At 56.2% G+C, this 285,488-nt stretch overlaps 1 protein-coding gene and 1 non-coding gene across 12 annotated transcripts; both read right to left on the minus strand.

Moving 5' to 3' along the window:
• Nucleotides 1–10,279: 10,279 nt before the first annotated feature.
• TNS3 (tensin 3) lies at nucleotides 10,280–227,587 on the minus strand. Of its 11 annotated transcripts, XM_078442616.2 has the most exons (30): nucleotides 189,895–190,212; nucleotides 180,063–180,171; nucleotides 173,376–173,413; nucleotides 132,575–132,627; nucleotides 130,393–130,564; nucleotides 128,554–128,604; nucleotides 126,592–126,714; nucleotides 123,188–123,252; nucleotides 120,641–120,724; nucleotides 112,720–112,832; nucleotides 112,372–112,432; nucleotides 111,220–111,295; nucleotides 99,244–99,373; nucleotides 98,897–98,962; nucleotides 97,409–97,513; nucleotides 78,816–80,054; nucleotides 69,824–69,996; nucleotides 68,882–69,008; nucleotides 68,711–68,794; nucleotides 36,740–36,911; nucleotides 34,695–35,320; nucleotides 33,879–33,965; nucleotides 30,310–30,441; nucleotides 26,170–26,265; nucleotides 25,210–25,287; nucleotides 24,302–24,379; nucleotides 15,957–16,125; nucleotides 14,386–14,454; nucleotides 14,257–14,283; nucleotides 10,280–12,806 (listed from the first exon to the last, which is right to left on the minus strand). In XM_078442616.2, the coding sequence occupies exons 1-30, from the start codon at nucleotides 189,970–189,972 to the stop codon at nucleotides 12,662–12,664; spliced, it is 4,626 nt and encodes a 1,541-aa protein (XP_078298742.1). In that variant the 5' UTR covers nucleotides 189,973–190,212; the 3' UTR covers nucleotides 10,280–12,661. The 11 variants fall into 11 exon arrangements, with proteins under 11 accessions (XP_078298742.1, XP_078298743.1, XP_078298746.1 ...); XM_078442617.2 differs by lacking the exons at nucleotides 180,063–180,171; nucleotides 189,895–190,212 and adding an exon at nucleotides 227,560–227,587; XM_078442620.2 differs by lacking the exons at nucleotides 180,063–180,171; nucleotides 189,895–190,212 and adding an exon at nucleotides 173,787–173,806.
• LOC145715321 (U6atac minor spliceosomal RNA) lies at nucleotides 184,808–184,933 on the minus strand. The gene has a single exon (XR_014137358.1). It is a non-coding gene; the product is annotated as a U6atac minor spliceosomal RNA (small nuclear RNA).
• Nucleotides 227,588–285,488: the final 57,901 nt, after the last annotated feature.

Here is a 285,488-nt window from a genome sequence, read left to right on the forward strand (position 1 = left end):
CCCCTGGCAGCCACTGATCTGCCCTGACTCTAAATTTGCCTATTCTACACACTTAAAATATAAACAGAATCCCATATGTGATCCTTTGTGTCTGACTTCTTCTACTAACATAATTTTGAAGCTCACCCACACTGTAGTATGAATTAGTGCTCATTCCTTCCTGGGGCAAAATAAAGCCCACTGCACCAACAGATGTCTTATCTACACATCAGTTGATGGACACCAGAGTAGTTTCTACCTTTTGGATATTATGAGTGTTTCTGCAATGAACATCCATGCACACATTTTTGTTTAGATACCTGTTTACAATTTCTCACGGTATATACCCCAAAGGGGGGCACTTCTGGGTCACAAGGAAGTCTGGAATTGTAATGGCCATTCTGGGGAAACTCTGATTTAGATAAATCCATCTTAAGAGGCACCCTTAAAAGAGAGGACCCCAAACCTTTCAGAGACAATGGAATGCATTCTTCGGTAGGTTCGCAGAAGCTTCTAAAAGGACATCAAAACATGCTCAGAAGGGATCCTTACAGCATAAATAAGTCTTTAGCTAAAAAAAAAAAAAAAATTGGCCACCTGGGGTCACAGGCCTGTGTGTCCACCAGCGTTTTAAGGCTCCCCTCTGTCCCCCAACACAGGGTCCCTGCAGGAGCCCCCACCCCACTGGAGCAGGCTCTGAGCAAGGAGACTTTCTGTACACTCCCCCCAGCCAGCACCCTGGCCAGCAGAGCCCAGGAAGCACCTGAGCCCGCGACCCCGCTAGGTCCTCTTCCCCGGGCCCCGCCCCCTCTCCTTCCCCGCTCTCCGTCCTCCGTGTGGACCCAGGCCTTCTCTTCAGGGCTTCCCAAAACCCCAAACCCCCAACCTCCGTCCTCCCGGAGGAACCCCGACCCCGACCCCTCCTCCCCGCAGACTCCGCCCCCTCTCCTTCCTCCACGCTGACCTCCGCCCTCTCCTCAGTCTGCGCCGGGGACCCCCGATCCCGGCCCCCCGCTCCTCCCCGGTCCTCCACGCGCACCCCCGCCCCATCCCCGTCCTCGGAACAGACCCCCCCACACCCGCTCCCACCTCCATCCTCCGCGCGGACTCCAACTCCCAACTTCCGCCCGCCCCACGACCCCGGCCCCAGAGCGGAACCCCTACCCCCATCCTTCTCCCATCCTTCTCCCATCCTGCTCCGGGACTCCACCCTTCCAACCTCCACTCTCCTCCAGGACCCCCGCCCCCACCTGCCTGCAGACTCCGCCCCCTCTCCTTCCTGCGCGTGGACCTCCCCCCCTTCCCTCGTCCCGACTTCTGACCTCCCTGCGGAACCCCCCTAACCCCCTTCCGCGTCCACTCCATTCCCCCAACCTCCATTCTCCTCGAGGACTCCCGACCGCTCGCCTTCCTCTGCTTGGACCCCCGCCCCCTCCCCAGTCCTCCCGGGGGACCGCGCCCCCGGCCTCCTCCCCTCCCGCCTCTCGCGTGTCCGGGAAGGCGCGCGCGCGCCGCCTGCCGGCCGCGCCGGCACCCTGCGCTCCCCGCGCATCAAGGGGCTTATTTACAGTTTTCCTTAAGGTAAAGGATTCTAACAGCGTTATGGCCATTTCTGAAAATCCAAAATAATTAAAAACGAAAGGAAAACTCTGACCGCTGTGGCATAACTACAGGTAGCCATCGTGTATTTTCCTCCAAGTTCTCCTGCACCGCACATGTGGTCCCAGGGGAGGACTGGCCGGCCTGGGAGGGCAGCCCAGAGCCCAGGACAGGAGCCAGGTGCAGCCACGGGGTCCTCCCGCCAACCCGGGAGCCGGGGGCAGTTTGCACCCACCCACCCAGGTCCACAAAGGCCGTGCCCACTGCATTTTCTCTAAGTCGAGGTTGAAGTGCCCTGGTCGTCGTAAGATACAGGCTCTGTGAGGCACTCATATCACGCCTGCCCACGGGAAGGTCCTGGGGTCACAGGTGTCCCTCTCAGCGGGGTCCCTGACGGCCACCGAGGAGCAGGGAGGCCCCTGAAGCTCCGTGCTCTGCCGCTCCTGGCCTACCACTGTCACTAACCTGCCGGGGCTCGAGGGTGATTTAGAAAGACCCGACACACATGCACACGCAAGCATGCACACACCTGTACACACATGCACACGCATGTGCTCACGTGCACAAAACAAGCACATATATACATGCACGTGCACACAGTAACACTCATGCACACACACTTGCACGCAAACACGTACACTCTATAAAGCAGACCCACCAATCCAGAATCCCTGGCGCGCAAGGGAGCTGGGGGCAAGAAACATGGGCAGGGGGTGTGGCCCTCTGTGTGCAGGTGCACAATCCCTTCCATGAGCAGAGCCTCCCAAAGAGCCAAGAAGAGGTCTCCTGGCTGTGGGCAGTGGTGCTTTCAGCCCCACACACCCCCTGATGGAGCACAGGGGACTTCTTCAAGGAAAACAGAGCAAAAGATCAGCAGTCCTCCAAAGTCCCTTCCATGCCCCCAGCCTAGCAAATGTTTGCGCCCATACAGAGAATATGCATACCTTGTCTAGTATCTAGGCCTGGGGGTGTACGTGTGCCTCAGTCCAGTCCTGGGGAAAGGGAGAGGAAGGAAAGGGGGAGGGGTGCGGGGGCAGTCCTGGGAGCAGTTCTCATGCTCAGTGCTCATCGTCTGGGGTGATCTGGGCTGTCTGGCAGTCAGAATGGGATTTCTCAGCTCTTCAGTGGGGTCTAGCTCTTACTATCCACTGCCCACCCCCCCCCCCCGGGTTGTTTGGAGGGTTGTATGAGATGATGCCCAGCACAGAGTAAATGCCTAGTCAAGTTTAAACTTTAATATTGCTCAGATAACTCCCACTCAGAACCTTCCCCTTACTTTATGTTTATTTTAAAATTTACATTCTTTGTTACCCACCGCCTAGTGGAAGGACACCGGTCGTTGCCCATTTTGGGCAGTTCTGAAAAGCTGCTATAGACCTCCCTGTATGAGTCTTTGTTGAAGACATGTTTCTTTCCCACTGGGTAAAAACTTTAGCACAAGTTTGCTGGGTTATATGGTATACGTATATGAGAAGTTTTCTATGAAATAAGAAAAGCGTATCCGAAAGTAGAAGAAAATGACAAACCGTTCCAGAAGAGACCGCACAGCATTTGCGTTCTGCCAGCAGCATGAAGACGTTCAGTAACCCCATGCCCTTCTCGGGGTCCTCGGTTGTGGTTTTCACCACGCCGGGAGAGACGGGGTGATGGCTCACAGTGGTTTTAATGTGCATGTCCCCGACGCCTAACGATGCTGGGGTCATTTTCATGTGCCGATCTGCTGGTTGCATATCTTCTTTGTAAAGTTCCTGTTGAAATCACTTCCCCATTTTCCCTAACGTCCGCTTTTAAATGTAACTGTGTCCATTTTCCGCAGATCTTCTCCTGCTTTCCTCTGGACAACCGGGAGATGAGAGGCCCGCTTAAGAGCCTAAACCGCTCAGATACACACACCTGCTCATGGCCGCCCACAGGCTGGGAGAGCTAGTAATTCTGCACCGTGGTGATGACGATGATGGTGGTGACAGCGGTGATGAGGACACAGCACCGCCCACGGAGAGTTCACTGTGTCCTGGGCTTCACATCGGCTCTTTACGCCTCACCTCAGCTTATCTCCGTTGCAACCCTGTAGAGAAATGGTGTCTGCGGCCCCTCATCACACAGCGGAGCCTGAGCAGGCTGCCCCCCTCCCCCGCATGCTGAGCACACGCCTGTCCACACTGCTGCGCGGCACCAACCAGAGCCACCAACCTCTTTAAGCCGCCATGGAAGCACCTTCCCCGTGTCTCATTCATCCACTGTCTCTGCGCTCCCAGCTGCAGCGGGAACAGCTCCCGTGCCCTCACGGTTGCGATTTGGTGGATGGACCCCTCTCCACACCCGGAGAGGTGATTCTCTGGGCAGGGCCGGCTTCTTCAGGAGGACAGTCCTCCCCGCCACCCGTGCCCTCCTGGATGGAGGGCCTCCAGGAATGCCAGGCCCCGGGCCCCCCTGCTGGACGCGACAGCTTTTCTGGCCACGGCCAAGTAGGCTCGTGGGGCCACTGCAGAGCGGCCTGGCTCCCTCGGCCTTCTCCCTCACACCTGCTCCGGGGGGAGCACAGGCTGGCTGAGAGGTCAGGCCGGCCCCGCCACGTCTCTGGCCATTTTTACACGGTGAGATGCCCCCACAGATGTGGCCCTGGAAAACAATCCGGTTTGGACAAGCAGGTCCTAGAGTTCCAGTTCTCCTTCCCCGAGGATTTGCTGCTGAGCCCTCTGGAAGGGGCCGGGGAGGAAGCGGGACGGGAGGAAAAAGGTGCCCCACCTGGGCTCTGACCCTCCTGGCCCCTAGCGAAGGCTGACGTCTTCTGGGGGCTTCTGAGGGTCTTCAGAGCCTGTGCCCCATTGCCCCGCACCTCCCTGGACCTGGGCAATCGCTGCCTCTCTCTCTTCTGCGTGCTCTGACCTGTTTACCCTGCCGGGTGGCGGTGGGGACAAATGCACAATGGAAGACCCCACCCACCTGGCTGTCTCCCGGGGTCTACCACCCCCCACCGCCTCCCGCATCAGGGGCCGCAGCCCAGGCCCGAGCCCCACCCGGCCACGTGGTCCAGCCCGTGTCTCTGCCAAATTCTCACCAGCCTGCCCTGCAATGTGGTCAAGAGCCCGCCCCCAGATTCCCAGTGACTGACGGAGGCTGAGGACAGACGGGCTCTTCCGTGCCCGCCTGTGCACCCCTGGGAAATCCGACCTGCCGAGTCGGATTTCTTCATCCGAGGTGATGTTGGAAAGCTCAACCCAGGTCTTTGGGAGAGCTGGCCGCCCCATTTAGAGCCCCCATTATGTCTGGGGAACTGCCTGTCCCCACGTCTCCCGCAGTCTCTCGGCTCTGCCGGGCCTCAGAGCAGGGCCTCTGGGCACAGCAGAGAAGCCTGGCACCAGCCTACAGCCTCATCCTCAGCAGACACATCTCATCTCTTAAAATCAACACCAGGCAGAAGACTGACAGAGAAAGGCTTTTTTTTTTTTTTAACGTTTATTTATTTTTGAGACAGAGAGAGACACAGCATGAACAGGGAAGGGGCAGAGAGAGAGGGAGACACAGAATGTGAAGCAGCCTCCAGGCTCTGAGCTGTCAGCACAGAGCCCGATGCAGGGCTCGAACTCACGAACTGTGAGATCGTGACCTGAGCCGAAGTCGGATGCTTAACCGACTGAGCCACCCAGGTGCCCCCAGAGAAAGGCTTTTTGTCCAGGCTCCCCAGTCTCGCCTCCCAGACAGCTGCCTGGGGTGACAGGCAGGGCCTCAGCCCGTCCAGTGCTGGGTGCTGCAGGCCAAGTCCCGGCTCCCTCCTCACCGGGATGCCTGGATCCCAGCTTGGATCTCTGAGGATGCTCAAGTCTGTCTTTACTCTCCTCCTGGATTCTCTTCTGGTTTTACTTTTACAACTGTGTTCTTGAGATACAACGCACAGCATGTCACGTCACCCACTGAAGATGTAAGACTGGGTGGTTCTCAGTAGCTTCCGTGCCATCCACCAACACCACAGTCAGTTAGGGGGCATTTCCATCCCCTGGGGAGGAAGCGTGTTCTGGTTTTCTCCTGGGATTCCTCTGTGCCTCTCACCTGAGCACGAGGATGGCTTGTGTGGAGGGAAGAGAGGACGGTGCTCCGTCCTCCCCTCGGAGCTCATCCGCCCCCGCTCCTGGTAAGACGGAGACGCCCAGGCCACACCAGCGCGCTCGCCTGGGAGGGGAAGCTTCTGGAACCAGCTGCTGGGGGTCTACCCCAGCTTCTCCTGTGCAAGCCAGCACACCAGCCCCCCACCTGAACTCGGAAAGGCTTGCCCGCCCCTGTCCTGTGTGTGTGTGTGTGGGGGGGGGGGTGGTCACCGCGTTCGTCACTTTTCACGGGGCTCAGCTTTTCAGGGTTGGAAATGCTGATGGTCCACAAAGCCTGTGGATTCACCTAACGGGGGTGACAGACCATCGACGATTTGCAAGCACAACTGTGGCTGGAAATGACGCGCACGGGCTGTGCTAGCCCATCCGCGTGTGTTCGCGGAGTTCATTCTCAGGACGACCTTGCAGGGAAGCACTACAACCGTTCTCCTCGGACAAAGGAGCCGGCTCAGGTGGCCGGTCACAGCCGCAGAGGGAATGCGCGTCCGTTTCCGGCGCCACCTGCAGGCCCGCGGCTGACAGCGCAGCGCGGTTGGGCGGTCCCGCCCTGCTGCAGTAAGCCGCGCTGGCCACCAGGGGGCAATGCCGCCCGCCATGCGCTCAGCAGCACCGCCCCCCCCCCCCCCCCCCCCCCCCCCCCGGGGCTTGAGCGCAAATCCCGAGCATCTTCCGGTCCAAATGCAGGGCAAAGCGCAGCAGGAAGAGCCAGTTCACGGGAATCGCTCACTCGGGGAGAGGGCGCAGGGACGGACGGGCCTCTCAGGAAGGACACAGGCTCTGGCCCCCCAGCTGGGGCACCGAGAGAAAGACACTAAACCAAACAAAAGGGCGACCACAAACTGCCGATTCTTTTTTTTTCCAGGCCTGTGTCCCGATCAAACTACTGACCCTTTCTGCCGCCGACCGTCATTGTCTGTAAATGGGCGAGGGCCACCTGCAGCTGTGTGTGTCCAAGCAGGAGGGTCACCTCCCTCGTCCCCACGCTACCACGGGAACGACAGGGGCAAGGGGACAGCTCCCGGGGCCGCCCACTGGGGCTGTCTGCAGGCAGTGCGACAGATGGTCACCTGGGCCATCTGTGTGGGGCCCTGTCCCCCCACTACAGCGTGCCTCAAGTGGGGACTGCCTGGACTCTGCAGCCCAGGAAGGGCGGACCCATAAACCAGCAGGTGCTGGCACTGTGCTTGGTAAACAGTAGGCACTCAACCAATGTCTGCTTTCTTGTCCCAATTACACCTGCTGTCCCGCCAGAATCCGGGTGACCGTACACGGTCTGCGGAACCATGAGCTCTCCCCGACAGGATGCATGCCCTTCCCTGGATCCACCCTCCGCTTGTGGGTCAGATTACGGGATGTCTTGGCCAACATCGGCAGTTGCTTCAAAACGTGTCTTTTGTTGCTGGTGTTGGGCCCACGTTTGTCCATTCGATCCTGTTGGCTGCTCGTGTTGCCTGGGGTCCTGCGTCCTTTGCGGAGCTCCCCCCTTTGCCGAGAAGGGGGCGTTGAGCCCCCAGCCACAAGTGTGGGTTTGCCTCTCCTTCTGGCTCCACCAGCCTTGGCTTCCGTCGCCGAGGCTCTGTCTGGTGGGTGGGCGTCGAGGGTCGTCGTGTCTTCCCCGGGGACTGAGCCTCCACGGCTGTATGACGGGCCTCCTTGCGCCTTGCTGTGTCCTGTGCCCTGAAGTACGTGTCGTCAGACACTGGTATAGGGCCTTGGCGTTTTAAAATTAACGTTGGCAAGATAGATAGTCTCAAATCCTAATTTCAACCCGCTGTCACTGAATCCGAAGCGTAAACAGTGTGCAGTTGGGTCGTGTTTCGGTTCTCCTGTGCCAAGCTCTGTCCCTTGGTCGGTGTGCTTAGTTCAAGCGTTTTTATTTATTTATTTATGTACATTTATTTATTTTTGAGAGACAGAGGGAGAGCACGAGTGGGGGAGGGGCAGAGAGAGAGAGAGAGAGAGAGGGATTAAAGCCCAAGCAGGCTCCGTGCTGTCAGTGTAGAGCCCAACATGGGACTCGATCCCACGAACCATGACATCATGACCAGTTCAGGGACTGTAGAATTCATAGCAGACAGTTGCACGGATTTTTTTTGCTGTTGTTTGTCTAGTTTGGGGCTCACTCAGCTTCTTGAATTTACAGGCCGGGTCTTTGTGGATTTGGGGTCTTTGGTGGCTGCCTCAACTATTCCGTAGCCCCTCCTCTCCTCTCCCCTCCTGGGACTCAAGGACACCGCGGTTGTGTTTTGCGTGACTGTCCCCGTCAGGTCCTGGAGGTGGCCCACTTCTTGTGGCAGGCTCTCTCGCTCGGTCCCGGAAGGCAGGGCCCCTCTCCTGTCCACTCCCTCCATGACCCCGTTCCAGCGAGTTTTGTACCTTTCCGTTCTGTAAGGAAACTTCCGTCTGCTTCGTTTCCATTGCCTGTTTCTTTGCTGTGCTTTTCTGTCTTTTCGCTTGCGTGAGGACAGCTTGCATGTGCCAGCTGAAGCCTCGTCAGCTGCTTTGTCCTCAGCCGGGAATTCTGACCTCGGATTCATCCGGATGTTGGGGGCAGAGGACTGTCTTTTCTCCTGTCATGAGTTTCCTGGTTCCCGGTACACGGGTCATTTTGGGGTGGTTTTCTACCATCGCCAGGATGCTTGGGCTCTTACGTTAGGAGACTCTGGCTCCTACTAACCTCTGATCGGTCAGCAGGCAGTGGCCCGGTGTACGTGTGGCCCCAGGTCCTGGCCCGCGGCAGGCTGTGCCCACACGAATGGCTAGATCATCACTGTGTTGCCGCAGCATTTTGGTCTGTGTGGTTTCCCTGGTGCCGAAGCTCCCATGGTCCCTGCGGCTGCTGCTGGCGGCACAGGTGTCTCAGTGGTAGAGACAGTGGAGCCATGGCTCAGGGAGACTTCCATGGCTGAGCCTTTCTGTGGACCCCATGACAGCGGGAGACAGTGTGTTCCCCGGGAGGGGCACAGCCTCCTCCTGGTGGCCCCACCACCACCCTGATGTCTCAGATCCATGGGGACAGAGAGGCCTCAGGCCAGGTCACCTGTCGTGGCATCGGGCACCCTCCCACAGGCAAAGGGCTTTGGGGTCCGATACCCCCCACTGCTGTCCTGGCCCAGGCACTGCAGACCGTGATTCCTCAGGGACACTAAGGCCATTTCTTCTTGGATCCTTTTCATGTTACCAGCCCAACAGCCTTGCACCCAAACGTGTCTGGATACAGCCAGTCCCGCGTCATGCAATGTCCCTCCCCAGCATGTGCCCACGGCCCCAAGTCCGCCTGGAAACTCCAACTTTGCGTCTGCTGTGTGAAATGTGACCTCTGAGGCCCTGAGGAAGCTCATCTCACGCTCTTGGTGACCACACATACCTCTATCAGAAACAAGAACCATGAGGGAGGATGGGACAGGAAGTCCCCCATGGGCAGGACAAGGGGCCATCTCCCAGAGATCCAGGGGTCTCCCAGTGGGCAGGACCTGGGCGCCCATCTTCAAGAGATCCAGGTTTCTGAGGGGGCAGGACCCCGATGCCCCCATCTTCAATAGACCCAGGGTCCCCCATGGGCGGGACCCAGACGCCCATCTCCAACAGATCCAGGGCCCTGTGGGGGTGGGACCCAGACGCCCATCACAGTACCTCCATCAGCAGTAGCCCCTGGGTGACGAACACAGAGTTAATCTGCACGGCAGACTCCAGGCCGGGCAGTGCCTGGTGGTGGCTGGTCTCTGGAATCCTCTGGCAGACTCCAGGCCACCGTGACAAACCCAAACTGTCTTCCCGGAAACCCACCCTGCTGGGCCCTGCCCACTTGACTCCTTGCTGTAACACTCGTGGTCAAGGGTCCAGCCCCTGACCCCCAAACCTCTTGTTGGACATGACTCTCCCTTACGCTCCTGGCTGGGACTGAGCAGTTGTGTTTACGTGAATGGTCGCAGCCCTTGGCTTTATGATGAGTGACCTCATCTGTGCCCGAGGCCTGCAGTGGGAAAGGCGGGCAGTGTGTGGTGCGGCCCAGTGACCATCCCCCTACCAGGGCCTGGGCGACAGTTCTGGGATTTAGGGACGCAGAGAGTGAGGGGGCACGGGTCCTGTGTCCCCATCAGTTACATGGGGAGGGACGTCAACCAGGGAAGGCGGCCCAGACCCAAGACGGCAAAAAGCTAGCATAATGGGCCCCCACCTGGCGGTGGGGGGAGACCGAGGAGGGTGGTTCCGGGCACGACCAGCATCTGTTATTGAAGCAACAGGTGAACCCACCAGACTTCAGGTTCAGGCCTCAACTCTGTAGATGCGGGAAGAGTCCCCTCGGGGGCTGAACATCAAAACGGATCAGTATCTATGAGCAGCACCACACGTTATGATTCGGTTCTTAGTATCTTCGAATGTAGGTTTTCGAAGGTCTCTGGGCAGAAATCTTGAAATGCATTCCTAAAGGCAAAACATGTTAATTTATCATGGAATCCAAGGACCCACAAAAAAGTCAGCTTCAAACTCCCGACTCAACACATGCAGACACACACGTGCACACGCCCACGCACACACAGACGGACGCGCACACGCACACTTTCATCCACTGCAAGAAATGCCTGCCTCCCCGAGGCTTTGCCACGTTTATAATTTTATTATACTCTGAATAGAGATGATATTTGAGAAGCAGAGAAAATGACTATACAAAGGTTTATAGAACATTCATTTACATACTGGATATATTCTTTACAATGTAAGAAAAGTAAAAATACCCACTAATAAGTAAGGCAGATAAGGAGACGTGAGGTCTAGGACGCCAGGGATACACGTGGAGACCCTTAAATTCGGTTTGACTTAATGTGGTTATAGGTTAGCACTGGAGGAATACAGCATACGGTTAACAAGCAGGTTAATAGGACCCTGGCTATGACACTGTGGGGGGCAGGCCTCGTGACCTCCCCAGGACAGGACCCCTGTGCCTGCTGGCGCCCGGAGGCCAGGTGTCAGGGACAGTGTCTTCCGCGGAGTGACCCCTGGCCTGCGTGGGGGGGCGGGACAGGGCTCCCCGCGGTCTGAGCCCCCAGTCTGTGGATTCGTCTTGTTCTGTGAAACGGGTGTGTAACAGGGAGAAATCTGTCATACCAGCTCGCCAGAACCCGCGGAACTGGCTTCCCTTGGCTCTGGAGAGGGAGCGAACTTCCTGACGCCCTGACCCCTGCGAGAAGCCGCAGCTGGCCAGTCAGTTCAAAAAGCAAGCGGGTGTGGCTTCTGGAATGCTCCGGACAGGGACTGCACAGGAGGCCCCGATGCCTCGGTCATCCGACGGCCTGTGCTCCCGAATCCCATACCCACCCCTGCTCGGATTTCTAAACGAGCCCTCTCTTCCTTCATCGGAAGGACCTGGGACCCAGGCTGCCGTCTCTGGGTCAAACTGGGTAGAAGCCATCTCAGGCTCAGGTCCCTTTGGCCGAATTTCTGCCACGAAGGGAAAGCTGCGATGCCAGTGGCTTCTGCCGAGGACCGGGCCACCAACGCTTCCGGGAGACACCCACAGAGTCTCTAATGGCCACCCCTACACCTGTCGGCGGAGAAGGTCTGCGAAGACCAAGGCAAACATTTGGCACAGAAATGAGGCACTTGTGATCGGTGCAGCTACTGGACCAGCTGGGGACCGTGTCCGCCTTCTTAGCGCCCACAGGGACTCGCACACTCGGGATGTGTGTGGCCCCACGTCGGTCTCTGACCCGCTTAAAGCAGAGACCTCACGAGACACACTCCCACCCCCTCCTGTGTGGCTGTCGGCGACTCTGGGAGGCCCGAGAGCTGGTCTGGACTTTGCAGAGCCGGGCAGGGCGGGCAGTTCCCGGGGCTGAGAGGCGCCTTACACTGAAGACCAGGCCTTCCTTCCAGCTCCCGCTCCGGGGGACGCGCAGGGCCCTCGGCACGAACGGCACAGCTGGCTTGGTCTCCAAGGTGGTGCAGAGCAACGGCCCTCAGCTCAAGAACAGCCTGGAAGGTCTGAGCCTCGTGCTGTTCCTCCAGTCTCTCCGCTCAGGACGCTAGAAACACAGGATCCCACGGGGGCCGCAGAGGCGGGACGAGTGGCCGGCAGCTCACAGAGGGGCAAGTCTAAACCCAAATGTGACCCACCCTCCGGAACCTTCCTCCCCAGAAGGGACGTCACCCGCAGCCCGGAAATGCAACGTCGACCATCAGGCTGCAGGTGGTCGAGGCTGTCGGGGCTGCGGCCCCCGATCACCTGTGCACCCACACGGGCTCGGCCCCGCGGCCCGCAGCGATGGGACCCGTCCCGTCCAGCAACAGGAAAGTGTCATCATAAATAATTTGGCATAAGCAGAATATAAATTACATGAAATGGCATTTCACGTCCCTCTTCTTTCTCCTCTCACGGTCAGTGTGCCGCTCAGACTCGGCATGTGAGCAGGAGGCTGGGGCCACCACCGCCCGCCAGGCCGAGGCTCTCTGACGTCATCGGGTGACCTCCCCGTCCTCACAGCCATCGCACTGTCCCCTCCCCAGAGTTCCGGAAGGGCCTGACCTGCACGAGCCTTCGTCAGACGTGCAAACCCTTCTCGGTTAGCCAGCGTCTCTGTCGTGGAGGAGAGAGGTCTCCTCCCGGGGGCACGGGACGGACCGGGGCCCTCCGCACCGGCGATGGCCCCGCTGCTCTCGCAGGGCCACTACCAAAGGGCCGGGCGCCCTCCTTCCCACAGACGCCGGCGTGCAAGGAACACGTTTCCTTACACGGCCCCTTCCAACGTGGTGGAGCCCAGGTGGGCGTTGCAGGTGCCCAGCTGCCTCCACCCGGGAAGCACCTGGCAGCAGGAATGTGTGGGAAGCAGTCTTCCAGGGGAGGCAGGAGAGGGCGGGCTGTGTCCTCAGATCTATAAAGCCGGAGAGGGATCCCCTTCCCCTCCTGGGGCTGCAGCGTCAGGCTCACCGGCCGCTACCCGGCAGACGCCCCGGCCCCCCTCCTGTCTCTGGCGGGAAGGGGCTCAGATCTTCTTAGGGGAGCCGATCATGACCTTTGACACAAAGTTGACGATGGCGCTGGCGGGCTGCTCCGGGTCATGCTCCGCAAATAAGTGGCACACGTTGTCTGTGGCGCTGCCCTGCTTCCGGGCCACAAAACCGAAAACTCTGCAAAAGGAAAGCCGAAGTCAGACTGCCAGCGTCCGTCTGCTTCCTCCCACACTGCAGCCACCGCAACCCGCCACTCATGCTGCCCCCTAGCCTGACACCTGCCCACACCTGCCCGACTACCTGTCCGTACCTGACACCTGTCCACACCTGCCCGACAACCTGTCCACACCTGCCCAAGAACCTGTCCATACCTGCCTGACACCTGCCCACACCTACCCGACTACCTGCCCACACCTGCCTGACACCTGTCCACACCTGCCCGACAACCTGCCCACACCTGTCTGATATCTGTCTATACCTGTCCAACACCCATCCACACCTGCCCACCTCGCAGGTCAAGCAGGTGTGTGGCTGGCCACTGCCCTGGTCCTGCAGACTCTGGACAGGATGGGCTCCTGGGCCCCCGCCCAGCGTGTGGACTGGGGTGTGTCCCAAGGGGGGGCTGGGGTCCTCGGGTACGGGGGCAAGCGGCTTGCTCTCTCCTCGATCAGGTTACGTGGGGGCACAGACCTCATGGGGCACCGGGGCGGTGAGGGGAGCGCTCACACCTCCAGGGGTCAGAGCTCCCCTCTCCAGCCCCCTACACCCCAGTCAAGACAACACGCTACCAAGGAGACTTCTTAGAAGCACAGCACATCTAATTATTTTTCTTAGAAGAATGGAACTGTTGTTCTCTGGACAGGCTTCCGTGAGCCCTCGGCTTCCCATAGTGACTTCCATTGTCTGGTTCCCTGGCAAAGCCCCTTCTCCATCTTCGAAAAATGAAGGATTTTTCTGTTCCTGTTTAGCGGTTTCCAAGCGGGCTCGGCTCAAGTAACCCTGATGGCGTCGCACATTCCACACAGGCACGAGTGCCGTCAGCCCCACGTGCCAGAGCGGGGCAGCCCAGGCCCCACCTGGGGTCTCCGTGCGCTTTATCAGACCCCGAGACAAACATCACTGCGAGATGGGGACGCCAGAGCCAGACCCCTGTGATGTGACATTCCAGGCAATCAAATTTAGGTTACATCAAGGAAGCTGGCCTGGAGAGTGCACACAGCTCCGGAAAGTTCTGGGAGCGCCGTGCGGTTTCAGCCCACCATCTGCGTCTGGGAAACACTGACCACCGTGTGGTTCATGCTCACACACGGGCAGTCCTTCCTTCCACCCTGACCTTGATGTGCCCACCGCGCACACCACTCTGAGCAGCCAAAAAGCCATGCAATCTGGTCCTCGCTACCTGACCACACGTACAGGTCGAATGGAAGTGCTGTGCCTGCAGAGAAGAGCCCGCAGAAACGCAGACCCTGGGCAGGCCCTTCCCACGGAAAGGGATACTTTCAGTTTTGTTTACGGCACAACCCAAACCCGCTGGCGAGATTTAGTCATTTCCTGACGGAAACCCCATTTGCAAACCTGTAAGAGAATGTACTTTGGAGAAAGAAGGTGCGGCATCCCAGGACCTTACCTCGAGCAGGGGCCGTCTGTGATCCACCTTGCAGATTAAAAGAGGAGGAAGAGTTACGTTAGTCTTTTTATTAACTTAACGGGCAAAGGATGCTTAACGCATCACTTCATACACACAGGGATTTCTTACTTCCTGTCCTGTGGATCCAGCGCGCAGAAAATCACACTGCTCACGGGGTAGTGCCTCCGGAAGAAGAGCCTGTGGGGACAGGGCGGAGGGGGACAGGGTCCCACCACCGGGTATCAGGGCAACGGTGATGCGTGGGGCAGCCCCCCACCCCAAAGGCGGTTTTATTACTGGTCAAAGAGCCCTGTGTACCACCATCAGGGGTGGACAGAGCGGGTGTGGGGGGAGCTGGTGCTCGGCAAGAGGGAAGCTCTCAGCAGGGCAACCCTGTGCAAGTGCCAGCCGCGTGGAGGTCTGGACCGAGCCCGGGAGCGGGAGCCCTGGCACCCCGAGAGAGGGGCCAGTGAGCCTGGCCTTCCTGTTCTCAGCCCGCGAACCACCCACCATCGCCAGCCGTATTTCCTCGCTGGGGACAGGGCGTCGTCAAGGACGGGAGCCCAACTCAGCTATGAGGATGCACCTGATGGCGCCAGGGGGAACTGTCACACTGGCTGCAGGGCGGGTGCCGAGGACGGGTCGGGCTGCACCGGGGAGGGTGGGTGCCAGGGGACCCATCCTGTGCCCCGTGAAGCTCCTGCCGTTCTTCTGCTCTTACTGTTGAGGACCCGGCTCTCTTGCTAACCACACCAGTCTGTTTCCGTAACAGGTAAATGGGAAGTGCATCTGAAATGCCTTCGATCCTGAGGTCAAAGGCTCCGCGGGGGCGGGGGAGGACCAGGCACTGTCTGTGCACCTGACTCCTCCGGCTGGGCTCTACACTGTTCCCGCCGGAACTCCTACTGCGTAGAAACCACTTGGTGACAGCTCTGATGAAGGCCACCGAGATACTGTCTATCACCCAGATAATCAGACACCGTCTAGACACGTTAAGGTCATCACCTGTTATATAACGTCTGGATTATGATGAACGATTATTACTAGCACGTGTTACTCTTACCCGGAACTAATCATTATTAGGTTACAATCATCTGGATGCTGAAATAGTATCTAGCAAGGTCACCTGAGCTCCGTGTCACCTGAGACGGGACGACCACCCATCACATGTACAGACACTGAGCAGACCGGGGGGCTCTACCATGGTCCCCGGGTGTTTTTACAGAATCAACTTAGAAGATTTTTGTGTTTAAACATTACACAGGCAGGGCGCCTGGGTGGCTCAGTTGGTTAAGCATCTGACTCTTGATTTCAGCTCAGGTCATGATCTCACGGTTCGTGGGTTCAAACCCCACATCCAGCTCTGTGCTGACAGTGTGGAGCCCGCTTGGGATTCTCTCTCTCTCTGTCTGCCCCTCCCCTACTCGCTTGCGCGGTCTCCCTCTCAAATAAACTTAAAAAAATTTTTTTTTAACTAAATAAAAATTATACACACGTGTGTATACTCAAAGGTCCAAATCTCTCTCTCTTCTGACAATTTTACCACATCCTAAGAAGAAAACCTTTGGGCTGAATATCAGGGGGTTGCGCATGGCTCCTGGGAGGTGCGAAAGGACAGGGGAGTGCGGGTGATGGACGTGTCCCCAGGGGCCGCGCAGGCTGGTGGGGGGTCTGGCCCCGGGGGTGCCCCGGGGACTTACTTCCTCTGGTTGTCAGTCAGGGTGATGCCCTGGGCGGACACCTTGAAGTGCACGACGGTGCACAAGGGAGGCGGCTCCTGGACCAGCGTGAGGCTCAGGGCCTTCTGGACGGCCTGGTGGCCGGTGAGGGACTCCGTCTCCACCGAGTTCAGGTACCAGACGTTGCAGGCTGCGAGACGCAACGGGGAGACGCTGTGTTAGTGTGACCCCTGCCAGGTGCCCCGGCACAGAGCCCTTGGCCCCCGATCCCGAAGGCGTGGGGAGCGAGGGACCGGGGACACACCTGTCCTGAGGCCCCAACCCGGGAATCTCCTGGCGTCCCTGGTGGGGCTGGGGCCCCCTCCCCAGCCTTAGTGTGGGCGTGAGTCCACAGATAAGCAAATGTGCCAGAGGGAGGCATTTGTGTGATCCGCGTGGGCCAGGCCGGTCAGCCTGTCCTGCCCGTGCCATGTGCTGCCACGGGCCGGGGGCTTCTCTGCAGCAGCTTCTCTCAGGGGAAGCAAACTGCTGAGTGCAAGTGGGGCTTAGTAAACAGCCTGATGGCGCTGAGCCCGGATCCCTGCAGCTCATGCAGAAGCGGACGTCGGGCTTTGGGGGTGCGTGGGAGGTCTGCGTCACTCTGCCTGCCACCTGCTCCCTGCAGGAGCCACGGCCTTGCCTGGCCGACCACCACCACCGTGTCCCCCGGAGCACAGCTGCCCACGCCCCCGCCGGCCGGACGCCAGGGTCCGTGTGAGTGCCCACAGCCGGCGAGCTGCTAGCCATCCGCTGCTTCCAGGCAAATGCTGCGAGCCACAGCTAATTCACAGCTAACTTTTAAAGTTTGGGAAGCTCTGGGCCTCGAAGCCTCAGTGCCTCGGTGAGACCTGGGTTTGTGCCAACAAGTTCACGTGCCCTCGATCCTGGGGTGCCAGGCGCTACAAGCCTGCTGGCCAGGCTCTTTACCGACGTAGCAGGGAAAAGCCACCCGAATCCAATTGTCGGAGTCTCTGGAACAGGCCCAACTGGAAAGGCCAAGAATGAAGGAAGCAGGTTCCAGAAAACCTCCCAGGCGGCGTCTTCTGCCGGAGCGTCCCCCACAAGGAGCCTCCGACAGGCTCAGCGGGGAGTTTCCCCCGAGACACTAACTTTTCTCTGCAAAGTTCCCCGAAGCATCCGCTCACTCCCGCCCTCGCCAAGGGGAGCTGGAGACTTCACCCCTGTCGTGGCCAGATGCGCCCTGTGCCATCAGCATCGTTCAGAGAGAAGTTTCCACCCGGAACACCAGTGTTTCCGTTTCCCTGAGCTCCGCTGATGTTGCTCAGTCCTGAGGACACTCAGTGCGTGTCTAGTCGCGACAGACGCTTCACAGACACCATCTCACCCAGTCTGCACCCTGTCCCGGGTGGAGGGGCGTATGAGTGAGGACACTGTGGCCTGGAGGTGCCGGGAAGGTTCCAGAAACCTCAAAGCCCCTGGGTGTCCAAGCCCCCGTGCCACCCAAGCTGCATGCTGGCCGCTGCAGCGCCTACCGAGAACCTACTGGGTACCAGGCAGGTTCCCTGAGAAATGTCGGCCAACATTCTGGAGGGTGAGCTGTGGACTTTACCGTGTGCAACTGTCCCCGGCCACAGATATGCCTGCAGACGACGCCCCGTGCTCGTCCCGACCACAGACGCCTCTTTAGACGCCCGCACCTGCACCTGCACGTTCCCACCAGGAGGGGGTGATCAGGGGCAGGCGGAAACGGTAGATGCACCTCGTTGCTCCCTGCTGGCGGCCACCGTCTCCACCATGCCCAGGGGACCTGCAGCTGCCATCTGACCTTGAGAGCTTTACAGGTGCCATCTTGGGGCAGAGTGTGGGTCAACACAAAGTCCTCACAACTGCAGCCGCCCAGCGCTCGGCCCCTGCCACGCTCTGACCAGATGGACTTTTACGAAACGCGGGCGTGAACCAGGACTGAGCTGGCGGACGATAACCGGGCAGCATTTATCAGGAGGCTCGGAGAACAGGGCTGCACTCGCTGACCCAGAGGTCCCGCCTCTGAGAAGGCTTAGAAAGGAGGGCGACCAACCCGACCTTCTCACAACCAATGTGACAGGGGAGCGTGGGGGCCGCGGCTGAGGCTGCGCTGTGGTTCGCAGGGAAGCCAGAAAGGGAGGAATTCTCGGCACAAGGAGAAGACGTTTTTTTTTCCTCCTTGTGTTGTATCGAGACGAGAAGACGGATGCGAGCAGAGCCCTGGCGCGTAGCCACCTCCTGAGTTAGGTGCTCGAACCCTCGTGCCTCACGCCCTCGGCTCGCGCAGTGATAGTACACCAGCTCTTTCTGGAAGCCGCACACACGGTAGAGGTTAATGGGGAAAGCGGACTAGAAACCACATCCGTGCTATGGTCAGGCGTATAAAATAACACGCATGAGTGTGAGAGCGGGAGCTGGATGGGTGCCTGGAAAATTTACCATACTGTGACTTTCGGGGGGTGGACATTCTGCCTTTGATTTCATTCCTGTCACTGTGATGCGGTTCCAAAAAAAAAGAAAAAAAATTCTGATCTAACTACAGTGAAATCCCACACAGCTGGCATGGCCTGGCTCTGAGCCACAACAGGCTGCCACCAATCTCACCCCCGCTCCCTTTCGGCACCACAAATGGCCTTTTGATGAGTAGTCGGGGTTTGGGGAATCTGAGTCCCGAGGGCAGAGCCACGTGGTCCTTCCTCAAAGCAGAAAAGGGAGGCTGCCCCTCCCGGGGACTGCTCTGCTGAGCCCGAGGGTCCCGGAGCCCCTGCCTTCCAGGAGACCAGGGGGTTTGTCCTGGGGGGACCCTGTCCCCGACCAGTGCTCCAAGTGGGGGCGACCACATGCAGTGGGACCACACCCATCAGACCCCTAGGGATCAAAGCCTCAGGGACACACGGGTTCACCCAGCCCGTTTCTGGGAATGTGGGTCCTAAGACAGCGATGCAAGATTCAGAAAAACAGACGTGATGCAGACAGCACTGCCTGTGCTGAGCAGCCAGAGAGAAGTCAAGCAAAGAAACAGCCAGACGAGCGACCGTGAGGAGCCGAACCACGAGATGGACCATTTCGCAGCCACTAAAAACGAGACCCACATCGTGTGCAAAAAACGGCGACCTTCTTACGTGACGTGAAGAAAGGAAAAACATCCAGGGCATGTAGGAAACTCACTTCCTCTCTCTCCAGTGTCTTCCCTTCCTTTAACTTACAGATCAGACTTCTTTTACAAAGAAAAGAAATGTCGTGACATGGCTAGTTTAAGAACACAACCTGACGTTTCTGGGAAACGTGCCAAAGGCCTGGTAACGCCTTCTCTGGATGGAACACGCAGCCGCTGCTTTCCCAGCACCAGGGAAGAGTGAGGCCCAAACCCCAACAGTCACCGAGGCCAGAACAACCCACAGGGCCTGGGCCCAAAGGAGGAGAAGACGTGTGCGTCCTTGCTGGAGCCGCCCACTCCTGCTAACACTCCCTAGTGTGGCTTCCTCAGCTTGACGGGGAGGAGACTCGGAAAATTCGGGGAATTCGAGAACCGCTGCCAGTTCTGAAGGTGGATTAGGACACATGCAAAATTTAAGAAAAATCAGGGGCGCCCGGGGGGTCAGTCAATTAAGAGTCCGACTTGGGCTCAGGTCATGATCTCACGATTCGTGAGTTTGAGCCCTGCCTCAGGCTCTGTGCCGACAGCTTGGAGCCTGGGGCCTGTTTCAGATTCTGTGTCTCCCTCTCTCTCTGCCCCTACCCTACTTGCTCTCCTTACTCTCAAAAATAAAATAAACATTTAAAAAACAAAATTTAAGAAAAAACACTAAATCCATTTCCTTGAAGTGATCGCCAGTGGGACAGTCTGACCACCTTCTGGCCATGGTCGTCCCACACTGTGGGGCCTTGGGGAGCTCCTTGCTGGCTCTGTCCTCGCTCCGGCCACGGATCTGTGTCCTGATGCCACTCCCAGCCTTGTCGCCCAGGAAGTGAGCTCAGTGGAAATTTAACTGCCTCCATGTGTCTTAGAAACGTGAGATTTTAAAAGGACATTGTGTAAACGCTCAGCTCAGATGCTCACAGAAGACTCCAGGGTCCTGCCTCAAGTCCTGGGAACTGCCACCCTTCACAAAGGCAAACCAATGATAACTGCCACATGTTACTGAACGAGATTATAAAGTGAACCTAAAAATGATACCCTGCAATAGAAGAAAAGGCTTTTGTTTTCTAAATATACATACATATATATATATGTATATATATATATATATATATATATATATATATATACACACACACACACACATATATGTATATATATACACATATGTGTATGTGTGTATATATATGTGTGTATGTATATATATATATACATACACACATATATATATATTTATTTTGAGAGAGAAAGACAGTGCGAGGGAGATGGGCAGAGAGAGAAGGAGAGAAGAGAATCCCGAGCAGGGCTCAAACTCGTGAAGTGGTGAGATCGTGACCTGAGCCCAAACCAAGAGTCAAGAGGCTCAACCGACAGAGCCACGCAGGTGTCCCGAACAAAAAGCTTTAACATCTAAAAATAAGGGCGATTATGGTTCCCAATTACGAGTAACTAATTCATTGATCCATTTATTAATTGCACATTTGTTGTGAAAATGTTTGATAACCATGATGCTTAAGGAGAAACTTGCCAGGCAGCTTGCCGGGAGATGATATTTTAAAGCCAAGTGCACAGTCCAGAGGCGTGCGGGCTGGGGTGTAAACCTGAGCTGAGCACAAGTGGAGATATCACAGCAGGGGAGAAAGGCCATTTCTCCCAGGCCAGGAAGAGCATTTTTCCGTGAAAGCACAGTGGCAGGCAAACAACAACCTTGTGGGTGACCACATTATAGTTCCCAAGGCAGTTTTCAATGTCAGATTCACTTGGTCTCTGCAGCCATGCTGTGGCAAGAGATCATTATCATTATACTAAGATCTGTGTGGCTGAGTGCATCGCCGGAGGTCAAAACCCTGAGTGGCAGAGCCTGGACTTGAACCCAGGACTCACACAGCCACATTCCACATTTTTGGGGTTTCATGTTCTAACGTACTCGCTGTTTGGGGCAAACTCTGTCACCTTTGTTCTGGCCACACAAAACTTACCCCTCAAGGATAAGTCTGAAAAGAGTTCAACACAAAATCATTTGTTGTGAAACCAGAGAGAAGAACTTTAGCTGAGCAAGAGGCAGAGAGACAGGGAGTTATCGCACAGAAGAACAATGCACGTTGTACAGAGGAAGAAAATAGCTGTATGTTTCACTGGCCTCCATCACAGAGCCACAGTTGTAAGCTATTCTACAGATAAGAGGTGCAGAAAGGAGGTATTTCAAGCCCAGGCCTCCACCAGACTCCGAAATTCCCTCCCCAACATTTCTGAAAGCAAACACCTACCATGTATGAAAGGCCTCCTGTGGGGAACTGGGTTCCCTCACAGCTGCAGACCTGCAGGAGTCCTGTGGCCTCAGCCTTGTCCACACTGGGGCCACTAGGGCTGCATGTAATGCTGCAACAGTGACCAGGGCGACAGAGCGTGGCAGGAAACAAGATTACTATACAAGTCAATCCCTTACCATCCACCAGCAGAGGACAATCACAATTTGGAACTAAAAGAACAAAACAATTTAGGTTAGCAGCTCCAAAAGCAGAATACCTAGGTATAAATCCAATAAAATTATATACAAGATCTATTTACGAGAAAAACTACAAAACTTTGAAAAAATAAACAATAACTGAATAAATGGAGAGATTCCACTTTATAAATAGGAGGGCTCAATTTTGTCAAGATGTCAGTTCTTCCTAACTTGATCTCTAGATTCAATACAATTCCAATAAAGATCCCAGCAAGTTATTTTGTGGATATTGACAAACCAGTTCTGGAGTTTCTATGGAAGCAAAACACCAAGAAGAGCCAAAATAAGATCAAAGGAGAAGCACCGAGTTGGAAGACTGACAGTACCTGACTTCAAGATCTGTTAGAAAGCTGGAAGTCAAGGCTGTATCACTGGTAAAAGAACAGACAGAGAGATCAATGGAACACAACAGACAGCAGAGAAATAGACCCCCAACAATACAGTCAACTGATCTTTGACAAAAGAGCAAAGACAACGCCATGGAGCAAAGATGGTCTCTTCAACAGACAGTGCGGGAAGGACGTCCACGTGCAAAACAGGGACTCTAGACAGAGACACCGCCCCCCAACACTCAGAGTGGACCACAGACCCAAATGTAACATGTAAAACTAGAACTCTTCTGGAAGATCCCACAGTAGAAAATCAGGATCATCTTGGGTTTGGTGATAATTTTTTTAGATACAGCACAAAAGGCACAACCCACGAAATAAAGAAATGGTGAACTGGATTTCGTTAAAATTAAAAACTTCTGCTCTGCAAGAGACAGCATCAAGAGCATGAGAAGGTGAGCCACAGATGGGAGAAAATATTTGCAAAAGACATGTCCGATAAAGGACTGATCTCCAAAATATACAAAGAACTCTTACCGGTCAACAATAAGAAAACAACCAACCCAGGGTGCCTGGGTGGCTCAGTCGGTTAAGCATATGACTTCGACTCAGGTCATGGATCTCCTGGTACGTGGGTTTGAGCCCCACGTTGGGCTCTGTACTGACGGTTCAGAGCCTGGAGCTGCTTCGGATTCTGTATCTCCCTCTCTCTCTCTGTCTCTCCCCCGATCGTGCTCTGTATTCTCTCTCTCTCTCAAAAATAAAAATAAACATTAAAAACAAACAACCAACCCAACTAAAAAATGGACGAAACACCTTAACAGATCTCTCACCCAAGAAAGTATACAGATAGCAAAGATGAAGAGATGACCTTCGTCATGGGCCATCAGGGAAATGCAGGTGAAAACATGGCACCCCACTACACACCTATTAGAACGGCCAAACTCCAGAACCCTGATGACACCCAGCGCTGGCGAGGATGCTGAGCGGCGGGAACGCTCACTCGTGGCTGGCGGGAACGCAAAATGGCGCGGCCGCTCTGCAAGACGCTGCTGGAAACATGCTCCCACCACCCGATCCAGCAGCCGTGCTCCTTGGCATTTACCCAGAGGAGGGGACATCAGAAACCTGCACACGATGTTTACGGCAGCTTTACTCAGTTGCCGAAAGCTGGAAGCAACCGGGATGTCCCTCAGCAGGTGAACGGATACATAAGCTGCGGTCCATCCAGATGATGGAGTATTACTTGGCACCAGAAAAAAAACAAAAATGAGCCACCGAGCCATGAAAAGACACGAAGGAGACTTACACCACATCACTAAGTGACAAAAGCCAATGTGAGAAGGCCACCAACCGTACGATCCAGCTATGAGACGTTCTAGAAAAGGCACAACTTCAGAGACAGTAAAAGGACCAGTGTTACCAGGGTTTGGAGGGCAGGGATGAAGACGGAGCACGGAGGAGTTTAAGGACAACAAGGCTACCTTGGGTGACCCTCTAATGGTGGATACGCATCATTGTAACATTTGTGCAAACCCACCGAGTGACCACCACCAAGAGTGAGCCCCAGTGTAGACTGCGGACTCTGGGTGATAATGATGTGTAAACACTGTAATGGGGGGCGCCGTGCATGCAGGGGCAGGGGGGTGCGTGGGGAATCTCTGCACCTTCAATTTTGACGTGAACCTTAAAGCGCTCTAAGGAATAGTCTATTAATTAAAAAAAAAAAGTGTAGGGGCGCCTGGGTGGCTCAGTCGGTTAAGCCTCCGACTTCAGCTCAGGTCACGATCTCCCGGTCCATGAGTTCGAGCCCCGCGTCGGGCTCTGGGCTGATGGCTCGGAGCCTGGAGCCTGCTTCGGATTCTGTGTCTCCCTCTCTCTCTGCCCCTCCCCCGTTCATGCTCTGTCTGTCTCAAAAATAAATAAACGTTAAAAAAAAAAATTTAAAAAAAAGTGCCCAGGTGAGCCCCGTGGGGGGGGGGGGGGGGGGGGGACTGTGCCCCCTGGGCTCGGGGCAGCGCGGGGGAAACAGTCAGCCTGTTTAGTGAAGCCCTCTGAACGCTCTTATATTTACAGCTGGAGGTGCGGCCCCCGCATCCCATCTTCCCAGATGAAACGCAGCTCTGGACTTTCTCCCACTGTCTGGTCTTGTTTGTGGTGAGGTATCTGTAGCCTGGGGAGTCCTGGTTCTGTCCCCCCACACTCGGTGCCCACCCTGTCCTGGGGTGGCTTCCAGAAAAGGAAGCTCCTTCCGGCACACAGCTGGGAAAGGAAACCCGCAGACCCGAGGTGACAAAGGAGGCCGTGTCACTGAGCCCCCTTCTGCCCCCAGGAACCAGGACGCGGGAGCGTGAAGCCAGCTACTGACCTGCCCCTTGCTTGAGGAGCTCGGCGGCTGAGTTGGCCGCCGTCTGGGGAGAACTATCGGCTATTTCCTCCAGCGGATCTGCGAGAAGGAACAAGAAAGAAAACGCAGAAATGAGTCCGGCTCATCGGAAAACAATCTTCACGACACCATTACACTCGTGACCGGGTTCCCAGGCGGTGACCAGTGCCGGTCTGCGGAGCTGAGATGGTCTCCTGGGGACCACGGCCCCACCCGCAGAAACCAGCACCAGGTTCTGGGAAGGGGGTGCGGCGACATGTGCCGGCAAGACGTCTTCCTCACCTCTGCATCGCTGTGTACCAACAGTTTCAAAAGGTACATCGCACTCACCTGTATTTTAAAGTCACCACTATGGGATACAGTAATGTTCTGTGAAATTAATACTGCCTACCGAGGGAGCTGGGAAATATGGCCAATCCCACCGTTATGAGGCAAGGGCTTTAGTTCCCTAACTACAGAGACGGTCAGACCGTCACAAAGGTGAAGAGAATACTTTGTCACCTAAGCTCAAAAATACCAACGCCCTGCTGAACTCATAGAATCGCAAAAATAAGCACGAACGGCCTTGAAGGTCTCTCGCTGCGGGCATTTTCTATCCAGGGGAACGGTTCACAAAGCGCGTCAGGTGACGGTGTTGCTGAGGGTGGCCTCGGGTCTGCAGGCTGGGGTGCATCACCGGATGCTCAGCCTTTGGGGTTTACCCACAGAGCAACACTCTGGTCTGGTTTCCCTCAACGGATCGTCATGGACCCGGCAGTGCTGTGCCCGACAGGTACACACCCACACACCTGCGCGCGCGCACACACACACGCAAGCACGTGCACACACATACGTGGGCACACACGCGTGCGCGCACACGCCAGGCCAGCACCGGGGACCCGCGGGCGTACCTCTGTCTGGAATGAGCAGCTTGCAGGGCAAAGCCAAGGGTGTGATGGAATGCTGACACACCAAAGCCGTCAGGCTCCCTGCAAACAGACGAGCAGACAAGAGTTAATACGGCCCTAAATACCGCATCGCTCGGCCGATTTACCCGCAGGAAGGAGGCCGCTGCCGAGGGTGAGCCTTTATATTTTTAGCAACTAACACGTCCCATGAATGTGGGACTTTGCACAGAACTTCAATAAAGTGACAAGTGCAGGTGAACAGCTAAGAAGTGGGGGTGCCTGGGGGCTCAGGCAGGTAACCGTCCGACTTCGGCTCAGGTCATGATCTGGAGGTCTGTGAGTTCGAGACCCTCATCAGGCTCTGTGCTGACAGCTCAGAGCCTGGAGCCCGTTTCGATTCTGTGTCTCCCTCTCTCTTTGCCCCTCCCCCATTCGTGTTCTGTCTCTCTCTCTCTCTCAAAAATAAAATTAAAACATTAAAAAAAAAAAAGCTAAGAGGTAAAGAAACCACAAGTGACTCTCAGCCCAGACACACAGTCACCAATTTATAAAGAGTAAGTCGGCCGTCTGCTGAGCCTGAGGCTACCTCCGTGGACCCCACAAGGTGCTTCTGAAGGTTAAGACAATGCCGTGCTTAAGTCTGCACGTGAGTCTGGGCGTCTTCCCAGCAAGCCTGTGACGTCGGGGAGTTCTGGTCTTGCAGGGCCGCACTCCGGCTCTGACCCGGTCCACACTCATAGCCCTGCGTGCCCACCAGAGCGTGGACATCTGTATTTCAGTCTTGAACCTGCTTCCCATCCGTTTGGTTTCGAGAAAGCTTTCAGAGCATTTCCATACCCAGTTTATTCCAGAGACGCTAAGGGAGCGAGTCACCCTCGGCATGATAGCCCTGCCTCTCAGGGGCGGCAGGGGGATGCACACTGCGTGGGCCAGAACGGGGACTGTGCCCCCTCGGCCACTTACCGAAATAGGGCTCGTTGGGGCAGCCTTTCAACCGCACTCCCTTCGGGGTACACTCGATCAGAAAGTGCCGCACAAGCTCGTTGGCCAGATCTCCCGCTGTGGGAAGAGATTTAAAAGGAAAAAGAGAGAATTTAAAAACGGGAGCCTGGGACGATGGGAGAGGGGGACAGAACACGGGCTAAAGGGAGGGGCCGTGGGTGGGGCTGTCCTGGGAAGGAGCGCGGAGCCCCCACAGGGACATGCCTGGAGGTGCAGGGGTCCTGGGGACAGACCCGCAGACGCTGTGCAAGAACCCCCAGTGTGGGGAACGAGTCAGCAGCTGCAAGCAGGAACACGGGCGTCTGGCACCTTCCCGTGTTACGTACGCGGGGGTATCAGAGGGCTCGGGACACAAGGGGGATACTCAGGAGTGAGCCACTGAGAAGAGTTGGAGGAGCCAGTCTCGGTGCGACTGACCCAGGAGCCGCGTAACAGGCCCCCAGGAAGGAAGCCTCCCCCCCCCACCCCCCCTCGTCACTGTGACTGCACAGAACACCGGTGTCCCCGCTGGTCACGCATCCTACGAGGAGGCGCCTGGCGAAAACGCAGCCAAGGGCACACCGTCTGAGGGCAGAATACGAATAACACAGTAAACACAGGGAAAGAGGCGACAGTTCTGTGCCCCCCGTGCCCGCCATGGACCACGTCTGCGGTCACTTCTGTTTCTGAGCAGGAGGCAGCCGGACAGCAGGACCCGCTGCTGGGGGGTCTGGTCCCTCGCCTTGCCCGTGGGCGGCTCGCACCCGTGGTCCACAGACAACAGCGGTGACACAGGGACAGTGGGGCTGGCAGGAAGGGAAAGGGCCAGACTCCTCAAAAGGCAGCATGGCGCCTCATCTCTGAGGAAACTGATCCGCATCTTCAGCACTGAAGGGGACACACGGCCCTGGTGACGAGTGCCTCGGAGGGACAGCCGGCTGCCCAGAGAACAGATCTGTCCTCAGGATGACTGTCTCTGCGTGGTCTCCGGGTACCACGGGCGGGATGCTGGCATGCTGAGCTCTCTCCTCCCAAACTTATCTGTGGACTAGGGCTAGGCGAGGACAGGCAGCCTGCGGGTGCCGGTGACATTGTGCTTCATGCACCTGCTGTTCTGTGTCCTGTTTCGTCACCTTCACCTCAGGGCTGAGTCAAAGTCGGCCTGCGTGGTGGACGCACACCTGGAGGCGAGAACGCACTCACGGCATCCTGTGTGCTTTCAAAGTGACAGTGTGACACTACATGCAGGAAAGATGTTGGCTGGAAGTTTCCATGGAGACCGTCTCGGCTCTCCACCGGGACCCCATCTCCGCAGACACAAGATGCTCCGGTCCCCAGACTCTTGTCTGCTATGATCCTCACCCAGGACTGGTGGGGACACACGGGGCTTCTGGAGCTGCTCTCAAGGCTGAGCTCTTCCTTTTTTTTGTTTTCAAATTTTTTTTTTCTTTTTGAGAAAGAGACACAGAGTGTGAGCAGGGGAGGGGCAGAGAGAGACAGGGAGAGGGAGACACAGAATCCAAAGCAGGCTCCAGGCTCTGAGCTGTCAGCACAGAGCCCAATGTGGGGCTCGAACCCAGGAACCGTGAGATCATGACCTGAGCCAAAGTTGGATGCTTAACCGACAGCCCCCCAGGTGCCCCTCAAGGCTGAGCTATTATACTTGATCTGCACGAAGCCTCCTCCCCCCTTGCTTCCAGATGCCACTATCCAGACTTGGGGTCTGTGCTGAGTCATGTGCACCCCCACCCACAGCCACCTGTGCCCAAAGGGACACCTGGGTTTCCCTCAAGCCCCTCGGTCGCGCCTGAGGCTGGACGCCTTGACTGCCAAACCTCACGTCCCTCCAGGCGCAGCCCTGAGGCCGTTTCTCCTGGAAGCCGTGGGCACAGCCTCCGCCCTGGATTTCTACACACCCTCTTCCGTCCTGGGTGCGGAATGTGGGTGAACCATGAGCTCTTCCTGCTCCCAGTGAGGCCAGTGCAGGGGGAGCTGCCTCGGTTTACTGCCTCTCGCCTCACTGCGCTTCCCAGATGTTGCGCTGTTACAACCCGACGGTTTGTGGCGATCCTGAGTCAAGCCAGTCCATCAGCGCTATTTACTCGCTTCGCGTCTCTGTGCCACAGCTTTGGTGTTGCAGTATTTCAAACTTTCTCATTATTATTACGTTCGTTACAGTGATCTGTGGTCAGTGATAGGCAGTTAGCTTTTTTTAATCAATGAAGTATTTTTTCATTAAGGTGCACACGTTGACTTTTTAGACTTAAGGCTATTGCACACAGAGTAGCCCACAGTACAGAGTAAACGTAACTTCTACATGCACCAAAAAAGCTTCTTGGATGCGCATTATTGCAATATGGGCTTTATCGACCTGTCTGGAGACGTGCTCACAAGGTCTCCGAGGTGGGCCTGTGTTCATGCCCTGGAAAGCTGTCAGTGAGCAAAGACAGCAACAGATAGGAGCAGTCTCACAAGTAGAAAACAACGAATCTTAGGGGCGCCTGGGTGGCTCAGTCGGTTAAGCCTCCGACTTCAGCTCAGGTCACGATCTCACGGTCCGTGAGTTCGAGCCCCGTGTCGGGCTCTGGGCTGATGGCTCAGAGCCTGGAGCCTGCTTCTGATTCTGTGTCTCCCTCTCTCTCTGTCCCTCCCCCGTTCATGCTCTGTCTCTCTCTGTCTCAAAAAACAAATAAACGTTAAAAAAAAAATTTTTTTTTAAAGAAAACAACGAATCTTGGGGTGCCTGGGGGTGGGGGGCTCAGTCGGTTGAGGGTCTGACTTGATCTCAGCTCAGGTCATGATCTCACGGTTCGAGACATGGGGCTCCAAGTCAGGCTCAGCACTGAGCACGGGGCCTGCTTGGGACTCTGTCTCTCTCTGCCCCTCTCCCCTGCTTGCTCTCTCTCTCACTCTCTAAAATAAAACATCATATAAAATAAAGTAAAATAAAACAATGAATCTCATAATATGAGCAAAAGCAGGTCACAAAATACACGTTAGTTTCCTTTCTATAAAGTTGAGAGCAGGCACAACTATGGATTCCTATTTTGGTGGTTAATATAATTTAGGTGGTTAATAATTTAACCTCCTACTTACGAGGCTTCCCTGGGTAATCTGAACCGTGTGTGTGTCAGGAACGGAGGAAGGGACAGGCGGAAACTGGAAGGGACACGCGTTGTCACTGGGGAGGGCCCGAAAGGGCACGTGACTCCCTACTGGAACTGTATCAGCGTGAACTCACCAACTTTTTAAAGTGATACAGTCCCTCCTCTGGTCACTAGCCAGAAGCAGGGACACTGTGACACCAAGAAGCCCACCCAGCACTGACACATTCTGGTTTCCAGGCTCTGTCCCCCAGCACACAGACGCAGGGACTTTTGGAGAAACGGCGGGGCAGGGAAAACTGGAGGTGCTCAAGGGCCGACGGCATGATGTCAGGACATGGGGCCAGTGCCAAGGGCCTCACGGAGCCCACTCTGGGGTGGCTGGAAGGTCCCACAACGATGGATTATGACGCATGGGAGGGGCATGCAGGGGCTTGCCCCCAAGGTTGTCTCCTGGGCCGTGGGAATGTGTATGTTTGCTTCATGATAACGTGTGCCCTGCACCAAGGCATCGCAAGCTTCTCTGCACCGTAAGCAGATTAGAACACGGCCGTACATGGTTCATCAGGCCAAAGAAAGGTCATGTTATGACTCCAGGCTGACACCAGCATCACTTTTAACCCACCAAAATGCTCCGCCAAGAGTAGGCACAAGAATCGTGTAGGCGGGACACTGCCTTTTACGTGGGAAAGAAGGAAAAGTGCGTGTTTCCACGCACTGGACAGACGGTCGGGAAGGACACACAGGAATGTATCAAGGTTCCCGGCGCAGAACAGGGCCCAGGGGCTGTTCGCTCTGGCAGCTGGACAATGGAATGCATCACCTACTCGAAGCAATAAAGAAATAGAATTCGCAAATAATTGTCGTCCTTGCCTGAACAAGGACGGCACTTAGTGGGCCACAATAGAAACAGAAGGAAACCTGAGCGCAGCTGTAAGAGTCGTCTCACTGGTGGAAACGTGAGCCACACACACTCCACGTGGGTTACTTCACCCGACGGGCCCCCCGGGGTCCCTACCTTTCTTGTTCAGCTGCAGGACGGAGGGCGGGGGAGTGGCCACCTTCATGGCCAGGCCGTAGGCTCCTCGGAAGGAGTGGCTGTCCCTGACGATGAACGACCCAGGCTCCTTGTCCTTCAGCATGGCGATGGCTGGGGAGGGAAGCAGAGAAACACACACATCTGCCGGGGTCCCCCACGGCCCAGCAAGCCACCTCCGTTCATGGCCTTTGCAAACTGGGTCAGGGGGAGCAGGCCCGTGTCCCTCGGGGGGGGGGGGTGCGGGGCTCTGTAATGACGCACAGTTTTCAAGGAGGGCCTAACTGCCAAGGATGCAGACCACCCCGCCAAATGTTGGCTCACGAAGGTACCAGTCATGGTCCCCGAGCTCTCCTGGCACACAGCATGGCTGTCACCCCACGGCACCTGTGAGCTATGAGGACCCCAGCTGACCGTCCAGGACACCGGCCCCCAGCCGAGGTGCCCGGCCCGGGTCTCCATACACACAACGTGGCGGGCAGGAAGGAGGCACAAGGTGGTCTCCCATCCCCGCCGGGGCCCCGTCCAGCACCCTCTCCCTGTGGGGAGTTTTTCTCAGAGACTTTAGAGTGTGTACTTCCCATGTAGCAGAAGGAAAGAAGCCTCTGTTACATTTTCCAAACACAAAAGGATGGGCTCCAAAAGTTACTGAACATTTAACGCAAATCCCAACACTCGCCTCAGGGGATGGCAAAAATGTGGCCGCACATGGCCCTCCATCCCCTGGGTCCATGGCAGCCTGGATGGGGCTGGGAGCCCCCTACCCACGTGGCTGTCATCGGCCAGGGCTGACAGCTGGGCCTGGCACAGCCATCCTCCCAACTTCCCGCCTGAGGCTGGGGGCTCGCAGCAAATATGCGGCTTCGAAATCACACCCCTCCCTCCACGTTCAAAACCTGGGCCCCGGGGCCTAGGCTCGGGGTCCTGGAAGATGGTAGCTTGGGGCAGACGACAACCTGTTGCCCAGACACCGGCCAGAATGTCCGCTCGTAACCGGACCACATCTTACAACTTAGCTTATCGACTTGAAGAAAGAAAGGGATTTCAAAGTGACCCAAAATGACAGCCACGGAACTGCCGTGTCTGAAATGGAGCAGGACGTCCACGGGTGACGTCTCAGCAAACAGCGCCGTGGGGCCCACTGTCCGAGGCCCAGCTCCCAGTGAAATGACCAGGTTCCCCTTCTCTCACGTGGGACCGTGCCCTCCCCCGCGTCCAGGCCGAGGCCCCCCGCGCAGGAGCGGGCAAACTGCACGCAGGTGGCGGGGAGGGCTCGGCTCTCCGGAAGGGGGCAGGTTTGGGGTGGCCCTGGGAGGTGCCTTCGCCCCTGCTGCCCAACCGTCTACACGGGCTCAGGGGTACAGGGCAGGTAGGCGCACTGGGGCACCAGGACCCGGCCACCGACACCAGCAGGCTTCTGCTCCTGGAGTGTTTCTACATCTGGGGGCTGACCGTGGAAGTGGGAGGAAACGATCCTTAGAGAATGACCTATTTTCAACTGTGATCTACCTCACAGAGCTTTTTCTTTCCCTTTTAACACCGCGATCTTCCCTGGCTGTGCAGACAGAGGCGCCCCAGCCTCAAGGGCACAGGGGAGGCTGGGTCTGCTCTGCGGAGGAGGGGGGGGGCGGGGCACGAGGACAAGGTCAGACCCTGTTCTGAAACAGAATGAGCCAGGACACATCCTGGACGCGGCACAAGGCCCTGCCCAGAGCGGGCCTCACGCTCCCCTCGGAAGTCGGTGGCGGGCAGTGGCCGTGTCCTCACTGTCTCGCGAAACCGGTGCTTTCAAAGCCAGAGCACGGGGGCCCAGTGCATCCTGCCGGAACAGCTGTATCTCGTATCTACCTCACCTGGAGGCCCCGTTTCCCCTGCGTAACTTCTACGTGCAGGTTAAAAAACTCCCGAGGCACCGACCTGGACACGGGAATTATGTGACCAGTCTTGTCCCCAAAGAGGCACATCCCCACAGTTAAAACACAAAGCAAACCAGACCAAACCAAACCCACAGGCAGCTTTCTGCCATCTGCAGAAGGTGGGCGCTCAGGGAACGTTAGTCGGGGGTTGGGGGGGGTGACTTCTACACAAAACACGGAGAACACGGAGAAGTTGTGCTCTGTGTGGCTCAACTGGGAAACTCCACACCCAGCGCACATGTGAACTATTTCAACATGAGGTCCCAGCAGAGAAACACTTGTACACATGTGGCACAGAGGACCACCCCTGCATGCCTACCAGGCAACCCCCATGCCTAACCTCTCCAGAACCTTCCAAGGCAGGGCCCTGCCACGTATGTCCTATGGGACCACCTGCCTCTAGGGGGAGCCCCGGCTCCTCAGAAAGCCCACCCACCCACCATCCCAGGCTGGAGGCTGCACCAGCGGAAAAGGAACTCCACACAGAATCTTCTAGAACACAGTGCGTGACAGGCCCTTTTCAGACCGTCCCACTGGACCAGGCACTTAGCACTGGGGTTCATGGCCTCAGTCATGGGGGTTCTTGCGCCACAAGCAGGGAGGGGACAAGAATGCGGCGCTTAGCCACGCAGCACGGCCACAAAGGCCAATTCAGGAACTCGGAGGTCCCCCCCAGGCCGCAGGCTCCCCTCATGCAACGTGACAATAGGTTCGTTGAGCTCGTGGGAAGAAAGGCACATTCTTACCGTGTTTATGATCCACTTAACTGAATACAAGAATTCCAACAAGAAAGTTGAACAGTGCCGTTTTCCAGCCACTTAACTGTTTCTCTCCAGGCAGTTGTGAGAACTAATCTTCAGGACGAGGCCTGAGGACTTTGTGCAGAAACTGTCCCCCATGTGGGCTGCGTGAGGACCTGCCCTTCATCCCTCCTCCCTGCTCTGAGGCACGCTGTCCCGGCTCGGCCCCCGGGATTCGGCTCACACAGTGCACGTGCAGCCACATCCCTGCCTCCAGCGACCCCACTGAGCCTGCGTCAGGATGACAGCTGCTCACCCCAGGGGCCGTCCCCACCTCTTCCCCAGCTGGCCGACCCCCTCCCGGACACCACTCCTGGGAAACTTCCGGGAAGAAGTGATACGTGACTTAGCTGCTCAAAAACACCAACGACTTGGAATTTTCCCAGCTGCCGCGGGGCAGGACCACAGGCACATACCGTGTGGCATGTGTGTGAGGCAGGTGGGGACGCCCACCACGGGCCCCCTGATTGAGTGCCTATCTTTCCACTGTGGACAAATGCACGTGCACAGAGGCCAGGGTGTTGGGGAGACTTCCGGCCTTCCTCCTTCCCCCGAGGCTCAGGGCCTGGATGGGGACACCGGGAACATCTCTGCCTGTGACCATCCGCAGTCATCGCCGCCAATGGCAGCTGGCAGAGCCACCAGAAAGCACACGGGCATGCCGCCATGCTCATGGGCAGCACTCACGTCTGCCCAGCTCCCTCATTAGGACCAAGCCTCTGCTGTAAAAACCTAAAGGTGAATTTTCTGCAGAGGTAGGTGATAAAGGGCAGGCCTTGCTCAAGGCCACGAGCCCTGGACGTTCCCACCCCGGGGTCCTGTCCTGCCCACGCACCTTGCTCTCGGGAGATATCCGCCTTGTACCAGAATTTGGATGTGTCTTGGACAAAGTTCACGGACACATGTTTATCACCCGCATTATCTGCAAAACAGAATGTAAAACCGGTCACTGCGGAGGGTTTATGGCAACCGCTCACGTCTCAAAGAACCAAACATTCAAAGTCCAACGCGGGGCAAGGATGGGGTGTCCCGGGAAAGAGCGCCGTATTTAACTACGCGGGAGCCAGCTGGTGTGCGTCAGGGAGCAGGGCTTCCTGACCAGCGCAGACTTGGGGTGACACGGCAGCCGGCCCCGGGGAGCAGGACAGACAGGCAGATGGAGTGGCTGGGTGCTGCTTAATCGTGTCAGTATCTTATTCTTACACATTTGAAACATTTCATAGTTAAATTTTGAATGAGTTCACTGAATTCAAAAAAGAAAGGGGTGGGGGGCTCAGTCGGTTAAATGTCCACCTCTTGGTTTCAGCTCAGGTCATGATCTCATGGTTCGTGGGTTCGAGCCCGGCATCGGGCTCTGTGCTGGCAGCTCGGAGCCTGCTTCGGATTCTCTCTCTCCCTCTCTCTCTCTGCCCCTCCCCTGCTCTCTCTCTCTCAAAATAGAAACAACAACAAAAAGAAAAATTTTTGAAGAACAAGGATTCCCAGTGGCAGGAGAAACAGAACCCACCGTGGGTCAGCGCAGAAGCAGAGGGAACAGAGACCCCGCTGGACGGCTCTGGGCTCCACTCTTAAGGCGCCGCCCGGACATCCCAGGGCCCCCTCCTCGCTGAGCGAGCGCACACGGGGCTCCCACCGGCGGAGACGTGCCTACCTGGGCTGGGTGCCACTGGCTCCAACGCCTTGGGGAAATCCGGGAGGACGTTGGGGAACGGGATGCTCATGGAACTCCCACTGTGGGGGCTGGAGAAGCCGCTGGACGAAGGGGAGGCTGAGCCCAAAGACCGGTCCCCCTCCGAGGCTCGCTTCTTCTCGGGTAGGGGCGGCTGCCCGGGCAGGGTCAGCGGACTGTGGTGGCCGCTGTGGCCCGGCGTCACCGTGAGAAAACTGGAGGACAGGAAGCCGCTGTCACCAGCTGCTGCTGCTGTCCGCGGGGTGCTGGGGGCCTGGGGTGCACCGTGGGAATGGACCAGCAAGGCCCCAGGGTCGTCCCCAGGGGCAAGGCAGCTCCCCACGGGGGCAGTGCCGAAGCCCAGAAAGGCCTGGCCACTCGGGGGGCCCAGAGCTTCAGGTGGCTCCGTCAGGGACAGCTGGTGGTTGTGGAAAGGGGCCTGGAGCTCGGCGGGTGGGAGGTGGGGCCGCCCGGGGCTGTCAGGGCCGAGGCTGGAGCCGGGGAACTCGCCGGAGCCCAGGACGTTTCCTGCTGGCCGGCCGCTCCCCAACAGGGCCAGCGAGGCTTTGGGGCTGCTCTCCACCCACGGGAGCTCGGCGGATGGAGGGCTGTTGGAAAGACAGAGCAATCAGAACACTCTAGGAGGTGCCCGGAGATCAGCAGGGGTCCCCCAGGCGGCGAAGACAGACGGGAAACCAGTGCTGAGGCTCCCCCAAAATGTCAGCAGTCAGACCCGCCCTTCCCTCTTCGCTGCTCACCCCAAGATGCTCAGCCCCTCGCACCTGATCACACCTTCCCTGCCTCCTCCGTCCTCACCCGGACAAGGCCTTTCTGCTCAAGACAAAACCCGGGTCCCCAGCTCTGAAGCCTCCCAGCCCCGTGTCCAGCTGGCAGTCTGTGCCCCTGCATGCACGTCGGCCACGCAGTTCACTGTGTGCGGCTTCTGGCAGAATGGCTTCCCCGGGCACAAACCACGCTCCCCATTTTCTTCTTCCCCCTCCCCTGATAGCTAGCCAGGGCACCTGACTCAGTTTCCCCTAACCAGCTGATTAAAGGAGCCCAGTAGTAATATGAGAAGTTACCCTACCCGAAGCCAGAAATTCCAGGATGGAGGGAATCAGAAATTACCCTCCAGTCGGAACTCCAGAAAAAGTCAGCTCCCAGCCAGCAAATCACACACACTCCCTAGCAAACACTTACTGCCCCAGGCGTCACACCAAGTCCTCAGATGAGACCCTGACCCTGGTTTGAAGAAGAAGAACGGGGCGCCTGGGTGACTCAGTCAGTTAAACGTCTGACTCTTGATTCGGCTCAGGTCATGATCTCACAGTTTGTGAGTTCGAGCTCCACATCGGGCTCTGCACTGATGCTTGGGATTCTCTCTCTCTCTGCCCCTCCCCTGTTCTCTCTCTCTCAAAATAAATAAGTAAACTTAAAAAAAAAAAAAAAAAAAAAAAAAAAAAAGAGGAAGGAGGCAGAATCAAGAGTGAGCCGGGGCGTGATATGTCCTAGGGAAACACCAAGAAACCGTTCCTGGTCAGGGCACGTGCAGTGGCTCAAGGGCCGCCCCCCACAAAGCACCGACATGACCTCTCTCCCTCTGTGTGCCCCTCCTGCTCTCGCAATCCACCAAGGGGGTGTCGCTGGGCTTTCCCGAACACCGGGACAAACTCCATGTCCCTAAGAGCACTGCCATCCTGGCCGCTGAGGGAGACCAAGCCCGAGCACCCCTGCTCCAGCCTTGGCTCAGAGCACGCTGTCACAGGTGCCGGTCCTGAACTGGCCACTGTCCCCAGAGTCCACCTACCGATGGGTTCCCTGAGCACGTGGCCCGTCAACAGTGGGGGGACGCTCTCACGAGTGTCCATCTGTGATTACACTTCTGAAGAGCGACGGTTCTCAGCGCACAGAGCAGCCGCGTGCTGCAGAGCAGCCGTGGGCTGCAGGCCGGGCCCTCCGCCCTCCCCTCCGTGGCCTGTTCCATCTGCAAGGGCAGCTCCGCTAAGCGCAAGGGCCTGTTTCCCTACCTCTCGCGCCGCTGGCTGGGGCTGCTGCTGGAGGTGGTGCTGGACGTGAACGCCCGCTGGAAGGAGGAGGGCGCGGCCGGCATGTCAGCCCGGAGCGTCACGGCTTTGGGCCCGACGGGGCTCTCGGACATCCCCACAGCGCGATGCGGGATCTCAGGGCAGCCTCGAGGTTCTGCAGCGAGAAAACCAGAGTGGAGATGTGCTTACGGGCCTGGTCACTATTCTTCCAGAAGGGGTGGCATGGCTTCTGAAAATCTGTGCTGCAGGGGAGAGGCCCAAAGCCACTAAGCAGGGGTCACTCTGGTCTGGTGCATTCCCCAAATGCAAGACACGGACGGAACATGCACCCAACTTCCCCACGCTACGGTGAGCTGATGGGCTTCGTGCAAAGCTTTGTTCTTCTGCCTTGCACACGTCATCGACATCCTACAGGCAAGTTTACACAGACAGACCAACCGTGATGATGAAGCCGACTGGCTGTCACTTTAGAAAGGGGCTTCAGAGGGCACCTGGGGGGCCCAGTCAGTTGAACATCCAACTTCGGCTCAGGTCATGATCTCATAGTTCGTCGGTTTGAGCCCCGCCGTCGGGCTCTGTGCTGACAGCTCGGAGCCTGGAGCCTGCTTGGGATTCTGTGTCTCCCTCTCTCTCTGCCCCTTCCCCACTCATGCTGTCTCTCTCTCTCAAAAATTAATAAACATTGAAATAAAAGTCAGAGGTGCCTGGGTGGCTCAGTCAGTTAAGCATCCGACTTCGGTTCAGGTCATGATCTTACAGTTCATGAGATCAAGCCAGGCTCTGCGCTGACAGCTCAGAGCCTGGAGCCTGCTTCCAATTCTGTGTATCCCTCTCTCTCTGCCCCTCTCCTGCTCACACTCTTGTCTCTTTCCCTCTCTCAACAATAAACATGGAAGGAAGGAAGGAAGGAAGGAAGGAAGGAAGGAAGGAAGGGCAAGGCCTTCTCTCTGCGAAACAGCAGAAGAGACTCCACAGAAGAGACACTTTCCACAAAGTGCAGGCCCTGTGGCTGTGGCTCAGTGGGCACTTCACCTCCATGTGTCCCGAGTTGGTATCTCAGCCCACACCCTGGGCTTCGAGCTTCCTGGCACACGTCCCACCTCCAGCACAGCCCTGATGGCTGGTGTCTCCACCCCAGCAAGGTGCAGAGACCCCGGCCCAGACCCTGTCACTCAGGGAGTGAGAATGGAAACCTGCTGTTTAACACCAAGCCAACACCTCCCTGGAATTTCATACATTTTCACGGACAAAATGCCCATCTGGTTATGGCCTGGCATCTCCATTATTTCTGGATATTTGTACAATCTTGCCTTTTTCGATATTTATTTTTGAGAAAGAGTGAGCAGGGTAGAGGCAGAAAGAGAGAGAGGGAGAGACAATCCCAAGCAGGTTCCACACTGTCAGCACAGAGCCTGATGCAGAGCTTGAACCCACCAGCTGGGAGATCATGACCTAAGCTGAAGCTGGACGTTCAACCGACTGAGCCACCCAGATGCCCCACTTCCCTTTTTTGTAAACTCAGCTTCTTAAAAAATCGACCATGGTCAATAAAATAACATTGTAAGAAATACAGGTTATTTTGCTTTCTGCTTTAGAACAAGGGAGACTTGGGGCACCCGGGGGGCTCGGTTGGTTAGGAGTCCGAATCTGGATCACAGTTGTAGGACTGAGACTCCCATCGGGCTCTGCACTGAGCATGGAGCCTAAGATTCTCTCACTCTCCCTCTGCTCCCACCCCTGCTTGTGTGCACTCCCAGTCTCTCTCTCTCTCCCTCTCTCTCTCTCTTAAAACATATAAGTTAAAAAAAAATAACGAGAGTTGATAAAAGCATAGTAAAGGCTTTAAAAATTCCAGATCACTCCTATGACTCATTTCCGGGAAGGGGATGGCATTAGGGCGGGTAATGCATCCTGGCCACAGACCCCTTTGAAGCACGTGGAATATAGGCTGGACCCAAGTCTGTGGTCAGGGCTGTGGAAGTCCCACTGATCTAGAGAGAGAAAAAGTGAGGTTCTGAGCCACTTGGGCAGCTGGGACTTGAAGTGAGCCCGATGCCTGGTTACCAAGGCTGAGGTAGCAGCTGGGAAGCCACAAAACAAGCAGGGGTTTGGGCAGTTTCACGGTGGGGCTCTAGGCACTTATCCAGGAAGAGAGGCCCTTGCCAACAGGGATTCCAGGTGAGGCCCCAGAGGGCCACGTCGTGGGAACACCAGCACCAGAAACAGATCAGGCCCACCTGGACCTAAATGTCTGCCTGGAGAAAATCTCCCTCTCTGGAGATACACCACCCTCCACAGCCTGCCTGTTTATTCATCGACTGATTGATCCATCCATCTTTCCATCTATCTACCCACCCACCTGTCTAACCACGTATCATCCATCCACCCCATCATGCATCTGTCCATTCATCATCCATTCATCCACCTGTCCATCAATCCATCCATCCATCTGCCTATCCAACCATCCATCCATCCATCCATCCATCCATCCATCCATCCATCCACCTATCTAACCTAACCATCCAGCCAGTCGGCCAGTCGTCTACCTACCTATCCAACCATCATCTATCCATCTACCTATCTAACCATCCATCATCTATCCATCCATCCAGCTACCTAACCTTCCATCCATCCTTCCATCCAGCTACCTAACCATCCATCCATCCAGCCAGCCAGCCAGCTACCTAACCATCTATCCATCCACCCTCTATCTATCTATCTATCTACCTATCTATCTATCTATCTATCTATCATCGAGCTATAATTTCTGGACACAATTCAAATATTTAATTTAAAAAACCGATCAGGGAGCACCTGGGTGGCTCAGTCGGTTAAACATCCAACTTCAACTCAGGTCATGACCTCGCAGTTCGTGAGTTGAAGCCCCGCGTCGGGCTCTGTGCTGACAGCTCAGAGCCTGGAGCCTACTTCAAATTCTGTGTCTCCCCCGCTCTCTACCACTCCCCCACTTGCATTGTCTGTCTCTCTCTCTCAAAAATAAACATCAAAAAAAAAATTAAAAAAATAAAAAAACCAATCAGGAGAGCCAGGTAACAGACAAAGAAATTTAAAACAAAGACAAAAAAAGAGAAAGAGAGAACACTCATAGCTATACATATGTCGGAGTGAAAAGGCATACACGCTTTAATTAAATGGAAATTGTTTCAGAAAATGTATGAGAATTTCACAAAAAACATGGAGTGCATTAAGAATAATCCAGTGTCGGGGCACCTGAGTGGCTCAGTCAGTTTAAGCGTCCGACTTTGGTTCAGGTCACAAACTCCTGCAGTTTGTGAGTTCGAGCCCCACATCGGGCTCTGTGCTGACAGCTCGGAGACTGGAGCCTGTTTCGGATTCTGTGTCTCCCTCTCTCTCTGCCCCTCCCCCGCTTGTGCTCGCTCATGCACGCGCTCTCTCTCAAAATTAAATAAACATTAAAAAAAATTCAGAAAGCAATCCATGGAATCTAACCAAGATAAGTAAAAACAAAACTACACATTTTCACTTAATAGTCAAACTTATGAAAATCAGTGCCAAACGTCGAAACATAGCACCTTGTGCAATCCTGGGAAGGGGGAAACGGAGGAACCGATTTCAGTGGTTTTTACGCACTCAGTACACTTTTCTTTACAGAGAAGCCCAGCGCTAATGTATTTTTTTTTTAAGTTCATTTATTTATTTGTGAGAGAGACAAAGAGAGCACAAGCAGGGGAGGGGTAGAGAGAGAGGGAGAGAGGATCCCAAGCAGGCTCCCCACTGCCAGCACAGAGCCTGACATGGGGCTTGAATGCACCAACTGTGAGGTCGTGACCTGAGCCAAAACCAAGAGTCAGACACTTACCAACAGAGTCCCCCAGGCTCCCCATTAACGCTGTACTTGTACAAACCACACTGTAAGTCCCTGAGGACTGGCACTCCTGCATCCACAGAGGCACTTGTGGGAGGGACTGCTTCTGTCTGTGGGAGTTGGAGGGCTTCCTGGAGGAAGCATGTTTGATGGGAGCCGGGAAGGATGCGGGATTCTGGTAAAATGGACACTATGGGAGTGCTGTGCACCTTCTGCGGGCTTTGTGTGCACAGGGCGGGGGCAACCCCACTGCCCCCTGCCGGGCCCCCACGCCTGCGCCGACGTGAGTGTCTCACACCTGCTATGAAGTAATGAACGAGGTAGGGGTGGCTCAGAGTTAAAGGAAAAAGTCCAGGGCAGGATGTGGAAACAGCCCCGGGGGCTGGCCTGAGGACTCAGGGTGGTGGTCCTGATCACCCCAGGCCCGGCCAAGGAGCAAGCACCCAACTCTGGAGTCAGAAGACCTGCTTATCAGTAAAGGCCAACATGCCCGCGTGAGGGTGGCTGGAGCCTGGCGGGTCACGCAAGAGCGTGCACAGCACCTCCCCCCCCCGCAGGTGACTCCGTCACCAACGGTACTCTCGGTGGTCCTGCTGCAGCCACAGGGGCACACGCTCTAGTGTTGCCGTGCCACAGCAGCCTCAGGAATCCCACGCCACAGCCGCGTGGCGCCTGAGATCGCCACTCCCGGGACCGAGGCAGGAGGGAGATGAGATCCCGCTTTGTTCCTGTCACCCCGTCCCGGTTCCGGAAAACAGCAAGCTCAGCAGTCCCCATGAAAGTGGCTTTGTTCACAACTCAGCACCAACTCTGGGCAGTGGCTGGGTTTTGTTCCCTGCCCCGGGCCACAGAGCTTAATTAACCCTCAATCTGGAGAAGGGACAGCCAAGGACCTCAGCGTGGGGACACTGGCTTCCCGGCCACATTTGCCACAGAGCCGGGCCCTCCTGTGTGCTCAGAGATGCACGCACGCAGCTGAAGGTGGCCCCATGGGGCTGCAGGGCCCCCCACCCACCCAGCGGGAGTGGGGCCTCGAGGAGAAAGGGCATGACCTCCATCCTCAGAGGCGCGGGGCGCAGGCCTGTCCCTGTGGGACATCCAGAGAGTGTGACACAGGAACCCCACGGGGCTGGAGAAGACATTGGAAACCTGAACCAAAAACAAGCACACCAGGTCTGGGAGTTAGCCCGCAGATGCAAACCCGCCTCGTGGACCCACCACCTTCCAGGAAGCGCACGCGGGGAGGGCAGGTGGAACACGTGTGGCTGACAATGTTCACCTTGAACCTCTGCTGTTAGCAGTTACAGTGACGTTTTGAAAGGACTGTCCCTGGGCCCGGCCGCCTATTCCAGGCCGTTGGCTTCTGCATTCTCAGTCTGGGTCCGGATGGAGGCCCAGGGGTGCTGTGAGGACGGTCGGGAGCTGGCGAGGCGTCCCGCCCGCGAGGGAGCTGCCTGGCCGGTGACATGTGAGGGCCCCGGAGGCCCCGACACGTGCTTCTTTCACATCCCCAGCATCCTCCAGGCAAAGCCACATTTGTGTTTCTCCTGACATATTCTCACATTTCCCCTTTCCTGCTGACACCCCAGGAGGAGGCACAATTCCATCAGTGTTTGGAAACCAGGCCCCTGGTTTCCTGGTTCCCTGGGCCAGCTGCTGTCCTGGTGCCCCTCCCTCCGGGGCTCCCAGACCTTCCAGGACCTTCCGGGCCCAGGCTCCCCTCAGCTTCCCCTTCCTGCACTTCCTTTACCCAGAACAGGGGTGACAGAGGGTCGTGGGCTTTTTTCCAAAAGGTCTATTTTTAGGCCCCGCTGGGGCCGCTGCAGGAGGTTCCGTGGGAAGCTGGATAACATCTGCTCCCCGCTGGCCGCGATTCTCAGCACAGGAAAAGTTTCCAGGAAGAAGGGGGCCCCGCATGCTCACTGCCGGCCCAGCCAGAGCCGGCCAGACCCTGAGGTCTACGCGTGCTGGGACGTGGCCCCCACCTTAGGCGCAGGGACCACAACGTGCTGCACAAGTTGGGGTGCAGGACATCAACACAAAGTCACGCCTCCCTGCCTTCCTGTGCGTGAAGAATCTTACAAAGCACAACAACGATTGACTCGTGCGTCAGTGACTGTTAATTACAAACTGCGCTACACTTCCACATGGCCTTTAAGGAAACGTGAAATAAATTTAGCAAGGGGGATGTCAAGAGGATACTCACCTATCCCGGGGAAGAAAGAGGAGTTTTGCTATTTGACCACCTGACTGAGCCTCAGGCCGTGAGAAACAGGCATATTCTCGGTCACCCCTCTGGAAGCGAGTGTGAGGCTGTACATACGTATGGTCGATCCATCATCGATCGATCCAGCCTCCACCATCATCCATCTGTCACCACGTCCCCCCAACACCCTGCCCTCCTGCTCACACCCGGGGACTACAGAGTTAACTGTGGACCATCAGAGAGATTTCTGCATGAGTAGTATGAACACATTTTTCGTCTCCATCCCTGTATCTCCAGGTGTGAAGGTTGGGGCTGCCGGGAAGGTTGGGGTTGCCCACACCCCCTGAGGTTCTGGACCTGGGCTCTTGGCCACAAGTCACGGGCCACTGGCTGCACTCCCAGCCTCTGGCACTCCATCTGCAGAATCCCACCCGTGAACAGCAGCTCAGATGTCTTCTCGGGTCTGTTCAGCTCTAAATTTAAAGTGTTATTTTTAAAAAGCATGACTTTGCGTGGGAAGCTGGGTAGAAGTGATTTTTTTTTTAAAAGGAAGTCCTTATCTTAGCACGCTTCTGTTATTTGTCTACGAACAGCAGGCCATTAAGCCGAGCTTCTGGAAAGCAAAGGAAGGACAGCCAGGCAACCAGATAGAAGGAGAATTAAGTAGGGAAAACCCCTGAAAGGCTGGAACAGCCAAGGCCTCCGTGTGTGTTTCTGGATGAAAATCAAAGCCGCGTACCCGCAGCCCCACAGAAGGAAATGGCGGATGACCTCCGCGTGGACGGACACGTACTTTCTCAGTCCTGAGCTTTTCCCTTCGTGCATCTTCGGGTCAAAATCTCTGACCATGAATGTGTTCTATGGCTAAGGTCAGCATTTTCCGTGCGTAGCCAGAATGCTCCCCCGGGGGTGAACTGGTTTCCTCTTCTAGAAGGACCGACGTTCTCGTTCCCCCGACAGACTTAGAAGTGCCCGGCCGACGCCGGGGTCAGGGCTCCTGTCTGGGTGCAGAGGGCTGACCCCGCCATGACGCCCTCCTCCAAGCGGGAGGTACCCCCTCCAGAAACGTCTTCAGGCCTCCCCCAACCGGTAGAACTGAGAACCTGCGCACACAGCTCAAACAGCCCATTGCAGTCGGGACCCTGTGTTTTCCAGCCTCTTTGAGGATGTCCCTTTTTCATTCAGAGGTTCTGATTCAAACACGCTGGCAGGAAAACACACTTCCCCCTAGTTAGCTGGGGTGGTGCCGGGAATTCTAATGTGGAAACGGGGAGAGTTTCCAAAGCATTTGCTACCCGTGCGATGCACCACGCGAGGCCAGTCTCTCAGGCACTCACAGGGCCCCGTGGCAACCCACAAAATTCGGCTTTGGTGTGTGCTCCCAGGACAAACTGCTTCCGTCTGCAGGGCTCGACAAAGAACGGCGTCGGGGCCGGGGGTCCTGGGGATACCAGACCACCCGGAGCCTGGACGTGGGAAGCTGCACACAGAGCGGAGAAGCAGGCGGGAGTGAGGCGTCGTGACCAAAACCCCAAGGCCAGAACCTTCCTCTGCGGCTCACTGACATCTCCCTTTCCAAGAAAGAACGTGGTAAAGGACACACAAACTTCACGATCTTAACCACCTGTGGTGTGCAGTTCAGCAGCACCCAGGATGCCCACGCCGTGCGCCTCAGCACTGCCATCCTCCCAAACCAAAGCTCTGTCCCTATTAGACACCCCCCCTCCCCCAGCCCCGCACCCACCTTCCTCCTCCCCGGTTGGGACCCCTTGCAGGACCTTGCCCACGTGGAATCATCCAGTATGCGTGCTTCTGTGTCTGGCTTCTGTCCTCAAGGGTCATCCGTGTGGCAGCATGTACAAAAATGTCCTTCCTTTTTAGGGCTGATGATATTCCACTGCTGGATGGGCCATGTTTTGTTTATCCTTCATCCAAGGGTGGGTACGTGTGTGCTCAGCCCTCTGGCTCCTGTCAGTAGCCCCATGTCTTTCTCCCGTGTTCTGTCAGCCAGTTACGTGGTGGGGACCGGTCACTTGCAGCGGCCCCAGTGATAGGAGATCTTGAAGCTGCTGTCCACTGGGTAGGAATCAAGGCAGACTGGAATGCATATGGCAGATGGCATCGGGCTACCCGGGGGACAGGGCGCCAGGGAGAAGGAGGCACTGGACCTCCCTCAGGGAAGCCTTCGTTGTGCGGAGGCCAGAGCCCAGAGAAAGTGCTTTCCAAGCAGAGGGGAGCCTATGCACCTGCTGGCGGGTCAGCTAAGGAGAGACAGGGAGTGTGGTCACCACAGCCTGCGTCCCGGGATTTACACACAGATGGAGGCCAGCAGCAGACACGGACCCCACAGACGACGCCCAGGCCTGTCGGTGAAGATGTCGTGACCCCCGTTTGGTTACAAGTCCCAAGTTCCCAGAACAATTCCAGCCCCACAACGGGGCCAGGCCACAGGACAAAAATTCTTGATGTTTTCTTCCTTTGGGCACAATTCCAGCAATCGGCTTTCCACTAGAAATGCACATGGGTTTCATGTGAAACGCTGCCATGGGACGTCTAAGGAAAGGTCACTTCAGCCCGGCAAAGACTGCTGACATATGGACGCTGAAGAGCCTTCAACCAGTATGTGGGTGGGAGCCTTCTTCCCACCATGACTGTACTGCAGAACTTCACAGTCACGTTCAAAGGGCCTGTGGCACAAGCCTGCCTCTTGCCATGACTGGAAGACCCCATTTCCCACGGAAAATCTGATGGACATACATCCAAGGCATCCTTATGGGATGCTTACGCCCCAGAACCCCTGGGCATTTGGGGACCTGCCTCTGGGACCCCAGCAGGCTAACGGGAGGTTTCTGTCCTTATTTCAGAAACCGGAAGTCTGCCATTTTCAGGAGATTATCACCGCTCAGATCCTAAAACCAGGTCCCTAGCCAGGCAGCAGTGAGTATGCAAAACCTGTAAATCACCCTGAGATCATGGGATCGCAAGACCACAAACCCTGTTAGGCCAGTGCTGGAAATCTCAGCCTCAGTTAACACTGCGTGGCTTCCTGGGTTCCCGCTATCACTGAGTGTGTGAAGCTGATACGTCTTCACAATGTGTGCCAAGACGCAGAAGATATTTTTGTTAGAAAAAGCAAGTTTTCATAGAGTGTCAGCACATTACCAATAATCCCTACGTGCGGGGCCCTTTGCAGGCTTACTTGGTCCTCAAAACAACCGGTCAGGGTCTGCATTGTCACCAGCTGACCTGACGGGAAGCCACATCTTCCAGAAACTCCTGTGCCTCGTTGGCTGGAGGGGATTCCAGAACCTTCTCCTGAATTCCCATCGTCATGCTCCTCTTCCTTCTAGACCCGGACTCCCTGGGTCAGAGTCCTGGTGTCACACATGTACCCGCGATCTATTCCTCACACAATGCGATTTATTCCTCAGGTCCTGGAAGCTAAAGTTGGAGATCCAGGCGTGGCCGGGCTGGTGCCTCCCCAGGCCTCTCCTGGATGTAGGGACGGCCGTCTCCTCCCCGTGTCCTCACGTGGTCGTCCCTCTGCATGTCTGTGTCCTGATGTCCTCTGCTTACAAAGATGCCATCACACTGGACCAGGGCCGCCCTAATCATCTCCTTTCACCATAGTCACGTCTGCAAATCCCTGCCCCTGAATCCAGCTGCATTCTGACGTCAACATGTGAACTTCCGGGGAGGACACGCCCACAGCACTAGGCGCACGTTTTGGGGCGACGTAGCCTCTTTGGAAATGGCAGGATAAGAATGGGGGCGTGTGCTTCAGGGCCATGGGGAGGACTCCCTCGGGAGGACACGAAGGGTGCTCACTACAACGGGCAATGAGGAACGAGAGATGGGAGGAGGAGACCACCTGTCATCTCCCCTCGTCCTCGGGGCCCTGGATGGTAGCCCTGACAAGGCTGAGGCAGACGTCCAGAGGCACAAGCAACCTCAGACTCCGGGAGCCCTCGCCAGACGGTACAGTGTCCACTGCACCCGCCATCCCTACCTGCGGCCTGGTGGGCGATCAGGAGGCTCCGAGGGGACGACACTGTGGCTCCCTGGACCCTAATGTCTTCACTCTCGCTATTTTCCACTCGGGTTCCCACCTGACACCATTTCCAACAAGCAGGCTGGTCACGCCGATGCGCAAAAGGTCTTTGCTAACACAATCCTGGTGGTCAAGGTGTGGGGGAGGCTGTGCACGCACGTGAGAGCTTCAGGCCTGCGTTAGGCTCTGTGCTGACAGTGGGGAGCCTGCTTGGGATCCTCTCTCCCTCTCTCTCTGCCCCTCCCTCCCCTGCTCTCTCTCTCAAAAAAACTTGGAAAAAAAACTTGCTCCAAACATCTCACTGTAACTTCCAGCACCCAGTCACCACAACAGACGCTCCCTCCACAAGAGGCCAGGCCGGACGGCAGGTGGCCGTCCCCGCAGAGCCACATCCTGGGACCCTCTCCCCAGAATGACCCCTCCCCCAGGACAGGATGCAGGAAATCGCTCCACTTTGGGAGGAAGGAGGAAACAGACCCAAGGGACCTGATCCTAAGACACATTTCCTTCTCTCCAAAGCGAAGGGCAAACCGAAATCCGCAGCAGATACGGGAGCGCCGTTCCTGGTCTCAGACGCCCCAGCCGCCCCCCACATGAGTGGTCTGTCCTGTCTTCACAGTCCCTTAAACAGAACCACGAGAACTGACAGGGACCGAGCGTTCTCTGACCTTCTCGGCCCTCCTGGAGGAAGGGGGATTCTCTGCGTCCAAAGCATGAGCCGTTCCCTGAGCCGTGAGAGAGGGTCAGCCTGGCCCCAGAGACCCGTACGGGGACCCAGATGGGGACCCACACTCGCCATAGCGGGGGAGACAGGGGGGGGTGAGATCAGAACAAGCGAGGATAAACAGGAAGGGCGAATTTCATGATTAAGGGAAGAGGAAGGCAGAAAGAAGCTGGTGGAGAAGTCTGGACAGGGCCCAAGTGCATGTGCACGGAGGCCTGGACGCCCCAGACAAGTCCGGGGAGCGCTGCACCACGGTGGAAGCTTCCTGTCCTCCAGAGGGGTCCCTCGTGGTGACAAGCCCCTCCCGGGTGGCGGCACCCTTGGCCACCCACGGCCAGAACCCCCTGCAGATCCTCCAGGGGCCCCGAGAGGGAGCCGAGGCTGCTCCAGTCCTTGGGGCACCCCCGGACTCGGCAGGGGCTGTGGGTGGGGACGCAGCTCCCTGCCTGACCCTGTCCTCACAGAAACCTGAACTCTGCGTGCCCATCTTTTACTACACAGGAGCCACGGTTTACTGACACCCCAGGTGCCTGGGTCCACAGGGTGCCTCCCTGCGAGGATGCGGCTCTCCGGAGCAGGAAGCCGCGGAAGAGGAGGCAGAGCTGAGACGCGGACGCGGGAGTAGGGTCTCCGTGGCGCGGTCGCAGCTCCAGCACCACGGCCCCTGGCCTGGCGACAAGAGTGCCGACGCATTCCCTCTTCCCACAAGTCTGCCCAAGGTGCGCGTTCAGGGCAGCCTGTCATCAAGGGGTCCCCACCCTGTGGCCACGTCCCCAGAGGGCCATCAGGCACCACACCAACCCCTGCCCATGGGGCAAAAGATAAGGCTCTGGGCCCTCCGGAAACATCCACCTTCCTTCAGGGCAACGGCCGGGGGCGTGCCTCTCCCCTCCCTCCCTACCTCCCTCCCAGCAGATCCCTCAGCCACAAAGACAACACACAGTCTTGCTTCTAGCCTCTTCATGATAAACTGTCCCCACGTTCTACTGCAACCCTGCCCACTCCGGGGAACAGGACAGCATCCCGAGCTCAAGGCTTCACACCCCACACGGGATCCGCTAATGGAGTCCCCATCAAGTGCCCCTTGCGGCTAAGGCTGGGATTTACCTCCTTGGCTCCCGCGGGCCGCTCCAGGTGCCCGTGGACCATGCCTCCGCCCCGAGAGTCACGTCCCTACTTCACCTCGGTGTCCCATGTCTCAGCACCGAGGACGTGTTTGTACAGCAAATGTTTACCGAATTAGCAAAGCTAAAAACAGTCTGGTTGGGAACTTGTGGTTCCGGCCAGGAGGGAGCAGCCTCACCATGAAACTACACCCTGGATGTCACCGGGCCGCGGCACAGGAGACCCGGACAGGTGCACAGGCAGCGGCTGCCCAGGGCCCTGGGACCTGTGGGGGTGAGCCACCTGCTGGCCTTACTGCCTCCCACAGGTCCCGGGACTACCGACCAGCACGGACAAATCAGCTCCAGGAAAAGTCTGCTCGCCTCTCCAAAAGGCCAAACCAACCAAACAAAAGAAAGTGGCCACACAGCCACAGAAAACCATTCTGGCAATACCTGCCCCAGGCCAACTCAACACCCACAGAAACCCGCAATGTGGGTTCAGGACAGCCAGGCAGAAAGCTCATCTTTCCCAACACCCCCGCTTCCCGGAGGAAGGGGGCCCTCAGGATGTGCCCCCAGCCCTGGGAGACATCGACATGGCGCAGGGCCCTCTGCCTCCAGCCAGAGGCGGAACAGCAGGGCCGGCGGGAAGGTGAATCTCACCACCACATGGTCCATGCTGCAGAAAGGAGACCAGACAAAATAAATCCAGAGCCTCCCCACATGGCATCAGGAAGGCCCCCTCGTCACACTAGGGACCAGGAAAGTCACTTGGATGAGCGCAGACTGTGAACGATGACGGCGTCAGCATGAATCAGGTGCTGGGATTACCTGGCAAGGATTTTACAGCAGCCTCAGAATCCTGCTTCTGGAAACATTTGCGTACTCTCTTCAAACAAATGGGGGGGAGGGGAACAACAACAAACCCAAAATCTCAGTAAGGAAGTAAAAGTTACCAAAAAATGGTAGAAATGAAACATGCAGTAAGAGAAGTGTGAACAGCAATGTGGGGGGAACAGGGAGGGGATCCTGGCCACAAGGTCCAGCAGGAGCATTTATCCCATGTGAACAGCACAGCAAAACAGGCCCAGGGGAGGGACCTGAGCGCCAGCAATAGAAGATCCGATGGCTGTGCCCTGGGGGACCCAGAACAGGGAGAACCCGGCTGGAGGTCCTGAGAAGAAACGATACCTGAAAACCCCCCAGATGTGGCCAAGCAGCTGACTGATCCCCAAACAGGATAAACAAGAAACACCCCACCCATCATGAGGAAGCTTCTGGATGCCAGAGACAAGGAGCCCATCCTACACACAGATGGAACCCAGAGAGGAACACCTATGGGCAACTTCAGTTCAAACATGGGTAACTAATTCATCTGAAACCAAGAGGCCAAAACGAACTGGCCCCCATGTCGCAATGACCCAAGGAAAAGGACTGCCAACTGGGAGTTCTACCAGGCGGCCAAAATATCCGTCCGCCACTGGGGAAAATAAGACATTCGCAGATGACGGAGAACGAACAGAATTTGTTGTTCACAAACCTACTCTTAACGAATGGCCAAAGGACATTGTCCAGAAAGAATGACAATCACGAGGCTTGGAACGTCCAAGATAAAGGAGACATCAGAATGGGTGAAAAGTACCTAAGACAGGCAAGAAAACAGAAGCCGAGGGGCGAGATCCAGGGCAGCAAACAGAGGAATGCTCCGCCCCTACTGCTCCCAAGAACTGTGCCTGATGTTTAAGCCCCTGCCCCACCTGCACGTAACGCACACACGCGGCAGAGAGGGGTCCACGTTGCCCTTGTCCGCGTGGCAAACCGTTCTGGGATTCTCTGCAGAGCAGCCCCTTTCCCGTGGACAGCACCCCCTTTTCTCGAACCAGACTTCTAGTCGCTGTGAGTCTGGTCTCACCTTCACCTCCCAGGTGATGGACAGGCCCTTTGCACGCTCAATTCTCCGGCTCACTGGCAAGTCCTCGCGTCCCGTGGCGGGACCCTAGCTAAGATCCTTTACTCCGTGACTTCTAAAAGCACTTCATCAAGTCCCATTGCAAGAAACCCATCGGTGTTCTGATTGGAACTACATTAAATGCACACACGAGGTTGGTAAGATGTGACACCTTCACGACGTTATCTTCCTACCCAGGAACACGGTCTTTCTCCTCCTTTATTTGTATCTTTTTAAACATCTCCTTACTAAACTTGTAAACGTTCCCCTATTAACAAAAGAAGTGTCACTTCAGACAGCGTGCAATCGGCTTTATTACCCCAGTTTTCCTTCAGCTGCCTCCATGTCATTCCTGGCTTGCCTTCACCCAGCCCAAAGGCCAAGACCCTGCTGAAGACGGAAAGTCTACAGACAGCAGAAGGGACAAGACAGCTGGAAAACGGCATCCTTCTCAAAGATTCTGCCCTGGACAGACTGTGTCACATCTGCCCCTGTAACAGCCACAAGGAGGGGCCCCAACACCCACATCTTCTAGGACCAAATCTCATCTTCGGGGACCCTTCTTCTTACCCTCTCAAGCACTGTCAAAGAGCTCCATAACATTCTAGAAGCTTCTCTCTCTGCACTCAATCACCTGGGAAAGCTGGCTCATCCTTGGGTCCTCCAACCCCATTCTCTCCCACTGAGTTTGTAAAAGTCTGTGTCACTTTCCTTGACCTGGTTTACCTGGCACCCACCTGATCTCCCTGAGGCTAATCACCTGTCAAGTATCAGACAGAGAACATGGCTCGAGGCCGACACTAGTTAGTGGCAGAAAGGGAAGCTGAGCTGGTTCCCCGATTCCTCAGTCCAGTGCTCCTCAACTTACATCCTGTCAGGATGGAGTGGACAGTGGGCGTGGTCTGGACCCCAGCTCTCACTGTTCCTGTGACCCAGTTCCCTCCATGTCACAGAGGAATGCCAGCATGGACGACTGGTCTCAGGTGGCCTTAGGTAAAGTGAATGGGGAGGAATTCGCCACAGACCCAACTCGGCACCAAGGCCAGCGGGCCACTGATGCCTGCAGAGCCACCAGCCTCCACGGGTCACTTAACGTCCTTCAGCCACACAACCTCACGGCCACCGTCTTGACTCCAACTCAGCTCAGGAGCCTAATGCTTTCGGACGGCACTTTGCTGCTTTCTTCAAATACAGGGAGAAGACATGGAAGGACAGGACACACAAAAGTCAGACAGGTAGCAGTTGGGGACATCTTTCCACAAGCGGTCCTGAACGCATAATCTGTGTGCCTCCAACTGACAGAGGGACCCTCCAACCCAGACCTTCATCCCGCCCTCAGACCAATGCTGTGTGAGCAGCTCTGGATGCCCATGGCTTTCACATCAGATTTCTCCAAAAGGTTTTAAAATCCCGGTTACGTCACACATATCAACTTTCTTTAATCCTCATGAAAACGTTCCCGTGTGCAAACCATTAGCCTTGCATTGTGGACAAGCTTCTGAACAGCGAGGTTTAATTAACAAACTTGGGGGGCGCCTGGTGGCTCAGTTGGTTGAGTGTCTGACTCTTGATTTCAGCTCAGGTCACCATTTCACGGTTCATGGGTTCAAGCCCCGTGTCAGGCTCTGTGCCGACAGCTCAGAGCCTGCCTGGGATTCTCTCTCTTTCTCTCTGCCCCTCCCCTGCTCATGTTCTCTCTCCCCGAAAATAAGTAAAAATAAACTTAAAAAAATACACTTAATTAACAACAAAAAAAAGACCCTTGGTCAAAGGAGACCAGCTCATCTCTGTGACTCGGAAACCTATGTTCTTGCCCCGAGACGACTTCTCCCCTCACTGGGGAGACGTCCAAGTCAAAACCCAGCCCTAAGGTACTGACTCTTCCCCCCCAAATACAACAGATGCCACCGTGGGCAGGGAGTCCCCTGCATGTTGAGAAGGCACAGGCGGGTAAGGCATCTCCGGCCACTGACACTGATGGAAGGACAGAACGACCTCTCTTCTCCTGCAATCAACGGACCAAAACTCTCAAATCTCACACCTCAGGAGTCAGAAAAACACTCCCATGCTACCCAATTTCTAGTATCTTGATGTGTGCAAGAAATTTACAGGAAATTACTCCCATGTATGAACTGTGTACATTTTAACGCATTAAACCGGGGGTAACACTGGAACAGACACTACCTTCTGGGCAGGAGCGGAGGAATCTCCCAATTCTGGAAGGGAGCACACACAAGACCCTCCGGGGAAAGAACCAGAAGGCGACGACTGACCGGTTTGGGCTTCTCTTTCTTCAAGAGGCTGAATACCTTTGAACCCTATGAAGCATCTGGGGTTTTCCCGTCTCTCCCTCTTACCCGTCCCCATACTTCCAGCTACAGCACCGGCATGGTGTGGCACCAGCCCAGGGGTCAGCAGATGTGGAGGCCAGCACTACCCTTGGGCACGGGTGCCGGGTGGCCCCTCAGACCCAGGCACCTGCCCTGTCCACGTCCTGTAGGCTCTCATGGGTGCAGTCGGAGGACAGATGCAGGGAGGGACCCCATCCCCCACCCCCACCCCCACCCCCGCCAGGTTCTGGCTGCAGGGAGGGACTCCCACCCCCACCCCCCCAGGTTCTGGCTGCAGAGAGGGTCCCACACCCCCCTCCCCCAGGCTCTGGCTGCAGGGAGAGACCCCCACCCCCACTCCCCAGGTTCTGGCTGCAGGGAAGGACCCCCCACCCCCACCCCAGACTGCTCCCAGTGCCTCCTCCCACACTTGCTGACAGTCTACAGCTCCCAGGAAGCTGAGTACAGCACCTAGGTGCAGCCCGGGCCTCCACCACGGGGAAAGCTGACGTCCCCCAGGGCCTGGGGCAGACGGGACAGCCCTGGAACAGGGCAGGCAGGCTTGCTCGGTCTCAGCAAAAGAATGTGCTGTGCTGGGAAGCAGCCGGGCTCCCAAAGCCGCACATCTGTGAACCAGGCTTTCGGCAAGACAAAGCGTGGCTTTCTTCTGGCAGGAGGGGCCCCCTGGGCTCTGGGGCTGGGGTGTCTATTGCAGAGTCTTAGGGCCCGAGGGCTGTCACCAAGTGACAGGGGACACGGGGAGGGGAGAGTTACCCTCCTCCCAAGTCTAGCTCCCCAGCTCCCAGGTCCTGGGACTCTGCACCCCTGTCCCCTCCCCCCGCCCCTCCCCCAACTCCAGGGAGCTCAGGTTTCAGCCTGCCCCCCCCCCCCCCCACAATGCCAGCAGGCTTCGGGTGGACCAGAGAGGCCGCTTACCTGGGCAGCTCGGGGCGCCACTCAATCCACGGAAGGGCCCGGGAAGTCGTGGGCCAGGCGGAAGGCGCTCCCTCCGCGGGCTGTCCCTAGCGGCCCAGTGTGTGAGCAGCGTCCCCCACCCCTGGGGCAGGGCGACTCTGGGTTCCGGTGTCCCGGGGGGGGGGGGGGGGGGTCGGGGCGGGACAGGGGCGGCCACCTCCGTGGAGGCCCATTCAGAGGGCGGCAGGGGAGAGCCCGTCCGCAGAAAGAATCCGGGACTGCTGTGCGGGCCGCCTGCCCAGTCGCTGCCTCCAGACACGGCCCCGCCTGCTGGCCGCGCGGTTCGCTTCCTCTCAGTCTCCCTTCTCCCTGCTTTAACCTCTTACAAACCCCCCAGCTGAAGCCGTCCCCAGCTCTGGTTCAGCCCCTCGGCCGGTGTCACCCAAGGGATGAACAGCGAGTCCAGGGGGCCCTGCAAGCCCCCCTTCTTGAGAAGGACCCCCAACCAGCACCCCAGGACATGCTCTTCCAGCCCCACCTCCCCCAAAGTGGACCAGATCCTCTGGGATACCCGCTCACAATGGAGAAGCTCCAGCAGCCACCGGAGTCCTTGGTCAGCCCTGCCCTGCCTACCAGGGTCCCCCCGATGGGGGCACACCACTCACCGGGGCTGCCCCCACCAGCCCGGGGCAGCCAGGGACCTGCCTCCTGCTCAAACCCTAGAGGTTTCCTTCCTGACCACGGTGGACTCCAACACCCGCCACCCGCCACCTTACCATGTCTTTCCAGCTCTTAGCTGGGTCCCCTGGCTGCCAGCCTATTCCCCCAGCAGGCTGCTGGTGGGCCTGAACATTAGGTCCCTCTCCTCCCTCTTCTCTGCTCCTGTCCTTCCCTCTATCTGAAGAGCCACACTGCCGCCCCCACAAACAAACTGGTGAAGAACTCTTATACACTCTTCAAAGCCCATTTCGAATGACCCTGCATTTTTACATGACTTGGAACACCATCGCACTCAGTCACACGGAGGTATGTGCTCCATCCCCCTGCGGCCTGGCTTCCCCCAAGGCCGCAAGGCCCCCTCAGAGCACGAGGTCCCTCCCGGGACACCCGTTTCTTGCTCTGTCCCAGCGGGGCCTCCGGAGCACTGCACTGGCCCCGGGCGCACACACACAGGGGAGCTTCCAGCCACTGCCTGCCTGGCCCTCAGACGCACTCATCACCCCGGTGAAAGCCTGAAAGCCGGCAGGCCCGCGCCCCTCACTAGGACCCCCGGGGCCACCTCTCTGTTACTGGCCAGGAAGATCCCTGGATCGCTGTCCTCGAGGTCCAGGCAGGGCACTTCCTGTGGATTGTTTATGTGCCTGAGGGAGAGCAAAGGATATGTCGGAAATGCCTGACCATGGCGCAGGGCAGCCTCGGCCGGCGGATGGACGGGCCCTTCCCGTGGTCAACTCTGCCTGAACAGAAAGGAAGGATCACGTCGTGCGGCTGGGCCCAGGAAGGCACTCCTCAGGGTGGGTCCTTCCCGTGGTGCCCGGCAGACGCCACCGCAGGCCTGAAGAGTATGGGGCAGCCGTCGGGGCGGTGGCGGGGGGGGGGGGGGGGGGGGGGGGTGGGGCAGAGGGGAAGCAGCACAAGCTTTCTGCAAATGCCACTACCGTGCGGCTTTGGTGCAACTCTTCCCTGACCTGGGCTCTCGGCGTGGGCGGGAGTCTACAGACATTTTAGAACCTTCTGGAGATGTGTCTGTCCTGCCTCCTTCTCCTCTTTGCTTGGGGGTCCCAACAGGGATGAAGCTGGTCTCATGGCTGTGCTGTGAGTAGCAGCAAGTCAACTGATGAAAAGTCAGGAGACTGTCCCCTGAAACTGCTGACCCCCACCTTGCAAGCCCAACCTGGGTCAGCGGGAGGACACTCCCGAGCTCACCCTCACCTCGCTGGGCCCCGGCAGGCTCACCCCCAGGTCGGTGGGGTCACAGATCAAATGCAGATACAGCCCGTCTACTATGCTGCCCCACACGCACGGCCCGGCTGCCCTCCCTCCAAGCACTCGGCTCAGACGGCACCCACTGGCCCATCACGTCCTCACCAGGCCCGGATGAGCACCCCGCCCGCCTGGGGTTCACCCAATGAAGCTGAGCCCGACACCCAACAACTGGGGTATCAGCAGGATACGTCTTAGGCCTAAAAGCTCCTCCTGTGTGCACAGGAGGGGGTCCCGGGACCCCAGAGAGGAGGCATCGGAGACCCGCACGCAGGACTTCAGCAAGGGCTCTGCCCTAGAAACACAGAAGTGAGGGATCTCCGGAAGGTCCTGAACGACACACATCAGACAGGGGTCCTCAGGGTGGTTCTGACACGCTCCCCCTGCTTTCCCGGGGGTCCACTACCCCCACCCCCAGCATCTGGGGAGGCGCTGCTCTGGGCTGCTTATGATCCAGTCCACTGATGGGCTTTTTCAGAGAAGGGATGAAAAGCAAACACTAAAAGCAACCGCACAAGCTCAGTGATACTCTGACTACACGGTCACCCAATGTCAAGGTCCTCCAATGCCTGGTCAGACCGCCCATCTGCCTAGTATGAGACCACCTGCACCCGTGGGCACACAGAACTCACCCACAAACCCACTGGAGCGCACACTGGGCCCGGGAGCATCTGAAAGGAAACTCTCCCTTTTCTCCCCACTATTGAATTCTTACTTCCCTGGCTTCTGGGTTTTCTATACAGTCGCTCCCTTACAGAAGCACACACGAAGGCATGGCACGTAATAAACGCTGAAAAAGCGACGAATCCCTCAACGTAGGCCTACCTAGGCATATGTGCAGGCGCTAGCCATCTGAGGCTCTAGTCCACGCCACACGTGTGCGGTCACGCACTGACACGTGATGGCATTTAAACCAAAGACTGTGTTTCTTTGCCTAAACGGTGGTTTGGTCAGGGCCTCTGTCCCTCGGGGACACACCCTAACCTGGGGGCTCGGGTGGCAGCCAGGAACGGGGCGGGGGGGGGGGGGGGGGGCGTGAGAGACGTCTGGCCCTCCTCAGGCCTCGTAACCCACGACCTCCCTGAGTGTACCCAGCAGCACGTGGTGTTTACCCAGTGCTCCGTGGCGCTCACCTCTGGGTGCGCGGTGCGTGAGGGGCGGGAACGGGGCCTCTGTCAGAGAAATGGCACCTGTGCCCGCGTTTCCTTTGGGTCCCTCCCCCCCATTCCGAGAGGTGTCCGACTGGCCGCGGGGACTCCCCACCGCACACATGGCAGGGGCTGCTGCGGGGCAGACAGGAGGCCGAACCACCGGTCCAGTCCCAGGACCGAACCCAGTGTTTCAATGTTGATAACCGACGGGGCTTTGGAAGTGCATTCAGAATTAAAACAAACAAACAAAAAACTTACGGGAAGGCAAGTTTTTGGCAGGTGATCCTCTCCACAGGCTGGAATCCACCTTCCTTTCTCAGAGACCTCCCCCCATGCCACCCACGACACAGCTCCTTAAACTGTTGTTTAAGTTTCAAAGATGCCAGAGGTCCCACAACTTGTGTAAGACCAGAGAGCAGGGCCCCCGGAAGCTGTCACCAAGGCCTGGGGCTGCAGGGCTCAGGATCAAGGGGACAGCAACCTCTATACACACACACACACACACACACACACACACCCTCCCTTCTCCCCCCCACCTCCAGCCCCCACTGGGGAAACGCAGAAGTTCAGCGCTCTGAGATTCAAGAACAGTCCAGCAGAGGGGGAAGCAATGAGCTGAGTCCACTAAATTGGGAAACACAAAGACCCCTCTAAGCCAAAGGAAAGCACACAAAAGACTGCATTCATCGCAGTCGGATACAGTCGGGATACAGTCGGTTCATGCGGGCACTTGCAAGCTGGCCGGCTCAGCAGACGAGGTGCTTGCACAGAAGGCCAACGTGCGTATTTTCAGGGCTCCATTCACTCAAGTGAATGAACGCTCTCATTCCCAAGCCTGGCCGAACACGGACTCCACCAGCCCACCAGGATGTTTACTTAAAAAGAAAAAACTTTTTAATGTTTATTTGTTTTTGTGAGAGAGAGAGAGACAGACAGACAGAACACAAGCAGGGGAGGAGGAGAGAGAGAGGGAAACACAGAATCCAAAGCAGGCTCCGGGCTCCAAGCTGTCAGCACAGAGCCCGACGCGGGGCTCAAACCCATGAACTGTGAGATCATGACCTGAGCCGAAGTCGGACGCTTAACCAACTAAGCCAACCAGGCATCCCAGGATGTTTATTTTTAAATAGATTTTGAAACACTCAATTTTTCTCTCTTTACTTTCTTAATCTGGGGCCTCGGGGGTCAGGGATCTGGGCAACAGTTGTTCATCCATAGCCATTTTGTGGGGTCAGGGGGCCCTGTTGTGCACGGGTCAGTGTGCAAGGGCATCACACGTGTGCAGAGACATGGATACGCCCTTTCCGTTCACACACAGGCACCTAAACACGGACACAGGATCAGTATATAATGTATACAAATGTGCTTGTTTTCAGGATCTGCAAGATTCAAAGCAATCAGGGCCATCTGTAAACGTCACACACGTTCATGTTCAGCACATGCCTTCACTCCTATTGTAAACACTCTCATCGCAAGTTCATCGCATTTCAAAAAAAAAGCCAACTCGGGTACAGGAAGGAAAGGGGATGCTTGGTGGAAGCATTCTGCAATTTGTCAAGCTTTGAAGAATGACACCTTTTTTTTTTTATTTAAACAAAAAGAAAGCATTGCCTCCAAGTACTCTCTCTCAATGAGACATTCCAGGCTGCTCCCTCTGGCAAACGTCCCCTGTCTTGGCCCTTTGAATACAACTCCAAGGGGTCCCAGCAGCACTACCCCAAGACCAGGGGTGAAGCCCTATATACTCTGTCCTGCCGGGGGATCAGAATTCCTCCTGGTCTCAGGGCACCCGGGTGGTGCAGTCGGTCAAGCATCCGACTCTTGATCTCAGCTCAGGTCATGATCTTACAGTTCGTGAGTTCAAGCCCCAAGTCAGGCTCTGCACCAACAGCACAGAGCCTGTTTGGGATTCATTCTCTCTCTCTCTCTCTCTCTCTCTCCCTCTCTCTCTCTCTCTCTCCCTCTCCCCCACTCACACACTCTGTCTCAAAATAAATAAATAAACTTGAAAAACAAAACAGCTAGTTTTATGTTCCATTTTACTCTAGTTAAAAAAAAAATCTATCATGGATTAAATTTGAAGCTGCTATCACATCAGAGGCAAATTTTATAATGAAACATTCTCTCATTTTTTCCCCACTTTGCAAACAAATATCAAGACTAAGTATTGGATCAGAAATGACAGAACAGCTCACATCCTGAACTCCATCATTCTGTCTCTTTTTCTTGTATGAGGCTTGAGAGCAAATCACCCCTTCACGCAAGGTCTTCAAACTTTGTTTTCAAGAAGCACATTTCCTCCTGAGGCTTTAAAAGCTTCACACCCAATTCCAAAGTGTGTAGGGGGTCCCCACCCCAACAAGAAAGTCTCCGACACGACACAGCTGGGGCTCCTACAATTCGCCTTGACTGACACCATCTACCCGGTGAGACAGCGTTAGACCCCCCAAGCTGAGGGCTCATCCTCCAGCACGGCCCCTCCGCCCTCCAGACACCAGTCCACGTGTCACCTGGGTTCTGACCCACCAGCTACAAACTAGAGGCTCCCACGACCCCTCCCAGGGTTTGGTGAACTGGCCGGAGCCGCTCACAGGACTCGGGGGACAGATCGCTCACTAGATCGTTGATCTGTTGTAAAAGGATTAAGTCAGGAACAGAGGGAAGGGAGAGCTGCCCAGGGCGCGGATGGGGAGGGGGCGCCGAACTCCCTGCCGCCCCGGGGCCCACTGTCCTCCCGTCTCCACGTGCTCACCAACCCAGAAGCTCTCGGGACCCGTCTGTTGGGTTTTATGGGGGTGTCATTACAGGAGCCTGATTGATGAAATATCGGCCATTGGTGATGGATCCAATCTGCAGCCCCTCCTCCCGAGGCCAGGGGGTAGGGCCGACAGCTCCCCCAGTAACCACGTGGGCGGTCCCGCTGTAGCCCCTCCTCCCGAGGTCAGAGGGTGGGGCCAATAGCCACGCTCCTGTGACCACGTGGGCGGTCTCCCTGCAGCCCCTCCTCCCGAGGTCAGGGGGTGGGGCTGACAGCCCCGCCCCTGTGACCACGTGGGCGGTCTCCGTGGCAACCAGCCCCCACCCCCAGGTGCTTTTCCAAACTCCTGTTAGCACTAGAGACACCTTTCTGCTCCTCCACTTAGGAAACCCCGAGGGTTTGGGAGCTGTGCCGGAAGCGCGCCTGGAGACCAGATCTGTCTTACTATAAACCAGAGTCCCAGGGTCCATTATGGAATCGCTGAGAAGTCTAAGGATGGCGTCCCCGCGTGCACGTGTTTCCCGGGCGTAACCAGGCAGGTCAGAGGGGCATTTCACACACACACACCATCAACCGTCCGGGGCTGCCACTGCAGGCTGGCGCTGGAGGGTCCTGGGTGGGTCAGACCTGCCCGTCTCCGTCTTCACGGGGCTCCCTGCGTCAAATGTGAAACCTCAAAACCTCACAGGACGCCACCCTGTGTCCCCTCCTGTCCCCAATCCTTCCAGTTAACCAGCACCCCTGGTGGTTACAACCCGCCTCCTGGAGAATTAAATAGTATCTGATCTGAATTCAGATTGAAGTGCTGATTATTTGGGACAAGTGTTTAAATGTCCCTCGGTCCCTGAGCAGGCGCCGTGAGAGCAGCTTACTGAGGCCCCCCAACAGCAGGGAGGGGCTGTCTGGGCTCTGACTCTCCCCCCACCCCCACCCCGGCTTCTCATTCCTGAATCTCCCAGTACTCCTGGCGCACATGCTGACACACTTTCTGTTTATCTGGCTTGTTCACTGCGGAGGGGCTGGTGTCTGGTGAGGGGTGAATGAATGGCAGGAGGCTCCGCCAGGCAGGCCGCCACTGAAACCAGGTGGCCAGAGGGAGACCAGAGCACAGGACCTGTGGCCCAGGGAGCACGCGCTGCACCCGACGCCAAGCTGCAGGATGGGCCTGACCTGCGACAGAGTGCCTCTGTGACCAAACAGGACTCAGGACCTGGGAGCCCCTTCTCCAGAGGCCCCTTGGCCAGCCGGCCTCAGAGCGCCCTGATGTGGCCAGGATTCTGCAAAGTCATCCCCACCCTGTGTCCAAGCCTCTGCCCTCCAGCAGCAAGAATCCTGCTGGGCCAGTTTTGCAAAACACCCCCTTCCCTTGCCCTGCCTCTCAGTAACTTTCCACCCACTGACCTGTCCCTGTGCTGAAGTGTAGCCCAGATCTCCCCTGCAGGCTGTCTTTCCCACCTGCACCGGTGCCTATCACCCTCTCTGACACCTGTCTGGTGGGTCTGGGTTTCTGCAGACTCAGAGGGACACAGAGAGGGTTTCTGCAAAGTAGAGTTCTGCTAACTGTGTGCTGAAACCAAGCCAGAACGTCCCTGAGACTGTAATGGTCACAGCAACAAAATGAGAAACCCACTATTTCTCCCTTAGCCTAGTTAGCGCTTAGCCCTGCTCCCGCTTCAAACTCGCAGACCTCCTCAACAGGCAACAACCGGTGTGAACTGGCCGAACACACTGGGTCCTCTCCTGGGGTCCTCGCCACCCCGGGATCACTGATCCTCCCGGATCACGCCCTGCACTTCCAGGAGAGTGGGGCTGGTTGACCACAAGTGCCCAGGGCACGCGTGAGGACCGCACCCACCACCAAGGACTCTCTTACCTATACTTTAACTTCTCATCATGCAGAATCCCAAACACATACAGAAGGAGGCAGAACCATAGGATAGAAACCACCCCCCCACCCCCAGCTGGTCAACTGGCAGCCAATACTCTCTCTTCAACCACACCTGAACCGTCTCCCCCAGTGGGATTTACACCGAACTTAAGAGTTTGAGCCCCTTGTAAATTCACACACAGCTATCAAGCGTTACACAAGGATGCCCCATACCCCCCCTTTTTTTTGCAATAAAAAATTATATTAGTCTAGAAGTTCTTAAATTTAAATTCAAGTTAACATAGAGTGTAGTATTGGTTTCAGGAGAACCCAGTGGTCGTCTTGTATGTAACAGCCGGTGCTCATTGCAACAGGTGCCCTCCTTAATGCCCATCCCCCAGCCAGCCCATCCCACCAACCACCTACCCTCCATCAACCCTCACTTTGCTCTCTGTATTTAATAGTGTCTTATGGTTTGCCTTCCTCTGTTTTCATCTTAGTTTTCCTGCCCTTCCCCTACTACTGTGTTCATCTGGTTGTGTTTCTTAAATTCCACGAGTGAAATCATACGATATCTTTGTCTTGACCTCTTTCACTCAGCATAATACCCTCCAGTTCCATCCACGCTGTTGCAAATGGCAAGATGTCATTTTTTCATCGCTGAGTACTATTCCGTTCCATCGTACATCACATCTTCTTTATCCATTCATCCTACCCTACAACCCAGCGATTGCACTACTTTGGAATTTATCCAAAGGATACAAAAATGCTGATTCAAGGGGTCCCTGGGTGGCTCAGTCAGTTAAGCATCTGACTTCAGCTCAGGTTATGATCTCACGGTTGGCAAGCTGGGGCCCTGTGTGGGGCTCTGTGCTGACAGCTCAGAGTCTGGAGCCTGCTTCGGATTCTCCCTCTCTCTCTTACCCCTCCCTTACGTGTGCTTTCTCTCTCTGTCTCTCTCAAAAATAAACTTAAATACATAACTAAGCAAATAACTAAAAGGAAAGACTGAATTTTTAAAAATGCTGATTCAAAGGGGGGCACATGCACCCCAATGTTTATAGCAGCACTATTGACAATAGTCCTATCCTCCTTATCCTTTGCCCCAAAGGCAGAATCTTACAGGACACCAGGACCTTGACGTTGATACAGCCAACACAGGCAACATCCTCACCCACAAGGGCCCCTCTAAAACCACACCTTCCCCCACATCCTTCCCCCCTCTGTCCTTCCTATAAACCCCTAGAAAACTCTATAATTCTTTCTACAATTCTGCCATGGCAAGGGCGTTACAGACATGGAACCATACAGTATGTCAACTTTAAGGAATGACTTTGCTCTGGAAACTCATCCAGGTTATTCCATGTTGTCAGGAGTTGGCTGGGTTTCACCGTGTGGATGGAGCTCGGACCGTGTGACCATTCACCTGCTAAAGGACATCTAGGCTGTCTCCAGCTGTGGGCTACTAAAAACAGAGCCACTACAAATCCCTGCGGAGGGGTTTTTGTGTGACTGGAAGTCTATTTCTTCAGGATAAAAACTCAGGGGTCCACTGCATAGTTTTTTTTGTTTTTTGTTTTGTTTTGTTTTGTTTTTTTTAGAAAGTGCCAGACCATTTCCCACAGAGAGGCAGCACCATTTTACACCCCCACCAGCAGTAAATGAGACTTCCCATTTCTCCACATCCTCACCAGCATTTGGTGCTGACGCTATTTTTTATTTTTCCCATTCTGCTAGGTCCGTAGTGATCCCGAGGTCTACACTAGCATCTCGCTGGTGGCTCATGGCGCTGGACGTCCTTCACATGCTTAACTGCTGTCTGTCCATCCTCCTCAGTGAGGGGTCTCTGGGCTTATACCCGCGTTCTGATCACGTTGTTTCTCAGTATGTAGAGGGCAAAGACTTTCTCTCAGTCTGATGTTTCCCTTTCAACCTCTTAGCAGTCTCTTCCTGAAGCAAACTCTTTCAATTTTGATGGTGTCTAACTTTATCAATCTTTCCTTTTGTGCTCTGAATGCTAACTCTCGCTTAGCCTGGGATCCCGAAGATTTTCTATTTGTTTTTCCTAAAAATTTTATAGTTTTATATTTTAGTTTGTGATCCATTTAAGGTTAATTTTTGTATAAGATACAAGACTTTGGTTGATGTTCTTTTTGGGGTTTTTTTGTTTGTTTGTTTTACTTATTTTTGAGAGAGAGAGAGCGAGCGAGCACAGAGGAGGACCACAGAGAGAGAGGGAGACACAGAATCCGAAGCCTTCTTCAGGCTCTGACCTGTCAGCACAGAGCCAGATGCAGGGCTCAAACCCACCAACTGTGAGATCATGACCTGAGCTGAAGTCGGAGGCTTAACTGACTGAGCCACCCAGGCGTGCCCCCCCCCTTTTTTTTGACTGTGGGTCCCCAGTGGCTACAGATTTGTGAAAAGGACAGTTTTTCTTTCATTGAACTTGCTTTTGCACCTTTTCCAAAAGAAATCAGTTGGGCATATTTGTGGGGGTGTATTTTGGGGTTTTTTATTCCATCCCACTGGTTTTGTGTCTGTACCACGCCCCACCCCACACCACACAGTCCTGATTTCTGGTGACCCAGAAAGTCTAGAACTTAGTTATTAGCCCATGCCTCCTACTTTATTCTTTTTCAAAATTATTTTAGCTATCCTGGGGCGCCTGGGAGGCTCCGTCGGTTAAGCGTCCAACTTTGGCTCAGGTCATGGTCTCTTAGTTCATGACTTCGAGCCTGGAGCCTGCTTCAGATTCTGTGTCTCCCTCTCTCTCTGACCCTCCCGCACTCACGCTCTGTCTCTCTTTCTCTCTCTCTTAAAAATAAATAAACATCAAAATTATTTTAGCTATCCTAGTTCCCCTGCATTTCCATATAAGCTTTAGAATTGTCTTGCCTAGATCTACAAAAAAAACCTTGTTTGGATTTTATAGGAATTGTGTTAAAACTGTACATAAGTTTGAGAAGAACCAACATGTTCACCAGGGTGAGTGTTCCAACTCACGAACACGGTATTTCTCTCCACTTATGTATATCTTCTTTGATTATTCTTCACCGACACCATGGAGTTTTCGACATATGAGACTTGCATGTTTTCTTTGGCTTACGCTTTAGTATTCACTTTTTCGACCTATTATAAATAGCACTGTATATTTAACTGAGGTCTATACGCGTTCACTGCTGGTATATAGAAATATAATTGATTTTTGTGTGTTTCTCTGGTGCCCTGCAACCAGCTGACTTAATTGTTCTGGGAGATTTTTTTATAGATTCCTGGGAATTTTCCACAGAGATAAATCGTGAATCTGCAAGAAGGGGCAGCTTTATTTCCTCCCTTCCACTCTCGTCTTGTATTTCCTTTTCTTGCACAATGCCCCCTGTAGAATTTCTAGCATTATGTGCAAGCTGCAGGGTTTTTAAGATTCTTTTTTTGAGGCTGAGGAAGCTCCCCTCTGAGCTATTCTACCGGGAATTTACAGTCATGAACAGATGTGGATTTTGTCCAAAAAATTTCCTTCGCATCTACGAATATAACATCATGTGATTTTTCCTCTTTATCCATTAAGTATGATGGATTACACTGATGGATATTGAAGGAGCTTTGCATTCTTAGAATAAATCCCATTTGGTCAAGGTGTGTAATTTTTTATATATACTATGGTTCTATTTACTCATGTTTGGTTAAGGGATTTTGAGTCTGTTCATAAGGGATATCGGTCTATCTTTTCCTTTTTGTTGTCTGTGTCTGGGTTTGGTACTAGGGTAACTCTGTCTTCATAGAACGAATTCTATGTTTCTAGAAGGGGTTGTGTAAAATTAGTGTTAATTGTTCTTTAAATATTTGGTACAATTCTCCAGTAAAACCATCAGGGCCGGGAGATTTCTTCCGGGGGAAAATGTGTAAATTACAAATTCAATTTCCTTGATAGTTACACAGCATCACACTGTCTGTTTCACGTTGGGCGAGTGGTCACCACACGTGCTCACCACTAACCCCTGGGTATGGAGCCACTGTCCCGATCCTGTCCACAGGGTCTGCAGTAACAGGCCCCCCCCTTCACTGCTGACATTACTAATCTGTGCTTCCCCCTTTTTTGTCTGTCTTTAGAGAGATCTGTCAACTTTCCTGATCTCCTCAAAGAAGCCGCTTTTTTTTCATTTACTTTTTCTCATTTCCTTGTTCATAACTTCATTGATCTTATATTATATATTGTCTATTATATTATTGTAATTTCATTGGTTCTGCTTATATGTATTATTTTCTCCCCTCTGGCCATCTTGGGGTCCTGGAGGCAGGAGTTCAAAGATACCCATTCCAGATAACGGGTATGTTTATGGCCGTGAACTTTCCCATCAGCACTGTGTTTGAGGTCTCTCCCACCAATTTTGAAATGTTTTACTTTTGCTGTATTCAGGTCAAGATGCTTTCGGATTTCCCTTGAGAGTTCCTCTTGGACCCACGAATTATGGGCTGCTTCATTTCCAGGCGTTTGGGAATTCGCCCGTTACCAGGAAGAAGCATGGCACGCTTTCTTCTGGCTCTGTGATTTCACATCCCAGGATGTGGTCCCCTCGGGTTCCGTGGTCCCAGTACCCATGGTCAGTCTGCTTTTTTCCCCCCACCATTCAGCCTCTGGCACCTGTTTCACACAGACCGCCAGGTGTGCAGTCTCACCTTGCGGGAGGAACGGGGAAAACAACATCTAGTCCATGCAAGGATGACAGCACCACCCTCTAGATGCGGATCTAAAGCAAATCCTCTCGTGTGTCCACACAGTGGCATTTGGCTCTAAGTGACACAGAAGCAGGCATTAAGTTGCCTGGCAGATCCCACCCCGACACGGCACACTGGTCCCAAACGGGGCACTGTTGTACCTGCAGATGAGGAAACAGGCTCAGAGGGGTGCTGAGTCGGAGGCATGGTTCTTCCATGATAGGACTCAAATCCCAGCCCCCTGAGACCATCCCTGTGCTTTCCCAGCACTGACACGAAGTCACTCCTGGTCTAGCTGAGGAAAGTGAAAACCGAATCCTGTCTACTCTAACACCCTGGATCAAAAGCCCCCGGCTGGGGAGTGAGGCGGACCTGTGTCTGCTGTGTGGCTCAGGGGGATGTGCTTCACCTCTCTGTGTAGTTTCCTCACCTGTGAGTAGGACGGCCCCGTCACGTGACCACAACGTGAGAGAAATCACACTGGGAAGAACACAGAGCCAACGTGGACTACGCATGAGCTAGTGCAGTCACCACGGAGCCACCCGCGGTCCGGGGAAGTCACCCACCACCCAGGGGAGTCACCTGCCACCCAGAATGAGGGACCAACTGCGTCAGGACGGCCGGACAAAAACCCCAGAAGACTCACGGGTGTTCTTAGGATGAAATACACTCCCTGTAACGCGTTCGCTTCTTGTATCTGAAATCAAAGCCCTACGTCTCCCACGGGGACATTTACACAGGGAAGGAACTAGGACGATGCGCTGGCTATGCTGATGTCGAACGTGTGCTGGCTGCGTGGGGCCGTGGGCCCCACCGGCCCCACCCACACCGTTCCCCTCTCCAGGCCTTTCTCAAGTTCCGGAAGGGTTGATACTCCACACAGGGACCCCAGAGGCCAAGTCAGGGGCTGCTGCTCAACCTGAAGGTTCTTTCCGGCATTTTCTGTCCTCGGGCTGATCATCCACACCCCCGGCCGCCACCAGCACGTCTCCAACAAAGCTGGTCTCGATACACCGACATCAGCCCTCGGTCGTGGTGGGCTGGTGGGGGAGGAGGTGGGAACGAAGTCCCTGTGTTTGCCACCATCTACATCGTCCCAGTACAGAACAGACTTCTCCGCATGACGCTTACGGAACACACACGTGCACCAGCACCACGTACCCTCTCCCTACTCCGCACTTTACTCCCGCCTGCTAGGAAAGGGGGCAGTGTGACCGCTGGGCTCTGCGCGGACAGAGACACAGTATGGTCCTGGAGCCACAGGGGACTTGGGGAGAAGGACAGCCCTTCCTCTAAAGGACGCACAGATCTGGTTTTCTCTAGGAAAGGAAGGACGGGGCACCAGCTGTCGTCACGACAACCACTGCTGGGGAAGGAGGCGGGAGTTACGTGCTCTCCCAAAAACTGTGCGAGACGACCATTCAGGGAGCCTTCTTCCGCAGGAGAAAACCAGCAGAAGGAATCCACACTCACAGAGAAGAAAGATTTTCAAATGCGCCTGGGGGGCTCAATCCATTGAGCGTCTCGTTTCAGCTCAGGTCATGATCTCATTGTTTGTGGGTTCGAGCCCCGCATCGGGCTCTGTGCTGGCTGGCAGCTCAGAGCCTGGAGCCTGCTTCGGATTCTGGGTGTCCCTCTCTCTCTGCCCCTCCCCCGCTCATGCTCTGTCTCTCTCTCAAAAATAAATAAACATTAAAAAAATTTTAAATAATAAAATGAACACACATTTAAAAAATAATACTAAATGGACGTTGGGCTCTAACTATAGCCCCTCTCCATGTGCCTGAGGTCATGCTTGAGGTCAGCCCGTCCTGGACTCTCAAGACAAGTGGTGGGGGGGTGTCCGCAGGAAGGGGTGTAGAGCGGCCCCTTCACTGCTGCTCAGCTACCGTTCCCTCCCGGGGCCCACATGTCGTACTTGAACACCGCGCTGCGTACGGAAAGTGTTTGGGGGCTGCGACAGACCCCTCCCGACAGCCGTCACTCCCCTGGGAAGATCCAGGACAGCGGCTGGGGGTCTCGGGCGGGCAGCCCTGCTGCGGAGCAGGGAGCTCCCCGGCCCTGGGGCCCCAGTTCCTCTGTAAAGGGCAGGCCTTCTTCCAGCTTCTGGGCAGGGAGGAGTGGAGTAGCAGAGACTCTCCGCCCCAGAGCCCACCGCCCCTCCCAGCTTGCTCGAGTGGCAGACCCGGGATGTACCGCAGACGTGCACCCACAGGACACAGGTGGTGGTCAGCCCCCAGCATCTGCACGGCACAGTGACAGCCCTCCTCGCTTTCCAGGCTCTGGAGATTGGACACTCGCGAAAAGGTTTCTGCGTGAGACGCCCGGGCGGGGGGAGGACAGACTCTTACCGTGAGCGCCTCTGTACAGACCGCTGGCGCTGCCCATCTGCGACCCGGGCGGGCTGAACGGCGCATAACGCGGGGGCGTCGTCACTGGAAAAGAAAGCAGAGCGGAGCCCTTGTGGCCGCATCCTCCCTGACGGGGTGCCCTGCCCACCGCGAGCCTGGCTCCGTTCTTACCATACAGTGTTTCCGGAGACACGGGAAACGCGGGCGTGGGAGAGGGTGAGTCACTGCTGCTTTTGGTTGGAGAGAAGTTCCTGCCACTGATCCCATCGGGGTCTGGGGGGTACGCGGCAGCCACCGTCTGGAATTGGCACAGGGAGTCAGGTGAAGGCCACCTCCTGACGGCGGGCCCAGACTGGCCCACCGTGCGGGGACAGGAGGCCGCATCCCCACGCACAGCCCTGCCACTGGCGGCCACGGAAAACTGGGAAGAGCTTCAGTAACACGAAGGAAGAGGGACATCCCTGCGGCCTGTCCACCCCCCGACACACACAGAGACGGCTCAGCTCGGGGACGCGGGCGCTCGGGGGAAAAACAGGATAAAAATCATCGCTACCTGTGGTGTGCCGGTGGGTACGTGAAAGAACACAGACACACCCACGGCACAGAGAACAGTCTGGAAGTATTCATCCCAAACGTCTCTCTTCTGGTCTATTCTGGGCTCCAATCTCCCCCCCCACCAACCCCCGACGAGGAGGAAGACACGGAAGGGGAGGGCTCAGAGTACCGGGTTCCGACCTGTCTACCTGCAATATCTCAGCCGCACCCCCTGGAAGATGCTCCGTGGATCCCACCACGGGGCCCCACACCCACCCCGACCCACTTCCTTCCTGCTTCCCTCCCAGGGAGTCTGTGTGCCCCTGGCCACCGCCGTCCACCTTCAGCCACCTGCCCGCTCCCACCTCACCCCACTGTGCAATCAGGGCACAGAGGCTCAGAGGAGCCTACGGTGGCCACGCCGTGCCCTCTGGGGAGGGCCGTGCACCCGGGCTCTCCCGACCACACCCCCTGCTCTTCCGGGAGGAACCCCATCTGTGAGACAGGAGGGACTCTGGGGTGTCAACAGGACCACGATCGGGAAGTGTGCAGGCCCCGCTGTCAGGTGGCGGTGTGTACCTCCTTGGCGTCCGCTGGAGACAGGAAAGGCGCCAGGCTCACAGCCTGTTCCGCACCCGGGGTCTTTCCCCATCCACACTTGGGGAAGGCCGGCTGCCCCGCACCATCGTTGTCATACTGCCCGAGGCTGAGCTTCCGGAATCTTCCGCCCGGTGGCTCATCCCCTGGGGAGCCTGACAGAGAGACACGTGGGCTGCAGGTGATTTTACTGCAGGGAGCACACAGACCTTAATTAAGACCCGACCACACTTTCTCAAAGGGTGCTTCCTATTTTCTTTCACTTTTTGTTTGTTCTAGTTCCAAAACATTTCATCTCCCAAAAGGAAGCCCCACGCACCCTCCCTCCGCCCCTGGCAGCCTCTGTGGACTGGCCTGTTCCAGACATTTCCTATAAACGGAATCACACACCACGTGTCCTTTGCCGTCTGGCTTCTGTCACCGAGTGTGGTGTCCCAACCTGCCACTGTCTCACCTACCTTTGTTCACTTCCTGTTTCTCCCAGGAGGGATCTTGGTGCACCTGAGGCCAGGACGGAGCCCGCCCTCCCCTCGCCAAGGGCGCACGGAGGATCCTTGGTGGCTAGAACGCGACCCGGCCAGGCCCCCTGATGGCTGCAGGCGCCTGGGGACTTTATGATCTGAGACCCCTCACCCCTTATCAGGCTTCGGGGTCCACTTTGGGGTCAGACTACTTGCATTTTGCTTTAGGACAGCCCAGGACGGAGCAGAGACACAGGATGTTTCCCTGACTCATGAGCATGCCCCCGTACGCACCTGCCTGCACAGACATCTCCCTTCTTCAGATGCTGTCCCGCCTCTTTACCTTGGCACCCTGTCCATCCCCTATTTGCTCAAGCGCACGACCCCAGCACACGTGGATAGTAACGTCACATCTGTTAACTCGTTCACCCTTAATTTCATGCCTGGTCGGTGGTGCTTGCTCAGGGAGACACGGGGGTTGCTGTCGATGGATGTGCGCGCGACAGGGGCATCCTCACCCTTGGGGTGCACGAGGCAGCCCCGTCAGAAACCAGCAGCTCCTGCAACCGAGCCCCCCCACCCCCCCACCCCCCGCTGCTGAGCCGGATTCGGGGCAGGACAGAACCTTAGGACACACCCACCATACCGAGAAAGGACTGGACAGGTGTCCAGTGGCAGGTGAGCACCAGGGACCTGTGGACCCATTGTTTGCATGAATCAATACCTCCTGCTTCTGAGCCTGTAAGAGCATGGTCCAGGCAGCCACTGACGGTCTGCTGCTGGCATGGGGCCCAGGCAGCCACTGAGGGTCTGCCGGAATGGGGTCCAGAGCATGCTCGACAGAAGTGGGGGGCATTTTCAGGCTGTGATCTGCACAGAAGCATCTCATGAAAGTTTCCCTTCCCAAAGGGGCAAAAACACAGGCCACATAGTCAGCAGAGGCCAGGCCTGTCTCGGTGACAGTCCCTGGCCTCCTCTGGGACCGAGAGCCTTCATCCCAGGGCGACACTCCTGGAGAAACGGGGCAGGTGTGAGACGTGGCCACAGCACAAGGACAGGCCAGCAGGAGCGACCCCTGCCAGGTGGGCAGGGCAAGCCGAGTGAACCTGCAGCATGGAAAGTTAGGAGTTCACTTTGAGGATTAAAAAAAATACACCAAAATGTTCATCGACGGCTGTCTCTGGTTGTGGGGTTCCAGGCAGCGTTCATGTTTCTTGTTCGTTTCCACCTTCTCTCAAGTTGTCACTAATGACATGTATTACTTTTTAATATTTGTTTATTTATTTTGAGAGTGCATGAGCACGAGCAGGGTGTGGGCAGAGAGAGAGAGAGAGAGAGAGAGAGAGAGAGAGAGGATCCCAAGCAGGCTCTGCTCTGTCAGCACAGAGCCCAACGTGGGGCTCGAACCCCCCAACCATGAGATCGTGACTTGAGCCAAAACCAAGAGTCATACACTTAACCGACGGAGCTACCCAGGTGCCCCTGATATGTATTACTTTCAAAGCCAGAAAAATAAGACGCAGATGGTCTCCCAGGAGGAAGGTTTCCTTCCGCTTCGCCAGGTCCTGTGTGCCGATTCCCACCCCCCGATGCGTCTCTGTGGCTCTCCCGCTGGCAGAACCGATTCTGTGCCAGGGTGACTGTCTCTCTGCTTAGGGCCAGAGCCCGAGTCTGCGCCACGCCTGGGGGGTGGGACTGGTGGGGGGCACACAGCCCGGCGAGGGCAGGACAGCGTCCCCAGAGGCGGACCCACAGGCGGCCCACCCTTCGGTCGTTGGGCAAACTGGAAGGCAGGCCTGCCCACCTGCCGGGAGAGCCTCCCTTGGACTTGACTTGCATAACAAAATGCTGCACACCTACTCCCGAACTGTATGAAGAACCTGCGCCATCATCCCGGTGGTGTCCACATTTTTCCTTTTCAGTGAAGAAGTCAAATCCAGGGAAAGGAGAAAACAAGAGACTGAATGAAGGCAGGAGAGACTCTCTGAGCTAAAGCTGCATGCCGGGAACACCAGCAGGTGGGCTCAGCCTCCCACGGGGAGGGGTCAGCTCTGAGAAGGCTCCCTCTCTGGGCCCCTGGGCACCTGCTGTTCCCACGCACCCCCTGCCCTGTCCCAGCCCTACATCCCCGTTCAGACCCCCCGCCCCGCCCCCACACTAAGATTCACCTGCTTCCTGCCTCTTCCCAGCCAGTAGCAAAGGCGCCGGGACCTCACCAGCCCTGCAGGGTCACGCAGGATGCTGGAATAGATGCAGAAAACACGGCAGTCCAGGGCCGCGGGGGTCTACGAAAATCCCTGGGACCTGCACATCCGCCCACCAGCCCTGATCACGTTCTCAGTGCAATGTCCACAGAGGGCGGGTCAGAGGGCTCCTCCTTTACCGGCTGCTGTGAGCCTGCCCCACCCGGGGACCTGCTTCTCCTGCCCACATGCAGCATGTGGCCCGCCACGCGATGGTCACACAATTGGATGCCGCCAATCCCTGCGGTCCCCATGCTGGGCATGCACGTGTCTTCAGGCTGGTCTCCTTTCCTCCCGCCACCGGACACTACTTCCCAGGCTTAAAGTGGGGCAGGTGTCCCCGGGAGACCCCCTCCTTGCCATTCCCAAACACCAGTATGTCTCATGTTTGCAATTTGACTTTATTCCCGGGGAGGGGGGAGGTACTAGGGTCACAGCCTGGACTGTTCAGGTGTCACTTGGGCCTCAGCCAGGCTCGAGGAGGCTCAGGCTTACTGAGGGATGCAGGAGCTCGCTAAGCCTGAGACTCAAGCAAGGCTGGGTCCTTCAGGCATTCAGGGGACACGCAATGATGGAGCCCCGCTGGGACTGGGCCATGCACACAGGACGATAGGTGGCCTCAGCCCCCGCACGCCCAGTCACTCAGTCTACGGCGGATGCAACTTACACCACTCACCACCAGAAGGTGGGCAATAACGTCACCCTCGGTAACTCAGAACCCACCTGTACCCTCCCTGCACCACCCCACAGGGGCCATCTGATCGGGTCTACGAAGGACTTGAGATCCTACAGGGTGGGGTCACAGCCCCTCCTCCATCCCACCGAAATAAATACTGTGACAGGAAGGAGGACTCACCACCCTGGTCCCTGGCATGGGACCCCCTCCATCCTCCAAACTCCACAGCAGGGCTGGAGACCTGGGCGGTAGGGGAGTCACCTGCGGGCAGGGCTCTCCCACCTCACCCAGCACTGGGTCAGCCTCCGGGGACTGGGACCCACGCCCAGTTAGAACCACATATCTAAAACAGCCGTTCGCAAACCCGGCTGCATATTAGAATCGCACTAAAATTCCTGGCATACAGACCTCCCCGCCTTTCCCGTGGAGCCTGCGGGGAGGAGGGCCCAGATTAGAACCTCCCGGTGTTACCAACACACAACCAGGCTGAGAACCGAAGCTGGGGTCGGTCGAGCCCGAATTCACACTGGAGTCGTGCAGGTGGGGAGCGCTTAGGATAATTCTGATGCCCCTGTCACAGCCCCGGTCAACTCAACCTGGCCCTCTAGGGGCAGAAAGTGGCCATGCTCCTGCTCTAGAGCAGACAGAAACCCATGACCTTCTAGAACAGCACCTTTATCTCCCATCTGGGCCGGCAGAAGGCGAGGTGCCCTCAAGCTATTTATTTGTCTTTATACAAGAGTGAAGAGAAGCAGAGAAGAGTGAAGCCCTGCGTCACACAGGCCTGCACAGCCGGTTGTGGAAACTCCCGTGCATTCTTAGGAGTGAAAACAAACAAAGTCCAAACACCGCCCCACGGTGTGCTTGTGGCCTCCGCCTCCGGACTTCAGCTCATTCAGCTAAACGCACCCACCTCCTCCAGAGACAGTGGGAGAGGTGAAGGGGCAGCATGACAGTGAAAGGCCCACCCTTCCTAGCTGAAAGTTTCCAGGAGGACACGGCGAGCTTTATTTCTGCCTAAACGGAAACAGGGATCGGCTGGCCAGATCTAAGAGGCATTTGTTAGAAAGGCCTAGTGATGGGGCGCCTGGGGGGCTCGGTCCCATAAGCATGCGACTCAGTTTTGGCTCAGGTCCAGATCTTGTGGTTTGTGAGTTCCAGCCCCGCGCGTCTGGCTCTGTGCTGACAGCATGGAGCCTGCTTGGGATTCTCTTTCTCTCTCTCTGCTCCTCGCCTGCTCCCTCTCTCTGTCTCTCTCTCAGAATAAAACTTAAAACAATTTTTAAATTAAAATTTAAAATTAAAGATTTTTAAATTAAAAGAAAAAAATTCCTAACGCTGACGACCACGCAGGACCACAGCACGAACGGCCTTCAGCAGCACAGACCTCTGCTTCTGGGGCTGTTTCCACCGTCTGTGACCCCAGCCCAGACTCGAGAGAGCCCACGGGAACGGGCCATCACTGGCAGAAGGATGCTAAGAGGCCAAGTGAGGCAAGCCTGTCTCTCTGCATTGCAACACTGAAAGGCCTTTTCACCGGACACACTGAAGCACTCGGTCAGCTAGCTAGCGCTGCTTGCAAAACGGCCTGCTCAAAAGGGAAACGGTATGTCCGAAAAGCTAGGAAGTCTCTCCTTCCAGTATGAGAAACTTGAGCAACACACCTCTCATGTTTCACTCCCCTAAGCTAGGACCTCAAGCACATACGGGGGAAGCCAGAGAGCCGCCAAAAGGTGAGATCGTGCCTTGACTCACACGGGACTTTCAATTTTTTTTCTTAATCTTTGTTTTTGAGAGAGAGGGAGAGAGAGAGAGAGAGCACACGAGCAGGGGAGAAACAGAAAGGGAGGGAGACGCAGAATCCGAAGCAGGCTCCAGGCTCTGAGCTGTCAGCACAGAGCCCGACGCGGGGCTCGAACTCACAAACCACGAGATCATGCCCTGAGCCGAAGTTGGATGCTCAATTGACTGAGCCACCCAGGCGCCCCTGACTTTTATTTTAATGTTTATTTATTTTTGAGAGAGAGAGAGAGAGAGAGAGAGAGAGAGAGAGAGACAGAGCATGAGCAGGGGAGGGGCAGAGAGAGAGGGAGACACAGAGTCGGAAGCAGGTTCCAGGCTCCAAGCTGTCAGCACAGAGCCCGACGCGGGGCTCGAACTCACGGACCATGAGATCATGACCTGAGCCGAAGTCGGACGCTCAACTGACTGAGCCACCCAGGCGCCCCTCACACAGGACTTTTACACTCAAGACACCATCAGCAAAGGCTAGGGCCTGGCTTCGGTTCCCTTTTTTGCTTATTTGAATTTATCTTCCTTTTGAATGATCCTTCCCCTCCCCAAATGGTCTCCTCAGACATGTCATCTCCATTTTTAGAAGCCGTGGCGTTGACGGAGGACGGTTGCCAGAGCTGTCCACCTGCAGGGCCGCCCTCAGTGGACATGCGGGCAGGTGCCGGCTGCTGGGCTGGAAGGAGAAATGACGCACGAGACTTCTGAACAGAAGCAGGAGCTGGGACACTCCCTGGCCCGTCCCTGCTCAGAAGTCACGACCTCCCTACCCCGTGAGAGAGGATCTCACCACCCTCTATCCACGGACTGAAAAATAAACTGGCACCTGTCTGAAAGTGAGGGTGCCTGGGGCCATCACACCTGTACAGACCGGCTGCTTGTACCACACCAGAGCCCAGAGGGTCTCCAAGGCGAACTTTCAAACATCTGAGGGGGTGGTCCCCAAGACATGTTAAACAACAAATTGCCACGTGGCCTGGAGGTTCGACTCAAGAACTGAAAACATCCCGACTAATACCTGTACGTGGTTGTTGCCGGCGGCGCTATTCACGACAGCCCCCCGCGCTCGGATGAGTGGAGACACATGACATGGCCCAACCACACAGGGGAGTACCATTCAGCCCCACGCGGCAACGAAGCTCTAACATATGCCACACCATGGAGGAGCGTGGAAAAGCGGATGCCCGTGAAAGCAATCAGACACGGCAGGCCACACGTTGTATGATTCCACGCACGAAATACCTGGCACAGGCCAACACGTGGAGTCAGAAAACAAGCCAGGGGCTGGGGCCGAGCCTGACTGCTGACGGCAATGAGCTCGGCTGGGATGCGCACTGCGCAAGTTACTAAACTCGGGGCTTTGGAGAGTCGCCACGGACGCAGCGGGTCTCGGGCGCTCCGGGGGCTCCTACGCCAAAATGCCACGGGCTCTTCCATTTCTCCTAATACCCGGTATCAGGGTAGGAGCTGCGGCCACCCCTCCGACATCTCCACAGGCAGGCCTCACTGCCAGGCTCCCACCCAGGGCCCCCCGCCCCGCAGACATGCTCAGAGGCAGCCATCCTGGCGCTGACGTGACCCTGGGCTGTGGCACGTCTGCGGGTCTCTCCCACGGGAAACAAGGTGTGCAGGGCCACGGATTCAAGCTGCTTTCTGAGCGCCAGCAAACCCTCACGATCCCACAGCGGATCCCTTCGCTTTGGGGTTGAACGCATAACTTAAACGGATGGGCCTTCCACAATCGATCGTTGCAAGTGGCTGCTTCTCACTGCTCTGAATTCCCCTCAGTATAAACAGGTCCCCTGACTCGGGAGTATTAGAGAGACAGACGCCCTCATCTGTGGAAGCACATGAAGATGCCGGCAGTGAGTCCCGCCTGCAGGATGGGGGCCTGCCGGGGTCCTGTAATCGTGGGCTGGGGGTGACCTAACAGGAACAAAGTATTCGGCAACACGAAGCAAGGAGCCCTCGAGGTCTGGGAAAAACAGAGCCCACTGTCTGCCGTCGGCAGGACCACAAATTTCACAGACTGAGTCATTTCTTCGGTTATCTGGTGTCATCAGGTGACGTCTCCCCCACTTAATGGATGTGACCCAAGAAACCGCCTAACCGGGCTGCAGGGAGGGGCGCACAGACGTCAGCCACAGCCAGGGAGTCAGACCAGCACGAGGGAGCCACAGAGGTACAGAGGGAGCAAACAGCACAGAACCCAACACCCCCCAACCTCCACCCCGTTTCACCAGGTCAAAGCTTTCGTCAGAAAGCTCTGGATGGGGGCCAGGCTCCCCACACTGTCCTGTGATGAACCTCCTGAAGGGCCCAACTCGGCAGAGCCATCCATTTTTCCGCCAGCACCACACCCCCCCTGCTGACAAACAACACCGTGTGCCAGGACACAAAGGGGTTTCCTGGCTCGTGGTGGGGTCAGGAGTTTAGCGGAAGAAGGGCTCAGCCATGCGATGCAGGGTCAGACAGACAGTAGCTCTGTGCACCTGCCACACGGTAGGTGCCGAGATCACATGTGACGCAGGGAAGCTCAAACATAATGCCTGGAACAGCACGAGCACTCAGAGTGACAGTGCTTACTCTCGCTGTTAACCATCGTCATGAACAACGCCAGTATCACCCTGGTGATCATCAGTCCCACCATCTCCTCCATTACTACCTTCGTCACCATTGTCATCATCTCCATCACCACCATCCTCCTCAGAAGAGGCAGAGCGCCTGGGGGCAGGGACCTATTCCTGCTCTACTGCAGGGGACGCTGGACAGGTCCCTTCATCTCTCGACGCCTCCCAAACCTCAACCATAAGACGGGAATCCATCCCGGCGGCGAAGGGGCCTGAGGGAGAGGAAGGGGGTCCAGAGAGCAACGCCAGAGAGCGGCAAGGTCGCCATCAGTGTGACCGGCTCAGCAGGACAGGTGGCCTTCGGGCCCACACACAGAAGGACGAGGAGGTGAGAGTGTCCCCCGCTTTGTGACTCCCGTCTTCGCTTACAGCAGGGACCCAGGGAGCCTGCTGACATACCAGCGCAGGACGGCCTGGCCTCGCGTGGACACCATGCTCTTGAGGGGGCGCTGGGTCCAGACCCTGCCTGAGCCCGGCCAGGCGTCTTGTCCTCGGCCTCCCCGGACGTTGGTGGCGCGCAGGCTTGGACGCCTGGCCGGACTCCCCGCAGCCTCCACACGCGGCTCCCTGCCCCTCACAGCCTCCATCCGTCCCAGCACCGCTGCCCGCTGGCTGCCCTCCCAGGCTGACCCGCCAGCTTTCCGCGGCCCCCAGCTTTACGCCACCCAGACACGGAGAACAAGTCACAGACCCCGTCCCAACACCTGTCCCTATGTTCACGAAGCCACACACCCCGAGGTCACCGCCTGTCTGCTACAGCCACCCCAGCCTCCCAGGCCCCACAGCGGGACAGCAAGGCCCCGCCCTGGTCCCTGCGCCACATGTCCTGGGGCTCAGGACCCTGCAGCCCTAGCCTCCTGAAGTCAGCGTGGCCCCACAGCAGCAGGGGCACATAGAGACGGTGCCTGGATCCCCTCATCCCCGACTGCCTGGAACCCGCCCCTCCCTTCATCCTTCCCTACGCCCGAGCCCCCCACCCTCTGGGCCTGGCCAGGAGCAGCCCCCTGCTCCCAGCAAAGCCAGCTCAGGACTGTGCACTTGCTGACATGTCCCCACATGGTCGTGCCCAGGGGCCCTCCCTGCGGGCCTCCCCCAGACCCAGAAAAGAGCCCAGCACTCGAGGCTCCATTCTGTAAAGGCACACATGAATGCGGTGTGCAACCGCCTGCTCACCTTGCCGCACCGGGGCCCTGCCGGGGCCCTCTCCCGCGTCCCACAGCCTGCCTCCCAGGCTTTCGGGCGGCATGGGGCCGTTGGCCTGGATGCCCGGCGTGTTCATGTGGGTGGGGACGGGCTCAAAGGTAGGGTCCAGCTCCAAGATGAGCCTGTTGAGCTGCTCGATGGACTGGTCGATGTCCAGGGTGGGCGAGCCCGGGGAGGGGTCCGCACCGGGCTCTGGTCCGGTCCCGTTCAGGACCCTGACGTCTGGAAACCTGGGCTTGAAGGCTTTGCCGGGAGGGGGCCGCTGTGCATCGGGGAGGTGGGGCCCGGGGCCCACGCTCCTCTGCGGGGCCGCTCTGCTGCCGGTCCCCCGGGTGGGGGTGACCGGAACCCGGGGCTGGGCCTGCAGCAGGCCGGACCCGTCCTCCGGGCCGCGGCCGACGAGCCTGGCCTCCCCGTCAGGAGCAAAGCTGTACTGCTGGGCGGCCACAATCTGCTGCTGGCACACCCAGGTATGTGTGGAGTAGCCGCTCTGCCCGTAGGCCTGCGTTTGCGCGGACACGGAGGGCCTCCGCAACGCCGGGGGTGGCTGCTTGGCCTCTCGGATCCCGAAAGCCCGCTCCCGCTCGAAAGGGGCGTCCACGCCGAGGCTCAGGTCGGGGGCAAGGCCGCCGTGGGCATCTTCGCCAGCACTGCTGCCAAAGCCGTCAGACAGGAGGGAGTTCTGGCTGCTCTGGTAGCAGGCGAAGGGGCCCAGGTGGGCCGACTGGTGTCCCTCCGAGGACGACAGGGTCCCGATGCTGTCCACGCTGTGCAGGTCGTGGCCGGGCATGTCGTCGTCCAGGATGTCCGTCTCCCGCTCCTTGAGCGCGGCGTCTCCGTTCACGTGCACCTGAGCCGGCACGACGTGGCGTGTGCCGCTGTGCTTGCTGGGAGCATCGGTCATATCCTTGAGGGGGCTTCCAGAATCTTCCAGGCCAAAGCCGCTAAGCAGCTGGTCCAGCTCGGCCTTCTCCTGGGGACTGAGGCCCCGCCTGGGCCCCGCAGCCAGCCGCTCCTCCGTCCTGTCGGTCCTGACGGAGGCGGTGGAGTGGCCAGAGTCGCTGCTGACGGACAGGGTGTGGTCGCCGTGGTCTGGGCTGGTGGCGGCGGGGACGGCGGGGGCCCCGCCTGGGACGCCGGGATCTGAGGCACTCTTCTTCCTCACCTTGGCATACAGGCTGCCGTCGACCGGGCCCTGCGTGTGCGGCACTGGGGGAGAAAACGGAGACCGGCTGTGAGTCAAGGTTGAAAGCGGCCTTCAGGCTCCCGGGATGCACATGTGCACCTGCCTGAACCAAAAGACAAACCCGTAACAGACAATGCGCTGTAATCGGGGACAAGTACTCCTCCGGGACCCCAAAATTCTGCATTCCCCCCCACACACCGGCAGAGCGAGCACCACCCAAGCAATTCTAGCAGCTTCAGGCTCCAGAACTCTTTCTACCTTTTTATGCAAAGAGCGCCATCACTTAGAGAATTTTCCAGATTCTCCAAGCTTAGCAGTCATCCTGCCTGGAGGACTGGGAGTTAATTTTGTCACGAGCCTGAACGCTGAGCACGGCCGAGCCTGCAAATCATCAGGAGGCGAGAACCCATCGTGCACGGGACACAGGGGCCGGCCAGCCCTCGGTGGGGAGAGACAGGCAGGGGCCTGTCGGGACTGCCCCACAGAGCGGTGTCCTTCCACCGGGAGGGTGAAGCAAATCTTCATGCACTGACCTCCCTCCACCTGGCAGGACAGTTGGGAAACACAAATGAGGCCTCGCATCAGGGCGGGAAGAGCGGACCCCCCGCTACTATTGTTAACTACGGATGGGCACAGAGAGGGGTCCCGGGAGAGCCAGTGTCCACACCCTCTTGCCCCCTGGGACACGGCAAGGACACCAGAGCGAGGCAGCTGCCGAGGGCTGCACCCACGCTCTGGGCACCTGGGAGCCACCACATCCAGGGGTGACTGGGCCTCTGGAGAAACCCGCCCTGAGGTCCGGCTCCGGGCCTGGAGGGCCAGGTGCCCGCGACCATGGAAGTGCAGGCTGGGTGCACATGTGCAGCCCCAGGTCATGCTCCGACATGCGGCTGGACTCCTGCAGGGCCCATGTTCCCATGGCCCATGCTCCCCAGGCTGCAAATGAGGGTGTGTTCTACTTGCAGGCTTGACGTGAGGGTGAGGAGACAGCGCGCGGATGAGGGGCTTCACTGGCCTGAGAAAACACACATTCACTTTGGCTTCCGTGGGAGCCCCTCTGGCGCCGGGAGGCATCAGCCCCTGCGAGACCCACGGAGCATGAGCCTTCCCTCCCCGTGAGGCTGGAGGCAGCTCTGTATGAATCTCCGACCCCGCCGCATCGACGGACAGAGGGGTCCGAGCAGGCCTGGCCGGCGGGTGTCTGGCCAGAGCACAAACCACTGGGCCGCACAGCCGGGCGGCCGTCACGAATTCCAGAAGCGCGTCCCACCTGCCAGAACTGTGCATCCATGACTTCCACATCCTTCTCCCTAAATCTCAAATAAACGCACAGGCGCAATGACTTTTTAAAGGAAGCCAAGAGTGGCGCCTGGGTGGCTCAGTCGGTCAAGCGTCTGACTTCAGCTCAGGTCATGATCTCATGGTTTGATCTCACGGGTTTGAGCCCCGCATCGGCTCGGAGCCTGGAGCCTGCTTCGGATTCCGTGTCTCCCTGTCTCTCTGCCCCTCCCCCACTCATGCTCTGTCTCTGACTCTCTCTCTCTCTCAAAAATGAATAAACGTTAAAAACATTTTTTAATAAATTAAAAAACTAAAAAGTTAAAAAAATTAAAATTAAAAGAGGAAACCAAGAATGAATGGTACAAAATTTCCTCCAGTGATTGTTCTGAGTTAGAACCCCTTGGCCAGCCCCAGGCCAAGAATGGTCCACAAGGAAGGGTCTGTGTGATGGGTACAGGACCCGAAATGCCCTGGGCCGAGGAGTCCCCAGTTACCCTCAGTACCCTCAGCCCTACCCTCAGTAGCCATCTCAAGACAATAGCAAACGCATTATGACCCCACACTGGCTCTGTGTGAGACCCAGCACTTAGGACATTGGATCTGTAGCCCCCAGGGGGCTCAGGGACCTTCCCACCCACAGTGCGGACAGGACGCAGACATATGCCACCACGGGCTTCCGCCTAAACGTCCTACCACACACACAGGTTGCAAGACCCATGTCCCATCTTCAGGAAAGGAACAGGAAGCAGCACAGCCCCAAGACAGACCTGCCCAAACCTGGGGATCCCTCTGTCAGAGCTCGGGTCTTCCCAAAGGCCCAGGAGCTCTGGGGACTGTCCAGATGTGCCCACAGACACACCCACTTGTGATCTGGGAGCGGGGGAGTTGGCTGTGGGGCGAGGAGAAGGGGAGGGGTCTGGGGCCCCCACGCCCCCACCCTGCACTCTGGCCAAGGGCTAGCACTTCTACAAGAAGCATCTGGACTGGTTTTTCACTTGAAGGAACAAGATGTCCCTGTTCCCCTGCAGCCTCGAGATGGGAGTCCCGATCCGCATTTATGCTCCTGCATTCAGCTCACTCTCTGTTCAAGCCCCTGGCTCCTCATTTACGAAATAGACTAATTATCCCCATCTTTTAGGGCGGTTACGGGAGAGAACAACACAGGGTGCCAGTAAGCTATCATCAGCAGGCAGAGAGAGGTCTGTCCCAGGTGGACAGAGCCCAGGAGTCCCTCCCTGCCCCCCGCTGCTCCTAGACCACAGCAGGCACACACCTGCCCCTGCCCCAGGGCCTTTGCTCATGCTGTTCTTTGCCTCCATTGCTCTCCATCCCAGCTCGTTCCCTCCTCTCCTCAGCAGAGCTTCCCTGACCATCCTTTCCCCTGGGGCAGGGGGCTTCCTCTGTTTGTCTGTGGTACAACTACCTGCAAACACACTGTAGGTGTGCACGCATGTTATGTACTGTCTGTGCCCCCCACCACAACACGGGCTCTGGGAGGCCTGGGGGATTTTTGCTCCTGGTGGTATCCACAAAATTAGGGAACAGATCCTGGTACCCAGTGGGCACCAAGTAACCAAGAGACGCAATGCTCTATTATGTTCTCACGCAAGAAAAACTGGGGAGCTATTCTGGAAAGTTCCACCATCTCTGTAGGCAACAGCTGAAAACCACTAACTAGGCCAAGACAAACACACAGCAGCAGGGTGTGAAGGCAGACGTGGCTGCAGCCCGGGTTCCCCACCTCCCAGCAGCGGTGCCCCCCCACACTGGACCACCCCCCACCCCCCCCCCCAACCCCGTGAGCCTGGCCCAGGACGGTAGTCACGCTGCTGGCTGGTCTCCCCACGCTACAGAGCAAAGCTGCAGAAGTACCGGAAGGCACCCAATCCGAGGATCCAAGACATCAAAGAAAACACATTGTGGCCCAGTGTGTCCCTGGGCAGGCAGAGGAGCCAGTCGGGGGCCACAGGACGGGGCGCGACAGTGAGGAGGGCACAGCCCTGGCATACAGTGGGTGCATTAACGATGGCACTGTGTCTCTGCACTTCCCGCCTCCCCCGCTGCCCTGCCTGCAGGCTTCCCCATAAGCCGCGTCTTCCCACAGGTTCACGGCCCACCTCTGGCTTCTGCACCGCACACAGGAAAGCCCCACGTCACCTACACTGGGCTGCTGTCGTGTTTCCAGAGACCCAGCATGAAAACAGCAGGGCATGGGTGGTGAAAAGCCTCCCGGTTGGGAGCCCAACGCCACGGGCTTGCGTGGCCGCCCACCCAGCCCTCCCTCCCCTCCCCAAAACACTAACTCAGGCCCCACCCCCCTGTGCAGAGCCCCCAGAGGCCTCGCGCCACTGTTAAGGATGCCCGTACTTGAGGATGGCATAGGGCCCCTTATGATGCGGCCCAGGTCTGGAAAAGAAAAGTGCAAAGTGTTATCCGGGGCCCAGATGCAGCCCAGACTCCAGCTGTGGTCCCAGGTCCCTCATGTAGGTGTGGCTGGGCCCAGGGTCAAGGAGGACGCGGCCCCTCGAGGGAAGGAGGCGCCAGGCTTCCAAGTTCCGCACCATCTGGGAACTGGACACTAGAAGCGGCCCCTGGGGGTAGGTGTGTGGCTCAGGACTGAGATTCTGGAAGGTGCAGCCAGTGGCTTCTTCTGCCCCCGGGGCATCTTTTTATACAGTTCAACAATTCGTTTTAACTTTGTGTTTCCAGCTCAAAGGGAATCTGACTGATCCTTGTTCCGCCAGGGAAAACCCTGATCCCAGAAGGTAGGGGCCGAGGGGGACGGCACCTGTTCAGTGCCCCTGTGCTCAGAGCTTTGCAGCTGGGCATACAGACTCACTGCCTTCACTGGTCCAGCCCGGGACCAGCCAACTCCCCCCAAGCCATTCCCCCCTCTCCTGTCACCTTTCCCTTCGAGCTGCCCCACCCCTCCAGCCGGAACCCCAGGCTCCTTTCCACAGGAGGCCTGGGAGTTGCCTGGTAATGATTTCCCCGCCCCCAGGGCCTAGTTAAAAATCAAACACACAATAATTCAGCTCTGATTAGGGCTGAATGACACAGCAGGGCGGTTTATCATCTGGAAAAGAACAAGAAGGAAGAAAACACAGAACAGGCTGGGACCCCGCCCCGACCCTGCCCATCCCCACCTGCCCTGGGAAGGGGGCTTTCCTACCAGGAGGGAAAGAGGCACTCAGAAAACATTTCAGAAGTAATGCAAGAACCTGGGTAATACCAAAAACAAACCAAAACAGAGGAGAACGTACCTTCCCATGCTGGCTGAACACACATTAAGCAACACCCACCTGTGCTCACAGGTGTGTTAAAAATCAGCCAAAGGGAACGGCGGAATCTTCTCCCAGACACGGACCACTCAGCCTCCAAAAAGGCACAGAAATGATGGGCAGGATGGGCCACTGTCCCGGGGCCCCTCTTCCAACAAAAGTCCACTCAAAACAAAGAACAAACCCGACGGACTTATATAGCGACCTGGATTCCTTTCTTTTTTCCACATACTGACCCTGAATCTTACGTTCTATTCTTGTGTCAGGTTTGTTCAAGCCCGTTAAGCGTCCGACTCTAGAGTTCGGCTCAGGTCATGACCTCACGGTTCGTGGGATCGAGCCCCGCGTTGGGCTCTGCACGGGCATCGCAGAGCCTGCTTGGGATTCTCTCTCTTTCTCTCTCTGCTCCTCCCCTGCTTTCTCTCAAAATGAACAAATAAACTTTAAAAAAAGAAAGCTCAAGTTTCATTTCAAAAGAGAGAACAGGGTGCTCCCCATGAGTCCTCATTGGAGAAAACGAGAAAGCGCCCCTGGGGAATGTTCACCGGAGGGCCCCACGCACTTCACGGCTGCCGAGGCCAACAGAGAAGGAGGAGGAAGGGTCAAGGGACTCCCTCCTGCGCGCTCAGGCCGGGCTACAGGGGGAGAAGCAGGAGGTGAGAGAGCAGGGGGCACATCTCAGGCATCCGATGGGCCGACAGGGGCAGAAGGGGGGAGCAGGATGCGAGAAGGTGCGTGCCCAGACGGGGCTATGCCTTCAGGGAAACAGAGAGGTGGGGACGCCCTTTCCCGAAATCGCCATGGCATCAGGATGACATTCTGAAGGCAAAGGCTCTTCATGCCTGGGCTCCGTGTCACCCCCAGGATGGGTCTCACTTAATCCCCAGAGCAATGCTGTGAAGCAGGAATTGGAAACCCCATTTTGCAGATGAGAAAACAGAGGCTCGGAGAGGCTGTGCAGATGTTTCAGACAAAAACAGGCCTCCGGAACGGGGGCAGAGCACCTGGGACTCCACCGACCTTGGACCCACCCCAGGTTCCTGCCGCCCGGTCTTTTAAAACACTGAACTTCCAGAGCTGACCAACCGCTTCTGTGGAATTAACAACTTAATTTTGGAGAGGAATTCGCTGAATGTTTTCTCTGCAATTTCCACACACACACCCCACTCCCCTCCTCGGCAACCGCCTGGACAGTGTGCTTTCCTCCCTAACTCCTGACATGCCTCCTGGTGCAGATGGTGTCCCGCGTTCCCAGGCCGCTGGGCTGGGGCCAGGTTCTGTGTCCCTTTCCCAGGCTGCAGGGCGGTGGGCACCCAGGCAGACTGTGTGTCTCTGTGCTCAGAATTGTGACCTGCCCCCTCCCACTGTGCCCACAACCGCTGGGGACAGGACCCCCCAGCCCCGAGAAAGGGAAGTCTGCCTGCCAGGACGCACCTGATTGGCCATTTCTCTGCACTAGGAGGGTCACAGCTGCCTCCGGCGGGACCCAGGGGACGCGTTCCGGTCACCCTCCACGTGACTCGCTCCAGCCACCCAGCCAGACCGACCGCTTCAGCACCATGTCCCCACAGCCCGAGGTTCTGACGGCTTCCCAGCAAGGAAGGAACATCACAACCGTCCCCCCATGGCCTTCTGGGATAAAGGCCCTCAAGGGGAGGCATGGAGGGGCCCCAGGGGTGATCAGTGACACAGAAACGTCCTGTATCTTGGCTGTGGTGGGAGCTTTGTAGAAAGAAAGGCAAACTTGAACAGCACACTAAGCTCAGTACATTTTACCGTACGTAAAGTACCCCGCGATCAAAACCCCCATCGTGCGAAGTCAAGAAGGAAAGGAGACTCAGTGCGCTGCGTCCACCCTGCTGTGGCTCCCTCCCCCTCCTCCCTCTCTTCTAGGCCTTTCCTTCCTGCTCCCAGGCCCCGTCATGTGGCCAGAACTCTCCTCCCCTTGGGGTGGCGGTCCCTGGGGCCCCTCTGTGCCCCCCTTTGTGGCATAGAGTCCGTGTGGACTTTTCCACTGGAGTGGATTATGAGCACACTTTCACTCCCTTCCACAATCCATCTGGGTTCCAATCCTGATTAAAAATCCTGACCGCAGCTGTGTGACCTTGGGTGAGTTACTCAGCCCCTCTGACCTCACTTTCCTTATCTGCGGAAAACTGACCCGGCGAGGGGGAGGGAGAGCGAGGGCGAGCTGGATGAGAGCCGCTCTGGGATCATGGGACTATCAGTGAGACCACCACAGACAGTGTCACACGTCGGCCCAGGGCGAACACTGTCCCCTCCCTGTCCCGGTGACCGATTCCGGGATCCCCTACCACCTGTGTCTGTGTTCTCTGGGCCCAGAGCCTGGGGAGCAGGAGCTAGTCCCATCAATGAGTGCCTGGAATTCAGCTCAACCAACCGTACCCTTTTGGGAACTGAGCTGAAAGACGGATTCTTCACGGAACAGCGAAGAAGATGGTTTTTTAAAATAACATCCCGCAATGCTCCCGAAGTCACGGTCTGACCTGACCCAGACCACCAGGCAGCCTTCAACTGTCCTGCACATCCCACAGCCTGGCCCTGGGACCCAGCCGCCACCCCAAGCTCCTTGGGGTCCTTAATGGTACAGAGGACACAAGTGGCCGCCCTAAGCGGGAGGCGGTTCCCGGGGCCTCTACACCGCCCTGTTAGCTCAGCACGAGCCCTGGAAGGCATAGAACTCGCCGCTGCAGAACCACGATGTCCAAGGGGCTCAGCAGCTGCGTGACAGTCACCCCGGCTCCAGTGGACCTTCCAGCACAACCCTGGAGCCTTCAGTCTGCACCTCCGGACCCCAGCAGGAGTGGGTAGAGACCGTGTCTCCTGCACCTGCTACCTGGGCTCTGGCACACAGATGCAGCAGCAGTGTGGACGGCCCAGCTTGCTATTCTGAGAATGGACCCTGCAGGGACACCGACCTGCATCCAGACCTTTGGCATCGGGCCAGTGTCTCAGTGCCCATTGTGCCATGCAGAGGGTGCACCCAGGTCCCAGCCTCTGAGAGCCAGAGAGCTCTGTCCCCCAGCAAGGAGCCGGAAGGGGGATGGGACCAGACGGGGAGACGCGGGTGTCCCCGGGATGCCTCCTACCCTCAGGGGGCCGTGGGGACTGAGACCTGAGGCCCCACTTTTCACAAGTGCCCGGCAGGAGCCAGTGGGGGGAGGATCCTTCAGGTGGAGGGGCATTATCTCACCAGGTCACTCAGAGATCTCTCTCTCCTCTCGGGCACGTGTAACTGCACCCCTACAAACCGCTCCTGAAACCAGGTTTGCTTTTCTTTTACTCCAACGGGATTCCGCCCCTGTGCTGATTAAAGACTGCCCTGCATTCATATCAAATTATTTCTCCTTCCAGAGTAAATCCGGAGCTACGAGCAGCAACCACGCTTAAGTCTCTGAGAACACAACCTCTCATCCCCAAAGGCAGACACGCAGTGACCATGCAGCGACTCTGACAGATCACAGAGTGACAGGAAAGCCACCCCCTACCCTGTGCCCCGGCTTCTGTTTTACCAAAAGCAGAAGATGCCAAAATTGCACGGCCATGAAAGCAGGGCCTGCCCCCTGGACCAGGATACCCAGCTCCTCCCCTGAGGCCCAGAATTACCTGCCTCCTGGGACGGGGCTCCCCGTGGTGTGCCTTCTTACCTTGACAGTGAGCGCTGCCTGGGGCCCCCAACTCAGAGCCACCACCCCCCCGCCCCCCAAACCACAAGGCAGGAACGCATCTCCTGCCAAGCCGGCATGGAATTCGCTCCCTCCGGAGCCCAGATGAGCTATGGGAGAACGTTCTCTAGAAACAAAGCAGGCTGTAAATTCTTGGAGAAACACGGAGTAGGAGGGGAAAAAAATGCAGGAGTGGAACATTCCAACGGGAAGTCTGCGGGGACCCGCCTCTCCAGGAAGGGAGGCGCCCACCGCGGGGCCCAGCGCCTCAGAGCTGGGACTCCAGGACTCCAGGTGATCCCTCCTGTCCCCGGGCGAGGCGCAGCATGCTGCGACGAAGGGCACTGGGGCACACGGCAGGGCCGTGCCCGGACAGCCCACACAAACACCACGGCACGGCACCTCTCCTAGCTGACGCCCCAGCTCACGCCCGTCCTGTCCAGGGCATTTATCCAGGCAGTGTGTGACCGGCTCCCTTCGCGGCCACTCCTAACTGTGAAAACACATTCCAGACCCAGCCGGCCAGGGGAACGGGCCAGCCCCGTCGCCGAATCAGAGCTCCCCCGGGCCGGCCGGCCACAAACCCCATCCCAAACCACCACTGCCTCTCTAAGAGGAGAGGCACTTACCGGGCCCCTAACCTGCAAACAGTCTTCCCTGGGCCTGCATGGTGCTCCTTCCTGCCAACCTGAAACGGATTCCTTTACATCCCGGGCGTCCTCCCCTTTTCTGGGGAGCACCGTCTCCTGCCTCCCGTGGTTCTGTCTGGTTTGCAACCTCAGAGAAGCGCAGGGCTCTGCTGCAGGTCTGCGAAGCCTCGCAGAAGCCACGCTCGCACATGCTCCCCGCTCACCTTCCTTCCAAACGGCCCAGCAGTGAGCTCAAGCTATGCCCGGGGGACCCGCTTTTCCATGCAGGACGGCAGCATCCCGCTGGGGGGGGGGGGGGTGCAGGTCGGCCTCCCTCTCAGGCCAGGGCAGAAGGTAGAAGGTCTAGGCTAAGAGGGGGACTCGATGGCTCCAAAAAGGGCAGCGCAATGTAAACACGAGGGCGGGGTTTCGCGCAATCAGGTTCAGTGAAATTTGAACCCTGGAGGCTGAGGAGGCGGGGAAAAGTTTCTCCAGAGCCACTCAGCCAGACCTCAGCTTTGACTTCCAAGCCTCCAGCTGACACCAGGAGCCAGCCTGACCTGTGTCCGGTCGCCACAGTGTGAGCATCCGACAGCCGGCCAGAACATCCCGGCCTGGCATCCTTCCTCTCTGGGGCTGTGCCTCCTTCTCCAGCTGGATGGGGCCGAGTCCGTCCTCCGTGCTAATCGCACAGCCTGCACACGCCTCCCCTCCCCGCGTTCCCCCACATTTCAGGCCTCAGTACCTGCTACCCGGGTGGTCTGCGGACCCCAGTTTACCCCTGCCCTGGCTGCATAGCGGTGGGGTACGGTCACACGCCTTTACTCTTTAAACGAACAGAACACGCCTGCACAAACCAGCACAGACCATCCGATGCCTGCACATCCCCACAGCACAACCAGAACCCTTACCGGGGTCACCGCTCCGTCACCGTGAGGTGGGACACAACCAGGCGGTCAGCGCGGGCAGGGCAGCGCCCACCTCCGATAAGCCACCCCCAAGTGGCCACAGAGACAGGAGGCATGGACAGGAGGCCACGACAAAAGTCCACGCTCACCCAGGAAAAAGTATCTCTTCCATTAGGGGCACAATGCACGTTTCTTGCTCAAGAAGGTCTATGCAATCTGGCACCAGCAAGGTCACAGATAATCCACTTGCCATCGAGGGAAGGGACCTCACCATACCTGCTGTGCAATTAACACTGTCACCGTAATCATGGAAGTGACTCACTGAGCACATGGTATTTCCCCTGCGAAGAATTCACAAGGAAAGGAAAGAAATCACAGTTAGAAGTTCTCTGGGGCCTTCCAGGCTTTGCCGGGTTGGAGCCAGCTCTGTGTCTGGGTGTGAGCGGGGGTCCCGGCCTTCTGCTGGACGAGACCCTAGAGATCAGACCCACGTGTCTCAAGCTGCCGCCCGTGCCAGGACTCAGTGGTGAGAAGGAGACACGAGCGTCTATACTCGGATCTGGGTCTCCTCTCTCTGTTTCTAACAGGCTGCAGGTCTCGGCGTCCACGCTGCTGGCCACTGAGCACGTTCAACATGCGGTTACCTCCCAGCAATCCCTGCCAGTGGGTTTGAGTACACAGAGCCCGTTCCGGCCGTTAGCATGAACCTCTCCCGAAACAACGTGGTCTTTGAGGCTTTGCTGATGTTTGCCCGGAAGGGAGCTGTGTGGCTCAGGGTCTGGAAAGGCCTCAAAACTTTTAGCCTTCACAGAGCTATAATTGTGCACACAGGGTGACCCATCTAATGCAGAAAAGACGCGGTGGGTTTCCCGAGTGTCTCTGGAAGCAGTCGGCAGGTGGCACAGGAGGATGTGGCACAGGAGTCCTGCAGGATGCCTGGTGGACCCTCACCTGCAGGGTCCAGGCTGAAAGATCGTTCCCCTCATGCCCTGCTCGTGGGGACCTGCTCCTCGTCCAAAGGCAAAGTATCACTGCTGAAATCTTGCCTGAATTCCTAAGATCAACGCCAGTATATCCGTGGGTGTTTGGTCTAAGGACAGTGAGAACGGATTCCAGGTAACAAATGTGCCACATTCAATATGGATTTAAAAACACAGGGGCGCCCGGGTGGCTCAGTCGGTTTAGCATCCGACTCTTGATCGTGGCTCAGGTCATCGTCTCACGGTTCGTGAATTCGAGCGCTGACAGGACAGAGACTGCTTGGGAATCTCTCTCCCCCTCTCTCTTTGCCCCTCTCTCATTCTCTGTCTCAAAAATAAACTTAAAAAAATTTTTAATTAAAAAACACTGCTGAGCTTTCATAGCAGGACTGTCCTCAGAACGTTTCCACCACCAATCTTGAATTACTTCCATTTCCCGTAGTGACATCCCCAGAGCCAGGACAGCACAGGGTACGGCAGGCTGTGAATAAGCCATTGTTATGTCAGTATAAACCAACAAGGTAAGTCTCTCCATGCCTCTCGGTTTCGGGGAGATAACCTCCTAGGGACAGCTGCGCACCTGTCCAGGGCCCGTTCAGTGAGGGGGTCACTGACTATGCAGGTGACCCCACCTTTAGGACAGCCAGGCCGTGGGCAGGGCAGGCCCAGGGAGCTGTCAAGATGCTTGTCCACTGGGAACCGCTTCCTTGGCTTCTGCACCTGCCCGTCACCGCAGACACCCTCCCTGCCCCCCACCAGCCTGACATCAGCCTCTTCTCTCAACCAGACACACCTGTCACCCAGTCACCTACAGGCCAGGTCCCCACCAAGAAGGACCCTTCTAGGCACGGTGCTGCCCTGTAGCGCTAACTCCCTGGCTTTGCTCCCAGAACATGTGTCCTCCATTCAGGGGACAGGGGCACGGAGGATGCTGCCTTCACTGCCCTCGATGGAAGCCCCCCTACTCACACACACACTGAGCACTTTGAGGGCACTTGACGCTCACACTGCTGACACAGTGTCACATACTGCCACTAAAACGACCCCAATTCCCAAGAAATGGCTGGATACTTTGTGAGCCATATGCTCTGCAATCTGGGCTGGACATGCTAAATATAACTCCAGGACAGACACTCTGTCTCACGCTTGCTCCTCCCACCATCCACCCTGCCTCTGATGACAGCTTCCAGAACAAGAACAATAAAACACAGCCACACCCTCTGTCCTTGGACCTGTAGTGAGAATAAAAACCTAATCGTATGCAATTGTGTGTGTAAAAATCTCGTTTGCTGGAGTTTGAAGGTGATTTCAACTATGTGCTGTCCCAAAACAACCACATGGGCAGTGGCTTCGGACTTCTGGCTTCTGACTTTTAATGGCAGAACCTGGTCTTCAAATAGTACCTTCTACACAATCCCGACAGGGCAGATATAGGAGACCTAAGGAGGGACGATGGGCAGAGAAGGTCCCGGCAGGGGAATGGGTGGGGAGGGGAAAGTCATCTCCTGAGGTGCCTGCTGGAGACCGTAGACTTGCAGGACATGAAGCCTGTGCCCAGAGACACCCTCACTGCCACCTGTTACCTAGCAACTCCTGGGGCCAGAGCCAGAGCAACAAGACTATGTAGGCGCGCTGGGGGCGGGGGCGCGCTGGGGGCGGGGGCGCGCTGGGGGCGGGGGCGCGCTGGGGGCGGGGGCGCGCTGGGGGCGGGGCGCGCTGGGGGCGGGGCGCGCTGGGGGCGGGGCGCGCTGGGGGCGGGGCGCGCTGGGGGCGGGGCGCGCTGGGGGCGGGGCGCGAGAGCGCAGGTGCATCCCAGCCCCCACCCTGCTGAACCTCTTGCTCTGCTGACCAGATAGTGAAAACTCGCATTCCTTCCCACGTGGGTGGCATCAGACACCCAAAGTGTTGCCGGACTTTTCCTGTAGCAAATGTCCTGGCCTTCCTTTGAGAGGTCACTGTCCCTGCCGACTCGACCTCAAACACCTGTTTGCCATGAGCCCACTAGGGATCAGAACTCTTAAGGTGCTGGTCCCCAAGGCAGAGTCCCAAGACTGCACTCCAGGTAAGGATCAGGGACAACCAGGAACTGCCAGGCTGTGTAAGCAGGTGCAGCCATCAAAGGGCAGGCATGACAGCCACCCCTCTCACAAAGGACAGGAGGAGAGTACAAGAGGGTATATGTGCGCTGGCCTGACTCCGAGGCGGTCCAGGAGCTGCCCCTGCCTTTCAGACCCCTGTCTGTGTGCACAGGGGACTGTCCTGAGCGCATGCCCTCACAAGGCTGTGTGCAGTAGAGGCCCATGACCCCAGCCAGACCAAGCGGCCTCTGTGCCTGTGCCCACTGTCTGTCCAGGGCTAATCTGCTCAACCGAGCCTGGCTGTCCCCAGGGGGCTCACATGTGTTAATGAACGCAAACTGGTCCAAAAGTGAATTCTGATGCATGCGCTTTCCCAGATGGCACTTGGGCTAGAAAGGCCATGGTCTCTGAGTGACAAGACAGCTCAGGGCCGGCTATCACTCATTAAACTGCCTCCAGCATCACACGTATTCTTGTCACAGGATCCAATCCGGTTTCAAGTTAACACCCAAAGGATGTTTGCATATGGTTCTTAGCACAGAGGGTGAGACTCTTGTATTTCAGATAAGATGTGCCGTCACCCTCCTTCCCAACTGGTGCCTGCTGTCTGGGCAGATTAACTCTCTGGGTCCTGGGATCACACGTGACGGGGACCTTGGGGGCCAGAGACTGGAGGCTCTAAGTCAGGAGAGTGACGGGTAGGTGCTTTCTGAGGTCTGCACAGAGCAGAGCCAGGCCCACGGTCTCATCTGCCACATTCTGGCGGATCCTCCCTCTGCTAAGCTGTCGAAGCTCCAAAGCTCACTTTGCTTCTCCAAACGTAAAACCTCAGCATGCTCTCTAAGCGGAAAAGCTTTCAGATCCACTTGTGAAATGCCAACACCTGATATTACAAGTGGATCCGGAACGAGCACACCCTGCTCCTGAGCCAGCTCCACACACTCCGCAGCCACACATTTCCTGCCCAGCAGCCACTCCGCCCCTCCCTGGAGTGTGGCGGAGCGTCCTGCACCGAAGGGGAAGAGGACCACACCTCACTGGGAAGGGGCCGAGGAATCCGAACCCCTTCAGCCATCTGCTGCAGCCCTGACAGCTTTCAGGGCACCCCCGTGTCACCCTCCTGGGCCCTCCGGCCAGGTCGTCCTGGACTGTCATCCACCAGAAAGCGGTCTCTGCAGGATAACACTTCCTGTTGGGACAAGCCCCCAGCAGCCACTGCTTCCTCAGGCACACCCCACGCTCCTCCACGAGCCTTCCCGCACGCCCTGCCTGCAAGAGCCCCTCCTCTGTGAGTCTCACCGAGTGACTGGCCAAGTGGTAGCTTCTCTGAGAGTTTCCTAATTCCCAGCACACACTCCAGTTCTGGCACACGGTGCATTCTATGGGGACGGCTGGGGGGTGGGGACAGGTGCATGCACAGATACACACCCACCTTCACCATATACAAATACATGTAGAGTATATCAGCATACATGCACATATCCACACATATACATATGCATACAAACATATATACACACATATCCATGCATATGTAGTATATTCATATACACACATACACAAATATCCATATATAGTAAAGTTGTATACACAAATATATATACACATGTACATAAATATACACATATACACACACGAGTATACACATATACACGCATATAGTGTATTTGTACACACACATATATGTAAGCATATGCATATACAGATGTGTACACACATATATACACACAGGTATATACACATATCACACATATGTACATGTGCACGTGCAGACACACACGCACATATACGTAGACACATGCATATCCGGATACATACACTTCTACAGAAAATACACACACATACCTATGTATACACACATATACACATATGTACACACAAATACATACATACATATGCATATACACTATATTTGTATATACACTCACATAATCATGTACATATGCAGATATATACACACATGGGCATATCTGCATATACACGTACACATATACACACATACGACTACATGTATACACATATACATGTATTCGCACGTATACATATATTTAGATATACAGATATACACAAACACATATGCACACGTGTATATGTGACTATTCAGATACATATACAGAAATACATGCATGTATGTGCACATGCACACACACACATATATACGTACGCATATATACTTCTGTATATACACATATACTCATAATCATGTATACATGCAAATATATACACACATGCAAATATATATGCTTATGCACATGCACACACATATGCACATACGTATACACACACACACACACATACACCGACATATACACACATACATACACTCATGCGCACACACACACACACACACACACACACACACACACACATCTCCCCCATCAGAAGGCCTGCTCGCTTCTCCCTGAGCTCCTCGCATGGCAGAAACCTGGCTGGCACGAAGCGAACGAGAGCTCAGGGCAGGCGAGCCATGTGCACAAGGAGAAAAAAAGACCTTGCAGAGGTGGAGACCTGTGGAATGATCTCCTGAAAACAGGCCATTTTCCAGGTGGGGACACAGAGGTTCAGACGAGAAGGAGGCTCAGGAGTGAGCAGAGACCCTCCCCACAGACAGGGTGCAGGGCTGCAGGTACCCCAGCACCACACAGCAGAGTTGGCAAGGACGGACGGGACCATGACCCGGCACAGCAGCCCTCGGGCAGCAGCACTGAGATCTGCCATCACTGGCCTCTGGGGAGTGACACTCCAGACTCAGGAGGTCCTGCTAGGGCAGTCCCCTCCGTGTGACATTCCGTGATGCTCAGTGACGGTGTAGTCATGTATCTTCGAGCAAAACAGGTAGAAAGGTGACACGGCGGGAACAGAAACATTTTCTATGTGGCACAACAGAGTCACTGGGGTCCCAGCACCACAGCCCCTATCACAGACCCCGGCTCCACTCGGTTCCGCTGTGCCGTGGTGCCATCCACTGGTGCGGGGCAAGACAGGAGACTCCTGCCGTCCCACAGGCGTCTCGGGCTCCCCAGTCTCCACCGACCCCGTGTTAGGGTTCTCATCAAGCCCTGAGCTCCAGGGCAAGTGACGACAGCGTCAGGGGACCCTGTCAGCTGTGGGACGTGCGTGGTGGTCACGGGGACCACGTCCACTCAGCAGCTCTGCCTGTGCGATTACTGCCCGTGGGGAGCAGAAAAGGGCACTGAGAGGTCAAGTGACTTGTTCGAAGTCACACAGCTCCCGTGGAGACGAGGGAGGAACACGTGGGCAGCCAGGGCAGAGCTGCGGCTCCCACTCCCCCCTGGAGGGAGGGACTGTCCCGCAGGACACACGAAAGGCATGGGAAGAACTGCAAAAACCAAGGCCAGCAAGTAGATTCCACCACCATGACCCTGACTCCAGATCTGCAAGTTCACCTACTCACCAAGAATTTTTATTTCTAATCCCCGATCAACACGTGGCATTTTTGTGGCCATCCATGGAGGCGCACAGAGCGGCCACGATTTGCAGTCACCTCATGTGCACGTTCCCAGCTCTCACGCCATCAACATGCACCCTCCAGTCCTGCTTGAGGACACAGTTTTTGTCTGTCTGTGCTCTTTGCTGGTACTTTTGATGTTTATGATGACTCCCCACTGAAGGGCTGCCCAGTGTCCTGAGCGGGAGAAGCTGAGACGTGCCTTCCAGGGAAAACCCGTGTGTTAGAGACACCTTGTTTCTGCGTGGGGGGTTCATTGAATCAACAGCACAGACTAAACAAGGCCTTTACGCAGAACCGCACGTATGATGGAGTAAAGCACTGATGGGCTTAAGAAAACACAGTGACATGAGGCTCGCGAGAACCCGAAACGCCCCTGGGAGCAAAGGCCGGCAATCACTAATTCAGTGTCACGGAGACTTTACGGAGCATGACCCCGAGATGACGGGGTGGCAGTCCTCCAACACGGGCAATGCCCTCCTACCGCTCCCAGGACCAGGCCTTCGAACAGGACGCCCCCCACGGCCTCCCGCCACCGCCCACCCGCTGTGGCAGAGAAGCCTGTCGCCGAGTTCCGGCCACCGCCCGCATGCGTGAGAGCACTGTAGGACAGGCTGGGTCTGCTCCAGGAGCTCGCATGCCCGGCCCAGCAAGAACCTGGTCAAGTAAGAAACCAAACAGACACCAAGGTGGAGAAGCACGACGGGGAGAGGAGGAGACACTGAGCTGGCTATCTGGGCCTCGTTCCTGTCACCTGACACACGGTGGGGGGGAGGGGGGGTTCCCTGCCCATCCCAGGGAGTGCCCCCCCCCACCGGCAACGTCCAAGTCAACCAGCCCAGTGCAGAGACACTGACACCTTCCCAGCAGCTCGCAGCCAGCGCCCCAAGGAAACCTCTCTGCTTCTCACATACTCTCCTGAACTCACAGCCCCGGGGGCTCTGGACCCCAAAAGAGGGCAGGGTTTCTGGCATCCGAGCAGACTGCAAGGACAGTTCTGATCTAACTGCCAGCAGGCTGCCTTCTGCCCCTCCCCTGGGCCCTCACGACGGCTGCTGGACGTACCTTCTCCGCCGGCACTCAGGCTCTCGTACGAGTCCCAGCGGATCAGGGGGTCTGCCGTGTTGAAGTCCACGATCACTCCGTGGTCATTGCACAAGTGTTCACAGCCTGCAGGGGGAGGAAGTGTCAGCCACAGCCCAGGCACACCGCCGTGCGCCAGCCCGGAGGACCAGATGGAGGCGTGCCGGGCCTGAGTGCCCAAAGCCAGCGCCAAGACCCGTGTTCCTGCTCCCAGGAGCCTGGCGCTGACCGCAGCTGGTGTGGACTCTGGCTCTCCATCCGCTGTGCACTCAGTCCACTCTGGGCTCTGAGTACTAACTGTGCATGCCAAGACCACCCAGATCACTTCCCAGACCGGGACGGAGAGGCACCGAGCGGTCAGCCCTGAGGCAGAGGGCGGAGAGGCGCGTTTATGCCCAGGCTCCAGGCTCCCAGACCCCTGCGCCACTCTGCCCACATTCTGGGGAAGCCAAAGGTTGTGACCTCACACACCTCGCACTTAACTAGCAACTGAATTAGGGCACTGACCTCAGAAGGAAGGGGACTATCTTCTCCAGCAATTCAAGCCTGAGTTAAAACGTTCTCGGGGATCCTGGGGGGCTCAGGCAGTTAAGTGTCCAACTTCGGTTCAGGTAACGATCTCACAGTTTGTGGGGTCAAGCCCCACGTCAGGCTCTGTGCTGATAGTGAGGAGCCTGCTTGGGATTCTGTCTCTACCTCTCTCTGCCTCTCCCCACTAGAGCACACACTCTCTCAATGTTAAATAAACATTTTAAATAATAAATCAGTAAAAAATAAATTGTTTTTGAGTATGAATCTCGCTAAAGAAAAGAACCACTCCCCTTGATGATAAAGGGGCAGATTCCTCTATTTTTAGAAAAAAAGGAGAATCTATTTGTTTGCAAATAAATATTTGTACTCAACTGTACTTCTAATCATCTTTAAACACATTCAACTGTTTGTTGGGAGAAAAGTAAACAATCAGCACGATCTCCCAGAAAGAGGGACAAAAAGCTGAGGGACCGAGGGTCCGGGCTCTTCCTCAGGCAAAAGATTCCCCATGTCTGGGGTCTTACTGATCCAACTGGGCCCTGCTATCTGTAAGTCGCCCCACACCACACTGAAAACTATCCTATTATTTGAAACTTGGGGGACACCCGGTGGCTCAGTCGGTTAAGCATCTGACTCTTGATCTCAGCTCAGGTCATGATCTCACAGCTCATGAGATCGAGCCCCGCTTCTGGCTCCACGCTGACAGCATGGAGCCTGCTTGGGATTCTTCTTCCCTCCCCCTCTCTCTCTCTCTCCCTCTCTCTCTCCCCGTCCCTCACTCACGTTCTCTCTCAAAATAAATAAACTTAAAAAAAAATTGTGATGACAATGTCCCAATACGCATAAAGGTGGGAGAGTATGCTGAGACCCCATTGGACCAGACCCTCCACCCAAGCTGGCAAGCACCCTGCCTCCGCGTGCATTCTGCACCCCACCTACCTTGAATCTTCTCGGGAGTGGCAGAGAAAACTAACTCAATCTTGCCGTTATCAGGAAAACGGTCATCTGAAAAACAAATCGTGTTTGGACAAGTTCAGAGATGAAGGGGCAAAAAAGCCCATACAAACTCCAGCCAGGATGGCGCCCACACCCACCAGGGCAGGCCCCATGGCTGAGGAGTTCTTCATGTTTCCAGAACATTCTCTGGACCAGAGCTTGGTCTTCTGTGAGACCAGCAGTTAGTGGCAGGTGGGTTCAGCGCATGGGGCATGGGGAGAACAGGGAGAGGAGCAAACAGAGACCCACTGCCCACTGTGACCTGCGTCCCAGAGGCCCGCGGGCCTCACCTTGGCTGGCGGTGTCCAAATCCTCCTTCCCGAACACCAGCCCGCAGCCCTGGACGGCCCCGGTGTGAAACTGCAGGCGGAAGATGACGTCGCGGGTGGCCGAACGGTACTTCTTGTGGTAGCACTTGATCTGGTGTGAAGAGGGGACACACAGGCCAATTCTTGAGCAGCAGGGGGTCACGGGGTAGGCCTCCCCCCACCAAGCCCTGTGGACCAGCTGCAAATGTCACCACTTCCAAGGGACCTAAGTTCTGACGGCCACAGCCACGGCCCGTGGCCGTCAGGCCAATGCGGATACTCTGGTTGCAGAGGACACGTCAGGATGAACTTCCCCAGGGTCTAGTAACTCCCTGTGGGGAAGACGTTGCTTTCATCCACATTCTCTAGGTGTTACAGGCAGCTGGGCCTCACCATCCACGCTTCATGTGCTAAATGCCTATGTGTGCGCTAGGATTTGGAGAGGAGAGGACAGGAGAGAAAGAGAGAGAAAGGGAGAGGCAGAGGGAGGGGAGGAGGGGAAGGGGTAGATGGGAGAGGGCCTGGCATTTAAATAACCCGAGCAAGGCTGTCCCATATCCTGGACGCTCACTTGAAAGCAGCCTCCAGAATCACCATGGCACTGATGTGAACTCAGGGCTGCGGGTGCCCTGGGTCCCCGGGGCCACCTTTATGTGGAAGCCCCCCCCCCTCCCCGCCCAAGGGAATGAGAGAGCGCCGGGGCCGCGAGGAGGTCTCCCAGGCCACAGCAGGGTGATGTCTGCAGGCGAGGACCCCCCCCCCCGCCCCACAAGCAGGGCAGGGGCTCCTTCCCAGGGTGCTCAGCAGCCCAAGGCCAGAAGCAGGCTGGAGTGCACGTGCCCGGCAGGGGGAAGAGTGTGCATGTCCCTCCCCTGTGCGTGCCCAGCAGGGGGAGGAGGAGGCTGGGGCTCTCAGAGGAAGCCACGCTCACAAAAAAGATTTTTCTAGGGCGAAGATGGGCGTTAAATATCCAGTACATCACAAAGGCCAATGAGAAGCAGCCACGTGGGCCGGGTCCAGACAGGCAATGCAGGAGAATGCCCCAGCTGAAGGCTCTGCCGTGCGGCTGCCCAGGCAAACTACCCCACAAAGGGAAAGTAAAGCCCCAGGAGCCTGGGCCCACTGGCCAGGAAGCGTGCCCCCCTGGGCACAGCCAGGCCATTGTTTCGCTCTGCGTGTCTACAAGGAAACAGTCTGATAAATACACGAAGTGTGAATAGACCAAAGGGGAGTGTTTCGTGTTGACAAGCATGCCCGGGGCTGCCTGGTGCATACACAGCTCGACTCGGACCTGGCCTCCGTCCTGGCTTCTGTCCTGGCCTCTGTCCTGGCCTCCGTTTGGACCGGCCCAGAGCGTCTGCACCAACCATCACGAATTCCTGAGAAATGGGAACTCGGCAATCTGCTTTCAACCAACAATGGACCTTCATCCACAGGGTCTCCTCCTGCGGCCACCTGGGGTCACAGACTCCTCAGCAGGGCCCAACCGAAGGCTGATGATGGCTGCACTTCCTTCCAGAACATGCCATGTGCTCCTCCCCTCCTGCGAGCCCTCACCTGCACGCACCCCGGGGACTGTGGTCTCAGCAGAGGTGCCCACCCACCCGGACCGCAGAGGAGACCCCCCCAGGAGGCCCCCCCAGGATGCAGCAGGTCCCCTGGTATCCCCATCTCTCCAGGAGGACGGGAGCCGCACCTGGCAAGTAGGGGTGACCCGGGGAGAAGCGGGAGGAGGGGGTCCAGCCTCACTCCAGGCCGGTTCTTAAATCTTTCTAAATGCCGAGGGGAACCAGAGCTTTAAACAACGCCCTGAGGGGGACAGTGCCCCGCCGCAACCTGCACGGTCACAGCGCAGTGAGGAGCGGCCTTGCTAAGCGTGGGCGCCGAGGCCTGCGTGCGGGACCTCTGGTGAACAGGGGGCGCAGCAGGCGCTGGGCAGATAAGCCCCTGCGCCCATTAAGGGGCTCATCCTGTAGCCGGTGCCCCCCAGGCCAGGCCCCACCCTCCCCGGGGACCCCAGGGGCTCCCTGCGCCGCTCACCACGACTCAGCACAGCCGCCCCACACACGCCGTGTGGCTCAGTCACAAATCGCAGCCCCTCCGAGTGCCAGGGAGCGGGAAGGCGGAGGTCACCATGCCTGGGGCAGGGTCTGGGATGGGGATCGCCCTCCCCAGGCTGCCAGCTCCCGTCACTTCCCAGGGCCAAGTGTGACTCTGGTGTCTGAAGACTCCTGGGTTTTCCCAGGACAAGGGCTCAGAACGGAAGGAGGAGTGGCCTATCCACCGTTACGGGGCAGCTGCCTGGTCCTGCTCTCCCACAGGGTGTCCCGTCCGCAGAATCCTGACAAGCTGGCTGGCGGACACCCCAGGCCTCCCTGCGCACCTCCGGAGGCTTCGTGCTGAACCTCTCTTCCCACAGATGGGGAGGCACCCGCCGGTCCCCCAGCCCGGCCACCTGCCCTGGGAACAGACGCCAGGTGCCTCCTGAGGACACAGAAAACCCCAGGAGCCTTCCTGCACAAGGTCCAGGCAGCCACCACCATGGAGCAGCTCCGACCCACAGACGGGGTCCACCCCCGCCGGGAGCCCTGCCGGGGCATGGGCACCAGAGGCAGAGCCCGTAACCATCCCCCGCCCAAGCCGACAGGTGTCAGCATCGGCGGCGAGAGACAAAAATCCCGCTCCTCACACTTGGGGGGAAAGAACCATCGGCAGCTACTTGACGTGAGCGCCCCAAATGCCCCCTCTAAGATACCAAGGACAGCACCTCGTAACGATCACAGTGACCGAGGCCTGTAACATCCCCTTTGTCCCTCTGGGGTCGGTGAGTTTCCACAATACGTCCATCCCGCCTTCAGATTTTAGAATACGCATGTCTGAAACAATTCAAAGCGTAGCAGCCTGGACTCCGTACAAAAGGGGGAAGGACATCCGTCCACCACAGCCTGTCCCCAAAGCCGCAGGGGGGCACACGGGTGTGACACGAACGTCACGACCCACCGGGAACTCTTGGGTCGGGGGAAGGAAGGCGCTCAGGTGGCGCGTGGATTTCCCTGGCGGCACAGCAGCTGTTCAAGCAGTGACCTCCCGTCTCCATCCCGAGGATGATCAGCTCTCACGACACATCCATACAACACGCGAGCCCAAACGCATGTACCGGCCTGACGCTATCAGAGGCTGCAAGCTTCTAGAGGGAGGGGGCCCCGGGGGACGGGTCTGAGCGCTTGGAGCCTTCCTTGTCTTGACGAGACGATCCGGAAACCGTCGCCCAGCGTAAAACCCACCTGTGCCCTTGAGCGGTCGGCGCCCGGGCCTCGGTACCCCCGCACCGCACACCGTGTGTGCAGTGGCGGTCCCGTCTGCGACAGAATTCCTAATCACACATGTCATGGATCCATCTGGTGGGCAAGGGGCCGGTAAGCTGACCTCCCTGCTTAACACTTGGGCTGCACGGATGTGTTTTTAATTCAAACTCTCCATCAACAAGAGAACGGCGCCTTGGACCAAGGGCTCAAAACTTGAGGATGCAGCCCCGGGAGCGCCTGTGCCCAGGTCAGAGGCCAGCCCGCAGGTGTCCCCCTCCTCTGCCTGCCGCCAGCCCTTGTCTGAGGCAGCTCCTACTTGGAGCCACCTCCCACGAAACATCCCAGCGCCCACCAGCTTAGTACAAACAGCAGAAGAAACAGGACCCTCGACACTCCCCACCAGGAAACAGAGTCCCCCAACTGCAACTCACTTTGCTGGTGGTCCCGGTGATGGCCGTCTGGATAGGCTCAGAGGACAAGCTACAACCTCACGCTTGAAAGACTGAAAACCGTGATCTCTAACCCTGGTAAGTCTGAACACCCACATCATCCAGTGCCAACACGAACCGCAATTTCGAAATGCCGTAATTCGTGTCCACACCCATGGAAAGGTCAGCAGGTGCTGGCTACAAACGAAAGCACAGCCGTGGAGCTAGGACCGCGGGAAGGATCAAGCCCCAGCCTGGGTCTGGGAGGTGGCCCGCACAGTCAGGGAGGAAGGTGCGCGCACAGAAGTCACAAGGAAACACAGAGGCAGGCACAGCGGGAAGTGTGTGGGAACTGCCTGCCGGAGGAGCAAAGTCCACAGAGGGAGCTGAGGACACCCATAGAAGTGCCCCCAGCGGGAGGGAGTAAAGGACAGTGCTGGGTGTCCGCAGCAGCTCCCAGAGCAGGCGTCCCCTCTGTTTAGAAGTTGGGTCACGGGAGCAAGGTCGCGGAGCCCCGCAGTCACTAGGACACGTGAGTGGCCACAGGGTTTGCACAAGCGGAGACAGCAAGACCAGGCATGCCGGACGGGAAAGTGTTTACAAGCCCATCAAGGCCCTGGGCCGCGGCCAGGATCCCACTGTGTCTGCACCCACGCGAATTCCTCAGCGAGGTTACATAACGGCCTGGCTGTGCTCACGGAGCTCTGGCCTCCTCCCGGAGGACCTGAGGCCCTGCCCTTCGGAAGGGGTGGACCTGAGAGATGGGAGGGTCAGGTGTGCAGAGGGAGGGCGAGGGGATGGGCCGGCGGTGCTCAGGCGGTCAGACTGCTCCCTCGGCCTCACCAGGACCAGGGCCGAGCTTTGCCCTCCCCAGCACTTTCCCGGCCCGTCAGAGCCGATGCGGCCCGACTTCGTGCAAACGCAGCCCCCGATGTCTTGGCTAACAGGTCTCGGGTGAGGAAAGGGGCAAATCTATCCGGGCACACTTACCAGATCAAGGAGGGGAAAACCCAGAGGGCGAGATGCCTTCGGGAAGATGATGACCGAGGACGGTGAGCCAGCCCTGGGAACTCCTCCCACCTTCGAGGGCAGGGAGGTGGGCTCAGTGAACACTAGACCGAGAGCCAAACCCGCTACAGCTGCTGGTGGTGAACCCGTAAGCGCCCTCCCTGCTCCTCAGCACACTGTCTGAGTCACGGCTGTCTCCCAGTTCTTGAGTGGAAATGAAAATGCCTTCATGAGGGAAGCCCTGTAACTCAATCCCCCCGGGCAGGGGACCTGGGGCTTCTCCAGGCTCCCACGGCAAGGGGCAGGAGCAGGGGTGGCTCGCACCGCCCTAAAGACGCTCCACCAACCTCAGGGAAGTTTCTGTAGCATCTTTCTCCCGCGATGATCCCCGAGGTCGATTTCGGGTGGAACCAGAAGGCCTGGGGCTCCAAGCTACTGCACAACAAGCACCCACAGATTACGACCTCCAGGCCAGCCGCGCCTCTCCCGTGACACCCGCGGGATGCTCTCCCCCCACCGGGCCCTCACGTGTCCCTCCATTGAACAAGTCACCCGCCTGCTCGTTGCACTCAAAACGGGAGGTAACTCTCGGAAGTGCGGTCTGCCTGTGACTGCCTTTCCTGTCCTCCGGGCTAAGTGCGCTGCCGCAAACGACTGAGGTGACCCATTGTCACCAGCGGTTCTTGATTTCACTGTTAATCTCGCTGGGATAGGGCTGCAAACGAACACAGCTGTCATGGGCTGGGTTGTGTCTGCCCCCCCCCCCCCAAATTCACATGTCGAGGCCTAACCCTCAGGACCTCAGAATAGGCCTGTGTTTGGAGACAGGATTCTTCAAGAGGAGATTACAGTCAACAAGGTCACCAGGACGGGCCCTGGTCCACTGCCTGGTGTCTTGTAAGAAGAGGAGATCTGGGGCACCTGGGGGGCTCTGTTGGTTGAGCAACCAACTCTTGGTTTCGGCTCAGGTCATGATCTCACTGTTTGTGAGATCAAGCCCCACATCGGGCTCTGCACTGACAGTGTGGAGCCTGCTTGGGATTCTTTCTCTCTCTCTCTCTCTCTCTCTCTCTCTCTCTCTCTCCTGCTCGCTCACTCTCAATCTCTCTCAAAATAAAGAAACTTAAAAAAAAAAAAAAAAGAGGGGATCAGGAGAAGGACAGCACAGAGGGACAACCACACTGGGACACAGGGAGGAATCAGCCATCCATACACCCAGGAGAGGCCTCGGGAGGGACCATCCCAGACATGCCTGGATCTCAGACATCCAGCCTCCGGCACCAAGAGAGAAGAAATGTGCAGTTTACGCCCCTGGTCTATGGAGCTTTGTTAAAGCCAGCTGGGGGGTGCCAGGGAGGGCTCAGTCAGTTAAGTATCTGAGTCTTGATTTCGACTCAGGTCATGATCTCATGGTTTGGGAGTTTGAGCCCCGCATCTGGCTCTGTGCTGACAACATAGAGCCTGCTTGGGATTCTCTCTCTTCCTCTCTCTGCCTCTTCCCTACCTGTGTGTGTGCTCTCTCTCTCTCTCTCTCAAAATAAATACACACATTTTAAAAAGAAGAAAACGGGGTGCCTGGGTGGCTCAGTCGGTTAAGCGTCCGACTTCGGCTCAGGTCATGATCTCGCGGTCTGTGGGTTCGAGCCCCGCATCGGGCTCTGTGCTGACAGCTCAGAGCCTGGAGCCTGCTTCCGATTCTGTGTCTCCCTCTCTCTCTGCCCCTCCCCCACTCATGCTCTGTCTCTCTCTGTCTCAAAAATAAATAAACATTAAAAAAACTTTAAAAAAAAATAAAAAGAAGAAAACGAAATGAGACCCTCTCTTACACTCATGTTTCTGAGTTGGGTCGATTATTCCTTCCTGTACTCACTTGTTTATTAAATACTTGCTTGGGATTCTCGGTCTCTCTCTCAGCCCCTCCCGTTTGTTCTCTCTCTCTCTCTCTCTCTCTCAAAAATAAATAAATAAAAACTTAAAAAAAAAAAAAATAGGCCAGCTGGGAAACTACCCAAGAGGTTCAGATCCTATGTTACTGGGAGACAGATTCCTGAACTGAACGTCTCGGGACTCACTTCCGTGAACAGCACAGAGAAAAGTCACCCTGTGATGGAAAAATACCCCTTCCCAGCTGGAGCCCCCGCACCCTCCTCATATCTGGTAACGCTGCAGAGAGTAAGTGCAGAGGGCACAGAACTGAATCGTAAACACAGGAAACATCAATCAAGTAATGGTACTGACGGTGGAGTCCTAAAATCACCCCGTGGCAGGAACGCACAGAGGTGGGGGAGAGGCGGCGTCAGGGCACAAGCATCTCCCGGGAAAGCAGCTGGGACACCTTCGCAGGCTCTTCTCATGGGAACACAAGCTCGTAGACGGGCCAACAGGAGACAAAACACTCACCCCGGGAGAGCCCCAGAGCGCCCGATCCGCACACTCCCTTCTGCCTCGGTGCAGGTGCCCCTGGGGCTGCCAGGGCCCATCCAGTCACCGTCCCTGCTCCTGAAGGCCGGCAGCCCCAGGCACAGGCTCACGAGGCGGCCTGTGGTGGAGACCTGGTTGGCCAGCGTGCTCTGGCCTCTAGCCTCAGGTGTGGGCCCAGCGGCCACCCTCACTGGCTCACAGCAAAGCTGAGCCATCACCCTTGACAAGCACGATGACCAGCTGTGCACAGACAGGCCTAGCACCCAGCCCCGCACCATCCAGCATGGGACACAGAGGCATCTCGGGTGACAGATCACAGATCACGGCCTAAAGGGGGCAGCTCAGACACCCCACCTCTGACAGAGAAGACCCGAGGAAAGGGGCATCTGGTCACCAGCAGAATGCAGCCTCTCAGGGGACAAATGATCGAGGGGGCAGGAAACCCCTCGGAGCCCCCCACCCTCCCCGCAGGAGGGTGCTCAGCTGTCGCAGAGCAACGCTGCAGCTGCACGTGGACAGGGTCACAGGGCATGGAGCACGGCTCTGGGGACGTGCAGCGGCTGTGGGCTCAGGAGGTGCACGGGCAGCTCAGGACTGGGTGAGATGCGGGGCAAGTTCACACTCGGCGTCCGGGGAACACGTGGGCAGGCTCCCAGAAACCAGCACGGTGGGCGCTGGAGGCTGGTGGACATGGGGTGGGAGGGACCTGGGGGCCCGGCACGGTGCAGAAGGGAGCGAGGGGCAGCGTGGACCTGCAGGGAGAGGCAGGGAAGACAAGGCACGATCAAGACGGGGGTTGGGGGGGGTTTGATGGACGGTCAGGAGCAGAGGGGGCTTCAGGCCAGGAGCCAAGGGAAGAGAAACCTCTGGCCAGGACCGAGGAACCTGCAGAGACAACTAGACGGGGAGGGTCTCCAGGTCTTGGCCAGAGGCCAGGGGGCTGGGTGGGAGGGGACCCAGAGAGATCCAGAAGGCCAGGCAGGCAGGAGACCCCAGCACAGCCCTGTCCCCTCCCCGAGGCCCCCTTCTCGGCGGGAGCTCCAGGCCCTGAGGTGAAGTGGGGTGGGACAAATGGGGGCCCAGACAGGCCCCTTCCCCTGCGCCCCTGGGGCCCCTGGCCCCACTCCCCACCCACATCCGGCCCCCTCGAGTCCCCAGCACAGGGTTCTTGCTGCCACGCGTCTTCTTGCAGACCCGCCACTCGACCCACACCTGTCTGTGCTCCCCTGCTCCGTGACACCGTGGTAGGTCTCGCTTCACAGATCCCCAAGGACCGTGAGCATCGGCCACACAGCCCTCTCCTGATGGCCCAGCTGCCAGCCCAGTCTGGCCTCATCCACCCAGGGACCCAGGGGCCCCCGCACCCACATCTGTGCCTCCGAACACCTCTGCTCGGCCGCAGCAGCTCACAAGTGCGAGCTGGGAACGAAATAGCCACAGAAGTGCCCCCTGATCGCTTTTTCGGACTTCCCGCCATAGCAAAGGAGGCCCAAGGAAGAGCCAGACGCCGCAGCGAGCCCCCTGCAGCCACTGGATCAGATCACGAGTACACCTGAGAACCACGTGGGCCAGTGCACGCGGTGACAGGCACCTGTCACGCAGCCGTAGGCACCCAGAGGCACCCACCATGTGAATGCAGCACAGGTAGAAGCATACCCAACACACAGGACGGCTTCCGGCCGGAGGGACGTCACGTGGGCAAGCTCGCCACGTGACCCACCAGCTCTAGGCACCCGCACATCGGCCGGGCCTCCCACCCCCGCTGGCTCCCCTCCCAACCCGCCTCCCGGACCCCAAGTGCCAGACCGGACCCCTCCCACAGCCTCCCACGCCACCTCTCAGCTGCATTCCAGCTGACCCACTCCTGAGGTTACCTTGGGCCTCCAGGGGTGGGACAGACACAGGCACGTGGCCCGGGCTTGTGGGGTTTCTGGGGTGAAGGCCGTGAAGCCAGCCATCCTAACTCACCTGACCCCCTCACCCCGTGGAGGTCCTCACTTAGCAGAAGGGGGCTTCGAGCTCACGGAGGTGGGCCTCCGAGGCCACCCGGACCCTGCAGGCCGAAGCGCTGGTGGGAGCCCAGACACGGGGCCCAAAGCCAGTCCTGGGGACGCAGCCAGTACCCACGTGCGGCCATTCGGTGCGGCCCCGCTTCCCACCGAGGCAGGGTCCTGACCCCTCTGTCCTCCCTTCTGCTCACACTTGTGCTGACAAGGGTGACCCTCCAGGGTGAGCGGCATGTTCTCGGGTGGCTGAGAAGAGCTTCAGGAACACCAGCTTTCCCGCAAGAAAACCGCAAGCCTCCAAGCCCGCACAATCTGGAAGCAACTGAATGTCACCCAGACATCGGGACACACCCAGCAAGCCTCTGGAGCCTCGAGGCCTGGGGACCCCGTGCCCTTGCCACGTGCCTACACCCGCGTCAGACCACCCTTCCACCCGCCCACCAGCCCGCCCGCCTCACCCACCGTGGCCCGTCCTGGGATCTGTCTCCCACAGAAGGTCCACGGCCCCACCAGCCTCCTCCGGGACGAAGATGTCACCCTGTCACTCCCTTCCTTCCTGTGCTAGGGCCCCACACAGAGACCCAGAAAGCTCAAAACATTCAAAACAGGACAGTTGCGTAAATAAATTCCTGGTAAGGAAGGAAGGAGGGAGGGGACGGGGAAGGGTGTGGAAGGGGGGAGGAGAAGAGAAGGAAAGGAGGGAGGAGGCGGGGATGAGGGACCCAGGCCGCCGGCCAGGCCTCCGCCACCGCCTCACAAAGACCCCGCAGCCACCAGCCCACAATTAGGTGGGAGGGAGGCCCCCCATGTTTGAGAGTCATCTTCCACACCTCAGGGCTTCGGCCACCTCCCTCGGGTCTCCACAAGGGGACTTAGCTGCTGACCACAGGGAGCACCCATCCCAGAGACAGGGCCTCCAGAGGCCTCTGCCTTGCCCAGGAGTAGTGACTTAGGGATCTGGGTCCCCACTAGCCTCTCCTGGCCTCCTCATCCCCGGCCTCTTTTTTAAAGCTGGAACACCAGACCGGTGCACTGAGCGGGCAGACAGAAGCCACAGCCATGTGCAGCCCCGGGAGGGGGTGGGGTCCAGAACATAGCAGGTGCTTCCTCACTGCTCTGCCCGATGGCCAACAATCGAGGAGGTCCTGGAAGACACACCCTCCCCTCTCCCCCTCGGTCTCCCCACCAGAGGGAAAAGGCTGGGAGTTGCTCTCAGAACACTCTAGAAGAGAAGCCTTTCCTCCCCGGGGACGGTGCAACACAGTGGCCCACCCGACACCTCAGTTCTGTGGTCTATGGAATGAGGACACCAGCCTCTTTCACAGCGAGGTCCCCAGGGACAGGGGACAAGCTGTGACGTGCACCTGAGGAGAACTCTCACAGGGACACAACAGTGTAACATTGGTGCCCAGGGCACCTACGTTTGTGACCCCCCTGACCTGACTTGCATGAGAATTCAGGATGGGTCAACCACTGAGAAAGGGTTTTAAGACCTTTTAGGGGCGCCTGGGTGGCTTAGTCACTTGAGCATGTGACTCCTGATTTCGGCTTAGGTCATGATCCAGGGTCATGGGATTGAGCCCCACATCAGGCTCTGTGCTGAATGGAGCCTGCTTAAAATTCTCTCTCTTCTCTCTCTCCCTGTCCCTCCCCCGCTTGCACACACGTATGCATGATCACTCTCTCTCTCTCTCTAAGATAAATAAACATTGAAAAAAAAATCCAAAGGTTTAAGGGAAATTGATAAGAATCCTCAAAAACTTGGAATGAGCCATTTCCAATCTGGTCACAGGTGCTCCCAGGCCCTGGGGACACTCAAGCAAATCAATTCGGTGTGCGTGGGAAGCCATACTGCCTCAAGGTTTCAAGGGAAATTTCTCTAAAATTCATTAGACGGAAGATTCTTTCTACATTCAAGACAGAAAAGGCAAAAATGTAGCAGCTAATCTCATCCCAGAACCAGTACATACAGGAATCAAACTCATCCAGAGGAACCGCTGTTTAGGACATCAGCCAAGCTGTGATTCGATAGCTGGACTGCACACGGGGGCCTCTAAGGACGCCTGAGATCGCACATCACAGCTGGGACCAGGGACCCTCGGAAGGGCAGTGGCCAAGCTGGGACTCGCATTTCGGAGAACATACTGCTAAGTGGTTCTCACCATTCGCTCTGTCCCTTCTACTGAAATAGCTCTAGGGGTGCCTGGGCGGCTCAGTCAGTTAATTGTCCAACTCCTGATTTCAGCTCAGGTCATGATCTTGTGGTTCATGGGTTCGAGCCCCGCATCGGGCTCCATGCTGATAGCTCAGAGCCTGGAGCCTGCTTCGGATGCTGTGTCTCCCTCTCTCTCTGCCCCTCCCCTGCTCATACTCTGTCTCTCTTTCTCATTACTTGGAAATGCAATTTTACAAAAAGGAGAAACACTGGATTGATAGCAGCTACTTTTTGGGTGGGAGAAAAAGAAAGGTTGGGAAGGCTGGGGGGCTCAGTTGGTTAAGGATCCAACTTCAGCTCAAGTCACGATCTCACGGTTCGTGAGTTCGAGCCCCGCGTCGAACTCGGTGCTGACAGCTCAGAGCCTGGAGCCTGCTTCGGATTCCGTGTCTCCCTCTCTCTCTCTGCCCCTACCCACTCACGCTCTGTCTCTCTCAAAAATAAATAAACATTAAAACAATTTTAAACCAAATAAAACAGCTTCACTCAGACAACAAGTCAGCTGCCCCAAAGTAAAGGCCACCCTTCACTCCTCGAGGTGCTGACCAGGAGGGGGACACACCGCGTGCACTCACCATGATGTCCCCCTTCAGCAGCTGGGCCGGCTCAATGGCGATGTGGACCCTGCCTTGGTTTCCCGGGCCGATGTTGCTTGGGGATAAACAAGGTAGAGCTTAATGCAATCTCATGACTTAACAGAAACGCTGTGTGAGAAAAGCGACTTCGTAACGCAAACTCAGAGATGACTCGGAACATCCCGCCAGGCTCGGGGATCCAAGTCGAGCGCATCACGGCCAGGCTGCCACCCACGTGTGGGTCCACATTCAGTCCAGACACAGGACAGCAGCTCGTTCTGAGCGGTGGCAGCACCATGAGGCCACATCTTACCTGATGCCCTTTATTCTAATGCTCATAAAACATCTAGGGGCACCTGGTGGAGGGGGGTGCTCAGCTGGTTAAGCGTCGGACTTCGGCTCAGGTCATGATCTCACAGTTTGTGGGTTCGAGCCCCGCGTCCGGCTCTGTGCTGACAGCTCGGAGCCTGGAGCCTTCTTCGGGTTCTGTTTCCCCCTCTCTGCCCCTCCCCCGCTCATGCTCTGTCTCTCTCTCTCTCTCAAAAATAAACTATAAAATTTAAAATAAAAATAAAACATGTAAATGCACACAAAAGCAAACCAGAAAAGCCTAGAAACCATACAAATTCCGAGGACATGTGTCTGCCCTTTGTCTAAAATGCACAGGGGAGGGGCACCTGGGGGGCTCAGTCAGTTAAGTGTCCACCTTCGGCTCAGGTCATGATCTCACAGTTTGTGGGTTCGAGCCCCGCGTTCAGCTCGGTGCAGACAGCTCAGAGCCTGGAGCCGGCTTGGGGTTCTGTGTCTCCCTCTCTGTCCCTCCCCTGCTCTCGCTCTGTCTCTCCCTCCCTCTCTGCCCCTCCCCCACTTGCACTCTCTCCCTCTCAAAAATAAGCAATAAGAAAATTAAATTTAATTTAATTTAAAAAATAAAACGCACAGGGGAGAGAAAAGCATGGGACTCTGGTATGGCTACTTCCAGACAGTTTGGGGCCTGGCCACCCTCCAGGCCCCGCGTCCACACCCCTCTCTGGAGCCAACCGTGCACCTGCATTGACTGCTGGCCCCGCACTCCCGGCTGGACGCCCCCACCCCTTCCCGCAGGACAGGCGGCTCGGCAAGGCCCATCTCCTGTGAAGGCGGCACACTTACTATATCCCCGACGTGTACACGGGCTGCATGGCCTGGTAGAGCTTCAGAAAGGGCCGGCACACTGGAAGAGAGGCGGAATCATCTATAGACACAGGAGTGTGGCCAACAGCAAAAGAGAGACAAGGTGGCCACGGGCTGTGCCTGAGCTTCAGAAGCAGCGCTGGTATAAAGTCACCGGGGTCCCTGGGGAGAGGAGCCCCCCCTCACTGGCTTTCTCCGGCCGGTGACCAGGACGCCCGGGGCCCGGATCCCATGTGAGCCTCTCAGTGGGAGAAAGGGGGGCCTGTCAAGTGCAGGGTCTGGGACGGGCCAGCAGACCTCGAGACCCCGCTGGGAGCGGACACTCACCTCCACCCGTGTCAAAGTTGGGAGTGCCGTGCAGGATGACAAAATGCAGGAACAGTGGCGAGGTATTCATTTTCACCGTCCCCGACAGGAGCCCGCTGAGGAACTGAACGTACCTGCAAAGCGACGGCGGCTTAGGGCCCCTGCAGTGGGGGCCTAACCCCAAGCCGGATGTTTCCTGGGGTTCTGGGAGGGGCCCCAGTCCCCAATGCTCACAGCGATGGGGGCCACAGAATCCAGGTGTGACCCTGGGGAGCACAGCCTGGGCATGCAGCCCCGTCGGGATCCCTGGACACCCCACACTGCGGGCAGCCTCTCTGTCTGTCCCCCAGCCCAGAGCCACACAGGGCCAGGCCACAGGGCTGTCACAGTCCCCCCCCCCCCCGGGGGGGAGGAGAGGCTCTGTAAGCACCTCACACCTCTAACAGGGTCCCTCTGCCCTCACCTCCCACCCCACACAAAGACCCTGGACGGGCCCCCTGCCCGTCAGAGGGGTCAGAGCGCCCATCACCAAGCAGGCGTGGGTTCTCATATCATGAAGGTTTAGCAGGGGATGTACAATAAGCATGTCTGTGACCACAAATGCCATTAAGGAACAACGAATCCCATCCACCCCCACCCCCGCACATCACCCCACTCCTAAGACAAGCACACGTGACAAATGTCACCGTGTAAAGTGTGACAGAGTGGAGCCTGCACCCGTGCCCCTCCCCCCAGCTGTGACAATCACAAGTCTGTGGCTCCTGCTTTTCGAAGGCGAGCCCCAGCTCAGCACGGGACCCTCGGCTCTGCGCGCCCAGCCCCAGCCCGAGACCCCGACTCAGGCAGGTCAGGACGGCAGCCAGAGACGGCCGGTCGCCCCTTCTGGTCTCCAGGGCCACAGGTGGCTGACTGGCAGCAGATCCCAAATGTGCAGCCGGGCCGGTGGCCCCGCGTGTGCCCGCTACCATGTGCCTGCGTGCTGGCCGGTCCACGCACAGTGCTGGCCCCAGGGGCTCCTCACGGGTGCTGGGCGCACACATCACTCAGACCCCCTCTCTACGCTTTGATTTACTCCAGCGTGCACACAGGGAGGGGTAAGAAAACCTTGTACGGTACAACACATGTCGAATCTCTATGAAGTTCTCTTTGGGGTGGCCTCGTCCCGCTGTCTCCCAAAGTGTCAGCACAAGCGCGAATGCCCCGGGACGACAACCACGTGCACTGCAAGCCTGCTCGGTAGCTGTGGCCGGGGTCGGCGGCCGAGCCAGCGGAGGCTGCACACGGGGGACAGGTAGCCAGGCCACGTTCCACAGGTCTGCGTCTGTACGCGGCCACCCGGAAGCCCCCGTCGGCACCAAAGACCAGAAAATCGGTCCACGGGTGGACAGGAGACACAAAAGAAAATGAAAGGGCTTCCTGATCAGTTCCTCCAGCAGACCGCGGGCAGGACCGGTCCCAGCCGTGGTGTTCACCCGCGGCGAAGGCAGGAAGGAGCGCAAGGGCCCCAGCCGCCTGCCCGACTCTCGCAGCGCACAGCTTGCAAACCCCGTTCCAAACAGCTCCACCGTCTCCCACCACCTCCTCCTGCTTTGGAGGGAAGAAACTCCCTGGGAGGTCGTTTTCCTGCGTCATCTCTGTGCAGAAGGTGCAGACACGGCGCATATACAGGCGGGAGACACACACGCGTCACTCGTGTGCCAAAGCAGCTTGAGATCTGCCAACATTCGCCACGCTGCTTAACCAGCTGCCAAAGCGGGAATTTACGGCTGGGGTTCCCTTGAATCTCAAACACGTGATCTGCACTTGGGTAAGCCACAGGAGGGCATGGGGGGGGGGGCCACCCTGGCTCCAAGCAGGGGACACCTGATGGCCGCAGCGGGCACGCTCCCCAAGGAGAGAGGATGGGCACCCGGTCCCTTTGCACCTGCCCGCCTCCCGTACAAATGCTCTTTCAGACACACAGGTGTTGTGTCAAGACTACAGAAACGTCAAAGCCAAATGAAGCTACACTGGGGTGTGTCTGGCTCTCAGACACACCTACGAATCTTAAGTTTCTGCAGGCCAGACATCGGGGCTCTGGTCCCTTCACCAGACTGCAGGCCAGACATCGGGGCTCTGGCCCCTTCACCATGCAGGGTCGGACACAGGAAGGACCCCACCAGGGGCCTCCTCGGGACTCCTCCTGCCCCGCGCCCCTGGGAAGGTCCGCTGGCCCCATCGTCCCTCCCTGATGGAGTCTGGACACGTGTGCTGCTGTCTCGACCCCCTCCCAGGAAGAAGAGTGCAGAGGAGAAGGGGCACAGAAACCCTCATCGTTCACTCGTCACATGCACAGCATTGATGACAAGCTAAGACTGCAGAAATGGTGTTTTAAATTATTTATCAGAGCAAAAAGAACGCCACGTTCATCAGTAACCCCGGGGCTTCAGCAAGGGGCTCCTCAGCATCAGCCGGAAGCCGACCGCTCTGTGGCTTTTGAGAGTAAGGTACAAGGGTGCCCGGGGTGGTTCAGTCGGCTCAGCTCATGATCTCACGGTTCGTGAGTTCGAGCCCCGTGTCGGGCTCTGTACTGACAGTGTGGAGCCTGCTTGGGATTCTCACTCTCCCTCTCTCTCTCTTTCTGCTCCTCCCCTGCTCACCCTCTCTCTGTCTCTCTGTCTCACTCTCTCAAAATAAATAAATAAACATAAAAAAAATAAGAGTAAGGAACAGAGTGGCAGAGAATGGACCCCCTGTCAAACAGGGTCCCGCCTTAGAGCTCATCACCAAGTATTAATTAAGCAAAAGCTTGGAGGCGGCTTGCTGTTGAGGCCCCAACAAACCCCCACAAACCCCCGGCAAACTAATTAAGTCACTTGCCACGAGACCCATTTTGAAACGGTTTCTCAAACGCAGTCCTGACATAGGCCACGACGTCCCCCCTCGGGGTGGCCAGGACCACAGGGAGGGGGTCGTCAAAGCCTCTGTCACACAGATGTGTCCATCCTGGGCTCTTCGGGCCTCAAAGTGCTTCCAGGCATACTGTATGCACGCACTCAGTCACCTACCCACTTGAGAACATCTCCCAAGGCAGGAGCTGGGTAGAGAACATCCCTCTAGCCTGTGGGTGCAGGAAGATTCACCTGGGAATGCAGAATGGAGCCCACACGACCATTATGCAACATCAGCACTACAGCTTTCAGCACACGCTGACAGGAAGTACACGTGGCAGGCATGGGTTTGCGAAAGTGAGAGGGCTTTCCTCCATTTTCCACACTCTTGCACTGCTATTAAAAAGCTACAGTAAAAGGGCGCCTGGGTGGTTCAGCCGGTTAAGCATCCGACTTCGGCTCAGGCCATGATCTCACAGTCCGCGAATTTGAGCCCCGAGTCGGGCTCTGGGCTGACAGCTCAGAGCCTGGAACCTGCTTCGGAATTTGTGCCTCCCTCTCTCTTTGCCCCTCCCCTGCTCGTGCTCTGTTTCTGTCTCTTGAAAATGAATAAATGTTTAAAAAAATTAAAAAAAAAAAAAGCTACAGTAAATCCTAAGAGCAAAAAGAAGAAAACAAGGCAAACATTCTTCCTTGGTGGGTGCTGAGCATTTTGAGTGGATAGAAATACAAACCATATGATGGTGTCAACAGATGCAGAAAAAACACTGGACAAAATACAACGTTCGTTTATGATAAAAAGTCCCAACAAAGTTGGTATACAAGGAGCAACCCTCCACGTAATGAAGGCCATGCATGACAAGCCCACAGCAAACATCGTACCCAATGCTGAGAAGCTGACAGCTTTTCCTCCAAGATCAGGAACAAGACAGGGATGCCCACCCTTGCTACTTGTATTCAACATAGTGTTGAAGTCCTAGCCACAGCAATCAGACAAGAAAAAGAAATGAGAGGCATCCAAATCAGAAAGATTTAAAACTGTCATGGTTTGTGGGTGACATGATATTATACATAGAAAACCCTAATCCTCCCTTCAAAAATTGTTATGACTAATAAATGAATTTGGTAAAGTTGTTGGGGCTCCTGGGGGGCTCAGTCAGTTAAGCATCTGACTTCGGCTCAGGTCATGATCTCACGGTTTGTGAGTTCAAGCCCCACATTGGGCTCTGTGCTGGCAGATTGAGCCTGGAACCTGATTTGGATTCTATGTCTCCCTCTCTCTCTGCCCCTCCCCTGCTCATGCTCGCTCTCTCTCTCTCTCTCTCTCTCTCTCTCTTTCTTGAAAACAAATAAACAGTAAAAAAAATTTTTTTTTAATTTTGTAAAGTTGAAGCATACAAAATTAACATACATCAATAGGTTGCATTTCTAGACAGCTAAGAATGTACTACCAGAAAGAGAAATTAAGAAACAGCCCAGGGGCGACTGGGTGGCTCAGTCAGTTAAGCGTCCATCTGACTCTTGGTTTCAGCTCAGGGCATGATTTCGCGGTTTTGTGAGTTCAAGCCCCGAGTCAGGCTCTGTGCTAGCAGCACAGAGCCTGCTTGGGATTCTCTGTCTGCCTCTCTCTCTGCCCCTCTTCCACTTATGCTGTCTCTCCCTGTGATAAATAAACTTAAAAAAAATTTTTTAATAAAAAAAAAGAAAGAAAGAAACAACCCATTCACAACTGCATTAAAACGAATGAAACAGCTAGAAATAAACTTAACCAAGGCACTGGAAGACCAGTATGCTAAAAACCATAAGACGCTGATGGGAAAAACTAAAGACGACACAAACAGAAAAACGTTCCATGCTGATGGATTGGGAAGAACAATATCGTTAAAATGTCCATCCTACCAAAAGCAAGTTACAGATTCAATGCAAACCCTATCAAAATTCCAATGGCATTTTTCATCACAGAAATAGCAAAAAGCAAACAAACAAAAAAGCACCTTAAAGTTCACATGGAACCACAAAGGAGCCTAAACAGCCAAAGCAGTCTTGAGAAAAAATAACAAAGCCAGAGGTATAACACTTCCCAATTTCAAACTAAGCTACAAAACTGTAGTAAACAAGACAGTACGGCACTGGCATCAAAACAGGTCAACGGGACAGAAGAGAGAGCCCAGAAATAAGCCCACGCACATCTGGTCAATTCGTTTATGACAAAGGAGCCAAGAATATACAATGGAAGAAAGCAGTCTCCTCAATCAACAGTGTTGAGAAAATGGGGCCACTGTCTTACCCCGTGCACAAACTAAACTCAAAATGGATTGAAGACTTGAACATAAGACCTGAAACCATAAAAATCCTAGAAGAAGACGCCGGTCTTGGTGATGACGTTTTTAATCGGACACTAAAGCAAAAATAAACACATGGGATCGCATCAAACTAAAACAACTTCCACACAGCGAAAGAGTCCATCATCAAAAGGACAAGGCAGCCCACGGAATGGGAGAAGACACTTACACTATGTGGTTAATAAGGGGTTGGTATCGAAAATATATGCAGAAGGGATACAGCTCCACAGCAAAAAAAAAAACAAAAACAAACAAAAAAACAATAATCCAATTGAAAATGGGCAGAAGACATGAACAGACAGTTCTCCAAAGAAGACATCCACATGGCCCACAGACACATGGAAAGATGCTCAAATCACTGATCATCAGGGAAATGCAAATCAAAACCACCATGAGATACCACGTGACACCTGTCAGAACGGCAAAAATAACAGCACCTGAAACTACAGATGTTGGCAAGGACGCGGAGAAAAAGGAACGCCCTTGGGCTGTTGCTGGGAATGCAAACTGGTGCAGTCACTATGGAAAACCGTGTGGAGGTTCCTCAAAAAGTTAAAAATAGAACTACCATATGGTCTGGTAACTCCACGTATGGGTATTTTGCCGATGAAAGCAAAAACACCTACTTGAAAAGATCATCTGGGGGCACCTGGATGGCTCAGTCAGTTGAGCATCCAACTTCAGCTCAGGTCATGATCTCAGGGTTCCTGAGTTCGAGCCCCGCGTCGGGCTCTGTGCTGACAGCTCAGAGCCTGGAGCCTGTTTTGGATTCTGTGTCTCCCTCTCTCTCTGCCCCTCCCCTGCTCTCACTCTGTATGTCTCTCCCTCTCAAAAGTAAATAGACATCAAAAAAAATTTTTAAAAAAAAGAAAGAAAGAAAAGGTCATCTGCACCCATGGTTACTGCAGCATTACTGATGGTAACTGATGGAAACAGCCCAAGTGTCTATCAAAGGACAGACGAATAAAGGTGTGGCATAGATATACCACAGGATGTTAATCAGCTCTAAAAACAAGAAAGAAATCTTAACATCTGCAACAACTTGGATGGAGACTACTATGTAAAGTAAAATCTCCAACAGAGAAAAACAAATATCTTATGACTTCACTTACATGTTGAACCAGAAAACAAAACAAATGAACAAATAAAACAAGCTCCAAAGCTCACAGACACAGAGAACACATTGGTGGTTGCCAGAGGCAGGGGTTACTGGATGGGCAAAAGGCGGGAGAGGAGGAGGAGGGGGAGGAAGGAAGAAGGAGGGAGGAGGAAGGGGAAGAAAAAGAAGAGAGGAGGAGGAGGAAGAGGGAGGAAGAGGAGGAGGAGGAGGAGGAGGAGGAGGAGGGAGAGGAGAAGGAGAAGCAAGAGGAGGGAGGGGGGAAGGAAAAAGGAAAGAGGAGGAAGAGGTAAAAGGAAGAGGTGGAGGAAGAAAAGGAAGGACGTGGAGGAGGGAGGGGGAAGAGGAGGAGGAAGAGAGGAGGAACAGAAGGATAGGAGAGGGGAGAGGAGGACAGGGGGAGGGGCAGGGGAGAAATGGGAACCCCTCTTCCCTGGCGGGAGCAGAGCATCCGGGGGGCTCCCTCCTAGTTTAAGTCACACCCACACGGGAACGTCTGCTGCCACCCTGGAAAGGGCTCAACAGGGAAACGCCACGTCAGGGTTCAAAACAGAACGAGGGGCTCGGTGTACCTGTAATACTAATGAAACGCTGGGTTTCTTGCAAGCGACTCACACTCCCTTGTGGGGTGTGTGGCTCAGAGTGGGTTCAGACTCAGGGTCCCACACCGCCCACACAGCCGGGTCTGAACACACACGGACCTGGACACGGGAAACACTCAGGAAAAAAGGAGGCAGTGCCTTTGGTGGTCCTTGAAATCCCTCTCCCGGATGGAACTGAAACACACCTGTGAGCCGCCCCAAGGATTCCCTCGGAGGCTGGGGAAGCAGGTGCAGGAGACAGAAAGCCATCCTGGCAACTGCCTCGGCCATCCTTGGCAAATCCCCTGCTGTCAGCCTTAAAATAGAAGCGCAGAGACTGTGTGCCCGGCTCCGTGTCACTGTCGGCAAGACGTGGGGCCGGGAGGAGGCCGCCCAGGACCCCTCTCGCTGGACCCTGACCCGCTGCGTACACCCTGACCCCGTCCGCCTTCTTCAGCTGGGCATGGAGGGCGGCGTGCACTCCCTGGGGACACATGGCGAGAGAGTCGGCTCCCCCAGGGCCCTTCTGACCCTGCACACCAAGCATCCCGGGGGCTCCAGAGGGAGGGTGGTGGGCGGGCCAAGGAGGCTAGCATGATGGAAGATGCCCCGGGCTCAGGAGCTGAGCATCTAGAACAGGGGTCGGGGCCAACCACAAACCTGCCACAGAGCCACGTTCGCTCATTTCCGAATGCCTGTGCCGCTCTCCAGTGAGGACAGCCGTGACAGAGACCACGTGGCCTGCACGGCCCAGAACCTCCACCCGCCAGCAGATTACAGACACAGTTCACCGACCCGACCCGGCAGATAGAAACCAGTTCTGGCATCAGAGCACAAATCCACCCCTGCGCTGAGCGTGCGGGAAGGACGCCTGGGTCCCCCTCTCAGAGCCAGCCGGGGCCGGGGGCTCCCCTCCCACCCACACACGGTGGCTCATCTCCGCCGCTGGGCACCCGGCCAGCCCTCCCCTCCCGTTCTTGCCTGGTCAGGGGAGGCGCCTCTTCTGTCCCAGGCATGGGGACAGGTACGTACCGTTTCTGGGACGGCTGCATTAAATCCGAAACTTTATCATCGTAGAACTTCTTCATCGCAAATCTATCCAGGGCCTGGTCGGCGCTGGGGAAGGAGAGAGATGGACAGAGACACAGCGTTAACCCCGTGGAGTCACAGGTGGCAGGGTGACACAGGACAGGTGGTATGGCTGTCCTGAGTGACTGGCCCCCACGGGAGCCCCACCTCTGCCGCGCCTGCACGCGTGCACCCCAGCCTAGCATTAGCATCTCCTCTTGGACCCCAATCCCGGGAGTATGTTCGGGCCACCGTGGAAGCCAGGACTGCGGGTCTGGAGCTCTGTCCCAAACAGCAGGTGGCTTCCATGGGCCCCGCGTGAGTCTTCGGATCACCGGGGTTTGGGGCACAGTCAGAGCTCTACGGTCAGCAACACCCAGCAAGCCCCCGGAGAGCAGTTTGGGACCTGCAGGGGGGTCACGACTGTCAGCAGGCCGGGGCGGGGGGAGGGGGGCATCAGAAGGCTGCGCCATCATGGTTCCGAGGTGGCCACCACAGGGAACGCTGCTCACCAACAATCCCACGCTGACCTCAGCTCTACAACGCCCACCAGCGCACGCGGCAGGACCCAGGAGACCCCGTAACGGGGCATTTCACGGGCCTGCCTGATCTGACTCAGATGAATCGTGGAACGTGGGTACAAGAGGTCATAGCAAAAAGCTTCCTTGGAAATGTGATCTACGGGTGAGCCCTCCCCTTAGCGCGTGTACGTGCACCTCCAGAAAATGGGTATTTCACCGCCTGCATTTGTCTTAAAGCTGGACTGATGGGGTGGTCCCGTACGGAAGATCCCCTCAAGCTCTGAATATTTACCATGTCGAGGACTTATGTTTTCAAGCTGGAAAGTACGGTTACATATCCACCCGTTCGCTTGTAAGCACTCCTTTCCCCGGAGCTCTCGTGTCCCACTAAACGTGGGACACTGATAACGCATCTGGGCCTGCGCGTGTTCAGTATTAACGTCACTGTTAGCATCAGGAGTGTTCCTAGGGACAGTCTCTGTGATTGCTCGTCTTCAGGGAGCCGACACACGAGCATCCTCCCTACTGTTTGATTTCCAGTTTCGGATCTGATCTGGAGCACGGTTTCACGACAGAGCTCTTAAAAACGCATGCTCCAGGGGTGCCTGGGTGGCTCAGTCAGTTAAGCGTCCAACTTCAGCTTAGGTCAGCTTGCTTTGGATTCTGCCTCTCTCTCCCTCTCAAACAAATAAACATTAAAAAAAATTTTTTAAGAAAACAGAAAGGCAGGTGTCGCTCCATTTTAGCGAGAAGTACTTAACACCGTTACTCGTGCGGCTGCCAACAGCATTAACAGCGGCAAATACCCGAGTACTGGTACTGGACGTTACATGCCACGATGCACTGAACGGCCACAAAACCCCACGAGGCTCAGCCACCATTCCCCCCTTCGCAGGCGAGGACCTCATGGCTCTGAGGTTCATGAAAACGGCCTGACTCTGTGGCGGAGATAGGCCCCGACTATGGAGAAAAATGGAGGATTGAGGAGGGGTGTTGCGGGTGCTCTAGGGCTCGAAGCCACTGGGCTCTGTGCCCCCTGACCTGCCAGGTGAGCCCCCGCCCATGGAGCCCGGGTTGCAGGCGCAGCCACGTGGCTGCGGCAGAAACAGGGGGCGACACTGTGCAGGCGGCACGTGGTCTGCGTCACACGCTGTGTCTCGGCGGAGGGAGTCCGAGTGAGCAGGAGCCTCGGGGTCTGGCACACGCCCAGACGCTGACTATCAGTGAGGGGGGATCCGGTTTGCAGGGGTGCTGGGATCCCCCTCCCCCGGCAGCCCCAAGCTCCCTGGTCCACGTCCAGAGAAAACATTTGGGAAGTCAAATTTCACTCCTTGGCGCTGGTGAGGCCCGGATCCGTGGGCCGCTATGAACAGGGCACGTGTCCTCAGAACTGGGGCAGCTCCCGCTTCACGGGAGGGTACGTGTGGACGCAAACCCACAGGGAGCGACGCTCTGGGCTGGGTTGCGGCGTGAATGGTTCGCACCAGGAGGTTCCCGCCAGCCTCCTGCGCCCGACGTCCCGGCCAAGGGTCCCGTGGTGGTTCTTCCAGCCCCCGGGGACCAGAGGGGACCAGAGACAGCTCCCGAGCCTTGGTTTCCCCATCGGTAAAGCGTGAGCGGTGACTGGTTCACCCCCTGGGTTACTCAGGAGGATCGAGGGAGAAAAGACCAACTTGCAAAGTGCATTCCAGACGCCAAGGACACGCAAACCGCCATGGCCACTCGTCTTGACAAGGTACAAGGTATCCAGGGAGGCTACGCGGCTCTCACTCTTAAGACGGGTGACGTCCGTCCCTGCTGTTTTCGTCACAGAACGAGGGAGCGCTCACCAGCTGTCTCAAGGCGACGTCGGGGTCAATCAAACACCTGCACGTCCTTCTCAGCAGCGCCAACCACTAACGGGGGGGTTTCCCCGCCCCGAGGGCTGGCCAAGCCTCCCACCCCGTCCCGGAGCTTCCGACGCCCAGGGCAGCGCGGACGCCCCTCGTACCTGGCCGACACGTTGGTGAAATGCATGTACGACGATATCACCACGCCGATGCGTCCCTTTCCGCCCTGTAGGAGACAAAAGAGGGACTCAGTTTCTCTGGACTGCAGAGACGGAATGCTCGCAGATGACAAAGAGCCCGCTTTGGGGGGGGTAGCCACCGTCAGCCTCCGCCGGTCCCCGATCTGGGGATGGCAGCATCCAGCGGGCAGGCAGCATGCACACCAGGTGCCCACGGCAGGTGCCACCTGGGGCATGGGGCAGATCTGCACGGAGGTGGCCGGTCAGCTCGCCATCTCCCACTGGGGACCAGCAGCATGTGCGGGGGGAGGCACGCAACGGGTATAGACTCGCCTGCAAGTGAGCTAAAGCCCCGCCCCACAGGCCAAGGTTATGAGGGCCGCACACGCAGCCTGGAAAGCCCGGAGGGAAGATGCCAGCGTGCTGGCACCACCTCACCCCTGCCACCGCTTACCCAGCCCTGCCTGGTTACACACAGGGACCGTGGCCCAAGAATGCAGGGGCTCAGTCCGTGACCACAGACACACACAGCCCAGACGCGGCAGCCAGCCGGAACCACGGGCCAACGGGACCCACAGGACTGGGTGTGTGGCAACACCACCACTGTGACAGGCCGCCTGCCGCCTTCTAGAACATACTGCCACAACCCAGCCCAGCGGTCAGCAAACCACACTCCACCAGCCCCTTCTGCCCACCACCTGTGTCCACACAACCTGCGAGCCCAGGGCTATGTTTCTGAACAGTTGAAGAAAAAGCAAAACTATGACATCTGTGACATGTGACAGTCACCTGAAGGTCAGCTGTCACTGTTTGACCCCGGCCATGCCCGTCTGTTTAGGTGCACGAGGGGTATTTCCACCGTCAACAGCAGGTGTGAGCAGTTACGGTCACCCCGCACCCACAAAAGCCCAAAATATTCAGTCTGGATTTTTCATGAAAAGTCAGCCAACCCGGACGTAGAGGCGCATGAAGCCAAAATGGCAGGGGCACCAGCACGCAGGCCCCCACGTCTGTCCTCGAGAAGAAATGGCCAAGCAGATCCGGTCACAGCTCTGAGGACCCACACTGCATGGGAATGTCACCCAGGAGCAGGCAGCTCTCTGCCCATGCAAGTCAGGTGCACAGACACACGTCATTTACTGGCACAAACCCACTGCTAGCAAACAGCCCCTCAGCCTGGTGGGGCACTCATGGAACATTCACGGCCACCGCGCTCGGTCACTCATGGTCTCTGCGGTGCTCGCACGAGACTCCGAAAGGTTCAACTCCACCAGCTGTCCGTCCTCCACAGTTGTCAGAATCACTGACTGCACAAGTTGCTGAAGGTAGGTCCTTTGTAGAGACTCAAAACCAGATGCTGTGGGCATGAAACCTTCTAGAAGAACCTTCTGCTCAGTCAGCAGCTAGCAGGTGGTGGGTGGGCAGTGAAGGAGACTAGGGGCAAAACCGCACAACCCCTACCCTTCGCAGCAGACGGGAGAGCAGGGCCGTTGCAGGGCTGACCCGTGTCTGCCCCCCACCCCCCAGGCCAAGCGCCCCAGCTCTGCCCGCATTCCCGGCGCATGCAGAAGGAAACACACACTCTGCTGAGCTCGCAGGTTTCGGCCAAGTCCCTGATGTCACCCCTGCTACGATCAAGGTGAACTTCTGTTAACGCCAACATCTAAAGTTCACACTCAGAGGGGGCTTCTCTCTCACAGCACGTTTTCTAGAACGCCTCGGGAATGGCTTCCACGCCCCCAGAACGGTGCAAGGTTTTCCAGAACTCTCAAGGTCTAGTGTGCCAGGATCTTCCGGGGGCCCGGCCTGGGGGCCTATGAGCCACAGGGGCATCACCGTCGCTCCACCAAAGTCACCAGGCCATGGCTTACGAAGACCCGTTTATTTTAATTAACAAGAATTGGTTAAAAATAAAAAAAGCCTATCTTCTTTTGAAGTTTGCAGCAAGACACAAATTCGGAGAGAAGGTCCTTCCATCTAATACAATCCTGAAAAGCTCCACTTAGCTTAGTTTTGTAAGAAAACTAGTGGGGGGGCTGGCTGGCTGTTTGATGGAGAAGGAAAATCAAGTTAGAAATGAGAAAAAGCAAGAAAAGCAGAGAAAGAAACGTCATCCCCGTTCGTGTGCACCTGACAGGCTTTCCTCCAAGCTGGGAGGCACTGCACTCCATGAGGGGGACCGGGAGGTGTCCCACTGCCCCCAGAACAGGGGGTCTTTGTACCCTGGGAGGAGACTGTGCAGAAAGCCCCACACAGCCCGAGGGGGAGGTTCTCTGAAACTAAACTCAATAACGCAATGGATTTTCGTGCAGCTTTAGAACGTGAAAAGATCTGAAAAGGAGACATCCCAAGAAGGAAATGTCAACGCTTTCAAGATGCTCTCATGGTCACAGAACACGGTGTATAAGGGACAAAATGGGGAGCAGACCCCTTCCCTCTGGGACCAATGCCCACCCACCACACTGTCCTTTCCCAAAGCACCTCCCGCATGGAGTATGGCCCACGGGCTTCCCCGCTCGGGAAATCCGCTCTCTGTCTGGCCGCACTCCACGCCAGCCGGATCCAAGAAGCCAGGGAATGCAGGGAGGCCGTGCGAAACCAGAGAAGAGAAAAGATCTCAGGTGGTCGGAGGCCAGGCGCAGCCCGGACAGTGCCCCCAAGGCCAGCGCCCACCAGCCTGCAAGGGGGTGGCCACGTCCGGTCCCCATCCAGCTGCCGGCCGGGAGACGACCACGTTTGCAACAGCATCCTGCCCGCAGTGTGGGGGTGGGTACATTACAGCAGGAGTCAGATGGCACCTCCAGCCCACTGCTGTCCATCCTAACAGCACCCTTTTCCTTCTCAAAGGGCTTTCTTGGGGCGCCTGGGGGCTCAGTCAGGTAAGTGTCTGACTTTAGCTCAGGTCATGACCTCATGGTTCGTGGGTTCGAGCCCCGCGTCGGACTCTGTGCTGACAGCTTGGAGCCTGGAGCCTGCTTCAGATTCTTCAGGTCTCCCTCTCTCTCTGCCCCTCCCCTGTTCATGCTCTGTCTGTCTGTCTCTCTCTCTCTCTCTCTCTCTCTCTCAAAAATAAATAAAAATTTTTTTTAAAGGGCTTTCTTTCTTTTAAAATGGCGGAAAGATAAAATGGTTCGCTATCATTCCTGCCCTTCATTCGTTTCAAAATGTTCAGCTACGTGTTCAGCAACCCAAGTCCCACAAACTCTGGAGCCAAACTCTGGGAGGGGGGAATGATGGCTCTTCATTTTTAAGGACAAGTGCTCGAACGTGACCACAGAGGCCGATGGACGGCGCCATGGGTGTGACGGGTGGTCTCCGCGCCCCCCCCGCCCCGCCCCCGGCCTCCCCCACCCTGCCCTCCACCCCAGGTGCGAGGTGGCACTCACCCTGCAGTGGATGACAACCACGTGCTGGGGGTCACTGTTCAGCCAGGACTCCTGCGCCTTGCAGACGGTGCACACTTGGTCCAGGGGAGGCGCATGTAGCTCGGGCCAGCCCACGTCCAGAATCTGCAACGAGACACGGGCCCCGGGGGTCCTCCTGGGGGCTCTGGTGGCACCAGGCACCCCACCACGGCCCTTCTATCTATATTTCATCTAAGAGTAAGGAACACTGGGCTGTGTTCCTCTTCTAAAACCTGCTGGGAAGGCCCCGGGGTGGCCCAGTCGGTTGAGCATCTGACTCTTGATTTCGGCTCAGGTCATGATCCCAGGGTTGTGAGTTCAAGCCCCACGTCAGGCTCTGTGCTGACAGTGTGGAGCCTGCTTGGGATTGATTCTCTCTCTCCCCCCCTCTCTCTCTGCCCCTCCCCACCTCGTACACACACGCGTGCATGCCCTCTCTAAAATAAAAAATAATAATGATAAAACTTATTTTAAAAAATTAAAATAAATAAAACCTGCTGGAAATTGTGGCTAGGCTCCTTCACTGGAAAGAAAAACATGAAGGATTATGTTGCCCCCGTGAGACAACTACTCTGCTTTTTGCAGCTGGGATGGCAATTCTAGAAAGGACTTTCAGAGCCACTAATGGGGCAGGGCTCGTGGGGAGAGCCAAGGCCCGGTCAGATCTGAAACTGGAGTTCTTGGCCGGAGCTACTGCCAAAAATCCCTCCGGGCAGACGAAAATCGCAGCTTGGGGAAATTCAGGGAGCCGTTCCCCACGCAGCGTGCAGATAACATCTCAGAGAGAGGCCCGCTGGGTGCACTTGGGAGAAACACGGTCCTCAAAGGACAGAAGCGGGCCCACGAAGGAGGAAGCGCCTTGAGCCCCGGCTTCAATCTGGAGCTGGAACAGAGAAGGTCCTCATCGCCTGACACCAACACCAGCACCCGCCCCTGCCCAGCGACGCAGAACACTTTCTATTTTTCTTTTCCTTTTTTGAAAGGGAAGGGAAGGCCGAGCTCCCTTCCCTAGGAGTAACAGAAGTAACATGAAACGATGGAAAATTTCAGAGAAATGCCGGCAAGCTGAAAAATATCACATACCCCCTTCCGCCACTCGGGGGAACAGCTGTAGCATTTAGGTGACGCCCTGAGGTTTTTGTCCACGTAGCAGAGACGCTACTGTCTTATCCCAGTGGCTGCAGAACGTTCCCACGCGCGGATCACGTATGCTGTTTACACCATCACTTACACACGTGAGCAATTTCAAAAATTTCCCCTAAATCTTGACAACTAAGAATAACGGAGGGAGAACGAAACAGGTGGCAGGCAGGAGATCCTGGCAGAGGAGACGCCACACGTGTGTGCACACACGCTTGTGCACACACGTGTGTAAACCCAGGAGAGGCTGAACGCAGTCTGCGGACCACGCCAACGTCGACTTCTGGCATCGACATTTTATTACTTATCATTAGTTCCGCCCGGGGGGAACACAGGGGCCGGGACAAGTGGGCTCTCTCTGTATATTTCTGCAACTTCCGGCAAATGTGTACTTCTTTCAGACTAAAGCAGCTGATTTATTTAAAAAAATTTTTTTTAATGTTTTTATTTATTTTTGAGACAGAGACAGAGTATGAGCAGGGGAGGGGCAGAGAGAGGGGGAGACACAGAATCCGAAGCAGACTCCAGGCTCTGAGATGTCAGTGCGGAGCCTGACGCGGGGCTCAAACTCATGAGCTTTGAGATCATGACCTGAGCCGAAGTCGGACGCTTAACCGACTGAGCCAAGCAGGCGCCCCTAAAGCAGCTGATTTAAAAATAACCCCCAGATAAGGGCAGTTCATGATTCCCCTAATGACGTCACATCCCACAAAGGCTTGCCAGGAACAGCTTCCGCACCAGCAGATACGCATCGTGCACGTTTGATAAAACAAAACTCAGAATATAAAGGGTGAAGGTCCGTACCTTTGGGTTAAGCTTCGTGAGGTCGTACCTCTTTTCGGAAAGGTTTAACACCTGTAAAGGGGAAGGAACAAGCCGTCAGACAACTCAGCGTCCTCAGAGGTCAAAGAGGAAACCGCTGGTTTTCATGTTCACCCGCCGCCTGCCTTCAAGGTACCGAGGATGATAAAAGGTAGGAACAGAGGACAGCTGAGCGCAGGGGCCTGTCCGGCTGGTGCGGTTCGCCACCCGCTTTCCTCAGAGCCCCGAGCCCTCCTGCCTGATAAGACCTGTCACCCTGGGCAGCCTCGCGGGTTCAGTTAGTTATACTGGCTGCACGTCCATCAGAGGATGCAGGTGTAGATGGGGAAGAGATGAGCCCACCCAGGATTCTTAACTCAGATCTGTACCAGACACGCACACGGGTCTTTCTTCAGACATTTCCAAAGGGTCCTAAGGGTCCTTGTCCCAAAACAAGGCAGGGACCGCTGCCCTCACTGTTGGCGGGGGCCAGGGGTAGGCTCTGGCCCTACAGCTGCGTGTCCAGGGTCCAGGGCCCTCCCGGGTCTCAGAGGACACCTGCAGGGGACCAGCCGTGCGCTGACCCCTGGGCCAGGCATCAGGACGGGGCAGACAGTTCCTGCAGGGCCTTGGGGAGAAAGGAAGCCCCTGGGACAAGAGTGTGATGGGACAAGAGTGTGATGCTCTCGGCTAGGACAGGCTTTCCCCTGCCCGCAGCCAGGTCATCGCGCCAAGGACTGGCATCCGAGGGACCCAGGAGCCAGGACGGCGCGGCTCCAGCCCGACCCTGACCACTCAGCTCCGGGCCGACACAACCTGTGGGAAGCGAAGCGGGGTCACCTCCGCTCGCCCTGCCTCGTTCGCAGGCAGCAGGCAGCCGATTAGTCATCTGAGACCGATAAGGGGACAATAACGGCCTTGTCGTTTAGAGCGAAGATTAGCTGCTTGGATGGAGATAAGAACAGCGTCGGGGCAGGTGCAGCGGAGGCGTGAGGGGTTGTAATTTAACCCAAGATCACACGGGGCCGCTCCCCTGGGGCTGCCACGGCGCGAACACACAGGGCAAGCCAGGGGACACGGGAGACGCTGGCCGCGCTTACCCCCAAGCGGGGACTCTCCCCCTCCACAACGTCACACGCATTCCCGGCTGTCGGCAGCGGGGAGAGGCTCAGCCGTGATGCAGGGACGCCGACCCCACAGGGGCTGGCGGCCCCCTCCTGACGCTGAGCGCCCAGTGCACCAGGACGGCTGCCCACCGCGCACTCAGGGGCAGCAGCCGTGGGCAGGGGACAGCTGCACTTCCCCGGGGACACTCGTGACCTCACGCCACAGCAGGTGGCACGTGGAACAAAAGCCCCAGTGGGAGGGAGCCCCAGGGCATCTCCATGAAGCCAGGCACAGAGTGAGGGACCATGGCCACCCCACAGGCTCAGTGGCCACCCCAAGACTCTCAGTGGTTTCTTCACATTTCAGGAAACTCAGTGTCTTCCCAGTCGCAGTGCCCAGTGTTCCCCCACACCGTCCCTGCACTCATTGTCCCCTCTCCTATTCTCCCCGCGCTCAGTGCCCCCTCCCTGCACCATCCCTGCGCTCAGTGTCCCCCCCCACATCGTCCCCAGGCTCGGTGTCCCCTCCCACCCTCCCCAGGCTCAGTGTCCCCCCCCCCCACCATCCCCACACTCGGTGTCCCCCCCCACCCTCCCCAGGCTCAGTGTCCCCCCCCACCATCCCCAGGCTCAGTGTCCCCCCCCCCACCATCCCCACACTCGGTGTCCCCCCCCACCCTCCCCAGGCTCAGTGTCCCCCCCCCACCATCCCCGCACTCGGTGTCCCCCCACTCACCAGGTAGTTGTCCCCGTGTTTGGACCTTAGCATGCGCGTCACCTCCTGCAGGTTGTGCAGGTAGGACTCCTCAGAGCAGCTGGCGGGGAAGGACACCGCGATGATGCGCTCAGTGATGTAGGTGAGGTCCAGCTCGCGGCCGTCCTCCATGGCGGGGCTCAGCACCGCGGGCCTAGGAGAAGGGGCCGGTCAGGACGTGGAGGTGCCCACAGTGGCTGCTCACAGGGGAGCCCCGGCGGCAGCCCCCTGGGGGGCTGTGTGTCTATTCCGAGTGTGTTTGCATCATAGGAGCCCCTGCCCTGCGGCAGAGGGAGACCCCCAGGGGACCCCCAGGGGACGGACTCTGGAGGGAGGAGCCTGGTCCTCACTCCTGGGGGTCAGGGCAGCGGGAGCAGAGGCCCCGTGGAGGGTCCTTAGGTCTTCCCGCCCCACCTGGAGACAGGTGTAGGGGCCGTGGAGGGGACACGCTGGGAAGGAGTATGGGCGGCCACCCTACAGGTGCCTCCCCTCGGCCACAGGGGCGGCCGGCTCTACCAGCAGGGCTGCTGTGTGCAGGCTCCTGGGGAATTGGGGGTGGGAGGGCAGGGGTGCGGAGGCAGGACCACCGACCACAACGGGGCCTACAGAGGGGAGGGCTGCTGAGGCTGGGACGGCACCGTGGGGATCATGTCCCGAGAGCCCTCCCTCCTCATCCTCATGGCAGGGCAGGCCCCCAGGGCTGACGGTGGCCGGGGATGAGGTGTTGGGTCAACCCCAGCACGGTAAGACCCACAGAAAACCCACAAAGGGACACAGGACGGTCACAGAAAGGTGGTTTTGGTCCACAGCCATCGCTACCAGGAGCTTTGAACCTTTGTGGCTGCCACCTGTTTATCGACTGCCCCTTTTATAGGTGTTTCTCTCCTAATTTTGGAAAATTCAAAAACCTACAAAAGTTTAACCAACCGCTACGGACCCACCATCTCACTTCGACATTAACACACGTTTCTGCTCACACCCCCTCGTCCACCACTCTGGCCGCAGTGAAGAAATCCCAGACATTGTTACCACCTCGTTTATAAACATTTTAGTATTTCCTTCTGGAAGACAGACGCTTCCTAGGAATACCTACGGTGCTGTTATTATACCCGCTGGAAGGAACATCATCAGATCCAGTATCATAAACTTAGTCATTCAAGTTGATTTATTCAAATCAGGATGCAAAACATCACCAAGATGTTTTTTCTCTGCCTTATGCACATATGGCTGCAAAAGAGTTTTGATGACTTTTAAAAATTAAATCAGGTTTTGGGGCAGGTGGGTGGCTCAGTCATTTGAGCATCTGAGTCTTGATTTCATCTCAGGTCACGATCCCAGGGTCGCTAGGTCAAACCCCATGTCAGGCTCTGCACTGAGGATGGAGCCCGCTTAAGATTCTCTCTCTCTCTCTCTCTCTCTCTCTCTCTCTCTCTCTCTGGGGCGCCTGGGGGGCTCAGTCGGTTGAGTGTCCGACTTCGGCTCAGGTCATGATCTCACGGTCCGTACGTTCGAGCCCTGCATTGGGCTCTGTGCTGATGGCTCAGAGCCTGCAGCCTGCTTCAGATTCTATGTCTCCCTCTCTCTCTGCCCCTCTGCCGCTCACACTCTGACTCACTCTCTCTCTCTCTCTCAAAATAAATAAATAAATAAACATTAAAAGATTCTCTCTCTCTCCCTGTGCCTCTGCCCCCTCCCCAACCCCCAAATAAAATAAAATAAAATAAAATAAAATAAAACAAAACAAAATAAATCAGGTTTTTAAACACTGATATAAAAAGTAATAACGTGTCTTATCCACCAACCACAGCTCCTGAGAGACTGCCCCACGTGGAGCGCTGGCCGTGGCCGTCCCAGCAGGCCCTGCCCGGACTCAGGCAGACAGAGCTTGGTGCACCTGCTGGGCTCGACTCTGGAACTCCCCCCAAGTTCACCTGCACAAAGAAGCCAGGGCTGTGCATGGAAACAATCACATTCCCACAATCTGGGCTTCAATGCTGGGAAGGTGCATCCAGGGGAAAAAAAAAAAAAAAGAGCTTTCTACACCTTGGAACACGACCACAGACACACATCACCTGGGAACATGACCACAGACTCCAGGAAGACCACACTCAGGCTTCCTGTCGTGTCTGGCCTGAGGCAGGGACACCAGGTTCTGGACGCTTACCTGGACGGCCCGGCACGGCAGACAGCAGCAGATGGTGCAGAGCCCCCCGGAGCCTGCAAACGACAAAGCACAGGTCAGTCCCACGCGGTCCACAGCCACCAGCCCACAGAGAAGGAAGGACGGCCACCGTTCTGTGATTTAGTCATTAAGCGGGAAGTCAAACACGGTGACTGCTGGCGCCTCTTACGGCCAGGGAGGGTCTCCAGCACGTCAGGGCCCTATGACTGCAGACCCCCAGCCACATGGTCCACGAACCCCCAGCAGGACAAACCCACCCACGGCACCTGTAAATGCCTGTCCCCTGTATACAGGAGGTGTTCGACCAACGCTCACTAGATCCCTACCATTATCATAAGACTGACTCGAACAAAACAAAGCCTGATAATTCTCTATTGCTTCTACTATTTGCTTTTTAAGGTTTGTTCATTTATTTTGAAAGACAGAGAGAGAAAGAGAGAGAGGGAGAGGGAGAGGGAGAGGGAGAGGGAGAGGGAGAGGGAGAGGGAGGGAGAGAGGGAGGGAGAGAGAGAGAGAGAGAGAGAGAGAGAGAGAGAGAGGGAAAATCCCAAGCAGGCTCCACACCATCAGCACAGAACCTGACGTGAGGCTCGATTTCATGAACCTTGAGATCATGACCTGAACCAAAATCAAGAGTTGGACACTTAACCCACTGAGTCACCCAGGCGCCCCAACATCTACCATTTTTTAAAAAAGCCCATCCTGGGGCGCCTGGGTGGCTCAGTCGGTTGGGCGTCCGACTTCAGCTCAGGTCACGATCTCTCGGTCCCTGAGTTCGAGCCCCGCGTCGGGCTCTGGGCTGATGGCTCAGAGCCTGGAGCCTGCTTCCAATTCTGTGTCTCCCTCTCTCTCTGCCCCTCCCCCGTTCATGCTCTGTCTCTGTCTCAAAAATAAAAAATAAATAAATAAATAAATAAATAAATAAATAAACGTTAAAAAATTTTTAAAAATAAATAAATAAATAAATAAATAAAAATAAAAAGCCCATCCTGCAGGGAAAAAGCCTCAGGTGTGATGACTTTACAATTTGCAAGACCCTTCCGTGTGTGCGTGTGTTAACGTGATCCACAAAGGCCTCGTAGACACGATCTCAGGAGACACGCCCAGCAACTTCTTTGTGAGTAGGAATTACCTCCCACATTTCAAAAGTGGGGAAACCGAGGCTCAAAGAGGTGTGCAAGGCATTGCCAAAGATGGCAGAGGCGGGAGAGCCGTAAGCCCAGCATGGTGTTCCGAGCGCCCTTCCCAGGACTAGGCGGCCCCTTCCCGGAGCCTGCCGCGTGTCCTGGCCCCGCTCCGCGGATGGAGTGTGCGGTGATGCTGGGAGCGTGTGGCGCAGGAAGCACAGAGTGCCCAGGGAGGCTGCCCGCTGGCTATCCCTGGCGGACGGGTGCCTCTCGTACGGGTCCCGCCTTACAGACGAGTCCGGGACTGAGCCAGCTCCCTCGGTGCCTGGGACTCTGAGCAGCGTGGACAGTGGCTCCCAGGAGGTCAGGGGGCTGGGCCCACTCTCCCCAAAGCAGCCTTGAGGCCCAGCACTTCCCAGAGGGGTCCCAGCCAGCCCCCAGCCCGGGGAATCCCCACCTGCATCCCCTGGCACGGATGGATGGCAGATAGATCCAGGGCAGACACACGACAGGTGCATACACACGATGCGTAGACACATACGTGAAAGGCGGGTCGCTAAACACACACGTGCACACACACACACACACACACACACACACAATGCGATCGGAAGGCCGGGCCGCCTGCCCCTACCCCTAGCCCCACCTGCAGCCGCCCCACGGTGCCCAACACCAGTTTAGACTGAAGTAATGTGCACGGACTGAAAACCAGACAAGATCCACGCGTGTAAGTTTGTAGAGAAAGCACACATTCCTTGAGGGCAAGGCCCTTCATGCTTTCCAGCCCACACATCACCTAACCGGATGACAGGCCAGAACCACCGCTCACCGCCTGCACCCCCTCCCCCCAGCCCGGTGGTGAGGCCTCCCCCACCCCTCAGGTGCACGGGGAGGTGGGCAGAGCCGCAGGTCAGCGTGGAGGGGCGGGGGGTCCCTGCAGTGAGGGGGTCACCTCAAGAGAATGTGTCCCAGGAAGAGCACAACTGGTGACTGACCATGAAGTAGCTCTATTCTGCATCTTGGGGACAGTGAGGAGACGAGCGTGGCCAGAACAGGTGCATGGAGGGGAAGAGCAGCAGGAGGGGTCCCTAGGACAGATACAAGGCCAGCTTGGGACCCTGTTTCTGGCCCTCTGCCTGAGGGGACGGGGTCCGGGTCCTCTGACCACGTGGCCCCCTGTTCCACCAGCAGCATCCTGTGACAGGCCACAGTGGACTGCGGTCAGAAAGCTCACCACACCTGGTGGGCCACCTGGCTCCCGGCGGGAACCCCCATAGGCAGCCTGGGAAACAGCATCCAGAAAGACCGTGTTGTGTCTAGAATCGCACAGTGAAGATGTGATAGCAACTTCTGACACTAAACCCAGGGCTCTTTCGATCCCCTGGCCCTGGTGGCCCACGGCCCGTGCTGCCGAGCCCGACCCCGGGGCCAGGCCAGCATCAAGGAGGTCGGGAGAGCGAGCCCAGCCCCCACCGCAGAGGACAGAGCGGCCGGGACCAAGCCACCTCTGGAAGCCAGCCTCTGAGACTCCACGCGCACCGGACTCCCTCCCTCAGAGGCTACATTTGGAGCCAAGCGGATGACATGTGGCTGATGGGACCCCGGACACACAGAGATGGTAGCCCCTTGGCTGCCCGCTCTGCTGTGTAGCAGCTAGGAGACTACAGAAGGGGCAAGACTTCCCAAAACACGTCACTGGCCAGAAGGTACCCTCGGGTATGCAGTCTCTGTGCGTCTGTGCTGGAGAGCAAAGAACCAATCTGCTCGTGGGGTTCAAAAGCCGAGCCCCCCCTTCAAACATCACAGCGCATTTCACGGCTGAGGAATGACCCAGAAACCAGCTTCCTGGAAATCTACCAAAGAGGAAGGTCCCTTGTGCACCAGAACCCTGCATCCTAACCCCATACAGGAAGTGGGAGAAAACCTCTCTGCGGGAAGACCCCAGGCCCCCGGGGCTGCGCTTTGCTCGCGGTGCTTGGCAGGAAGACGCTGCCCACCCACCTTTCCAGGAAGCCTTCTGAGGACACCGCCAGCCACTCTTATCATTACTGACCAGAGCGACAGAGATAAATAACACAGATGATTCCCGAGCTGGCTCCTGGTCCCCACCTGCCTCTGCCCAGCCCCGCCTCCTTCACCCCTGTCGATCTGGCACCCGCTTATCACAGCCCGCAACTTCTAAAGGCACGAAGAAACCCAGCGGGAGACGGAGGGGAGGGGCACCGGTGGAATCCGTGGCAAAGGTTACACCTGCAACAGGGGAAGCGCAAGCCCACGCTGCCCCAAAGGCACTGTTTCCGGTGAGGGCCAGGCAGCGCATGTGCTGGGCCCCTAAGCAGTCCTGGGACCCCGACCAAGTCACTGGCCTCCCTGGCCAGCAGTCGCTTTGGGTCCAGCACTTGGAAGGCAGAGAGAACGCAGCCCCGGAGCCCAGGACTCTGGCCAGCAGCCAGGCGGGTGCTCCAGCAGGTAACCACTCGATCGCTGCATCTGCCCAGAGGGACTCTCTTGCCCAACACACTTTTGCAATAATCGATCCTCATTTCTTTTGCTACTGGTGTTACTTCTATGTTTGAAACGCGCTCAGAAGTAGCAACTCTGTAGCTGTGGGATATAAACCCCCAGACCCATCTTGCAGGAGGGACACCGATCCCCCGTGAGATCTGGACGCAGACACAACTGTCTTTTTTAAGAGAGGCAGACAGAGCCCATGCTTGCTCCGAGTGGGTTACCCCAGGGCGGAAGGCAGGGCTGCATGGCTTTTCTTGGGAGAAGCTGGTCCAGGCCTTGTCAGGAGACACGGTTGCCCGTGAGACCGCCTTTGTGCTGTCACTCTGCACCCTGCAAACCTGGAAAGGTCCTTCACCTGCTCCGGCCTCAGCCACCCTCCTCGTCTTTCTAGAACAGGGGTTCCAGTCCCCACTTCACCTGGGGGCTAGGGCCCAAACAGGACTTGCAGGAAACACCTGCTGTCCATATAGGGATCCTGCAGCGCCGGCCCTACAGGACCCCAACCCCACGCTCCAGTGTCCCCTCCTACAGGACCCCCCCCCCCGGCGGCCCCTCCTACAAGACCCCTCCCCCCCCGTGCCCCCTCCTATAGGACCCCGCTCTCAGTGGCTCCTCCTACATGACCCTGCCCTCCCCTCCCCCCCCCCGCACGCCCGCCCTGTCCCACTGGACCCGCCCCCCAGCACCCAGTCTTATAGGGAACCATTCCCATGACCAGTGGGAAGCACTAGAAAACTGGCCCAAATTTGGGTGACAATGGCCCAAATATGTCTGTGAGACAAAGGCTTTGCCACTAGTAACCTGGCCCCTTTCTAAGCAGATGGCCCGTGGAGGGAAAGCTGGGGTTCCAAGCAGGACCCCGAGCCCCGTCAGCTGTGGGGCCTGATCACTGGTCTCGTCTGGGATCTGATCAGCAGGCTGGCAGGAACCTTCCCCCCTCCCTGGGTACCGCAGGGTCTGCAGCTGTGGGACACCCCAAAGTCAGCGTGGGCAGCATCAGAACCAGACCAGGCCAACCCTCAAGACTCTGCCCATTCACACACCCTGCAGCACCCCAAATGTGAACCCTCAGCGCAGAGCCTGGTACTACAAGCACACGTTGTCTCCTACTTTTTCAGACGAAAAGTACAGTCCACACGTGGCACGAGACAGACACCCCAAAGACCTGACTGTTAGATGCACAAAGTCCCGTAGGACCCACAGGGCCCTGCTCTCCCACCTCAAGTGACTGGCGTCCAGGCCAGAAGACAGGACACTCTGGGTCTGAACCGACAGGTTGGATTTCCAACAATCACGTCCCAGCAGCAGAGGACTCGCTCATGGCTTCGAGGAGGGACGCTGGACAAACCTAATGCAGGGGTGAGTCTATACCAAGGACTCCTGGCCACAGAGCACGGAGCCGCCCCCCCCCCCCCACGCCCGCCGCTGCCAAGGGCTTCCAGAAGGACCCAGCTTGGGGGCGGGGAGGGCAGTGAGGACACCTAACACCCAGCCGGAAAACAGAGGGAGGACGCAGACAGCGTGCCCCCGACACACGTCACCTGGCAATTAAGCAGAAGGCCAGGGCTGGACAACGCCACCCCCTCCCGGTGGCTGTGACCAGCCGTGTGGGGACGGCCAGCAGGCACCTGGCCAGGGTAGCCACCCAGGCTGTCCCAGAACCACAGGACCTCCTGCAGATGAGGGCCCTCATCTGTAAAATGGGCTCCTACATCCAGCAACCTCTCTGCAGGGGTGCTGTGGCGCCACAGCAGGCCCGGCACGATGCACCCTTAGCATCTATGATTTCTGCGTGTTGTCTGGGAAACCAGGAAGATGGAGAAGACCTGCCTAATGAGACTCACGAGGTGGATGGTGCCCCCATGTCAGCAAGGAGGGCCTGTCCCCAACGCGGTGGGCTGGCAGGGACACCCCAGGTGGACGGGAGCCTGAGGAGCAGAACTCACAGCCCATCTGTAGGGCTAATGCTGGTGCTGTGTCCCCACATCCCACTGCTGTGAGCCAAGGGCAGGCACCTCCCTCTCTCCACCCCTGCCCCATGGCCCTTCTCTTCCAGTTTTCCCAGCACACTCCACCCTTCCTGCCTCAGGACCTTTGCGTATGCCCTGCAGGTCTGGAATGCTCTTCACCCACTTAGGCAAGCCTCACCAGGTTAGCTCCTTTTAATCCTAGACCTCTCAGCTCAGATGTCACCTCCCCAGCAAAGCGGCCCCGATCCCTGGCCCTGTTTGTATGTGCCATGATGGCACAGCCCTCCACTGCACAGAAATAACTCGCCACATGAATTCTCGCCCATGCTGTGCACCCTCCTCCGCCACCCCAGGTAAAGACCCGCAGAGGCAGTGGCTCCCACCTTCCACCTGGGGACCACATCCTACCCCAGCAGCTGGCAGAGCACACAGTTTGCGGGATACAGGAGGGAATAAGCCCACCGCTAACCTCCACACATCCAAGGGATGATCTGGCCATGTTAGAGGCACGGGGATACCGCTCTACATTTCGGTCCTAAATGCCTATCATGTTTATTCGTAGGATAATAAAGTCAATGCACCGAGCGGCCTGAACACCCGGCCCCTAAAAGAGCAACAGAATGAAAGGTAGGAAGTGTGTCCGCCTTGGTGAGGTCACAACAGAGGGAACCGATGACTCTGGGGGATACCTGGAAAGAAACTGTCCCTTGCACAGCCACAAGGCGACACGAGGCAAGAACCCGGAACGGGGGGTGGGGGGTTCTGGCGCAGGTGGGAGCTCACCCTAGCTCCTGCTCAGAGACTGAAGGCTGTGCCCCTGCTGCCCACCTCCCCTCACCCTCTCGGGCTTCAGGGTGACGAGCAGAGACCCTCTGCAGCAGGGGTCCCAGCCAGGTGTGGACCGCAGGGAGCCACGGGGCCTGTGCGCTGCTCCCAGCCGCTCAGACGGCCCTGAAACCCACAGCCACTAACAGTTCCGTAAAAAGGAACAAAAAGGACAGTTGCGTAACCGAAGCCAGATTCACAAGGAAGCAGGGCTCCGGGGCCAGGGGCAGGGAGCAGGCCAGCCGCGCGCGCAGGAAGAAAGCACAGTCCACAGACCAGCGGAAGCACACCGCACAAGGCAAATGGGGAAAAAAAATGAAAACCTTTTGCAAAGGCAATGACTAGCCACGTCCACTGGACAAATCCGAAGGCACGGATTCGTTCACTCGCTGCCCAGCGGCAGGATGCAGCAGTCAAGCACTTCCCGGCTGCTTCCCGGGCTGTCCAACCTTGGGAATTTACTCAACCTTCTGTGACTCAGTTTCCACACCTGGAAAGCAGAGGTGTCAGCAGCATTGGGTGAGGAAGCATGTGGACAGAGCTAACAACACCAGCTGTGCACCCAGTTGCCGTATGGGGCGCCAGGCGGGGGCTGGCCCCGAAAGCCAGCCTCCGCCAAAAGCCCATATGGACCGCAGTGCCTGGCGAGACCCTCTCACCAGCGTGCAGTGGGAGAATCGAGACCTTCCCAAACCCAGCCAGCCAGCCAGCCAGACAGCCACTTCTCCCTCCCTTCCACAAGAAGGCCAGAAACAAAGTCATTACCAGGAGCGCCCAGCTTGAACGTCTTTCTTACCGCACTTAAACACGAGCAGCAGTGAGTGTCCAAGAAAAACATAGCAGGCTCGAGTTAGGAAATTAAAAGAACGTCACTCTGCTCCCCACCCCCCCCCTCCCCCCGCCCCAGCTCCTCTAGGAGCAGCACGGTGTCGCTCCGAGGGAGGTTCTCTCTGAGCCAAGTCTGCACCAAGCACTCAGCACTCGGCGGGAAGTAGGCTGCACCATATGGAAGGAAGGCGCCCGTGAAAGCAAAGGGCAAGGAGGAAGGGGGTCCCCAGAAGGGGCAGCCCAGGAAGCCGCCGGCGGGAGAAGCGTCAGACCTGGCGCTACATGGAACTTTTACTGCCCCCTCGCAGCAGAGCAAGGACGTGAGCAAACAGAGCAGGGGCACCAGGGAGAAAGCCACTGCCAAGTACACGCGGCCCCACAGATCCCTCCGGGAGCAGAACTCACGGCGCTGCTGAGGGGCCCCAGGGCCAGGGCTTCACCTTCAGAAGCAGGCCCCTCTCACCGCCTGGCTCCTTCCCAGCTTCAAGTCCCGCGCCTTCTCCCTGCCCCTGGCCTCACAGGGAGCAGGTGGGACAGCGCCCGCCCCGCCGTGGCTGGGGAAGTCTCAAGGGCAGCGGTGCCGGAGCCGCAGGCAGGCCCAGCCCACAGCAGCAGCACGCATGCCTGCACGCCGGGCACCAGCAGCATGCGCCCAGCCAGGGCCCTGCAGGACCCAGGGGAGCAGGACAGGCTCACTGGGCAGGGGCTGCATCCCTGACGGCAACCTGGCTTCCGGGGGGTGGGGGGGTGGAAATGAGGGCACAGTGAGAGGTCTTCGGTGTCCAAAGCCCTACCCCCACCCTCACCCCCAGAGCAGCCTACTGCACATTCCTGGGTGGGCAGGTCTCGGGCCTGCATCCCGCGCTCCACAGGTGCCTGGTGCCTGCCCTCCTCTCTCTGTCCCTTACGTGCACACAAAACCACAACGTGAACACAAACACAGCGTCTGAGTGCATAGCCAGACCAGAGAGAAGAAGCGGGGTCTCTCCTAACACGTGCCCCTCGGGCTCCAAGTCTCCCGGAGACCAAAACAGAGAGAGGGGGCTGGATATACATCAGACAGTGGGACTACAGCGACTTTTCAGGCACCCAGGCTGTCTGCGCCTGGATCGAACTGGGCCGGTCGTCACTCAGATGTGGGAGAGGAGGACCCGGAGCAGAGCACAGACCCCACGGCCAGGTCTACGCTGGCAACCGTCAGCCTGATTTTGTTTCCAAATGGTCAGGCTCATCCCCTACATTCAGAGGGAGATCCAAGCGGGCTCGTTTGTAATTCCGTCTCTCACGCACATTTCTTTTATTCTGATCCATTATCTCATAATGAGAACATCTCTCCCTATAAAGAGGACCACGGGAGAGTGTGGTGGGTCCGCTGGGCCCCTCCCGGCCCTGTCCCTGGCATGAGGGCCGGGGGGCACCGGGTCCACACGGGTCTCCTTCCAGCCAGATGCGTGGCAGGCCTGGAGCCCACAGGCCGGGGTCTGCCTCAGGTGGCTTGGCTCCTGCAGGCTGGCAGGCCTTCCTGAGAGCAAGCGTGGGGACAGACAGCCGCCCCTTCACCTGTCAGGTCAGCCGACCTGGGAACAGACAGCATCTCTCACTCTTGGGAGCTCCGGCTCCCACCTCTGTGAACCAGGTTGACAAGAGAGGTGTCCCACCCTGGTTGTGAGGACGGGAGAGGCCGGAGGGACACGCGGTCCCCAGGCTGCGCATGGCGGACATCAGCACGCTGCACCATCACCGGCCCTGTAAGGGGAGAGAAGGCTATAGGCCACCTCCTGTGTCGTACAAGTGAGGGATGGGACAGGGAGGCGCCTGCTTCCTGGTGGGGGACCAGCCCAGACGGGCCGAGTGTGGGCATGGGTCAGGCATTTATCCCTTACCGCGTGGTGACAGAGGACATGCCAAGCCAGGGATCCAGCTCTCTCAAAAATACCCTCAAATTCCCAGCAGGAGCATTTTCAACTGAGGCAGCAACAGCTAGGGAAGTGAGCCAGCACACGGAGTGATCCTCCACGGTCCAGGAGCCACGCCGGCCACGCTCTTCCAAAGGCAGGAGGGTCCCGTCATTCATTCTGCAGTTGGAAGCTTTAGCGGCAGGGACCCGAGTCTGCTCCAGGTGTGCCTGGCAGGGCTGTGTCCCCATCTGACCCCGAGGTCCACCAAGGGCAGCCTGGATGATGCCACAGAGACCCTCAGACGCTGACAAATGTGGACCAAGAGGTAGGCCCTCCACCCCGCCCCCAGCGGTCCCCGAGGGAAGGCGGCCTGGGGTGCCCACCGAGCCTGCTGAACAGAGACAGCCGACAGTGGAGTCCAGGACATGCCGTCCCTGCCCTGAGAAGGGCACAGCAGACCTCGGCTTTGGTCACTTATGAATCATCAGGTTTCTGGGATGGCCATCCCGGTGCCCTTGACCACCGGCAGGTGGACCACTTCCTGTGGCCCCATCTGTCCTCATGCACGCCTAAGACAGCCCAGTGAGCGTCCTCCCTGCCAGCACCAGAAACACGCTCCATTAAAATGCACCATCCACCCGGGCTGGGGCCTCCCGGGCTGCACCACTCGGGATCCTGGCACTGTGCCCACGTGACGAACCGAGCGATCCCCAGAGAGGCTGGATGACAGTCCCACAAGCGCCGGAAAGCAGCAAGAGCATAGGTGACGATGGTCACTGATGGGCCTAGGGACAGGAGCACCGCCCAGCTACAGAAATGGGGAGAGGGGACCTTCGGGAGACCGCCCTGGAGAAGGCCAGAGGAGCCCCAGGGAGGGGCCCAGACCACACGGGGACGAGGCGACAAGGGGCCCTGAGGTCAGGGTTTCTGGTGCCTGAACCCAGTCAGAGCATTTCCCGGGTCAGGAGAAGTCCTGCAGAGGTCTCTGAAAAGGGGTGACAAACAGGGTCCTAGATGTGTTCTGAAGGGGTTTTCAGAACCCCTTGCTGCCAGCGTCAGTAAGGTTCACCAAAGGGGGCGGACCTGACCACAGACGGTGCGGGTGGGAACCCAGTGCCACCAGCTGTGGGGATAGGAGTTGCTCTAGCTGGTGCCAAGCGTGCGTCCCCCTCCTGTGAGGACAGTGATGGCATCGGGTGACCACTGGAAGCCTCGGTTTCCCCACTTGCCCTCTGGGGCCGGTCACTGAACACTGCCTAAGCATGGAGCCGTCAGATGAGACCCCGCCCAGAGAGAGAGCTCAGCACTGTGCCTGGCAGGCGGTAAGCGCCCATACCATCAGCTTTATCAGTGTTGTAATCTCACCACCTAGGCCGCCACGGACGCCAGGAGCAGGGGAAAGAGCGCAAGGGCTGCTGGGGCCAGGGCGACCCAGAGGACCTGAGAAAAGGGTGGGCGCCCACAGGACCTGGTCCCATGGCTGAGGAGGGGGACGGAAGGGGGTCCAAGGACCAGAGCCGTGGTGTGGGCAAGCCACACCCACAGGACCCACAGTGCACGACCCACAGGCCACGACCCACCTGACACGACAGTATTCCTCCACTTTCATTTAGTTGCTACTAAATTTTTAACAAGAAATTCTCCAGGAAGATGAGAAAAAAAAGAAAACTGGGTTTGATGGTTCACTAGATCCCTGGTCTACTGTAAAACCATTAAGTCAGGAACAGAAGAAAGGGAGAGCCGCCCAGGGCATGGTTAGGGAGGGGGCACCGAGCTCCCTGCCGCCCCAGAGCCCGCTGTCCCCCCATCTCCACGTGCTCACCAACCCGGAGGTTCTAGGGACCTTTTGTCTGTTGGGTTTTATGGGGGTTTCATTACAGGAGCATGATTGATGAAATCATCGGCCATTGGTGATTGATCCAACCTGCAGCCCCTCCTCCCGAGGCCAGGGGGTGGGGCCGACAGCTCCGCCCCTGTGACCACGTGGGCGGTCACCCTGCCAGCCCCTCCTCCCGAGGTCAAGGGGTGGGGCCGATAGCCCCGCCCCTGTGACCCGTGGGCGGTCCCCCTGCAGCCCCTCCTCCCGTGGTCATGGGATAGGACTGATAGCCCCGCCCCCGTAACCACGTGGGCGGTCCCGCTGCAGCCCCTCTTCCCGAGGTCAGGGGGTGGGGCCGAAAGCTCCACCCCTCGTGGGCGGCCTCCCTGCAGCCCCTCCTCCAGGGGTCAGGGGTGGGGCTCCCGAGGTCAGGGTGTGGCACAGACAGCTCCGCCCCTATAACCACGTGGGCGGTCCCCCTGCAGCCCCTCCTCCCGCGGTCAGGGGGTGGGGCCGACAGCTCCGCCCCTGTAACCATGTGGGCGGTCTCCCTGGCCACCAGTCCCCACCCTCAGGTGCTTTACCTCCTTAGCACAGTAACAGCCACCTATCTGCTCCTCCACTTAAGAAACCCCAAGGGTTTGGGGCACTGTGCTGGAAATGGGGACAAAGACCAAATCTGTATTTCTTACAAATCACAGTATCCAACGTCCCTAAATTAACCGCTGCCCAAAACCAAGCTCAAACTCCATTCCCCTTCATGCGTTCCTACCAGTGAAGATACCAGATTTCCTAATATTCAGGGAACTTCCTAATTTCCTAATTTCCGGGGAAATTCCTTCAAATGACCACCTGAAATTGCCATTTACCAAGTTACCATTTCAAAAACCATCCCCAAGGTTTTGGGCTCTTCACTGCCACCTAAAAGGGCGCCTCTCGCTTCCAGTCGCGTCCAGTTGCTTCCCCAGTGACCCTGGGGAAGTGCCTTCGGTGGGGAAAGCTGGGCTCAAAACCCAGCCCGGTCTCTACAGACAGGACGCTCTTGGCTCAACCGGGCGAGCCGGTCCACTGGGATCCTCGTCTGCAAAAAGGGGAAGGACATTCACCCAGGGTGCTCCCAGCAGCCCGTAAACGGGGAAGCTGGCCCAAAACTACCTGCTGGCTTTTCTAACCTGCACTTGCTTTTGCAATGAGATCTCCTTTCCGATCGCTCCTCCGACAGCTAAGAGTCAGACGAGTGAGAAGGTGGCACCATCCAATAACCCAGAGAACACAGGTCCATCAGGAGAGTAGTCTCCTTGGATCAACCCCTACCCACAAAACCTACCCACAAAATGGGGTCAACCTACCCACCACATACAGAACGTGAGCTGCTGGGCAAGCTTCGTGTGCAATCGTAATTCCTCACTGAAATGCTGTTCCCTCTTGTCCCTGTGAGGAAGTCAAGTCCCCAGCACCAACCCAACCCGACCTGACCAAGGGCACAAGGCTCATCCGTGAAAGCCCCAGATCTGCAAGGTTGGTGCCCAGGCCCAGTCTACCCACACAGGCAGACAATGTGACACTCACCTTGACCTCGGCCAAGCACAACTTAAAAATGGTAAGTTTTTAAATGGGGGTCACTTAAAAAACAGTCAAATGGACGGGGCGCCTGGGGGGCTCCATTGGTTGAGTGTCCGACTCTTGATTCAGCTCAGGTCGTGACCTCGTAGTTCATGAGTTCAAGCCCTGCTCTGTGCTGAGAGCCTCTCTCTCTCTGCCCCTCCCTGCTCTCGCTCTCTCCAAATAAGTAAATAAACTTTTTTAAAAAATGATAAAATGGTGACTATTATATTTTCAGAGGTGTCCTCTAAACACAGGGCTTTGATCTGGGAATGCTTCATGGGCCAGTGAGGCCGTTTAGACCAGCTGTGCCTCCCACAATGGTTTTTCTCTCTTTTCTGTACTCAGGAAGGTCATGTGTCCAGCACATGCTGGACCTGTAAGTTTATAATATATGATATAATTAATGCAATGTGATAGGATATACAACATATAATATGATATACATGATATACAATACATATATGATATAATAGGATACAATATAGTATATGATATGACATGATATAACATAATCCTCAAATTTTCTCCTACAAAGTAGTTTTCAACAGCTGCATGGCATCCAGGGTCAAGCAGGAGCACAATTTCCTCTGTGCCTGAATGTCATTTGGGCCCCAAAATTTGTCACTCGCAAGTGGCACTGTGATCAGCCCCTTACGGTTTACAACTTTTCAGCGTCCTTAGCGGCTGCCTCAGGGTAATCACCCCTCTCTCTCTGCCCCTCCTGGGATTCTCTCTCTCTCTGCGCCTTGCTCACTTATGCTCGCTCTCTCTCTCTCTCTCTCTCTCTCTCAAAAAACAAAAAAAAACAAAAAAACAAAAAAAGCAAGAAAATGGCAGGTGAGTCTTGGCGGGAGCCATAGTGACAGCCACACGGCAGTTTGCAGATTAGACTTGAACCCTGTCTTGCCCTCCAAGAACCGAATGAATGAAGTCATTTTCTTTGAGTAAATACCCAGTAGTGCAATTACTGGATCACATGGTAGTTCCATTTTTAATTTTCGGGGGAACCCCCATATGACTGTCCAGGGCGGCTGCACCAGTCTGCATTCCCACCAGCAGTGCACGAGGGCTCCCCTTTCTCCGCATCCTCGCCAACACCTGTTGTTTCCTGAGTCATTCATTTTAGCCACGCTGACAGCTGTGAGGTGCTGTCTCATCGTGGTTTTGATCTGCATCTCCCTGATGACGAGTGATGCTGAGCATCTTTTCATGTGTCTGTTGGCGTCAGGAGGTCTTCTTTAGCGAAATATCTGTTCAGACCCCTGCCCATTTTTTAATCAAATTATTTGGCATTTCGGTGATGAGTTGCGTTAAGTTCTTCATATATTTTGGATATGCTCCTCTTAGTGGATACAGCAAAACAATGATTGGAAGAGCTGTGTGCACCCCTTTGCTTACTGCAGTGTTACTTACACCAGCCAAGATACAGATGCAGCCCGAGTGTCCATCAATAGACGAATGGATACAGGAGACTGTAGTACACACACAATGGAATATTTCTCTGCCATAAAAAAGAGGGACATCTTTGCAACAACGTGCATCGAACTAGAGAGCATTGCGCTAAGGGAAATAAGTCAGACAGAGGAAGACAAATACCGTATGACTTCACTCATTATGTGGCATCTAAAAAGCAAAGCAAATGAACCAACAGAAAGCAGGAAAGACCCATAAATACAGAGAACAAACCGATGGGCTCCAGATGGAAGAGAAAGAGGAGACGCAGGCTTCCGGTTACGGAATGAACAAGTCACAGGGATAGCATAGGGAATACAGTCAATGGTACTGTGATAATGTGGTATCATGACAGGTGGTACCAACGCTTACCATGGTCAGCGCTGTGTGTAACATATACAACTGTCCCATCACTACACTATACACCTGAAATCAATATAACCTTGCATGTCAACTCTATGTCTTTTTTTTTTTTAATGTTTATGTATTTTTGAGAAAGAGAGAGACACAGTGTGAGTGGTGGGAGGTGCAGAGAGAGACAGAGACAGAGACAGAGACAGAGACAGAATCCGAAGCAGGCTCCAGGCTCCGAGCTGTCAGCACAGAGCCCGATGCGGGGCTCGAACTCACAGACCGCAAGATCATGACCTGAGCCCAAGTCAGATGCTTAACCCACTGAGCCACCCAGGCACCCCTGTCAACTGTATTTCAATGATAAAAACATTTTTAAGTAATTTAAATAAAGCCATCCCAAGACTGCCCTACTAGCCTTCAGTAATCCTTACCTGGCTGGTCATTCCTTCCGTTCCGGAAGATGGACACGGGCAGCGCAGTGCCTCCGGCTGGGCGCCCGGAGCCAGGCTCTTCAATCCTGGACCACATCCCCCGTCACCCTGCAGGTGGACCGAGAGCCCACCGTGCCGGCCCCCGAGCCTGCCCTGGCCAGATGTACTGGCTGCCGTCACTGCACAAACCGACCACATGTGAGCCTCAGAAGCCAAAGACGTGCTGCTCCTGGAAGGTGGGGGTCCGTGTCTGGCCTCCATCGGGCCCGCAGGGCAGCTGCAGGGCAGGGCAGAGCCAGGGCTCGGGTGTGGGCAGGCCATCCCGTAAGTCTGGTGAAGCTTTCACAACGAACGCTCTGCGGAGGCCGAACGGGGAATTTCAGGGCAGGGGAACCCCAGGCTGTCAGACAGAGACAGAGCCAGACGGGGACGGCTGTCTGTCTCAGACGCAAGTATGTGCTCAAGTGTAGGATTCCGCAAGTCAACAGACATTCCGATCCAGCAACCACCCACAACCCCCGATCGTGTTAAATGGCAGGTCTGACTGTGTGAAGCAAACAGCGCGGGATACACAAGCACCTGTCGCCATCCCGTGTGCCCTCCCAGCCCAGAGGCCACCTCCGTCCTACCGAGCCAGCACAGCATCCCCTGAGCTGAGGACCCTCCCACCCCCACTACCCCCAGAGAGAGCAGAGGCCCAGGCTGGGCAGGGGGAGACACATCTTTAACGCCCGGCAGGGCTGGGACCCAGGGTCCCAGAGAACCTTTCTGCACAAGGACGGACAGTCTACTTCTCTCTTTCCTAGCACCCCCAAAAAGTCAAGAGAACTGCCCACCCCAGGCACGAAGGGAGGCAGCAAAAGCAGGCTAGGGTCTGCGCTGACAGGCAAGCCAGGGGTACAGGAAGTTCGCAGGTGACGACTTAACAATGGAGCCGTCTGAGGACCCCTGATCACTACCCCATCAGTGCATTCAGTTCTTGCTATTCCGGATCATGCTGTCCTACAAAGTCAGCGTGAACACCCGACAGCTCTCCTGGGCCTGGAGTGCTAGACCCCGCAGCACTGCAGGCGGGCATTTTCAACTGGGGGAGCACTAACAGGGAGCACCGACGTGCAAGACCATGTGCACTGAGCATCGCTTGCCGGGGGCAGGTGTTCAGCTGACGCAGCACCTCCCGGGGTCCCCTGAGCTGCGGGGGCCAGGCTGGGGGGGCAGCTCCCATGGTCCCCGTCCTGCGTGGGTCCGTGGGTGTCCACAAACGCGCAGGGACTGCGGATTCGGGATTACAAACTCATTCCAGCAAGGCTGCAAATCTGCAGACACAAAATCTGCAAATGAGACGGTTCGACCACAGCTGAATCTATGAGAACGCGTAGATGGGGAGTCTTGGACTCACATAAGAAATAGCGGGAAAATGTCCCCATTTCTTTCCCATTTTTTTATTGATTTATTTGGGGGGGGGGGGAAGGGGCAGAGAGAGAGAGAGAGAGAGAGAGAGAGACCCAAGCAGTCTCTGTGCTGTCAGCATGGAGCCCGATGCAGGGCTGGAACTCACAAACCATGAGATCATGACCTGAGCCAAAACCAAGAGTCCCATGCTTAACCGATTGAGCCCCCAGGCGCCCCAAATGTCCCCATTCTAACGTCCCCACAGAGTAAATCTGTCACAACATTACAGAACAAATCACGACCACGGTCTAGTCCAGTCGTATTTCCAAGCGTGTGACCCTGTCTCTTTCCACCGAGGATGCCTTACACTCACGGTTCAGGAGATCGCACCCGGGCTCTGACGCAGAGCCTGCTTGGGATTCTCTCTCCCTCTCTCTGTCCCCTCCCCCACTCGCACAATCTCTCTCACTCTCTCAAAATAAATAAAATGTTAAAAAAGATCTGAGGACTCCCCCCACCCCCGGAATGGCTCACTCAGCTGTAGTGGAGCAGAGAATACGGGTCCCTTATCTCCCACCTTGACAATGAGGCTGCCGATGTGGGATCACACATTGCAGCCCACAGACCTGAATACTCCATGCCCTGCTCGGTTTGCGTGAAAAATCATGTTACCAAATGCAATGATGGCTCGACTGAAGCATTCCTTGCTGTCACTGTTGCAGACCCCAATCACCTTAGGAAGGACCACTGTAGACTCTACTTGAATACCTCCAAGGACATACAGCTCGCTACCTCATCACGTCCAAGCCCATTTTTAACTCTGAATTTCCCAAACTTCTCTGTCACACTGAGTCCAAATCTTCCCCCCACTCAATGCACGTGCCTTGGCCCCATCTCTTCCACCAGCAAATCTTATTAAAGTTAACCTCTGGGGAGGGAACTAGATGGTCTTCCTGGGGGAACAGAATGAGAACGCCCTCGGCTACTCTGAAACGACCCCTATTCTTTATGAGGAATAATTGCTTTAAACAAGGCATAAATGAACCAAACGTTGCCATTTCAGAAAACAGTTATCAACCCTGTGTCATGTGCTGATGAACTCAGCAGGTTTGCAGTGAAACACTTCATCAAGCAGACTCGTCTTTCCAGATGTCACCAGCCCATCTGTCCATCTGTCCGGAATGCCACACTGATGACTCAGGGGCAAACCTGAGCCATTAGGTCACACACGACAACAGAAACACTGGGGGGCAATTCCTACCAGTAAGGGGGAAGAGGTCCGGGCCAGCCCTGACCTCTGTGCTCACACTTAAGCCACATCCCGGCCAGACTCCTGAGTTCCAGGGGCCACCTGCTCACCCCCAAGAGCACCCCCCACGCCCACCTGCACCCCTCCCTGCACCGTTGTAAGGCTGGCCCCACACATCACATCACCTCCTCTGTAAATGTTTCAGTAAGCATTCAGAAGCTGGTTTTTGTTTTTTATTTTAGAGAGATCATGAGCTGGGGAAAGGGGCAGAGAGAGACAGAGAGAGAGAATCCCAAGCAGGCTCCACACGGTCAGCACAGAGCCCAACGCAGGGCTCAAACCCACGAACTGTGACATCATGAACCTGAGCCGAAATCGAGAGTCAGACGCTTAACCGACGGAGCCACCCAGGCACCCCCGAGTTTTTCAAATACAACCACAAAATGCCTCTAACACTAACAATAATTCCTTAATGCCACCACACAATGAATCAACATTCCCATTTCCCTGTCTTACAAGTTTTGTTTTTGTTTTTTGGTTTTTTTTACAGATTGTGGGAATCCAGCTCCAAATAAAGCCTGACCATGTTTATCTAACGTCTCTTCGCTTCCTTAACAACAGAGGTGCTTCCTCCTCTGGCAAGTTTTTTGGAGGTGACCACGTGCTTTCTGCCCAGCAGAACTTCCCCACCCTGGATTCTGCTGACCTGACGGGAACTTCTCCGTATCGCCTGGCCCCGTGCTTCCTGTATGCTGCGGATGGGCCTGGGCTCGGTGTGGTTCTGGTCTGGTTTCTGCCAGGCCCACGTGCCTGGCCGACTTCCCCCGATGAGGCACATGACCCTAGCAGCTTCCTTTTGTGACCCAGGAGGTCTCAGAGGGTCAGGGCCACTCAGTTATTGCAACTGGGCACATTTTAACTCGGTCACTTTCTGGACATCTGCTGGCCAGCATTTCTCCTAAAACAAAACTTTCCCTCTTTGCGAAAAAAAAACAAAAAAACCAAGCTTTCCCTCTTTATCTATTTTTAACCTTGAGGTACAGCTTGTGCAACAAAAGAAGGTTAAAAGCTGGTTTCTCAGGGCGCCTGGGTGGCTCAGTCGGTTAAGCAACTGACTTTTGATTTCCGGCCTGCCTGGGATTCTCTCTCTCTCTCTCTCTCTCCTTTCTCTTTCTCTCTGAAAAATAAAAAAAAAAAAAAAAGCTTGTTTCTCTTTATTTACCAATTTTCAGGAAGAGTTGGCCCCCTAACACTCCTCAAAGGCCACTAACAAAGTTTCAGGTTTGGGTTTGTTTGTTTTTTTCCTTTAGTAAGGGCTTTTACGTAAAGTCTGCTGCCGAGATCAGAAAGTGACATCGCGGCCCCAAGTCGCAACACTGACCGCTCTCACAAAGGGATCCAGCCCCACGTCTGCACCGGTCCTCGGGAGTCCGCCATCCAGACTCCGTTCAATCCGGCGACGGGCCACCGCCCTCACCACGCAGCTGGACACGCGGGTGACGGCCGGCGAGGGGGCTGTGCCCGGTCCCCACCGCCAGGAAGCAATGTGTGAGCCCGGTGGAGAAGCTTCTCAGAACCCGGTAGGGGCCCAGCAGCCGTGTGGCATCTTCGTTGTTCTGTCTGCACAGGCGGGCCTCAGACTGCAACGGGACAAAACCTTTCTCTTGATGGAACCGTTTCCTAGTAACTCAAAGGAAAAGCCGCGGGAAGTGCACCAGGAGAGTGAGACAAGTGAGCCCGGCGGGGAGGCCAGAACTGCCCGCTGCCTGGTGGCCTTCACCCACACACGCACCCCAAACACACGGAGTGACCTCCCCAAACCTCAGGGATGCGTGCAGTGACCCCAGGAAGGTACCTGTCCCGGGCCCCTGGCTCTCCGAACAGAGACGTTCCCAGCTCGGCCGGGACACCACCCCAGCCAGCCCGACACCCGCTTCTATGGCTAAGGAAACAGGAGGTAGAGACCCCAGTCACATAGAACCCAGGGAGGAATCGGGTTCCAGAACGCTGGGCTCCCCAGGCTGGCGGCCAGGGTCCCTCTCCCGCAGAGACCCACACGGCTCTGGTGGGGGCGATGCTGTTGTGTGCGTTTTTGGTAGTAATTACCCCTCTCAAAGGTAAAAACGCACTCTGGTCACTTAAGTGCCATCAATGGCACTTAATGGCACAAAGTGCCACGATGGCACAAAGATGTCTCTGCCGACACTCACGGGGTCCTAACTCGGGGTATTAAACCAGTCAGCGCTCAGCCCTCCTTCAAGTGGCACACCGCTATTTCCACCCCAATCCCACTCAGCCACTGCCTTCCAGGGTCCCCCCACATTCGGAGTCTGTGGCTGCTATAGAATCCATGCCGCAAAAGAAAGGCCACTCAACCTGACCTTCTTCTCCGTGGCAGATTCCAGCCTGGGGACGTGGGGACACTCATTCACTGAAGAACGGGGCCCCCGTCGGCCCCGAGGGCCAGGGCTGCTGGGCACCGGAAGCAGCAAAGCCCACGACGCAGTCAGTGGCCCGTGCCCGTGTGTCCCACACCGCTGGCAGTGGACGTGAGGGACGCCAGTGTCACATGCTGGACGGGAACAGACGCAGACAAGCCTTGGCTGGTGTGACCGGCCTGCAGCCAGCGTGGGTGTTAATCATCAGCCAGGCTCTGCGCTCCCCCCTGGAGGTAAGCGGACACCAGGTCAACGTGTCCCCTGCTGAGTGTCCCTCCACCTGCCACCTGCCGCCTGGCCACCAGAAACATCTAGGTCAGCCCTGCTTATCAGCACGGGCTCATTGTGTGAGGTTCAGCATGGGTAGGGGGGCTCCTGAATTCCTGGAGGCCCGTCCCTCCTTCTCTAAGGGTCTGTGAACCGAGGCTCCTGGTCGCCCACCGGCAGTTCCCACGAGGGAGGTGCACACGGGGCCGCCTTGCCCGGTAATGCAGGCAAATGCTCCCTGGCCAGCTAGAAAACACCAAAGGCCCGGATGTAACATTAGGTGTGGGAGGGAACAGTGAAATCAAAGCAAAGTGCGGACCAAAGTCTGGCCTGTGGTTGGAAAGGGGCGGGGCCTCGGTTTCCGGAGAAATCTGTGCCAGGTGCAGAGATGGCCCCGGGGCGGTACTGGGGGGAGGCTCAGCCAACAGGTGCAGACGGAGGCTGGGGGCAAAGGTCAATGCAAGAGGGCCCCTCCCCCCAGCCCGTGGCACACTCAGGCCGACTTAATGCCCGTCCAGGCCCCGGCAGACGCAGGGGCTTGGCTGGCCTCCCCCGGAAAACTCTGGAAGGCTGATTCCCCAAGTTCAGAACCACTGTTCCTCCTTCAAACACCTTCCCTGCTCCTCTGCATGCCCACAACGTCCGTGGGGTCCGCAGCAGGGCCCAGACGGTCATGGCCAGCCATGCCCAGAGCCACAGAGTGCACCTGTCCCCCACGATGGCCCCAGCACAGGGCTGTGGCCAAGAGCAGGGAGAGCCCAGGAGCGCTGGGCAACACACGAGGGGTGGAGGGCGCGTGCACTGCGCTGCCGGCAGCCGCTCGGAGACCTCCTTCCAGCCTCTTGGGGCTCCTGGGGCTGCCATCCCCCGACCTCTCCTGTGGCCTGCAACCACATCCCCTGCTCTGCTCTTGACGACATGGGTTCAGGCTGACTTCTCCACGTCCGCAAACTCAGCCACATCCCGGGTTCCAGATGGACAGGAATCTGGGGGGCACACAGGTCATCACCCGGGCAGGTGCACTATCCGGGTCAGGGGCGAGGCCTCCTCTGTGCTCCTTCTCACTGCAGATCACTTTGTTATCTCAGATGCCAGCTGGGGGCCTGCGCTGGGAGGCCCCTCTTCATCCAGGATCACTTGTTCCCTGTGAGGGCAGGGGGCTCAGTCAGGTGGGCGTCGGACTCTTGATCTCGGCTCACATCATGATCTCATGGTTCATGGGTTTGGGACCTGCGTCAGGCTCTGCGCTGACAGCGTGGAGGCTGCTTGGGATTCTCTCCCTCTCTCTCTGTCTCTCCCCGGCTCGTGCACTCTCTCAAAATAAATAAACTTAAAAAAAAAAACAAAAGATCTGGACTACTACCCAACAGGACTCCTGAGACTTTTCCCTGTAAGATTCGAGCATGAAAGAACAAGGACGTTCGCAACACTCTGCTGCCTGAAGCAAGTTATTCCATCGCGGCCCCGGTGAAACACGCTCGTGTGAGATGCACAGGCGCGGCAGCCGTGGGTCCAGACACGGCCGTGCGTGCACACGCATCCTAGATTTCGCGACTTCCGGAAAACAGAGGCATCGCTCAGCTAAGACCCTGCTGTGCCGAGCATATCCACGTCTGTGCTTCTGAGGCGTCCTGCAGCGTGGAACTAGTCTGTGGGCAGGGATGATCCACAGCCGACCACAGACCCGCACGTACTGAGGGGAAGACAAGAAAGCCGCACGGAGCCCGCGGTGGACTGGAGCCAGCGAGAGAGGCCGGGCCGTCCCAGGACCTCCAGCAACCCTGCTATACAAAGCCCCCTCCCGCTATTTGACAGGTGGAAAGCTTGACTGTGTGTCTCTGGTAGCTAATCCTGCAATAAAATAAAGGCTGTATCATTCAAGCGGATCTCCTCTCATCCATCTCAAACTTCCAGCTGTCCCTTTTGGTGGGCGCTTTTTCTAAAACAATCCAGTACCTTTCGGAGAATCCGTCACGGCCACGGGTAGGCAGTGTGACATGGGCAGCATGTGTTCAACAGTCACTCGGCCCTTGTGCCCATCTCCACCCATCAGCTCTTCCTCTGCACCTGTGAGTTTACACAAACCACACCGAACTGCATCCCAACGCGTGCACACACACCCCGTAACCCGCACGCACACGCAGGTGCTGCCAACAGAACCCAGTGTGGCAACTCTGGCCTCAGTGTGTGCAACCTGACACCTGAGGTCACCTGCTACAGAAACCAGCCACCGTCTTCACTTTAATTAAACACAGAGAAGTCCGGCCACGTGAGCTCGGTAAACAGCTCCAATTTCAGAAGCTATTCTGCACGGCCCCTCCTGCAGCATGAGAAACCGCAACAGCCCAGCAAAAACCACCGCTGTGTGAGCCAGGTGAGGGCTGGCACCTGCCTCCTAAGCCGAGCCTGGCGCTGCCCCGGAGGCCTGCAGCACATGGCCACCGCAAGGCGGGGATGCGGCACCTCAGACGCCGAGGAGCCACGCTGGCTGTTGGGGCCCTCCCTGGACCGAGGCCGCCATGTACTTCCAGGAACCCTGGCCCTGCGAGGAGTACCCGCCTGCTGGGACTCCAGCGGGTGCTGGCGAGAGCCACAGCTGCACCCGGAGAGAGTCGAGGTCTGATCCCGCACTGGCTTGAGTCCGCTCCCCTGGAGGGACATGGAAGGCAATGACCGGGACGGAAACACCCAACGGCACCCTGCCTGGAGCGCCAGTAATCACCCACCACCGTGCCCGACGCAGGCGCCCTCGACATCTCCCAGCAGGCTCCGGGGACGCGAGTCCCTTGCGTGTCCATCCAGGCACCTCCACCCCTCACTAGCAGATGGAACGGTCTGGAACTGATCAAACCAGTTCTCCCCGGCCAGATGGCAAAGGAACAATGGTCAAAAACAAACAAACCGAAAGACCTTTACTGCCCTCCCGCATTCACTGAACAGCAAAAAAGGCTCTTGCCCTCCCTATGTCTTTTCCACGTGCCACAGCCTGTGCCCAGATGTTCCACGCACTATTCCCCCTGCTCCTCACGGTGACCCGTGAGGGAGGGGACAGCGTCCCATGTGCAGAGAGAGGTGGAGTCCCGTGCAAGGTGGTGCGGCTCTCCAGGTGGTCCGGTGCTTGCAATCACCAACGCATTCTGTGCCCGTGTGTGCCTGTGCGCACACGTGGTCGGTGTGCCCACGCTCGTCCGCAAAAACACTTCAAACAGAGGCCCAGCTCAGCCTGGGAGAGCCTGACCGCCTCTCCCATCACGAGACCTCGGCTACCTGGAGAACCAGCGGTGCCTCCACTGGTTGGGGGCCAGCCGACCGGGCTCCCCGGGGGCCATCCAGGCGGGAAGCAGACAGACTGGATGGCCAGGGTCATTCTTTCCTATCCTGGTGGGAGCGTCAGCCGGGCCACCGTGGCTCAGGCCATGCCCCCAGCCACCGTCCGCACCCCACATGATTTCCCATGACACGCATCCCCTGCAGATTCCTGCCGCCCTCCCGCAGCCCGCACCCCACGTGACTTCCCACGACGCACGCGACCCCCATGGATTCCTGCTGCCCTCCTTGCTGACAAGGTGTGCACCTTCTATCCTGGTTTCCTTTCCGCACAGACGCCCTTTGACACAGGTGCCACGGCACCGTGACCCACACAGATGCCCTGTGACACGAGTGCCACAGCACCGTGACCCAGATGCCCTGTGACACGAGTGCCACAGCACCGTGACCCAGACACCCTGTGACACGAGTGCCACAGCACCGTGACACACACAGATGCCTGGCCACATGGGCACCATGACACACACACATCCTATGACACTGGTGTCACAGCACCATGACCCATACAAACGTTCTGTGACACGGACACATTGTGGACTGAAGTATCTTCTGTCACAGACCAGGAAACCCAGGCTGAGCACAGGAACCCCTGACGTCTGGAGATCTGAAAGGCAGATGTTACAAGGGCGAGCCTGGAAAGCGTGCAAATGGCCTGAGGCCAGGGGTCTGTGCAGAGGCTCTGTGAGTAGAGCAGGTCCTGTCTGAGGTCCACAAGGGGCCTGACAGCCCCAAAGAACGCCCCACATGAAGAAAGAGACAGTCCTGTGTGACAAGCCCAGGACCCCAGGAGACACCGAGGACCCACCTGTTCCACGTGCACCTGTGGTGAGTCACCCCCAGAAATGGAAAGAAACAGGGTAAGCGGACGGGCTCCCGGGAAAACTCCACGGAACGTCAGCCCGGGCACGGCCCCCGAGGCTGAGCCCATCAGACCCCGCTCACGGCCACAAAGCTGCAGCATCAAAGACGAGACCCGTAGTTAAGAAAGTCCAGATTTTTCCTCACTTTTACGAGGTCCAGCTCCTTTTAGAGAACGTCATAAAAAGCATGGAGCCTCCCCTCCGGAGCAGCACCCCCTGCTCCCACAGAATCTCCTCTGCAATTTCAAACACGCAGCAGACTCCCAGGCTAGGAACTCAGGAGCTGGAGGGGGGCCCTCCCCACTGTGCAGCGTGGGGATCGGGGCCACAACGAGGAGGTGGGGGCCCTGCCTAGTGGTCTTCAGGCCGCCGCCATGCCGACGGCCACACCTCGCGCTCATATGCCCTCCAAAATGAACTACCTTTTCTAGAACTCTTGCCTTGAGTTGCTCTGGGGCCCAACCTCCTTGGAGCAGAGGAGGCAGGAAGAGCTGGGGTGCTCAGAACAGGCCAGCACGGGGCAGGCTCTCCTGCTCCGAGAACACGAACCTCCCTGGGCAGACAGGTGAGAGGATGACACCTGTCGTGCAATCCTGCGAGGCCAGGATCCTGGCACCTGCAAGCAGGAATCGGCCCCTCGTGAGCCGCTGCCCCCCGGGGTCCTGGGACTGCCCCCCACCCCATCCTCAAAGTAGAAATGTGCATAGACCCCAGGGATCTGACTCATTGTCCCTGCGGCCTGGAGTGGGTGGCAGCATGACCTTGGCTCTGGCCGTGAAGACTATTTATAACCCCCTTGCTTATCTTCAGTTCCTCAAGGAACATGACACACGGTCACTGGTTTGTCTGGAACGTCCATCGCTCCAATGCTGACTCATATGCTCGTCTGGGGCAGGGCTCTGTCTCCTGACATCCACGCCCCCCACCCGCACCCCCTCCCCACACACAGCCCCTCGCTGCCCAGATCCGCCCACCCGATGGCCAGCGTCCCTGTGCTGATACCTTCCGGAAACAGGAACACATCTCCGTGACACGTGTGGCCTCAGGTCCACACACACACGTATCAACATTTCACGAGTGTGGGAGGGAATACGTGAACAGATAAACATAAAGCAAAAAGAAAAGGAAGAAAAACGGTCTCTGGAAATATAGGGAGTTACAGACAGTTACAGACAGGCCAACCACAGAGTGGTGACAGCCAGACAAGCCGGCCCACGGACCACGGAGGTGAAGTCTGTGCGTGGAACTGTCCACGTAGCACCTGCACAACCCAGTGCTCCCGTCGATGGGAACTTGAGAGGCAAGGACTCGCGAGGAATTGGGGCTCCTGTCTTTGGAAAATCACTACCTGGAGCACCTGGGTGGCTCAGCCAATTAAGAGTCCGACTTCGGTTCAGGTCATGATCTCATGGTTCGTTAGTTCGAGCCCCCGCGTCAGGCTCTGTGCTGACAGCTCAGAGCCTGGAGCCTGCTTCGGATTCTGTGTCTCCCTCTCTCTCTGCCCCTCCCCTGCTCATGCTCTGTCTCTCTCTCTCTCTCTCTCTCTCTCTCTCTCTCTCTCTCAAAAATAAACATTAAAATAAAAGTCAGGGGCATCTGGGTGGCTCAGTCGGTTGAGCATCCCGCTTTGGCATAGGGCATGATCTCGGGGTTCATGGGTTCGAGCCCCACGTCGGGCTCTGTGCTGACAGCTCAGAGCCTGGAGCCTGCTTCGGATTCTGTGTCTCCCTCTCTCTCTCTGCCCCTCCCCTAACTCATGTGCTCGCTCTCTCTCTCTCTCTCAAAAATAAACATAAAAAAAGAAAAATCACTACCTATATTCCACGCCAGGGAACTTGTTCAGCAATAAAAAGAAATGAAAAGACACAGAGGAATCCCAAAGGCATATCACCCAGAGAACGAAACCAGTGGCACAATTCCAACCTTGGGACATTCTGGTAAAGGCAGACCAGTGGGGACAGAAATGAGATGGGCGGTTGCCCTCGGGGCAGGTGTGGGGTTGGGGTGGGGGGAGTAGAGCACAGAAAACTTTTAGTGAAAATGGTCTGCGTGACGCTATGAAGGTAGATGCGTGTGATCCAGTGGTCCAGATCCACAAAACGCACACCACCAAGATGTAAACCGTGGACTGCGGTTAATAAAATGTATCCATATCTGCTCATCAAGGGTAATAAATATGCCACATTACAGCACAATGGTTAACGAGGAAATCACGAGGGCAGAGGGCTATCCGCCTTTGCTGTAAATCTAAGCCTGTCCTAAAAAATAAAGTCTACTCACTATTTCTCATTGTTCACAGTCTGAAAGCAAGCGTTTGCTGGGTGAGTAAAAGGAAAATGTCTATTCAATCTCAGAAACGGGAGTCTCAGGAGCCTGGGGGGCTCAGTCGGTTAAGCCTTTGACTATTAGTTTCAGCTCAGGTCATGATCTCACAGTTCGTGAGTTCAAGCCCCGCATCAGGCTCTGTGCTGACAGCTCAGAGCCTGGAGCCCGCATCGGATTCTGTGTTTCCCCCTCTCTCTCTGCCCCTCCCCTACTTGTGCATGCTCGCTCTCTCTCTCTCTCTCTCTCTCTCAAAAATAAACATTTTAAAAAAAAGTGACTCTTAAAAACAGCAGCTACCAAGTATTCTGTCCAGAAGCCGCTGCTCCCCACAAGTCCCCCAGGCCATAGGGGTGCAGGGACATTGCCCACCTGGCCCCAGCATGTCCCCCCAGGGAATGAGTGCAGGCTCCGGACAGGCCTGATGCTCACAGCAGCCCCATCCATGGCTGACGACTCTGGAGAGCTCTGCCATTCTCCACGGGGGCAGGTCAGACACGTCGGAGAGGAGGCCTCTCCTCTCCCATCACAAAGCGCACAAACCATAGTCTTCGCTGGAGAGTGAGCAGGGGTGGGGAGGGGCGAGCGGGCTCCCCAGCTCAGAACAAGACAAGCAACGATGCTCAACCTTTGCACGTCTCCAGTCTACACTCATGCCCGGAAAAGAGCCTCTGGGCCAGAGAAGCAATTACAACCCGCCGCAACCGAGGTCTGTTCCCGCTGCAGCCGCACTGTTACAAACGTTACAAAACACAAACACAAAACATCTGAGAGCTACAATGCGTTTGCAAATAAAATTGCACAAGAAGCACCAGGTCACAGAAGAGGTGTGGCCTGGGAAAGCCACCTGCCGGTAAAGAGAAAACAGTAATATTTACATCAAGAACCGCAAGCACCTAATTTGGCAAAGACCGCTGTTGAGTGGCCACAGTGGGCACGTGTTCCTCCGGCGTGGCTCAAGCCGATCATCAACAGGGTGGGAGGGAGCTACGTAAGAACAGACTGCACGTTCAGGCTGCGTCCCCTCCCTTGGAACAAGACGGAGGAGGGCAGCGAACCGTGGCCCGGCACAACCGTGGTAGGAGGGCTCGGGGGCACGCCTGGTCCCCTGTGGGCCACGCTGCCTGGCACTGGGATGGAAGCAGCCACGAAAGAGGCGCCCCCCCCCTTGCGTATCCTAGACACTCGGGTGCTCCCTCCAGCTCTTCGGCCCGACCAGAGAGGCACCGGGCTCTCCACCAGCCAGGCACCTGCTGCTCTGACCTGGGGCCCGCCTGCCTGCCCCTGGGGACGGAGACATCAGGCCGCCACGCCACGGGCAGCTGTCCGGGGGTCAGGTCGGGTCAGCCACGGCACAGCTCGCTCACCTGCTTTGTGTCCCCAACTGACTGCGACCTCAGATCACACGCCCCACAGCGCCCCCCCACAGCGCCCCCTGCTATTTTCATTCCACAAAAGAAAATACAGCGGTGGGGACCGCTGCCGGGTGGGCCTGGCCCTCCTCGTCACCAAGGAGCTGATGCTTCTCAGTACTCAGGCCCTGCAGGAGCCGGTCTTGCCTCGCAGTCAGAGCTCAAAACCTGGCAGCACCTGCCACAGGCTGGGGGACCGACATGGCTGTGTTCCTGGGAGCGGTCCTCCAGCAGGACGCCCACAGATCCCGGGGCGTTACAGGGAGGCCAAGGCGGCACCCTGGGAGTCTGGGGAAGCCCCTTCCTGCTCTGGAGGGGGGCCCAAGCGAGCAGAGGGAGGAGAACAGGGCCCAGCTGTTGCCACCAGGGAGCACCCACGGGGATACCCACGGCTCCGCGAAGGTGCACGTTCACGTCCAGCAGGGCCAAGCGCCGTGTCGGCAGGTTCCGCTCACTGGCCCTCGCTGCAACCCGGGCAGCCAGTGGGCATCCCGTCAACGCGTGAAGCGTCAGTCCCAGAGACGCCGGGCAATGTGGGCAGGTCCCAACTCCACGTCCCCGGCTGCACTTTCTCACCACAAGCACCCAGAGCGTGGGCGAGGGGAGGAGCCCACGGGGGACAGGGCAGGACAGCCATACCAGCACTCCCACCAGTGACTAAGAGAGCCCCAGAGAGGTGGCGGGAGGCCCACTTCAAACCACCTTATGGCCGTGTCATAGCTGTATTTGGGGCCCCGTCACGGTAACCAAGGACGACCACAAACAAACAGGACTGTGCCCGGCCACACCTGGCCACACCGCAAGATGGTATCTAAACCTGTCCCCAAGCCAGCAGGTGGACAGGTGACCAGAACAGAGGCAGGATGGGAGGGGCAGGGCTCACACCCGGGAGCCACTGTGCCCTAGGAATGGGAGTGTGGGTGTGAGCGTTGGTGTGTGTACGTGACGGAAGGTGTGTGCACGTGTGTCTGTGCACGTGTGTCTGTGCACGCTCACACACAACCCAGGCCTGGGGAACCAGGGTCCTCCGGCCAACGCCACAGGGCTGACCCAGGCTAGGACAGTCAGGCCTCTTCTCCACGGGGAGGGAGACTGTCCAGTAACGGCTGGCCTGACCCCTCTGTTTACTTCTGGAAATGAAGGTCCTGGGAAAGAAATTACAGTTCGTCTCTCCCGGCGCCTTCCAGAGATGGTTTCCTTTCCATCGGCTCAACAAAACAATGAACTCAGCTTTTGGTGTCCTCAGTTCTTACGAAATTTTGCTTTGCACGAAGCCACATAAAACAGGACACTTCCCACTGGTCTCTCTAGAAATGTATCCGAGGGCGCAGAGGAAAGTTAAAGTAGAGCTGACCTTCTCGGAATCCTGGACAATCCCAGTCGTGCTGGGCCACGTGAGCCAGCCCCCCAGAAGCCCACAGAAGCCCACAGAAGTTCACAGAAGCCCAGAGAAGCCCGCAGAACCCCAGAGAAGCCCGCAGAAGCCCACAGAAGTCCACAGAAGCCCGCAGAAGCCCGCAGAAGCTGGCAGCTAGGTCTTCTCTCCGGCCATTCTTCCTACCTGCTCTCCAGGTAATTCTGCCCACAGCTAAATTCTCCCCAGTCTGGCCTCAAGCCAGCACGCAAGAATTCTCATGCCCAGGTTGCAGAAGGGGGCATCACCTCGCTAGTACCAAGTTATTAAGATGCATTAAATCGGGGCGCCTGGGGAGCTCAGTCCGCTGCGCATCCAGCTCTTGATTTTGGCTCAGGTCACGATCCCAGGGTTCCTGAGCTTGAGCCCCATATTGGGCTCTGCGCTAACAGCCTGGAGCCTGCTTGGGATTCTCTCTCTCCCCCTCTGCCCGCCCCGCCCTCTCTCTCAAAAAAAAAAAAAAAAAAAACAAGATGCATTAAATCAATGCACCCACGTGCCCAAAATAAACGCACCCACCACCAACAGACGTCAAGCAAGACAACAGGGAGAGAAAACCAGGTGGGCCACCGACTCACCTGGCAGGTGGCTTAAGAGGCCCTCACGCACAACTTGCCTCATTAACTAAAATCACTTCAGGGCAAACATGTGGATTCCAACAGAAGCTGTGCAGAACCAAGTTTACCTTCGTTCTTTACAAAGGCGATTCTTTACGAAGGAAATGCTGCGTACTGAGATCACGCTGCAGCCCCTTCCTCCCGAAATGCTAATCCCACAGACCCCCTCCCTGCTCCCTCACGCCCTGAGCCAGCCTGGACAGACGGATGCCCCGGTGCAGGGCCTGCCACCGGCCCCACGAGTGCACAGAATCTCGAAGTCCCCAAATCTCTGCACAGAACAGCAGCCCGGAGGGAGGAGGGCAGGAATTTCCTCCAGAATCTTCAATATTCTCTTCATCTTTTATTATTTTACAGCCTAAACCTCTTAGGCTGTCGTGTTACGACCGATAAAACACCAGGTGTTTTTATCCCCCCATGACATAGAATGGAGAAAAGATAAAAGTTCAATTGTGTTCACTCGTGTTGGTTATAAACAGGGAGCAGAGTGATGACAAGAGGGAGGCCCCTCTCCCCGTGACAGTCAGCTGGGCAGTCAGAGAAAAGTCCCGCAGACCCCGCACCTGAATCAGACGTCTATTCCCTCCCATCCCTGAGGGTGCGAGTCTGCAATCCACGCATGGCAGGGCCAGATCCCCCCTCCCCTTGGTGCCCTCCCCTTGGTGCCCACGGCCACCTGCTCCCCGTGTCCACACAGTGGTCCCTCCGTGTGTGTGTGGGTCCTGATCCCCTCTTCTTATAAGACCGCTGGTCCTATGGGATCACTCCAGCCATGTCACTGAACCTCGATCACCTCTCTCGAGGCCCCGTCTCCAGATACAGTCACATTCCAAGGGTCTGGGTCAGGGCTTCAACTTGTGGATTTGGGGGCGGGGGCACATTGAGCCCACAGCGCCCCCTTCAAAGGTCTGACAGGGCTGGCGGAGAACCACGGTCAACACAGGACCTGCCCACAAGCCCAGCGGGAACAGGGTCCTCCAGGCAGGGCCCCGGCGGCTGCCATGTGGGCAGGTAACTGGGCTCCTTGCCCGGGTTTGCCTGGAAATGCTCCTCCGGGTGGGGCGGGAGGCCACAGAGTCCTCTGAACAAGGACAACGACGATGCAAAGGGATGGGCGCACAGAGCACAGAACGGAATTAAAACAATACAATACTGCCCGGCATTCATCTGATTACAAACATTTGCTGGAGACCAGAAATCTCAGGGGAGTCTATTGTGGGAACAATGTCCTAGTCATGCCTCTCAAGGGGGCGCGGAAGAGCCCCCATGAGCCCACTGTGGGACGCTTGCTCAGTGACCAGCTCGCACTCCTGTCCTGGGTCTGCGTGACCAGATCAGGCCAAGTGGGGAGGCCTGGCACCTCCCTGATGGTCTCACTTTCCAGGAGAGGCAGCTGGGGGCCTCAGAGGCAAAGTGTCGTGTGCAGGACCCCAAGCACCTGAACAAGGCCAGAGTCGAGCCCTACAGACTCCCTGGCCTGGGCCCCTATCAGATTCCTGACTCCAAAGTTTTTGCAAAGAGAGAGAGAAAAAAAAAAAGACATCATCAGTAGCTTAATAAGATGACAATGGCTTGCTAAAGAACCAGAAAAAAAATCTCATAAATACAATTTAATCACATAAAGGCAATTATATATTATGTAACTTAAGCAGCTTTAAAAAAAACCGTGTTGGGGCGCCTGGGTGGCTCAGTCGGTTGAGCTGCCGACTTCGGCTCAGGTCATGATCTCTTGGTCTGTGAGTTCAAGCCCCGCGTCGGGCTCTGTGCTGACAGCTCAGAGCCTGGAGCCTGTTTCAGATTCTGTGTGACCCTCCCCCATTCATGCTCAGTCTCTCTCTGTCTCAAAAATAAATAAACGTTAAAAAAAAAATTAAAAAAAAAAAAAAACGTGTTTACTGTCTGGTCATTTGAAAGACCAAGATGTAACTGCGCCCAACTCCTGGACCCATTTCCTCAAGAAAACTGCAGGTCTCAAATCCAAGCCATTCAGAACCAGTTTCATCCCGACCAGCCTGCAAATGCATCACAAGTGACCGAGAATTGATAATCATAAGAGTATCCAAGTCGGCAGATAACCTACATTTTAATTAACTAGAAGAAACCGACGGCCACCCCTGCAGTAACGCCTGTGCTATGTGCAAAGCTTCCCTGTGAGGAGCCAAGCAGGTTGTGTCTTCGCGGTGGGGGCATCACCGCACTTTGGAGCGCGACTCTGCTGCGCCCCGATCAGGCGGGAACAGGACAGAGGGTGGGCTGGCACCCAGGAGACGCGCAGAACCAGGCAGGTCCCGCGAGCGCCGTCCTTTGCTGTATCCCCACAGGGGGACTGGAGGCAAGCACCTCTCAACTGTCACCTTTCAAAGCACAAAGCAGCGAGGACCCCACAGGTGATGTTGGACCAAGAAAGACTATGACACCCCGGGTGTCCACCTGCTTCAGGGGCAAAGGCCACGAACCTCAGAGGGGGGCAGACGAACCTCAGAGGGGGCAGATGGAGGAGGGTCTCCAGCGGTACAGCAGGTGCCTGTGGGGCGAGAGCACTGTCCCCGCCTCCCGTGTGGTCACGCCCACCGGCTCACGGTCAGGCTGCACATTTAGGACGCAAAGCTTTTCCAACCATGTGCTTCAATTTTAAATTAAAGTTTACCTTTTAAATATAATATACACACATTTCAAAGGCACTGAGTCCGTTGGATAGGACAGAAAAGTCCCAGGAGGCACAACCCCTGCCCTCCCCGCAAACCCATCTTCGCACGTCCTCTATCCTCCCCGTGCCCTCTCCTAGTGGCCTGATCAGCTCAGGTGGCCCCTCCTTCCTCAGCCACTGTGGTTTCCTCTACTCCCAGCAAGCCCCTCCTCTCTTTCTTCCTCCACTAAGCCCCTCCCCTCCCCACCAAGCCCCTCCCCCACCCGGCCCCTCCTCTTTCCTCCCTCCAGCAAGCCCCTCCCCTCTCCCATCAAGCCCCTCCCCCACGAAGCCCCTCTCCTCTTTCTCCTTCCAGGAAGCCCTGACCCTCCCCATCTAGCCCCTCCCCCACCCAGCCCCTCCTCTTTCCTCCCTCCAAGACCCTCCACTCCCCATCAAGCTCCTCCTCTTTCCTCCCTCCACCAAGCCCCTCCCCTCCCAATCAAGCCCCTCCCCCACAAAGCCCCTCTCCTCTTTCTCCTTCCAGGAAGCCCGGAGCCTCCCTACCAAGCCCCTCCTCCCTCTCTTCCACCAAGCCCTCTTCCCCTCTCCCCCACCAAGCCCCCCACATACACTTCATAGGAACAACTGTGTGGTGGGAGGTCTTTGCAGACAGGGAGATGGGGTAAGAGCCCTCCCTGGGCTCGGACACCCGCACCAGACAGATAGGAGATAGCACCGCCGTGTGCAAGGTGCACGGGGCCAGGAGAAAGTGTGCGCTGTGCCAAAACTCCTGAGTACAGAGTGCGCGCTTTTGTTTTTCTTTAAGAGACCAGCCTAAGAAGGACAGGACCCCTCCCCGTGACGTTTTTAACACCTTCCTCTTGCTGCCAGAGAAAGGAAAAGAAGGCACAAACATACTGCAGTCTTTTGAGGAAGGAACGGGTCCGCCCCACAGGGGGTGCTGAAGGGGACTTCCCCAAAAACACTCCTGCAAGGTCCACGAATAGCACAGTGAACTGTTTGGTTTGCACCAACTCCCCTTGATCCAGGGAAGGGCTGCCAACACAAGGAAAAAATGACAAATTCTGACAGCTTGCAACTTCTCCTCAAATCTGAAAAGAAAACATTTAACTCGGGCATCAGGGGGCAGAGGCAGGCTGCCCCCCCGCCCCCGAGTGTCCACAAAGACCTCCCTGGGTTCTCCCATCACAAGCTACACTGGAGTTCACGGTTACAAAGTCCCGCCGCACCCAGAGCCGTCTGCAGCCCCATCCATCTGCCGTGGTCTGCCCAAAAACGCCAGACTTAACTCCCTGCTGGCCCTCCGTGTGCACCCCCCATTTCCCTGTGCAGCACAGAACTTTCCAACGGGCCTCCCACGGCTGGGTCAACATGCCCCACACACTTCTTAAGTCAAAAATAAGCCTCTAAAAGGACAAAAAGGCATTAAATAAAGACTCTGGAATCAGAATTGTGATGTCAGAACCATTGTGAACTATTCAGGCATGCTGTCCTCTCTGCCCCCCGAAAAAGCAGAAGCCTGGGGTGCCCCCCTGCAAGGATCGAGGGGCAGGCCCAGCTGCGTGGGGGCAGAGGGAACCCTGCGGGGTTCAGAGCTGCAGGTACAGGGACACAGGGGACCCGCTCTGCACGGCCCACGACGCCAGCGCCTGGCCCACCAAGACTGCCAGCCGCGGAAAGAATGGGCCAGGGAAGATGCACAGAGAGAAAAGCAGAGGACAGCAATGGTCTGTGAATTCTAACAGGTGCACTGCAGCCGTGGGGCGGGAGCAAAGGGTCTGGGGGAAGAGGGTCCATGAAGCCACAGGAGCACCAGGCACAGGCAGGCTGGGGAGGGCGCAGGGCAGCAGCACGGTGGTTGGTGGGGGGGACCCCGGGGAGCTGGGGAGAGAGGCTGGCGGCACAATGGGGGCACGGAGTACAGATTCTGAGCAGCTCAAAACATGTATGCTGGTCCATAAAAGGCGGTAGTGTGTCTGGAAAAGTAAATCACAAACAGGGATTAGCTCACAGGCAATGTGAGCGAGGGACAAAGAACTGGCATCTTCTAGAAAGCAGCCAGGGCCACTGTAGACACAGGCGAGTGGCAAGGCGACCGTGGAGAGTCTGGAGAGGTCTGTAGAGGGGACCCCCCCTTGGGCCCCCCTTGTATGGCAGACGGAGGTGATGAGCAGGCCACCAGGAGCATGTGGAAGTCAAACGTGGCAGCATCAGGGGCGTGTGAGCTGATCCACGGCACGTGGGTGGCTTGGAAGGAGCCACAGGGGTACATTCGGCCTGGGGGTCAGCAGGTCATAACCTGCACCTGCACGCCTGAGCGGGGCAGGGCAGGGAGTCAGGAGATGCAGAGAGAAGCTGTCACAGCAGGTAGGTGGGATGGTGCCACCCCAAGAGGGGACAGATGAAGAATTCCACATGCATGTGGCACATGCAGCCGCAGGGCCAGACGGGGGCGGGGGGGGGGGGGGGGCACGGAGCCGGCCAGAGCCAAGGCAGCCCCGACAGGGACGAACGTGGGGGCGGTCCCGGTCTCAGGAACAACGAGCCCGCTCCAATGCCACTGGCCAGACAGAACCACGTTCAGGTTGGGCCCACGCTGCATAAGAGGCACAAACTGAGCCAATTAAATGAGATTTGTCTGCTTGAAGAAGATCCTATTCCCGGGAAGAGAAAACACACCACACTTTAGCGTCGTGTAAACAGTTAAGGAACAAAACGCATATTGATTTGTGCCGTTCATGCACGGGTCAACGTGCCAGGAGACAGCTGAACTAGGACAATGATGACCGTGACCGCAGAGAGTATGGTCTCCAGTTACCGCAGCTGCAGAGAAATACACCTGTTTCTAGGACGCAGGATGCAAATGAGCCCAGTACTCCAGTTCAAGGCGGAGACGCTCCCTCCAGAAGGCCCCCCCAGGCTGCTGAAGCTGGTTCTCGGAACCGCTCGTGAAAGATGCCTGTGTTCCGATTTCGTGATGAAAGGGACCACGGCCAGAGCTATAGCTTCCATGGGGCAGTCAAGCTCAGGCCCGGGGTGTCTCTGTGGGCCCCCCGGTTTTGCGGGCTGCTTCTGATGGCTACACGTGGAAAGTTCTATCTTCCACTGCCGTTCTCCCAGACGGAGAGCAGGCGTGAGGACAGAGTTTCGCAAACCGGTGAATCCGGTCACTGACGCTTAGAAAGAAGGAAAGTCTTCGAGGAGCGCTCCTTCTTGGTTTTGTCCACAGTCGAGGGCCACGCGCCCCCAGCAGCCTGTCAAACCATTACTGCTGCCATTCGTCCCGCTCCCCCACGTCCCACAGATGCAGGGGACACAGGACACTGGCTAATCTGTCACGCAGGCCTCCGTTCGAGGGGTCTCTGTAAAGCATAAGACACTCAGGCCAAGTGTGACAAGGCAGGAAGGGCCGTGCTCCCAGGAACCTTCCAGAATGTCCACATTTAAACGGCTGCAGCTCTGCACCTCCCCTCTCGTGGAGCTGACTTCAGAGGCTGAGCCAAGCCCTTTGAGGAAAACCAGTGACCGAGGCAAGAGCAGGGACCTCACCACACACTAATGCCAGCGATTCCGGGATTCATCAAAAATCCAGTCGTCCCCACAGGCCCAGAGCCCTGCCACCAACAGAGTCCCGGAGACGTGCCCCCAGCCCTGCTGGCACTTCCAAAGGCAGCCTGAGAAACTAGCACTGCCCAGAACTCCAGGCTCACACTGGAGAGGAAGGACCCGAGCAAAGCCCTGGGTTGGGGGGGGGGGGGTGGGGGGGGTGGGGAGGGGGACAGACATCCCCGCAGGCATCATCCCTGGGACAGAAGCAGACACCGCGGGACCAGGCCTGGAGCCTCCCGCTGTTTCGGAGAAGAAGCAGAGGGTGCGGGCTGGGGGTGGCGAGGCCCCAGCTCCACAGCCAATCCAGGAAGAGTGCACGGACGGCAAAAATCTGACACCCCTGACGCAGTGGCCAGTGACAGTCCCCGCTTGCGGGTCCGATGAGGGGAGCGCCCGAAGGACCACACCGGGGACACTCGCAAGCAGGGGAACCAGCAGGTGTAAGTTCATGGTTACAACGTCTCGCTTACACCAGTGGACACCTGGCAACACCAAGGACAGGCATGACAGTGGTTTCTGAGGACATCTCGGGCTCTGGGCCTCGTGGCAACTCCTGCACCAACCACGGCCATAACACAGGCATCACTAGCATGTGAGGCCGGCAGAGGCAGGAGCCGAGGGCTGAGCTGCCGCGGCCCAGCCTGAACCTTCAGGGAGAGGAGCCACGTGCCCATTACCAAGCTCGGCATCTGGCAGGGGGAGGTGGGGGTGGAGGCTAAAGGCTCCCAGCTTGGCAGCCACGTGACAGCCACAGAAAGCAGGCCCTGCAGCAGCCGGTGACCCCTCACCCCTCCTGAAGGGGGCCTCCACTCACGGAGGTACAGTCCTATACTTTATCTCCAGCAAGGCATGTCCAGAAAGGGGAGCGGCGAGCTGGCCCTGGGCAGCACACCGTGGAAGGGACAAAGGGGTCTGAGCACAGAGGCCTGGCTCCCGAGACAGGTGGCAGGTGGCTCTGCCGAGGCTGGCGGGGGGACCCTGCACAAGGTGTCTGCCCCACAGCCCCTGCACGTGTTCAGCTCTGCCATGTCACGGGTCAGTCCCCACGCGGAGGCCTCACTATCCGGAGGTCTGCAGAAAGAGTGCTGATTCAATACTTAACGCTCTGAACTGAGGGCGCCTCTGAGAGCACGTGTGTCTGGTCTGGGCCGACGTGGAAGGGACCACATTGGACCATACACATCTTGGCCATCAAGTGGGAGGGCCTCCTACCCTCCCACTCGCCAAAGCCCAGTGGAACCCCGCCTTCGGCACACTTGGGAGATACCGGGGAACCCCCATCCCCTGCCTTTCTAAAAAGGTTCTTTCTCCTACTTCCTTATGCTCCTGCCAGTGAGTCAACCAGCGGCCAAGGGAAAAACCAACTCATGATGCCCAAACGATGCACAAGGCTCCAGTGAATGAGCACGGCCTCCCAGGGAGCAAAATATTTGGAATCCCAAACTTTGCAGCCGTTATACATAGATTGTGGGACTTCTGAAAACCTAAATAATCAAGATTACCATAATCAACAGAGAAGAACATAATCCACGCGGACTGGGGGACATATCACTCACCTGTTTGACCCATGAACAAACCGTAGCCCCAGAGACTTACTCCAGCGGACAAGAAGCCCCCACGGGGATCACAGCCTGGGTCACTGGCCCCGAGTGCCCCCTGAGCTCAAGGCCTTGCCTGAGGGGCCACACTGCCCAACGGCCAGGAAGACACTGACCTAAGTCCATCCGGCCTTCTAGGTCCCAACTCGTGGTTCGGCTTCCCTGCCTGAGACCTGTGGCCTGTGGCTCAGCTGGGTTTCTGGAAGATGGCTCTCTCCTTGGCAATGACAGTACGGTGGGGTTCACTGAGGAGGTCACAGAGGGAACCCACCGTGCCTGCCTTCCCCAGGTCAGTGAGCAGCTGGACCTTGTTCTAAACCACAGTACCCCCTTGTCGGTCAGGAAAGCCAGCAAGCCCTGGGCACGTTGCACGTGCGCGCGTGCACACACACACACACACACACACATACACACACACGAGGTAAGCAGGGACCCACGCTGCCTGGGAGAGCCGCATCTCGGCTCCTGGGAGACATAACTGTCCCCCACCCCTTATCTCCAGGGGCAGCTGGGAGTTTATGGCCCCTCTAGGCACGGCAGCAACGGCACTATGGATCTGGAATAAGAAGGGGCTTTGTTATTGCTGGTGGAATGCCCTCCTGCCTTTCAAAGCTGGCTATCGAAAAAACCGAATACGGATACATTTCCCCTACCCTGATCTACTGAGAGAGAACGCTTATCTACCTCTCAGCAAACTGCCAATTACTGCGGCTAGAAATGCCATAATCGGTGATAGCTAAGACTTCTGGTATAGTCTCTGAGCCAAAGAATTCAATCCCATAAGTAGCCGGCTCTGGGCCCCTTCAAGAAACGGTGCCAACAGGAGCAGGGCTCAATTCTTCTCTGTCAGGCAGGCGTGGCCGGGCCTGTGATACTGTCACAGATGGAGGTGCACAGTGGCACACACACAACACACACTCGCATGCATGCATCTGCATGTACACATATATGCACATCCAGGCACACACACACATGCACACACATCCAGGCACACACACAGGATGACAGGACAGCCAGCACTGCTGTTCGGATGCACATCATCTGACAGCTCTGAGAGGTGGGGGAACCAGGGGTTCGAAGAGGACGGTGCTGCCGGCCCCCAGGCCGGGTGACCCTCTCCACTCCCAGTGCGCTCCAAATCCCCCATACAAAAAGTTTAAAAAGAAAACTCATTTAATCTCTTCCTTGAAAAAAAACACAGGGCCGGACTAGCCTTCCATGTGTGTGTGCATGTGAGAGTACATGTGTCTGTGTGTGAAGAGTATGACTGTGACCTGTGTGAATAGTGTGTGTGTATGTGTGTGTGTGTATATTCCTGCATGGGTGTGAGGTGTGTGTGCATGTATGTGTGTGTGCGTTCCTGTATGGGTGTGACCTGTGTGTGTGTGCATGTGCGTGCATGTATGTGCGCGTGTGTGCCTGTATGGCAGTGACCGTGTGCGTGTGCGCATGTGTGTGCATGTATGTTTCTGTATGGGTGTGACCATGTACATGTGTGCATGTACATTCTTGTACAGGTGTGACGTGTGTGCGCGCGCATGTGTGTGCATGTGTGTTCCTGTATGGCTGTGACTGTGCGTGTGTGCGCATGTATGTGCACATGGCGTTCCTGTATGGCTGTGACCATGTGCGTGCATGTGTGTTCCTGTATGGCTGTGACCGTGTGCGTGCATGTGTGTGCGTGTGTGTTCCTGTATGGCTGTGACTGTGTGCGTGTGTGCACATGTGTGTGCACATGGCGTTCCTGTATGGCTGTGACCACGTGCGTGCACGTGTGTGCATGCGTTCCTGTATGGCTGTGACCGTGTGCATGTGTGCGCATGTGTGTGCGTGTGGCGGGCAGGGTGAAGGGACTCGGCATCCCTGGCCCCCCAACATAGAACTTCACGAGAAGCCAGCTCAAGCGTGAGCCCGCCCCCAGCACCCAGCCCTGCCCGGAGCTGGCGCCAGTCGGAAATTCCCAGCAACAGCTGCCCAGGAGGAGCCCGGCAGCCACAGAATCCCAAGGCTCTCCAAAAGCCCATCTCCCCTGGGACCTCCAGCCACGGGGCCTGCGGGACCTGGAGGGGGGGGGGGCTCCCACCAAGGCAGGGCGGGCCAGCCAGAGTGGGGGTGCCACATGCTCAGGCCCCACTGCGGACCGCCAGCATGCCTGCAAAACTTGGAGGTGCAGACACCGTGACCCAGGCAGAAAACCAAACCTCAGTCCAAGGGTTCCCATGATGGCCCACCGCCACCTCCAGGCCTCCTCACTGCCCCACAGAGGTCCTAACCCCACCCCAGCACCCCAGACTTCCAGTGCTTCTAGGGGTGCTCGGCAACTCAGCCCTCCAAGGAACTCAAACCCCAGCCCAACTCTCCCCGATTCAGGGCCCCCAACTCCCGTGACAGCCTGAGAACCCCAACCGATCTAAGAACAACTAACCCTAATGAGCCCCCCAAACCCCCCCTACCAGGCCTGTGCCCTAAACCCTATTCCCACCCCCACAGAGCCCCGAAAAGCGGCATGATGTAATCATGAGAAAGAAGGGGGAGGCCTGTGCCGAGGCCAGGGCCAATTACTTGATTCTCATCTGAAACCAAATTCTTGAGTTTTACTTTCTATAATTAGGAACACAGAGCCCAAGGCTCTAAGGCTTCCTCAGAGACGAAAAGTATACGTGCTATCAAAGCATCTAGCAGCCCTTTCCCGAGGGTTTCACGCCTGTGGCCACAGGCCAAGGCGTCTGCCTTCTGCACCCGCCTGCCGTGGGGCAAAGGCCAAGGCGGGGTCACGGCCCCCGGGGAAGGAGCTCAACGGGTGCTTACCTTGGCTTCACATTTCTTGTGGCAGGGATACTTGCAGGCTGCAAGACAAAGAGAAAGAAGGTGTGTAAGTGGAGCAGGTTCTGCAGCACCAGGTCTGGCACCCACAAACCCTCTGGACCCTTGGGGATCGGAGCTGCGGGGGGGGGGGGGGGTCCGCCCCCACCCAGTGGCTCCAAGCTTCGGCCCAGAGCCCAGTGCCCATGGTGTGCAGGCACCCAGCTGTGGGCGGCGCTCCCGGGATCCCGGGAGGAGACCCGTGGTGGATCTGAGTTGTACGAAGCCTCCTCGGTGCCCGGGGGGTGCCAGCTTCTCCCTGTGGATGGGTGGACGGGAAACTAGAAAATCCACAACCTCCCCCCCCACCCCCCACCCCCCACCCCCCACCCCCCCCCACCCCCGCCAGAGCCAGACCTGGCGCCTGTCACTTAGTGAGAAAGCTGCCAGCGGAGCGCCACACTCCCCGCGCTTCCGGACGGCCTGGGAACGCACTGTCAGAATCAATCCACGTCTGAATTCCTGCAAGGGAATCCTTCAGCTGGGGCCATTGTGTGAGCAGCAGAGAGACTGTGTCAGTCCGGGGGGCCCCCGACGGTGCAGACTTAGAGCCGGAACCAATGGGGATTTCGCAGGCCCGCCCTCCGGAGGCTGTGGCCAGGCTGATGGCAGGACAGCACCAGCGGCCCCCACGAGCCTCGGGCACGCGGCCAGTGCCCAGATGCCAGGCAGAAACCACGGGGCAGGGAACCCCATCGTGGGGTCCAGGGGGCAGCTATGAGATGGGGGGCAAGGACCTAATCGACCGCACTGCCCGGAGCCGGGCCAGTGACCTCTCTGGGCCTCCATTTCCTCTCCCGGGGTGACGGCAATGCCCAGGGGACCCATTCAAGAGACCACTTTCAGACTACAAACACAATGTCAAGGTACGCAAGTGTGCGGGGTCCTGAGCGAATAAGGCCTCGGGGGTCAGGAGGCAGGCCCCAAACCCGGCTAGCATGTGGAAGCCCAGACTGTTCCCCTAACACACACACACACACACACACACACACACACACACACACACACACCGTCCCTCTCTGCTCCAGGAGCTGGACTCAGAAACGCTGAACTGATGCAGGTCCCTGCAGGACTGACTGAGGATGCCTCAAAGTAAGGCGGCCGCTGGCGGACGGTTACTGGATCTCCAGGACCAATGGCCAGGGTAGTTATCTTCGCGGGATCTCTTTTCTGAATGGTTTCTCTCTGCCTCTGAGGTTTGTGAGATTATCCGCAAAGACAAATATTTACTCTCTGTGTCCTAATGGGTGCACACAGCCAACAGGCCATGAGGGATTTCCTCATCAGAATGGGCTCGCCTCCAGAAAGGGCTTCAAGGTGAGAAACGCGGAGGGAAACACGGCCAGGGGCTGGAGGGCAGCGGGGGTCCCGAGGCAGAAGACGTCCGGCAGAGGCCCACGGCCCTTGCGTTAAGTGAGAAGTAGCAGAAATGCACGGAGGAACCGCCCTGGCGGGGTGGGTGGCTTGCAGCCTGGGACTGGGACGGGAATCTCGTGGTGGTCAGACTTCCAGGATGGCCCGAGGGACCCGTGTGCCCCTGCAAAGAGCCTCATGTGGGGGAACTGAGGCCTCGCCAGCCACCGAGGGAGCCAGCTCGGAAGGCCTGGTTAGAGCCACAGGCCTCCCAAACCCCTGTCCCACAGACGCAGGGAGAAATGAGACACGCTGTCGCCACGGGTCGGCACGAACTTCTGGAGGAATCCACCACGCCGTGGCGGATAATTACGACCACGGGCCAACTCAACCCGGAAAGGGCTCTGGTCAGCGGCAGGGTGACGGTAGTGTGACACATTCATGGTGAACAGCCAGCCGACTCAGCCAGAAGAGAGCCAAAGGCAAAGCCGCGACATTCACAAAGGTCGACTTTACAGCAACGTGGTACAAACCATGCAAGCGCTAAGGTGGAGACCCAAGAGGTGGGCCGTTGCTTCTAGAACAGACGCTGGCGACCCCCATAGTTTTATGGACGGCCCCTCGGGTTGTCCTCAGAGTAGCGATTTGGTGGTCAACCTGAGGCCCCACCACGTCCCCCCCATCCCAGCACTTCATGGACACCTCCACCTGCCACCTTGGCCCCGTGCCGCTGTCTCTGCCTAGAGCTCCCCACACACCCTTCCGTGTCCCACTGACTCGTTTCTTTCTCCAAGACTGAAAGCGGCAGCCGCCTTCTCCACCTGGAAGCCCTCCATCACTCCTCCTAGGCCGGGCTAAGTGCGTCAGTGTGTTCCAGAAGCCCAAGCCTGCCTTCCTCTCCCACTCCCCACTGCTCAGCACTTCACAGTGATCTCTGCCCCCGTCTGCCTCCTCCGGACCGAGCTCACCCAGGACGGTGTCCTAGGTTGTACACCACCAACCTCCTGCAAGAGCATAATGAACACAAGCAAGGGCGGCTTGTGCCGACCGAACAACCACCGCACACAAGGTCGCCGCAGTAACACCTTCCACGGCACAGGCTTGCTGGACTTTCACAAGTTTCCTCTGACCGCCAGCCTCGCCCTAACCTCGTACCCTTCTCAGAAGCCAACACGGCCACTCACGCCCTGCTGCTGTTTGCTTCTGGCTTTCCTGCTGTATAATCGACAAAATTGTATATATTTAAAGGGTACATACAGCTTGAATACTTGACACAAGTCTACATTGTGAGGCATTTGCCACAATCACGTTAATTATCACGTCTATCGCATGACGTGTGTGTGAACGCTTAAGATCTATTCTCACAGCGGGGAGCCTGGGAGGCTCAGTCGGTTAACTGTCCGACTTCGGCTCAGGTCATGATCTGACAGCTCACGGGTTCGAGCCCTGTGTCGGGCTCTGTGCCGACAGCTCGGAGCCTGGAGCCTGCTTCGGATGCTGTGTCTCCCTCTCTCTCCCTCAAAACTAAATAAATGTGAAAAAAGAAGAGAGAGAGACAGAGAGCGAGTGGAGATCAATGCCACGGGTCGAGTGGGGGCTACACTCAGCACAGCCCTGCTGGAAGAAGGTCGAGGGTCCGCGTGGGGCCTGTGCCTCCTTCAGGCTCTGAGGCCTGGAGGACAGACAGGCATCCAGTCTTCCACCGCGTCCCTTCACCCCCAGGGTCTGTGCGCCGCACGCTGGGCTCCCCGTGCAGATACGGGGTCTGCAAAGCGCAGGTGCGAATCCCGGCCCTGCTGCCCAGGGCACCAAGCTGTCCCGGAAGGGCTACCCCCTCCAGAGCCTCGGGGCCCAGGCCAGGCAGCACCCTGCACATGGCACCCCGCACATCCCTCCCGAGCAAGAGACAGCCCTCGCCGCTCAGCCTCAGGTTCACCAGCCTCCCCCTGTCGCCGGGAACTGGCCGGGCGGACAGGCCGGACAGGACCGGGGGCCCCAGCACGAGGACGCCTGACCGGACACATGCACTGCTCGGCCACGCTGCTCTCTCAGTTGACTCGATGGTCCCATCTGCCACCGCGTCCCGGGGTCGTAACACAGCATCGGGCACAAAGCAGGCACTGATGGTGAATACCAGCGATTGGCCACCTACCCCAAGCTTCCCCCATGATCGCTTAGCATACTGTGGACTGGGATGGCTTCATAGACGGGACTCCCCACTCTGTGAGCCCCTCACACACAGGACTCCCAACTCAGACTGTGTTCCTCTCACACACAGGACTCCCCCCACAATCTGTGTTGCCCCCCCCACAGGACTCCCCCCTCAGACTGTGTTCCCCCCCCACACACACACACACAGGACTCCCCTCTCAGACTATGAGCCCCACACACACAGGACACCCCTCACAAACAAGACTTCCCCTCAAACTGTGAGCCCCACACACACGGAACTCCCCCTCAGACCGTGTTCCCCCCACATATAGGACTCCCCCCTCAGACTGTGTTCCCCCCACAGACAAGACTCCCCCCTCAGACCGTGAGCCTCCGCACACAGAGCACAGTTTTCTCATCCTGTCATTCTAGCAGGTGCTTAACGTGTGTTGTTTAGTGAAGGGGCAAAGCCATCATCAAATCCTCCCGACAAAACCGCCTCCCTCCGCTTCCCTCCGGCCTCATCTCCTCAGGCTCCTCCCTAGAGTGCTCCGCTCCACAGCCTTCCTTCATTCTGTCACTTTTCCACCCGGTCTGTCCTCCCCTATCCAGTTTGAGATCCATGCAAAGCCTTTCCGGCGGGATCAGTGCCGCGTGGCCGGGCCCCGTGTCCTCCCGGATCCGTCTTCCCCTCTGGGTGAAATCCCCAAGCTCACATCTGTCAGACCCACTCAGAACCACAACACCGAGGGCACCCACACCTGTACCCTCCACTGGCTTACCTCACATGTGACCAGACTGGGTGTGTGAGAGCATTACCCGTGGAAACTGAACCCCTCAAGCCACCCAAGGGGACCTGGCGGAGCAGCGGGAACAGGTTACCACACACCCTAACTGTGGCCGGCGCACGTGCTCGGAGCAGGTTGAGGCGAACCACAACCAGACACGTAGCCCCACCAACACCCTCATTTCCATCTCTGCATGTCCCTGGAAAGTTCAAGAAATAGGGATAAAATAGCCCCAATGTGCAAGCGTAACCGCTTCTTAAAAATGAAGCTTTTTCGGGGCACACGATGGCCCAGTCGGTTGAGTGTCCGACCCTTGATTTCGGCTCAGGTCATGATCTCATGGTTCGTGAGTTCGAACCCCGCATCAGGCCCTGCACTGACAGCATAGAGTCTGCTTGAGATTCTCTCTCTCCCCCTCTCCCTCTACCCTTCCCTGGCTCACTCACTCGCTCGCTCTCTCTCTTTCTCAAAATCAATAAACTTTTTTAAAAACTAAACTTTTTCTTCTAACCTAGCCACATAGAAAATATGTGGTAAATCAAGAGGTCAAACTGTGAAAACAAGGCATTTGAAAGTCAAGAAGAAGCCAGAAAAGGAACAGCAAAAACATGAGCCTGAGTCACAGAATATACCCCAACCCTTCTCCACCATCACCATCAGCATCATCTCCATTGTCCCATCGTCACCATCACGATCACCATGGTCACCAACACCATCACCAACGTCACCACCATCACCATCACTAACACTTTTGGACACTTTCCTGAGCCGGTCGGTCAACGAGCTCTGTGTTCCACATGTACTTATATGCTACCCAGGGTCACTCAAAAGGAAAATTCAAGCACCAACAGGCAGAGCGGGAAATCTCCACCGTCCATGCTCCCCTCCGGCACACCCACTGCTTCTCCAGAAATGAGCCAAAGAAAGGACCTCCCACCACAACCTCACGAAGCTCGCATGTGTGGCTGCTCCGATGACACGTGACGGGCAGGCCTTACTGTCCGTGGGCGCCACGCACACAGGGGCTCGACACGCAAACTCACGTGACGGGTATCGATCACAGGACAGAAAACGACTCACGGTCTCTTTTCTGTCTCTAGTTTACTGAGAAAAGGAAGAGAACATAGAGACAAACTATGTTTTGTCAGGTGCACCAAACAGAACCACAGAAGGGCCATGATTTCCCCTGAGCAGCCAGTCACTCACCCTGCCAGGCCCTGTCTACACTGGCAATGACCTTGCCGAGCTCCCGACTCCAGCTCTGGGAGCAGCATGCCCACATCCTGCCCCCATATGTCCACAGGTGTGTCCATGCGGCAGGGGATAGGCCCGGTCCTCAGAATGCCGAAAATACCCCAACTCTCCTGATTTACCCCCGTGAGATCAGTCTTTCCACAGGCCTTTATCCCCTGACAATGTCACGGCCACATCGGGAGCCATCAGAGTGATCCCTGAACAAAAGAGTATCAAAGCCTGCCATGCAAGACCTCTCTTGGCCTGGGGTGCAGCTCACAGGGAACCAGTTGAAGGGGGTCCCCCAGACCCTGTCACACAGGCCACCTCCAGGGAGAAAGGAGAGGGCCACACACTAGTAAAGAAGAGGCCTCAAGGTCTCTTGAGATTCTAGGGAGTCGGGCAGGGGGGCACTGCTGGCAGCCGCGAGACTGATGTCTCCGAGAGCACCATCGGCAAGCACTGTGAGGAAGGGTCACCTCCTCACCCTGCGGAAGGAAGTCTGACCATCCTCCCCCGCCCTGTGATGCGGACCCACGACCCCCAGCCCAGACTCCAGGGCTCAAGGGAGCCATTACACACCGTTGTCACAGACTGATTAACGCGCAAGCGGGAGAAACATGTCGCAAACATGTCGACCGCCCGGTGCTTAAGCATCAGACGGCGAAGCTGGTGGCTTTGTCTCCCGACGGCAGTGGCGCCTGACAGCGGGCTGAAGCGCCCCACACAGCAAGCCCTGCCCCCAAGGTGCAGAACGTTCATTTGCAAACTCTTAGGGGGTCAGAGCACACGACTCAATGACCAGCATCATGGACACCACGGGCCGGACAGAGGGCAGTCACGCCCGCACGGTCACTGCTGTCCCCAACCCGACACCAGTAACTCTCTGCTCCTTCTGGACGAGCTTCCTCCCGGCACAAATCTGTGTAAATACGGTGGGTCCCTGCCCAGCACGGCTGGGGGATAAACACAGGCCAGGAAGGGGAATTCTGCGATTTAACTTCTGGAAACTCCCAAAAGAAGGTTTTCATTTTGGTCTTCTGTTTGTTTGTTTGTTTGTTTGCTATGTTTCGGTTTCACAGCAAGAGAATGAGAAACACAGACTCACCTCGGCATGAAATCCCTTGGCTGTCAATAACCTGCTTGCAAACCCCGCACACCTTGGGTTTTTTGAAGGCTGTGCTCTTAAAGCTGTGCAGGCTCGGTAACTCTTCTGGCTGAAAACGCAGAAGGAGAAGCCGTCAGCTCTACAATTCCTAGGGCGTTTGCTCGCTCTTTTCCCTTCCAGGAAACAAGGCGTCCAGGCGGAGTTTGGGAAGAGCTAAAAGAGGAACTTGACCCGTTACACAGAGAAGAAGGAGAAGCCGGCGCTGGGATTCCCCAGGGGAGCCTCGGATACCCCGTCAGCATTCTCGACGCCAGAGCCCCCACGGAAGCGCACCCCCACCCTGCCCACAAATCCCCCTGCAAATGGGTGATGGGAGTCGGGAGCCGGCACTCATCAGTGCTGTTCATGTGATCGCGTGTTAGCTCCCACGCTGTGGGCGCACAACCACCTAGTTCCCGGACAAAGTACCCCAGAGGCATTCCCGGACCTCATCGCTTGCTTGCTCCTCTGGAAGAAGTGCTCGGCCAACAGCACCACTGTGTTCAGGGGAAGCCAAGTGACTGATAATCCCGGCCCCTTGGCTTCTCCGAGGGAATGTGCACGTCTGTGGAAGGAGAAGCGGTCACGGACGACCAGTGTGTCAGATTCATGGTTCCTCCCTAAACCTGGCACAGCACGGAATCCGCTACGCACACTGGTCCTGAGAGTAAACGAACCACTTACCAACCCAACCCGCGTTGGGAGGGTCAAGGCTCACGGCCGCATCTGATAATCTTACAAAACCTCAACCTGCCTTAGAAACCAAACACGAGTCCTCCTATCCAATTGGTGATGCGTGGTGCTGCGTCCCCCACCCCCACCCAGTAACTGACACCCACGTGGATTCACGAGGCCCCACACCCACCACCAGGTGAAGCCTCAACTCCCTGGGAGATGAAATGTTACCAAGAATGTAACTCCAATGATACAAATACAGTTTCTTATAAATGTTTTTAGATCTACACCAGTTCTGTGACCCAGCAATGTCACTCCTGCAGACGCTAAGGCAGAAATAAGTGCATATGCCCACAAGTCTTGTGCAAGAATGGTCAGTGCTGCCTTACTTAATAGTGCCCCAGGGACACCTGGGCGGTGCAGTCAGGTAACCATCAGACTTCGGCTCAGGTCATGACCTCACGGTTCGTGGGTTCGAGCCCTGCGTTGGACTCTGTACTGACAGCTCAGAGCCTGGAACCTGCTTCCGATTCTGTGTCTTCCTCTCTCTCTCTGCCCCTCCCCTGCTCATGTTCTCTCTCTCTCTCTCTCTCTCTCTCTCTCTCTCTCTCAAAAATAAATAAACACTAAAATAAAAGTCAGGGGCGCCTGGGTGGCTCAGTTGAGCATCCCACTTCGGCTCAGGGCATGATCTCACGGTCTGTGAATTTGAGCCCCACATTGGGCTCTGTGCTGACAGCTCAGAGCCTGGAGCCTGCTTCGGATTCTGTGTCTCCCTTTCTCTCTGCCCCTCCCCTGTTCACACTCTGTCTGTCTGTCTCTCTCTCTCTCTGTCTCTCAAAAATAAACATTAAAAATAAAAAAATAAAAAGAGTGCCCCAAAGAGGAAATAACCCAAATGTCCATCAGAAGGAGACTGGACAGAGAAAGCCTGATATATTCCTACCATGGAACACTGTCTCAGGTACACGCAACAGCTTGCTGCTAATACACATGGACGTCACGCATCCCGGGTGGGCATCAAAAGCATGACTGTGCTAAACAAAAACACTCCGACACAAAAGCACACAGTGATGCCTATTTATAGGAGGTTCACGAACAGGCGAACCAATCTATCTAGTTCCTCAGAGGCAGGGAAAAAAGTGGCCCGAGTTCTGTGACTGCCCCAGATTCCTGCACCGAGCAAGGTCCCAGGATGCAGGGAAGAAGGGGGCCAAGGTACCTACTACCGGGATGGAAGAGACGGTGCTTAGCGTCCACAGAACAAAGCAGAAAGGGTTCACTCGCCCGAACACCACAAGACAGAGCTGAATGGAAGACCTAAGATGTGCAGAGGGCCCTCTGAACCGTCCAGCCGGGTACTGACGAGCACGCGCATGCGGATTGTGCGAGCGTCACGGTACGAACTGCCCGAAACAAGGCACAGAAAGAAGAGACCCCCTAAGTAAAGAGATAGATGAACAGAGCATCAGTGAGCGGGGGGAAATTTCGAGCAGCCTAACACAGGTGTCACCGGGGCCTCTGTAAAGAAAGGAGGGGAATAGTTGAGAAAATAATGGCTAAAACTTCTCCAAAATCTGAGCAAAACTCTAAACCCATAGACTGAAGAACAAATCCCAAGTACAAGAAGTGTGTCAGTGGGGTTTCCGACTATGGCTTGGGTCATGATCTCACTATTCGTGAGTTCGAGCCCCGTGTCGGGCTCTGTACTGACAGCTCAGAGCCTGGAGCCTGGTTCAAAGTCTATGTCTCCCCCTCTCTCTGCCCCTCCCTTGCTCTCTCTCTCTCTCTCTCTCTCTCTCAAAAATAAACATCAAACACTAAAAAAGGAAGTGTGCCAGAAATGACACACAATAATCACACTGCTTGAACCCAGTGATACACAGAAAATTGTGCCCCCAGAGGGTAGGAAAAGGCATGTTAGGACAGGGGACAACCATTAGCAAAACAGCAGATTTCTCTCAGAAAATAAAGCAAGTAAGAAAACAGAAGAGAGATACAAAGTGGCGAGAGAAAATCTGCCAACCTAGAATTCTGGACCCGGCAGAAAGAGCTTTCAAAAACTCAAGTGAATTTAAAAATTCTTATGATACACAAAAGCTGAAATAATTCATCACCAGCTGACATGACACCACAAGACAAGCTACACGTCGTCTGAGCGCAAGGAAAATGACTGCGAGCGGAAAGATGGCTTTACGCAGAAGGTACAGCGCCAGAAATGGTTAAGTACGTGCGCAGATCGGTACGTAAGATTTTCTCATACTGGAAACTCACTACAAGATAATTGGCCAGGCAAAAACTAATAATGATGAAACGTGGGGCTCAACACATGTAAAAGTAAATACAATAAAACGGCACAAAGCTCAGGAAAAGAGGAATGGAAGCATTTTACTGGAAGGCTCTCCTACTACCTGTGAAGTTGTATACTATCACGCAAAGGCGACTGTGATAAACTGTAAGCCCCAAAGCAACCACTAAAATGATGAGGGATAGATAGATAATAATCCCACAAAGCAGATAAAAGGAAATTATTGTTTACAAATTCAATTAATCAGGGGTCACCTGGGTGGCTCAGGCGGTGGAGCGTGTGACTCTTGATCTCGGGGTCATGAATTAGAGCCCCATGCTGCGTAGAGAGATTACTTAAAAAATAAAATATTAAAAAAAATAAAAAAATATGGGGCACCTGGGTGGCTCGGTCTGTTAAGCGTCCAACTTCAGCTCAGGGCATGATCTCTCACAGTTCGTGGGTTCGAGCCCCACGTGGGGCTCTGTGCTGACAGCTCGGAGCCTGCTTCGGATCCTGTGTCTCCCCCTCTCTCTCTGCACCTCCCCCACTCATGCTCTGTCTCTCAAAAATGAATAAACATTAAAAAAATTGTTAATAAAAATGTAAACAATAACGAATTAAATAAAAGTTCAATTAATCTAAACATGGCAAAAAAGAGAGAGTAGATCAATGACTCGGTGAGAGAAATAGAAAAGGTGGTAGATTGAAACCTCACCGTATCAGGAATCATATTACACAAACAGTTTAAATACCTCAATTAAAAGGCAATGGTCGTCAGATTATACTCTTTTAAAAAGACAAAGAATAGAAAAAATATACAATGATAATGTTAATCAGAGGAAAGCTGGAGTGGCTATACTGCTATCAGACATCGTAGATTCCATATCAAAGAACATTACCCACGATTTCCTAATGATAAAAGCGTACACGTCTCAAGAGAGCATACGATCCTAAACATGTACGCACCTATTAACAAAACGTTCAAAATACATGAAGCAAGAAATGACAGGATCGCAGAGACAAAGAGACAGATGTGTAAATACAATCAGAAACTTAATTATCCCTGTGTTAGACTGAATTGTGTCCCCACGAAACACATACATCGAAGCCCGGACCCCAAATGGGATGTATTTGGAGATGGGGCCTCTAAAGAGGTGATTAAGGCCAAATGAGGTCATAAGGGTGGGATCCTAATACAGTAATTCTTGTAGGTGCCATTACAAGAAGGGGAAGAGACATGGTGGGGAATGGGGTGGGGGGCTCACATGCCAGGGTCGTCCATTTGGGGACTCAGAAAAAGGCCATCATCTACAAACCAAGGGAAAAGGCCTCAGGAAAGACCAAGCAATAAGCAAAGATACACAAAAGCTGAACGGCGTTATCAAATAACTTGGCCTAGTTGACATCTGACCCCAAGCACAGAAGACACATCCTTTTCGAATGCATGAAGAATGCTTCCTGAGGCAGAACGCAGTCTGGAACATAAAACAAGTCCAAATAAACTTAAAAGTATTCAAACTGTACTAAATATGTTCTCCGACCACAATGGCATTCTATTAGAAACTATTAAAATACATATATATATATATATATCCCATATATATATATATATATATATCCCATATATATATATATATATATATATATATATATATATATATATCCCTGCAAAATCCTTCAAGTACTTGGAAACTAAATAACACACTTCTTTTTTTTTTTTTTTTTTTTTTTTTTTTTTTTTTTTAAACGTTGGTTAGATGCCACGAAGTAGGTGGCAATGCCTTAACCGTATGCGTGTTGTCAGGCCCGAGGGCCTCTTCCATCCTTGTCAAGGGGAGTGCTAACCTTCTCTCCTTTCATACAACACCACACTTCTAAATAATACATCATGGCAAACAAGATTTGTTCCAGGGAGGCAGACTTAGTTGAACATTCAATTATCAATCAATAAACTAAAAAGAAACCTACAATCTTTCAATTAATCAGAAAATAACTCTGACAAAATCCAAGATCCATTTCCTGAGAAACACTCTCAAATCAGGACAGAAACTTTCTCAACTTGGTAAAATCTACCGCAAACCCCATATTTAACGACGACAGACTGCTTTCCCTTTAAGCTCTGGAACAAGGCAAGGATGTCTTCAATCAACATTTCTATTTAATGTTGTTCTAGAGGTTCTAATCAGTGCAACCGGGCAAGAAAAATAAATAATAGGTATCCAGTTTGGAAATGAAAAGGTAAAACTGTCTTTAATCACTGATGACACCACTATCTATTAAAAAAAAAAAAAAAAAAAAAAGGGCACCTGGGTGGTTCAGTCGGTTGAGCATCTGACTTCAGTCCAGGTCATGATCTCACAGTTCATGAGTTCAAGCCCCACATCAGGCTCTATGCAGAAAGCTCAGAACTTGGAGCCTGCTTCAGGTTCTGTGTCTCCCTCTCTCTTTGCCCCTCCCCTGCTCATGCTCTGTCTTCCCTCCCCCACATGTGCTCATTCTTTCTCTCTTTCAAAAATAAATAAACATTTGAAAATAAATAAATAGGGGCGCCTGGGTGGCTCAGTGGGTTAAGCATCCAACTTTGGCTCGGGTCGTGATCTGACAGTTCATGAGTTCAAGCCCCATCAGGCTCTATGCTAACAGCTCGGAACCTGCAGCCTGCTTTGGATTCTGTGTCTCCCTCTCTCTCTCCTTGCTTGTGCTGCCTCTCTCTCTCCCTCTCTATCTCTCTCTCTCTCTCTCTCTCAAAAATAAAGATATAAAAATTAAAACATAATAATAATAAAAATATAAAGAAACAAATAAATATCTCACAAAATCTACAAAAAAAGTTCTAGAACTAACAAGCAAGTTTAGCAAAGTGGAAGGACAGGAGATCAATGAATGTACAAACTGTATTTCTACATACTAGCAATGAACATTCAGAATCTAAAATTCAAAGAACATTACCATTTACAGCATCATCAAAAATATTAAATCCTCAGGGATAAACCTTACAAATTCTGTGAAAGGCTTATAAAGGAAAAACTATAAATCATTTCAGAAAGAAAGTGAGGAAGACCCAAACAGATAGAGATATACCATGTTCATGGATAATGTAGTTAAGCTGCAGTTCTTCCATAAAATCCACAGATTCAACACAATCTGAATAAAAAATCTGGTTTTTTTTCATTTACAGATGGATTCTAAAACTCATATTTAAATTCAAAGCACTTAGAATTGCCAAAACAACTTATAAGATGGCACATAATTAAGTGTACAATTCAATCACATTTTCTATTATATTTTGAAACTGCATCTTCTTCCAAAGTATATTCTCAGGATCCCACATCACACTAGCGAGTACGAGGTGTTGAACGAACACTCTGAATCCTAGTTTTCGACAAATGTTGCCCTGAGGTCTATGGAAGAGCGATTCATCAGCACACAGACCACAACTCCTTTCTCCCTGACCTACGGCAGACATAACTAATCACTCACAGCTCCTGTCCCCAGTTGGTCTTACAAGCTTGTCGGCAGACAACTCCACCACCCACCGCCAAGGGACGGAAACTGGCAGAGGGGCGTTTCCAGTGTGAACAGATGCTGGGGAGGGTCTCTCCTTCCCTGCAGTTCAACCTGTCCTGAGTGCTGGCAGCTTACAGCTTTCCAGGGGACCGTCTCTAGTCCCATTCTCACCCGTGTCTTCCCTGACCACGTCTAGTCCCTCAGCCATCTTGTCACTTCATCAGTCATCTCGTGGTGTTTTTGTTGACCTTGCCAAGCCTAAGGAGGCAACGTGTCATGAACCAAGCAGGACACAGGTTCTGCTGCCTGCTGTACAAGCTCTGTAACCCTGGGCAAGTCACTAGACTTGGGGACACAGAGGATACCTTCCCCTTCTGCCTATGAAGAGAGCTCCTGTCAATGACCAACCGCTATACCAGGTGCCAGTTGTGTGCCCCGGCAGCCTAAGGGAATCACCTGGTCAGTTTTTAAAACCACTCTGCTACGGGCACCGGGGTGGCTCAGTCAGACTCCAACTCTTAAGTTTCGGCTCAGGTCACGATCTCACGGTTTGTGGGTTCCAGCCCTGCATCGGGCTCTGCACTGACAGCACAGAGCCTGCTTGGGATTCTCTCTCTCCCTCTCTCTCTGCCCCTCCCCTGCTTGCTCTCCCTCTCTCAAAATAAATAAACGAACCTTAGAAAACAAAAAAGGAAACCACTCTGCCTAAACCCCACCCAGACCAGTGAACTCAGATAATCTGGAAATGGGGCCAGAACACAAACTTTTTCAAAACTCATCCCACGGTTCCGATCTGTAGCTGGCCTGAGAGCCACTGCTACATAATGGACTATTCTATAAGGATCCATCCTGCATACACATAGGGCACTGTTAGTATGTGCTTGTTCACATCCTTATTATTACGGGTTTTTTCAGGAGACTCAACTTTTTTTTTTAATGTTTATTTATTTTTGAGAGAGAGAGGGCACGCAGAAGCTGGGGAGAGGTGGCAAATCCAAAGTGGGTTCCGTGCTGACAGCACAGAGCCCAATTTGGGGCTCAAACTCACAACCCGCGAGATCATGACCGGAGCCAAAGTTGGAGGCTTAACCAACTGAGCCCCCCGGGTGCCCCAAGAGATTCAACTTTATGATAGCGGGGCTCCTGCGCTCGAGGTTTGCAAAAGGTGGACGCCGGAGCCCCTAGGACAAGTTCAGGACATTGGCAGGCTCCTTCTGTGCCGTAACCATGACCACCACTGTCCCACAAACAGGGAAAAGATGCAAAACCGAAACCACACGGCCAAAGGAAAGGGTTGTGGGCTCAGACCCTGTCTCCACCCGTCTCGTGCTCAGACAGGAGCAGGCTCTCAGGCATCTAAAAATACAGTCCTCTGTGGCAGTGGCCCAGTTGGCACAGGCTTCCCCCCTCGTGTTTCAGTCATTTGTTTATATGCCTTCTCGCCTATGCTCTATTGCAACGTCCCAAAGGCAGGACACGGGGCTCTCATCCATTTGCCTCTGAGTCTCCCCCCGCCCCACTCCCCACGAGGCGCCTGGCAGAAGGGCGAACCTTTGGACCCTCAATTAACATTTGTTAACGGAATGAATTGGCCCCAGTTCCTGGGCCAGTGGAGGATACTGTGACCTTTTATTCCTTACAAATACCTTTATTGGAACTGGGGAGAAAGAGGCACTGTGTTCCAGCGGTTTCCTGGCCCGCTGGGCCGCCTCTAGAAGACCGGAGGGGGAAACAGCAGAGGTGCTGTTCGGAAGCCGATGCCCGGTCGGTGGCCGCGTCCCCGAGGACCCCGCTCCAGATAGTGTAATAACATCTGCTCACGCTTCATCTGTACATAACATCTCCATTGTGAAATGAGCTAGACGGGATTAGACTGCCTTTGTTTTCACCTGATACTTTGCTTTCATTTCTCCAGGGGAGGTGGGGCCGCGGGGTGCACGGGGGAGGGGAGGCTTCAGTGCTGCCGCGTTTAGCAAGCTCGGGTTCAGGAATCTAAATTGCATTTAATTGTCGGGAGCAGACAGTTGGAAGGGCAGCGAGCAGGGCTGCCCGGTCCACGAGGACTCCCCGAGGGGTACCCAGTAATTAGTGCCGCTCTTGATTGTGAAGTCTCTTTTCAGACAGAAAAATCTCTGCAAAGCTGAGCAAGGAAAGCCCCACATGAGCGGGGAAGGGTAACCCTCTGCTCTGCTCTACGCAAGTGCAAAACTGCACAGACCTCTCCCTACGGTCAGGGGGCTAATGTTACAGTAGCGAGGCAGGGACCCTCACAAAGGCTGAATCAGCACACCCTGAGCTGTTCTCCTCTTGGGAAAGAGGATCTCGGGGTGAGTTCTGGTACTTGGCATTCTGGCCAGCAGACGGGGGAACCAACTTGACCCTGAAGTTCATGGGCCACAAAACCCTTCTGCAGGGACACAGTGGCCCCTAAAGCCGCCCACCGAGGTTTCCACCCCATGGCAGCCACAGATCACAGGCGTCCAGACAGATGCCCTTTCCGCACAGCACACTACACACAGTCCCCAAGCTTCCCAGCAAGAGTGCCTGGCTGCTAAACTGAAAATCGCAATGGAGGGCAACCCAAAGTGACTCAAAGCGGCTGACATTTTGACTTCTGCTTTCTCAGAACCTTAGAAAAGTTTCCGGGAAAAAGAATACACTAAATGCCTAACCATTAGACTCAAAGAAAGGGGTGCTCAACCTTCTGGGGGCATCTGCTGGGTCCAATGCCAACGCTGCGGAGAGGACTGTCCCCTGCACCACGGACTGCAATGTGGCCCCGGTGACCCTGCACTCTGGCAACATGCTAGCGCATCCCCGACATCAGCACAGGGCCAGCGGCCCTCTCCCTTTGAAAGAAACCTGCGCTGCTCCTCAGGTCTGCGTCACGACCAGTGTCCTACTTCCACTCGGGAAAAGGAGTCCACGGAAACGGGTTCGAGAGGCAGCTGGATTGGAGAGTTAACCCTGAAGCGCCCCCCACTCCACGTGGGCTCACCAGGGCCCCCGCCTCCCACCAGGCAACGGCTGGCATCCCCGCTAGGGGCCCCCTGCGCGCGCACACAAGGTACTCACGCGCGTGCACACAGAAACATGCGGGAAGGTGCACGCTAGCGCACAGAGAGGGCACGCGAGCACACACGGGAGCGCACAGCCACGGGCGCACGGACACGCTTCCACCCGCGCGCGCACCGGTCTCAAAGCGCTCCCCCCGCCCCGCGCCCTCGCTCCCAGCTCCGAGCGCCCCGCTCCCCCTCTCCAAGAAGCCCGAGCCGCAGCGCCCCCTTTGCCCCGCGCCCCTGCGGCCCCGCACCCACTCACCTGGCGCCGGTGCCGGCGCGCCCGGGCCCCGCGCGCGCACCCTCCAGGGGGCCCCGAGGTCAAGGCGCGCAGCCGCATGGCCGCCCGGGCGCCCGCAGAGAGCACAGCCCGGCCCCGCGAGGTCGGCCGCGGCGGGCGCTGTCCCCTCTCCCGCGCCCGAGCGGGGCTGGGATGCCTCCAGGACCCCTACGCCTGCAAGTCCCAGGAAAAGTTGGACCCCGGAGCCCCGAAAGGACGCAGCCGGCACCTCCACGTCCACTCTACCGTCAGGAGTCAGACGCCGGGAACAAAAGCCAGGCGAACGAGCGCACGGTCCCCCGGGCGCCCCTCCATCTGACACGAATTAGCCCTCCCTCCCCCGCCCCAGACCGCAGCTCCAGAGCAGGCAAAAGCCTTCTCAGCCAAACGCAGGCAAAGTGGAGAAGAAACGCCTCCCCGGGCAGGGCTGGGGGGCAAACCTTCCTCTGCCATCAGACTTGATTACCCACGCCTTTGGCTGGAGGTCAGCTTGGCTAGGATTTCAGACCTCTCAGAGAATGCCAACCCAGGGGCTTAACATCAAACCTGCCGGCTCTCAGGCTTCCAGGATTTTAAAATCCTGAGTGTCGTTCACTAAACCTGCATCTGTAATGCTCAGTATTGAGGGCAGTCTGCGCAGCTAACCAACAGTGCGTTTGGGGTAGAAAGAAGGAAAATTCCAACACAGAAAGGTTCTCTTTCCAGTGCACCTCTTCAAGCGAGGAAAGCAGGCAGCCCTCCCTGCTAGAGATGGCTGAGGACCACGTGGGGGTCCCAGCAAGCTCGCAGCTAATGATTGGGGTCCTTCCACAGCTGGGGGGCTGGGATCCCCGCTCTCTTCCCCGCCTCACCATCCTCAGGACCGTCCAGCTGCTGGACAATCACATCCCGCTTTCTAGAGTCCTGCTTTCCTCTCTGGCTCTGCGGCTTTAGAAAGAAATTTAAAACCCCAAGCGTGGGAGGTGAAGGTGACCCGGAGGGTCCGGGCAGAATGTCACAGGAAGAGGAAGCCGGACACCTGGAAAGTGGAAGGGTCACTTAGCCTGAAGGGCAGCCCAGAGCCGGGCTGGATGCACGGACAGAACAGCTCGCTTCCTAAGCTCGCCAGAACCCCCCCCACCTGCCTCCACGGGACTGAGGGGACACGGCTGTCACTGTGGAGCAGTGGATCTCAGCTCACTGGCCTGCCTCTGTGCCCAGCCCAAGAGCCATCCTAACCCCCACCCCCACCCCCCACACACCACAGCTCAGCCCTGCGTGGTTCTAACACTCTGTTTCGCATCTCTGATTCCGTGAGCAACTCCAATGCCTTAGCGCCGGGAGCAGTCGGGGTGGGCTAGAGCTAGGCCTTTATGGCTAACACATGTGCGAATTCCAGCCGCGGATTCAAGGCCAGAATTAACCTCTCGGGTTCCGGCACTGAACACCCATCTTCCTGTTTCTGCAGGGAAACAGCAAAGCTCTGACTTTCAGCCACACACACACACACACACACACACACACACAACAACAACAACAACAACAGCAACATAACAAACAGCATCACACCATTCGTATGCAGACACCTGTTTATTCTCATGGCTCCCACTCAGCTTAAGCCTCTCTTCATTCATTCATTCATTCATTCACTTCCAAGATTCATTCATCACTATTTTTCTGGGCTGCATTCAGACTTGTGTTTTTTGCAAACGTTTTTCAGTCCTGTTTCTGTTAAAAAAAATTTTTTTTGAATGTTTATTTAGTTTTGAGAGAGACAGACCGACCACGAGCAGGGGAGGAACAGGGAGAGAGGGAGAGACACAGAATCCGAAGCAGGCTCCAGGCTCTGAGCTGTTAGCACAGAGCCCGATGCGGGGCTCGAACCCACAGGCCACGAGATCATGACCTGAGCTGAAGTTGGACGCGTAACTGACTGAGCCACCCAGGCAACCCTCTCAGTCCTGTGTCTACTATACGTCCCTCTCCCCCACTGAGGGACGCGGGACCTGAGGTGCCATCTGTGCCGAACTTGTTTCTGATTCCCCGCCATCTAATACAAGATGGGGTGCCAACCAGCATCTAGGGGCTGAGCTGGAAGCACATCATTCTGCTATCTGAAAACACTCTTTCCAGAAACCAGCTGGATCTGCCTCCAGCCTTCCCCATGGACCCAGCAGAGGTGAACCCCAGCCACCAGCAAGTGCCCCCCAACGTGGTCAGGCTCCCTGATCTGGAGGCAGGGCTCCACACTCTGTAGGGGGCAGAGGACCCCCTGCAAATGGCCAGCAAGTGCTCAGGAGCTCCAATGCCCAAGATGCTCTTGTGTTCAAAGGGACACCCCAAAACCCCTCTCATTTGAAAAGTCCACCATTCATAACATCAGTGCACTTTAGTACTACTCGTGGGTCAGACGTACGTGGTACGTGTCACGGGTGACAAGCAGTAGGTGAGAATCAACAGATGAGACCAGGGGCTTTGGGTCCGAGTCCAGAACATGACAGCCCAAGTGAGTCCCCCCAGCACACGACACTGGGAGCCCCGCCATGGCTCCCCACTTTGCCGGCTGGCCACTGCTCCAGCCCCCCTTCCCCGGGCCCTCCTGCAGCGTCCCCCAGACCCAGGCTCCTGGGCTCTGTGCCCTGGCGGGTGCTGGGGCCCCCCTCAGGGCTTCCCAGAGTTTTCCGATTCTCCTTTGTTGAGTGGAAAGTACAGCCTTTCCAGGCTCAGCCCAAGACCCATCTCCTGCGCGGCCTCCCCAACTGCACACCACCCCTCACACCCAAGCCCACCTCAGCCGTGGGCCTGACTCTGCAGCGCGGCCGTCTGAGCCTCGGCCTGGGCCTGCAGGGTCTAACCTCCGTCTGGGGTTTTCTACACAACACAAGCGGGGGCAATAAATGCTGGGCAGGAATGAAAAAAACCCGTTTCTCTGCATTTCCATGACATCAAGGCCAGCTACTCCGTCCGTCTCAGCTCACCGTCTGGCCCCCTCGGAAGCCAGCTGAAACGTGGGGTCTGGGGGCAGCGGAGTCTGGGGGTGCTGGGGAGCCCAGAAGCCAGGCCAGGCCCTGACCTCCAGCCTGCAGAGGACAGACCTCAGGGGCTCCAGGGTCCACACCGCGAGGGCAAACTGCAGTGCTGGGCGTCAGACCGGAAGCCAAGACCGGACTGGGGACGGGAGCCCAGGACGAGGCCAATGCCGACACAGGATTCGGGGCTCCCTGGGGGAGGGCGGGAGTGGGGTCTGCTCCCCACACACCCCCGCACCCACACACTTACAGAGCCGTCCAGAAACACTGGTGGAGCCGCTGTGTGCCTGGCATGGCTGGGAGAATGCCCACCGCTACCCCCGATGGCAGAAACACCCCCACAGGTGCCCGAGGGGCCGTGGGTCCACTTGCGGGAACGTCAGATGTTTCCCAAGCAGGAAAGAGCCAGGGACCAGAGCAAGGTCACAGCACACAGCATTTCAGTGAACTGAAGGGACCTGGGTGGCAGTAAGGTCGGGCCAGGGGATGAGCGCCAGTGTGGGGGTGGAGAGCCTGGTCCCAGGCCATATTGTCGCAGGGGGGCCTGACCCCAGCATCAGTGGGGAGACAGGAGCTGCATGAACACCGGGTCCCGGGGGCCCCACGGTGCAGCAGTTTGCAGTGAGGGCAGAGGGAGGCAGGTCGGAGGGGAGGGCCAGGAAGCTGCTGGATGTGAGGACCGGGGAGGGGTGTGGGGAGCGAGGACATGGAGGAGGGCGGTACAGGAGGAAGGACCAGGGAGGCATCAAGGGCAAGAAGAGCAGAGCCCATCCCTCGCTAACGGGGACAGGAAGAGTCAGGAAACGCCGTGTTGCAGGCCTGAATCGGATGCTGGTCTGGCCCGTGGTTTCCATGGAGACACAGATACAGACAGAAATGAAAACTGATGTCAGTGTGCACACACACACACATCCACATCGGCACATGCATCACCCCACACCCCAGCTCTGTCCACGGCGAGGAAGCAGCCCCCAACAGCAGTGGCCACACCCGGCACCCAGGACTCGATTTAAAATCCTACTTCCCAGGGCTCCTGGGGGCTCAGTCAGTTAAGCATCTGACTCTGGGTTTCAGCTCAGGTTGTGATCTCACGGTTCGTGAGTTCAAGCTCCACATCGGTTCTGCACTGGCAGCTCAGAACCTGCTTGGGATTCTCTCTCTCTCCCTCTCTCTCTCAAAATAAGTAAACTTTAGAAATGAAATAAACTAAAGTTGAAAAGAATAGAATTAAAATAAAGTAGAAACGAATAAAATAAAGTAAAATAAAGTTGAATAGAATAGAGTGGAGTAGAGTAGAGTAGAATAATCGTATTTCCCGGTAAAAGAAACCAGGGCTCCTCGCAGACATGGCTGATTTCAGGTGTGAGTCAGGGACAGTAAAAACGAACCTACAATACCTTGTTTTTATTCTGCGGCTTTTTTTGCCAGAAAGTAAGGAATGCTCACAGAATGATGGGGCCGTGTCTCGAGGACACAAGAGCAGCCCCGAAGAGGCTGGCAGGACCAGACACAACTTGAACATCAAAATAAACAGTGATGACAACTGGGAATAAAGTTGGACCCAGGAGTCCTGCTGGTAGAGATGAGGGAGCACCCTGAAGGTCCAATGAGGTGCCCACGTGGTCTCGAGGCACCTCCTCATCTGGAAGGACAAGGGGGGACGGGCTCAGAGGTAACTGGGGAGCAGGGCATTAAGTGTAAAGTTCAGCTTCCACGCGTCGTGGGAGCTTGGAGAGGAAACCCATCACCTGCCGTTCAGTCACAGTCCCCCTCTGCAGGTGGGTGCATGGTCTCAGAGTACCTCCCCTCACTGTAACGGGGCAAAGGGTGAGCCGGCCAGAGAAGGCTGGCCACGCCCCTTCGGCACAGGGTCAGAGCGACCAAGACTTTGGTGGGACCCGTCCCCCGTGAGAGCTCGGCTCTAGGGCACAGACCGACCCTGACCCGAACGGGGGTGTAGGGCCCCAGATCTGCGGCCCCCGGGGAATGGATGGATCCTGGATGGGTCCTGCAGGGGGCCCACCAAGCACTCTGGGCAGACAGCTCGTGTCTTCACCCCCCTCCCCAGCACACATGAGACTGTCACAGGCCAGGCATTGGTCCCTGCCGGTCCACAGCTGGCCCATGGCTCGATGACCCTGAGTGCCAGGGAGTCTCCCAGAGCCACCTACGGCACTTTGAAAAGCACTTGGCCTCTGATGATGTTAGAGGCTCCAGGCCCAGGGTTTTCTGAGGCCAGCGAGAGGCTGGCAGCTCTCATCTGCAGCGACCTCTGGGCACAGCCTTCTCCCCTCGTGCGGAGGCAGGGACGCCGGCCATGCTGGAGGCTGGTCTCACACCTGGGCCTCCTCCAGCACAGGCCTGGCTCTCAGGACCTTCCTTCTCCTCCTTTCCCTGCTCCCCCTGCTCTGTGCTGCCCACGGGAGGGTGGCATGACCCAGTGGGCCCTGAGGGGTGCTACCCACGGTCCACTTCTTCCTGACTCGGCATCACTGAGGAAGCCCCACATGCCCCTCTCACTGCTAGTGACACAGCTTGTGCCCAGACAGTACCAGGAGGGGGAGAAGACGGGCCGCTGGACAGAAGGAGAAACTGAGTCCCAGGGTATCCAGAGATGCATGGGGACCCAGGAGAGACAGAGAGCTGGCTTGCAGTGTCCCCCAAGGAGCACAGATGCATGACCCCCTGGGACACGGGGGACAGGATCAGACTGAAGTGCTGTGTGTTTAGAGCCTGACCCTGGAAGATGCTTAAAGCAGCAGGTGTGACCTACTCAGGAGGGCGCCGAACCGTCAGGGGTTCCTTCTCCAGGCTCTGTCCTTCACACCTGCCTTTCTGGAGAAAGTCACAGCAGGTGCTCAGGAACCCCATGGGGAGTCACCTGGCCTGGCGGAGGCCATACAGCCCGGTAACCAAAGTGTCTTCCAAGTGACTCCCTGCCAGAGCTCACAGCCCACTCCCCACGTCTGGTGGCTTCTTCCAGAAGCAAGGTGGTGACCTCTGACACCCTCAGCACAAAGGTTTCTGCTGATGCGGAGAGAGTGAGCGCCTATTCTCACGTCCCCCGTGTGTGTCCTACCCACCCTCGAAAAGCACGGAAAAGGCACTTTTGCTACAATGGCGACCTCCGAGGTGCAGGCATATGCCCCCCCCCCCCCCATTCCTGCTCCAAACCAGCAGCTGCTTCAGGAAAGAACTAGAAGTTCGGGACGAAGGGAGGTGGATCCAGGGCCGCTGCCCCCCCACGCAGGCTCCAGCCGCCCGGACTACTTCTTCCTGTCGCCACGTGGCGACCGGGATGAGGACAGGATGGGAGGACAGAGGAGGGGCCAGGCGAGGCGGGGAGGTGTCTTTGCTGCTGCACCTGCCCAAGGTGGGGACACGAGGGCGGGGAGGCTGCACAGACCCCCGAGCACCACGGACGCCTGGCCCTGAGGTGTGCGGGCTCCTGCCCAGCGGACGTCACGGCCTCAAATGCAAACCGAAAAGGCAGAAGCAAACCCCACTGGGCGCCTCTTCCCTGCGTCCACCCCAACGGGCACAGAGCACATCCTTCATCAGGTGACAGCGGACCCCCGCCCGGGAGTCCATCTGCAGGAGGGGCCGGATGGGAAAGGAAACAGACACCAAGTGTTCTTGCCTCTGCACGGAGATGGCCCAGGGGAAGGGGAGCTGGGGGCCCTTGGGGAGCCTCTCTGCCACCCACACCCACAGCCTGCCTAAAGCCAAGTGCCCCGGCCTCTGGTTGGCACTCACGGTCCCCATGGAGCAGACCCAGGGCGGACAAGCCCGCAGCCACCCCATCCTGTCCCAGTTACCCTGGAGGCCGGGTGGGGGGCCAGCGAGCGGCCTCTGTTGAGCACGGGGAGACAAGGCTGGGGGGTTGGGGACTTGGCCTCTGCTCCCCGATGCTCTCCGCATCGACACTGCCTCCAAGTACAAGGAAACTCCTGGAATCAGCTAGTTTCTGAGCAAATCCACCAGGCCCATGAATGCAGGATGGGACCCTTCAGTTCCTCCCCCAAACCCAGGCTCTCGGTACGCCCCCCCCCTCCACAGTGCTCCCCACTGCCAGCAAGCTGACGGATCTCAGAGCGAGTTCTATGTCCCACCAAGGAAAATCGATGTCCCTGTCCAGGCCTGGTGGCAGGTCTCAATACGCCAGCTGTGGCTGGACATTCTCCGTCCCCCAGCAGGCCGGTTCTGGGGGATGCGATCTCCTGTTTCTCAGAGGTAAATGGAGTCTCCGGGAAGTGAACCTGCCCCACCGCCTGGGTAGCCCCAAACCTGTGCGTTTCCCCAGGCGGGTGTAAGGACAGGGGACCCAGGCCCACTGCCCATCCGCAGGAGCGCATGGCCCAGCAGCCCTCGAGCTCTCCAGGCCCCCCGTACGCCTCCCCCGGCCGCCCCTCCCCGGCTCGGGGGCCTGGATCCCACTTTGAGGATGAGGATTCGCGGTACGGGACAGGCGGACAGCGCCCCCCTCCCCCAGCCACGCTTGGGTCACCAAGCTGCGTCTGGAACACCCTCGGATTACCCTCGGCCCACCCATAGGGGTCTGATCTGCAGCCGGTGACACCTGGCACCCCAGCACACGCCCTGCTGTCCCCCGTGGCCTGGAGCATCACGCCCCAGGAGGCTGGACCCACACAGGCCACACAGACGCAGACGAGACCGCGCTAGGCTGCGCCCTGACCCTCTCTGCTGCTGGCTGTGTGTCCACAGGTCTGCTAGCAACCACTCTGGGCCAGTTTCTTCACCTGCCGACAGGGACGGCAGCATCACCACCAACCTCCACCAGTCAGAGAGGCTGACTCCACGTGCCTTCCTCCCCCTCATTCAGAGGGTCAGGCCCTTAACAAACAACAGAAAGATAAAGTCGAGGCATCTGAGGAAGTGTCACTGTTGACCCATTTCTAACTCTTTATTCCTGAAGTTTTTAAAAAGGCCAAAGCGGTTTGTGTTGACTGCTGTCACTGTGAGTCCGTATTCTTATTCCTGGGCAGGTGTTGATGCAGGGCTGGGGGTCAGGGGAGATGGGGACTTTGGGACCGCTCCCCTGGTACCTGGTGCCCCTCAAACCCAGGGAGGCCAGGAATCTTCTCTCTCTCCCTCACAGAGAAGCTGTGAGCCCACCTGGCCCCCTGCCCAAAGGGAGCTGATAACCAAATCCTGAGGTTTGAATTTCCGAAGAAGGCAGCCTGTCCTTCCCACAGATGGGGACTCGCCCAGTTCTCATGGCCCATAGCCTCGCTAAGGCTAAATGGTCACTGATCAGTCTCCCACCTGAGCCACCGTCCAGGGATGGCCTCTGTCATTCACGCGGGACCCAGGCCTCACTGTTCTGAGCTGGACTGAGCCTCCCTGGGGACAGCTTTTCATTCATCTGGCTCCTGCTGGCTCCGGGGCCCTCGAGCATCAGCCCATGGGGGCTGGGCGGTGCGTCTGCCGGGGACTGCTGTCTGTCCCCCCACTTCCAGAAAGGTCAGTCATGTTGCATTTATAATTTTAAAATCTTCGAGTTAATAAATAAAGCTTTTACATTCTATACTTTTGACAAGTTTAAAAGCTTTGATTTTCAAATGAATGCTCTGTATTAGAGTCATAACGCTTATACGATAAATAAATTTATTTTCACTCTGGAGTTACCAGATCTTAAAACCAACCAACACTCTCATTTTTACAGCTAAGATACATAAAAAAAATTCTTAAGTGCCAAAATTTTGGTTCAAGTGCTTTCTCATTCAACTTATGCATCTAGAAGGCATCCAATCTACAAATCTTAATAATCACAATTAGATGAATTTCAGGCTTGGTTCTTTTTTTTTTTTTTTTTTTTTAATTTTTTTTTTTTCAACGTTTTTTTTTTATTTTGGGGACAGAGAGAGACAGAGCATGAACGGGGCAGGGGCAGAGAGAGAGGGAGACACAGAATCGGAAACAGGCTCCAGGCTCCGAGCCATCAGCCCAGAGCCTGATGCGGGGCTCGAACTCACGGACCGCGAGATCGTGACCTGGCTGAAGTCGGACGCTTAACCGGCTGCGCCACCCAGGCGCCCCTCAGGCTTGGTTCTTAACGATCTAGGAGCAGCCATTTACAAAAGTGCCCCAAATGCCATCATTTCATTCAAGGCCACCAAGCATGAGCCTGTTACGCCCTGGAAACCAAAGTCCAACGTCACAATGACATCATCTGGCAGATGAACTTGAAATCGATTCCAGCTACAATGGCTTACATTAACAAAGCTTACCATGGTGACCATCTTGCAATATATACAAATACCGAACCACTATGTTGCACACCAGATGCTAATACAACGTTATACATCAATTAAACCTCAATTCTAGAAAAGTAACGATAAAGGTCAGAAGAGTTTTTAATCAGTTCATTTTGGGAGAACAGAAAATCTACCGGCCAACATACATCTAGTGGGAAAGAAGGGTAGAAATGACCGTGAATTGCCTTACTGACTTCCTTCCGTGGCTAAAAGACCCAGACGAAGGAAGGTTTAACAAAACCATTAAAGAGGAAAAGAGCCCACATGCATTCTGGGCTTGGGCTTACAAAAGTACAAATTCAGAAGTTAGAGAGTATGTTACAGCACAGGATCCATCCTGCTCCCCACCCTCCCTTAGGATGGGCTATTCCACGTCAGCACCAGTCAGCACCGGGCTTCTCCTGTGGCATCACTGTGCCCATCGCACAGAAGCAGCACGGCATGTGGCTGGTGTCCCCGAGCGTCCCCCCCACCACCCCGCGGGGGCAGACACATAACCGGCCGCACAGGTAACTGACTGTGGGTCAATAAAGACAGACCAGGTTTGAAGGTGGCGGTCACTGGAGGCCACACCCTGCGGTCACACCCATGTAGTATCTGCTGCCCTTTGATTTCTGATTAGCTGACGGACAGTGATTCACAACGACCATTCACCCACCCATCATCCGCTCCCCAGTTTACTATGTGGGAGGGACCAAGGGAAGACAGCGCCCTAGGAGGGGTGGTCCCGGAGGCGCCGGGGGCTGGGCTCAAGGTTAGACTTGACCCCTGCGAAAACAGGGAGGCTTGTAGCCAAGGGAGGGAGCAGCAGGGGTGGAGACAGGCACTGGTGGGGACCTGCGGAAATGCCTGTGGGAAGGACTGAGGCAGCTCCAAGGGGTCAGAAGGACTCTGGCTGCGCTGAGGACTAAGGGCCATTCAGGGCAGGAATCTTCAGAGCTCATGGGCGCTGGGGCTAAGATGGGCCCCCATGCTTTCACAGGAGGACTCCCCTAAGTGTGGGCTCGGAGGCTGTCCTCCAGCTCTCGGGGTCTCCCCCGCATGTGCACAGGGGCACGGGGACACCTGTCCTTCTACCAGGTGGCCAGGTCCAGACTGTGTACTTGCTATGCACCAGGTCAGAAAGGGGAAGGTCAGGGGCACAAGCCAAGGTCACCACCCACAAGGAGGGCTCAGTGTGGACTCCAGGAAACCTCTCCACGGGGATGCTGCATTCATTCATTCACTCATTCACTCGTTCACTCCTCTGACCACCCACCACCCTCTGTGGTCGGCACCTGTGGGTGTATAACTGCTCTGTTTTTTTTTACACTTTTTTTTGAGAGACAGAGAGAGAGAGAGAGAGAGAGAGAGAGAGAGCATGAGTGGGGGAGGGGCAGAGAGAGAGGGAGACACAGAATCTGAAGCAGGCTCCAGGGTCTGAGCTGTCAGCACAGAGCCCAATGAGGGGCTTGAACCCACAAACCGTGAGATCATGACCTGAGCTGAAGTCAGACACTCAACTGACTGAGCCACCCAGGTGCCCCCCCCCTTTTTTTTAACTTTTTTTTAATGTTTTGTTTATTTTTGAGAGAGAGACAGACAGAGCATGACCGAGGGAGAGACAGAGAGAAAGGGAGACAGAATCCCAAGCAGGCTTCAGGCTCCAAGCTCACAGCATAGAGCCTAATGCAAGGCTCGAACTCACGAACCGATCTGCAAGATCACAACCTGAGCCACAGTCGGGCGCGTAACCGACTGAGCCCCCCAGGCGCCCCTAGCCGCTCTGTTCTACGCACACAGGAGCTCAGCTGCTGCCCCAAGTGCAGGCCACCCAGCTCGTGGACACCCTCAGCAGCTATGCCCTGAAATGAACACAAAGCAGGCTGCCTCCTGCCTGGAGTCCAGCCCCCCGCCCCCGAGGGACCCAGCTCTCGTTCCCCCAAGGTCCTCACCAGCTTCTTCCTCCCTGCACTACTGTCCCCCAGCAGACGCACACCCCAGCTTTAAAGACAGCCCTCCTTGGCCGCACCTCCCTTCCCTGCTGCTGGCTACAGTGCCCACTACCCACCGTCCCGTTCACTCCAGGACCCACAATAACAGCCCACCAAAGCTCCTACCTGTCCCCAACCAGCCACCGCGGTCACACCCACAACTGACTCTGCTCCTGTCAGAGGTACCTGACGGCTCCTTCCTCCCTGGTTTCCATGACCCCGTGTCCTAGACCCTCCCCTCGCACCAGACGGGCCCTAGTTCCCCTTGGGGGCCCTCTGCCCCTGGTCACCACTAAGTGTCCTGGACCCTCCCCTGCACACGCCCCACTGCTGTCCCCTCCAGCCCTTCCTCCTGAATACTGAGCTCTGGGTACCACCCACTCCTCACCCCCACTGGGCTGTCCCAAAGGCAGCATTAACCTCAGCCCTCCCAGTCAGAGTTCTGGATTTTCTCCCCAAACATGGCCCTGGTGTCCAGGACCACCACCCTGTTCCAGGCACCAGCAAGCTGACCGTCTCCTCATCCGCAGGCCAGCTAGATGCATCGTCGTAACCAGGGATCAGGACATGACAACCCTCTGGCACTCCCCAGCTTTTGCAAGGACCCCTTTAACAAAAAAAACCCGGTGTCCTGGGCCCATAGACCCCCTGAGCCAGCCCCTGCCCACCCGGACCTGCTTGCCTCCCAGCTCTTCTCTAACCTGCTGGGCTAGCTGCTGCCTCAGGACATTTGCACACGTGCTTCCCCCCCCCCCCTCCACCCCGCACATACAACTGCAACTTCCCGTTGTCTGTCAAAGCACAACCCCTCAGGCCTTGCCTGACCCCCTGTGGAAACAGTCCACCACCTCTGCCCACGCTGGCTCCGCCTTCCACCACGTTTTCCTTCAGGTCCCTATTACTATCTAACATCAATGTGCACAGGATGGGCAGTCAGCCCACACACCCCTCACTCTGAGGGCCCAGCCTAGAGGCTGCGTCTGGCTCCTCCTGGCAGGGAGCCCACCCTGTGCTTTGGTCTCCGTTCTGCCTTCCGTTTGGGGGCATGTGACCACCAAACGTCCACACAGGTCTCCCCAGCAGAGCCTGCTCAAGACTTGGTCTGTAACCCAGACAGAAATGGAACCACTTGGAAGGTTCTGAGCAAAGGAATGCCATGATGTGACTTGAAATGTTTAAAAAGGTTCCTCAGGCTGCCCTGTGACCAAGAGACAGGAGATGGAGGGGTGGCAGGGTGCGACCCAATGCCCCTGGCCGGGGACAAGGTGGCTCACGGATGGCACCAGGCAGGGACAGGTGTCCGGGGAGAGGCAGAGGCAGGTGGGGGGTGGACAGCCATGGACAGGATGGTCCCGTCCCACTGCGGTGTTCACACGGCACTCGTGAGATCACGAGGCCTGGGGATGGGCAGAAGGGATGGATGAGGGATGGGGAGATATGGGGCGGGACTCCGCACAGCTGCGGTCAGCGTCCAGAACTTCAGCCAGGGGCCGGCGGTGACTTGGGGTCACACCTGGAAAGTGATTTGACCCTATGTGATCTGTCCGGAGAGCCACAAAATCTGCCCTCGCTCCTGGCCCGACCACCGCACCCCTGCGGGCCCAACTGAGGGCTCTTGAGACAGAAGCACCAGGCGCCAAGGGGTGACCACACCATTGACAGCGGGAGGCACCCGAAGTCCACCCACGAGGAGGATACGGTGTCCCCAGCACCTAGTCCAGGGGACACATCCTACAGACAAGGAAGAAGGAGCCTGTGAGCAAATCCATAGTTGGAATCATTATGTAAACATTAATCCTCTCCTCGCAGAAGAGACACAATAACGAAGATTGATCTCTGCTTGTTACTGGGAGGAAACACAGAATGGTATGTGGGCAGCTGGGCGGATTCCACAATGATCTGTGCCAAGGAAGCAGCAATTTCTGGGGGCGCCGGGGCTCCCTCCTCTCCCCGCCCCCCTTCCCCCGCCTCTCCAAGGTATCGTGGCCGCGGCCTGTGTCATAGGACAGGGAACGTTTGCACAGACCTTGCAATGGGGCAGCCAGCGTGTGTCTGCAGGCACCCCACCCCCAGCACATTTTTCCGACACACCCAACGCATTGCTTTTTTTTAGTACTGTTCCCCCGAGGCTATTTTGGCTGTAAGAGAGATTCTAACAAAATAGCAGGGATTTGACAAATAAAAGAACTACTTAAAGATGCGTTCCCGTTCATCTTGCCAAGCCCGGAAGCCAGTCTACAGCGCAGCTCGTGAGGGAGCGTGAGAAACAGCCTGCCTGGGAAAACAGAAAAAATCCCTGCTCTCCCGGCCTCCGTTCCAGAAGTCCACAACACGCGTATACACACACACACACACACACACACACACACACACACACACAAAGCATGCACCCACACATCTATGTAATGGTACACGCGTGTGTGCACGCACCAGCATGCATGCCCACGTGTACACATATACACACAGCACTGCGTGTACGCGTGTGCACATACACGCATAACACGTGTGTGCCTGTATGTGCAGTTATACACCGTGTGGGTGTGCGTGCACGTGCAGCCATACACAGTGTGTGTACCCCACGGACTACTGGGCACTGGGCAGCTCTGTAGGAGATTCTGGAGAAGCTTTTATTATTTATTTATTTATTTATTTATCTGGGGGAGGGGAAAGGGCAGAGAGAGGGAGAGGATCCCAAGCAGGCTCCGTGCTGTCAGCGCAGAGCCCGACATGGGGCTCTGAACAGTGAGATCACGACCTGAGCCAAAATCGAGAGTCAGACACTCAACCAACCGAGCCCCCCAGGCGCCCCTGGAGAAGCTTTTCAATCAGGATGTGATCTTTTAAAAATTCCTTTCATTTAATGAAACTGAAGTCGGAGACCCTGAGGCCTCCTTCTTGGTCTTGGATGCCTATCCTGGACACCAAGGGCCATAACCCCCAGATGGGGTCTCCCCTGGCCGTCTGCAGCCCCTCCGCCCCCCAACGACACCATGTCCCACTCACAGCCCGTCCCAGAGCATCCGCTGTCCCACTCACAGCCCGTCACGGGATGCTCTGCACAGCCCACAAGGGTGTGATTACTGTTTGGTGCTTGACCTTCTTTGTGTGACCCCCATCGTTGGGCCCTGCCGTGAAACAGCTGCTCTTGTCAACAGGTGTACCTCCAGGTCCCCTTCCCCAGAGGAGCAGCTGTCAACAGGTGTACCTCCAGGTCCCCTTCTCCAGAGGAGCAGCTGTCAACAGGTGTACCTCTAGGTCCCCTTCCCCAGCAGAGCAAAGCCACAGCCTCCCTCGCAGACAAGACCAGAGGGGGACAGGACGAGATGTCTGAGGCGATTCAGCGCAGACCCCAGGCTGGACCGTCTGCCATGTCCCCAGACCCAAAGGGCAAGGCTCCCCCCACATGCGCTCCTGTGCGGGCTCAGCCCCTGCGGCAGGCATGGCCCCCGTGGGTTCCGGTGCGGAGGGCGCGGTCCTCACTTGACGGGGGCGGGCTGCGGCTCAGAGGGCTGTCCCCATGCAGAGCACTCCAGGAAGGCCACCCGAGAGCAGAAGGGCGAGTGGGCAGGGGACAGAGCACCGTGATGGACCCCCGATCCAGAGACTGACCCCAGGAGAACACCCTCATTAGAAAGGTCTGGAGCCAACCACGGGCTCGATGCGTCTGGGAAAGTTTCCAGCACCTTACTCAAGAGATGGGTAGACTTTCCTCTCCCCAGGCTTCTTCCCGACAGGAACAAGGAACACGGAACGCCCACGCGGCCCCTGAGGGGCCGTCCACAAACAGGAGCCACCGTCACCTTGACCCCAACACCGTCACCTTCACCATGACTCACTCCCGCTTACTCTGAGCTTGCAAAGCGACCTTTTCTGAGCTCCCAAGGCAATCTTTTCACCCAAACACGGGCCACTTTAACCCAGTCCTCTGACCGGCCAAAGCCTTCCATGCTTTAATCCTGCAACAACAGGAAATGGATGTCCACGATGGACCATGACCAGACTGCCACGTCATTGTTTTCTTCCCAGTTCATTTTCTCAAGGACGGACGGCTCTGCCCAGCATCAGCGGGCACGTCAAGGGCATCTGGAAACATGAGGGACCCTTGTTTGTTTTCACTGTCATCACTGGGGCGTCCGCGAGCTTTGGGAAGGAGGAGGTAGGAGGGATGCTGTAACATCCTGGGGCAAACCCTCCAACAAAGAATCATTCCACCCGGGACGCCGCGAGGCGGGCATGAAAGGGTGGCATCCGTGTTCCGAAGCCGGCATCATGGAATTTTCCGGAGAGAGCCTACAAACTGAAAGATGCCCTATTTTCAGAAGGCCCGGGTAGGAGGCGGGCAGTGAGCAGGCCAGGCCCTCAGGACATCCTCTCCCCTCGGTCCGTCTGTCTGTCTGTGGCCCACTCCCACGGCACGGAGGAGGCCCCAGCAAGTCATTGGGCTGCACAGGGGCGACGCTTCCTGCAGGCAGATAGGAGAAGTGCTTCCAGCCAGAGCGCGGGCACCCCGACATCACAGGGAAAGGGAATGTGCTGGAAGCAAGCCGCTGCAGGCCCAGGCACCCGGATCAAAGAGGCTGGGCCAGCTCCCCACAGGCCCCGCCAGGAATGCGCCGGCTCCCTGTCTCTGTTTTTCTTTGCTTTTCGTAGCCAGCGGCCAAAAGCAAAGCTCCCCGTCCTTTCAGGCCCACTGGATGCTCGCAAAGGATCCACACCCTCCCCCTGGGCGCTCCCAGACTCCCCCAGAAATGTCCCTCAGCCCAGAGAGCACCCCTCCCCTGCAGTGAGGGCAGAGGGGTGGGGGAACAGGCCCAGGGTTTCATCCTACAGAGGCGGGGTTCATTCATGCCACTCCAGCATCACCCACTTGCAGATTTCAACTGGCTCTTGTTTCCTGGCTGGAAAAACTGGGGCGCCTGGGGGGCTCAGTCAGTTGAGCGGCTGACTTCGGCTCAGGTCATGATCTCACAGCTCATGAGTTCGAGCCCCATGTGGGGCTCTGTGCTGATAACAGCTCAGCTAGGAACCTGGAGCCTGCTTCGGATTCTGTGTCTCCCTCTCTCTCTCTACCCCTCCCCTGCTCTTGCTCTGTTTTTCTCTCTCAAAAATAAATAAACATTTAAAAAATTTAAAAAAAGAAAAAAGAAAAGAAAAGACAAATTGGGACAGAATCACCCCAACACCACACAGCACAGGGAAAGGACAGAGACATTGGGGCTCTCCCAGCCCCAACGTCTCTGTCCCTTGCACACACCCAGCAGGAAAACCCAGCCTAGCACCTTCCTCACAGGGTTGCAGGTTATGCCCGAGACAGGGGGTCAGGAGGGGGCTTTCAGGAGCCCGTCCACGGGCCGGGGCGTGGGAAAACGACTGGAAACCTGCCACAGTCCAAATTGCCACCTGGGAGCTTGAAGGACCCCAAGAGGCAAACGCCCAACTTCCATTCACAGGAGTTGCTCCCTTGACCTTTCAAGTCCCACGTCGAGTGCCTCCTTCCATTAATATGAAACAATGGGGACACATGCTCGGATTTTAGTAACAGGGGCGGACATCCCCCAGGGAGGCAGAAGCAACATTATGATGTGAACCATCTGGGTGAGCTTCAAGGACCTTCCAGCACAGGCGGTGACTCAGACCCCAGGGCCACGCACCAAGAATGGAGACCCAGGGGCTGGGGCGGGGAGCTGACCTTCCCGTCATGATAACCACCATGACCCAGCAAGACCGGTCAGTTTCCAGCTCTCCTTGCCTGAGGCCTCGGGCAACACAGGGCAGGGCGTGACACCTGACCTGTCCTAGCATCAGGTCACCAGGGCCTGGAGGCGGCTCCCCCACAGGCCGTCTCTCCATCTCTGTCCCCGTCCACCCTCCGCCCTCCGCCCAGCACCCTCCACCAGTGCGGACAGAGCTGCTGGGGGTGGACGCAGAAGGACCAGCCGCCAGGAGGGCACAGGAAAAGATGCGGACTAGGCGACCAGCAGAGAGAGGAAATGCGGGCAGGTGGGGGGGGAGGCGTGAGGAGGGCAAACTGGGGAGAGGTGAGGTCCGGCATGCTGGTTTTAGGGCTACATTCCTGCTTTGGAGAGTGATCGAAAATGTCATCATAAATACTGTTTGCACTTTGGTTTTTTTAGTGTGGTTTTTTTTTGAGAGAGAGAGAGAGCAGGGGAGGGGCAGAGAAAGAGGGAGAGAATCCCAAGCAGGTTCCACGCTGTCAGCGCAGAGCCCGAATTGGGGCTCAAACTTATGAACCGTGAGATCATGACCTGAGCCGAAACCAAGAGTCGGACGCTGAGCCCCCCTGGTGCCCCCAAATACTGTTCCTAAAGGCAGCCCTCACGCAAACAAGGACCACGCTTACTGTCGGGGGTGCAGAGCCCCAGCTCAGGAAGCCCCTTCCCAAAGCTTAGGGGACGACACTCCACGCCGTGGTTCATGCTGGCAAACACAGCTGGTGCGGTGACAGCCACCGTGGTGCAGAGTCAGGGAAACTGAGGCTCGGGTGGATGAGGAGACAAGAACTTCAGGTACTAGAAGGAGGCGGGCCTGGCAGCTGACCCTGACCTCTGTCCTCACATGTGCCCTGGCTGCCTGATGAAGCCACAAATCTCCAAAGGCAGCCGTCCACACACACACAGCCTCACAGGCCCAGCATGAACCCGAGCCCGGAGGCTCGGTTCTGCTGACTGGCGTCTGAGGACTGTGCCTCGAGTCCCCTGCCCAAGCTCCACAGGCTCCTGTCCTGACTCCCGGCCTCCTGACATCACAGCCCTTCCAGAAGCCCCTAGGGAAACCCCTTGAATGCTGCCTCCCCCGCCCCCCATGGCAGGCCTCCCTCTGCTCCTGCCACACGTGGCCCCTCAGGCCGACCCCTAACCTCTGACCTTCGTGTCCGCTTGTGGGGACTGTGGGCTCACCTCCACGTGACTTCACCAAACCTCACACCACTGCCACAAGGACACTGGGGGTCAGCGCCCGGGCCCGGGTCACAGAGCGTGGCCACCATGGGGCTGGACGCTCGGCCTGTGTCTCCTGAAGGAGAGGTGTGGCCTCGGGGATGCTCAGAAAGTATGTCCCCACGGGAACATCCTGCTAAGCCGTGTCGGGGACCAGCAGAGAACAGTCACCTCTCTCCCTTTGACCAGCCCCCCGAATAAACAAAGGAATGTGGCCAATGTGGCAACGGCACTGTCCGGTCAGTGTGAAAACTTCCGTGGAAGCAGCAGGACTGGGGGGACAGGGGACAAGGACTGCCCAGAACAGCAGGGACCCCCAACTCCCAGAATCCCGAGGACACCCTCCTCCCCACCTTCCCGGCAGCAAAGCCACAGGAAGGCACTGAGAAAGTTCCATCATGTCCAAGCTGAGACCTGCAGCCGGTGTTCAACATGCCCAGGACGCAGGCCCCGAAGTGTCACCGCGGTCACCAAGAGCAGCTCCTGACGCGCCTCCCACCTGCCCCTCCCATGGGACCTGAGCCCATGCACAGGATAGAGCCTGTTCATCAGAGGCTGGGCACGTCTCCTCCAGCACCGGTGACCTCCTCTGCCCCGCGTCAGCACATCAGGACACCCCTGGACCTGCCTGCCCGCCTGATGCACCACGAGAGCCACAGAAGTGTCTCCCACTTTACAGTGATGACATTTCAGAAAGAAGCAGGTGATGTCGACTGTAATGATGTATTTTCTGTAACCCAATACATCCGAAGGTCACCTGCGTGTAACTGAAACGAAAACCATCAGGGAGACAGTCAGCCCTTTTCTAAACGGTCTTCAGAATCATGTGCATTATATATCCTGCCCGCCCATCTCCATTTGGACACATTTCCAAGTTACAGTGAAATGCAGTCTTAGCAAAGGCAGCGTTTTTTTTTTTTTTAAGTTTATTTATTTTGAGAGAAAGAAAGAGAGAGTATGAGGGGGTGAAGGGCAGAGAGAGGGAGACACAGAACCCAAAGCGGGGTCCAGGCTCTGAGCTGTCAGCACAGAGCCTGATGCAGGGCTTGAACCCACGAACCGCGAGATCATGACCTGAGCCGAGATAGGAGTCGGACGTCTAAACCACTAAGCCACCCAGGTGCCCCCCAAACAGCTTTTAAATTGAATTATAATCCACAGAATATCGGTATCATCCTCCCTCGTCACCCACCACACCTGGCGCGTGGCCAGGAGAACACGCGCTCCGCCGAACAGACTCAGCCCATGTCAGGTTCAGAGGAAGACGGCTCAGCCACACGAGGGTCTCTGCGAGGACTCACCAAGCCAGCCGTGTTCGAGCCCGTTGTGTCAAATTGTGGCAGTGCGGCCCCCAAGGCGCCCTGGGGAAGCCATCGCGGGCACACACCGCTTGGAGGGCAGAGCAGGGAATGCACATGGCCACCTCTGTGGCCCTTGGAAGGCTGAGTCCGTTCTCCTGTGGTCCCGGGACACCCTGTGCAGTTCCATGTTTGCATCCAGGACACCTGGATCCCTAGGAACGTTCCTCCCACAGACCCGCATTTCTGGCCGATGCCCTTGGCCGCCACCAAGGGCGTTCAAGCCCGTGTGTTCCCCCAGCGTGTTGGGTGGACAGTGTGGGGGGGCCCCTCCAGAGGCGTTTCCCTCAGGACTCAGCCTCAGAAACACCTCCGCTCCCTGCATCAACTTGGGTTCACGTTATCTGCTTTTAGCGTGATCCATTGTGTTTTATTTCACGGACACGGCAAAACTACTGACAGCAATGGTTTCCCTTCCCGCGCTGCTGCCAGGAAGCTCATGGCCAAATCCCTGCGATCACGGGGACTTCGTGACAAACCCGCCAGATGCTGACTTTCCGCAGGCTCCACGGTCTTGTCAGATCGTTTCTCTGGGTCGTGCATTTTTTTTTTTAATATTTCATCCCTCTGTATCTGTTTCCGTGTGCTTTTCAAATCATTTTGGGAACTTGGCAGGGTATTGAATTATGAAAATGAATTAAGATTCTGTGGGTTAGGAGAGCCTTCTGGGGCCCAGAGGCCACCATGGGAGACCTTGAACTCACCTCCCCCATGGACACGCTAATTCTATAGCTGTGCACAGAGCCATTCCCCCTGAAGAAGAACCAAGGGCACAGGGACCACACTAAGAACACCAGGGCGACATGGGCGCCGGGGGACCGGCTCCCCACACAGCAACCGGCAGGAGGGAGGGAGCTCACTGCAGATCCCACGCACGCTCCCCGCCCTGGGACGCGAGGAGACAACCAGGCTATCAGTGAAGGAGATCCACATACGAACCCTGGAGCATCTGCCAAACAGGCCAGGAATCGCTGGAACTCTCTCCAAGGTTGGAGGCCCCGTCCAGGATCACTTCCTATCTTCCCCTTTCCCCTTAGTGCAGATGTGAGCAGGGTCCAGGCACTCTGCCAGCCCTTCTGGGAGTCCCCCTCAAGCCCGTGCCCCCAGCCCACAGCAGCTCCTGCCGTCCCACCACGGTAGCCCTGGCAGGGCTTGCCTCAGGACACACCCAGCCCGCATCTGCTCTAGGCCACCCGGTCCAAGGTGAACCCAGTGAAGCTCACACCGGGAGCCTCTGACCCACATGCCCTCCAACTCCAGCCGTCCCACCACGACAGCCTAGGCACCTTGAACCCCAGTATCCCCAGGACCATACCCGCAGCAACGCCAGCACACCTGCCAAGATAGCCCCAGTGAAGGGCACCCAGGACCTCCCCACCCCAGGCAGTACTCACTCCAGACCAAATTGGAAACACAATGGTCCAAAATCTATGGGATGCACCAAAAGCAGTTCCAAGAGTAGAGTTCATAGCAATACAAGCCAAATTTGAAAAATCCCAGGGCACATGGGCGGCTCAGTCAGTTAAGTGTCCAACTCTTGATTTCAGCTCAGGTCATGATCTCACGGCTCATGGGATCGAGCCCGGTGTTGGGCTCTGTGCTGACAGCACAGACCCTGCTTGGGATTCTCCTTCCCTCTCTCTCTGCCCCTCCCCCATTCTCACTGCCTCTCTCAAAACAATTAAAAAAAAGAAAAGAAACGTGAAAAATCCTCAATAAGCAATCTAACTTTACACAAAGAAGAGCAAGCAAACTCCTAAGTTAGTAGAAGGAAAGAAATGATAAAGATGAGAGTGGATATAAATGAAACTGAGACTAGAACAAAATTTTAAATACCAATGAAACTACAAGCTGCTTCTCCGAAAATATAAATGAAATCAATAAACCTCTAGCCTGACTCATCAAGAAAAAAAGAGCAGGTCCAAATATATAAAAGCAGAGGAGACGTTACAACCAGCAACCAAAATACAGAGGATAGTAAGAGAGACTGCTACAAACAACTATACAGCAACAAACTGGACAAATTCCTAGAAACATACGACCTTCCCAGACTGAATCACAAAGCGACAGAAAATCTGAACAGACTTATTACAAGGAATGAAAGTGAATCCGTAATTTAAAAACTCCCAAAGCACAAAAGTTTAGGATGAGATGGCTTTGCAGGTGAGTTCTAGCAAGCATTTAAAGAGTTAGCACCCATCCTTCTCAAATCGTTCCAAAAAATACAAGAGAAAGGAATGCTTCCAAACTGATTCTATGAAGCCAGAATTATCCGGATACCAAAGCCAAAGATACACACACACACACACACACACACACACACACACAAAATGACGGTTCAATAACCCTGATAAACACAGACACAAAAATCCTCAAAAAAATACCAGCAAACCAAATTCAACAGTGCGTTAAAAGGATCATTCACCGCGATCAGGTGGGATTTATTCCAGGGATGCATAGATGGTTGGACATCTGCAAGTTGGTCAGTGTGATACACAACGTTAACAACACGAAGGATAAACATCACATGATCATCCCAATAGATGGAGAAAAGGCATTTGACAAAATTCAATATCCACTAGTGATAAAAACTCTCAACAAAGTAGGTATAGAAGGAACATATCTCAACATAATAAAAGCCATGTATAAGAAGCCCCAGCAACATCATACTCAACAGTGAAAAGCTAAAAGCTTTTCCTCTAAGAAACAAAACAAGGATGTCCAGTCTCACAACTTTTACTCAACACAGTTTTGGAAGCCCGAGACACAGCGATTACACAAGATGAAGAAATAAAAGGGATCCAAATTGGAAAAGAAGTAAAACTGTCACTATTTGCAGATGACATGATACTATCTGTTGAAAACCCTTAAGACTCCACCAAAAAATTATCAGATCTAATGAATGAATTCAGTAAGGTCACAGGATACAAAATCAACATACAGAAATCTGTTGCATTTCTTTTTTTTTTTTTTAATTTACATCCAAATTAGTTAGCATAGAGTGAAACAATGATTTCAGGAGTAGATTCCTTAATGCCCCTTATCCATTTAGCCCATCCCCCCTCCCACAACCCCTCCAGTAACCCTCAGTTTGTTCTCCATATTTATGAGTCTCTTCTGTTTTGTCCCCCTCCCTGTTTTTATATTATTTTTGTTTCCCTTCCCTTATGTTCATCTGTTTTGTCTCCTATAAGTACAGTCATATGATATTTGTCTTTCTCTGACTAATTTCATTTAGCATAATACCCTCCAGTTCCATCCATGTAGTTGCAAACGGCAAGATTTCATTCTTTTTGATTGCAGAGTAATACTCCATTGTGTGTGTGTGTGTGTGTGTGTGTGTGTATATATATATACACACACACACACATCTTCTTTATCCATTCATCCATCAATGGACATTTGGGCTCTTTCCATACTTTGGCTATTGTCAATAGTGCTGCTATACATGGGGGTGCATGTGTGCCTTCGAAACAGCACACTTGTATCCCTTGGATAAATGCTTAGTAGTGCAATTGCTGGGTCGTAGGGTAGTTCTGTTTTTAGTTTTTTGAGGAACCTCCATACTGTTTTCCAGAGTGCCTGCACCAGCTTACATTCCCATCTGTTGCATTTCTATACACCAATAACAAGTTATCAAAAAGAGAAATTAGGAAAATAATCCATTTACAACAGCTGGGAATAAATTTAACCAAAGTGGTAAAAAAAATCCGTACACTGAAAACTATAAGACACTGATGAAAGAACTTGAAGATGACACAAACAAACACAAAGATATACCATGCTCATGGATTAGGAGAATTGATATTGATAAAATGTCCGTACTCCAAAGTGATCTACGATGCAATGTAATCCCTACCAAAATAGCAATAGCAATCGCTTCTCAGTCTTTTGGCTAAGATCAAGTGTGAAATACCAACAGCATTTTTCACAGACGGAACTAGACCAAAGAATCCTAAAATGTGTATGGACAGCCACAGAAGACCCCTAATAGTCAAAGCAATCTTGAGAAAGAACAAAACTGGACATACCATGTCGTTCATGTCAACTGTACAAAGCTGTAGTGATCCAGTGTGGTCCTGGCACAAAGACAGACACATAGATCAATGGAACAGAATAGAGAACCCAGAAATAAACCCACAATCGTATGGCCAATGAATGTATGACAAAGCAGAAAAGACTATCCAATAGAATAAGGACAGTCTCCTCAGCAAGTGGTGCTGGGAAAACTGGACAGCAACATGCAGAAGAATGAACCTGGACCACGTTCTCACACCAAACACAAAAATAATTTCAAAGTGGATTAAAGACTTGAGTGAGATCCAAAACCATAAAGCTCCTATTAAGTTCTTTACATTGGTCTTAGAGATATTTTTGGGGAACAGTCTCCTGAAGCAAGGGCAAGAAAAGCTACTGTAAACACGTGGGACTGCATCAAACTAAAAAGTTTCTGCACAACGGAGGAAACAACCAGCAAAACTAAAAGGCAACCACGGAATGGGAGGAGATATTTGCAAATGACATGTCTGATAAAGGATTAGTATCCAAAATCTATAAAGAATTTATACAACCACACACACACACACACACACACACACACACACACACACATTATCCAATTAAAGGTAGTCAGAAGACATGGGGTGCCTGGGTGGCTCAGCGGGTTAGGCGTCCAACTTCGGCTCAGGTCACGATCTCACAGTTTGTGAGTTCAAGCCCCACGTCGGGCTCTGTGCTGACAGCTCAGAGCCTGGAGCCTGTGTCTCCCTCTCTCTCTGCCTCTCCCCTAACTCACGCTGTCTCTCTCTCTCTCTCTCTCTCTCTCTCTCTCTCTCTCTCAAAAAAACTAAACATTAAAAAAAAAAAGCGGTCAGAAGGCATGAACGGACACTTTTTGAAAGAAGACATCCAGATGGCCACAGACACATGAAAAGGTGCTCAACATCACTCATCATCGGGGAAATACAAATCAAAACCACAAGAAGATACCACCTCACACCTGTCAGAATGGCTAAAATTAACACAAGAAACAACAGGTGTCAGCGCGGATGTGGAGAAAGGGGACCCTCTTGCACTGCTTGGTGGGAATGCAAACTGGTGCAGCTGCTCTGGAGAACAGAAAAGAGGCTCCTCAAAAAGTTAAAAATAGAACTGCCCTCTAATCCAGTGATTTTACCTCTGGGTATATATCCAAAAGAAATAAAAACATTAATTAGAAAAGATACATGCACCCCTATGTCTACTGAAGCATTATTTACAGCAGATAAGATATGGAAGCAGCCCGAGCGGAGCGTCCATTGACGAATGAATGGATAAAGGAGAGGCGGTGTTTGTACACAATGGGATATTACGCAACCATAAAAGTGAATGAAATCTTGCCATCTGTAACAACATGGATGGACCTAGAAGGTATCATGCTAAGTGAAATGAAGTCAGACAAGAAGACAAATTCTATTTGATTTCACTTACATGCGAAATCTAAAAACAAGAAAACACAGACAGACTTCTAGAGAACAATGTGGTCGTTGCCAGAAAGAAGTGGGTGGGGAATGGGCAAAATAGGAAAAAAGAATTAAAAGGTACAAACTTCTAGTTACAAAAGAAAAAAAATGAGGCGCCTGGGTGGCTCGGTCAGTTGGGCGTCCGACTTCGGCTCGGGTCCTGATCTCGGGGTTAGTGAGTTCAAGCCCCACATCGGGCTCTGTGCTGACAGCTCGGAGCCTGGAGCCTGCTTCGGATTCTGTGTCTCCCTCTCTCTCTGCCCCTTCCCTGCTCATTCTCTCTCTCTCTCTCTCTCTCTCTCTCTCTCTCTTTCAAAAATAAACATTACAAAAAAATAAGATGCTGGGATACCATGCACCACATAAGGATTATAGTAACAGAATCGAAGCACTTTGTATGGGACAGATCATATCTAGATTTACGATAGTGGTCACTTCATAATGGGTATACATGTTGAACCACTATGTTGTACTCCTGAAACATACAACATGGTATGTCAGTTACACTTCAATAAAAAAGGAAGAAAGAAAGAAAGAAAGAAAGAGCTGAGTAAACATTTTAAAAAGAGCCCCAGACTGGGCCTCCAGTCCCTGGGACACGGGAGGTCACAGTGAACCGGACAGGGGCGCCCCTCTCTGAGGCCAGCCGCACCATCCCCGGGGGCAGGTGCATGGGGGGGGATGTGCTCCGTCCTATCCCTCCTGCCGGCGTGGTGGGTGACTTTGCCCTGTAACCTCTCCTGCTGGTGGACAACCGAAAGAAGAGAAGCAGGGACCCCACAGGGCCTGGGGACACCTCTCAGGGCCCGCTGGGGGGCGGGGGCGGGGGCCAGCCAGGCAGCAGCTGCGCCGGGGGAACACGTCCAGGCAGACACAGCCAGCAAGCCGGTGGACCAGCTGCCCCCACCCCTTCAGTGTGCTGAGGGTCAAGAGCACCAGGTGCTCGGCTGGGGTGCAGTAAACATCAGGTGCCCAAAAGCACTGAGTGAGGGAGGGGACAAGCAGACAAAGGACTGGTGCCCCTCCTGCCCATTTTCAGACACCAGCCTGGGGCCTGTGAAATGACACACGCCACGTCATTCCTTAAGCGGGGGACACAAGAGCACGCTAGGGAAACAGAGCCAGGCAGTGCAGTCACACCATGGCCCTCGAGAGGCCAGCTGCCCACTGAGAGAAGGGCACACGGGCCAGCAGACACCAGGGACCACAGGGCCCGCGAACGAGGCCAGCCTGGTGCTATGTACCCCCCGCCCCCGTCCCTCATCCCAACGGCGAGCTGTGGGCTCCTGCCAGCAAGCATACACACAGCAGATGGAAACAGCTCTCCGAAATTTGGCCAGGTTTGTTAATGTTCATTTGTTTATTCTGAGAAAGGGAGAGTGTGTGCGAGCAGGGGAGAGAGAATCCCAAGCAGGTTCCGTGCCGCCAGCACAGAGCCAGACGCGGGACTCGAACTCACAAACCGTGAGATCATGCTCGACCTGAGCCGAAACCAAGACTCAAATACTTAACCGACTGAGCCACCCAGGTGCCCCGAGGCCAGTTTTTTGTTTTGTTTCGTTTTGTTTCCTTTTGTCTTGTTTTGTTTTATATGTGTTCCGTGCGAAAGAATTTATGAACGTGACCTCGGCAGGCTGGACAGAAAGCCGGTTAAGGAGGACGGGCCACTGCTGTCCCCGCAGGAGTCTGCTGGGTGCCCCGCGTTTTTACCAGAACAAAACCCTCGTTTAAATATTACACAAGAGATTACACATCCTGGTGAGTCTGCATCAATACCGGAATCCATTCTGAGCGTGAGACAAAGGAAATCATTCTTGCCATTTTTTTACAGTGCGGGTTTCAAGGAAACCCCACCACTCGCTCGGTCCAAAAAGAATATTCTTTTGTGCTGCGCGACCAGTAAACTCAGGCCTTGTGTTCGCGGCTCTGGTCGGGGAGCCTGCATGGGTTCCTAGCGGGCATTTACTGGCAACTCTCAATAATATGACAACTTGAAATGTGGCAGTTTTCCAAGGAAATAACAGTGGGTCGGATTCTCAAGTCTGTAAGAGGCCGTGTCAGCGGCCCTCGCCTGAAAGTTAATGGAGCTCACTACAAAGCAAACCTTCCAGAAAAAAGAAAATGGCGACCCTGAAAAAATTACTGAAACCCTGGGGTAACGCGTGAGCACGCCCCTCTCTTCCAGTAAAGAATCAGCTTCTAGAAGGTTTCCCTTGGGGTGTGGAACTGTGTCCTTGGTTTGTGAAGCACGCCGGGCATGCTGCCGATGAGGGGGGGACAGGGCTCCCGGGACCCGGTGACAAAACGTCTTGCCCAAGGGCACAGCGTTAACTCTGTGCAGCTTCCAAAGCTCTTATCTTACAAAATCGAAAGCAGCAGCCTTGGAAGAGCTCAGATGTTAGTGAGAGAGACATGTGAACACAAATGAGCGAGCTGATCCCAGAGGGCGTCAGGAAGGGTACACGGGCTGTGACGGCCAAGGTCCACAGCCCACCTCCTTCCCAGGTGCCTGGCAGGGTACGTAGGGGTCAGAAATGCTTACTTGGGATGGAGTCTTCTGAAAAGGCTGAGAAACTGAAGATGAAAAGGAAGGAAAACGCAGTGTGTCCTCAAGATGACCTCACGCGCATGCTGTCACCAGGGAGCGTCCTTAGGCCGTTCAGCAAGGCTGCGAGAGAAGCTCCGTGGCTGTCCTGGGTCCAGGTCCGCAGGCCGGCTCCCGTTCTGCCCCAGCCCCAGGGTATACAGCCAGCTGCCCCCAGCCAAGGGCCTCCTCTCTGCTCAACACCATCTGGCACCACAGGATGTAGACATGCTGATGTCCTCAGAGCACTCGGGTCTGACACCAGGCGGAACACAGCAGAAACAACAGGTTTAGACCAATGGAAGGCAGGCAGGCAGCCCCAAAGTCAATGGGGGGCAAACAAGAGAGACTGAGGTTGGCCAAAGGCTCCGGCAGCCCCCAGCCCGTTGACCCAAACCATCTTGGCTCGAGACCCAGGAAGCTGAACCCGTCCAGACCCCACAGAACACTCCAGGCTGCAGAGCTGAGCTCAGCCCCTCCAGGTCCTGGCCACATGATTACCCAGAGCACTGGTCACGGAGCCTCGTGGAGCCACGGCCAGCCTGCCTGTGGCCTCAGTGCCCACCATCCTGCCACACGTTGTCAGCTACCGACTGCTGTTCACCCTGCACGTGGTGACCCTGTAAGGAAACCTACATTGGTGGGGCCCTGGCCGCCAGCCCGAGGAGTGGCGCAGGAGACCTGGACGCTGGGGACCGTGGGCACCATGGGGCCCCCCAACTGCACCCACCCGGTGGCCACATCACCATGGTAACAGCAGTCGGGCGATGGCATCTCCAGCAGTAACGGAAACGCTGTGACAGCTAACTATGCTCTCCAAGATGACGCACACCATGGGTATTCCCCTAGAAACAGGGTGGGAAGGGGCGAGGACAAGAGAACTCGACTCTGACGTTGCCCCCAACCTCATCCAAACATCTCATCCGGTCACAATCACAGGCTTGCAGGTGGGCGACCAGAAAGGGCTTTGCGGGGCACCTAGGAGCTGCCAGGGCCATTCCAGAAGTGGGGGTGCACAGGCTTTGGGAAAACAGACCTCGGATGCTCCCAGCGTCCCCCCATGCAGTACCGGACGGGCAGGGCCTCCCAAGGACCAGGCGGCGCATCAGAACTTCCTCGGGGCTCCAGCCCCCGAGCTGCCTGCCCAGAAGAGGGTCAGGACCCCGTGTGCCAGTGCCCTCCTTCCCCGCAACTCCCAACAGCCCCCAGCCGGGAGACCTTACTATCCCCTATGCTGGGAAGTGCCCTCATCAGGGGCCTGTGCGCAGCGCAGCCCGGGATGCAGGCCTGGTCCACACCGGCTGCTCCTGTGGGTTGAAGAGTCTCCCCCCACCTTCAGATGCAGAGGGCCAGGACCCCTCCCCTCTGCAGAGGACCACCTCATCCGGCGCCCCTCCTGTGTGGCTGCCTGCACTTGGGGCAGCCTGCTGCAGCTCCTGGCCACACTAGAGAGCTCCCATGGGCCCCGTCGCAGACTTCGCCCCCACTGGTTAAACAGCGTGGAGACTTGAGGCTTTGACACTTTCCCCAGGTTAGCAAGTGGAACGTTCTGTCCTGTGCCTTCTCATCCCCTCTGCCCTCCTCCACCCCATCCCTCCTCCAGGGCCTCATGCTCCCAAGGCCGCTTCCCCGAGGGCTCCTTCCCCAGAGCCCCCAGGACTCCCCCTCTCTCAGCTTCCCTGCAACTCTGCAACTCTGTGATCCAACTCCAGTCCCCTTTGAAAGAAGGCCCCAGGCCCAGCCTTCAGGGAGCCCTGTGCCTGGCCTCAGAAGAAGCTTCCGTAAGGGGGAAGCCTGTAAGAATGTCTGCCCTTCCGCGTCCCCCAAACCTGACCAATGCCGCCAATACCCACGTTGGAAAAGATGCCGGTGAATCTGGTCCAACTGCAAGGCGGGGGAGATCTAGGGCCTGCTCCTTGGCATCCCTGACTCGAGATCCTACATGCATTCTTGGAAGATAAAAATTAACCAGCGACTACCAGGCTTGGGCCTCTTGCTCTCAAGGCGGCCGATGGCCCCGGCAGATCCTGTGCACAGGTCGGGAGGGTGGCCTGTCCCCAAAGCTCAGCACCTGCAGGGCCCCAGCACCGAGGCCAAACCAAAGCAGCCCCGGGTCCGAAAAGCGGCCGACGGAGCCCTGGGTAATTGCACTCATAGATCATAGACTCTGGCATGCGGTTCCCAGACTGAACTATTTATCCAAATTAAAACCATTCTCCAGAAACAGAATCAGACCCTTTTAATTGAAAATAAAACCAAGCAACTCTGAAGGCTTTTTTTTTTTTTTTTTTTAAATGAAAGACATTCTTCCTGCCTCGTTCCATTAATCACTGAGTTTACACAATCTGTCAAAATAGCTCAGTAAGAAGTCTCCGTCTTCCTTCCCCCGCGGGCCTGGTTTCTACCCTGTGGGCGCCAACTAGGCCCAGCAGTCAGGGCTGCTGGGCAGACACAGAGAGGCTCTAACGAGCACATTGCGATGCGACTGTATATATCAAGGGGACGTCCAAAAGTCTGTGTCCTCTCCTGGGCACATGCCCAGCAGAAAGGAAAGTGGGGGCTAAAAAACAGATACCTGCACGTCCTCGACCACAGCGGCCCTGCTCACAACAACCAAACCCAAGTGACCCTCTCCGAAGGAGAGAATGTGCTCCATCCACACGAGGGAATATTCTTCAGCCTTGAAACGGAAGGACAGTCTAACACCTGCTGCAAGACGAGTGAACCTCGGAGGTCGTGATGCCGAGTGGGAAAAGCCCAAAAAGACAAATTGTGGGGCGTCTGGGGGGCTCAGTCGGTTAAGCGTCCAACTTCGGCTCAGGTCAGGGTCTCAAGGTTCGTGGATTCAAGCCCCATGTCGGACTCTGTGCTGACAGCTCAGAGCCTGGAGCTTGCTTCGGACTTTAAAAAAAAAAAAAAAAGACAAATCGTGTGTGACCTCACTTGAACAAGGTCCCTGGAGGACTCATTCACAGAGAGAGAATGTAGGGGGGATAGAGCGGGGGGCTGGGGGAGGGGGTGGGGAGTTAGTGCTTCATGGGGACAGGGCTTCTCCAGAGGGAAACGGATCTGGGGATGGACAGCATGAATGTGCTCAACGCCGCTGAACTGTGCGCTTGAACTTTTCAAGTTAACGCGGAAAATGTTATGATTTATGTATTTTACCACGATACCAAAAAGAAGTTTGTGTTCTGACCTCGGTCAGGCTGGCAAGTCCTTCCGCGGACATGACGGGCCAGGATCTTGCTCAACAGCCCCCGTGCAGGGATGATGCATGCAGGTGGTGCATGCAAAGGACACACGGCCCTCACGTCCGCTACGACACATCCCTCTCCTGGGGCACTGTCACCGATGGCCGTGCGTGTGCAGAGGTGGTTACAGGGGGCAGGGGGGCAGGCGAGGGATGCATTTACTGCCTTGTTGGTGCTAAAACTGCACGTGATCTCAGCGAGGTAAAGTCCAGAAGCACAGCCCTCCAGAACACTGCCTCTGGGCCAGTGCTTACAGAAAGACAGCTCTCCAAGTCGACAGCCAGCACGTATTGCGTGACAATTATTTTGTAGAAAGAGTCCGAAATCAATTTAAGAAGCTAAGACATCCACTACCTGGGAAGCTTCTCTGACTGGGGAACAATGTTGGTGACAACTGTCCCCTCCCCTCCTGGCCCAGGACAAGGGGAAATGCCTGCCCAACCGGCTGAGGGCATAGATAGGCCCCTTCCTTCCCTCACTGCCCAACCCCACCCCCAACCCCAGGGGACTTCAGATCCCATCCTCAGATCACCAGGACAAACGAGTCCCACCACTTCCTCCAAGGATCACACTGCTGGCCCCCGTGGGGGATCAGATAGCGCCTCCAAGAATGCGGAAGTGGTATTCCAGCAAGAGACCCCGGAGCTATGGAAATTCAGCAGTGGCCCTGGGCCACAAGCAGGGAGGAAACCCCAACCCAAGTCCGAGAGGCAACCCCAAAGTCACACAAAACACCACCACAGGGCTTGCTCGTGCTGGTGTGAGTCCCCTGGAGGGCACCGAGGCCCCAGGCTGCAGGTGGGGAGCCCCAAGGACACTCCCCACGACAAAGGGCGGCTTTACCCCAAGTCTGTGGCCACCAGAACCCACTCTTTCCTCCCAGCAGGCTGCCCGAGCCATGCCTTTGATCTGCGTCCAAAATCCCCAGTAGGGAGGGAGTGAGGCTCAGGAAGCCCCTGGGAGGTGATGAATTAGGAGGGAGGAAGGCCAGGACCCAGTCAATGGAGCCCTTTTGTTCCCCCAGCCAGCTCCAGCCCGGCTCCAGGAGGAATGCGCACAGAACGCAGACGCCCAGCTAATGGCCCAGCCTGGCCCCAGGGCGCCTCGCCGGCCAGATGTGGGCCTGCCCACGCTTCTCCTGCGGCTCACGATGAGTGACAGGCAGCACCCTGCAGCTGTGTGCCGGGAACCGGAGAAGGGTCCCCACTCCAGGCCCGTCCTGCCTACAGCAGAGCCGCCAGAGGCCGGCAAGGCCTTCCGGGACACTTGCCTTCTCTGTAGGCTGCAGCTAGTTCTTGGGCCTTCTGAACCTCGGGGGGGTGGTTTCCCTGCTCACAGCCGCTCTCAGAAAGTCTACGCTCAGGGCACACCCTGCGGTGGCCTCTGAGCACAGTGCCAGCTGCCTGGAGCCTCAGCCTCCTGGACGGGGCCCACAGCCACAGCCCGGCCCCGGGAGCGTGAGCGGTTCGCCACTCGGGAAGCTGGAACGGGGGCCCACAGATGACTCCTAAAGCTGAAGAACAAAGCTGGGACTGCCAAGGGTGCAGTGAGCGCTCTCTGGTCTCCCCAGGAGAGGAAGAGGAAGGCGGGAGCCCCCACGCGCCACAATGAGCACTGACGGAGGAAGGAAGAGAAGCAGAAAGCGACAACAGGCTCCCTGTCCGAGGAAGCAGCTGGGGCAGGAGCCCCGCCAGCTGCGGACACCTCGCCAGCCCCTCGCGGGGACCCATGGAGACCCCTGGTCTTGGGAACAAGTCCCAAGATTGCAGATGGACCTGGGTTCCAATCCGGGACACCCCCCCCCCCCCCGCCCCCAGCACCACACCAAGGCACGCACTCAGAGGCTCTGCCCACCCCCCACCCGCCCATCACTAAGGCAGGACAGACTGTCCCCATCAGACCAGGGTTCCAACCAGCCCCAGGTCTTGAGAGCTCTGGAAAGCGGAGACAAAAACCACGCCTTGCGAGGAGGGTGGGGGAAGATCAGGTCCTGTGTCGGTGAGGACAGCTAAGCTGTCAAAAAGGTGCTACTGCAAGGCCATTAGCTGAGCACAGAGGCCCTGTCCAGCCCAGGGATGAGGGACAGACGCATCGGAAAGACTTCTCTCCCAGAGCTGGTGGCTCCAAGTTGCCTGATCAGGAATGCCCCACCGGAGGGAATTTTCCTGATTACCGACCAAGACTCCTTAAACTCACATTTTTCATCAAATTAGCCCATTTGGGACAATATATATTAATACTAGATCACTGCCTTCTTTTTTAAAAAAAATTAACATAATTTTTAAAACGCGCAGGGGTTATTGCTGATGACACGGGCAGGGGGCAGTGACACAGGGGGGGCACTCTGACTGCTCCTAAGGGCTCCCCCAACCCGTGGTGGTCATCCTTGCCCTCGCAGGCCTCCCCCGCTCCAATTCAGCGGCTCCCCAGGGGGATTCTGGGACACCCGGCAGGGCTGTACCAAATCCAGGCACAGCAGATACCCAGATGTCCCTGAATGCACAGACTCGTGGATGTGACAGAGCACCCCTGACCCACACTGCCCCATGGACATTCACCAAACACTGTGCAGACAGGCAGAAGGCAACAGGAAGTTCTAGAAACCAGGAGATTCTGGTTTCCTGCCCTTCTAGGAAAGGGACAGTCGTGGAGAGATAACTGTGTCTACCCTGAGCCCACTCCAGCTGTGGAACCACCCCGCCCGCTGTCCACAGGGCTCAGCCCATGAGAACAGACTCACAACATTCACTGAAGCCAGCAGAAGTCACGTTCAACGGCACTTTGATGGAAGCGATTCTGAATGTCTAGGTGTTTTAAAAGCAGCAGCAGAATGGTGTTCGATACCAGCTCCACATGGGCACCCCCAGAAAGGCGCCCCCCTGCATGCACCCCACCCCCCGCTGGGCAGCAAGGGTTCCAGCAGCTAGAACAGTGCGCAGGACCCAGACAGTGACAGTGACCAGTGACGGCTTCCTACACCCAAACAGTAGCTCTGACTTAACCAAACACCTACTGAACTAACCAACTAACCAGGAGTCCTTTTTCGGGATCGACAGAGGTGACTACAGGGGCCTCCAGGTGCACGGGGCACACATCACCCCGTGCTTACGGAGTTCTACCAGAAAGGGCCTGTATCTTCCAGACCCCAGCCCAGCTCCTGGGGGCAGAACCAGACCCCGCCGGAGGCCCAGCCCGGAAACAGAGCCTCTCCCAGAGAAAGTCATGGCTGGGAGGCACCCTAGGGGAGCCTCCCACTCAGAGAGCAGCGGCCCCACAACAGTAACACTGCTGGCTAAGGCTGGCGGGTTCTCCAGCAAGAACGCCCTGCACCTCTCCACCCCACAGGAGCTGGGGGGGGGGGGGGGGGAGGGGAGGCGAGGGGAGAGTGCTGGGAGGGAACAGAAAGCTTTCTCCCCACACGGGGGTGGTTTATGCCAGGCTGGTCCTAGACAAGGAGCCTGAGCGCCAGGGCACCAGCCAGAGCTTTGATGGGATCCCTGTTTGTCAATTTACTCATCTGTAAAATGGGCCAGCCAGCAGTGGGTCAGAAACCTTCCCCACTAGGCCCCTCCCCTCACTTTTCTTGCCTTTTAGCCTTCTTCCCAGGCCTTTTTTCCCCCCCTAAATCCCCATCAGCAACATCCCCTGCAGGACCATAATATTTGACCCCGTGACCTTCACCTCCCACAGGCACATTTGCAAGTTGCTCCTTTTGAAACCATTAGGTGCCAAACCTACACTTTGTAAAAGCTGGTCAATTTGCATCGAGGAGCACCCGGTTCCCAGCAGCTACTACTTTTCCCACCTTCTCAGTGCTTTGCAAAGCAAGAACTCAGCTGCTGCCACAGCTTACAGTTTGCACCTCAGCTGAGGAACCTGCTGTCAGAACCTGCATCCAACAGCAGGGGCGAGGACAGGGCCCTGCAAACCTCCATCCTGGCTGGAGCCCTGCGCCACACCACATTTCATCAACATGAACAAGATGCTCGGCCTTTCTCTGCCTCCGTTTGTGCACCTGTAAAATGGGGCAACAACCCCAGTCCCATCTGAGGAAGGCCACTGGGATGAAATGCAATAAAGGCATGAGGAGCATTTAGCACAAGCAAATGCTAAGTACCTGCTGTTACTATGTGATTACTTTGCCTCAGAGGTCACTATTCCTTGGCAATATTGCAAAGTAAGATACTATTACTTTGTCTTTGAGGTCAGGAGTCTGGCCTCCAGCCAGGTCCCAGGCAGCTCCCTGTGCACAAAGGTCCCCTCATGCTCCGGGACTGGCCTCATTCCCTCCACCCTCCAGCTGCACAGACTCGCCAGCCCCTCCCAGGCTCCTCCAGGCCTCTCCACAGAAACGCCTTTCTTAATACTTGTTGATTGATTTGCAAATATAACCTCCCAGGCCCCAGAGAGGAGAGAATCCAATCTCTTTCAAAGGGCAGAGAACTAACTACAGCACTTCAAAGACGGCAACAGGCAGACCAAACACACCAAAATGTCAAACCCGCTGGTTCCGAAACGCTTTGCAACTTTAATGCAATGAAAACTTTAATGAAATGAAAACTTTTACCCGATTTTCAGTGCATTTTTAGTCTTTGAGGATCACGTTCATGAAAACCTCCAGAAGGTCAAAGTGTGTGGAGGACTGGAGCCCCCTCAGGGTCGGGGGACTTCTGAACAGGCAGTGACCGCCCTCGACAGTGCGCCCTGCTGGCCCCACTTCCCCGGGCGCTTTTATTAATCGCGGTGGAGAAGGGGGTCGCCCTCTGGCAGCTCCGGAGTCCCTTCCCGCCACACCACAGATTTTCACATCCCTTCAAGCAAAGACCCCAGCGCCCCGGTCGGGCCGCGGCGCCCACCCCGAACGCAGCCCCCCGCGGGCGCCCCGCGCGCCCCGACGCTCCCCCCTGCCGCTTGTCAGCGACTGCGCCGGCCGGCCGGGGGGCACGTGCCACAGGTGGCGCCGGCCCCGAGAGGCCCCCGCCCCGGGCGCCCCCCGCGAGGCTCCTGCGCCTTCAGAAGTCAGGAGGGAGCGCCCGGGGACCCCCGCCCCCGGCTCCCGCCCACTTCGGGGACCGGGACAGGGCCCCGGCGCGGCTCTAAGCCCTGCGGTCTCGGGACTCATCCCCGAAAGCGAAGTCCGCCGCGCAGCGCCGCCCCGGCCGCGCCCCCGGACCCCAGATCCTCGCCTCCGACCCCGCGCTGCGTCCCCGAGCCCCTCCCCGCGCCCGGCGCGCAATCGCGGCCGCCGGCCCGACACAAAGAGGGCGGCGGCGCGGCCCGGTACCTGGGCGAGCGGCGGGTCCCGCGGGGCGATGGCCGCAGCAGGCCGGGCGCCGAGCAGCGCGGCGGCAGCGCGGGCGGGCCGTCCTCCTGGCTCGCGGCCGCGCCCGCCGCAGGGCCCCCTCGAGGCGGCGCGGGCAATCGCCACCGCCGCGCCCGGCCGCCGGTCACCTGGCCCCGTGCGCCTCCGCGGGACCGCGAGACGGTGAACCCACCTGGGGGCCCCTGCTCCGAGTGTCCGCGGGCTGCGGGTGGGGCGCGAAGGGCTCCTGGGGTCCGGATCCCTGCAAAACTGGCTCGTTCGTTCACTCCTGCATTCACTCATTCATTCAGCCACGCACGCGTGCATCCGGCGCTAGGATTACGCGCTCTCGGGAACCTAGACCTCCCTGCCCGCCTGCAGCTTACAATCTAGTAGGGTCGTGCAGACGCAAAACCGCACAGCCACGACAGGCAAAGCACAAGATGCTTAACAAGTCCCTGGAAGGTCAGGCCAGTGGAGGGAGGGGTCAGGGAAGACTTCAAAAGTCACATGACTTCTTAAAATGAGCCTGGAGAAAGGAGCAGGATTTAGGCTGGCCAGGAGCATTCTGGAAGAGCTGTCAGGGGAAGAGGGGTGCTCAGGGGAGGAAAGGCAGAGAGATGCCAGCATCCCCCAGACCCACATATCCCCTCAGTCAGCCTCTCGGTCTTGGTTTCCCACTAGTGAAATCCGGGAAGTGGGCAGCAACCTCCAAAGATCCCCTTGGAAAACGTACACCCTTTGGCAGAATTAGAAGCGCTGTACTTTGGGGCGCCTGGGGGCTCAGCTGGTTGAACATTCAACTCTTGATTTCCCCTGGGGTCATGACCTTGCAGTTTGTGAGATTCAGCCCCACCTGGGGCATAGGGATTCTACTAGGATCCCACCAGGAGAGGGCTGGGCTCGCCTTGAGGTGCAGTTACCAGGAGCGTCCCCTCATCAGGGGCCCAGCGCCTCTTCGCAAGTGCATTGCTCTACGGGGTAGCATTATTTCTCAAGATGTCAAAAGCACATAACTCATTCTCAGACTGAGCTGGGCATTCTTTCTCTGGGGTAAATGCTTCCTGAGCATTGAACCCCAGGCCTCAGGAATAGGACAGACATTTTTCCTGCCCTCTAGGAGACCCCAGCCCCAGGGCTGACAGGAGGGAGAGGGGGGACCCGAAATGGAGCCTCAGGGGAGGAGTCCACAGCCAGCTGACCCCTAAATGGGGCTGAGGCTGGTATTAACTATCTTCTTTTTACCCATAGGGAAACAAGATGAAATCCTAGATAATTTGTCCAAGGTCCCCCAGCTGCTCAGCAACAGAATATGAGAAAGATCCGGAACCATCAGGACAATAAGCTACGCTTACCCCTTTCGGAGCTGCCCGGCTTGCCCCCCCCCCCCCAACATTCGCACCAACTGGCTCTTTGCTTGAACATCCCAAGCCTACCAGGTCTATCCATCTTGCATGTCAGAATCTGTCACGATGTCCAGGTCCCTAAGTGAACTCGAACTTCATAAGGTATCAGGATGTCCACTTGCCAGAACAAGGCCAGATACGCTCACGGCTGGGAAGCTGGGTGTCTTCATCCCTACCAGGCAGCCTCTTCTAGAATTTCTGTCCTCAAATTGCTCTCCCTCAAAGTCCCACCCGCCCCACTGCCTCTTGCCAGCTGGCCAGCCGCACCACCTCCTTATTTCTGGGGCTGTGGGGACTTGGAGGCCTATTGAGACAGTGTCTGTCCTCATTCACCCCCCTCAGAGCCCTAAGAAGGGAGGAGGCGACCTGCACCTGGTGTTCTCGAATATTCTGCCTGCCAGAGTCCGTGCCACTGGCTCCCTGATTCAACAAAGTGCAGGTGGCCACACCTGCAGGGTGCTTTCTCAGGTCCGAGGCCGCCCACCTTCACTGCCCACAACTTTGAGTTTCCAAGAACTTCAACAAAGAGTGGGACAGCCACAATTATCTGAAAAAGGGACACGCATTTTTTCCATCCTTACCCATCCAAAAATATCTCAATCTGAAAGCAAAAGTCTCAAACCAGTTTAGCTAAGGGAAAAACGGCTTCTCACCAAGAGCTGCCAGTCCTTTCCCAGCACAGCAGACAGGGCAGGGGGGAGTCCGGGCGAGGGCTCTGCCGAGTCTCTAGCACCCTGAGCCCCTCTGTGCTGCCTCACTCTTGTTCCCACTGGAGTCCAGAAAGAACTTTCTGGAAGCTTGTCATTGCTATGGAGATGGTCTTGGCCGTGGCCAAAGTCTGATAATTTAGTATCCCTGGGTCAAAGGAAGCATGTGGCCAAGGACTTGGATAATTTTCTCACTTTCTTGCGCTGAAAATGAGCATTTTCCAGAGAGCCAGTTGGAAGGGGCAGCAGAAAACAGGACGAAGTTCACGGTGCTGTAGAAACCATGAGGCCAGAGCTTGGCCCCAAGCCCGCGTGGCACATGTCGGTAGCGTGCTCCTTGAGAGATCTCTGGGATACGGTATCCTCTCCCCAAACACACAACCCAGCACCTGGCCTCTTCTGATTCCCAGAGCTTTCCCCAAACCCGCGGGACCTTGGTTCCCTCTCCACCACAGTGCGCGCACACACCCTCTTCTGTGGCCGTACCCCTGTGGCCCAGTGCCTGTGCGGTTGCGGGGGCTGCGGGTGTGGGTTCTGAGACAGAGACGAGCAGGGTCATCCCCCCAGAGATGAGAGGGTGGGGAGGCAGCAGGTGTGGTGCTGCAGGAGGCGTCCTAGGACACATGGGTCGGTCTTGGGGGTGGGCCACCCTGGGAAGGTGGACCCCCGCAGAAAGACACTCTTTGCAGAGGAGGCCGACCCCAAAGGAGGCTGAGGCCGAGGGCTGGCCCCCAGAGCCTGGCCGGGGCCAGGGCTCATCGAAAGGAACCAGCTGGTTATTGCAGGCCCCTTGCGGGTCCCACTGGGCTGGCGCCCTCTCCAGAATGACTGGCCGGCTCTTGGGGCTCCGGCCATGCTCAGAACTGTTGGGGGGCGGGGGGAGACCTGCCCCAGCCCCGCGAGCAGCCTGCAGACCGAACCCAGCAGGGCCCCATCCTACAGGTACTTAGAGCGGGAGCCCAGGAGACCCAAAGCCAGGAGTGTGAGGACAAACATGACAACGGTCAAGCAGAAGGGAAGATGCCACTGGGCAGACCCCACTGGGGCTTCTGGTGCCTGCTGTCGAGGCCCCCAGCTGCCGGGTTTTCTGTTCCTGCAGCTAGGTGCCTTCCTAACCGGATCAAGATACACGGACCCACCTGCCGGTGCTTCCCAGGACTTCTGAGCCATGGGGAGGTCCCTGGCCACCCGAAGGGGGAGCTGCTTGGAGAGTCTGGACTCTGCCTCCTGCCCCACCCCACCTCCCTTCATCCCGTGGTCCTGCGTGGCAGGGGCTGAGCCCCAAAGCCCCAGCAGTGAGGAGCTCACACGTCTAGCCAGCTAGGGGCTCCGGTCCAGAAGGAGAGCCCCAGTGGTCATTGGCGCTCCTGCTGCCTTCTCCCCAATAGGTCTTTTCTCCCCGATGCTGCACTGGGTGCATGGGCCACAGAGAGTCTCCAGCGAGGGTTCATGTTGAAGAAATGGGAGATTCTGGAAGAATGGACAAATCCAGGGAGAGGTCTGGAAAGTCGGGGAGCGCTAAGTGACTGACGTTTAGTCCAGTGTCCCGAAGGGGTGAAACACACTGTACATACCTGCGAGAACATCTGATCCCACCCTCCAAATGCAGAAGAGGGTCGCAAAGGTGCTTTGGTCCCATCTCAGGGTCAAGAGAGCTGAGTTCCGGGTTGTCCGGTGATCACCCGAGGTCGCACCCAAGTCAGCAGCGTTTTCTCTGGCTTCCTTTGAAATGAACTTGATCCTTTATTCAAAACACCACTGGATGGGTGCCTGAGTGGCTCGGTCGGTTGAGCGTCCGTCCAACTCGTGATTTCGGTTGGGGTCGTCATCTCGAGGTTTGTGAATTTGAGACCCACGACTGTGCCGTCAGAGCAGAGCCTGCTTGACATTCTCTCTCTCTCTCTCTCTCTCTCTCTCTCTCTGTGCCCCTCCCCCCACTTGTGCTTGATCTCTCTCTCAAAATAAATAAATAAACTTTAAAAAATAAATAAATAAACAAATAAATAAAATAAAATGCCGCTGGAGAAGACTGGGAAGGAGTGACCCCAGGGCCAAGAGGCACCCCTAGCTCCCGGGCCCCGGTTCTAACCCCTCTCCCCACTAAGAGGAGCGGGGGCTCTGGGAGAGGTGGCTGGTTCTAGGGCAGGGCAGTGAGCTGAGCCTGGGGCACCTCGTGGTGCCAGAGAGCGAGGCTGTGCTCACAGCCTAACAGGATGGAGGCAGCCAAAAGGACACGGCCTCCAAGTCTGATGAGCTCTCTCATGGTGGTCAAACCTAGAGCAATGTGGACCACAAAATAAATACAGTTTTGGGTTGTAATTCAAAATATACATGCCAATACCCAGGTGTCCATACACATTGACTGACTGATCGATCGATTGAATGTATGCTGAGTGACAGAGAACAGGCAAAATTCCCTGGCAGAATTCCAAACAATCTATGTGTGTAGCTCCCCTCCAGGAGACAGGGAGATGGCGCCTCATCCCCACGCGAGTGTGGCTGCTTTGGTGACCTCCTTCCTCTGAGAGAGCAGGGGTCGGAGGCCTGGGAGCAAGTGAGGCGGGCAAACTGGACAGCCGTGACCTCAGCCCGGCGATCGGGGTGCACGGTGACGGTGGCTCCCATGTGAGCTGGTGGCACTAGGGCCCTGCCTCTGTGCTTCCTCCCAGCTCACCCTGAACCCCAGCCTCAGGAGGAGAAGCTGGCCCGTCCCAGCTGAGGGTCAGTCCAGAAAACACCCTACCAGTCTCGTCAAAACTCCCAAGGTCGTCAGAAACAAAGTCGGAGAACTGCCTGGCCAGAAGGATCCCTGGACGGGGTCCTGGGACAGAGAAAGGACAGCGGGGTCCAACGAATGAACTCCAAATACGTGTGGGCTTTGGGAGAGAGTGAGGTCCCAGCCCTGGTGTCTTAGCTGTGCCAAGGTGACACTGTAATGCAAGGTACCCATCAGAGAACAGTGACGGAGGGGGGAGGGGGAGGGGGGAGGGTCTATCCGGGGACTCTGCCCTGTCCTTGTTCTCAAATAACAAGCTTATTTTCAAAAGTGCCAAGGGACCTGTAAGGAGAAACGCCTTCCTTATAGATGTGAGCACAGCCATGCTTCCCTGGCTGCAGATGTTCTGCAGATCCCGCCCCCCCCATGTCCCCTCCCCCCGTGCCCCCAAGTGCCAGATGTCCTGCAGACCACCCCTCCACACCCTGGAGCGAGCAGACACCCCCCCCCAAACTTCCTGTGAACCTTTGGCCACAAAGAAACCTGCTTTCCTTGCTTGGGGAGCTTGCCCAAACCCGCACTTGTGGACATTTGGCGCTCTTTCCCTCAATCTCCCCAGCACATCTGCACCCTTAACTTTTTTTTTCTTTTTGAGTGAAATACTAGATTTATTCTGAGAGACAAAATGTACTGGTTGAAGCATCTGTGCAATACTTCTTCTGATTCTGTGCCTGGGACAAATGGCCACACGGTCACCGGCATCTCTCACCTGAGCACGGACAGTGGGCACTGCTTTGGGACATACACTGCGAAGAAAGCCGTACACGGGTCCGTTGCTAAACCATACGTGTCCCGTGTCCCTGCTTCAGATGACACGAATATTTCCTGAAACTTCAGAACACCAATCACACCTGACTTTCAACCTGCTGACGTAAAGGGAACTACAAAAGGTAGTACCTCCGTCTTCCTTTATTCCGTGTATCAGAGTGAGGAATGCTCTAGATTCCTGAAAGTGGTAACAATCCCTGACGATCTAATTGCTTTCTGCATGATCAGCACAGATTCCAACATCACCATGGGGGAAGCCTGTTTCAAGACAAGCCGTGATTCCTGCACAGAGCTGAGGTCCAGGCCCCCAGAAGACCAGAGAGTCTCCCCTGCAGAGCCTGGGAGGGGGAGGGCTGACCGTGGGCAGCTGCAGGAGTCCGGAGCCTCTGGCCATTGTCCCGACCAAGCCTGGGACAGCGGAGAGCAGAGGCCTGCTGAGGTCAGCTCTCCAATGTGAATGACAAGCCGAGGGCCAGACTGAGCTCGGATCTCCTGATCCAGTTGGACCAGCGGGACAGCAATACGTCCCCACCAAATATCACAGGAATGAGGCTATCTGGGGCAGGGGCCTGGGGAGGTGACATGGAGGGCCCTTCCCTCTAGACCCACAGACACATCCCCATGCGCACAGCCCCACCTGCAGGGCCCGAGACACAATCACTTCCGGTGGGAGAGAGAGAGAGAGAGAGAGAGAGAGAGAGAGAGACCTTCAGTGGGGAAGCCCCTCTCACTAAGCCCCTCCCTCTGGAGCCTGGGGGGAGGGGAGGGGCGTGGGGGAAAGCAGGGCAGGCCTGTCTTCCTGGAAACCGGTCTGCAGTCCCAGGCCCGACACTTCAGATGGGAGCTAAGACAGAGAAAGGGGGTCTGCCAAGACAGGATAGAGGGAGGCTGGGTCTCTGCAGCCACACAGAGAGAGCCCCCAGCCGCCAATGCCACGCGCACCGACATAGACGAGCCCCGGAGGGGAGCCCCAGGGCTCTGCGTGTGACAGCAGCATGGGAACGGCGGGCGGGGGCTACCCTGTGGGACCTCGATGGGCACCTCCCCGTGTGGTGTGGCCTTCATGGCATTCTCAGTCACCTGCCACTCATGAGGCCGCTGTGCTGAACTGGGATCCCCCAAAATTCACGTGTGGGAGTTCTAACTCCCGGGATCATGGAATATGACTGTACTTGGAGATGGGGTCTTTAAAGAGGTGACTGATGTGAAATGAGGTCACTAGCGTGAGCCGGAATCCAGTGTAACCGGCGTCCTTATAGGAAGTGGGGATCGGGACATACGGGCAGGGGGAACGACCATATGAGGACACAGGGGAGGAGACAGCCGCGTGCACGCCCAGGAGCACAGCCTCTGGAGGGACTGGCCCACTGATGCTCGGGTCTCCGACTTCCAGCCCCAGAAGGCAAGAGACTGCCTTCTCTCCTTCCTCAGAAGGTGTTTGACCTGCCAGCCAGCTGGTACTTCTCCAGGAGCCTGAGCGGAGTAAGAAGACCCGAGGTCACTGGCTTGCTCGCTCACTCACCCACCCAGCAAGGTTCACCGGACCTACTGTGCGCCAGGCACGTGGCACTTAGAGGCTGTAACATCCATCCAACACACCTTCAAAATGGCACGTGCTCAGGCAGCCGTGCTCATTCCCAGGCCCTAAGGGTGTGTTCACCGAGCAAACCAGTACTGAGCCCTCGCCGGTGGCAGCCGCTGGGCCCCTGCCTCCGGGACCCCTGCAGTGAGATCCCAGGGCCAGAGTTAGGCGACTGTGGGTCATGCCAGGCATATCTGAGAAATCCAGAATGTTCCAGCTGGAGAAGTCCCCGACCTCCACCTTCCAGGCCAGGATGTCCCCTTTACCAGGCTCACACTCATAAGGCTCAGCCTGAATGCTTCCAAGCGAAGGGGACCCCCCAGCCGCAGAAACATCAGCCCACTGTCCGCAGTTCTGAGGTCCGGAGAAGCTGTGATTGTGTGAAGATGCCCCAAGGGGTGTGCAGGGCAGGTACCCTGGAGGAAGAAGAAGGTGTGGACATGTTGACCAGCGAGGCCCGGGAAGGAGCCAGGTGTGGGGGCAAGGACAGCCCTCCTGAGCCTGGGTGCAGGCATCCAAGGAGGTGGGCCTGAGGGGAGGGGACAGGACCCCAGAGCCCAGCCGGAGGGGACAGGACCCCAGAGCCCAGCAGGAGGGGACAGGACCCCAGAGCCCAGCCGGAGGGTCCCTACCTCAGGCGGGAGAGAAGGCGGAGGTACAAGGCTCAGCTCAGGCCCTTTCAGTTCTGGGGGAGAACCTGTAAACCGAGGCCGTGGCCCCTGTAGTCTTGGGGTCTGTGCAGGACAGAGGGGGACCTCCCTGTGGCCTCTGCACAGGGTCTGCCATCCACTGGTGCCAGTTCCGTGACCACGGAGACCTACTGCAGGGGGTGGGGGGAGGGGGCACAGGGCCCAGGGCCGGGGAGAGAATGCAGGGAGGGCCAGTCCGTTCTCCTCTTCCTGTTTCTAGATGGGCCAGCAGGCCAGCGGCCAGGGCTCTGTGGCTTTGTTTTGTTCCTCTGCGTTGAAACAATTATGAATTACAGAAGGAATTACTCGGGTGTGCACTAAGCAGCTCTCCACGGAGAACCCCGCTGCAGAGAAAATCCTGCTCCGCAGATGCCCCGTGGTTCGCCTGGTAGGGTCTCTCCTCCCCTGTCAGACTCCCTTCAGATGCTCCAGGCCTCTCCCCACTCCAACCCAGAGCTCAGCACATTCGGGGAGCGATTTCTGTTCCTCAGCGCCCCCCTTCACTCTCCGCGACCTTTTGCACAATACACCAGTGTCTACAAATTAGACCACAGGTGCATAATCCTCTGGGAAATGATGCCATTTTCTTTTTTTTAAGCTTTAATTTTTATTTTCTGTTAAAGTTTATTTATTTTGAGAGAGAGAGAGAGCAGGGGAGGGAGAGACAGAATCCCAAGCAGGCTCCGCACTGCTGGACGCAGGGCTTGATCTCATGAACCTCGAGATCATGACCTGAGCCGAAATCAAGAGTCCCACGCTTAACAGACTGAGCCACGCAGGTGTCTCAATGATGCCATTTTCTGCTGAGAAGGGGATCCTAGGAGGAAAGAGGGACCCCTCAATCTCTGTCCCGCATCTTGAGCCAGTGGTGGCCCCACACTGTGTCCAGGTCCCCGAAAGGCCGGCTGGAGGCTCACGGGGGCTCAGGCCCTAATCTGATACCAGTGGAGGCACCGTGACAATGAATTTTAAACTGCTCTCAGTTTATGTCTGCATAAGTTTTCTTCATAAACACCCAAAACTAAGGATCACTCCTTGAATCAAAGTCAACATTACCACTCACCTTTAGCCAGACTGCATCCCTCAAGTGCCATCAAAGGAAATGAGAAAGCCCCAGCTGTGCATTTGCCCATCAGAGAAGGGGATCTGGAAACTTCTCTGCAGGGGCCGGACCAGTTGGCCTGCCCCACGGCTTGCTCCTGATGACGTTCTTACCTCAGCATCCAGCCGGCTCAGCCAGGGGGTCCCTCCCGGCACCGCCTGGGTGGGAAAGGTCAGCAGTAGGAATCCAAAAGAGAAAGCTAGGTACCGGAGTGGATGCCTGCCTTGGTTGGGCCTCTGTCCCCCCCTTCCTCCTCCTCCCCTCCACCCACAAGCTCCAGGAATTAGTTATAAAATGATACTGGTTTACAAAGGTAGTCAACAGCAAGATTCTTTCTAAACATATATTCCTTTGAACATGTAACATGTAATTTATTTATTAGAAAAACAAGCTTGCATGTAACATCTCAGGAATGCGTCTGTTTCTTGCACCCCCATCCCTGGCTGAACAACAGCCACAGGCCCCACAGACTGCACCTGACCTCGGGGTGGTGTGTTTCAGAGTTGCTTTTGGTTCTGAGGTTCGAAAGCCTCCCTATGCTGGACAAGATAGCATCAGTTATGAGAAAGATAAAGGCCGACTGATCTGGCTCTTCCTTTGCTGGGGTGTGTCTCTGCAGAGCTGGGGGCCTGTGCACCGCGCCCCCCCACAGTGGCATGTGGGTCCCTCTGTCTTCTCTGCCTGGGAGCACACCCGGGAATCAGGCCAAATGTGAAACCCTAGAGTGGCCGAGTGTTTGCTATGTGACTTTGGCAAGTTAACTCCTCTGTGCCCTGGTTTCCTCTTCAGTAAAAGATGGAGAGGCTGGGGCGCCTGGGTGCTCAGCCCGGTCATGATGTCACAGTTCATGAGTTCGAGCCCTGCGTCGGGCTCTGCGCTGATGGCTCCTCAGAACCTGCTTGGGATTCTGTCTCTCCCTCGCTGTCTGCCCCTCCCCTGCTTGTGTGCTCGTGCTCTCTCTCTCTCTCTCTTTCAAAATAAATAAGCTTAAAAAAGAAAAAAGATGGAGTTGATAATTGAATCAATCCCATCCGGCTGTTGGGAGCACAGGCTCCGAGTTCTGTTTAGAACCTCGTCCCGTGCTCAGCGCAGATGCAGCCACCTTGGCCTCTTTCTGTGCGACCTCCCCCCACCCCTCCCTGTGACCCTGACACCCCTCGAGGACAGCAGCACCTCCACTGTCACCAAGGGAGGCTGGCGTGGCTTCTGCTAACTGAACCCTCTTCGCCTGGGTCCCCCCACCCCCACCACCGCAGAATCTCCGGCCTGAGGTGTGGCTTCCCAGCACGGGGATCACCAACATCTCCTAGGGGGAGGGGTGGATAAGCAGGCAGATCCCTGAGGCCAGGGTTCCAAATTCCAAGGCTGGGTCCAGGAATGTGCTGTAAAAAAAAGGCTTGTTTTTGTCATTCCCGCCCGAGAGAGAGAGAGAGAGAGAGAGAGAGAGAGAGAGAGATGTATATATTTAGGAGAGCTTTGTTTTCCCGAACATTATTAACCAGCAACTCCTTTCTATTTAAAGATCAGCTTCCGTGGGGGGGAGGGGAGGGGAAGCCCGAAGATTTTAAACTAGTCCAAGAATGTAGGTGGGCGTATTCCCAGCAGATCTAAGGGAGGAACTCTGTCCTGCAGGATTCCTTAGCCCAGCTGCCTGTGCCCCAGGGCCTGCGCTCTCAACGCCTTGTGCCCCTCCTACCTGGGCTCTCCATGGGGTCAGGTAGGACCGGAGGGTTTGGGGGAGCAAACCTTTGGTACATGAAGATTCTGACGGTCTCACAGGCACCCGGGACACTGAAGGTTTTCAGAGAAGAGGTGTGAACGGGTCCCCTGAACACACCCACTTTCGCCCAAGGGCAGAGGAGCCCCTCCGGTGTGCGTCCCCTCCCCCAGGCCTCAGGAAGTCCCTTGCCCTGCTGAGTCACTCCTGTTATCCCCTGGGGTACCCGCAGCAGGGCCCCCAGCCTACAGCTGGAACAAGTGAGGCTGGCTTGCGCCGAGTCTGCTGACAGCACCGTGAGGAGCATTAGGTCCCCAGGGCTGTGCCCCTAGAAATCTCAGGGACCCGATGGTTGCACCACCGGAGTCCCCAGATTGTATCCCAAGACACTAGGGCCCTCTGGGTTTGTATCCTGAGACACAAGGGCCCCTTAGACTGCACCCTACAAAACCCCAAGCCCCCTCAGATTGCACCCTGAGAAATCTTGGGGCCCCGGGGTCATATCCTGTGAAAATCCAGGACCCTCGACCCTCCAGGGTTGCACCCCAAGAAACCCTGGGACCCCCAGTATGCACCCCAAAAGCCTAGCCCCTCTGGCTTGCAGCCCAAGAAACTCTGTGGCCTCTAGATTACAACCCAAAACACTAGAGCCCTCTGGGATTGTATCTTTGAAACCCAGGGGCCCCTCAGACTGAGCCCCAAGAAACCCCAAGCCCCCTCGGATAGCACCTTGAGAAACCCTGGGGTCCCCCAGTTGCACTCCATGAAAACCCAAGACCCCCCACTCCCTCCAGGGTTGCACCCCTAAGGAGTCCCTGGGCCCCCAGGCTCCTTCCAATGATCTTGTGAATGATATTTTTAGTCCCAAGAGGAAACATAGCATCCAATGGGGTCTCTGCTCTGCAGACCTCAGGTGAGAGACCCTCCTTGGGTCTCCATCCATGTCTTTGGAAGGGGGTCTTTGGAGAGGAGGTGGGGGCTCCACCCTGGCCTTCCCTGGCCAGGCCAGAACCACAGGGCCCCCGGGGCTGAATAAAGATGAATATCTTTATTTCTAAATAAGTAAATACATATCGGGGACGCCCTCACTGGTTTCCACCCCTAGGATCCTCCAGGGTCCAGCGTGAAGGAGCACAGACGCCACGGGTCCCTCCTCTCTGCCCCACCTGCCCCGCCCCATCCAAGGCCTCTTCAAGGAGAGCAGCAAATCAGACACCTGACAGTCGCCCATCACCGCTTAGAAACATGGAGCCTGACCCTCCTGAGGTTTCTGAGGGGAAGCCAGGCAAAGACGATGCAGACAGTAGCCGAAGTCCTGGCTGCTGCTCTTATAGATCAAACAGCGAAGAAAGGCAAGCACTTGGATAATCTATTGGTAATTAAATAAGACTTCTTCTGAGCCCTGCAGGCTCCGGGATTCCTTCTGAGCAGAGCCCCCCTTTGACAAAGGAAAGCCACGGAAAGTGGGACCAACAGACCACTCACCTGCCAGGGCTAGCCTGAGGAGCCTCACGGAGGAGGAACCATTTGTTTTTTGTTTTGTTTTTTAAGGCAAGCTCTACGCCCAACATGGGCCTTGAACGCACGACCCCGAGATCAAGAATCACATGCTCGTCCGACGGAGTCAGCCACCCACCGAGGGAGACACAGGTTCCTGGAGGAAGCGTTTTTATGCCCTTACATTGCATCTGGGGCGTGTGGGTGGCTCAGTCAGTTTGTTACGGAACCGGGCTGGAACGCTGGCGGAAAAACCAAGCGGCACTCGGAGACCGTGGGGGATCGGAGATTTATTTAACACCGGCGGGCTCAGAGGAGACCACTTCTCCAAAGATCTGAGCCCTGAATGCAGCAGGAAGGGTAATTTATAGTTATCAGCCTCCATATTTGTGGGGTGGGGAGTGGTTTTCATGCTCAGCAAACAAAGGAAGAAGAACCCGGAGGAGGGGTCCCTAAGCTAGAGACCAGAGTTTGTTTTAGTCCAATCAGCCACCTTTGGTGTGCTTTATCCACTTCCCCAACAGGTTGAGGGTCTAACCCTTGATTTGGGCTTCAGGTCACGATCTCACCATTTGTGAGTTCAAGACCCACATCAGGCCTTGCGCTGACGGTTCAGACCCTGCTTGGGATTCACTGTCTCTCTCTTTCGGTCCCTCCCCTGCTTTCACTCTCTCTCTCTCTCTCAAAATAAATAAATAAACATTTTTAAAAATTGCATCTAAAAACGTCGAAAGAAAGAAACAGTTGAAAGTATTTGTCATAAAACAAGGCCTTTCCCCCAAACAGCTCTTGATTTTAACTTTTATCCTCAAAGTGAGGGGCCAGAAGTGAGGGAGAGGTCTCTGTAGTTTTACTGTTTACCACACACTATCAATCACTAAACCCAGGGCTGCCCCAGAGGCCCCTCAGAGAGAAGGGTGACCTCCAGTGACCCGGCTCTGCCCTCCAGCCCTGGCTCTCCTGCATTAAAGCTACCTTCTCTGGCCATCACTTGACCCCCAAAAGAAGGAGGTCATGTCCCACTTTGGTCCTCTGTGGGGCCTGGATCAAGCGGCGTCTGGGATTCAGCCCCAAGGAAGCCGGCCGTGACCCCACCTGATTTTCAGGTGCAGAGACGGTCAGCGATCTTGTTTGTAATTACAGAAACGCAACAACCGGTCAGTACTTCCTGAGGACATCACAAGCCTTCCGTAGCTACTGTGACCCGCTCAGGGCGGAAACCCCCCCGAAGGCCGTGTGGGCCCCCGCCGGCCTGGCTCCAAGCCTGGCCTGCCTCTCCAGGGGACCTCATTAGGGGCCCCTAGACTGAAATTGGATGGAACAATTTACAAGGACAGCCTCAAAACTTCTTAGCTAAAGAACACTTTGCTCATGCTATGTGCTCATGTCTATAAAAAATACGCTCAGGAGAGACCCAGGAGGAAGGCAAGGTGTTACCGGGGTGAGTAGGGCCACCCTGGGTGATTGAGCACGGTCTCACCTTGCACGGTTCCTGGTTTTCCAGTATTCCACCGCGGGTTTTCATAATGTGCAACAAAACCACATTTGTCAGCACTTTAAAGTTTTGGGTTTGTTTGTTTTTTTTTAAATATTTATTTCTTTTGAGAGAGAGAGAGACAGAGTGCAAACAGGAGAGGGGCAAAGAGAGGGAGAGAGGGAGACACAGAATCCAAAGCAGGCTCCAGGCTCTGAGCTGTCAGCACAGAGCCCGACACGGGGCTCAAACCCACGAACGGTGAGATCAATGACCTGAGCCAAAGTCGGACCCTCAACCGACTGAGCCCCCCAGGCGCCCGTCAGTATTTGAATATGATGTGCCCTTGTAACCTGGGCCCCGTCCTTATTAGCTTCTGAGACCTCACTCCCCGCAGAGAGAAGGGCGGCTCTGTTCTTACCACCCCTGCACAGCCTCAGCCAACCCCCTGCTTGATGTCAGTGTGGATACTGTTTCTCAGGAAAGCACATTTCACTTCTGCAAACAAAATGACACAAAGCAGCTTTTTCAGCCTGGCCAGCTCTTGCCACATACTTGGGATGCCGAAATTCTTCCTAGTCGCCTGGAAAGCCCCCAGTGACCAACCTAGACGTGCACTTCTGAGTAAATAATTTTATTTGCCAACATTCCTTTCTGGGAAGAATCTTTCAGTTTGTCCATGCGGTTCCGTCTACCAGCCCCGCACTGCGCAGCCCGGGGAGCTCCCCACAGCATCTGCGTAACTGGGGCACTCGTGGGGTCCAGGCCCCCCCGCGCGTGGTCACTGTGAGTCTGTCACAGTGACAAACTGCTAAGATAAGCGTGACTTCTTCGGCAAGTAACAGCAGAATCAAGTTCGCTGCTGTGTGAATGTTACCCTCGTTCCTGATCGTGCTGACACACGCATGTGGGTGGTAGTCGAGGGTCGACTTGCATACAATCCTGGCTGCGCCCGTGGGACGGCGGCCATCCTCCGCCACGGGCGTTGTGCTGGTTGGAATTCTGAGAGTTCCAGGTAACGAAGCAGATGTCGAGGAAGAGGCCTGCTCTCTCCACCATTTTGCTAAAATGGCATCTGATGTGCGGAGCGGGTAGACCAGATGTCAGCAGGGCTGGCATGTTTGGTGGCTCATTCTCTGGGTGTGGGTGGTGTTGGCCTGGCCCGCACGAACCATCAGGAGATCCAGGAGAGTGGGGTGGGCTTGTCAAAGGGGCGGGCCGTGGTGGGGGACACCCAGAAGCCAGCAAGAGACACATCAGGGCAGCTGGGTGACCAGGTGGGGATCCTTCTCTGCTGGACCTCAGCCTTACTGCTGAATGTGGGCAAGCCTGAGCCATGGACGGTGACCACAGTGACGACCGTCAACACCCAAGGTTAAATCGTGTCTGGTCAAGGTGGGGACACGTGTGTTAGGGTTCTTACTATAGATTCCTTCTGCCCTCTGTGTGCTTATTAACTCCGTACAATTACAAATGGTATCTTATTTTGCATTTTTTTAAAGTTTATTTATTTTGAGAGACAGAGAGACAGAGAGAGAGAGAGTACAGGACCCTCACAGCTCGTGTCAAGGGGAACTGACCACTTGGGGGGAGAGATAGGGACGTCCACTGCTCAGGAGTGTGGGTGCTGAACACTGACCAGACTCGCGGGAGGATCGAATCTCTGAGCGCCGGCTGCCCTCTGCGTCCATGACCCTGAACCCCGGAGAAACCATCACTCACTATTGCTAACGTTCTGAGCCATGACCACGTGGCCGGTGCCTGAGTGTATCAGCTTCTCTAACCTCCAAAGGCACCCCAGGAACCGCCTCTCGTGGTGACTGCACGTGGTGACCGGAGATACTGATGTGTGGGCACCAAACACACTTCTGGAGCCCGTGCCGTGGCCAGCAGATCTGGGGTGTGAACCTGGAGCTTGACGCGGGGCCCCGGTACCTCTCCTCGGGAGTTTAGTGAGTCGGCCAAAGGTCAGTTACCAGCATCCGCGGGGACTCCCAGTGACGATACGCCCGCCCAAGCGTGAAAGCCCACCCTCAGCCCTCGTGTAGACCTACCAGGACGCTCAGATGAGGCAGCTTGGATGTGTCGGCCGCAGAGGGAGCTCAGACACACGCAGGAGTAACACCAGGGGCCGGGGGGCCTGGAGGCAGAAAGACGGGTTGGATGGCAGGGCTTGGGGTGTGCTTTGCCCCAACAGCTGGGGGACCTCTGTAACCGCACAGCTGTAGAAGGGCACGATTCTGTCCAGCGGGAGATTGTCCAGATAGGTGAAGTCCATCACAGACTCAGTTTCCCCACCCACCCCTTCTCTGCCAGGCGGGTTTCCTCACCCACACGGACACAAGCCACTTCTCATTGGTCACACACAGCACTGTCGGTGGTGACCTGGCGGGGACTGACCTGGGAATGTCTGCACTCTGTCCTCACCGTAGGGCCGCAGGCCGTCTTCCAGCCCAGTGACAGTGAGTCCTCGGGGGGCTCCACGGTTACAGCAGGCCGCACAGCTGTCCCCGGCACTGTGCTCTGCCAGCTCCCTAGTGTCCCCCTGTGTGAGAGTCCCCTCCCCCACAAAGAATTCCCAGCAAAGCAGGAGCGCAGCCAGGACCAGCCGCATCCACAGACACATCGGGTCCTGATGCTGCGGGCTGTTTGCTGAGGGAGCTGCGGTTTGTCGTGAGGCTGGGAGGTCTGTCCCTCAAGGAGCAAATTCTCTACATGGCAGTTTAGTAGCTGATGGGGTTGCTGGAGAATGACAAGTGGGTTGTTAAAGGGTAACAGCTTTCCGTGGAGACAGAAACAGCCCCCATGTGGTGCCAAGAGACCCTGTCACAGCACCGGCCACCAGAGAGATGCTGGAACCCCACTGCCCACTTGGGAGCGGGTGCACCAGGCGCCGCCCCAGAAATGCCTTGCAGGTGTCTGCCCAGATGGACCGGCTTCTCCCCCAGACTCGTCCGCAAGTACGGGGGGTCAGGCTCTTCTCTCCACGTGCAGGGTCCCACGGGTGCCCGGAGGCTGGGTGGCTCCCGGACCCATCGCCAGCACTCCTGTAGCTTCTCTGGCTTGCCCCCCCACTCCGCCACCACAGCAGCCAGAGGCCGCAGCAGGAGGGAGACGTGCCCCCTGCTTGGTCACATGCTGAGAGTGGGGACACGCGCCCAGGGCCCCCAGAGCAGACTTGGCCCTTATCTTACTGGTCAGAGAACTGCACGTGCATGTCCTGGATGAACCACTGCGGGGGCAGCAGACCTCGAATGCTGCACCCAGGGTCCCTGCTGGGGCAGCTCCTGATCAAACTGGGCACGGGGGGAGGGGAGGGCTAAGGGGGCCCCAGGAGCCAGCCTGCAGGGAGCCTCAGGAGGGCGGTCAAGGTGCCCCTGGGGGTGAGCCGAGGCCAAGAGGCGGCATTCACAGGGGGTCCCACGGGGCGGGCACCCTGAGTCCCCAGAGGAGGACAGAGTTCTTTCTTTCTTTTTAAAGTAAGCTTAGTTATTTATTTATTTTGGGAGGGGGAGGGGCCGAGAGAGGGAGAGACAGAATCCCAAGCAGGCTCTGTGTTGTCAACACTGGGGTCGAACCCATGAATCATGAGATCGTGACTTGAGCTGAAACCAAGAGTCGGACGCTGACCAGCTAAGCCACCCAGGTGCCCCCAGATTTATTTCTTTCTAAAAAATATATAGTTGATGTTTACTTATTTTTGAGGGGTGGGGGAGGGGCAGAGAGAGGGAGACACAGAATTGGAAGCAGACTCCAGGCTCCGAGCTTTCAACACAGAGCCCGGCTTGGGGCTCGAACTCATGAACCATGAGATTGTGACCTGAGCTGAAGTCGGATGCTTAACTGACCGAGCCCGTCTCCCCCACACCCCCAGATTTATTTCTTAATAAATTACTTGGGTAGAGGGGGAAAGGGGATGCAGGGCTGAACAGAAAAAGGTTATTGGGGCCTGAGAGAGGGCCAGATAAGTCCTTGTTCAGTGTTGGTGCTTGAGAAATTCTCCATAGGTGCCAGCTGCCCTGTGCTTCTGTCTTCTTTCTCTCTGTCTCTCTCTCTCGTTGTCTCTCCTTCTCTCTGTCTCTCTCTCTCATTGTCTCTTCTCTCTCTCTCTCTCTCGTTTTCTCTTCTCTCTCTCTCTCGTCTCTCCTTCTTTCTCTGCCTCTCTGCCTCGTTGTCTCTCCTCTCTGCCTCTCTCTCTCCTTCTCTCTCTCTCTGTCTCTGTGTCTCTCCTCTTTCTCTGTCTCTCTGTCTCTCCTCTTTCTCTGTCTCTCTCTCATTGTCTCTCCTTCTCTCTCTCTGCCTCTCTCTTCTTTTTAAGCATCCTTCCTTCCAAACATTGTTCTGGGTCCTAAATATTGACACGGAAGGGACACATTAGATCTTCATTGTGCTGGGGATTCATTAGCCTCGGACCCTTCTCGATTGTTCCCTCAAACCTTGAGCACTTTGCAAAAACGTCTTGGGTTGGTAACAAATGAGGTCAGGAGGCGCCCAAGAACAGAGCCGGGCAGATTAACACTCTCGTGGTGCGTCTGCGGGCCACAGGAAGCCCGGCCTGGAGTGAGGGCGCCCGGCTGCCGTGAACTCGCTCTTGGCTGTTTGAAAAGACCCAGCGCGGCCGCGACCTTCAAACATAACTCCGTTCTGTGTGGTCACAGTTGGGCGTGGGGAATTTTCTAAAATCAAAAGCAGCTGTTGCTTCCTATTTAACCATCAGGCTGAGTCACACAGACTCCTTGCGGGAATCACGGGGCCGGGAGACCCCTGCTCCGCGACGCCGACCTCAGTCCCAGCACAGAGACCCAGGTCGCTGCACGGCAGTGGTTTGCGTTAGTTTGCGGGGGGCCCGGGAGTTCTGGGCGTGGAGGCCGGGTCTCTAACCCGGGCTTTCCAGGAACTCTCTGGCGTGGACAGGGAGGGCATGTCCTCGGGTTCTCCCGGAACAGGGAACCCCTACTGAACGTGCTTTGGCTCACATTGTGATTCAGAGCCAAGATCTGTTTTCCAGTTGCTTTTATTTTATTGCAAAAAGTATAGCAGGCATGCAATCAGAAATCCAACGTTACTGGGGCCCCTGGGGGGCTCAGTTGGTTGAGCGTCTGATTTCGGCTCAGACCATGATCTCACGGTTTGTGAATTCCAGCCCTGCTTCGGGCTCTGTGCTGACAGCTCAGCCTGCTTGGGATTCTCCCTCTTTCTCTGCCCTTCCCCTGCTCGCACTTGCTCTTTCTCTCTCAAAATAAATAAATGAACTTAAAAGTGGGGGGGGGGGCGCTTGGGTGGCTTAGTCGGTTGAGTGTCCGACTTCGGCTCAGGCTATGATTTCGCGGTTCGTGGGTTTGAGCCCCACATCAGGCTCTGCGCTGACAGCTCAGAGCCTGGAGCCTGCTTTGGATTCTGTGCCTCCCTCTGTCTGCCCCTCCCCTGCTCGTGCTCTGTCTCTTTCTCTCAAAAATAAATAAACATCAAAAAATTGAAGAAAAACAAAGAAATCCGACGTTGCAGGAGGGCTATAAAGCCTCCTCCCCTGCACCAAATTCCCAGCCTGACTTCTCTGATGTTACAGCTCCTAATTGTACCAGGTACATTACTCCAGAAGTTTCTCCGAAGCTGGGGGGCAGTGAGCTTTGGGAGCAGATGGCCTGGGTTCAAATACAAACTTCCTCCATGTCACTGGCTGTGTCGCTTTGTCTCCTGTAAACTCAGGACCTCGGTTTCCTCTTCTGTGACATGGGGCACAACTTCCCGAGTCAGAGCGTTGGATGCAGTGATGCATGGGGAGTGCTTAGCATGGGGTTCGGCATACACGCTAACTAGCTATGAATTACTGCCACCAATCTAATATCAGGAGCCCTTTCCACCACCCACCCAAACCAGGACGTCCTCCTAACGTCCTAACGCGTCCCTGAACAACGGTGAAAACCCCAGCCGGTCTCTGGGTTTCAGCCTCCTGGACCTGCTGCCCACTGTGCTGAAGTGACCTTTCCAAAGCACGGGACGCGACAGCTCAAATGTGTCTCTCTTTTTTTTAAAGTTTTTTCTAAATCTATATTTTTTTAAGTTTTTTTTTTTTTTTTTTTTTTTTAGAGAGACCGTGGGTGTGGGGGAGATGCAAGGGCAGGCAGAGGCTCTGAAGCAGGCTCCACGATGACACCAGAGACCCCGATGTGGGGCTCGAACTCACGAACCATGAGATCATGACCTGAGCCGAAGTCAGACTCTTCACCGACTGAGCCACCCAGGTGTCCCTTAAATTTATTTATTTTGAGAGAGAAAGAGAGAGAGCATGAGCAGGGGAGGGGCAGAGGGAGGGAGCAGAGAATCCCAAGCAGGCTCCACACTAGTGATGTGGGGCCTGACATGGGGCTTGAACCCATCACTTGTGAGATCATGACCTGAGCCAAAATCAAGAGCCTGGTGTTCAACCGGCTGAGCCGCCCAGGCTCCCCTCTTTAATTCTTTTAAAACCCCGTCCCTAGCCGGCGGCCCCGGCCAGGCTCCTAGACACCAGTGCATCACTTTGTGAATCTGGGGTCCCACAGGGCGGGGCGCTTTGGTTTTGGGTGTTCATTGTCTCCCTCCTTCTCACTGCTCTGGGGGCTGGACGTCTGAGATCAGAAGCCTGCACGGTGGGCTGTCGGGTGAGGCCCCTTCTTGGCTTGCACAGGGCCACCCTCTTGGTGTTCAGGGCCTCCCCACACGGACCTTGGGGGGACGCAGACACTCAGCCCACAAACGGCATCCTGTTTCTCAAGAGCTAAGAAAGCAGGTGGAGAAGGAAGTTCTCTACCTGAGACCCTCTCTGGCCCCTCGGCCGGCGGCCTGGGCTCCCCTTGCTGGAGTCATGGGCCCTGAGACCTCTCTGTGCAGCTGATGCCTGCTGATGACGGCTCCGAACCCGCACACTCCCCAGTGACACGTGTTTACCTCCCACTTCTTTCTGTCTGCCATGAGGAGACAGCGGCTCCAGGAGGCGACAGACCTGACCCCTGCCCCTCTCACATTTGGACAAGCACACGCCATCGCCAGATTCCCGCAGCGGGGAGGTGTGCCATGTCCGCTCTGAACGCAAACCGCAAGCTCCCTGCCCCTGGCCCCACGCGGGCCCCGTCGCAGTTGCCCCCAAGGTAGAAGAGGACGGTGCTGTGCGTGAGCCGTCTGCCGCCCGGACCCCCCTTCTGCCATGCCCCAGGGACTGTGAAGGGACCAGCAGCCAGCAAGTGCAGGAGGCCCCGTCTTTGAGAAAAGCGGCTGCGGGAGGGGTGACGTTGAGGACACGGCTTGTGGAGGGCTCTCGTTTTTGGCACGGTGGAGCTCAAGGGGGCCACCACTCAGGAGTCCACTGGGAAATGCCGTGGCCCTTTTACCGGTGAGCCGAAAGCCTGCAGCCAGTCTGCAGAAGGTGGTTTGCCAGAGTCTGGCGTTGGCCAGGGTCCTGTCCCTGAGGACACATGGCCTGGGGCCTGGGGAGGCTCTCAGTAGAGCACAGGAGGCACACGTGAAAGGCTCAGGTGGGGGGACACAGGGAAGGAGGCAGGGACAGGGGAGGTGGCCCACGTGCTGTGTTGTTTTGGGTTGAGTTCATTGCCAACTTTTAAGGAATCCGGCTGCTTTACACAAAATCCAGGGTTCTTGGCTTCTTGTGAAATAAGACACCACGGAGGCCACGTTCCCCGGGTGAGGACCGGAGCGAGGCCTGCCACACTCAGGTGGGGGCTGAGGTCACCCCGGCACCCGGGGTCCCTGGAGGCCTGAGCTGCTGAGCACCACGTCAGGACATGCGGCCACTATTAATCCCTGCGTGGAAGTTCTCAGGGCTTCCCTGTGCTGGGTTCTGATGCTCACTGGCTGTCAGCTGTGTGATGGCAGAGGCCTGGGAGTGTGTGATGGTGGAGGCCTGGGAGTGTGTGATGGTAGAGGCCCTGGGGTGTGTGATGGTGGAGGCCCGGGAGTGTGTGGTGGTGGAGGCCCGGGAGTGTCTGATGGTGGAGGCCCTGGGGTGTGTGATGGTGGAGGCCTGGGAGTGTGTGATGGTGGAGGCCCAGGGGTGTGTGATGGTGGAGGTCTGGGAGTGTCTGATGGTGGAGGCCCCGGGGTATGTGATGGTGGAGGCCCTGGGGTGTGTGATGGTGGAGGCCCCCGAGTGTGATGGTGGAGGCCCTGGGGTGTGTGATGGTCGAGACTGGGAACAGGGTTATGGTGGAGCTCCAGCACCCAGGTCGAGCAAAAGGTGTGATTTAAATTGGTTTATGGCACTTTTAACTTGCATGATTCTGTAGGAGATCCTAACCCACAGCTTGTTAATCAGCGTTGGTGAGAAGCTGCGTGTTAGAGACCCACGCAGGGGTCTGAGGGCGAGGTGGCTTCTGACGGGTGTGGGGGACAATGCGTGTCAGGAGCACAAGGCCTTGGAGGATGGACAGATACGGACGAAGACCCTCGCTGTCCCCCTGGCTCCCCGTGTCGCTGCCTCATGCAGAGGTAATGGGACCGAAGGCGTGGAGTCTGAACACCCCTGGGAATCAGGAAAGAGTTCTGTTTGGCCAGACCTCGGGTGGGTGTGGGAGGTGATCTGGAACAGCAGGTGACACGCGGCCAAAGTCAGTCCTCACCGCGTGTCGCAGCCCAGGTGCCCCGGCTGGGAGGCACTAGAACCTTCCATTTGGCCCCATGCCCTATGGGGCAACCCAGGTTCGAGCAAAGCCCACTGCCCTCTCTGCCCCACAGAGACACGTGCTCTGAGATGGCTGCCCCAGTGTCATCAGGGAGCTGCTCCATAAGGTAGGGGACAGCCTCGGGGTACTGGCAAAGCTCACACTTCACGGAGCACAAGACTGTGCTGGGAAAGCAAGACAGTGGGGCTGGGAAGGGGGGAGGGCTGCGGCTCACCCCGTGGGGACCGGGACCCCAGATGGGGCCCGATGGGCGTCCCCAAGGACCCACAGAGAATGAAATGACAGCGTAGGCAAAACTCACAGTGGTCTCTGGTCCAGGGGAAGGGCCACTCCCCCTTTCTTCCTGGTGGGCGTGCGCCCCTGTTCTGCTGAGTCCTGCGGTCCCTGCTGGGTGGCCTGGAGACCCCCTCTGCGGCACAGGCTTCCAGGTCACCCGCTCCCTGGTGCGGTCCGGCCAGGGACAGCCCACCCCCGTGGTAACCCGAGCCTCCCCTGGAATGCAGGATGGCGCATCGGGGGACCCTGTGAACAGGACTAATCTGCTTTACTTTGGCAGCTCTCCCTGGAAAAGAGAAGTGTGGGGGAGGGGTGGAGAAAAGCCAGAGACCCTGGCAGGAAGCGGTTAGGGGCCTCGGGTTAGGCCAAGACATTTTGTTTTCCAGAGGATTCTGCAGGACTGAAAGTGACAAGGCCTGCCAGTAAATGATGCGTGAAGAACCCCAACACACGAAGAAGGGGACCAGCTCAGACAGCATCATTGCCCTGATGGCACAAGAGGGGGGGGTCACTGTTCTGTCCCCATGGGGGTCAGCAGCCTACGTGTGACACGGGTGTACATATCCTGTCCAGAGCGGGGACCCCAGGTGCCTGCCGAGCTCTGCTTGGCCACAGGCCTGTGGAACCAGCCACGTGATGGGAACCAGCCACAGTGCCCGGAGCTGCCAGCACCGCGCGTGGGCACTGTCCCCGCGGCACGGATGGCCAATGGTGACTGTGATTCAGGCAGATGTTTAAGTAGATCGTCCCTCCAGAACAGCTAAGCTCGTGGGATGTGCAGAAGGAGGCCGATAAGCATGTTAGGGGTGCAAAGTCGTTGGGATTCCCTTGGTCTCTGGAGTCAGCAGTGGACCAGATGTCTGGGTGCGGCCGTATGTTGGTCTTGACCCCAGGCTTCCACCAGGTGGTGACCAGGCCACCTCTTCCGGCGTGCCCTCAGTAGAGTCCTCATCATCTGGAAGAATTTGGAAATACGGTGTTAGGAAACAACAAATAAGAGAGACAAGAGCCCCGGGCTCCCTGAGTCTCCGAGATGAGCTGACTTCCCGCGAGATTGGGAGAGGGTCCCAGGCCAGCTGCACCCTCGATTCAACGAGGGACCAAGTGTGCGATCATTTGTGCGGTTGTGAATTCCTGCAGCGTTTTCTGAGCATGTGTGAACTTGTTATCTCCGCACGCTCTCAGCCCAGAAAAATAAAGCAAAACAGACTCAAAGAACTACATAATGTAAAGTAACCTGCATCCCTGCTCTGGACCCCAAACCTGGCCTCATTTTCAGAAAAACCCTCCATTTCAGAGCCAACCATTTTATTTTATTTTATTTTATTTTTATCTTATTTATTTATTTATTTATTTATTTTTAACATTTATTCGCCTTTGAGAGAGAGAGAGAGGCAGAGCACAAGCTGGGGGAGGGGCAGAGAGAGGGAGACACAGAATCTGAAGCTGGCTCCAGGCTCTGAGCTGTCAGAACAGAGTCCAACGCAGGGCTCAAACCCATGAGCCGTGAGATCATGACCTGAGCCAAAGTTGGACGCTTAAGTGACTGAGCCCCCCAGGCGCCCCAAGAGCCAACCATTTAAAAAATTCTGCCTCCTGTGGTTTGCCACGAGCAGTAAACATCCCCGAGGAGCCATCCTGTGCTTCCGGTCAAGTTCGAAGCTTTCGGACCTGCTCGGCCCCAGGAAAGGGTTCAGAGAAAGGGAGGGCCATCCTGTTCTGTTTGTCGTCTACGGCCAGCCTATTTTAGTCTTTAAAATCTCATTCCTTCCACTGAGGTTGTCTAATTAGAGGGTCCCGCTGGCCCCGGACTCACCTTCTGGACAGTACACTGAGGGACAACCGCTGCTGTGTTCCTGGATCATGAAATAGCTGAAAACCAAAGCCAGAAACAAAACCCACAAACAACAAACCCCCAAACACTGCAATCAGGAATGACTATGAATGCATCCTTTCCCTGGCCGACTGTGGAGACCAGAGTCCTGGGAAAGTCTCAGCCTCCCCTGAGGGTGGAGGGCGGGGTGAGGGGGGCTCAGCTCTGAGCCTCTCCCCGAGCCCAAGACGGATATGTGGATTTGAGGCTTCACGGAGACTTTCATCAGACCAAACCGCAGGAGATAGATGGGTTTCACTCCGAGATCCCTCCCTTGTTTTTATGGAGAAAGTTGCACTGACATTTAAAAAATAGATCTGTGTCTCCATCTGAAGAGTCACCTAATTCATGAGGACATTCGGGTCAGTTTGTGGGGACGAGAAAATCGGGTTTTGAAAGAAAGCAGTAAATTATCCACCTCTCTCGCCGCCAGGAAAACTGAAACAAGATCATCTAAAAGGGGAGAGAAAAGCTTTGGAAACGCTGGGGCGAGGGGCTGGCGTACCACGCTGTGCGTAGAGGCTGCTGGGGATGTTGGGGGTTTGCACCCCTGAAACCCTCCCGCATACCCCCCACCTGCAGGGGTTCCCGCTGCAAGAGGCTTCCAGCGGCCCGAGGTGGAACGTCAGCATCCAAGAGGAAAGAGACCTCTCTGGACCAGACGCACCAACAACTTTAAAATCTGCGAGCTCACGGCTACGCTGAGAAAGGAAGCTGCCTGGTGGCTGGGAGGACGCCGGGGAACGTAGGCAGGAGCTGCAAGCAGGACTTGTGGGTTTATCCTGCTTTCCCCTGGGTGACCACAGGGCCGGCTTCACCCCCCGGAAGGAAGGGACCACATTCTACCCCATCTTTGCGATGCTCAGTGTTGGGCACATCAGGAGTGGCATCTCTGTGCCTGCACAGACGCCCCCACTCCACACTCGTGGTCACCTCAGCCGACTGAAGGAAGTGGCCGCCCCGGATTCCCACGGGAAGCCTGGCTGCTGTGCATCTCCACCAGCCAAGGGCAGGGCTGGGATGCCTTTCCCCTGAAGCTGGAGCCCCTCGTTTCCAATCCCGGGGGGCTGTGAGGTCACTGCCTTCCTCACTTCAGAAGCAGCCCCCGCTTGCTACAGTTTTCCGACCTAAAGGCCCCATCCTATGTCATCTGCTGCTCGCCCCGGGTTCTGCTAAACTGGCTTCGTCCCAAGAGAGTCCCCAGTTACACCTCCATCTTTGAGGAGGAGCCATGTCTGGGCCTAGGATGACCCCAGAAAGGTTGGACGGGGACCAGGTTCATCTCGCCTCTCCGGGGATGGGTTGACAGCAGAGTGACATTGGAAACCCAGCACACGGGGCATCAGGCCCTCTGTCTCCTGTCCGTGGAAGCCCCTGGAGGGCAGGGCCTGAGCTCTGTTACTCTGTAGCCCTCTCAGGGTGCAATAAACGTAATAGATCAGAGACTGAGGCTGAGAGTCACGTGCCCGAGGTCCCACTGTCAGGACGTGCCGGTCCCTGCCGGAGCCAGTGACGGACCAGTCTCTTTGTAACCCCTCAGGTACACAGGGCCTAGAGTGGCCCCCGCATGCCCTTACCAACCCCCCCACCAAAAATCCCGAAGGACAGAAAGCTCTGGATGTACGATATCACCATTTCAACACAAAACTTCAAAACAATCCCAGGCGAATTCTGGACCAAATACCCAATTCACAGGAATTTTGTAAAACAAACCACGAGCCTTCTAAAACGTTTTGGGCGAATGTGGCTGTTTGCCTGGTCCTGTCACCCTGGGTTGCCCGGGAAATTAGAGGTCCCCTGGGGACGAAGACTGAGAAGGTCGGCCAGAGCAGGCGTGTGATCCGAGGCCAGGGTGCTGGGAGGTCCAGGCCGGTTCCGGCCGCGCGCACAGACGACCCCCGAGGCTCAGTTTTCTGTTTTATAAAATGGGGTAACACGACTTTCCCAAAGACCCCCTGAAATTCCCTTTTTTTTTTTTTTTAACGTTTATTTATTTTTGAGACAGAGAGAGACAGAGCATGAACGGGGGAGGGTCAGAGAGAGAGGGAGACACAGAATCGGAAGCAGGCTCTAGGCTCTGAGCCATCAGCCCAGAGCCCGACGCGGGGCTCGAACTCACGGACCGCGAGATCGTGACCTGAGCCGAAGTCGGCCGCTTAACCGACTGAGCCACCCAGGCGCCCCTGAAATTCCCATTTTTAAAGGGTACCTGCAAAGCTCTGCATAAACACTGATTCTCCTCTCTGGCCCTAATGTTGGAGCCTCACGTTACGTTACGTTCTGTCCTCTGCCTTGTTGCCGAGCTTAGAGAAGACGAAATGCATGTTTGAAATGAGCTGTATGCTCGCTTTTTCTGTACATAATTGTCGGTGAATCCTAAGCGGGTTCCGGAGGCCGCCTCAGGAGTCCTAGGTCCTTTGGGGTGCCCAGAATTTGTGATTTCACCTACAAACGAATCCAGTTCCAGGTCAGGCTAACTTGAGGAAGAATAAACAGGCATCGCCAGTGGGAAACAACTAACCCTCTTCTCGGATTTGCTAATTTCTTCAGCTTTTTTTTTTTTTTTTTTAATTTTCAACCTCATGCCTTTAACCAAGACCGGTCTCCAGGCCCTGTGCCCCAGACTCTGCCCCTCCAGGCCACCATCCCTGCTTGGACACACCCTGCTTCCTACCTGCAGACTCTCCCATCGGATGTAGCCCTCCAGCCCTCTCTAGAATCTTCCACTCGCCCAACTTCAGGCCCTCCTCCTCGAACCCCAGCTGCTTCACTCACTGCAAGGGGGTCCCCCTCACCTGGAGAACCGGAGTTGAGAGTCACCAGGTGCGATCAGCCCCAGGCCGGCTTCGATCCCTGGTGTGTGACCCACACGCACCACAAGTCCTTGATTTCAAAGGAATTGTATTTAAATCACCTGGTGCCACAAGATGGCTTGGAGAGAGCAGCACGAATGAAATCACTGGGTTGAGCGGATCATTAAAAAGTGAGTATATTCCTGGGGTCCTGGGGGGCTCAGTAGGTGAAGCATCTGACTTTGGCTCGGGTCATGATCTCGCGGTTCACGGGTTCGAGTCCCGCGTCAGACTCTGTGCTGATGGTGAGGAACCTGGTTGGGATTCTCTCTCTCCCTCTCTCTGCCCCTCCTGCTCTCTCAGAACAAATAAGTAAGCATAACGACGTGAGTCTATTACAATATTAAAAGTCCCCAGCGTGCAGGGAGGAGGGGCCAGGTCACTGCAATGAGATGATGCCCCCACTGGATCTTGTCTAAAATTACCCCTGACGTTCCTTTCATGCCGACCACGGGAGCGATCTGTCCCTTCGCCCATGAGCTGTTAGAAGTACATTTCTCTGTGGTTTTTTTTTTTTAGTGAAAAAAAGAATGAAAACAAACATGAAGGCACAGGACCGCTGTCAATGGTCTTAGAGGCTTTAAAATAAGCCCTGAGCCCGGTTTGCACCCCCCTTACCCCCCCAGCTGCCCCCACGCTGCCATTGCAACCCCCAGGGTTAGGAGAACATTGGAAAACATTTGCGTTGCCTCGCTCGGAGCACAGATCCCTCAAACAGACGCAGGGCCTGAAATTACAGGCCGGTCAGTGCAATTGCAGAATGAGGTTTGCACAGGCCCAGCCCGTGCTTCTGGGAATGTGAGGGTGTGAGGAGCTCGGGCATGCTCACTTTGGGGAAATCGGGGATTGCCCGGTCCTGCGCCCCTTGAAGACTGAGGGGGCAGAGGCTTGGGTCACCTGACATCTACAACAGGATGCTGTCACAGGATGCCTCCCATGCCCCAGGGGCCACCCGGGGGACCCTGGACAAAACTCAAGGCTGTGAGTCCATCTGACCCTGCCTCGGGATGTGGCAGGGGTGAGGGGGGCAGGGGAGGCTTCACCCTCTCAATTCCCAGGCTGTGGGAAGGCAGGGAGCTGACAGGTCAACAGAGAAGGGCGGCCCTGGGAGGCGGCTCTTGTGGTCGGGACAGTGGCTGTTTGTGGGGTGGGTAGGGCAGGCGCTGAGAAGGCCCACGGGGTGGTCCAGACTCTTGGACCATGTTGGTGGCCTCTTCCCAGCCTGAGGGTTGGGGGGGAGGGTGGGGGTTCCACGGGTGTGTCCACTTCCTGATAAGTTATCAGGAGGTTCTGTACCCCTTTCTGTGTGTTTGTTCTTCATAAAAGTTTTTTAAAGAAGTTTTACTTATTTTTTAAAAAAATTTTTCATGTTTATTTTTGAGAAAGAGAGAGAGAGAGAGAGAGAGAGACAGAGCATGAGCAGGGGAGGGGCAGATACAGAGGGAGACACAGAATTTGAAGCAGGCTCCAGGTTCCAAGCTGTCAGCACAGAGAGCCTGACGTGGGGCTCGAACCCATGAACCATGAGATCATGACCTGAGCCGAAGTCGGATGCTTAACCAACTGAGCCACCCAGGCTCACACACTCTCCCAGTTTCCCGCACATCAGACGGCATTGGTTCAGGCAGGTGATGCTGGTGGGGGGACAGGGGCTCCCCGTGGCTCTAAGATATAGTCCTAGCTCCCACCAACCACCTTTCCAGATGCTTCTCCTGGTTGCCCCTCCCCCCGATGCTGAGTGGCCTCCCCAACACACTTCTCGTGCCCTTCCCTATGAACCCTGATGGCTTCGGCTTCTCTTTCAGGGCAAGTTTGAAGGCAGCCTCACTTCTCCGGTACGGAAGGGGAGGGGTGGCCTCCTTCTCTTGCTGCACAACCACCCTCCCTTGGGGGGGGGGTGCAGGAATCGGACGGTGAGAGGCTGGCACATCTCCTCCCTTCTTGGAGGACTGGGACTCTGAGCCTTCTTAAGTGAAAATATTAATTATAGTAATAATGAAATGGCAACATTATTATTCAAGACTGAGAATGTGCTGTTTTGCAAAAGGCTGGGGTGCAGAAGTTGAGGTCACTCACCTGTAGCCTCTCAGTGTAGGTTTGCAGACAGACAGCAGAGCCCAGAGCCTCTCAGGCTGGACCACACACATTACCTCACTCAGGACACAGGCTGTCTTCACTGGCCTTCCCCGTTGTGAACCTTCCCAAGCCTCTGAGGTGTCGCTCGCCATAAATGAGGGAGGCACACGGCCATGAAAGTCTGCAGCTAACGTCACACTGGACGGTGGAAGACTGATGTTTCTCCCCAAGAATGGGAGTGAGGCAAGAACATCCATTCGACCAGTGGTATTCAAAATGGCGCTGGGGTTTTAGCCAGTGTGCTAAGGCAAGGAAAGGGAAGAAAGCACATGTAGATCAGGGAAGAAGAAAGATAACACGATCATCTACCTAGAATATGCCAAGGAATCAACAAAATATCTCCTGGAACCAATAAGTGAGCTCAGCAAACTCGTAGGATACGTGTCGACACACGCAAATTCCTTGTATGTCAATACAATAGCACCGAACACGTGAATCTGAAATTAAACAAATTTGAGCACTTGGCATTTGCTCAACAAAAAAGGAAATCCTTAGGTACAAATTTAACAAAGCATACAGAGGGCTTGTATGCTGCAAACTACAAAAAGCATATGAGAAAAATCAAAGATTAAATCGATGGGGAGCTATGCTGTGTTCATGGATTGCAGACTCAACAGAGTGAGGATGCCAAGTCTCCCAGAGGGGCAGGTTCTATTCCCAGAAAGATATGTCATCGGTTCTCAAACTCACATGGAAAAGGAAATGGGCTAGAAGAGCTAAAATAATTTTTAAAAAAGAGAGCACCATGGGAGGAATCAGCCCACTCCATTTCAAGACGCGGTCCCTAACTACCACAATCAAGACCAGGGCAGTGGCGGAGGGACAGACACAGATCGGCAGAGGAGGGAGAACCCAGAAACAGAGGGAGAACCCAGAAACAGAGCTGCACTGACATGGGCAGCTGATGCTGGACAAAAGTGCAAAAGCTAGTCTATGGAGGGGAACTTTTTTAACAAGTGGATTCTGGGGCAATTCGGGCACCCATGGAGAAAAACTGAACCTCCACCAAAGCTGCACCGCTGTGCAAAAATGAACTCAAAATGCATCATGGATTTAGAAGTAAAACTATAGAACTTTCATTAAAAAACTAGGAAAAAATGTTTGGGATCCACGGTTAGGCAAAACGTTCTCAGGCTTGGCCATGGATGTTTGATGTTGAGCATCTTGTCTTGTCTCTAAGTGGCTGTCTGTCTTCTTTGGGGAAAGGGCTTCTCAAGTTCTTTGCCCATTTTTAAATCAGGTTGTATTTGCTGTTTTTATTGAGTGTTCTTTTTATATCATGCGTAATGATCCTTTGTCAGATATGAGTGTGCAAATATTTTCACACAGTCTGTGGGTTGCTTTTTCGACTCTGTTGATATTTCACCTTGATCAAATTGTCTATTTTTCTTTTGTTTCCTGTGGATTTGGTGTCATATCTAAGAAGTCTTTGCCAAATCCAATGTCATGAAGCTTCCCTGTTATATTTTCCCCCAATCATTTGATAGCTTTAGCTCTTACCTTTGATCCATTTTGAGACAGTTTATCTAAATTTTTATTTTAGAGGAGAGAGAGAGTGCACAAGTAGGGGAGAAGGGCAGATGAGGAGAGAGAGAGAGAGAGAGAGAGTGTGAGCAGGGAAGGGGCAGAGAGCGAGGGAGACACAGAATCCGAAGCAGACTCCAGGCTCCGAGCTGTCAGCACAGAGCCCGACGTGGGGCTCGAACCCACGAACCGTGAGATCATGACCTGAGGCGAAGTCAGACACTTAACCGACCGAGCTACCCAGGTGCCCCCTACTTTTTCTTTTTCCAATTTGAAAGGCATTTCTTTCTTGCCCAATTGCTGTGGCTGGTAAATAACATTCTTGAAATGGCAAGATGCTAGAAATGGAGAGGAGATCTGGGGTGTCCGGGGGTTCAGGAAGGGAAGAAAGGAGTTAGGTGGGTGTGACTATAAAAGACCCCAAGAGGGGGCGCCTGGGTGGCTCAGTCGGTTAAGCGGCCGACTTCAGCTCAGGTCACTATCTCGCGGTCGGTGAGTTCGAGCCCCGCATCAGGCTCTGGGCTGATGGCTCAGAGCCTGGAGCCTGCTTCCGATTCTGTGTCTCCCTCTCTCTCTGCCCCTCCCCCGTTCATGCTCTGTCTCTCTCTGTCTCAAAAATAAATAAAAACGTTAAAAAAAAAAAAATTTAAAAGACCCCAAGAGCCATCCCTGTGGTGATGGAGTGTGCTGTGTCTTGACTGTATTCACGCCAGAATCCCAGATGAGGTGCTCGCCTAGGATTCTGTAACGTGCACTTTAGGGAAAGTGGGTAAAGGGTACATAAAATCTCTCTGTATTGGGTCTCACAACTGCATATAAATCTATAATTATCTCAAAAAGGAAAAATTTAATACAAAAAATTGACCTTGTAGTTCAGAAATTTGAGCTTTTTGTTCATTTCATTACTCTAGAACTTTATTTCGGTTAAAGAAGAGTATTGGTATGTGATGGGCTAAAACTTATGAGGGGGAATGATCTCCCCCCCGCCCCAGTTTAATGGCTCCGTTTTAGCCACGATATTCAGCAAGATGGGACATACATGTCAGTGCAAAGAGGGAATCTGAGCCCTGGGAGCCGGCATGATGAGGGAGGTGCTGGGCAGGAGGACGAGAGAAACGCCTTTGAGGGTCACTTGATTTCAGGAGTCCGGCCAGCCCTCCCGTGTTCCGGTGGGTTCTGGCCAGGAGCGAGGGTTTTCTCTCCAGAGTGGGTGATGTGCAGCCGTGCCTGGTGACAACCTGGCTTTGGACCGGCTCACGCCGGGCTCTCGTGCCAGCCCAGCCCTGCAAGCAGGGGTGGGGAGGAAAACTTATCTCGCTCAACTCCAATCCCCTCAGCAAAATTGCCGTCACAATGCCCGCTGGGTCAGATTGCCATTGGCATTCAAAGCAAAGAGCCTGGAGGTGCCTTTGGTCGTGTTGGATGCTTCATTTATTTTTATCTCTGTGGATCGTTGAAACCGCACAGCTCCGAAGGGCTGAAACAGTTACGCTGACATTTGCACAGTTCTCTGCTCGGGGCCAGGCCGCTGCTCAGGAGGCCTGTTGGAGGCCGCTCCTTGCACGGTGGTCTTCCCACTGTTTTTCTGTGTGACAGAGAGTGAGCTGTTCTCCCTCTCTGGGCTCCTCTGTCTCTGACTTGGCTGAATGGCCGGACTTCCATCTGCAGACATTAAACTGAATCTAGGGGCGCCTGGGTGGCTCAGTCAGTTGAGTGTCCGACTTTCGTTCAGGTCATGATCTCCTGGTTCGTGGGTTCGAGCCCCACATCATGCTCTGTGCTGACGGCTCAGAGCCTGGAGCCTGCTTCGGATTCCGTGTCTCCCCCTCTCTCTGCCCCTCCCCCTGCTCATGCTCTGTCTTTCTCTCTCAAGAATAAATAAACATTTTAAAAAAGTGTTTTAAGCTGAATCTAGTCATGATTTGTGCATCTTGGCTAAAGCCCATGAGGTCTGTGATAAGTTCAGGGAAAAGGAAATTCTTGGTAAGCAGTTGGCTTTCCTATAATACAGACAGAGCCTGGGAGTTGGGACATTTGGCTCTGGAGCAATGAACTGAATTTTTTTTTTTTATTTAAAAAAATTTTTTATTTATTTTTGAGAGAGAGAGAGACAGAGCACGAGCAGGGGAGGAGCAGAGAGAGAGGGAGACACAGAATCCGAAGCAGACTCCAGGCTCCAAGCCATCAGCACAGAGCCCGATGTGGGGCTCGAACCCACAAACCGTGAGATCATGATCTGACTCGAAGTTGGACGCTTAAAACCGACTGAGCCCCCAGGTGCCCCACAAACTGAATTTTTAATGGTGTCTCTGGTGCAAGAGAGAAGTGGTTTCCAAGAAACATGGGTGTCTTAGTGCACGTCTTCTGTTTTTCCCACAGTCAAGTGAGCGGGACTTCAGAAGCCGACTTGTCTTCATGTTTCCCTGGTCCCGTTCCTCCCCTGGCCTCAGGCCTGTAAGCTTGCCAGTGCACTTGTGGGCCAGCGCACCTGTGGGCCAGCTGTCCCTTCCGCCTGGAATACCTCTCTGTCCACAGAGTCCCGTTCCCCCTCCTATACCCCACCTGCTGGTTACCCAGCAGGATTAAACCGTCCTCCTCTGGAGGCCCGTGGACTTGCCCATTGAACTGTGAAGTCGACTAATGCAAGTGGCTGAGGTCGGGGATGAGGTGGATGGCCCAGGTCTGCACCTGACTCTGCCGCTCGCTGGCCGGGGAACTTGGAACACCTCTGTGCCTCGCTCCCCTGATCTGCTCACTGGGGTTAACAATTGTAGGTTCCTGGCAGCGAGTGGACATATGGGCCCTGGCCCCCCTGGCCCTGAGCCGCCTGCAGGCAGAAGCCGTGTTCACTGTCACGTCCCCAGTGTCATGGACAGGACACGGGCGGATTCCCGCGTGAGATTGATCAGGGGTGTCGTTCGTGCCAGGTCGTCCTTCCATCCCCTCCGTGGTCGAATGGAAATAGGGTTCCTCCCCCGGATCTCTCAGATTCCCCCACGTGGAGATTACGAGAAACACTCTTTTGCATGGGGGGAGCTAACGGGCACCGGGCACTGCGCTGGACCTTCTATGCGTTCCTCCATTTAACCTTCTTCTAAAGGTACCGTGCACTGCTCGTGGGTCATTTTGCACGGGTGCAAACAGCTTCAGAGAAGCTAAGCAACTGCCCAGAGCCACACAGCTGTTCACAAGAGGCGCTCCCAGAGTTGGGGGCTGGGCGCCCAGAGCTGGCTCTCTGTCCCCTCACCGTGTGCCATTACACTTCGTAAACTCTGTAGGGGTGGAGGACGCATCCTGGGAGCAGGTGGTGGGGTGTTTAGGGACCTGCCTTAGCAACCGGCGGATATGGAGGCACATAAGAGGAATGTGCCAAGAAGTGTTCAGAGCCTGATGGCGAGGCAGGGAGCACGGCTTCTGTTCAAGGAAACCATGGAGAATTCACAGGGGTCACCGTGAAAGAGGCCTGTGGCTCGGAAGGCCCTGGAACTCACTCGGGCTGCCCCGCCGGGCACCGTGATGTCCAGTAATCTCGGAATGGAGAGCGGGAGGGGGGAGGGAGGAGGGTCCCAACGGCCCACACAGAGCTGCCTTCAGACCCCCTCGGCGCCCACGCCCGTACTTCCCCACGGATCCCAGAAGATGGAATGTCCTTTATCAGAACAAAGGTCAGTCACCTCAGTAGCCCCTGCATCCTGAGGGGCTGGTCTTCAGGATGGGCCTGCTGGAAGCCCAGCCCCGTGGCAGTAAGAGGGCTTGAATCCCCTCATGGGGATGGATCCTGGCACTCAGGTGGAGACCCAGCTCCCTCCAGCTGGGCCTGGCAGACCACAGCCTGCAGCCCTGCCAGGCCTCAGGTTTCTGGTCCCAGTGGGGGCTGGGCTCCCCAGCTGCTCAAGTCCCCTCCCCCCCCCACCTGCTGGAGGAGGGGCCTGACAGGCTTACCTCCCTTTTGTTTGAACCCTGAGTGCAGGGACTGCTTCTGTGCACCTGAGCAGTGACAGCACCCAGGAGTGCCCCCCCACCCACGCCGGGGGCCTCCTGCAGATACCTGCACGCATCCCTCAGGAGCCGCCTGCTCAGCTGGGTCCTGGCCACGCTGGCTTGGGCTCTCAGAGCCTGGGGAGCTGGAGACCCGGCATGGCGCCTGCCCCAACCGGGCTCTTCTGGACCCGAGGGCCTCCCCCATGCTCCACTGGGGAGCCCCCGCCCCGTTTCACTGCCCCGGGAGTATTCCCCATCCTGCCTGCCGCTCCTCCTGTGATGCCCCCATTACCCCCTCCCTGTCTTTGCCTATTGCCCCAAATCCGCCTCCCCTCCCCCACATGCATCCTGGGCACCTTGGGGAGGGGGATGTCGGTCCCTTCACCCTGTCCCACGGGGCAGTCCTGACTGTACCCTGGACTAGCTTCCAGAGTCACCCCACCCGGTGCCCAGAGGACACTGCTAAGTGGAGGCAATCGCCTTGGCCCCCAAAGAGTACATGGGTGGGGGACCACACTCTGAAAAACTCCCAGGAGCAGTTGATTTGCGCCCGACTTAAAAAAATACATTTCTAGGGGTGCCTGGGGGGCTCAGTGGGTCAAGCGTCAGACTCTTGATTTCTGCTCAGGTCATGATCTCATGGTTCATGAGTTTGAGCCCCGTGTAGGGCTCTGCATCGGCAGCATGGAGCCCGCTTGGGATCCTCTCTCTCCCTCCCTCTCTGCCCCTCCCCCACCCCCAGTCTCTCAAAATAAATAAGTAAACTTAAAAAAAATACATTTTTATCGTTTCAAACATGCATACAAAAGCAATTTTCTTTTGACCATGTGACAGGAGCAGATTAAAATCCTCCTGTGCCGCGTGCGTGTGTAAAGCCAGTCTAGACTGTGTTGTCCCCCCGCACTGAGTACAAGAGCAGTTCGGTGTCTGCCCTTGAAAGTGCAGATGCCAGAGAAGCTCCGGGGAGCCCATGTCCCCGGCGGCACAGGGGGCCGGGGGCCGCCGCCCATTTGCGGCAACGCCAGCAGCCCCAGCAGCTCTAACAGTGCCTGTTTTCGGTTCAGGTGTAATCCTCCCTCAGGTACAGTTACCAGGACTTGATGACTTCTCCCCGAGCTGCTGATTCAGCTCGTTTCCGAGTGTTCGCTGGTAATGATGTCACAGCCCCGGGGGTGATGGGGACCCCTGCCCGCAGGACACAGCTGCCCGGAGGGGCCCCCGGGTGTTGAGGGACATCGAAATCGCTTCTGACATTCGTATCAAACATCACGTGCCTTTAAGTTCTTTCCTGGGCGGTTGCGGTCTCAGGAGGAGACATTTCTTTATTCCAGATGCTGCCGAGCAGACTCTGGCTCACACACAGCTGGGCTTGCTGGCATGTGCTATTTGCCTGTTTAGAGGGGGACAGCCTTCCCGGCCTCCCAGGCTGGTGGCTTCCCAGACTGGTGGCCTCACAGGCTGGTGGCTTCCCGGGCTGGTGGCTTCCCGGGATGGTGGCCTCTGTGGCTGGTGGCCTCCCAGGCTGGTGGTTTCCCAGACTGGTGGCCTCTGTGGCTGGTTACCTCCCAGGCTGGTGGCTTCCCGGGATGGTAGCCTCACAGGCTGGTGGCTTTCCAGGCTGGTGGCCTCTGGGGCTGGTGGCCACCTGGGCTGGTGACCTCCTGGGCTGGGGGCTTCCCAGGCTGGTGGCCTCATAGGCTGGTGGCTTCCCGGGCTGGTGGCTTCCCAGACTGGTGGCCTCTGTGGCTGGTGACCTCCCAGGCTGGTGGCTTCCCGGGATGGTGGCCTCCCAGGCTGGTGGCTTCCCAGGATGGTGGCTTCCCAGGCTGGTGGCCTCTGTGGCTGGTGACCTCCTAGGCTGGTGGTTTCCTGGGATGGTGGCTTCCCAGGCTAGGGCTTCCGGGGCTGGTGGCCTCCCAGGCTGGTGGCTTCCCAGGCTGGTGGCTTCCCAGGCAGGTGGCCTCCGGGGCTGGTAGCCTCCTGGGCTGGTGGCCTCCCGGGCTGGTGGCTTCCTGGGCTGGTGGCCTCACAGGCTGGTGGCCACCTGGGCTGGTGACCTCCTGGGCTGGTGACCTCCTGGGCTGGTGGCGTCCCAGGTTGGTGACCTCCCAGGCTGGTGGCTTCCCGGGATGGTGGCTTCCCAGGCTGGTGGCCTCTGTGGCTGGTGACCTCCTAGGCTGGTGGTTTCCTGGGATGGTGGCTTCCCAGGCTAGGGCTTCCGGGGCTGGTGGCCTCCCAGGCTGGTGGCTTCCCAGGCTGGTGGCTTCCCAGGCAGGTGGCCTCCGGGGCTGGTGGCCTCCTGGGCTGGTGGCCTCACAGGCTGGTGGCCACCTGGGCTGGTGACCTCCTGGGCTGGTGACCTCCTGGGCTGGTGGCGTCCCAGGTTGGTGGCCTCACAGGCTGGTGGCTTCCCGGGCTGGTGGCCTCTGTGGCTGGTGACCTTCTAGGCTGGTGGCTTCCCGGGATGGTGGCCTCACAGGCTGGTGACCTCCCAGGCTGGTGGCTTCCCGGGATGGTGGCTTCCTAGGCTGGTGGCCTCTGTGGCTGGTGACCTCCTAGGCTGGTGGTTTCCTGGGATGGTGGCCTCACAGGCTGGTGGCCTCCCAGGCTGGTGGCTTCCCATGCTGGTGGCCTCACAGGCTGGTGGCCTCCCAGGCTGGTGGCTTCCTGGGCTGGTGGCCCCTCTGTGGCTGAACTGGGGGCCGTGTGCGCAGGGAAGGGGCAGCCTCCAGCCTCAGGAACCAGCCCGGGAAGATGCACAGTCTGAGGTGAGACTCCGGACTCTCCCAGAGATAAATTAGTCAACGCCTTGTTGAGAAGGGACCGCGAGCGCTCAGGCAGGCCCCACGTGCCGGGACTGCCCCATCAGTGCGGAGGAAAGAGTGGCTTTCAGTCCAGGTTTGTTTTTCGGTCTTCCCGTCAGTAAGAAGGACAAAGATTTCTCCCTCCATCTTTGGATTTTTTTTAAGAAATGCATTTTAGTCGTTCAATTTATTTTATTCATGGAGAAAACTGAGTCCACAAATGGCACCTAGCTAATGACAAATGATCCTGAGGTCATGTTAGGGAGGGGCGACCCCTCGATGTTCCAGCTTTCTGAGGGTCCACGAATAGGACCGGACCCCGCTCTTCCCTGCCTCCCCCAACATCCTCTAGGACCCCGTGCAATTATTTTCACAAGGCTCCCTCCCTATCAGGTGTGAGCAGGAACTCAGCGAGGTGAGCTCACATCCACACAGAATCATCCAATAAACATTACTGCTTCTGGCTGAAGCCACTGAGGGAGGCCTGTCTGCATTAGAACATGGTTTGTTTTTTAAAGTTTATTTATTTTGAGAGAGAGAGAGAGAGAGAGAGAGAGAGTGGTGGGGAGAGGCAGAGAGAGGGAGAGAGGATCCCAAGAAAGCTCTGTGCTATCAGCACAGAGCCCAATGAGGGGCTCAAACTCACTAGCCGTAAGATCATGACCTGAGCCGAAATCAAGAAAGACGCTTATAAATGGGCAGGAAGTCTCTGTACCACCTTGCAGGGCTCTCTTCACTGGTGGGGGTCTCGGTGTCCCCAACATCCCATCCTGCCCCATCCAGCACCCATCCCCGAGGACTAGCCCGAGGCCAGGTTTCTGGGTCAGGGGTGCGCCCCCAGCAGGGCCCTCGGGTCACCCATCTGTGGGCTCTGCTGAGCGGCTGGTTTGCAGCCCTGAAGACTGGACGTTCTCAGCACAGCCCGGCTGATTTCGGGCGCCTTGTTCTTCACAGTGATCTGCAAACACTTTCTACGACTGCTGGGTGCTCCAGGCTCCAGATAAAGCTCTTCCAGGTGCTAGAGGCCCCTGTGCGCACTGGCTCCCGGCCCTCCCCACCCCCACAGCCCATGCAAGGACCCGCACGACTACAGGGGAGTCTGGCAGCACCTCCCCGTCTCAACATCCTAATCCATCTGCCAGGGGCACCTGGGTGGCTCAGTCAGTTAAGTGTCTGACTTCGGCTCAGGATCATGATCTCACGGTTTGTGGGTTCGAGCCCCGCGTCGGGCTCTGTGCTGACAGCTCAGAGCCTGCCTGTAGCCTGCTTCGGATTCTGTCTCTTTCACTCTCTGCGCCTCCCCACTTGTGTTCTGTCTCTCAAAAATAAATAAATGTAAAAAAAAAATTAAAAAAAATCCTAATCCATCTGCCAGAGCCCCTTGGCCGCACCAGGTATCACTTGAGGTCACATGATGGAGATGCCACGACCGTGCCTCCCCCAGATGCAAGGGCTGGCCCGGCCCCTGAGCCCTGCCACCCCTCCCACCCCCCTCACCGCCCCCCCCACCCCTGTCTACACGCTCCCCTACTCCCTGGCCTGGGGGCTGGCTTGTTCGCAGCTGGGACCCCCAGCCACCCCCCCAACTCTCCACCTGGAGGCCCGGGCCTGGGTTGGGATCCCACCCTTCTTCTCTTCTCAATGACCTGCTCCGGGACCCTCCTCCCTCCCTGTTACGGATGCTCTCTTTCCAGCCAGACCTGCTCAGGCCCCTTCTATCTTGAGCAGTCCGCCCTCACCCTCCAGGCCTCCAGGGTAACAGGGGTCCCTCCTACTGTCTGAGAACTAGCGGCAAGGGCTTCCCGGCATTGGTAAATGTGGTGATATCCCACCAACCTGTCCGATTCCCGCTGGGGGGTCACAATTTTCTCGCTTTTGTGTGATCGTGGTTGCTGGAAGCAACTGTGCTGCTTCTGGAGACACGTTTACCAGAAGCACGACTTGGACCGCACACGTTCCTACTGAAGACACCTCGCTTGGGATCAGACAACACATATTAAAATAGGGCGCCCCTGGGGATGGTGGGGAGGGGGGAGGCAGAGGGCAGGGTGGCCAGGCCGGGCCCGGGATCCTCCAGCCAACGTTCGGGGAGAGCCGTCCTCCTCACCCCTCCCTGCTACACATGCCCCAAATCACACCTGCCTTAGAAAGTCAATGAACTTCAGGGTGCCCCGGTGGCTCAGTCAGTAAAACACGATCTCCGGGTCATGAATTCAATCCCCATGTTGGGTATAGAGATGACTTAAAAATTAACTAATTAATTTAACAAAAGAAAAAGAGAAAGAAAAAAGAAAATCCATGAACCTCAGGGTGCCTAGGTGGCTCAGTCGGTAGAGCATGCGAGGCTCGATCTCCGGTCGTGAGTTCGAGCCCCACGTTGGGTGTAGAAATGACTTAAACATAACTAATCAAAAAAAAAAAAAAAAAAAAAAAGAAAGAAAGAAAATCCATGCATTTCGGGGTGCCTGAGTGGCTCAGGCAGTAGAGTGGAGTCTGTCCAGCTGAGCAGGGAGTCTGAGGCTTGTGAGGGACTCAGCCCCCCATGTCCAGGTGAGATTTTAACCCCAGGTGTGTTGGTCCTAAAGCCGGTGCCCCTTTCGTGGCCTCTCTGGGGAATGTTATCATCAAACAACTTCAACAATAAAATTCTTTGCACCTTTAAGGTGTTGAGCGGTGTTCGTTAGCCCAAATGCATCATTCACCCCCTCTCTGGTGCCCAGCACCTCCCAGGCAGTCTACCAGATGCAGAGACTGTCCCCATGATTAGGACGCGGTTCTTAGGTCAGCGGGGAATGGGGATCCCGACTCCCTCCCAGCACAATCCAGCCTCTGTCCAGGCATCCTGCCATCACTTATGAAATCCTCACCCTCTGCCAGACGTACAAAGGCCCTGGGGATGAAAATGGGAGGGCGTGTGCCTTACCTGCAGGAGCCCACCTGGAGCAGGTGCTGGGACACCAAGGAAGCTGTATGGGGAGCCGGGGTGAATGGGGGGCTCTGTGGCCCTGGACCGAGCACTGGGGGAGAATTACCGTACACAAGCCGATTCCCCTGCCCCAGGCTTCTCTCTGCACATCCCTTTATTTAGGGAAGACAGAGAGAGTTACCTTCTCCTCTTGGCCTCCGCCAGCTCTGAGTAGGGGGTGCAGTCGAGTATGGGGCCGGGCTCCCCACTCGGGGTCTCCACCTATGGTTCCATTCTGAGTTTTCTGGTTCATTCCTCGGTCAATGCATTCATTCGTGCATGGACAGTATGAGCAGATGTGAGGGGCCAGGCGCGGGCAGTGTCTGCAGACAGGTGACTGTGGTCCTTTCTCCCAGGAAATGTCAGCGTGACTGGCACCAGCAGAAGGGTTGATGGTGGGAGGGGTTGAGTGCGCTGTTCTGCGTTCATGGAGACCCTCGGCCTCCTCTTCCTGTCCAATTCTTCTACCAGGACCTGCTCTGCCCACAAAATGGTGAAGAAAAAAAAGCCAAAAAACCTTCCCCACTAAACTAACTTTTGTCACCAACGTCATGAGAATGGTTACAGTTTGCCTGCTGGAAAGTAAGTGGGGAAACAAATCCGCTGAAAGAATTCTCTGGGCAGAGCGTGCTATGTGCACACTTATGGATACATGCCTGCTTTGTTCCAGAAAGGACTGGAAATCGCCTATGAAGAAACATAAGACCCTGTTAGCTAGTTGATTCTCTGACTTGGAAGTTTGCATCCTTGTTGTGAAGGTAGAATGCTGGGCTGGTGGCAGAGAAACATGGAACGGAAGCCCCCTTACCTGTTGCAAGACTTGGAGAGGCTCGGCCCGTCCCATGGGGACACGGCCCCGTGTACTGTCTGTGCGCAGAGTGCCTGGCCAGGAGGAACCAGGAAAGTTTGCCTCCATCTGACCGTAAATTATGCATTCTGGCAAAACTCCCCAAACATGGCACACACTTTTAGGGACTTCAATCTTCCTTCCTTCCTCCCTCCCTCCCTCTCTTCCTTCCTCCCTTTTTCTTTCTTTTTAATGTTTTAGTTTTGAGATAGAGCACGAGCAGGGGAGGGGCAGAGAGAGAGGGAGACGCAGGATCCGAAGCAGGCTCCAGGCTGCAAGCTGTCAGCACAGAGCCCGACGCGGGGCTCGAACTCACGAACCGGGAGATCATGACCTGAGCCAAAAACCAAGAGTTGGATACTCAACTGACTGAGCCACCCAGGAGCCCTGGGAATTCAGTATTTCAACCAGCTCTCATGTGAATAAGGTCCAATGAAGGTATAGTCCACTGGAAAAAAAATAGATGATGTTTTTCTTTTTGCGCATTTCTTTGTATCTTTGGTGCAAATGACCCAAACCCTGAAATATCACACTTGGAAGAAAAGTGTGAGAAATACAAAGCCCTTCCTGGACATAGTGAGGACTCAGTCAGGGGTAGTTGCTCTGATTGTTATAGAGACCACAGAGTAATGGTCTGTTTGGTGCAGGGATCAAATGGGGCGGGTACTAGGAAGCCACCCCGAGTCCCGGCTGGGGTCCCCTGGCTCATGTTCCCAGGAGCCCAGCGGACCAGGTCCTGGCTTCCCATCCCCAGAACTGGGGCCTTGGTCCAGCTTTGGTTGAAGGTGGAGAACTATCCCCCACCTGCCCTGGGGCGAGGCTAGGAATGCAGACCACAAACCTTTACTACTCCCAAGCGGGTCCCAACAGCCAAGCCCCTTGGAGCCGTGCACCAAGGTGCATTCAGAGCTGTGACAACAGTTGGCCGACCTTCTAGTCGGAGCCGGGGTCAGCCTCCCTGCAGGGGTGCATACAGTACTGGAGAGACCCACAGACCCCTCCGGGGTGGCAGCTCGCCCAGCTCTTTTTCCCTGTCCCTGCAGGGCTGGGGGTGCCTGAGCACACCTCTGGCCTCTCCTCCTGCCCGGAACAGCATCACATCATCTGTGGAAGGGTTTTTCCAACATGCAAAATGAAGGACCTGGGGCCACAACCCAGTGGGTGGGATCCTCCGCCCCAGGGCACCCAGCGCCTTCTCAGGCTCCCTGGCTCTCCTTGGCGGTCCCTCCGGGGGGTGGGGGAGTCCTGTCCTCCAGTTCCATCTGTCAAACTCTTGGCACAGCCTTCAAGGACAGAGATCTGTGGGGCAGAAAGGAGCCTTCCCAACACAGGGTCTGAGATGGTCCCGCCTCCTCCCTGCGGGACTTTGCTCCTGCCCTGCAGAATTGATCCCTTGAGCTGTGCTGGGGGGGGGGGGGGGGTTGGGGGGGAGGTTGGGCCTCACACCTTGCCCTTGTGCGGGCTCCCAGAAGCTCCCAGTAGAAGCGTGTTGAGTGAAGAAGTTGTTCATGTGCAGGAAGCTTTCGTGTAGGCCACTGCCCCTTACAAACGAGAGTGAGTGAAATGGACCAGTCAACACAGCAAGGGGCCAAGAGCCCCTGAGTGGCCTTTCAGGGTGCTCGCATGGGGGAGGGGGTGCTGCATGTGGGTCTCCAGGAACCACGGAGCCCTGGGGCCCAGGAGGAGGGTGAGCGTCCCAGCCAGCGAGGCCGCAGCTCAGCTGTTGAAGAACCGTCAGGAACGCCTTCAGTGTTTTCCTTCCGTGTGCAGAGTTGAGCGCCTGCTGTATACCAGCAACTGTGAAGACCCTGGGGGTGTCACCATGGGTGAAGTCAGTGTCCCCGCCTCCAGGCACTCGCAGAGCCTGAGGGGAGGCCGGCAGGTCCATCCACCTGAGTAAATGCGGGGGGGGGGGGGGGGGGGGGTGGAGCCCCGTGAGCAAAAGTCTCCTATTAAAAACAATCAGAGCAGTTGTTACTATTGAGTGCATCCCTATGTCAGGCACTGACCTAAATGCCACTTTTTTTTTTTAAGTCTATTTATTTTGAGAGACAGCGAGCGAGCAGGAGAGGGGCAGAGAGGGAGGGACAGAGAGAATCCCAGGCAGGCTCTGCGCTGTTAGCACGGAGCCTGATGCAGAGCTGGAACTCTCCAACCCTGAGATCATGACCTGAGCCCAGATCAAAAGTCAGATGCTTAAGGGACTGAGCCCCCCAGGCGCCCCTAAATGCAGCATTCTTAACTCATTCATTCATCCCAGGGACCATCCTAATCTTACAGATGAGGAAATGGGGGTGAGCACGAGGGACGTGACACGGGACATACGTGGGGGCCGGACCCCAACCCTAGCCCGCCTTTCTCCATCACAAAACCCGTTCCCCTGTGAGCCGTGGTCCGAATCTGGTGCATGGGGTGGGGGTGGGGGGTCGTTTCTTCAGAAACGGCTGCGGGGAACCCAGCTTTGTTCTCCCTGTTTCTCGGGGACACGTATCACTGCCCTGGCCTCCTGCCGGACACCATGTTAAAGGCCCAGAAGCGGGAAACCGAGGCCAGATTCGCTGCCGCCCCCGCCGAGCCCTCCTCCAACGCGCACCTGCAGGGAGGCCGGCTGGCCTCTGGCCTCTGGCCTCTAACTTCCAGCTTTCGTTTTCGGTGTTCTTTCTATTCTTAGCCTGAGCCCCGGGCTTCCTCTCCTCAACATGCAAATGTTGGGCTGTCACAGATGGCTGCAAAGTCACAGCCTGGTGTTCCCAGCAGCGAGCATGGGATTGCATAGGGCTAGGCCTTCATTTTGTAAACCCTCCTCGGCTGCAGTTGGTGAGTTTTCCGCAAGCCGGCATTGCCTCGGGAGGACAATCGTTTTCCCGGGGATCAGAAGGCAGGCAGGCCTCGCCCCTTGGCTTCCCCATCTGAAAAGTGGGGCCCGACTAGCACTTTCCTCACCAGGCCGGTGAAGGGCATAGCTTACGAACATTATTAAGCACCTTGTGCATACTGGAGGTTGGGTCCTCGGGGGGCAATCAGATGTGGACCCTGCCCTTGAGGGGCTGGTGGGGAAGACAGGTTTCCACGGGCAACTAAAATTCAAGATGGTGCACACGATGGAGCAGTGGTGGGCACATCCTGGGGGCAGCTAGAGGAGGGGGCTCTCCGGGGGGCCTGGACTTCTGAGCATGGGTGTAGGGAAGGGCGAGAGAGCCCGCGGCATTCGGGGTGAACACGGGTCCGTGGAGGGCACTGCATGGGGGGCAGGGGACGAGGGGTGGCACCTGGCTCCACTGGGCCCCTGCTTTATTGGCAAGACTGGACCACCTGGCACCTTCAACAGGACTGTTTTGAAGAGATCTCTGTGACAGAATGACAGCCAGAGATATTGGTAGGTCCAAGTCAGCCCGACGGTGGGTCACGATCACCATGTTCCCACCCCACCGCATCCTCACCAGCACTCAGGGCCCAGCCGCTGTTACTACGCTGGCGGGTGCATCCCATGGCCTCGTGTGCGCCCACGGCGGGTGTCCCCGGGTGTGTCCCCCTGTCTTGTGGGCTCTCACCGTGCGCGTCCCCGTTGGCCAACGACTGGGAGGCCATCTCTGCACATGCCTGTCTTCCGGCTGCGTGTTCGCCTGGGGAGGCTCTTGCTTGCTTCTTCCTGGCCTTTTGCAGTGACATTTGGAGGGAGATCCATGCCTGCAGGGGTTCGGGCTGGGAGGGGGGTGCCTTGTGGGGACAACGACACAAATGTTCACAGGTGATTCATGATCGTGACACCCACATGGAAGCCAGGCCGGCTCGCTGGCCTCGCCGTCTTACTGCAGCTAAGGAGGACGGGGCCGGAGACAGCACATGGTCTCCCCGTGTGCACGGTGTGCAGCCTCTGCAGGTGCCTGTGGTTCTCTAAGTGTCTCCAAACGAGGAGTTAAAGAGCCAAGTCCGTGCCAATCTCTACGCCTGCAGGGGAGCCGTAAACCTGGCATCGTCACGGCGCACCCCTCTCCGATTAGTCCTTCGTCCTCAAACAGCTACATCTTGCACGTGCGGGCTCCACGGCCCCCGAGAAACCACAGTGTCCCGTGGGAACACCCACCCGCAGCACCTGGAAGATGGAGACAGGACCCGTCTCCAGGGAGTGGAGAAATGCAGGCCGGTCCCCCAGCCCCTCCCAGGGCCCATCTGCTGAGTGACAATCTCCTCCTAATGAGAAGCAATAAAGGCTAATTATCCACAGTTTCACAGGAGTTTCTCAACACCCTCTGCATAAAAAAGCAAGGCCACCCAGCCTGTGGATAGCAGCCTGCAGGGGTCCAGTGGTGTTGTTTAAACAGAGCTAAACAGAGGCATCAAAGGGGCTTTTACAGCAGCTGGGGAAGAGAGGCCACTGGGGGGTGGGGGGGCCGTGCGCTTCCCCGTGGAGTCGAACCTGGGGGTTGGCCTCCGTGGAGCTGGGGTGAGGATGCACATCGTAAACAGGGGGTGCAGCCACATACCCCCCGAGGGTCTAGGTAACAGCACCGTCCATAGGGGATCAGCTAAGCCCACATTTATCTCACTCAACCTCCTTATCTGGTGCCTTGGAAGCAGGGTTTGGACGCGTCCCTACAGCAGGGTGTTGGCTCCAGTTCCCCAGGTTCGCTGCCACTTTCCAGGGGGCCTGGGATCACACCCGTGGTGACGCCTGGCCACACACGGTTTGCTCCTATGTTCCCGGGGCCCGGTCTGAGGAGTGGGGTCGGCAGGATGAGTGAGAAGTGAGCAGGGGCTCAGAGAGACCCCCAGCGGGCAGAGGCATCCGCCCACTCGCACTCCTCTTGAGGCCTGTTCTGCGCGGGGCCTGGAGGGCAGCCCAGACCAGGACCTGCCAGGCTGCGGGCGCACAAGCTTCCACTCCAGCAGTGGGGGCAACAGCGGTCCGCACGGGGGACATGGGCAGTCCAGAGAGTCCTGGGCGTCAGTGCCAGGGTGCAGACTCGGAGTCTGGGGGATTGTGGAGATTCTTGGGGGCTGTTGGCTCTTCCTGACGTGTACAACCTGCCCAGGACAGGGCACCGAGGACACACAATGTCCTGGGCTGGACAAGGGCTGGTGTAGGGGGAGGACGGCAGGGCCCGATGAGAGGTGAGTGGAGGTTTTCGAGAGTGAGGATCAGGTCAGATTCCAAAATCGGGCAGCTAGTGACAAGCAAGGGAGGACAAGTGGGAAATGGCAGGGAAGGCACACTCACACGGATGTGCACATGCACACGCACACACACGCATGCTCATGTACACAAATACCTGCACTGATACACTCACATGCATGCACACCCATGCACTGACACGCATACGTGTGCATGCTCACACACCCACACTGACATCCACACCCACGGTGACACACATGTACATGCACACATGCACACCCACACTGACACGCACATGAATGCACGCACACACACTGACACACATGTGTGCATGCACACACGGACCCTGTCACGTGCACACCCACTCACATGGACACACATGTGTGAACCCTCACACACGCATACCCATACTGACATGCAAACGTGCACACACTCACACCCACACTCACATTGACACACACGTGTGAATGCTCACATGCACACCCATATGGACATGCATGTGTGTGAATGTGCACACCTGCCCCCCACTGGCACACACGTATGCACACACACACTGACATGCACACGTGTGCGCACACCCCACATGCTGGCACGCACGCGTGTGCACACATGCACACACTGACATGCACACATGTGCACACACCCCACACGCTGGCACACACACATGGACACACAGGCACACACACGAATGCATGCACACATGTGAAAGCACACATGGGCACGCACACAACCCATGCACACACACACTGACACACACGTGCACACACATGCACACGATGCATGCACACACACAGCAGAGATGATGCTCCGGGTGTTGACCGTGCACATGTAAATGAGGGAGAGACTGCACCGGCGTTGCAATGTGCCAGCCTGTTTGCTGAGGAGGCGCCGGGTTGCCCAGCGATCGTCTCTTTCCCGGTGTTAGTCCTGCTGCTCACAAGTGTAATCGGCACCCAATCAGGAGTAGAGAGAATAGTTCAGAGACGAGAAGATACACAACCCCTCAATGTCGTTTTTAAATGGCACAGAAAATTGCGACCTGGGTGTGATCTTTCTCCAGGAACCTTTAAACTGATTTATGGAATTGACTTCAATTGCATAGGAGTGAATGCATTACCTGGAGGAAACAGCATCCAAGCTGTGTGCTGAAGGCCATCAGACACTTATTTTAGATTATTTACATTATTTCGATTTCCAACCTCACGAAGAAAGTCAAACCCTGGCTCTCTCACTTAAAGGCAACCTGATGCAGCAGTCAACACGGTGTCTTTACGTCCTGTACCCGTCGGAAGCAGCACAGAAGAGCCACGTCTCCGTCTCTCGTGCAGCCTTGGGCTGGAGTCAGGTCCAGCACCTGGCAGGATTTTGATTCCACCTTGCGATTAAAGTTTAAGAAATGACTGTTTGCCTGGTTCTGGTATCTTATCAAAGAACAATATCCATACTAATCGGAAAATGCTGTTAAAGGATTCCCCCTGTCCCAACTACTTACCTGTGCCAGGCCAGATTTTCTTTACGTATTTCATCAAAATAACCTATCAGAAGAGACAGAACATGGAAGCGACTGAGAACCCAGCTGACTCCCACGGCAGATCTGCCTAAGAGTGAAATAGTGTTTGTCTGCTCATTAAATTGGTTTTGGAATGTACACTGATTTTCTTGCACAAGCCATCATTTATGTTCATGTGTAATTATTATGTTTGAAAAATTTTTTAATGTTTTATTTATTTTTGACAGAGAGAGAGAGAGACAGAGCATGAGTGGAGGAGGGTCAGAGAGAGAGGGAGATACAGAATCCGAAGCAGGCTCCAGGCTCTGAGCCATCAGCACAGAGCCCCACACGGGGCTTGAACTCACAGACCGTGAGATCATGACCTGAACTGAGGTCTGGTGCTCAACTGACTGAGCCACCCAGGTGCCCCTATAATTGTTATGTTTGAAATAAATGTTTGGGGCTTAGCCATTTTAATTTCTACTATGGAAAATATTAACACATATAATCCACATAAATAGTAGCTCTTTGGGGTTCTTAATAAACATTGAGAGAGGAAAAGGTTCTGAGGCAGTTTAAGAGCATCTGGTGTTTATAGGGTGTTCTGGAATGAGTTTGGGAGGAGGGGCTGGATAGGGCGAATTACTCATTGGATTGGGAAGAATCTGGGGTGTGCAAGTCAATACGGGAGGAGGCAGGAAGGGAGCAGCATGGGTGCAGGACAGGTCAAGGGGTCCAGCAGGTGTGGACGGCCAGTGTGGGGGTTGTAAGAGGCTTAAAAAATTTTTTTTAATGTTTTATTTATTTTCGACAGAGAGAGAGAGAGAGAGAGAGAGAGAGACAGAGCGTGATGGGGGGAGGGGCAGAGGGAGAGGGAGACACAGAATCCGAAGCAGGCTCCAGGCTCCGAGCTGTCAGCACAGAGCCTGACGCGGGGCTCGGATTCACGGACCACGAGACCACCGAGCCGAAGCTGGATACTCGACCGACCAAGCCACCCAGGAGCCCCAGACACAACCAGGCTTCAAAGAGTGCCTCGCGGTGGTGCGCACAGATGCTTAACACGTGGGCGACGTGCAGTAACGTTTGTAGGGTGCCTGCGTGCGAAAGAAATTGGACCAGATGACCTTCACCGTCTCCGCAGCCCCATTCACTGAGCGCACCTGGTGATGGAACCACTTCCTTACATAGATACGCACACTACGTACTTAGGAACTTAAGTGAATGTACTCTATTTCATTACATATAGTTCTATTTGTTAATGACGTGTATGTTACTTATTTGCCAGTTAGGCATATTGGCTATTTAAATGGTTATTTTAGGGAACTAAAGCATCTTTGTGTGGACAGCCCACTCTGACCTTCTGCGCACTTTTTCCCTCTTAAACCGAGTTGTAGTAAAATGCGTCATAGTAACGAGCGGTTGTAGGAATGAAAGGAGCGGCGGGACAGATTCCGGCGCAAACGTCCACTCCCATCCGCCCTCCCTTCCTCCCGTAATAATTGAACAGCACCCTCGGCCTGTCTGCTGTGCGAGCGCTGTGACTGTTTAAGCGTTGGTAAGGGGTTCCTCTTATTCAGGCGCTGCAAACCCCCATAATCCGGGGGACTGTATAATCTAACTAAAATCCCATTTTTACTTAAGAAAACAATACTAACCTACCTGTCTCTGTTACTCGATCTTCAAAACCACTTTTCTTTTTATGTGTGTTACCAAATAGCCCATCCGTCCTTCCTTACACGAACACAGAAAGGCTGATTTTTAAAATGTGTGAACATTCCAGGATCACAACACCCGAGAATTCTTAAGAGCCAGGACAGCAGACCCCCGGCGTGTGGATTTCCTGAGCGGTTCTGCAGGCCTGCGGGCCAGATGGCAATGGCCGGGTGCTGCTTTTCACACCCACTGTCTTAAAATGCTCCAAGACTAGCTGGCTGTGCTCAAATCTCATCCTGTTTTGTACAGAGCTATTATACGCTGAAATACTTTTCAGACAAATGATACAACAATTTACTTGCATCTTTGATATACCATGTTTTGAACAGTTAAATATGACCTTTCTGGAATCTTATTTACAAAGAGAGACTGGTTTGTGTTAGACACAAGTAGAGAATTCCACTTTTTCCAAGAACAACACGTAATTTTTTTTAGTCATATTTTACTCATATGGAACATGTGGTTATTGCATTACTAAAAATATCAAAATAATTTATGACTTTTAGAAAATCCACGATGCTGGTCCTTATTTTGAAAAACAACAGAGTCAGGGTTGGTGGATGGTTATTTTCTTTTAGATACTTTTAGCGTGTTTTATCACAGAAGGCTGGGAAGTAGAAACACAGAACTTGATCCTTGCATCTCAGAATATGATTTTGCCTTTTTTTTCCCTTTCTTTTTTTTAAAATTTTTTTAATGTTTATTTATTTTTGAGACAGAGTCCGAGCACGAGTGGGGAAGGGGCAGAGAGAGAGGGAGACACAGAATCCGAAGCAGGCTCCAGGCTCTGAGCTGTCAGCACAGAGCCCGACGCGGGGCTCGAACTCACGGACCGTGAGATCATGACCTGAGCCGAGGTTGGACGCTTAACCGACTGAGCCACCCAGGCGCCCCTTTTTTTTCCCTTTCTTAAACCAGTTGTGCCTTTCTTTTCAAATTTGGAAATTAAAAAAATTTTTTTAAATATTTATTTTTGAGAGGGACACAGAAACAGAATGTGAGCAGGGGAGGGGCAGAGAGAGAGAAAAGGAGACACAGAATCCAAAAAGGCTCCAGGCTCTGAGCTGTCAGCACAGAGCCCAATGCAGGGCTTGAACTCACAAACCGCAAGATCATGATCTGAGCCGAAGTGGGACGCTTAACCGACTGAGCCACCCAGATGCCCCTGGTCTCCTTAATCATTTAAAAATAAAGTCAGCAGGGGCGCCTGGGTGGCTCAGTCACTCGAGTGTCTGACTTCAGCTCAGGTCATGATCTCACGGTTCGTGAGTTCGAGCCCCGTGTCGGGCTCTGTGCTGACAGCTCAGAGCCTGAAGCCTGCTTCAGATTCTGTGTCTCCCTCTCTCTCTGCCCCTTCCCCGCTCATACTCTGCCTCTCTCTGTCTCTCAAAAATGAATAAACGTTAAAAAAAGTAAAAATAAAGTCAGCAATCTTTCTAAGGAGCTGCTTCAAACACCTGACGGAGTGATATAATGCCACTTCTCAGCTTATTTGTTCTTTCTCCTACAACAGGACGAGCACTGGAAAAATGGAAAGATGAAGTCCTGGCAGGTTGTGAGAAGGGGTGTGTGGCCATAAAGTTGTGGAGGATGTGGCCGGGGAGGTGACATCCCAGAGACCCGGATGTCTCCCATTAGATCGGGAAGACACTGCGCGTCTGTCCTTGGCGAGGACACACTGCCAAGTTACAGTCCTCACGTGATCCGTCTGGAATGCGTTTCTTCCTCTGGACGCTAATCTGCTTGGCGTCCAGGACACCCACCGGGACCTGGCTGCTTTCCTCGTCACCACTCGGCTGCCCCTCACTCCGCTGTTCTCTCTCTTCACACTCCCCCAGGATGGCAGCATCAGCCCTCAAGGTTGCACCCGTCATGCACCTGTCACGCACACCCTGCCGTTTACTGCCATGCCGGTCCCTTTCCTGAGCCTCGGTCCCCGAGGCATCCTGACACCTCCCGGCCGCCTCACTGGACCCACCTTGCACCACGCTCTGCAATGCACACTCCTCGTCCCTTCCTCCCTGGTCCGCTCCAGGCAGTGCTCCCCACCCAGGGCCGAGACCAGAAGAGCCTCCTGTGTCCACTTGGACGCTGTCCCCGACTCCTCTGGGGACTAAGACTTTGTCACTAGTTCTGTTCTGTGGATTTTACTTCCCAGGTTCCCCTGGAAACCATCCACTCCTCTCTGCCAATCTGTGTCTTGGTCAGGACCACGGTCATCATCTCTTACCTCACCTTGAGAATCGCCGAGTACCTGGTTTCTCTCCCTCTTACCCAGCCTAACAACCGGCAGGACAGCCAGGCAGCCCCCTCAAAACCAGGTCTCGCTCCGCCCCCTAAGTGAAACGCTTCAGAGGCGCTCCATCTCGTTTGAGAAAAGCCCAAACCTACTGTGATGATCACAAAAAGTGCCTGAACGCACACTTTCCTGTCTGGGTGGGAGGCAGCCTCGGATGCTGAATCCGGGGGGGCCGGGTTAAGGGACAGGTGACCTGCCCGCATCTCCTGGCTCTGAGATGTATCCCTGTGCGTGGGAATTCACGGAGCCGAGTCTCCCACTACAGACAACCCCAGATTTGAGTTCGTGGGTACATCCTCTGCCCATATGGAGCTTTGTGCTGAGAAGCTCACTAACATTTCTTGTAAAACTGCAGTGGTAGTCAGAATGGTCTGCTACAAGGAGCACTCGATCCCTGCGTGAGTTCCATTCCAGGAAATATTTAGCCTCCACGGTTGCAGGCATCTGTTTTCTGTTGCCCACATTTTAAGTCTGCGTAACCTGGGGTCTCCTCTGGCTGTAAGCGCCGGAAAACTTGGAGCCAGATGCATTTTCCAGGGACTGTAAACCGCGTGGCTCTGGTGTCAGAGACTCCAAAGCCCGTTGCTTCCTTGAAATGGATTCTTTTCAGCCACCCCTGACCGCGGAGGCTGAACACAGTGGATAAAACACCGTATATCGCACATCCGGTTGTAAGCTTCTTAATTCATCACCTCCGGAATTCCAGGATATACGAGGAAGGCAGGAGCCATGGTCTGGGGGAGAACTGGTGTGCAGAGCATTTGTCTCCCTCCGTGGGGGTGCTGGTGGCTCTTCTCCACTCTCTCAACCTGCCCGCTGAGTGGCGGTCCACGAGAGTCCCTGGGGAGCGGGACTTGTGACCCCATGCACGGAGAGCAGTCCAGGCCCCCTACCTGACTCTCACCCAGAAAAAGCTAAAGCTGAGAGGTTGGTGGGGCCTTGGACAGAGGGGTGAAGGTGTGGGTTGCCATGGGTTAGATGGGGAATCAGGATCGAATCATTGTTGCAGGGTTCTGGCCGAAGAGGGGGGGTCGTTTACTGTTCTTCCTCCTCCTGGGCACCAGGGAGATCGCACCGCCCTCAAACCACTGGCGGTCGGATGCGGCCATGGGTTTGCTTCGCCCATCAGTATGCGGGCAGAAATGATGTGAGTCGCTCCCAGGCAGAAGTTTTAAGGGCCAGTGGATGCGAGTTGCCTCTGTCGCTCTGTTATGACGGCTATCGACGAATCACCGGTGGTCATTCGTTCCGTTCAGGGCCTGGCGTGCAGAGGCCACGGAAAGGAGAACCCAGCCCAACTGCAAGGGTCAAGGATCCCTGCAGGATGTCTTCTCGGTGAGGTGGGACCTGCTGCAGACAGCGCTGCACCAGGACACTGTCCCCTTCTTGCCCAAACCGGGGTGTCTACGCGCCTCTGGCTGCCGCGCGCGTCCTGATGAAGGGCGTCCTGGGGACCGGCCGTCGGCAGGCTGTTCAGGGCGTCTGTCGGGTGTGCACGGTGGGTGGGGGGGGAGGGGACCCTCACGTGCAGGCTGCATGACTCTGCGCGGTGACACCTCAGCCTCAGTGACAGCCGGAGCTTGAAGACCCTATCCAGTGACGAGGTAGGGATGACGGAACCCCGCCCCCCCACCCCCTGCAGCACGCACGCACGCACAGAACCCCCCTCCCCCCCTCCCCGTGCGCGCGCGCGCACACGCATGCAAACCCTCCCCCCGCGCATGCACGGAAACCGAGAAGGGACAACGTTAACCGGAAATCACTATAAGGGAGGCATCGCCTTCTGCCCACAAGACGGGCTTCGCGGAGACGCGGAGGAGGATGCAGGCCCAGGTGCCCGAGCGCCAGGGGAGGAGCGGCTGCGGTTGGCGCCGGCCAAGGCCTCAATCAGGAGGACAGCCTGGAGGCAACCCCGGAACCGCGGCCTGGCTCTGTCAGAGCTTTGTAAAGACGCAGCCGCCAGGGAGCGATCTGCTGCTCCGCTCGTTCTGCAACGTCGGTTCCTCGTTTGGGAGGAATGTGTGTTGTCTTCACGGAGTCTCGGATGATTAGCACCTCCTTCGATGGAGTTTGTTCTAGGCGCTGAGCCATACATTCTGCGTAGTACATGTTGGGACTCTCACGTTACATACAAGTACGCGTGGACAAGATCTTTACGTCGTGAGGTCATTGTCCTACTTGATGGTCTCAGAGACAGCAGGGTCAGGTTGCCCAATGTTTGCCTAAGGACTTTTTATACATTTTTTTAAATGTTTATTTTTTGAGGGGGAGAGGGAGACAGCACAAGTGGGGGAGAGGCAGAGAGAGGGAGACACAGAATCCGAAGCAGGCTCCAGGCTCCGAGCTGTCAGCCCAGAGTCCGACCCCCAGGCTTGAACTCACCAACCAGGAGATCATGAGCTGAGCTGAAGTCAGGCGATTAACCGACTGCACCACCCAGGCGCCCCAGGACACAGAGCTTCTGGCTTTAGATTGTGTGACCACTGTGGCCCCACCGGGCAGGCACCCCTCCCCACCTCCTCCTTGGTCCAGTCAGCTGAGCTGCAGGCTGGAGGGCACCCCGGAAGCAGGGTCTGTGTGGTGGGGGGCACAAGGTGGGTAGAAACTGCACCTGGGCTGCAGTAGGCCCCCCACCGGAAGGTCTCCAGCAACAAACCTGGTGTTTTTCACCATCAGAGAGATTCTCTTTTTCTCGTGGAAAAATCCAGGCGAACAGAGGTTATCTACACCACAGGTCAAGTGGTGAGGTCATTATTGCTTTAGCTCTGGGGGGGCTCTCTGACATGAGGTTGGGATGGAACCACACCCGTCACTCAGCACAGACTTCTACGTCCTGGACGGAGAGCGAGAGGGAGGCCCCAGTCCCAGGCGTGGGGCCCAGAGCCCCGCACAGGTGGTGTGGCTCACCTGTCCCGTTACCAGGAAGTTTACGGACTGTGGCCCTGGGACATCAGTGTGACCGCAGGTTAGCACCCAAGGGGAGTTTTTTGTTTTTGTTTTTGTTTTTGTTTTTTTTTTGTAATTCAGTGTTATAGAAAAAATTGGAAAAGATGTCAAAGGCGAAACAACAACAAGGTCCGGTTATATTTACGGGAATAAAAACAGTACAGAGTGGAAGCAGACAGAGGAGAAATAAAAATGATAGAAAAGTGGAAGGAAAGAGCGGGGTGTGGATGGAGGAAGGAGAACAGGGAAAAATGAGGCAGGCTCTTGGCAAAGACAGGTTTGCAAGAGAGAAAAAAACAGAGGGCGGGCCGGCGGGAGGCTCCTCTGTGGGATAAAGGGGGCCCCCCAGCTCTTCTGTGGGCTCCACGCCAGCACGGGGTTCTCAAGGTTCGCAGCAACCTGGCTCCAAGACTTTAAAATATCGCCGCATCTGAGCTCAAGAATTTCCTATAAAGCTCGCGGGCTGACAGCAGGAAGCCGGGCCGGGTTCAGACCTTCTTTCTCTGGCTCAGCAGTGCTCTGCCAGTGGGGGGCACAGCGGGACCCGAGGGAGGGTCTGTCCTGCGGCAGAAAATGTGCAGAAGTCAGGGGGACATCATTTTAGGTATAATGAAGGAGGCTACGGAAAGCAGAGCGTCCCCTCCAACCAACCGACACTGCATGGGCGATCGTGCGTTTTTCTGCACAGAATTCCATTTATTTACGCATCACGGACATTCTCTGGCCCTACGGTGGGCATCAGCTTCAACTTCCTGTACTAATTACCCCCAAATGAACCAGGAAAAGCAGAAAGTCCTCACTTCTAAGAAGCTGGAAGTTAACAGTCCCCAGGTGAGGACTCCAGGACAGGAGCTGGTTTCCCAGCCGTCCCCACACCTGGGAGCACATAGAAGGGAAAGAACCCCGGTCCTCGGGGAGCACAGAGAAAGGAAGGGACCCTGGTGGTCCTCGGGGAGCACAGGGAAGGGAAGGAACCCCAGTCCTTGGGGAGCACAGAGAAAGGAAATAACCTCAGTGGTCCTCGGGGAACACAGAGAAAGGAAGGAACCCAGGTCCCCCGAGCACAGAGAAGGGAAGGAGAAGTAGCTTCAAAGGGTCTTTGAGGAGGAGGAGCGGGGAGAGGGACATGATGCAGGACTCTGGGGTGACCAGGCAGAAGACACTTACCAATGTCCTGTGAAAGCCATGGGGGATGTCCTGGGGGTCCAAGGAGAGCGTGGGCCCTGGAGGCAGGACGCAGCCCACACTGCGGTCACCCACCATGCTCCTGGTTCACTGGCCTCCTGACTGAGCGGGACAGAAAAGCCCTTTATGCCCCTGGGATCCCTCTCTCTGCACCCCGGGGTGAGCCAGCCTGGTGGGGGGGACCCAGTGGTCTCCAGAGAGAGCCTCAGGGAAGCTGAGTGGACGCGGGGCCTGCGGACGGCAGACGGGGTCTGGGACCCGGGGTGGGGAGTTCTGTCCCAGTTTGTGCCGGGCCCACAGAGACCAGAGGCCAGGCCTCAGGTCACCATGGACACAGTGCCTCCCCCGCACACCAGTGCACACCTTGCACATCCTTCCTGTCTGGCACGTTCATGTCCCCCTATGTGGCTGGAGCTATGAGCCGGCAGCTAGCACGGTTCCAGTGCCCGGGTTTGCTGCCCGTCTGGGCCCCGTGCGGATGGAGGTGGCTGGGACTCAGCGGGTTGTAGCCCGACTGCCCAGGAAGGGCTGGGGAGGCGTGAGTGTGGGTGTCCCTGCCGCCTCCGCTAAGCCAGAAACAGGCGTGCACCTGCTCGGCGGTGTTTCAGAGTCTCCCCAGGAGATTTTCCATGCAGTTGGGTGGACACCTGCTGTGTGGCCCTCACTTCTGACCGGAAGGGCCTGGGCCTCTGCGGGCAGCCTGCGTGCCCTGGATCAGCCTCCCGCATCCAGGGCCTGGTGCCCGGGCAGGAAGTGCACCGTGTCAAGGACAAAACGCTGGGATTCCATCCAAATCGTGGGTGCACTGAAGGCAAATTGCTCCCTGAAATCAGAGCGGGTGACCACTCGAAGGCCGAGGGGGCCTCCAAAGACAGCTGTGCTTGGCCCAGGGCCTGCTGGGGCCCGAGGCTGGGGGCCAACCCCATGATAGGGGAGGCATGCAGAGGGTCTTCTGGAAAAGAGACCCTGGGAACGGGGAGCGCTGCGGGGGCGGCCCATGCAGGGCTCTGAGTCACGGTGGGGCCTTTGGCAGGAGCTCAGACAGTGGGACGGTGAGTGTGGGAGCTGCTAGGGTGTGGAGCCAGAACTGAGCGTGGACGTCTGGGCCCAAAGTGTCCCTGAGCAGCCGAGACAATGCCCTGTGCATCCACGGATGGTGCCAGCTTCTCCGAGGAGGTGATGTACTCGCCTTCCTTTTTTTTTTTTTTTTTTAATGTTTATTCTTGAGAGAGAGACAGAGCGTGAGCAGGGGAGGGGCAGAGAGGGAGACACAGAATCCGAAGCAGGCTCCAGGCTCCGAGCTGTGAGCACAGAGCCCGACGCGGGGCTTGAATTCACAAACCGTGAGATCACGACCTGAGTCGAAGTCAAATGCTTAACTGACTGAGCCCCCAGACACCCAGCCTTCCTTTTTTTTTTTTTTTTTTTTTTAAGATTATTATTTTGAAGGAGAGAGAGAGAGAGAGAGAGAGAAAACCAAGCAGGCTCCAAGCTGTCAGCACAGATTCCGACGCAGAACTCAAACCCATGAACCATGAGATTGTGACTTGAGCTGAAATCAAGAGTCGGATGCTCAGCCGACTGAGCCACCCAGGAGCCCCTGTATTTTCTTTCTTAAGCATAATTCAGAAAAGACTGGGTCACGTGCCTTTCAGGCTCTGAGGAGGCCGAGAGCAGGCCGTTTGGAAGTGAGGGGAAGGGCAGGAGTTATGAGAAAGACATGGGCAGGCAGGGGGGATGCAGGGCTACAGCCCAGTTCACGGGCTGGTTAGAAGCCCTTGGTCCCCGTGCCTCAGTTACCGGAACTTACTGTAACTGGAACCGCCAGGAACAGAGCCTCCCTCCTGGGTTTTGTGACGAGCTGGCACGCCCCGTTGGGGTTGGCGGGTCCAGGTTTGAGGCAGAGGCCCTGCGGGGGCATCTCGGGCTAGTGCCCTTGGTCGGCTGCCGGCAGCCCTCACCTGTTGAGGAGGGTCCGTCTTCCCATGGGCACCGTATGGGGAAGGTTTGCTGCAGAAGTCCTGAGATTCAAGCACCTGCTGGCTTTTGTTTCAGGGAAACAACTTTGAGTCACTTCACGACTTCGTTTTGGGGGATGGTGCCTTTGCCCATTCGTTTGACACAGACAAGTCAAAAGTGAAAGGTCTTCACCCCGCACGGATTTACATCCATATACAGCACGTGCAATTACATTGGACATTAAGTTTGAGACACTGTTAAAGGCAAACAGCTCCAAATGGCCTCGTGATGGTGGGCGATCCCACAGGCTCAGTTCCCTCCTTCGTTTGACCCCCTTAGGAGAAGGCCTTGGCAGCGCAGGGACAGGAGTGGCCAGGAAGGTCCGTGCTCCCAAAGTCCCACCAAGTGGCCTGGAAGCAGCCGGGAGACTCCGCTTGCGGAGTCCTGACTTCAGTTCCGCTCACGAACCTCAGAGCGGCTAACCCACAACACTCCATCTTGGCTAAATTAGCGTCTTCAAAGGAAATCCTTTAAAGTAAATATAAAAGATTGTCTTTAAATAGCACAAGAACTGAAATATTTGAGGCTAAGGGGCCCTAAAATAGACATTACATACAGTAATAGGAATGCCATCGCACGCTGCCTTAGAGGAGACACCCTGGCGACTCTGAAAAATATAACAGGAAAAAAGATGTTTCCCCTCAATAATTACTGCAGAAGTTCCACTGAAAGCCGATTAACTTGGGGCACCTGGGTGCTCACTCAGCTGAGCCTCGTCTCTTGATTTCATGAGTCATGACCTCACGGTTTGTGGGATCGAGTCCCGTGTCGGGCTCTGTGCTGACAGTGCGGAGCCTGCGTGAGAGTCTCTGTCTCCCACTCTCTCTCTTTCAAGATAAAAAATAAACTTAGAAAAAAACTGATTAACTTAATTTTGGGAAGATTTCTCTAATACTGGTGATATTTAGTGTGAAATGGTCACCCTTAAGGATAACTGGTTACGT

The sequence above is a fragment of the Panthera onca genome, chromosome A2 (genome assembly GCF_046562875.1).
Source record: "Panthera onca isolate mPanOnc1 chromosome A2, mPanOnc1 haplotype 2, whole genome shotgun sequence".
Taxonomy (NCBI): domain Eukaryota; kingdom Metazoa; phylum Chordata; class Mammalia; order Carnivora; family Felidae; genus Panthera; species Panthera onca.

Bases quoted from the DNA above. Each gene is read 5' to 3' on its own strand.
- TNS3 (XM_078442615.2), bottom strand. From the start codon at position 147,733: ATGGCCTGCCCACACCCGAGCCCTGGCTCTGCCCTGCCCTGCAGCTGC. The intron at 35,321-36,739 runs GTAGGGAAACAG...TCTTTCCAACAG, and splicing joins CCCAGCCAGCGGCGCGAGAG to CCCTCCATCCGCCGAGCTCC. The intron at 26,266-30,309 runs GTAGGGACCCCG...CTCTTCCCACAG, and splicing joins CCTGCAGCTGAACAAGAAAG to CGGGAGATCTGGCCAACGAG.